The 242,894-nt window shown below is 38.0% G+C and overlaps 1 protein-coding gene across 4 annotated transcripts; it reads right to left on the bottom strand.

The window, feature by feature from the left end:
• Window positions 1-16,567: 16,567 nt before the first annotated feature.
• B3GALT1 (beta-1,3-galactosyltransferase 1) lies at window positions 16,568-233,372 on the bottom strand. Of its 4 annotated transcripts, XM_063340875.1 has the most exons (5): window positions 233,184-233,372; window positions 139,474-139,613; window positions 83,846-83,950; window positions 21,858-21,896; window positions 16,568-21,295 (listed from the first exon to the last, which is right to left on the bottom strand). In XM_063340875.1, exon 5 carries the CDS (start codon window positions 21,064-21,066, stop codon window positions 20,086-20,088), a length of 981 nt encoding a protein of 326 aa, XP_063196945.1. In that variant the 5' UTR covers window positions 21,067-21,295; window positions 21,858-21,896; window positions 83,846-83,950; window positions 139,474-139,613; window positions 233,184-233,372; the 3' UTR covers window positions 16,568-20,085. The 4 variants fall into 4 exon arrangements, 2 of the variants coding, with proteins under 2 accessions (XP_063196945.1, XP_063196946.1); XM_063340876.1 differs by lacking the exon at window positions 83,846-83,950; XR_010071923.1 differs by lacking the exons at window positions 16,568-21,295; window positions 21,858-21,896 and adding an exon at window positions 78,187-79,161.
• Window positions 233,373-242,894: the final 9,522 nt, after the last annotated feature.

The following is a 242,894-nucleotide window of genomic DNA, read 5'->3' as shown; positions in this document are numbered from 1 at the left end:
CTGCTAATAAGCTGATGGAGCAGCTGGGTTTACTCAAACCATGAAAACTCCTAACAAAGTCTGCTTTACTTGTGTTTTATTACACAGTGGCCCAACTGATGAAATATCCAGACATATTTGTTGAGCATTGTGACATTTTGGTATTCATTTTCCCTCAATGACTAAGAGTAACATTACAGTGAACACAAAAATGTGGTTTTATAGCTGCTTTATAATGGTTAGATTGATGCTCATCGAGCTCATCGTAATTTGAGATGTTGAACCAAACTCAGTAGCTGGGAAGTTGTCTGCTTCTGATCACGTTCAGAATACGGGCAATGGTGGATCAATGAGCAATTACAGGGACTTGGAAGAATGTATGGTAAGAAGGAGAAATATTTAATTTTCACTGCATAAACGAATAGGGAGGTAATCTTGTCCTTCTCAGGACATGAATGTTTTGCCATCTAATTTTCCAATGTGAATTTGAAAGGCTATGCTTGTTTATTGTCTCAGTAGGGTGTAGAAAATCACTTATGCAAGTGGATGCGTTTATGTACAGGAGCAGCTATGAGAAATAGAATTGGAGTAGATGGAAAATACATGCCTCCTTTTTTATTTTTTCTGCATAGGTACAAATTTTAAGAATTAATGAAAACCAGCTATCTTTCAAATACAGAACTTTTAAAAATTTTTTTTTCTTCTGTAAAGAAACTGAATGGCTATTTGGTTCTTTTTTATCTGTGTAATAACTCGGATTCATTGAAGAAAGGTGCTGCTCGTGCATAGGATTGCTGGGGTTCTTTAGATTTACTTTGAGCAAAAGGCTTTTCTAGTTTTGTCATCTTTACTCTGCATCTGTAGACTTTATAGATCTAGCTTTGTTTCCTTTGAGGACAATTTGAGGTATGGCATCTCAAAATGTAAAGGAATTTAAGGTTATTTTGGTAACACAACTGTCCCTTCACATAAAGGTAGTGCGTGTGGCTGTCATCAGCGGGGAATTATAAAAGAGGCAGAAGAACCGGAGTGTGTCCAGTGGTTCTGAGGAGGTGGACTCTGTGCTACTCATGTCATATCAGAAAGCATAAATAGGCAAAAAGAGTAGATCTCCCAGTAGCAAAACTTCTGTGTTGTACAAGATGGACTGCGTAGTGCTAAATTGGAGAGACTCTTTAAGTAAGAGGCCTGTGTTTCTGCCTGCATCTCTGCTTTTGAAAGCTTGGAATTGATTTTATGATGCATTCCGGTATTGGGGGGAAGGAAAAAAAAACCAAAACAACAAAACACTAAACCACTGACATGCTTTGATGTTAGAGTCTGTACCTGTACTGTTTCGTAATGTAAAGGGCAAGCAAAGTTATTGAAGACTGTTACTAGGAAAACTCGTTACGTCTCTAACACTTACTGTTCTCTCCAACGCGTCAAAGAAGGTTGAGGGACCAGGGTATGCCATTATTATGTTAACCTTAACCTGTTGGTATTACTATCATTAAGGTTCCGGAAAGTTTGGTTGTTGATTTGGGTTTTTTTTGGCAAGTAAGTATCTTTTGCTAATGCCCTGCAGTGTTCTAGTACTCTATTATTGACCAAGAAAGAACAAAATGCTAAATTAAAGAATGAAGTATAAAATCAAATGGTCAGCAAACATGAGCTTGTTCAGAACCGGGGAGGTGTGGATGACAACCTCCCGCTTCTCCCACGCTTGCCCATGGTTTAATCAGCCCTGTTAGGCAGCGCTCCCTTCTTACCTTGTGTGGTGGGACGCGGTTCCCCTGCGATGGCACAGCAGGGCATCGCGGCCTGGCCCCGCTGAGGCTCGTCATCACTCTCACAGTGGACGGTGAGAACAGTGAGCCGTGCCTTTGGCCCTGAATGTGCCCAAGCAAGAAGTTAGCAGTACTCTATTCTGCTGCAAAAAAAAGTACCTTCTTAAAGGTAAACTTTCCATGCCGCTTTTTGCAATAGGGATAAAGGACTTTGTACTTAGGCCAAGAGATACATTTGATAGTTTTCTAGGTTGCTTTGGTTGCAGAGTTTTTAGCATAAGCTGAGAGCTGGATCTTTCTGACAGTGCAAATGTGCAATTTGTGAAATTAAATAAAATTCCTGACTTTCTTTTTTTCCAGCTCTGTGGAAAGGTTTTTGTAGTTGTGAATTTTGTGAAGTAAGTGTTCACAATGAGAAAAAGCATAATAGATATGTGATTGGGGTTATGTTAAACCTGGAAATATTCCCAGCATCTCAGAGAATCAGCTGAGAATCCTGTTGAGTTCGGGATACGTTCCCCCCTCCCTGCCCCCGCCCCGCCTTGTTAGAGCACTCTGATTAAAACAAACTTTAACTTCACTGGAGCATTTGCTCTATATTATCAGAAATAGGAAGAAGGTGGAGAAAAACACCTTAAATTAGAACAGAGAATCCAGAGGGAAGGACCATTATTGAAATCTCGGCCCCATGAATTAATAATACTCTACAATAGCTTCAGTGGGACTAAAATTTCACTCCCTATCTGTGTTGATTATGAGCTCCTCGGTTTACTCCTGGGGCTATAAAATGGAAAAGGATCCAATCGTGATTAAAGAGTGGGTGTGATTTGAATGGAAGGTGATTACTAAAATCTCCCTGTAGTCTTCCACCCTGCTTGTGCTGCAAGCTTTTCCTATTTATAATAGCATAGCAGAGCCATCCAAGCAGAAAATGACACCAGAGAGAGAGAGTTTTCTGATTGTTTCTGATTAGGTTCAGCGCTAACCTTGTAAATCTGTCTGTCAGATAGGGCACAGTCAAGTCATCCGTAAACCTGATGCTTCGCAAAAGATTGAAAGGGTGAGGAAACTCCTACGTTTGTGTGTTGCTTGATACTTTTTTTTATCATCCAGAAGGATTTTCACAAAGATAAATCTAGACTCTTGGATGAGAGCTATGGAGCTACAATTTGGCATTATATAAATTACTGTACTTATTTAAAACTACTTTGTGTTCATGGATTTGCGTATATTGTATAACGGTACTTCCTCGTTGGATTTATAAGGCCAACAAAGGTCTGAATCTCTGAGGTCTGTCCCACTTGGAGGTAGCATAGCTTGGATCCGTCTGTGGAAATCAAAGCAGGGCTGTGTTTTAAGCAAATGAGTGAGTGTTAACGTTTTCCCCTTTTTTTTTTTTTAATTGTTATCTTCATATTCCATTGTCAGCATAGTTGAGCAGGGTCTTTTTCATAGGCAAAGATTTTAATTTTTAATGAAGTAATTGCAGATAATGTCTTATAGTAAGGCTATATGTGTTTAAATCCAAAGACGACTGGGGCAGTTACATTTGCATATGCCCTATAAATTGTTATAGGCAGCGTAAGAGTTCATGTTAAGAGGAACAGTACTGAAGCAAATCTAATATTCTTCCCCCCTTCTGGTATAAGCCAAAAGCCTAAAAATACCTTTTGGAAGAGTACTCCAGTGACCTTGTGGCAAATCAGATTGACGTCAGTTTAAATTGAGGACAGCTGTTGGATGCAAAAAATTACAACAAAGTGAATTAAACATTCAGTTTCAGTCCAGGAGAGTAAACAGATTTGTTTTCTGATTTATGGTGTGTTAGATATATGCTTTCAGTGTTAGAGAAAAGTGACAGTGTTTTACTTGCTGTGAAATTGGCATCCTGATACTGGAACATGCAGATAATATATTCTCAAATTCAGTTGAGGCAAAAAGGGTTCTTTAGCTTAAGATAAAATTTTGACTGGTTAATAATTGCAAAGGCCTGTTTTGTTGCATACACCAGGCATACCACTTATCAAATATACCTTTTTATGTATTTATTTATGCTAATTACTACCAAGGCAATGCATAGAAAAAATTATTTATACCATAATCTTTTGTAACTCTGTATGTCCCCATACATTTATTTTTCACAGGTTTTTTTTCTCTATGCTGAACTGTCATCATCATCCATGTTCACCTGGAAATAAACTAGTATTAACTATACTCTATGCTAACTTATAATAACTTAAGTTTACCAAAAGAATCTCATCTAAAAACCAGGCTCTAAATGCTATTAGAAGTCAGTGTGGGTTTGCAGAAGCTTTATAGAGAATCAGCTTAGGATAGTGCTGTGATCCTTGCAAACGTGGAGCAGCTGTGGCCCAGCTAGCTGGCTGGGATATGGACAAGGCTGTACCAAGGTCCTCCTGGACTGGGGAGCTGGGTGCTGCCGAGGACCAGGGATGGCCCCACGCTTTTCCCACGCTCGGCTCACACTGCTGGAGTTGGAATTGTGCTTGTCCCTATGCTGGCTGTGGCACCCAGGTGCTAGGTGCCACAGGAAGAATGAAGCAACTTTCACAAAAATAGTCCATGAAAACAAACTTTTTATTCAAAAATGTTGTTTTAATTTTTTTTTAAGCCATACTGGAAGTTGGGAAGTCATGCTTCCCCTGCCCCGCTGTGTTTGGGAAGCAGTGCCCTTTGCAGGTTCCCCTGCCAAAGCAGCGTGCAGGTCCCAGCCCTCGGACAACGTGGTGGTTAGTGCAGGTGCCTAGAAATCATCACCGAGAGTGCTGTGAAAAAGCTATGGACCAGGGGAGCAGACGGTGACATGAGAGGACAGTTCTGCTGCTGCGACACGTTGTCCTTGTGGCTGGAAATGTCTTTTCCTACGGAGACTAGGTCAGTGTTTGGTCACTGCAGAGCACAGAGGAAGCAAGCCTGCGTGTATGTGGAGCGCAAGCAGAATGAGCGCTCCACTGCCTGTACATAGTCTCAGTGCTCATTATTTATACCTGTCAAAGAGAAGAGGAGAAAGGTCTGTGGAGCAGGATGGTGAGTGCAGCATTGCCAGTAGATACAGTGTATTTTGTTATATCCTGGTGTATATGGAGATTGTAAACGCCGGAAAGAGGGTACCTCAGCTCTGGTTCTCTTGCCCTGCAAGAGGTCATATCTCCTGTAAATTCTTTTGCACGTATCTCTTGTAAATTCAGTTATGGTGGTTTTAATGCTCGCTTTGTACTGAGCTACACGGCTATAAAAAATTCAGGATGAGGACAGAGTTACTGATAAAGTATTTAATCCCTCCTGGAGATGTACACACGCTTTTGTGGTGCTTTTCTTTGTTTATATGCTGCCCTTGCTTCTTAACTAGAAAATACATGGTAGCAATTTCTTAAACAAACAAAACTCAGCTATTTCACATACCAATATAATTTTACTAGTGGCATTTGATTTTTTCCAAAAATTGCATCAATAACTGTTCAGCTCTGCAAAGTATTTATTTTTCATTCCTAATTTATACACACACACACACGTATATTTATGTAAAACAGTTGTGAACCTTGCAGTTCACAAAATAATTTATTTTCCTTTCCCTCTGTTCTGAAACTTTATTTTTTACGAGAGGATTTATCTCTTTGTGTGGGTCTCAGCATTGCAGCATTTAACTTGGCACGAGAGAAGGGGAAGGTCTTGGGCCCCTCGTTCCATCTTCCTTCTCCTCCCTCCTCTTTGCTCTTTCCGTGGGCAACTCGCTGTCTAACGAGGAGATCTCTGGGGCCCACAGGAGTAGTGTTGTGATTCCTGTGGAGGTGCGTGCTGTCTGTGTGGACTCTCTTCCGAAGTTATAACTGATGTTGCTTGGGAACTGCCCCTTCCAGGAAACCATTTCTGCTCAGACCGCCTCGTAGCTTTCTGTGATTTGGTTCTTGACAGTCAGCACCGGAGACCGAGATGCAGCTACACTAACTGTTGAGCAATTTCTAAATTCCCTGGTTTGATTTACTCCAGCAGCCATTTGTGGTTTTTAAAAGCTATCACTATAATTGCGAACAAAACCAAACCAGAGCTTTGATGTCTGCGCAGTTGTGTGTAATGTGGTGGAAAAATCCAAACCTGTTTTGTCGCTGGTACTTCAGGTATATACCTAACTGGTCCTTTCTTACAGTATTGATCTTCTGGTATGTACATATCATGTTTTTCTTTGATTGACACCTGTAAACCTGTGTTTTTCTGACTAGTCCCGGGTTCTGTTTGTGTGTCAACACAAATTAATCTAATGGAGCATTACTAATACTTGACAAAATAAATCTATGCACTTAAGCGATTTGTTACTACTTTTAAAGGCATTTGAAAAAAAACCCAGACCATTTCAATGGCTTACATGCTCAGATCTCAATGAGAACCCTTTAAAAGCATGTTGGAGACAAATACGCGTGCATGTTAACACTAGCTAATATAAATATATAACAAATAGTGGAAATTAAGTCTTCTACTGCTTATCTAACAAAGATCATAATCCTTTTCTCAGTCATAAAAGAAATCTTCTATCTGTGAAAATAATTTTTATAATTAAAGGTAAAATTATTGCCTTCTGGAGAGGATTTAAAAGATCATCTCTTCTTGTAGAACTGAACTATATTTCTGTCTGAATTTATGGTAAGTTAATACAAAGAAGATATTGGCAAATTTAGGAACAAGGATATAAGTGCACTTACTTTGCAAGATACAAACTGGTACCTATGTAAATTCTGTTATAACAGTCAGGCAGATGAATCTTAGTGAGTCCTTGGTGTATAACATTTAAGTGTATATTAGCAACTTATTTCTGGTTTAGGTGTCTTTCAAACTATCATGGAGGAAATCTTTCCAGAAAAAAAAAAAACTACACTGAAGTAAGTTTTAGTAATTTTACCTATTTGTGATGTATTATGTTGAGGAAATGGAACACGTTGTTTGTAGTTAAATTAAGTCTATGTTGTAATTTAAATTTGATATAACAAATCCATATTTTTGGCTTAAATGCATGGTTAGAACTGAATTTATTTGAAGGCGTGTTAGAATGAGTTGTGGGAAGACAGAGTGCATACTACCCCTCTTGAAAATGCTGCTTTTGATCATCATGTGAGTGCTGATACGATTAAAAGTGCAGTTTTACAAACACGTAGTTTAAGAACTGTTAAGATAAATCCGTTGTCAATCGTCTGATGTGTTCCAGGCAGCTGCTAGTCCCACAAATGATGTGGCCTCATCCATTGTAAATTACTGCTTAAAGCAAATGCATGTCTTGGCATTGCAGTGAACTGAGAATAAAATTCCAGATCAGAGACAGTGGTGAGCATGAAATTTCAGAACATGTATGTTTTTCTAAAGCTTTGTTATTATCTGACATATGCTTCAAAGATACAGGTAATTTTGTCACCTGTAGTTTATCACTTCCACTAAATTTCTGCAGCTCCCAAGTTTTTTGTGTCCAGTCCCTATACGTAAGGCTCCCTCGTTCCTTCCTTCTCTTGTGCAGAGTTTCTTCATCTTATGGGCGGTGGTGATGCTTTCACTTCTCTTCATAGAATCATAGAAAGGTTTGGGTTGTAAGGAACCTTTAAAAGGTCATCTAGTTCAACAACCATCTTTGACTAGATCAGGTTTTCTTGCTCTCAAACAGTAGCATGATTAGTAAAAGTAAAACCTGGGAAAGGACAGTCCTGTTTGCTCTAATCTGTCCTTGTGTCATCCATGCTCACAGCACATGTCAAGGAACAACAAAATGTTCCTCATTTCGTTTCTATATTTCATGTGCATGTTGCCAGCCAGTGTGCACATGCAAGTACAACTTTACAGGCGCAATTTTTTCCATTTTTCTTTAAAAATGTTTGCATTATATTAAGCATTTTTTTTCCTTAAACAAAATGCAGCCGTACTGAAATTGTAATGCATTAAAAAAATAATAAATTGTTGGGTACTCTTGAAATGAAGAGCATGGAAGACAATGAATTATGATTGATGATCAGAGCTGGAAAGGGAGAACGTGGGCAGGTGGTAGTATTAACGCTGACAATCCATATGTTTTTTAGCTTACTTAGTGATGTAGCTGTCCCAGCGTTCAAATGAAACGTAATATGCTCCTCTGAAGTGGTATTTCTCTTGGGTTTAGCAGAAGATAAAAGTGCAAGCTTGTTTTCAATGATGTTTTCAGCACAGTAATTTCAAAACCATAAAAAAATTTAAAGCATTTCATCATCTAAAATTTCCAGGAAATAGATGATCTATCACAAATGAGACAATTTATCTGCTAAGAGTTCACTCTTCTTACAGTCTAGACATCCTAAAATGTAATGATTGGGGGCACCATGATTTATTCTCCAAGGTAAAATGCGCTGTTTCCCAGTGGAAACTTTGTGCCAGCTGTAGCCAAGGATCCTGCAAAGCTTCTGCTTTGTTCTGTTTGAAAGCACCTAAACCTGGGGCTGATGTGAGTCTTCAGGATGTAGGATCTCAAAGGGTTGGTGTACGTCTTGTTTGTGCTCTTTAGCAGCCGTGGTATGAGGGCAGTCCTTTCTCTTAGAGATGGGAAGGACCTGCCAGCCACATCAGTCAGAAAGGACCTTCCTTGCTAATCTCTGCTTTCCTAATAATGCAGCCAGGGAGATTAATAACCATTCTTGCCCTGCAGATTTTGTTTGGTTATCTAATTGTGCTCTTTTGTGGCACTCAGTGGGTGAGACATTTTTCTACTTGTCTACTTAGACTTATTATTGGATGCATTGTTCCTGTTTGTAATTTATAGAGTTGCCATTTCTTGGGCATGAAGGTTTTTCTTAGATGATATCCCTGGGGTTCAAGACAAGAAGCAACATCTTAATAGAGTAGAGGTCTACATATTTCATAGGCTAATACCTCTTCAGATGAACCTGGGGGCTATCTTCCACACAACTCATGTTTTAGCAAATCACTTTGCCTTAAACAAGGACAACAGTAGTGTCCTGGTTCTGGTGGGGATAGGGTTAATTCTTCCCAGGCTCCGGCAGGGACACAGGTATTCCATCCCCTGTGAGCCCTGCCCAGGCTGCCCTGCTGGGGCAGGGGACAGGAAGTCACTGCTTGGAGCGGGCTGGGGCATCCCAGGTCCGTTTGGTGAGCGGCGGTTCCGTAACCGTGTTTGTATATCCCTCTATCCATGTTATTGTTGTTGTTTTCTTGTTCCCTTTGCTGTTCTGTTAAACTGCCTTTGTCTCAACCCACGAGTTTTGCCTTTTTCTTCTGATTCTTCCCCGAGTTGGGGGAAGCTCGAGGGAGCGGCATGTGGTTGGTTGTTGCCGTCTGAGGCCAAACCACAACAAGTAGTAATCCTGCACTTGCTACCTCAGTTCCACTCTTAACTAGTGTTTTTTTGGGGGGAGAGTAAGGGTAATCAGTTTATGTTTACTTAGTCTGATCATTCTTCTAAGCATATGGGTGGATGTATCGTCTATGTGCTATTCCTGACATTCACCTGTCTCTGGGGTGCAAATGTACAGCACTATCTGTTATATTAGGCACTTCTTTGTCTTGTGTGAATTGACCTTGTTTCTGTATTGATAAAACAAATAGTCAATAACTATTTTGTCAAATACTCGCTTGCAAGGCTCAGTTTATTTTCCTATAGATACTACATGTTCAAAACACCTTTTAAAGGAATCTGAACCATCGTGTAATTTATTGCACCTAATTAACATGAGCCAATACTTTTACAAGTAATTAAATCAGTTTAAAAATGTTGCACAACTCACCCATCTGTTTGAAGTAACGCTAAATTGCGGTATAATACAAATTAGAACATATACTTCCATCACCTAAGTATATGCCAGCACTTGCATTGTATGCATGTATGTTCCTCTATTAAAAAATGTAATTTTAATTACATGCTGTATATATTCTTTATTCTAGCCCATTAGTTTTATCCCCATGTGTAGGAATGCTGAATCCAAGTAACAAGGCAGTAAATAATACTGGCTTTTAATGACCAATTAAAGCAGCCTATTATCAACCTTGGCATCAGCTGAGTTTCTAATTCAAAGTACAGATATGCTGTAATTGGTTAGTATAAAATGGTGCTCGGCAAGGACTGAGACAGCCTTGTCAGAGGCTTCATTTTACTGCTCCCCAGAGGCAGCAATACAACCAAAACTTGATAAAACTGGAAGCTAAATAAGTCATTCCAAAGTGATGGCAAACATAATACAAAGCCTCAGCACACCTTGATAATTTTATCCTGAATGTTCTGGACCTTTTTTGTGGCCCAAGGGGAAACGGTGTTCTATATAAAGAAAGTTCATTAACTAGGTACTTTTATAAATAGCACGGGTATGTTGACACCTGCCTTGTTGATGGCTACTCTAGCCCTGTAGACTTGCTGTCTGTTCCAGTGCTAGTAAAAGTTAATTTTCTGCTTTAAATGTGATAATATAAGACAAGCTGTCCTGTCTGGTGAAACTAATCCAATAACTTAGTCATTGATACCTCAAAAATGGGGACAGAGAAAAGTACTGCTGTGCTCAGACTTGATGCAAATGCATTTGTAATAGATTCAGTGCTGGATGACTGAATGTAAGAAAGATATGAAGAAAGCAGAGGCAACATAGGGAGCAGAAGCAGATAAAAAGATTAAAACATTGAAATTATGGAATAAGGTATACTTGATTAAATGGAAGTTGAAATGTGAAAAAATGCTGTTTTGAATTCTGATGAACTATTCAAGGTTATGTGAGGAAAGGTAAAAGGAATAAGGGGGGGGGGGGAAAAAAACACATAAAGAAAGTGTGTGAAAACCAGATCTGTTAGGCTGTGCAATGATCTCTGGAGGCAGAGGTGCAAGACGAAAGATGATGGACCTGTTGTTTCCATATACCTAAAACTAGACCAGGCAATACTAAAGAGAAGGTTCTTGAAGAAAGTACTTCAAGGGCTACTTGTCCTCTGAAACCCACTGAATTCACTTTGCCAGGCATTGGACAGTGTAGGACTGTAAACTCTTCAGGTAGGGACCATCTCTTTATAAAAGTCTGTGGGGTTTTTTTTTTTTTGTGGCTGATTTGTGTGGGTATATTAGATGTGGGAGGGTGCTGTGCTATGTAAAAGCACATTAAGAAAACAGAAAGAGCGATGGAAGCAACAGGGAAATGTACCAGATTGAAGGAGATTAAAAGTACAGAAGAATGGAGTGAGGCTAAAGAGCTTTTTGTAAATCAAGCAAAAAGCTGAAGTGGGAAAAAGAGAGAGAGGAGAAGGATGTGGTGGCCTTTTTGTTTACCTTGACTTCATCAAGGCGTTCGACACAGTCTCCCACAGCATCCTCATAGGGAAGCTTCGGAAGTGCGGGTTAGATGAATGGACAGTGGGGTGGATTGAAAACTGGTTGAAAGACAGAGCTCAGAGAGTCATGATTAGGGGCACAGAGTCTAGTTGGAGGTCAGTAACAAGTGGTGTTCCCCAGGGGTCAGTACTGGGCCCAGTCCTCTTCAATATATTAATCAATGACATGGATGAAGGGATAGAGTGCACCCTCAGCAAGTTTGCTGATGACACAAAGCTGGGAGGGGTGGCTGACACAGCAGAAGGCTGTGCCACCATACAGAGAGACCTGGACAGGCTGGAGAGTTGGGCAGAGAGAAACCTTATGAAATTCAACCAGGGCAAGTGTAGGGTGCTGCACCTGGGGAGGAATGACCCCCTGCACCAGGACAGGTTGGGGGCTGACCTGCTGGAGAGCAGCTCTGTGGAAAGAGACCTGGGAGTCCTGGTGGACAACAGGATGACCATGAGCCAGCAATGTGCCCTTGTGGCCAAGAAGGCCAATGGCATCCTGGGCTGCACCAAGAAGAGTGTGGCCAGCAGGTCAAGGGAGGTCATCCTCCTCCTCTACTCTGCCCTGGTGAGGCTGCACCTGGAGTACTGTGTCCAGTTCTGGGAGCCCCAGTTCAAGAAGGACAGGGAACTGCTGGAGAGGGGACAGCAAAGGGCTACCAAGATGATTAGGGAACTGGAACCCCTCTCTTATTGGGTCTTTTTAGTCTGGAAAGAAGACGACTGAGGGGGGATCTTATCAATGCTTATAAATACTTAAAGGGTGGGTGTCAGGAGGATGGGGCCAGTCTTTTTTCGGTGGTGCCCAGTGACAGGACAAGAGGTAACGGGCACAAACTTGAACATAGGAAGTTCCACCTAAACATGAGGAGGAACTTCTTTACTGTGAGGGTGGCAGAGTCCTGGCACAGGCTGCCCAGAGAGGTGGTGGAGTCTCCGTCTCTGGAGACATTCAAACCCCGCCTGGACACATTGCTGTGCAACCTGCTCTAGATGACCCTGCTCTGGCAGGGGGGTTGGAATAGATGGTCTCCAGAGGTCCTTTCCAACCCCTACCATTTTGTGATTCTGTGAAAGTCAAGGTGTCCGTCCTATCTTATGGTGACAGGTTTAAGTTGGGACTGGCAAACCATGTGCAAGTCTCAGTTTTCTATGAAACTAATAACAGAGAGAAGTAAACAGTCCTGCAAGGAGAAGAAAGAAATCATAGGAAAGCTGGCAGGTGACAGCTTTCCAGGGCTTGCTGGTGGAAGGAGGAGACAGGGAGGAAGAATGTGTTCATGGCTAAGCCACAGCTGAAGGACCTGCTAATGACCGGAATTGTATGAGAAGGGGCAGCTCTGGTGATGGTGATGGCATGTGAGTGTGAGCTCTTTGTGTGATGGAACTACACTAAACAAAGAGCTAGCTGACCGTGGGAGAAAGGGAGGAGGTTAAGTGTTGCTTTAAGGTTAGAGACTAGAGCCAGAAGGGTTCCATGACAAAAGAGTGACTGGTCTGATGTACGGAGGAGAGTAACTGTAGGGACACCACCAAGTCCTGGTGACAACTTGAAAAGACCATCTATACTTGTCTTATTATCGAGGGGTGTGTTAGGAATAATAGAGGATGGTCCAAGTGAGACCTGACGGAAAATTACTAGTTGAATCAAACCCAGTATACGTGCTGAAAAAAAGGACCTCAGTACTGTTGCTGCAAAAACTATGTGTGTCTCCATGAGAACCTGACTTTCGACGAAGAAGATAAGAAGGGAGTACAACAACGTAGTCAGGTATCAGACAACCGCTGTTAGCAAAGCTGGATCATGAGTCTGGTGAGGCTCATTGCATGCGCTGGTCATGCGTGCAGCAACTCTAGCCTGTACTTTTCCACTCAATCCAGTGCGGGATATAAGGGGGCTGTCTCGGGCTGGAGAGGGGGAGAGAGACATGAGCACACTTTGAAGATACACGGGACGCCCTGAACGTGCTGTGCCTTGCCTTCCTCTGCTGTACCTTTGTAGCCCCTTGTTATCCTGCTGCTCAGCGGTACTACTATGATCTATGGGGTGGTAAGACTCTCTGAAGTAACTTTTGGGACATTTGGGAACTGCTTAGCAAGGCTTCGCAATCAAGCTGAATTCACTGCTTTTTTTTTCTCCGTAGCAAGGCTTCACAACAAAGCAGAGTTAACCTTTTTTTTTTTTCCATTGTGTGGGCTCCGGTTTGTATGTTGGAATCTTTAAAAAAGAATCTTTAAAAAAGAACCAGTTACAAGGGGGAAGAAAATATCCTAAATTAGATTGTTGGGATTCTTCCAGATGAATGAAGTTTAGGAAAGATATCATTGTACCACCATTTTTTCTCCAATGCAATCACTGCAAAAATAAAAGCTGTGTAGGGAATAAAAAAGGAGCAATTGCAAGAAGTAAGCCCCTGTGGGGCTCTTGCTTTCACTGGTGGCATTTGTTAGTGCTGCCAAACAGACTTTGTGTGAGCAGAATATAACATGTTAGTGAACTGGCAGAAAGACAGGTGATAGGTAACTCAGCACAGAGTCCTCTCCAGTCGAGAGTTAGTTATACACCTGCTTTCATTGCACATTACAAACCCATAGGTCTCATGTTCTACTTTGTATTCATAAGGAGCAGGCTTAATGGGAAATTGGAGAGAGTGCTACTTGCTTTGTCTTCCTGCTCACATTTGATAAGAGTTGGTTTCTGGTGAGTGAAGTACTGCCTGGAATACAGTGTTCTTCCCCAGAAACCTTGATGATATCCCAGTTGACTTCACTATGAGTAGGAGTAAGAACCAAGTTGGACACAGAGAATGAAATTCAGCCCTTTGTAAACTGGCATAAATCCCATTGAAATTGATGGGGCTTGTGACTTGAATCAAATTTGATTTGCCTCGCACAGCTCAATCCAAATGCAGTCTGCAGTACAGCAGATAATGGAGGCCAATGTTTTACTTCATTGCCTCTGAATGTGTATGAGGATAAGATCTGATGGATAATGGATAACTGTTGAAACTTCTTGCAATAGAAGATTCTTTTTGATGAGGGATTTTAATGAAGTTGAATAAATAATTGCAAATTTTAGAATGTTTCAAAATGTTTTATCCCTTGCTGCTCTTGCTGCCCTTTGGCCCTCCTTTTCTTTTAAGATGTTCCTATAAATGTCTTACGCTAAGCAAGAATTGATGCATGATCTGAGCATGATGCACTTAGAGCCCAATGGCTGGTGTATCAAGATGGATGCGTCCAGGTGCTGGTGTGGTGTATCTCACATGGCTGCTCTCTTTATTGCCAAAAGAGGATGGACGTCACGATAAAGAATTTTGTACTCTGGGCCTGCTAGCACTTCTCTAATGATACTGTAGGGAGCTCTCTGCTTCCCACCTTGCTTTTACTGCTATACTAAGGTGCCTTGAGAGGCCTGCTTTCTCTTTGAGGAAAGAGGTCATGCTAGAAAATAGGCCAGAGAAAGGAACTCCTAAAAGAAAAAGGGAAGTAGGGATTTGAATTATTCTTGATAGTCTTGACTTAGCTGCAGATATGGGAGGCCTTACCCAGCACACCTCAAGTTTGGGATATTTGCTTCCTCCAAATAAAAGTTGTCCACATTACAAAACCATTGCACATAACTCTGCACAGCTTGATATGTAAAACTGCCTTTGCAGAATAAATGCTCAAGGATAAATCTTGCATGACAAATAAATCACCTCTTGCTCTCCTTAGCTCTTTCAGGTGAGTCATACATACAGTGTAGTCAGCTAACGCGCAGACCTAGCAGAAAAATGGATCTTTTTTCCTGCGTTAAACATGTCATCAGAGGAGATACTTGAGACAGCTCCATTACAGGTGCAGCTGAATCAATAAGGCATATTCATTTCTCTTTCCTAGATGACTCCTCTTCTTCCATTTCATAAATTCCTAATTTTAAGAAGAGAAAAGTAAGCAGGTATTATTCAGTACAATGTTTCATCTCATACAAATCTCCTTTTCTGGCATGCTGTTGCTTGAATAGGCCAGCTTCAGCAGTTTTAAGAAGGGTTTTTACATATTGTTTTCACTTAGGGCAGTGCACATTTCTTTGGAAATCTATGACAATCAATTAAGTAAATGAGAAAATAGAATGCTTGTAATTAAGATAATCAAGCTACATGAAATCTACCCCACTAGTGCTAATATCTGTGTATCTCCAAGCTGTATATTAATTAAACACCATGTAAGTGTTGCAATTAGACTCAGGCTGCAATGGTGAAAACGAGGGAAAAATGATCCGAGGGTTTTTTACTGTATGTGGAACACTTAGTTCTTTTAAAGCATCTCGTTATGATTTGTAAGGTTGCTGCATTGCTGCAGACATTCTTGGGATGCCTGAGGACTCTGTAGCCATCTTTAGCTGCTTCTGAAAGAGATGACCCAAAGAAAATACACTTTGGATTGCAAAAAGCTGTATTTTTTTTTTTCCCTCAGGGCTGTGTGTTATTTTCCCCTCAATTTCATGAATGAGTTTGGGTTCTTGAGCTTTGAAACCAGTAGCCAAGAGGTTAGATATTTTGTTCTACATGGGAAACTGCAAAGGGGAGAATGGAGAGAGAGGAATTATTCTGACTAGTTCTTAATATAAAAGGGACTTTGCCCTGCTTTTGTTTTGTTTTAATTTTGGTGTGAAGACCCTAAGGTCACCCAGGCCTTCCTACTGGACAAAGCAGCATCTTAATATATTTGTACTGGAAGACAAGCACTACATGAGATCGACTGGATAATCTGGATGTGTTCCGATTGTGCTTCTTCATTTATTTCCCTGGTGCTTTTGGGGGGCTTGGGGAAGCAAAAGACTCTGTCAGGGTCAGCATGCGGCTCTAAGAGGCCGGGGGAGGATCCCTTCCCTCTGTATGGATACCCTCCTGGTGGTCACGCAGCAACTTCAGAGTGTGTTTATTGTGGTTTTGTGAGATGTGGGGTTTGGGACATTTGTGCTTTCTCTTTTTCTCTGTTGTGTAGCTTTTGATGGCTGCAACCCATACGCATTAAGGTACGATGGAGATAGCAGAAGAATCATGTCGCAGGGCCAAGGGAGTCAACAGCTTTGCCACCTTAGAACTGCCAAACTTTGGTTTTATTAGCTGGGGCTGCCAAAGCAGCTGAATAGGGCAAAGCAGACGATGAACCCACTTGCTAATGTGCCAGATATTGCCGTGGCTGTTTTAAGATTAAGACTTCGGAGTCAAATGAAGTAGTACACCTGATCACTGTGAACATCAACTTGATGAAGTTGTTGCACAAATAATGAATAAAAGTAATATATTTGTTCTGTTCATTTTTTCCAATTATTTTTTAAAAATCTATTTTTACAGCACAATGTTCTTCCTTATGACAAATGAGCCTGTTCACTGGTATCGTGTTTATTGTGTTTTCAGGCAATACCATTTATGTTTCTAAAAAGAAGTGAAGAAAACTGTACAGGATGCCTTCAGTTTTTCATTTGACTTTGTTCTTATTTTTTTTTATTATCTGACATTAATACAAAAAAATATTATCTTGATTAGCAGCTTTGCTGGCAATCCCACAAAACTGTAAATAATACTTTAATCTAAAAGAATGCACTCCTACAGACACTATAGATAAAACAATATATACAATTTAGACAAATAAATACATAAGTACAGCCAGTCATACATAATGATACACCTAAAGTTCGGTTACTGTTGACAAGCTTTTCTAGTTAATTACACTCTTCATTTACAAATTGCCATTGCCATCTACGTTATAAAGACAAAGAAAGAATCCCAATAAAGAATCAAAATTGATAGTTAAGATTATTATTAGGAAAGACGGAAAATTAACCTTGAAACTTCTGTTTAAATACTCTCATGGTTTTAGCAAAAAAATGCTTTTGTGAAAAACTCCTCCTAAAGAGAGGCATTTCCCCCCCCCCCAGCTTCTTTGCTCAATGTGCTTTGTTCATGTACGTTTTGGAATCAAAATGTCACATTTCTAAAGTGACAAGAAGCCAGCACGTCTTAACCAAGTGGTCATTTGTCCCATGCCTACTGAAACAAAACGACCTTTAAGTAACATAATTTTTTCCCTTGGTTAAAGGAAGCCCAATGCAAACAGTTGTTTGTTAACAATACCCCATGTGGCACAAATACTACCGTGTGGAAGAGACAGTAAGCTGACCCTGTGAGTAGGTGTATTGCTCCCTTTCTAGCTCCAGGTTGCAATACTGCAATTTCTGAGCAAAGAGAAAATAATAAATAATAAATCTGTTACATAAGTGTAACAAGCTAGTGAAGTCTAGTATCAGAAAATTAATAGAAGTAGAAAATTAATAGAAGTAGAAAATTAGGCTTTTTTGTGTTCTTTTAAATTCACTAGACAATAAAAGAAAAAAAAAATCTTTTACATTCAAAAGTTAGGGCACACATGCTTAAGGCTCTTGAAACACTGGACAAATATAATGCCTAACTCAGCTCCATGCGTAACAGAATACTACGTAGCAAGCAGACTCTACACATATATACAGCTGAATACAGAAGAAAATGCCTTACAAATATGTACATCAGTTCCAAGGTGAACATTTACATTTCTGTTGAAGATCTATCTATTTATAAATGGCAGGAAATATATTTTTGGGGATACTGTTTTCAAGATGTACCTTCCAATCATTAATGCAGTCTGCTTTTACTAGGAGAAATTCAAGGCTACTATGCTACTTGAGCCCTGAGGTATCCGGATTGGGAGCCCTGCTGTCCTCTTGGTTACTAACCAAAGGCCACAGAAGCATCAGCAGGAGAAGTAAGGCCACCAAATCCATTTGGTTGTGGATTCAGAAACCCCAAATTACCACACAGTGCAGAGGGATAGCAGAAATGATTGCAGCCTGTGGGTTGAAATTATTACAAAGTTTGTTCCTGGTAGGACGGTATCCATGCTGTCTGATTTACCTGAGGGCTGGGGATGAATTCCACCCTAGTTTCCCTTCCCAAACCGTATATTATGGGATTTGGGTAAGGAAAGCTGAACTTCACCCAGTCAGTGTGTGTGTATTATATATTCATCTATGTAATTAGTTGGACCTTGTTTAGCTAGAGTTCTGAGTTTGGCGGGAAGCAAGAGCAACTTTAACAAGGACTAGGTCAACTAGGGAAAGATTAATCTTAATTATGATTCAAGAGATTCACTATTTTTATATAAAATTACTGATTTTCATTTATGAAGGATGCACAAGCTCCTGTTGATTAGCAGTAACTCCTGGGCTATCTTGTGTAGCTTCACCTTCAGATCTGAAGTAGATTGTTTGAGATACCTGCTGCTTGTGGCTTGAAGGCCAAGTACACTTTACCTTATTTACAAGTAGTTCCTTTCAAAACCATAGTGCTGCATCTGTGAATAAGACTAACAATTTGTCATGAAACTACAAACCTTTTGGGGTAGCATCTTCATTCCCCTGTTACTGTTGTGAAGTGCTATGTACACCTATGGCAAAATAGGGTCAGAGTTTTCCTTTAAATTCTTATTCAGTTTTAATTTCTGACAACTTTATAGACATCCTGAATAATGTACAGACTTAGCAGTTTTTCATACATTACACATAATGCCAGCTGAAATGAATGAATCTCTTGTGTGTGCTGTGGACAGTGTGAGCAATCTACAGCTAATAACATTTTGGTGAGTTTTGTATCTTTGTAACTTGCCTGTGAATTCTTAATTTCAAGTTAATTGCTGAGCAATGTCATATTTTAGCTATTTGTTAGAAGGTGGTGCTAAATAGAGACGGCTTGAATTTTTTGAAGAATTTTCCAGGAAATAATTCTCATAACGCTTCATTAACATTCATATTCAAAACACATAAGCACATTATGAAACCTGAATAAAATCTTGTGTGTTTGATTTCTGTTGCATGCTCTGGGGATCTCTTGAGCAGGAACTCGGTGAGTATTGTCTCTGTGATGACTAACCTGGGAGCTGCAGATTTGTAACAAAGGCTAGAATTTGTTTTTCTTTAATAGGTGATTCTTAAAAGCCCTCAATAGAGCTTACTCTTAAAAAGCTGCTTTTGTGTTACTTTTTTTTAGGTAAATAGCATACTAACTGACGTTAAAGAATAAAGCTGCTTACTGACACTTTTATCATTCAATACAATTATATATTTCTACGTAAGACGCCTAATGGAGAGATCCACTGATACTAACAAGAAACATTGCACTTGCTTTGAAATTAAAAGATATTAATACTTTTATTATGTGTTCTTAAGATAGTTTTTCATACATCTCCCTGTCTTATTTCACCTACAGATTCTACTTCATTTTAAAATTGTGTTAGATCTTTTAGGGGCTACTTTAGCCACTGGAAAGAAATGGGATATCTTCTGAAATAATTTAAAGGAATACTATTTGGTGGATAAGAATATACTTCAGTGTGTGGGTTTTTTTCTAAGGTCTGCGAGACTTTGGTGTTCCTACCTGTCTAAATTCTGCTATTGTACCATCAGTAAGCTGTTTGGGAATCGCACGTATTGTACTATAAAATATACATGTCAAGATACGTGTATAAGGTCAGTGCAAACATATACCACTCAATTTATTAACAAAGCTCTAAGCAGAGATGGTTGTAGGGTGTCAAAAAAGGAATAAAACTATATTTGTAATTCTTCATTTCTTAGGGCCTGAGTCTTATCTCAGAGGCTGGGGCATGAACTGTTAAGCAGCTCATGATAGTTTATTACTGTCCTTTACATACAGATACAGGAGCTGATATGTGTCATAGAGGATAATATACAAAAGCTGAGATTTGACTCTAGATCCTTTCGGTTGGTATAATGTCCTTATGAAAAGAGCCTGAAGTCTGTAAACCAGTAGTCAAAATGAGAATGAAAAATCAGTCATTAAAAATCCTCTCACAGTTAATATCCCACAGTTTAACCTGTAAATCAGCAGATCAGTTTGTCAAAAAATAACCAGACTAAATCAAAATTAAAAAAAAAAAGGTATTTACATCTGTAAAAATCTTAACATCTAAGATGTTTCTTGCTGGACATGTCATTCCAAATTCTGTGCATTTCTTCTGGTGTTATCTGGTGTACCGTGATCACCCTGCGGTACCTGCACAAGCTGTAGGCCATTTTCCAGTGATTGAAGCCACTGTTTTGGAAGGGGTGAATGCCCAGCTTCCGAAGACAGAGTCCAACGTACACGTCTTCAAGGTGAAGGAGTCTGGTGTGAAGGGAGGTTTTGTAAATCAGTTCCGCTACATCAGCTGAAAATATGTAGCCGGTGCCTGAACAGAAGGGTGGATAATTGCTGTCAGGATACAAATCTCTTGGCATGTACCACTTACTGCGAACATCTCGTATTGGTCCTCCATTTATAACGTAACCTGTGAAGTACCTTCTCCTTGGCTTGGTGTTAGGTTTGAGCAGCTTATAAATAAGATTATCCATATTTACAAAAATATCACTGTCTGTCTTCATAACATACTTTGCTTTTGAACAAAACGTTGCTACCCACCTCATCCCCATCAACGTTTTCAGAGTGAGGTTATGGTATGAGTCAATAAAATCCTCCACAATAATATCATGAAAAATTTGGCTTTCTTGCTCTACCATTTGATTTAAGACAGGATCTGTGTTTTTTCCAAGAAGAAATAGTGTGGCGATTTTAATTCCTTTAAAGTTGTTTTCGTCTCCCCATGTTTCTCGAATGGCTTGCCTTGCATCAAACTCTTTGTGAGTCGTGCTGATAAGAATGACCAAGAAAGGGACGCTCTTCTCACATTTGTTGGGTTCATTGATAAGAAAGTCAAAGGAATGTGGATTTATAGGTCGAGTTCTTATGTTGCCAAAGGAAACGTTTTTTCTGGCTATGGATATGCTACTGATCTGTCTGTGGCCCGTGTAGGAAGAAGTAGGACGTGTTATACTTAAGTACCAAAGAGCACTTGCCCAACAAACTACCGTCAAAACATATAAGCATGAGACCTTTGAAGCCATTGTTCCTCTAGCTCTTCTATTCCATGCGATGAATAAATAGCCTTCGTACCATGAGCGAACCTATGTCCCAGAGAGGCAACATATTATTAATGAAACTTGAAAGTTCGATTTATAAAGAAACCTCTGTAATCATTCATGGATCTCAAATAGGAGCTATTAACCCTGATGATACTCAGCTTTTCTTCTTTTGCTACCAGCGGCTTCCATTTCTTGGAATTTTCTGTTATTTCTGAAAAAAATGAAGAAAAATTTTCCATTGCTAGCTCATAAAAGCCCAGGACAAGAAAAATGAGCTTAAATATGACTGGCCATTAATAAGCTAAGTGTCTTCATGCATTTCTCAGGTATCCTTTTTTTTTCTCATGAGGTACCACAATGCAAGATAGCGTACTAGAATAGAGCAGTATAACTGAGGTAATTCTTTTATGATGGATAGTTTCTCATAGATTATAATATATTTAAAAAGTTAAGCAGCATAGCATGTTGGCTATTTAGGTAATTTTAAAAGAATGCGAAAATAATTTTCTGGTTTCTAGCATTTTCTTGCTTCCTAGCATTTTTTCTGGATGATCTTTCAAAATATGCCATGAAGCATTTTAAAATTATTTAAAGAATGAAAAATAATGTACTTTATCTTAGGATTAATAGCATCACTGGCAACCATGCACAGGAATATCTACAAATCCCTTTTAGTCTCAATGTTGTTAATGTTATGTCTCTCTAACAAGAGCATGCTGCGGTGGAAATCAGACAGAAAGGTACAGGAGGGAGAGATACATATGCTGTCTTACCCATGCAAAGATCAGTGCTCGAGTAGACTCCAGAAAAGTCTAGAAATAAATTAACACAGTTCAGTTATTCTTGTTGGCTTCCATCTTTACTTTTCATGAGCAGACATTGTTTGTATACCATGTAAGATAAATCACGATGGAAGCCTATTAACTGTCGCTTTGCTGGCTGGTGCAGAGAGCACTTGCCTGCTCGACCAGGGTTCCTGCCCTGGCAGCCCTTCCCCACTGCTGCGCCCAGTCCTGCCTCTGGCACCGGGGAGCTTTGAGGCTTCCCTGGATCCGGAGAATGTGCCAGCCCTGAAGCTTCCTTTGCTCTTAGCGTGTTTCCTGGGAACCAGTTCTACTTATCATCATTTCATTGAAATGAGGCAAGCTGCATTAAACCTGCTGGATCAGTGCTGACTCCTCCAAGGCACACAACTAGCTGGAGAGTGCCTGTAGGCTCCATGTTCAGGGGTTTTACCACTGCATTGCTTCAGAGCTAAAAGATAGTAGAACCATGCAACAGACGAGCTTTGCACAAGAGTCTTTGAAATATTTAATATTTACTTTGGACAGAACAAAACATCTATGGATTCAGATAAAAAGATAGAAGCCCTATCTTAGAAATGTCCTTTCTGTTTCCACACTGCTTTGACACGTTGCTTGGATTACATCAAAATGCTTTTTAAGGAGCCTGTACCTCCCCGATGTTGGATACGTATGGTCTCTTTCTCCTTTCTCCAAAACCAGATGAGAGTGTGGCCCTGGAGGTGGGCTCGTGGCAGGGTCTCCTGCCTGTGACCTGTTGCTTAGGGTTTGTGCAGACAGAGCTCCCCCCGGGCAGCTATCAGAGTCGGAGACTGTTATCCTGTGTTACTCTATCACACTGAGGTGCAAAACCAGCAGAGAAACAACCTTAACATTTGCTGAATATATACAGACTGCGGTCTCCGCATTGATTCTTAGAGCTAACGCTCTCTTGCTAGTCTTCATTACGTGCATTTTTAGCTATTAAGTGGCCAGAACCTGCATACCCCTCTCCCATTCCATGGAACAGGAAAATATGAATTTGTGGACTGGTTCAGAGCTTTATCAGTTTCAATCCGTTTTGCCCTATAACTGGGTCAATTTAATGAAGTAGAGGTGATCTCCTTTGCTACTTGTCACAGGACCTGGGGTTTGTGATCTTTTCCCACCAAGCAGTAGCAGTAAGTATTTGGAAGCAATATATTTAAGTCGAGGCTTTAAACTGCCCCATAGGGCTGCAGAACACAATGACCTTGGCACATACGCATACATCCTTGTAAATAAATACAGTTGTGATGAGTGTATACACAGATGCTACCGTCATGTCTGGAGAGGGGATCTGTCTTTCTCTAACAACCCACTGGGGTCACTGAGACACAGTTCTGAGAAAGCCAAAACACATCCCTGATCTGGTAGGTTCTGTTTTTTTTCTGGCTTCGTTGTGAATCTCTGATAACCGCCCCCCCTGGAAACCCCAGCAGGGAAAAACACCAAGCATGAAATGTCATAATGTAATGAAACCATAGCAGTCTAAGTTCTAGAAGATTGTGGTCATAAAGAAATACAGCAGTCATGGATTGGAGATGTAGAGTGTGAGCTATGTAGGTCAGTGTATTTAACAGACTCCAGCATTAAGGTCTCACAAATGCTACTAATATTCTGCATATGATGAATTATTTTAGGAAACTATATATTGAATTCTCTAAACGTGTATATTATTCTACATCGTTTCTTTAATAAACCAGGTGCATTAGTTACCATGAATACTGTGCAGATATCTGAGGGAAAGGAAAATTGTAACCAGTGCTTCTTACAAACCGCAAAATTACATAAAACAGCTTTTCAGTCCAGCAATGCCATGGCTGCGATGCCCAATCTCGTGTGCTCTGAAAGGATTAGAAGCAACAAAAGCCTTAGACCATTTTGAAGAAAGATTCCAAGCTATATTGTAGGGAATTTTTTGCTCAGTTATGAAATCTACAGATAACTGTTTGTCCAGGATGAATATTTCTTACATTAGCCCTCGGATTGCCGGCTCTTGAAATAAGTTTATCTTTTTCTGTTGTGTGTTTGGTTTGGGATTTTTGTTTGTTTGTTTTGCTTTTTTTAAAGAAAAGAGTTTAGGTGATGTTCTTCAGTTTGGAGTGTTTTCCACCATCCCTATGGTAATTTTTGAGCAAAGTGCATGTGAAGTTGTTAAGGGTGAACTGGCTGTAGTTTTCCTGACCAGTGAAATATTAGATTTAGTTATTTTTTAGGAAGATTAAGGGGAAAAACAAGAGAGCTCTCTGCTTTCCTTTGATGTGGGTCTCTGCTATTCCTACTCTGCTGTGAGGTAAAGATGAGAAGATTAAAGTTCACGTTCCTGCTTTACCTGACCTTTTTGCCACATATGGGGAACAGATTTGGAAGAAAATAGCACAAACAAAACTAGTAAATAGTGCAAATACAAAAAAAAAATTACTGAGGGGTCTTGGTCTGCTGTTTTAGCTGAGATTATTGTCACCTTCAGGACTGATCTCTCTCACTCTTTGTAGGATTGCAGAGGGGAGGGGGTTAGATAAGTAGCTCTGTCGTATATTTTTTTGGCCATAGGGCTAATGCTCCTACAAATTATTTCTGGTAACATTGTTCCTGCACAGCAATTCCAATAATATTTAGCTTGCACAAGCAAGAAAATGCATAGTTGATCAGGCAGGGAAACATGAACTGAGTAGTGAAATGCGTATTTTGTGATGATTTAGCAGTCAAGAATTTCAGTAGTTGTCAAATTCTGTTATTAATGACATCAAGGACCTGAACAAATGCCTAACTCGGACTTTCTTAGAATTACTCCTGTGTTGAAGGTATCTTGCAAAATTACTCGCAGTATCAAAGTCTGTGACAGCAAACCTCTTCCTTGCCATGTGTTGTCACCGGAAACTAAACTCTGCAGCCGTGTGATATGTGGGATATCAAGGGTGTGCGTTACAAGGAATGAAATTAGAGTGTAAAATTAATGTGCTCAAATTATAGTGTGTTAAACCTTTTGAGTTAATTACTCATTTGGAAAAGAAGAGGAATAAAATATGTGAACTAGGGGCACTATTTTCATCTAAATAACTGAAAGCACCTCAATGTCCTAATGTTATTGTGGTTCATTTAGCAGTTTGTCCAGAAGTTCTTCAGAACGTTTTTAACGTAGTCAATGGTAAACATATCTAAAGCTGCCTTGAATGTTAAAATTTGTAGCAAATTCATTAAGACATTGTGTTCCTAGTCCTGATACCGCATTCAGTATATTGTCATTATGAGGATGACTTTTTTTTTTGTTTGTTTGTTTTGTTTTGTTTGGTTTTAAGTTTTGCCATGATCTTGAATTTCGTGCTGATATATGTTTGAAGGCCCTCTAACGGCAGGGCATGGATTGTCACAGGGGGAGCAGAAACCTTTTACCAGTTTTGGACTTTGTCTGTTGGGATAGGGTATGTCACGTTTGGGGACACTGGCACAGGAAAAGGGCAAAGGAGCGTCACCTCCTTTTCTCTGTTCTGTGGGTTAAAAGCTTTTGAACACAGCAGCAGCAATGTTAAGCTCTTGGATCCTTGTTCTTAAAAATATTTTAATTCAATCTGTCCCTTTTCCCATCCTGGCTGTCATACTATTAGTAATCGAAGGCTCAAGCTTTGCTAGGGTAGATGATTGTACAAAGCAAATGTTTAGCACCATGTTTCCATATTGTGACTCGAAGTCATGCACTTAATTGCACTACTCGCTGTGCATGCTGTGCGAGCCAGAGAAGCCACCCAGTTGGAGAACAGAAGCAGTACTGTGTAACTTCCGTAAGTAATTGACCTGATGGAGACTGTTGAGTATTTGCAGCAAACCTTTTACAAGCTGACTGCACATCAAGAATAATCCTCCAGATAATGAACACATTCGAGAATCTTGCTAACTGTTTGTGGGCAATTTTCAGGCAGGCGTCAAATGAGTTCAGCAAATGTTACTCGCCAACGCCAATATTTTGCCAATATTTTGGAACACTGCTGTCTCCGCTGAGAGTTTGTTGATCTTTTTCTTTCAAGAAAGCCCATCCTATGTAAGTGCAGTTACATTAATGTAATTAGATCATGGTGGATGCACATGATAGAAACCACAGCTCTTGAAGCTTGGCATGTTGCCATAGTTGTAATCCATATCATGTCACTATCTACTGCTGAGGCATAACGTAGGTGCTGAGCAGAGGCAGTCAGTATGCTGAGCCCCAGGGATGACCCTGGGTGAGAAGCCAAGGGCGGCCGCAGCTGCTTACCCTGACACCCAGGAGCCTGGTAGGCAGAGCACGACTGAGTCAAATTAACACTGTGCATCTCTGCCAAAATGTACCTATTCCTTTCCCTGAAAAAAAGAGGGAGTGCAGCTGCTAAATTATTTAGTAAATGTAGCAAGCTCTTCTCATTTTCCCTGAAGAGATATTTTTGTAAGAGATCATGGCTTTCATCTGTATGTAGACGGAGACACTGAAATGTCTTCACCATTTATGAAGTCTTTAAATTACCTAAGGAAAAGTCTGTGATTATTACCAAGTCTTGTTGAGAAGGTAATTATCCTGAACATTAAGAACACATCTACAAAGAAATTTGGGGACACTGTTATTTTCTTGGCTGTATGTTTTCTTGAGGAAACGGTATATAATTTCTCAAGGAAATTCTGGACAGATGGCATAGGTGATTTAACAGGAGATTGCATGCTCCTCTCGTGCAACTTCATTTGAAGGTTTCTTAAATATTCCAAATGCTTTTTCTGTGCCTGGATGTAACGGACTTGAAACCAAATCAGTGCTGCAAAGGAAGACCTTCTTCTCTAGAATATATGTGGAAAAGGACTGTAATAGGTGTAGGAACCACTATCTCAGGTTGAGGGGAGTAAAGTACAAGCATTTATTTCTGGTCCGTGTTTTTTAGAAAAATCAGTTCTACTTTGGGGGGTCCCAGCAGTCATATGTTAAAAGAAGCTGGCTTCCCTTCTCTTCCTTCAAAGGCAAGGAGGACAAATATTTTCTGAAAATCAGGCTATGTTTTAAGATATGCTGTTTGTACCTAGAGAATCATTCCTTTTTCACAGAAATATTGATGATGGGCTTTACCCTAGGCAGTAACTGAATGTGAAAGCAAGTATTTGCACAAGTGATTCTTTCATGTTAACAGTTCTCTTTTCATGAATGGTGATTTGTATATGGTTTATGCTGTATTTCATCACTGAATTGAAGAATTGATCTCTGGAAATAAATTTGGGATTTATAAATTATTTCTCAATATTTACTACCCGCTTTTAATGTGAATGAAAAGTAAAAATGACTGTGCATTGGGGAATTTTATGAAAAGCTTCTAAGTCATATAGGGAAAACGCAAGTTTTAGAATTTCCAGTAAATGTGCCCATGTTACTGAAACTTCCCTACCTTTTAAAGAGCTACTGAGCAGTCTGTTAAAAGTTACTCTACATGAAAGCAAATCTGTATATGAGTGACTTGTCTGTATTTTCCACTTTATATTTTTTTCAATTAATGTATCTCTATATAAACAGGATTTTCTGTTTTCAAGAACTGCTGAGACAGCCTACATAAAACAATTAAACTGTATTTTCATTACTTTTTTTCCTCATGCTTAAGAATGAATTATGCACCTAATTTTTCTCAACAAAATAATTTGCATGTTAAAAAGGTAAACAGTTTCCACCATGACTAAACTGTGAAGTGCAGTTTTCAATTGCAGAAGATCAAATAGTTGAAAAGAAATATTTAGGAATATTTTTATCAACACAAATGTCAGATTTACCATGACAGAGGGGAACCAGTCATTACTGGTTAGTTAATGGTTAGGAAATGTTACTGGTTAGGAAATGTGAGCTTGGCATGAAAGACCATTCCTTGGCTGGCAATGTACAGAGGTGGGATCTCTGTTGGTTTGAGGAGCCTTTCTTTATGGCTTGGTTTGTACATCAGGAGCTTTGTAGCAGTAAATTGCCATCCAATTTTTGCAGGTCAGGAAGTATTTTCTATGCAGAAAATATTTCCCTGCTTTCTCTGAGCAGAGACTTGAGAGCTGCTAGGTTGGCCACGCACCGGTCAGCAATTTTCATACTCGCGGAGCTGAGTGATAGCAATTGGCCTCCATATGACTGAGGAGTAGCTGCCTTCTCTTGTGGTGACCAGGAACCTGGTCTGCACCAGATGCGTCTACATGGGGCTTCTGTAGATGCATTTTCTTCGTGGTAAATCTGGCTTTGAATTAAACTGGCCTTGGAGAACCCCCTGTGATGGTGGTGATGGACAAAAGCGGTGATAGATCAAGATTCAAACTTGTCCAAACTGGATGCTGCGCCCTGTCTGGGTTTGGGTATTTTGTAAAAGCAAAACATTCACAGTTGGTTTGCTAACCAGAAAAAAGTATGATTTCATAAAATCTGATATTAATAGGAGATTGATTTTTTATTTTTTTTTTTATTCCACTCGTCATGTCTCAACATGACATTTTCAGTATCCCTCTTACTGTTTTGGTCATTTTTTTAAAACAACTCTTTTGGTCATAGTCATTGTATGTTTGAAGCCTAGTCCTCTCCAAAGTCTTCAACAACTGACTCCATGTGGAAGGAGGTGAAAGAACAGCCAAGACCCTGAGGACCACCTGTACGATGGATGGGTTTCTAGAGTTTCAGCAAACTGGCTATGCTTGGTCAGATATTAATCTAGAATAGTTAACAGCTAGATTTTACTCAACTCAAAATAATATTAAAACTTGGGACATGCCAATCAGCAGTTCTGTCTTGCAATATTGCTGTTGCAGGTGATTTATCTGAAGCCAGTGCTTGCTGCTGTTAATGGGAGTTTTGCTGCTGAATTTAGTAGCAGGTATTTTAAGTACATATTCTTTGTGCTAACTAAAGGGGAAAGAAAGAAAATGAAGAATATAAACTGAAAAAAGCAGAATAATTTTAAGCAGAAATCTTTTTCATTTCTTTTTCTTTTATTATTTTTTTTTCTTCTGAAGTTGCCCAGGGGATGTCAAGTGTCAGATCTGTGCATTTTTTCCCATGAATGCTTTTCAGAAACAATTTTAAAAAACACTTTGCGACCTCATGTTGTGATAGGTCATTTGTGATTCCATCAATCGTATCATATTCCAGCAGTAACCTGTAAATTGCATCTCAGTACAGTTATAAACTGATGCACATAACTTATTTCACTTTGGGTTACCATAGCCACAACCATTACTTTCTTTAGCTATTTTGCTGTGCTCTATTGTGAAATTTCACAGCGAGGTTCCTTAGCTCATGTCACCACTGAATTAGTTACAATATTTTACATCTAATGAAAGTTCAGGACAAAAAAAAGGAGGCTTTGAGTCATTAAAAAAAAATTTCAAGGGGCTAAACCTTTAGGACTGCTTTAACAAAATCTTTATTACTTGAGAAACAATTTTACGTAATTTATTACCAGAGTCAATCAGTTAAATTACCTTCAAGTAACAGTGTTTGAAATCAACTATACTGCTGTTCTTGCCTTAACCTTCTTAAATCTCACTATTTCATTTCCTTTGTATTCACAGCGAAGCCTGTGAAAAGGTGGTCTGGGTTATGACACCAAGAATAGATGACAGTGGCCTTGATTATATAGATGCCTGCACGAGCGGCACTGCCATTCTCAATTAATCTATGTCACAAAAAGGAGGAGGAACGATTATGTGAAGACTGGAACACCTAAAATCACGCTTACAGTGTCTGTGGTGAGGATAACTCATTGAACTCGATAATGAATCTACTTCCCACAATTCACATGTTATCAGGGGCCATTGGAAGAAAAGTACAAACAATTAAAACGTTTGGTTTTATACTGGGAAAAGTTCTAAAATAGTTTTGAACCTGCCCATTAAGGTATCTGTCATGAGGCTTGGGGAACTTTGCTTTTAACCTTATGAAAACTGGGGGCATTTCAGGCTGGAAACATTGATTGTTGCTATGTATAAACGCATCTTTATAACCTCAGAGCACAGCTTTTCTTGATAGACAGTTACTGGAGGGATTCTTCCCTATCTCAGGTGTATCTGTATGATACCTATTTTTATTGTAATTGTTATACATTTTTTATCTGTGAATGATTGAGGGTTTTTTTAGAAGGCTAAAAATTAGCTAGAGTTCACATTATTTTCTCATTTCTTCCACAGCAACGAGGCTAGAAAATTTTGTGAACAGTGACTTCAGGTGATCATATAATAGCATAGCTTGCAATTTTTGTGATTAAGAAAAAACATTAGATATTATCAGATATCTAAAGAGCTTCTTGGATGCTGTGAGGATGTGGCTACATGGACACTTCCCCGCACGCCGAAAATATTCCCCATGTTGAAGAGTTCCCAGAGCCTTGCTCTGTCCACCCAAGAACAGGTTGCAGTTCAGTTTTTTTCATGTTTGCATTACAGTAATTAATGTGAAGCTATGTTGTGAAGCAGTTGTCACCGTGAGCTATTTATAAGTCAAGCTTCAACTTTCTAATTCCCTTTGCGAAGTAGTTGTGATACATTTAACACAAGCTGTTGCTTTCAAAATTGCAACTGTCTCTCACAGAACTGTAACGTTTAAAAAAAAAAAAAAAACAACCAACGAAACAAATGACTTTTGTCTTCAACCTGGAAAATATGGGCCATACTTCAGCCAGATGACTTGTTCTCAAATATGTGAAAAAAGTTTCCTAGACATACACTTTTTTTTTTTTTTTCGGTTTGGTGGGTTTTTGTTGTTGGTTTTTGTTTTTGTAATTGGTTAGTCATGATTGAGATCCCCCACATTACAGGAATTTTTCTGGGCATGGTTTTCTGGTAGCATGGCTTTAAATCTGCCAGAGACGAATAACTGCAGCTCTAACACAGCCAGGTGGTGGCTGCCTGCAGCTGGCTGTGCCCGCTCCCCTCCAGCTGGTAGGTTTTCCAGGGACGCTCCCCCGGCACCTCTCCAGCTGCGGCACTGAGCCCCTGCAGTGCTGGCTGGGCTTTCCAAACAAGTTATTTCACAGAGAAGGGATAGTCCTCTTGGAAAAGAAGGATTTGCCTCCTCTTTGCACTGAAAGGAGCTGGAATGACATTTTATTGGCTTGTCTGTTTACCTTGCATGGAGTGGTGCATTCCCGCTAAGGAGCTGGTGTAGCCATCAGCTCGTGTCTGTGCTCCTGGGCCACTGACCTCAGCGCAGCTTAGTCCAGCTGAGGGGCAGCACTTCTGGCTGTTAGCTACGTATGATTGCCTTTACAATGAAGACTGGAAACGTGTTTTTTTTCACTTTGTCATAACTAAATGGTAGATGGGGTTTTGCTCAAATTTAAATGAAAGCCTACTTTTACTGGGGATTGAACAAGAAAAATTTCAGCTGCAGAAGAACATTTTTTGCAAAGCTGTTAACTTCTGAGAGCAAGGTAGTGTCAGGCTCTTTCAACAGGCACATATGGAGCATTTCACAGACACGACCCCGGACAACTTGTCAGCATTTAGTTTTCTGAAGCTTGCGCTTGAAAGGACCATTGCACAATGTTACACTTACACATTCATAGAACATAACGCTCAACACAAGAGACCCTTTCTCTTGTGGCAAGGATTTAAAAAATGGGCCCATAGTAACTGGAGCTTTTGGGATGAATCAAATGAAGGACCGCATGCTGTAGTAAATTGATAAATATATATCCTTGTGAATCCACAGGAGTAAATTTGTCTTCATTCTTCTACAATATTTTAAAAGTGCAGCAAATTGTGTCCTCAGCTGAGACACAAATTTGAAAAATACTGTTTGGGATCACAAATGGATTGCTGCCTCCTTAGCTAAACTAAAAACCCATTCTGGGTTATCAGCTATGCCTTCTTAGTTCACCTTTTTCCTCAAAAGAATGTTTCTTTATTTTTCCACTTTATTCCCTTTACAAAAACTGTGAATGTTGTCTATTAGTCTCAGTGAAAGAAACCTGGGTGTCTCTGGAGAAAGCAGCCAGTTAACAGCTTTTCCATTTGCACTCAGATCAGAGTTTAACTTGAGCCCTATGAGAGTTGTTGTAGGCAAAAATTGAGGAAGTTTTCTCACAAACTGTTATTGATGAACAACGGTTCATGAGAATTTCTCAGTTAATAACTTTTATCTCCCAGCTGGGCAGAATACGGCTGATAATCTCGGGTATCTAATAAAGCTGCAGGAAGAACTGCATTCTGGTAAAGTGTAAATCTGAATTCCTGTTTCAACTCACTTTTATCACTTATGTCATTAGAGATGTCCTTCATGTGTACTCTTAGAGTTTTCACTAGGGAGTATAAATTTCAAATCCTGAAGAACTTTGTGAGTAGTCAGGAATACTAGCTCTGATTTCTTACATCTTTTTTCTGTGAGACTTCCTAATTAGGGGTATTTGCGGTGACTGGTAACTAGGAAAGAAGCTTAGCAAATTTCTTCCTAATATGTGTGTATGTGTGTTTGTCTTTGTTTCCCTAAACATAACAGGGCCCATTTCTGTGGGCTCATTATGCTGCCAGCACATTTTGCATTCTCTTTTTCCTATTGTGACTAGTGAGGTGTAACCATTGCAATTGCAACTTCTCAGAATAATTGGAAACTCTCCACTTGGCTTCTCTACCTGTAATTGTGTTGTCCCTAGTGGGCTGACGTAGGTGTAAATGTAGACTCATTGTCTATATTGAAGGATTTCTCAAAATGTAGGCAAAGTGGTGTTATGTAAAGGATGGCCTTAAGCATGTTCAGAGCTGAAAAACAGGGAAAGCAGTCTTCCTCCTCCTCCCAGTTTGACTGTTACTCAGACTCTACTGTGGCATGGGTAAAGCTCCAGAGAAGATAATGTGCCGCTCCAGAGAAGATTATGCAGCGACTTGTGCACAGCACTGCTCAGTGCTTTCTGTTGCTCTGCTTTGGTGTGTTGTGCCGTTAGCATCAGTGATGCCGAGGATGGCTGTCTGCCTTGATTCTGCTGCAGCTCAACAGATAAAATCTCTTTTTATCGCCCGCTTTTCTTTGGGATGTGTTGGCTTCTGCTTGGATAGGAATATAATGCACTACTGATAGAAATCAACTTTGTGAAGCAATAAGCAGTAAATATATTCTGTCACTGTGCCCAAAGGGAATCATATGATACCTCAGTTATTCATGTATTTGAGGCCAAGCCTTAATGAGAAAGAGAATATACAGTGTAAAAATCTAGATTGCTTCTCTTAGCTCTCCATCTGTGGACCTTCAAGAGCTTTATAAACACAAGCTCACTGAGCAGCTGTATACCCGAAGGAGGCAGGTAATACAGTAATAAAATCTGCCAAGCAAGTTAAGGGTCCAAATCTTCATATATACCTCAGGGTTGTAAGAATTATATATAGCGGTTTCACATAGAGGCATTCTTCTGGGAGACTTTTTCTTATAGAAGCAACATAAGATCAAACCCCTCTTTTGATCATTTTCCAAACTTCGTGGGTGCTTAGTCTTTGAGTAGAATCAGAAGAGATTGCTGTACAAATAACATGAACTCAGACCTCCTCTGGAGGAAGGTGTTGGCTGGAAACAACAGGGATCTCCTGAGAACATTTAAACTCTGTGCAGGTCTCCCTCAACATCCCAAACCCTTCTTTCGCTTTCAGCAGTCTCCTTTCAGCATTATTTTAATCTGAGAGATCTCTTGAACAAAAGAGATTTTAAAGCAGTCTGCAATCTGTGGTTCCATTTATTATCTGCTATTCTGATATCAAAGGCACCACGAAGCAAAAAGGATATGAAATGCACTAAAGCAGCTGTCAGGCCAACTGTTGTGGGATCGCACAGGCCATGGGAGGAACGCTGCTGTGTGACCGAATGCTTGACGTGGGAGTCCCTTAGATGTCACAGCCAGTGTCTCCTCTGGCGCTTTCTATCTAGCGAGGAAGAAGGTGTGCTCTGACTCACTCTCCTCATATGGAAAAAGCCAGGAAACACAAACGTTGATACACACATCAGTAACCCTTTGTCCTGCTTGGGACAAAAGAATTGATGTCCTGGCAGTCTCATTCAGAGCAGGATAAGAGCTGCTGGAGAGGCAGGGGGTGTCTGGATAAAAGGAGAAAGGAGGAGAGGCGATTCTGCCTGGGGTGTGTGGAGTGAAGCCTCCCCATACTGTGTGGTTCAAGGTGGGCAGAAGACAAAACAATCTAAATGCACAAAATTTCAAATTATTCTCTAAAATCCTTTCTTGCTGCTCATGCAATGAAGAATAATGCCCCATAGCAAAGAGATGTAAATAATTTCTTGATGGTTTCTTTTGGCTGCGTGGTAACAACGGAACTAAGAGCTGCCCAATACGTTTAAAGAGAACTTCAATGTTTTATTATTCTTTCATACTCTTAAGAAAAGCTCTCTCTTTCTCTGTGCTTTTCTTTGAACAAATTAATTTGCCAGTCTATATAGCTCAGAGTGCATGTACTTTGCAAAGATGCTGCCATCTGACATTTAGTTTACTTTCTAAACTGTGATCTTAGACATATATTTCAGGGAAAAGGAAGCCAAGTGGTTGAGTCTATTTTCCCTTTGTGTGAACAACAATGGGAATAATTCCAGAACCAGGCAGCTGTCTGAAATGCCAACTGCAAATCACCTTTCCAGTGAGGCATTAATTCATTCTGTGAAAAACATGCACAAACTGGAGAAAAGAACTCCGTTTCAATTCCTCCCCCTGTCCACTGGCTGGAGCAATTAAACTCCAAATAGGAAGTTTTTGAGACGATTTTATGTCGCATTTTTTTTTTTACTTTTTCTAACGCCTATTTCTGATCATCTCCCCTCCCTCTCAGCCCCTTGCCACATGCCTCCTGCAGAAGATGGGGGAGCGGCAGAGGGTGCTGCTGGTGGGGTCAAGGCTGCCAGGAGGCAGCCCCTTGGCTCCAGCCCGGACACGGCCCCCCCTGCAATCAGGAACCCCTTGGGGTTAACAGTCCCTGCCTGTGGGCAGGGGAAGCGCGAGGAGAAGGAAGGGGGTCGATTTGCCCCTCCTTGGCTGTTTGTGCGCTGTCTTTGGAGATGGGTCCTTTGGGAGCTGGGAAATAGTACATGAGACCAAGATGGAAAACATTTCTTTGCATCTGTGCCTGAGACATTAGAGCACAGTGTGTGTGTGTAAGCCGGCACTGCCACAAAAATATCCATACATTTTTTAATACTTTATGATTAGTTTTAGTCAGAGCTCCCCAGTCAGATTTGCCTCATGGTCACGCAAAAACTGGGATCAGCACAGCTAAGAGGCATTATCAGCCTGAAGGGAGAGGATGGGGCAAAATGGGGCAGAGCTGTTTTCACAGCCACACTTCTGCCTTAAATGTTCATCAGAGAGCTGAGGGCTCCCTTGTTCCTCCGGGGACTGTAGCAGTAGCCCCAAAGTTTCCTTATACAAGAATAAGACCAAGAAAACAGTTCCTTTCTTCCTCTTGCAGCAGTTGCAAACAAGGAATAAACTAGAATTGCCTATTAAATATTTAGGTTTAAATTTCAGTGATGACTGGAATGGTTTGGAAATCAATTCAAGCACTTCTTGAGAATTAAAAAATAAGTCTCCCTTTTTTCATTTTTTTAAATTTGTTTTCACAATACCTAGTGATTCTTTGTATCCTTTGACTCTCCTGAGATCACTGTGAACTTAAACTGGAACCTAATTGGATTTTAACAGGAAACTTGTTCATGTGTATAGCAGCTTTAAAGGGCATGAATAGTATAGTGATTGAGAATGTGCTGCTATTTGAAAGATTGATGTGATTTTCTGATTTTGATGTAAAATGAAAACATAGTGAGAGGCTGTCACAAGCTTCTGAATCAGCCAGATTCTTTTTAGAAGCCGAAGACAGCTCTTGGCTCAGGTAGGCTATTCTCCTACATGTGCCTCTGCCAAAACAGAGTGTGTGTGTCAGGGCTTTTTTGCTGTTGTCTTTTTCTCCAGATGGTGTAACGAGGGATAGACTGCTCGTTGCTTGCCAAAGGTTGTATAATATTGTGGCAAAATGCAATCCCAAGCGGCAATTTTGAAGGTAGCATATCAATCACTTACTCATCAAGTTCCTGCACTTCTTGCGTGTAGGGTCAAACCTTTGTCATCAGGCCAAACCTATTTACAAGTTTCATCCAAATGTTTTGAGAGTGATGAAATTTGGTATGTTTTCCCTCCATCCACTGTTAGGATGGTCAGAGCCAATATGCAGCCGATCCTTTTTTTGTTCTTCTGTACCTCAAACCTAAGTTGCTAAATCCCTCAGGTCAGCTGAAAATACTACTACCTTGGATTTGTCTGTGATTTTTCTCTATAGTACTTCTAAAGTAAAAGCAAGTAGTATTTGGTGTCACAAACAATTTACTTCCATAGTTGTGATTAACTAATTTATTAGCTTTTGAAACACACTTTGAGTTTGGTATTTCCCAGGAAACATTTAAAAATAACTTCTTGCAACTGAATGAAGTTATAATAATAAATAGAGATAAAAATGAAAGAGGATAGTTTTCCAACTAAAGGGTACGTAGTTTTTTACTGGATTGATATCTGAGTTTTCCTCCTGTTGACACTCATCTTCAAATAAACCTGATACGAATTGCACCTTTACTAGGCAACAAAATGGCAGAATGATCCACCTTCTGTCTCTTGGGTGTTTGAGAGGGATTAAACACATCTAGGAAAAAAGTTACCCCCGAGAGTGACAGGTACACACACTTTAGTCACTGTAATCTAGAAAATTTCCAATATAGAGAAGTTTAGAGACAAAAACAGTTGGGGGAAGTCAATCATCTCTGTCATCTTTCAGCTTTAGCTTCTTTATTTGTCATAAACGCTTTTTGTTATAGGGACTGTGTTCATTCAATGTCACAGTGATCCATGATAGCCAAAGTGGTGGTGACTTAAAATTAGTGTACTGATGCTTATGATAATAAAAGCAATTTCAATATGGTAATACGCTGCCTTTTTAAGAAACTACTACAAATAGTCTCTGCCATGTAGCAGGAGAGAGCAGGATATTCAGTATTACATAATGTTTTTTAAACACTTCAGAATGACAGCTTGTATGAAAAACACATGTAAGAAGATTGCTTTGCCATGAGATATAAAACATAGCAAAAATCCTCCAGAGAACAAGAACTGTTTCTGAGAGTGATCTGACAAGCTAAATAAGAGTAGGGTTGCTAATTTAGGCTGTCTGAAAGGAGTGTGGATGAGATTTTCAGCACCTTAGTGATATAACAACAGACAAAATCTACAACCATTCTTTAGATGCCCTATACACTGTATTTGGACCACCAAAAGGATTTTCTGCCTCAAGCAATACCATATTATTATCCTGGCTGGCAGGAAACAACTTGTAAATTATAGCTATATCTGGCACATATGGAAGAAAAGCCATCAGACGGTATCATATGTGAAAAATGGGTTCTCGGTTGCCTTGGTCAAGTAACTAAAAGTTTAGACGTATCATCTTTTAATTTGAGGAATGATGAAACCAGCAGTGACAAGAACAAAACTGCAAGTTTCTAAAAGTAGATATATTGAATTGAGAGGTAGGTCATTTGTCAGCCACCCCTGTAGATAAAATAAAATGGAAAACAAAAAAGTTTGCTTTTTATCACAAAGCCAGAGACTGCAGCACAAGATTATGTATTCTAAGGCATCTACCTCTCTCTGTGTACACCTCTAGAGACACTGAAGAGGGTCTTAAATTTCAGCATGCTCCAGCATCTCAAGTTCTGGAAGGAGAGAGAGACTGCAGAGAGTTGTCTTTATACAGCTGACATCTGTAGCCTCGAATGCCGTCCATAAATTAGGCTCCTATCAAGCAACTTAGGGCAACAAAGCTGGTGAGGGGTCTGGAGAATAAATCTTATGAGGAGCAGCTAAGGGAGCTGGGGTTGTGTAGTCTGGAGAAAAGGAGTCTGAGGGGAGACCTTATCACTCTCTACAACTACCTGAAAGGTGGTTGTAGCGAGGTGGTGGTCAGTCTCTTCTCCCAAGTAACAGGCGATAGGACAAGAGGAAACAGCCTCAAGTTGCTCCAGGGGAGGTTTAGACTGGATATTAGGAAAAATTTTTACACTGAAAGGGTTATTAAGCATTGGAACAGGCTGCCCAGGGAAGTGGTTGAGGCACCATCCCTGGAGGTATTTAAAAGACGGGTAGACATAGTGCTTAGAGATAGGGTTTAGTGATGGTTTTTGTCAGAGTTAGGTTGATGGTTGGACTACATAATCTGAAAGGTCCCTTCCAACCCAGGCAATTCTATGATTCTGTGATAACAGTGCCCCTAGGCATCTGCCGTTTAAAAACTGTCCTTCAGAGGGAATGGGCAATCTTCTGTAGAATAGATTATGCATTTTACAGTCCCCATAAGAAAGTATAGGTACCAAAACAATTAAATCATCTTTGTTGGTCCATCTTCTTTAAGTCTCTGAAAATCTGCTGAGAGAAGTGAAGTTATTTTTGCAGTATTTTTTTATATGTTGTTTAGCTGTAACTTTACCTCATACATGCAGAAAAGGAATATAGCAGAGCATTTCAATTCTGCCTTTCTTCTACATCTGGCAGTTAATCTTGAGTGCCCACATAGCCTATTAAACTCATTTTGTTATGGCTTTACTATTGACATTTAAGATTAAATGCCAGGGAATGAAAGAATTTTTTTTTAAGGACTATGACTTTTTGTTTCAATACAACTTTGTCAGGACCACAAGACTGTAACAGCCTGCTGTAGTGTGTTATTTCAATCATTTCTTTCTACTTGGGAAAAATACCTCCGATTAGCACAGCTACCATCCCTTTGTTACAAGGTTTATACAAAATTCGGCAGTGTTAATACAATTGAATTTAATGGGAGCTGTGAATGCCTGGCACTATCTTGTTCCTTTTTGCAGTCCTGACTTATCTTCTCTCATCCGATAAGCTACAAAGCAGGATAACTCCTTTATGAAAACAGTGGTGAGTCTTGATGCTACAACACTACAGTAAAAGATTTTTTCAGTGCTAAAATGATGCTTTATGCTGGTGTTCACACCCACCCAATCCTCAATCAGTCTGAAAAAGATGGAGGCCAGACACCTGGGATGCTTTAAAGACTGGCCTGAGAGCACCCACCTGGGACTGCCCTCCACGTGGCCAGCAGCGCTTGTGAGCACAAAACCCTTCTGTGGGGAGGTCTGCTTCAGGGCCAGTCCTTCTTGTGTTGGCTCTGGGGCAGCGTCCCAGCAGATTTCCCACCAAAAATCCAGAAGAGTCCGTGGAAAGCTCATATTGGATTTGGTATTGCTATTGGCAAACTAGAGATGTACCACACAGATCACTATTTTTCAATATTTTCAGCTGGCAGAAATGTAAAATCCTGTAAACTCCATTTTTATCTCCCTATAGATAGAATATTCTGATCCAGTGTGTCCTAGAATTGCCTTTAAATACTTGGTACTTTCTCTGAAATTATGATAGTGAAGGACAGAGCTGAACTCATCGACAGATATGATGGATTTAGTGAAGCCTTCAGAGTGATTTGCATGTCTAGTGTTGGCCTAATGGTAATTTAGAGCTCAGCTCATCTAGATGAAAGAATTTTTATCAAAACTATTCTGGAGAAGACAAGAATCACTTAATTTTGTATCTTAAAACTGCTGCTGTGTTATCAGATGCTTTTGCAAACTTAAAGCATTTACAGAAAACAGCTTCTTGCTATCATCATCCCTAGCATTATCACTTTTCTAATTGGACTTGAACGACTCTTATTCTAGAATAAACTACACCTTTGGCTGTTACCTGCTGCGTAACAGACCACTGCAGTTTGCATCTGCTTCACAAAATGTGTCGTCCTGTCTCGTTAGACTGAAGATATCAGAGAACACCATACATGGCACTGTTTGTTTCGGCTGCGTCACTGCAATTCTTTACCCCTCCTCTTTCTTACTGTAACTTGTCCATTACTTCTAAACTGGTCATGTAAAACTATTCTGGACTGGTATCTTTGAAGCTCCCCATGAACGGCCAAGTGCTTGATTGCAATGGTGGATGAAGTATTTAAATAATGATGGGAAGCAGTTATAGCACAATAATTGTGCTAAGATTTCAGAAGTCAATAATGATTTTAGTTGCTACAGGTTTAGGGTAGCATGAATGTGATTGTAGATAGCATTATATTTTGGTATGCTTCATGAAATAAAATTTTCTGGTTCTGTGTCTCACTTTTAGAAGTGGTAGGGCACACGTACGTGTAAGATAAACTTTTTCAGTGTTTTTTCATGGTCTGAAATAATCCCAAGCTTTCAAAGGCAACGAGTGGTAGAAGAGGTGCTTCGGAGGTGTTTATATTAATTGTGATTATATGCACCTAATAATACACTTTCTGCTCTCCTGCTTAATGGAAACTTTTTCTTGATGTCCACTGGATATTAAGTAATTTAATGACTTGATGAGCAAGAACAAGGTGATTGCAGAAGTACTCTCAGACCACTAAAACTGAGCACACAGCTCATTTTGCTGGTCTGCCCATCTAAATGGGGCATTTAATTACAGGCATTGCATTTGGGAGGAGTTCTTTGGTTTACAGCAGACGCCTGATAATGTCTTCTGGAATTTTCTTCTTCTGCCCTGAACAGATGGATTGTATTGAACGTTATAGCAGACTTTGCCTGAGACTTTGCCTGAACAATGTAGTTGTTTGTATCCCAGAGCATAAGAAAAGACCGCGAGGGAGCAAGCCTAGCCCAGGTGTCTATTGCTGAAGTCTGCTAGAAGGACCCACAACTTGCACGTAGCTTGGAGTGCAGTGCTTTCTCAGTGGCTAATGAAAGGGTTTTGGGTCAAGACTGCAGCTGTCTTTACTCCTGCTTTTGTGACTTCTAAATCTATATATGAGTCTCAAGCTGCTTCTTGTGCTGCTGTTGTTGCTATCATCTCCATTTCTTCTCTACTGGGATGGGTCTTGTGACGTTTGCAAGCTTTTTGTTGCTTAATCTCTTCTTGAAGGGCACCCAAAATAGTATTAAATAGTGAAATGGCTTTACAGTATATTTCTAGTATGTTTTCAGGCCTGTTATGATTTTTTTTTTTAAGGTATTTTGAATAGAGCCTAGACTGATAAGTTAGAATCCTAAGAAACAGAGCTCTTTACTTTGATCCCTGTGTTGCTTCACGGAAGGCTAGTTAACTACTGAACATCTGCAGCTTCCTACCAGGGCCGTATAGCAGCATCTGATCAGCAGCACCTGCACAACCATGGACTCCCAACATGAGAAATCCAGTATGTCTTCTCAGGAAAGGCTAATTTACCGAGGTCACTTGAAAGTCCTGCTGATGCCTGGTTTTCTGTCTCCTGTGCCTATAATTGGCCCGGGCAATGCATGCCGGTTTATATCTAGCAACATGCAATGCTTTATTTCTCTGCTAAAGGTTATGCTGTTTAACTGACTAATTGTTCAGTGCTGACAGGCTAGATTTAGCAGTGGCAGCTCTTGGATTTTAAGAAGATGTAGAACGTTGACTTTGTAAATGTAACATCTGGCTTTTCCTATTTTAACATATGATAACATTTAAAGAGCTAGTCAGGCTTCTGGAATTTTAAATACCAGATGGGAATATTATATTCCCTGTATAGTGTATCATATCTAGTAAATACTGAAAGAAGTGGTGGCTAACTCAAAGAGGACCTGCCCTTTTCAACTCACAAATGATTGTGCATTCGTTTATGTTGCTACTTTTAAAATTCTCATTATCACCTCTGTCCTGTCACCACCTTGTCCATGTCCAGCATGTCTGCTTATCACTGCTGTAGCACTTTCTTTAGGAGTAGATGCTGCATTATTCTTTTGTTGGCACTATGGTAGGAGTTAAACTTAACAACAAATGGTAGTAAGGAACTGGGCTGTGCCCAGATCAAAATTTTCATGCTCTCAAGCACTGCGATATAAACACCATTATTTTAAAAATAAATAAAGTCCTTACAGTCTTTACTCTGCATTAGAAAAACAGCAATGTAAAAAACAAGCAGACTACAAGCAAAACAAAATTTTTAAAATCCCGATGATGGACTTTTGATAATCTTGCATACAAGTGCACTCTGTTTTGTGTTCTGTTATCTGTTGTGCTTTACAAGCAGGACAGAAATGAACGTAGTCAAGGTAAAGGAACTCTCAAATTCTCCTAAATGACAACTAAGCTGCAGCAGACACTGCACGTGCAGCTCCTATGCGTCAACTGCTACATCTAGTCTGCAGTGGGAAGAGAAATAATCTTTCTGATGAAACAGCTCTTTAAGATAGATGGTTTCAGTAGTGGTGATGCTCGGACACACGTAACAGTAAAGATACACAGTCCCGTATAACAGCTCATTAGATAGTTGCAATAGTTGTTGATCAGTGCCATGTTCATATTTTCAGGCTTTAGCTAAAGATCCGCATCTCCTTTAATGAGGATATTGCTTAAAGCGGTGGGAAAATTAATGATGAGAATTTTGATATGAATGGAACCCAAAAAGTCATATTAATTTAGATTTGAACATGTTTAGATGTGAAAATGTTGTTTCATTTTTTAAAATGAGGCATTTTAAAAGCTTTGAAATACTTTAATATGTCTTACTTTTGATTTCTTGTCATGATTAGAAATGTAAACGCTGAATAGCTGGAGGAAGAGTGCCTGCCCACTTGAGATTTACAGCTCACTATTGCAGTCTCAGAAATTCAGATCCTCATCTGAGCTCCAAACCTTTAAATATTTCCTTTTGTCTTCTAACGTATAAGGACATTCCTTTGAAAATATCAGATCACATAAACTGCATAATTAGCACTGAATTCCCTGTATAAAGAACAGTGATCTAGAATTGTCAGACTGTAATCCTCGTGATAAATTTGCTGCATAGCCATTAAGTTATTATAGTATCATACAGATAAGTGATTAAAATAAAAATGGAACTCGTGTTATCTGGCGTTTTCAAACTGTGGTTTTAATGGACAGTATGAAAACAGGAATAGTGAAAGAAGAGTTTTATATTCTTCCCATTTTGCTGACCTTCATCTTTATTTCTAGCTTTTCCGCTCAAGTATCAAAAGATCTAGTGTAATAAAGGATGACAGGAAGCACATCTGACAAAACTATCGCTTGGGTCTTGTTGAATAAAACACTCAGTGGAAATGCTTCTTAGCGCCAGCAGGTTAGCATTGAAAGTGTAACGGTTTTAAAGGAAGTCTAAACGTGCCTCTGACAAGTGACAGCTCCAGATTTTAAAATTAAGATTTGAGATAAAGATGCTGGTGAAGTTATCAAAAGAAATGTACCCAGCAGTTGTCTAATGCACATGCTCATGACAATACTATTTGTCTGTAAGAAAATCACCTGCACTGGTGATCAAACGCTGATGATGCTGGCACACGTTATGTAAAGTAGAAGCCCTGATCATATTGTCGGTCCCACAGCCAGGGTTTTTGCCCTTCTCTTTTATACAAAAAAGTTCCCCTTAGTTGGTGGGATCAGTTTGTCAAAGCTTTTAATTAACAGTTGTTTCTGTTCACTAGAAAATAAATCAGAAAAAAACAGCTTATAAGGGCTATTTTATTTTACTTATTTGTTTTCAGTTATAACCACGCTAAATACTAAAAATACTGAAGGCTTATGTTTTAGCTAAGCTGTTCTGGACAAAATTCTCAAAACTACAGATACATCTTGAAGCCCAATGTAAGAGTGTAAATTCCAGGCAATTATTTGGACGTATCTGCACATGCTTCCCACACGGGGGTTTTGCATACCACGTTTGAAAAACCATGGACACGGTACAAACTGAAGTTGACTGCTGCTGTGAATTAGTCAGTGTGTTTGCACAACTTTTCTAGTGTTCCCCAGCCTCTCAAAGCCACAACACCAGGGAACATTGTCTCAACCTCTGATGCCATCAGAAGAGTCTGTTCTTTACGGGTAATGCTGAATGCAGAATCCTTTTTCTGTGCTTTACATAATATGTTCGATTACTTTGAATTGCTATTAGTATTATTCTAAATTGAATTGAGGAATACAGATTTTTTTATGGATTATGGAATACGATGGAATTATTATTATTATTATTATGGAAATATTATTCTAATATTATGGAATACTGTGTCCAGCTCTGGAACCCTCAGCACAAGAAGGACAGGGACCTGTTGGAGCGGGTCCAGAGGAGGGTCACAAAGATGATCAGAGGGCTGGAGCACCTCTCCTATGAAGACAGGCTGAGAGAGTGGGGGTTGTTCAGCCTGGAGAAGAGAAGGCTCCAGGGAGACCTTATAGCTGCCTTCCAGTACCTGAAGGGGGCCTACAGGAAAGCTGGGGAGGGACTGTTTGCAAGGGCATGTAGCGATAGGACGAGGGGCAACGGTGTTAAAACTGGGGCAGGGTAGGTTTAGGTTAGACATTAGGATGAAGTTCTTTACGATGAGGGTGGTGAGACACTGGAACAGGTTGGCCAGAGAGGTGGTGGAGGCCCCATCCCTGGAGACATTCAAGGCCAGGCTGGATAAGGCTCTGAGCAACCTGATCTAGTTAAAGATGTCCCTGCTTACTGCAGGGGGGTTGGACTAGATGACCTTTAAAGGTCCCTTCCAACCCAACACATTCTATCATTCTATGATATCCAGACACTTAAAATACAGGACTACTAATATGGGCTCCTTGCCATTTTTTATTGCTCAGGCAGCATTCAAGGAGGATCAGTGTCACTGGAATGAGAATTAAGGTCTCCTCATCACTTCACTCATTTTACATTTCTCTTGGGAAAGTTATCTTTCTGGGAATCATTTTTCTTCCACTTTTCAAAAAGGGATATCAATGAAACTTGGAAATTTGAATGTAGATTTCAAAGAGGTATGTTTAAAAATGTGAAATCAAGTTCAGTCATCAGTCATCAATACTGGCTAAAAGTGTGTTTTGTTTGGTTTTTTGATAACAAAGCTTCAAGATAAAATAAACAGAACATTGCTTAATTTGATAGGTACAGTTTTAGATTTAGGATTCTTTTAAAACTTCAAAAGAAAATGCCTCATTTTTCTCTTAAAAGCTCTGGTATGAGGTAATTATCTAAAAGTTGGGCTGTTTCTTATTCAAAGATATTTCTGGTCTCGTTATCCTTATGCAGACTCAACTCCCATTGGAATCATCCTGCATTTTGCTTCTGTGACTAGTATGGGTTTGAATAAGACACTAAGATTTCCAGGAGAGTCATTGTTACTCTTTTTATGCTTTGCCGTATCTTCCATTCCAGTCCTCCTTTATTATGGCAAAACTACTACCCAGTTTTCTTTTGTTCCAAAAATCTATTCATTCTTTTTTTAAGAGAACAAAAATGGAGGGGGAATAATATATCTGTATCAAAGGAAATGAATATTTGTGTCTCGGGGAATACTTCTTTTTAAAAGTTCCTTGAAAAACTGCAGTAAAATAAAAGCTGAGGGATATTCTAGGTGGACTGCGGTGTATAAATATCTGCATTTTGACCCAATCTGTTTTAAGCAAATCCATTAACAAGAATGTAATTCGTTTGACTTTTACATTGGTATAAAACAGCAGGCAAATTAACTAGATGCTGAGTATTATAATTTCTCCTGGCAGTAGATCATATGGTGAAATAATTTTTCCACAGACACCCTCTCCCTGCCTTCTAACAACCTGCTGTTTCTTGCCACTGTTGTCACCAGAAAGTTCTTACAGACTAAAATATACTAAGTAAAGCAGACATTAGCCAAGAAATAGATGTAAAAGCTGCCACAATAAACACTCCCTATCATAGAGTGGCCCATACACATAGGATTTCCAGGGTGCAACAGACTTCATCCAGTGCATCAGATGTCCCTGGGAAAACTCTTTAGAGACAATGAAACAACTGCTGTGCACTGGGTGAATTCATTCAAATACGTGAGACCAGACAAAAGCGTATAGTTGTGAGAATACAGCTTCATCTTTAACATCATCCTTGCATGGAAAAGAAATTTCTTAGGACTCTTGGGTCCAACTCATATATTCAGTAGATACTGTTTTTTATGGCACATTGCAGTTTTCTGTGTAAGATGCCCTAGGTGTTCCAAGGACAATAATTAATTGGTTATCTGTCAAGCTTATCCCACTGGACCTAATCACCTTTTTTGCTAACATTCCCTCCAAAGGTGCTTTTTCTTTCAAATGTTATAAATGATTACCATAATTAATTTAAACATGGGGATTTGTTTGCAAGCTACCCGTAGCCCGAAGTCTGTGGTTTCTTTTTCAGACCTTGCTGGTGTTGCACGCCTGAAACCATGTCTGTTCTTTTGTCTGCTGTATAATATTATCTCACAGAAAGTGCTTCCTCTCCCTACAAACTGAGTCTTACTTAGAAAATTTATTAATTAGTTCCCATTATCCTTCCTCCATCACACGTTTCCCTCTCTACTTACACTTTTATGTGCTTTGCTTTGCTTGGCTTTGGTTTTTTTTCATTAGACTGTGAGCTTTTGAGTTCAGGGATATAACTTGATCTAACTGGATATCTTCTGATAAGATGCCAGCAGGTAGTGCAGAACACAAATAGTAGAAATAATTGTCTATAAGTGCTTATTAATGCAAATATATCTCCAGTACTTATCTAGAGCATTTTATTTCAAATTTTCTATTTTGATCTAAAAGTTCTCTTTGTATTAGACTCTTGCTCATCCGGCCTGTGAAGTTAAGCACTGAAAGTTCTGCTGCTGCCAGGGGGTCAAGGAGAGATGTGTCACCAGCTAAAAGCCAAGCTGATAATTTTTAGTTGCTGCCGGGTACTCATTTGATGAACCTCCATGCAGGACAGGTGTAATAGGACGTTTGTTTAATGTTCCCTAGCTTCCAGATGTCCTTGCCATGTCTGAACAGAGCACTGACATTTCTGTCATCAAGTTTTAGTTTAGAATCTCAAACTTTGAGGTAGTTTGAAACAAATGATTCTGTGAACTTTATGACGATGATTAAAGAGAAAAAAAGTTCTACCCTCTCCAGAACATTAATGACAGACCAGATTACACATCTTCCATACAAGAAATAAGATTAACCACTTTGAAAGCCAAGGCATTTCAATAGGAGTGAAATTGAGCTTTTCAGAGCAGACTATCCAATCACCTCACATAGCAAGCAAATCACTCTGCTGAGTGGTTTTATAATGTGGAATGCTTTTGGAGTGCTATTGCAAACTTCGTATCATCCTCAAGCACAAACCACCCTACAGTTGCTATAGAAATGACCCTATTAGGGACAGCTGTACAAGTGACAAACCTGCACATAGATTGCCAAATAAAGTAGTACAAATTCTATGCAGTAGCTGTACTTTTTAAACCTTTTAATATTGTGAAATACCCTTCTCTAATGATGCTCATGTTGTTATTCCAATAATAGATTACATCCAATCACTTCAGGATTTTAAAGCTAGTCTGGAAAAACATCAGAAAATGTAATTTATTGTGCATTTGCAGCCAGCTGTAGCGAGTGAGTTGACAGGCATTTCCTCCTCCTACAATCTTTTGGATCCCTTTTACCATTTGGTCATGAATTTGGGAAGAGAGATGTCAAGCCACTCTACACTATTCCCACAACTGTGCTGGCGATGTTTGCTATCTCTGTGAAAGGGGGATAGAAAAACATTCATTTTCTTAATAATCAAAATTAGAGTCCCATTTTATCAAATTGCAACCTGTTTCTGCACATCTAACCAATCAGACCTATGCTGGAGCAAAATTCAGTGAGCAACCCTCACCAAGTGTTCTTCCCAAGCTACTTGTTTCTTTTAAACCTTCTTATAAAGAAATAATGACATTTCAGCATACATTATTTAAAGTCCAGGCTTGAGATGGCACTTTTCATATTTTTAAAGTTTTCGTAGTTTTAAAATCTTTGTATTCCTCTTCAGGGCCAGGCAGTTTTGCAGGATGGAGAGAAAGGAGGGTATGGCTATGTAGTTAGCTGTTTTTACTTTCTAACTTGCTAGTAAAAAACTGTCATTGCTTTTCAGAATATAAACAACCATGTGGCTCCAACACAGAGGGTGGGCAGTGAAAGCTTAACGTCTGCCAGCAAAATGCTTTTGCCCTAACCAGTTGAGGTTGTGTCTGCCAGTTGACTTAACCTTACTGTGACCTGTTTATTCCTCTGACTCTTTCTGAGGAATATGGGTCTAAATTCTGCATATATTACCTAAAGCACTTTGAATATTTGTTTCACATTATCGTTGTAGCCTTCCTTATCAGCTGCTTTTAATCCTCCGCAAACATGGTTTAATAGAAAGCATAGGGAAGAGAACAAAGTGATCTAAATCTCTGTGGGGATTTGCATCAGTGATGTTAGTACAGGCAAAGGACAAATCCCCCAAAGCTGTGGATCCCCAATTACAGGACTTGCCTTGTGCATGCTGGAGCAGCAGGAGCTGTCAAGTCTGCAGCTGTCCTCTGCACCGCTGCCATTGGCTCACAGAGCAGAAACTACCTTTGCTTTGAGCCCCTCCTAAAGTTTGGTTTTTTTGAAGACCCCCCCCAAGGGGTCTTCACCCTGCAGTGACTGAGAAGCACGGTGGGTGGAACGACTCATTCCTCGCTTCTCCTCACTTTCAGGCTTTACTCTCCTGTGCCCTTGTTGTAAAGCACCAGCTAAATCAATGTCTGTGTGGGGAAGGGAAACGGATGTTCCCCGTTAGTGACTTTTTTCAGATTTCCCATCACCGAAGCCTGGCAGAGACTACATTTATAATTATGCATTTTTTTGTTGCCAAATTATAATGCAAAATGCTTATGCAGATATTTTTATACATTTACAGTATTGTCTGTCAGTTGGGGAGTTTGTAAAGATGGACCTTGTGAACTCTGGATGATTTTATGGAACTGTTGTATCATGAATGCTTTGATATGGACGCGATCCGTGATACGCTGTTAAGGCAGTGTTGTGCCTCTCTCAGAGCAGGACTGTGGGCTGGGTGAGGAAGAGGTGAAATAGCTGTGCCTCTGGGCATGCTCGTCAAAACATGGGTGTGGCGATGTGAACATTCAACCTCTAAAGATTCCCAGCAGAGCTTGAAGCACTTCTATCCTTTCATTGGAGTTGCAGCAAGCCTAAATTCCATTCATCGTTTAGTATTCTAACATTTGCTTTGAAACACAACTTTATTGGTTAATTATATAGCATGCCTCTTTATGTTCTCTATCTATAGAAAATGTTTCCATAAAAGGTCGTAAGATTTCCTTTCATGTTACCTGATTTAAATCAAACCGCAGAACCATAACATGCTGTAGCCATCTGTTAACCTAAAGCACAGCACTATGGTACTGTACTATTATTTTTTGTTAACTTGATAGTTTGGTGAGTACCAAATGGAAGTGTTAACAGATGAAATAAACTAAAGCAGAACTCAGTTACACTCAATATATTATTGCTGCTCCTTTGAATAAATTTATGCTTTAATATAATAGGATCAGCCTTGACCTCTCACTACAAAATGTTGTCAGTGTCGTAAATAGCAAGTACAGTGTTCTATATGCATACTGTAATTGCAGTTAGACTTGACTTGGTGCCTTGTTTCACTGAAGACAATAAAGTTACGTGGTTGAGAGAGAGCAAAACGTACTCCTTCCATTTAGACTAAAATGGCAAATTACAACTCTAAGTGCTTCTCGGAACACAGCGAAAGATGCAATAAAATTAAATTATAATTTATACATTGATCTGAAATAGGAAACTTTGAGCGCCCAGGAATATTACAGAAAATTGCAGCTACTAGTGTTGAAATTTTGGGCATGTTTATTCATTGCAACTTCATCACCTTCTTGCAGCTCATTACAGAACTTGAGGTTGGTACTGCTTCTCACAGAAGAAGAAAGCAGTTTTTGTCTAATGACCAAAGTTAAGAGAGTGCCAGACTCATTTTTACCAGACAGAATTAAAAAAAAATTGTTGAAGGGAATAAAATTATTTTTCTAAGATTGTTTCTTTTTGAACACAGATACGGGCTGAAGTTAAAAATATTTTATAATAAAATACCAGAACAGTGACATTGTCATCATCATCATCATTATTTTAACTCAGAATGAAGAGGGTTGTGATTTATACAAGTCAGTACCTGTTCAACTGCATTAAATGAGCACACAAGACTTGGCTTTTTTCTATCTCAGCTTTTTCTGTTCATACTATGGTACCCTCTGATGTCATACATTGAAAAAAATGTAAGATTATATCCTCAGATTGTAACACCCTATCCAAGCGTGAAAAATCACCTACATGTATGTTTTAAAGACCAGCTTCTAGGGTATCTAATACCATTTTTTTCCAGAAGTACTGAGCACCAGCAGCAGTTGTGATTTATCAGGCACTCCAGAGAAGGGACTAGTTTCTTAAATCCACTAGACTTGTCTGCTCTGGATCAGAGCTGGATCTTAGACTGTTGCTGAAGTTTTAATTTAGTGGGGTACATGCTGCATCCTGCAGTGGGGGAGTGGACACAATATACTTATGATAAAGTGAAAAAGGCTTAGGAAGCCTCTAAGAATTGTTGCTGGGCAGTCCAAGGGACTGATAATGCTCTGGGGCCTGCGTGAGGAATAGCAAGTAAGGGAAGTGGTGAGATGAGGATTTTGTGTAGATCTTAGGAACTCAAAGAATTTGGTATAAGGTATAACTTATGGTAAAACACACTGAGATGAAGATGGATTGGTGGTGTGCCAAAAGTTACTGGCATAAACGTTGATTCTCGATAGAAGCCTGATTATCTCTTCTTCTTCATGAGCTTAGTTTTACATAGGGAAAAAAATAATAATCTAGTTTTAAATATCAGTGTAATATTTCTGCAGAAGTGAATACTATGCATACAAAAAACTTGGACAGATCATCTGCACTGACTCACTCCTCCATAAGCAACTACTACTAATACCACACTGTGGGACCTTTCAGTGAGCAGGTGGGTGTGTGGCATTGCCCCAGGTTTTACATATACACAAAGTGGAACATGGTGCCCTTTGGCTCCGATCGCTTTCTCCTGCACTCTCAGAGGCTGTGTGGGCCTTTCTGAATGCATGCTAGAGAAATATGACTTTATACTGGCAACTTATTTTCTTCCAAAGAGTCACAGAGCAAATAAATGCCTTCAGCTATGGCTCTGGTTTTCACCTCGCAGAGAGCAAATATGGGCTGGTTAAATGGATCAAAGGAAAAATGTAGCTTGGCCGCAAGAAAAATAAGTTCTATAATTGATTGGGTCACGAGGAGCTCAGGGACACCTGCTCAGATGAAAACAGCATAGCATTCACAGCAGAGACGGGAAATCTGATCTAACATGGCTAAAACAACTCAGGAACTTCAGAGATGCGAGTTGAAACTAAAGTTAGAGGCAAATGTGAATAGCTTGAGCTGTGGAGGGACAATCTTTATGTGCTCGGGGACCACGTTCATTCCCAGGCAGGTAGATAGCCCAAACCACTATAGTTACATTTCCCATGAATAGCAGCTTTCCTAGGAAACCCTGCTCAATGCGACCAAATTCTCTGTTTCTCTGGCTGGCTTTCTTAGCCGACCCCTCCATCCAGCAGCCAAATCTGGCTGGCTCATTGTTCAGATCAGGGTTCTGGACTGATCTGTTGGCCATCATTAGTTGAAATTAATGTGAATTTGCAAGGACATATGAAGCAACAACAATAAAACCAGCCACATCCTCCTATACATTAGAAATGCAGGAAATCACGGGTTGAAGTTGCAGTTTTCAGGGAAAGCTCTTGCTTTCTTTCATCTGCATTCTGCAAAGGTAACTGAACAAATATATTCTTTGTGCACTAAGAGCAACCTAGAGCACCATTGATGATAAAAGGAAAAGTCTAAAATCAGTTACTATGCCGATAATAACAAGTATGGCCTTTATGTCCCTTCTCCCCATACTAATGTTTATATCTTTTCCTACAAGTGCTCAGATTCTATTCCCCAGTAGGATTCTCCTGGCAGGAAGAAATCGATGCAGCTGCCTCTTGCAGTTGCTAGTAAACAAGTTGTATTGGTCACAGGACACCGGCAGGTGATCAGGGTGGTTATGTGTATGGTGAGTTATAGTCCCCATTTACGACCTCGTGGGAGGACCACAGCCACCTGGAACAAATTAGAGCAAATGGCTTTAATGTGTTCAAGAGATGGGGCAGAAAATCAGGGCCCACCCAATGGTGGTGTTGCTGCAGGGAAACCTCAGGGATGTCAGCAGCCTCAGATTTCACCTAACAGGTAGCTGCTTTGCACAGCAATAAATTAGTAATGCAAGGGAGGAAAGGACCAGCTGTACTGACCCCAGCTCGTAAATTGCAAAAGGATTTGCAATTTACAAAAGGATTAGCCCATGCACATTAATTACCCCCTTGTATGTGTGGCAGGACAACATGAGTCACTAAACCTATGCTTAATTACGTGAATAGCGTATTTGAGTGTGAATGGGTATGTATGTACCTATATAGAGAACTCTCTCTTAAGTGTATCAATATACATAGTTAGCTGTGGCTGAATGTTACACTTTATGTTGAACTTTGAAATGGATTTTTTTTTTCTAACTGGGATTTTAATGAGCCCACAGAAAATGCTCACTTTTCAGAAAGTCTGTGATTATTACAACAGTTTTCTCTGAATTAATGTGCAGAAACTGATCTTGACCTCATTTTCCAGACCTTGGCCAAAATGAAACTGAAGGGGTTGACAGGTAATATTAAATGACAACTTTGCACAATAATTTATTAGCTAATTTTGCCTACTTGGTGATGACTGTCCTTGTGCCTTAGGGTTATTTGTGTTTTTCTGTTATCTGCGTTTTCCATTTAATTGTTATAAACATGCTAATAGTGTTCTACACATAAAGTCATATAAAATTTAGATTTATTTTATTTTTGTGGAGCTGTTAATTTTTTTTTTATCCAGGTTTTTAGTGGGTCTGCAGGAAAGTATTGTTCTGGTTTTGATTTATTTCGAAGAAAGATTCCCGAGGGCTGGATTCAGTAATACAATCCATTTGTCTTAAGCACTGCAAAGGCTCATGGCAAAGCCCTGAAAATCAATTTTTTGAAAGACAGCGAGAAGTTGTGTAGCTGTACACAGGTTTTAGCAGTCCAGAACAGCGAGGATTTTTTTTCTTCTTCAACTAGTCTTTAAATGATTATAGATCTGTTTAATAGGATGATAATCAAGTATTTAAGGCTCAAAATATAGACCCTGTAGGTAGAAAAAAGTGGAAGATGTTTATCAAACTAAACAAGAATATATGCCTGAACTTAAAATAAACTCCCATCAAAGCAGATTTATTAGAATTTAAGATCTCTCCAATAGCGATGGAAATAAAACCAGAACTAGAATGTGACATTAACTAGAAATCATTTAATGCTGTGCTGCTGCGCTGGCTCGGTGCAAAATATGAGTGGCATTGCTGTCAAAAACAGAATCTGGAGTGGAATTGAGGAATAATTTGAAAAGCTGATAGTGCAGCGCACACGCAAAGATGGAGGCGGGGGGGAAGGTATTTTATTCTTGATGGCATTGCCTTGAATCCAGGCAGCTCCCCAGGGGCGAGCGGCCCTCTGGGGCAGCTCAGCTAACGGCCGGGCCTGAGCAGCCCCTGCTCCCTCCGCAGGGCCCTCAGCCGGTGAGCCCTGCCAGCCAGGCTGGGGGAGCTTTGCATCCGCCTGCCAGCTGGAGAGCCACTCAGAGCGCACCGGCCGCCCTCCTGGAGGTCTGCATCAGGCCAGTGGCCAGCGAGGAGGAAGGGGTGCGCTGGCGGCGGGGGCCATCTTGGGAGCCCAGCGAAGTTGGGGCCGGGGCAGCCTTTGGTGCACAAGTGGCCTCGCTTGGTCACCAGCACAGCGCGTCCCATCTACCCAGTTTTTACCAGATTATAAAGGTTTATGAAATTACTCGTGTGTGAACTCGCTTCTGGATTTGTGATGCAAACTGTAGAATGAAAATGAGGCCTGGCGTCCTTTGCGTTATTCAGCGCTTTCCATAGACAGAGAAATTGGTGTCCTGTGAGACAGGTTGATTCTGGATTTGAGTAAGGCCTAACTGCAATAATCACGAAAAGTAAACAGGGGAAGTGTTGTGGATAATATTATGCAAAACACAATGAAGGAACTGAAGTACGTTTTTGATTTGCAATACAACAGGGAATATATCAAAAGATCCTGTTTCATTTTGCTTCTGTGGAACAAAGTCTGGGTGTTCAGTCTGTGTATTGTTTATATTCTAAATAAGTCCTTAAAACGTTAACACTGAAGTGGATTTGTTTGAACAGAATAGAGATACATTCAGTTCATTGGAAGACGTCACAATATTCAGTGATTAAGCTGAAAAATAATTTAAGTAGACTTTTATTAAATGTGAGAGAACTAATCCATGTTTCAAAATATATTTGCATGGGTTTGAGGGAACTTTTGTGATTGAAAGAAGGTAAAAAAGAGGCTTAGAAGTAAAGAATTATACGGCACTGAGATCTTAAACAGACACTAGGAATTTAATCTGTAAATCCTGTAGGAGTTAGAGGGCAGCACTTCAGCTGATAAATTTTTGTTGTCCCATTGAAGTAATTCTCGTGTATTTACAGTGGATGTCTGAAGATTTGTGCTTTCAAATTGCATTCCTGTGTCAAAAATCATCTCTGAATGGAAGTCTGCGATCAGGGGTTCACATAAATGCAGGTTGTATGACGCTGCTGTCTCCCCCTGCACACCCAGCTGTCTGGTGTAACTCCCAGCGCTGAAGATGGGGGCTGTACAGAGCCGGAGCTCAAGAGCCACAGTGCTGTTTTAAGGCAAGGAAAACTCAGATGATTCAGAAGAAATGGTGCAACACTTTCAAACCATGAATTTACATGCAAGAAAGCATCCTTCTCTATTTTCGCTCCCCTCCTCAGCTAGTCAGCCATGGCACAGCAAATCTGTTGCTGGATGTGTGAGATGGAGGAAGAGCTGAGAGCTGTGGTACCTTGTGCATGGCTGCACGCAGGGAGATCTGCCTGGCAGGTGTAGAAAGCCTTTTGTTGACCCGTAGGTATAACAACGATATGTTGGACTTTCTACGTATGTACTGTGGTACGCACTTGCCTAAGGACTTGAAAAGCCAGTGACAACCCTTCAGCTTGTTGAAAACTTAGTATTGCTGTGGCCTGTTTTTTGAAATGGATCTTTGTGGTGCTGTCTTTATTTCTTCTGTGAACCTGCTGACTGATATGTATGAAACGACTGAGATGAACATTTAAGATCAAAAGTAAACCAATTCATGTACAGACTCTCTTGCTACAGGGACTTCATAACTAAGGTGAGACACCTCGTTTTCTTCCATGTCACTTTTTTTTAAGTGAGATGGATACCATGTAAAAATTGACATTTAACAATATATTATTTGCTAAATTATTAGTGGGTTTGCTCCCTATTCTCTTAATAATTTTGGGGTACTAACTGCTAGCAAATTCTCCTTTTTCAGTAGTGGTGACTGCGCTTTTAGTGTCACAAAGAGATGTGAGTTGTGACATTATATGTAATTACATAGAAATACTAAAACCTGACATTTTAGTTTGCCTAAAAAGTAGGTAAAAGTGAAATTCATCAATATATGTCATCCTAGTTGCACCTATAGCTTGTGGAATGAATAATTTATATGATTAATGTAGTCTTTTTCTGTTTGTGCAATATCAATAATTAGGTCACGATTTCTTAACAGTGTTTATTTGCCAAAATGTTTTATCTCCAAGAAGGACCACAAATTTTAAAAAATTATGCTGTGCTACTAAGTTGTGCCTGTTCAGATAAGCAAAAGAGTTGAGCTTTATTTTATTCATCAGATAAGTTTGCAAGTGTTTCTAGAACAGGTTTGTGTGTGCCAATTTACCGTTCTATTTCTATGAATTCTCATGCACTCATTTTTGAAATTTGTTTTCTGTTTGTGCCAACAAAACTCAAGTACCCGAATATTCTAAAAAAAAAAAAAAAATACTAAGGAGTCTGGTAAAAATCTAGTAGGTGACTTAGAATCTAAAAAAAATGGTCCTTTTTTGTGAAATTAAAAAAAAAAAAAGGACAATAAATATTGCCAGTTGGAGATTGAGCATTTATTTAGTCATCTCCTCATTAGCATTAAACGTGAAGAACTTCTGGAGACATAAAACAAAATATGAATTGAAAAAAAGATGAATTACTGTAACCCTTAAAAATTTGACAGAGTATTGAATGGATTTTACAAATTGATTATAAATTCTCTGTTGACGACAAGGGTGATTCTGCTGCTCTTTCTCCCTTGTCTCGTGACTTTTCTCCTTCTTAGGAGAGGAAGTTTTTGTATTCTTTTTGTCATGTGTAATTTAGCAGTTGGGTCTCTGACGCAAAACCCTGATAAACTTGAAAAACTTCACAATATGGCACCAATAATAATATATTGAACAGTTGCAGAAGTAGAATGAAATTGGGGGTTTTCGTTGTTGGTTGTTTTTTGATTTTGCATTTTATTTTTAAATTATGAATCCTTAACTAAATTAGAGGTGAAAAAGAAAAAAAAAAAGGATATTGTAGCCTGCAATATCTGTTCTTACAGATAACAGTGTTCTTTGTTGTTATTGCAGAGGGTCCATTACAGTGGATCTTGCAGTGATGCTTAACAACAGCTTGACAATGGTTATGCTGGGACTCTCTTTTGATCTGGAACTGTGCTGACTTATGGGTAGACCTACAAGTGGCTCTACTTGTGAGATTTTACCCTGTGTTTTTAAACCAAAACTCTTCTATCCATTTTAGAAATTTCTGATGCTTCTTCCATAAATATTTCGTTAAATATTTATTTGCCATGGAAAAATTCAAGGAAGCTAACATTTTAATTTTTCATTATCCACTCAGGTGTGACGTGGATCAGCAATTCTATGTCTCATGTGGTGTCATGTGACACAATGATCATTGACCTCCTGCTTTTCCTGTGAATGCCACCTAAAGGACACAGTGAGGAGAAGGATGCCTCACAGACGGGATGGCCCCACTTCATATGGGACAATATTAAGCATCGGGTGAGTTTGACTGACTGTTGTATTATCAGAGAGATATATCACAATTAAGAAGCCCAGAACAAATGCAACTGTTTCCTGGTCAATGAAGCGTGAGATTAAAGGCTGATGTCCAAATGTGAGAATCCAATTAGCAAGTGAATTATATCTATGGTACAAAAGTAAAATACTGCTATTTATGTTACATATTCTAGCACAGTGTGGTTCCTATCCATGTAAATTATAGAATAATTTATTATGAGTAATTAAATATATATCTGGAATAACAATATACGGTGTCATAAAGAAATGGCATATAGAAAATGCAGTATAGAAGTGGTATTTTTTATTCCACTTCATGTTGTTTTCCACACTGAACAATACCCATCAAGGCCTTTAGTGGTGTAAGTTGTGATGGATACTGACTGCAGTTTCATAACTTCTGATAAGTTTGGAAATAAGCTGACTCAGCAGTTACACAATGAAAAAAGGGAGTAGAAAAGGTGATTTATATAAAAAATATAGGGTAGGAGAAGCATGTTCTTAAGAATATGTTTGCGGAATCAGACTGCTGCATTTTGCAATGGTAACCAATTCTTCACAGTCTAACGATGCTTTGCACATTCCTGTGATGTGTTTCCTAGAACTAAGGCAAAAAAAGGGGAAATTGTACTGTTTCTTTGTGATATGTTCTTTGAGAAATAAGCCTATGAAGCTTAAAGGTTGCTTTATAAGGGAGATGTGGTCCTCTTAAAGACTCAAGAGATTTTGGTGGGTAAAGACTTGCAGGTTTTGGAATGATCTAGATAGAGGTTTATTTCACTGGTCACTTATTTGGATGATTGGGATTTTACAAAAAGAGTCTGGGGAAATGCATTAGTTTCTTTAAAGTGACTAAATGTGTATAGTTTTATGATTGTTCTCACTTTATTGGATAATGCACCTTTCTGATTTCCTCTTGATGACTCCCCAGAATATATTCATAACTCATTAGGATCATGCCTAAGCGTTCAGTGTCTGAACATATGTGTCCGTTGCCTGCATCTAATAATAAATTATAAGGGAAGAGGAGGACTGTGCGGTTAGTTGTAGGGATTAGAGACCCCTTTTTGGATGACCATGAAGAAATACAGCTGATGGAAGAAGATAGTTAGATTCACCCATCTATCCGTCTCAGTAGAAACATGGGGCATATATTATGATACACGCATATGTGTAAAGAAGGGAAAATTGAGGGCATATCTTTCAAACAATGTAGAGAATATGCATTAATATGTACTTCTGTGTAAGTCTATAAAGTTGACCTAGACACAAAAAAAAAGACATCAACCAGACGTGACCCAGAAGTCCTGTATGCCTGGTAAACTCTACTGAATAACTGCTCTTATAACTTTGAACACAATACCTTGCTAAATGTGGTTACAGAGATCTTAAATCCACATTGGTTCAGGGTAATGTGAAAAGAGGTCTGTCTAAAATGAGCATGTAACTATATGCCGTGTTAGTAGAATCTACATCGTGTAAGCTTGGCCTTGTGATTCCTTTTATCATGGTTGCCCTCATCTTACAATCATATAATTAAAATGTTCCTAATTACCGTCTTATAAGAAGAGCCTTTGAATGAAGCTGGTGAGAAATTTGGATGAGGAAATAGTATAATTTTATGGTTTCATTGTTCTTTGTTCTTAGCAACGCTTGCTTCATCCTCACAAGCTATCACTGTGTGCGGTCACTTTCCTTTGCTGCAAGACTGTTCTCATCTTGTCATGACATCTGCTCACAGTCTGTGTTATGGATTTCACTGCGGTGTTATTCTTCCAGATACTGCCAAAGGCTATTATTCTGGGGGGAAAGTCACCTTTTTAAAGGTATAAACATGAAAGTGGGAGTTAGTGATCATAGTCTTTTTTGTGAATTCTGCTTTGCCAGACTCTCTTGTTTTATAGTATGAAACAAAACTTCATTAGACAGTGTGTGGTTACTGTGACCTCTCCTGACACTGTTTGCTGTTTTCCAGTATTGCTGCAAAATTTTACAGTGAACAAGAACCTCCTGAAAGTATTCATAGTGTCAGTACTAGTTGCCACAGTGCTGTTGGCTCTATAAAGCTGGCAGAGATCAAGCTCCATTTCTTTCTCTTCTGTTCCTTTCCTGTTGCAATTGCATTTCCTGCAATTAAGATGACAAAACTATCTAGGGAAAATTTAAGATTTCATGGTAAGTTTTACACTACTTCAGCTCTTGTCATAATTTAGGAAAACATACTCAAGGGAAAAGATTGAGGAAGTCATCCAGATAAGGTGTCAGATGGGAATGAAATACAAATATTTTGGCTAGAACCCATGGAGGAGAGTGTCATCCCTTAGAGATAGTCCCTTTTCTATTCATGGTACTATTGTACTATTCACTATGTCTTATGAAAAAGCATAATACAGAAAATGACCTGATTCTTTTTTAACACGAAAGGGCATGCAGGAAGGGAGCCTCTTTGAAGGAGGGGCACTCCATTGGCCAAGTGGAGGACACATAACCCAGCAACTGGGCACCATTCTGTGACCATCTGCACAGGTCAAGGGTACTCATCCTACCTGACCCTCAAGGCAGCATACTGGGCACTCGTCAGAGAGCAAAGGCTACAGCTCTGCTGGGGGGTCTGTATCATCTACCCCAGCAGTGGCCGATGCTTCCACCCAGATGGAGCTGTTGAAGGGACAGGCTGCAGTGCAGACCTGGGACTGCAGGAACTGCCTCCACCTTTCACTTGGGGCAAGGATAGGCAGCAGACCCCAGGTGGAGGAACTCTTGCAGCAGGTGACTGAGCTGCAGGAGGCAGCTGAGGAGGCTGCGTAGCATCAAGGAGGCTGAGGAGTTAGATAGCTGGTATTGAGTGCAGTCTGCAGCAGGTCCACAGCCAAACAACCAAAAACTCCCCTACCAGCACATATAGAAGGGAGGGGGGCCAGTAATGCGGAAGAATGGAAGCTTTCAATGGCAAGGACCAGCAGGAGGAAGCCTCCCCTGAAGCCTGAGGTACCCTTGCAGAACTGCTTCACTGCTTTGCAAACTGAAGAGGAAAGACGAGTCACATCAGGAGAGAAGCTGGAGCTGAGTAAGGCAGCTTGATCTGCTTGCCGTATAATAACCAGTGCAACTAAGGAAAAGTGATGGGTGATAGTAGTAGGTGACCCTCTTCTGAAAGGTATGGACGCGCCCATTTGCTGACTTGACTCACTGTCTAGACAGGTGTGCTGCTTACTGGGGGCCGATATCAGGGATGTCACCGAGAGACTACCAAGCCTTGTACAGTCCACTGACTATTATCTGCTGCTGTTGTTTCACATGGGCACCAGTGCTGCCACCAGGAGTAGTCTGAGGAGTATCAAGAAGGACTACAGAGTCCTGAGAGTGGCAGGAAGGGACTCTGGGATGCAGGTAGCATTTTCATCAATCCTCCTGGTCAAAGGGAAAGGGTTTGAAAGAGCCAGTCAAATCTGTTAAGTCAGCAAATGGTTACAGGACTGCTGCCACAGTCAGGGGTTCAGCTACTTAAACTATGCAACTTGCTTTGAGAAACAAGGTCTGCTGTGGGTTGATGGGGTCCATCTGTCAGAGAAGTGGAAGAGCATGTTTGGTCATAGTCTTGCCAAGCAGGTGAAGAGGGCTTTAAACTAAAGTTGCCAGGGAAGGGGAACCTCAGTCCATCCCACTCCTATCAGTTTGATGCCAGTGCCAACAATAGGTGCCCAGAGCCTGGAGAAGGATAGCAGGTCAGCAGAAGAGCACCTGGAGTGCAGCACAAAGGAATTCCAGCCAGTAAGTCAGCTTCATCAGGGGCCCAACTTAAATGCAAATGCATGCAGCATGGAGAATAAAGAAGAGGAGTTAGAGATGTGTGCACACCTGCAGGGCTATGATCTTATTGTCATCACAGAGACATGGTGGGATGGCTCCTGTGACTGGAGTGTTGGCATGGAAGGATGCAGACTCTTTAGGAAGGACAGGCAGGGGAGATGAGGAGAGGGTGTTGCCCTCTATATCAATCCACCAGCTGGATTTCATGGAGCTCTGCCTGGTTGTGGATGAGGAGCTGCCCGAGACCTTACGGGTCAGGATTAAAGGGAGGGCAGGGGCAGGTGGCATTACAGTGGGGGTCTGCTACAGGCCACCTGACCAGGAAGACCAAGTGGATAAGGCCCTCTATAGATAGATAGGAGCAGCCTCATGTTCACAAGCCTTGGTACTCATGATATCCTGGTATCTTTTGGAGGGACAATACAGCAGGGCATAAGCAATCCAGGAGGTTCCTGGAACGCATTGATGATAACTTCCTTCTCCGAGCGATAGAGGAGCCAATGAGAAGAAGTGCTGTGCTGGACCTTGTTCTCACCAACAAGGAGGGGCTTGTGGGGAATGTGAAGCTTAAGGGCATCCGTGGCTGCAGTGACCATGAAACAGTGGAGTTCAAGATACTTAGGGCAGTGAGGAGAGTGAACAGCAAGCTCACTACCCTTGACTTAGGAGAGCAGACTATGGCCTCTTCAGGAATCTGCTTGGTGGAGTACCATGGGTTAAAGCCCTGGAGGGAAGAGGGGCCCAAGAAAGCTGGTTAATATACAAGGATCACCTCCTCCAAGCTCAGGAGTGGTGCATCCCAACAAAGAGGAAGCTGGGCAAAAACGCCAGGAGGCTTGCATGGATGAACAAGGAGCTCCTGGACAAAATCAAACAGAAAAAGGAAGCCTACAGAGCAGAAAAGCAAGCACAGGTATGCTGGGAGGAATACAGAGAAATTGTCTGAGCAGCCAGGGATCAGGTTAGGAAAGCTAAAGCCCAGATAGAGTTAAATCTGGTCAGGGATGTCAAGGGCAACAAGAAAAGGTATGTCAGTGATAAAAGTAAGACTTGGGGAAAATGTAGGCCCTCTCTGTAAGGAAACAGGAGACATGCTTACCCGGAATATGGAGAAGGCTGAGGTGCTCAATGACTTTTTTTGCCTCAGACTTCATTGGCAAGTGCTCTAGCCACACTGTCCAAGTTGCAGAAGGCAAAGGCAGGGAGGAGCAGAATGAGGAACTGCCCCCTGTAGGAGAAGATCAGGTTCAAGCCCATCTGAGGAACCTGAAGGTATACAAATTTATGGGACCTGATGAGATTTATCTGTGTGTCCTGAGGGAACTGGTGGATTAAGTTGCCAAGTCACTATCCATCATATTTGACAAGTCACGGCAGTCTGGTGAAGTTCCCACTGACTGGAAAAGGGCAAACATAACGCCCATTTTTAAAAAGGGAAAGAGGAAGACCCATGGAACTACAGACCAGTCAGGCTCACCTCTATGCCAGGCAAGATCATGGAGCAGATCCTCCTGAAAACTATACTGAGGCACATGGAAAATAAGGAGGTGATTGGTGACAGCCAATATGGCTTCACTAAAGGCAAATCGTTCCTGACAAATTTCATGGCCTTCTACAATGGGGTTACAGTGTTGGTGAATAAGGAAAGAGCAACTGACATCACCTACCTGGGCCTGTGCAAACCATTTGACACTATCCCACAAGACATCCTTGTCTCTAAATATCATAAACCTCTCCTTAAGAGGAGGACAAATAAAGGACTGGGGAGGGAGCACAAAACTATAGGGAACACAGAGCACAGACGTTCTTGAGTTAACCACCCAAAGTATAGAAGTCTCTGGAATATATATATTTATTTATTTTTATATATTTATATTTTATTTATATATATTTATTTATTTTTATCCCCACCCCCCCCACCCCAAGATTCAGTCTGTTCCAAAATGCCTGATGTTGTAATACCTATGGTGGGATCCATTTTCTTAATTTTCTAAGATCTCTGCTATTTTTTGAGATGCAGAAAAAATCAGTGCATTTTTAAATTTATATTCTCTCTTTTTGTTGAATAAATCATTCTGACAGGACAGGAAATAGCAGTCTCCCTGCTGTGGATATAAAAGATACACTCATCTTTGTACTGAACCTCTGGATCTCATGCCTGTTATTGTAATAGTCTTTGTTACAACTGAGACATGGAATAAAGCTTTCAGCAAAGGTTTATTTTAAATGTACTGCTTTTTAAAGCCTAAAGTGAGTGTTAAAGTAATGAAATGTTTTATATTCAGCTTTAACACTGGACAGTAATAACAAAAAGGAAATATTTCTGCATTCAACCAGATATTTTGTATTTAATATTATTTATGCTAGGCAGGGAGAATAAGAGATACGGAGGTGGCTTAGAGATAGCTATGATTTTGCTAGAATTTTGCATTTGAGGGTTGTTTATGGAAGCCAATGTGATTTTAAGTGGGTTTTTTTAAAAAAAAAATTGCAAACTGTTATTGTTCTGTGAAATATAAATTGTGGCGGTTCGACTCATTCTAGCTTCATTATAACTTAGGGTCAGATTCCAAGCTCTGCGTAAAATCCTTTTACCAGACCCTATCAGCCTTGAAAAGTCCTTAACATCAAAGTAGGTTCTATAAATAGCAGCATAAGTCGTTTGAACTGGTAGACAATATCTGCTGTTCCCTGGAAGTTCACATTAATTTCTTTCATTTATTGAGATGTTTTACCACTTCTCTGTCCAATAGGAAAAGTGTGCCTCTGTTCAGCCCACTCGACATCTAAAGGGTGTGATAGTGGACAGATATAAGTGAGTCTTTGACTTAAGGGGAGACATTAGGCAGACTGAAAAGGCCAGTCCCATTATTCATCTGCTACATAAAAACAGAGCTGAATTAATGTAGATTTGAGTAGCTGGACTTGTGAATCATAATTTATGAAAACTGAAACATAAAGATTTCATTTTATAGGGCTTTTACATCTCGAAGTTCACAGAATACCAAGAAACAACACTTCCCAGAGGGACTAGTAGCCAGTAAGGGTTGGAGGATTCATTTGTGTAACTTAGATTTTAATAAAAAATCCACAGGCATTTTGCCACTCATATCCACTATGCTGATACCCACTGTGCTGTAAAAGCACGCAGACAAATACAGAGCACTTATCAAATTTCACCATAAATTGTACATTTCTGTGAGCTTGTTGGGGTACACAGTTTCTTCAAAATTTCAGTCATCCATAGCAAACCAAAGCATGTTATCAAACTTGTCAAATGAATATGCAGTGATGCACAAAGCATGTATTTTAGATCCCGGATTGTTAGAAGATTATGTAGGCTTACAGGGACTAATATAAAAGTAAGCTCTTTCACATCTGTCCAGAAACTAATGTTATTTTAAAGTGACACTTCAGTATTCCTGTATGTTTTTTGCCTAAGCACACATGGTAGCAGAGCCTTTCCTACTGCTGCAGATACTTATAATGCATTGTTTAGATGACTGCAGCAACTGATTACTGGAAAATCTGAGAAGAGGCGTGTAAAAGGAATTGGAGTGTTCAGCTATAGTAGAAAAACAGTACAGGTTATAATACTAGAAGTATTATATTAAAAATAAATAGAATTTTAAAATTTCACATGTCATTGTTCCTGAAAATATTGCACTCTAGACGTAAAGACAAAAAAAAAATCAGAAGCCCAGCAAAAAAGCCAAGAAAGAAGTGAGTCTCCCTAAACAAGAGAAATGTTTAGATCTTATGAGAGGCAAGTTGATTTTTATGTCACAGGCTACATCAAAATATATTTTAAAATTCCTTGATAAATTCTCCTTTTGTAAGAAGCTCAAAGGTTTCCTCAGTCTCAGCTTTAGTTGAAGTCCTAACTTTGATAAACGGGTAGATTCAGTAAAGGGGTGTAGGCAGCTACAAATAAAGAACATCTCAGTCTGTTGCTGGGCAGTGTGGCACCCCAAATCGGCCGTCACCTCCAGGCACACGCACTGAATTCAGTGCTTCACAGCAGGGGTCAGAGGCCCGTCTCAAACTAGTAAAGTAGGAGATGCTGCACAAAAGGAAAGCCAGCCGCAGATCCCATATGTGTTCTATGTTTGAGCCCTTCCAAGTTAACGTACTCATCTGATCCTTGCTATTTTGAATACAAAAGAAAGAAATAGTCCTGGAAGTAAAGATTAGAGCTCCCCATTCTTCTATGAGAGCGCTCTTAGGCTGCAAAACTCCTCCTCACCCTTTTCCAGATCTGAGGAGTGCAAGAGCTTTAACTGGCCAGATGGAGGTTAGGGCACTGTGACCATGGGATATTTAGTACAGGTCTGGATTTAGGGTCCCTCCAACAAAATTTCACTTTGGAAAAGCACACTTCTGGACCAAGCGTAATTCCCAGCTTGATGGGCTGGACTGAGCTGTGGGCCCAGGGCAGAGAGCTGACCGAGGAGGGCAGGCCCAGCAGCTGGTGTACCTGACAGCTGCCAACCGTGGTGTGCTTACTGGCTCCTCTGGCCTCTCTTAGGCATGGTACCTGGCCTTTCTCTGCTCTGAGGAGTGTGTTCCTCACGCTGCTAGTTAAGGTAAAAAGCTATAAAGCTGCATTTTGTGATGTGAGGAGTAGTGAAGGTGTTGGAGTAGGAAGAGATGAGACCAACTTATGAGTCCCATTAGAGCTGTGTGCTGGATTCTTGAGCTCAGGGCTCAGTGTCTGAAATGCCATTGTGGCCTGTTGTTATTAGCTATTGAAGATTTTCTCTTAGTGGTTGAACCAGAACCCTGCTTGTTAGCACACACTCATGCTGTGCTTTCTCAGGGCAGGCACAGCTTTTTTTTTTTTTACAAAGAGTCTAGATAGCTCCTGCTCAAGCTGCTCTCACCAAAGCTCTTTATTAAATAGTAAAATGAACCCCTCGTAAGCAGAGTTGCCAGTGTCTGTCAGAAATAAGACTCACTTAAATTATTTAGAAAAAGGGAAGTAGTTGCTGCTTTAACAAATATTCTCCTCTGGTAAAACATTTCCTAGAAGTTAAAGCAGGAGTATATTCTAGGAGATACTAATTGTGCTGTAATGTTTCCTGCTGATTTGGTCTATGGCCTCTGCTGTTTAGCTGTTCTGTACACAACTTACGTGGTCTTATATCATTCAGTGGTTCAGTGATGCTTATGCCATTAATAATTCTCAGATGCTCTTCTAGAAAATTGCACAGTAGGATAAATCTTGAATGTGTTACTATACAGTTTGTCAATAGATGGGGAATTTCAGACTTTTTTAAAAAGTATGTCTCTATTAAAATGAAGATTTAATCCATGCTGTGTCAGGAACACTGATTTTATGATGATGGATGCTGAATGAAAAGCTTTAGAATAGATAAAGAAGAATGTAACTTATGGGTTATTATCAGTTTTCTCTTGAGTTTCTTTTCCTCGTAATTTCTGGATGGGTCTCTTTCTTTGGCAGGCTCCCAGCACAGCAAGTAACCATACTAGGCTGTTGGACATATGCTATTAAAACTGATTGTCCGTGGCAGCGTTCAGACAATTTATATATTCCCTAAAACTTATTTTAAAAGGTCTTTTTGTTCACCTTCTGTCTTGAAAGCCAGTTTCAACAAGCAATACTGAGCGATTTTGATTTACTGTTATGAGTGATGGTTTTAAACATGCTGACACTTTCACAGGAAGATGAAAAATATACTCTTGTGTTACATTTTTTTCAACCCTGCCTGGGATTTCAGGTACATAAGGCAGATTGTGCTTTTGCTGTTCAAAGACTTCTTTGACTTTCCCAATGACATTTAGATATGGATTAATATTTTGTTGATTACTTTTAGCCTAAGCATTACTAAATACAAAGTCTGCGTATGTTGCAAATCTCTTAATAAAAATGAATAATTCTCTGAACATCTGTAAAAAGCTCTGCCATTCTGTGATTTCATTACAATCAAATAATCCGCAGTTATATATCTCAATGGGAGTAAAAAAATACTAAGAGTCTATGAATGCTATGGCTTTTGTTAGTAATAGGATTACTAAGATTTTGAGGATCCTGTTCATCGATTGTCCTGTAGAAGACAGCAGATGTGACAAATTTGGGGAATGCTGAATCAGTGCTGAAATATTTGCACTAGGAAAATGCCAAACTAGGTTTAGAAATATTTTTTATTCATTAAGATTATGTATATGTGGGTATATATTAATACTAGGTATATAGAAAGATAATACCATTAACCAGTCACCATACAATACTACCTCTCTGTCCTTTTATTGAGAAAGGAATGTTGTATGGAGCTACCACAAATTTAATCACTTTTATCTAACTGAATATACTACAATGTGAAATAGTTTTGCTTTTTTTTTTTCCCCCTGAATAAATATTTAATTAAAAAGTTCTGGTTTATTTATGTGTGTAACACGTATTTTTCTTAAAATGATGTGGCTTTAATTTAAAATTCTTCATATGTGATATTCCGATTTCCATATTCAAAATTTGATCCTTCCAAATTAGTAAATGAGCTTTTTTTTATTGATTTTTAAAATTCATCCCTCATCGTGAAAAAAGTGCTCAAACTAAACATTTGCAATAACTTGAATTTTGACTTTTTTGTTAGTAGGAATATGGAATCATAGAATACTTTGGGTTAAAAGGGACCTTTAAAGGTCACCTGGTCCAACCCTCCCCTGCAACAAGCAAGGACATCTTGAACTAGACCAGGTTGCTCAGAGCACCGACTGACATGACCTTGAACGTTTCCAGGGATGGGGCATCAACCACCTCTCTGGGCAACTTGTTCCAGTGTTTCACCACCCTCATTGTAAAAAATGTCTTCCTTGTGTCTAGTCTGAATCCACCCTCTTTTACTTTAAGGCCATTATCCCTTGTCCTATTGCAACAGGCCCTGCTAAAAAGTTTGTCCACATTTTGCCTATGTGCTGAAAGGCCTCAATAAGGTCTCCCCAGAGCCATCTCTTTTCTAAGCTGAACAACCCCAGCTCTCAGCCTGTCCTCTGATCATTTTTGTGGCCCTCCTCTGGACCCACTCCAACAGGTTGCTATGCTAGGTTGAATTTTATTTAGGACAATATTTTCAATTTCTTAAAAATAAACAATAATTTCCTGCCCATCTGTACGTAAGTTCTGTTTTACACTGAGCTGCTTCCAGCTATAGGCAACGATTAGTGAAGGAGACTTCTAGAAAATTAAAGCCTGACTTTTGGATGGCCTAATTTTGTGGTGACTAGTATGAAAAACTTCAGAACAGCTTAATTACAAAGTACCATGATTGTTACTGTCTTAGTTGAGTGAATGGTGCTCCAGGCATCTGAAAATTAGATCCTCAGTTTTGCCTTTTATTATCATCAGTGGTCTTTTAAAATCTGTGTGTCATCATGCATTGAGTACTGTAGCTGCTTTAAGACTGGGGTGTCAGAGAGGACATCATCTTCTGGTTCAGTAATCCCAACAGATGTCCTTTACCTCTTCTTATTATACAACTTGAAGTGAACTGAAAGATTCATTTGCTTTAGTTCAAGCCTTAGCACTGCTGATGTTTAAGCAGTAACATTGGTTACAGAAATATCTGCTTTTCAAATTTTAATTTGTGCATAGTTTGACTGACATGAGCTGTCTTTTCTTTCCACCCTACTACACATACATGGTAATGTCACATGGCAGAATTTCCCAATTCCTTTTTAACAGTATAGTGATTGTTTTAATTTACTGTCATAGGTGTGGTTGTAAGGTTTTAGGTGCTCTGGGGTGGGGAGTTCTCGGTGGGAAGTAAAAGCCTATTTCATACTTTTTACCAAAGTCTGTCTATCTTTGAGATTAGATTGGACAGTTGGGATACATTAAGGTGATGTCCAGAAAACTCCATATTTGTCAGTTTCAGCATAGATATTTATTTAAACACCCAAGACGTCTCTTATCTTGGCATGCATGATTCTTCACAGTACGCTCATCAGACCAGTGAGAAAAATCCTCATAGATGGAAAAGCACAATTCTAATGAAGTCATTTTATTCTTTGCATGTTGTAAGAAACATCCTGACATTTTATTTTGTGAAAAATAAAGTTTGTATGTACATATTTGCAAGGATCTGAGAAATGTTTAGCCATATAGCCATAGAGCAGGATAGAATAGATGAATTGTGTTTGATATTTTTTATTTTTAAATTGCAAGTAAATAAACAGTTGGGTTTGTAATGATAGGTAAAATAGCACTCTGTCCTGGTTTGAGATACTCTAGTATCTTAAGGGTGATATTATAAAGACCATTTAAATGCTTTGATTTAACTACTTAAATGGCTTTAATTAAGTAGAAACCAAGAAGAGGAACAATAAATGTACACCAGCATCTTACAGTGGACTGTAAAATGCTACAAAATTCCAGAAAGGACGTGGCCCAAAGTGAAACCATTGAATTCAGTAGGAATATTGTACAGCGTAGTGCAGCTTGGCAACGGGAGAAAAAAGAAGGAAGGTGGGGCACTTCTCATTGTGTATACACTCACTGTGTATGCTGTCACAGAAACCAGAATTTAAAAGAACTATCTGTTCTGTTGCTTGAGGCCACTCACTGCTCCCTTGAAAAGCAACGCGCATCCTGGATGCTCAGCTACTATGGGTATGAAACCACAGTTGAAGAAAAGAAAGTGTAATGATGCTTTCTTTCTTGTACTGCAGAGTTTCCTAATATGCATTTTTATTACGTTTTATAGTGTCTTCTGGCTCTGCAGAGTTAACAATTGTCTGTAGCCTTTTACTCCTCCTTCCTTTCACATTTATCCGTTATAAATCAGATACACCACTCAGTCTTCTTGAAAGTCTCAATTTATAGTTGAGCTAGAGTTTCCCAGCTATAACTAATCATGGTTCTCAGCTATAGTGTGTGTGAGGCCAAATTGTGCTTTTCATGGACTTCTTAGGGAGGTTAGAACGGACCATTACTTTGTATTATGATCCATCCTGTTACGTGGAGTTAGACAGTCTTGACCAGCTACAATGCAACCTCGCTATGCCTTTGATGTGTTTGCTAAGTCAACTAAAAGTATTTTTCAAATACTTTCTGCATTCTTTGATAGTGAAGCAAATATCCTTGTGATGCATGAGGACAGATTTTTGTGTAATGAATTTCTAATGTGTGTATTTTTTTGCAAGATTTAGACAATCTTCATGACCTGTAAGTAGAAAATGCTAGAAAATAAAAGCACATTGAGTAGCCTAAACATCCAGTCACTTGCATATGGGTACGTCTTATCTTATTGTTTAATTCTTTTGAACACTATGATCCTCTTCAAATGGATACAGAATCTTGAAGTTCTGTGTGGTTTGTGTTTTAATAGAATAGATGTATAATGACTGGTTCTTAGCACCTTGATAGACGTAATCCTGACACTCAATGGACATCAAAGTTTGATCCTTGGAACCATCTATCTGATTTGCATGAGCTACTTATGCACAAATACGTAGCTAGAGGTACAGTAAATGGGCTACCGATGACAATATAATACAGAGCTCCAGCTGGCCCCTTTAGACAAACAGAGCTGTCATATTAACGTCTTGATACTACATACGGAATTAAAAGAAAGACCTTTTCTCTAATAACATGTACAAAGACTTCCATGGATGTTTTGTTATTTTAAATTGCATAGCTGTGCAATAAAACTGAAACTTAATATTGACGTAGCTCTGAAGTAATGGAAAAGATGATTATTGTCACCAGAAGTATTAGCTAGTGTCTGTTTAAGTAACTTGCAGTTTATGTTGCTCTGAATAGATAATTCTAGTCGTGTTATATTCCTTTAGATGTAAAAAGAATTTTTCCTCAACTCTTTTCCTAGTCTGTTTGTAAAATATAAATATAAAAATCATAAATTTTCCAATAAGCATGACCAAGTATATGTCAGAAGCTACTTGCCCTGACATAGGACATATAAATTATGGTTAACCACAATGTTATCAAAGTATTTTTAATCAATACTTTTATTCTGAGTCACTTTTCCATTAGTGACTTGTGTAATACTAACACAACTTTTTGGGTCAAGGAGCCTGTTCAGACCTTAAGGTTCCAAATACCTTTCTGAACAATTAATAATCTGTGCAAAACAGGAATATTGTCTCTATGAAAACATGCAGTAGCGTTGCAAATTTAAAATTACTAGAAAATATAAAACAAAATAAAATACTATAACAAGGCAATCAATCAGGCCATCCTTGATGAATCCTTGTTAAAGTAAAGCAGTTAAATACCTTGTTTTTTATTTTTTTTTTACATTCTAGTTCCACTTATCTGCTGTATGAAAGCCCATACTGGGCAAGGTTTACAGCTGGAATGCCAAGTGGAAATGAATTACAGCAGAACATAAAGGGGGCGGGGGGGGGGAGAAAAATCTCCTTCCTAATAGAAATATGGCACTTTATATATGTGCAGTGTACACTCTCTTGCGGTGACTGGCTGCTACTGGAGAAGAAAGATGAGAGATGTGTAATGCTTCCCATCCCTAATCTTCCTCCTTGCAAAGGTCAGTGGCTCAGCAGCACCCTTAGCGTGTTCAGTCACTGTAGTGGGAAATGTTTCCCTTGCCTGTCATGCCCTTGTGCAATTTTAATTCCACAGTTGTAGTCTGATCCTTTAATGCTAATATGTCAGCTTCTGTTTTCTTCTCCAGAAATATTCAGAACTGGGATATGAGCTTAAACCTGTTCCATGTTTTGGCAAGAAGAGCTCACATGGTACAACATACCTGCTCGGTAGCTTCAGTGCTTTGAATAGTGATTGAAAAAACATGGTAACTCGTAGCAAACTGGGAATAGGCAATTGTGTTTTGAATGTTACTTAATTAAAGGTAGCTTGAAACTAAAGGTATAATTGGTGAACGGTAGTACCCATCCTTGGCCACGGTATATATCAGCTTGCTGCCTGGCTGGGAGCTTGAAGAAGGATTCTGCTTGGGCGACTCAGTGAGTTTGTCATTGTTCTGCCCTTTTGGTTATTTCATCCAGAGATGCTATATATAGGTTGTGCATTCAGAACTCCACCAGATGCACAGAGCAGAAAAATGGAATTACTAAACGCTTTTCTCTTATGAGACGCTTTTCATTTCTCAGAGTATTTGATGATATCGTGGGGAGGAGGTATCTTTTGCTAGTATTTCACAAAGATTGTTGTGTAATTGGGCAGATGTTAATCCAAACTTGGTTTATTTTTGTGTTTCAGGATCACTGTCTTGCACTGTCCAAAATACTTAGGTTTCAGACTTCAGCTTTGAACTTAAATAGTAGGAGATATTCAGAACACTGTGATTAAGGTTCATTCCATATCTTTCACTAGAATTCGTAAGCGCTGGTCTCGCCCTTTACAATGCATAGGAAATCACAGAATAAACCAGAAGGTACTAGTTCTGTGGTAGTTTACACCAGTTTTGTGCTAGTTTTACAGGAATAAAAATAATCATCTGCATAGAATTAAAAATATGAAATTACACTCATCTATAAAACTGAAATCTTGAAGGGCGTGCAGTTATTACTGCATCTAAAACGTGCCTTTGTCAATGTTGAATGGGTTTAAATTTCCTCTGTTTTATTTTTTCTTGCTAGAATTCTTCTGTAAATACAATTTTATCATGTATGTTAGGAAATAGTTGATTTTCATGTAAAGTCCCCGTGTTTGGATTTGAGAACATTTAGTGATGGTAGTAGAAATGCTCATGCTTTGCTGAGAATTAATAGCAGAAGTATTTCTATGCAATTTATTTCACCATAGTATTTTGTCCAAGGTAAAGAAAAATTGGTCATGTGTCCAACTTTTGCTTCAGTTACTTTTCTTCAAAAGCTTTTATCAGATATTTCTGATATATATTCTTCTAAGTGAAATAGTTCAACATATCTCAGGCTGAAAATATTTTACAGGGTATGACACACACACAAGACACCTGGAAGTAATGTCAGCTAGTTTGTATCTGAGCTGATGCATAGCTGATTTTAACTTTTGACCAGAATCTTTCTTTTGCGTCACTTTACTCTGGCCAAAATCACTTTTGTATGGAAATGGTTTTACAACTTATGTGGAAGGAGGTTATGGTTTTCATTTGTTTCCTAATAAGACAGAGTAGCATAGTGACTGCGAAAACTGACTTTACCTGATGCCTTTTATGGTCCTTTTGTCAAGATTAAAGAGATAAGAAAGGCAAATCCTCAGGCAACTAAACATGTGGAGTTTTTTAGATTCCCTGTGAGAGATGAAGTGGATAAGTTTGATCCTCGTGATATAGTGTCTGTTCTGTGAGCAAATAAAAAACTCTCATCCACAGATGTTTGTTTGGACACTTTCCCAAAAAGCTGTTTTCATATATGAAAACTCAAAAAGTCTGAATGTATTTTGTAGCTTGGCAACCAGAAGATGTGCAAACACTGTCAGAGAAATGCTAATCCTACATTTCATTAACCTGTATGTCCCCTTTAAGGTAGAGGACACAGTTAACACTGTGTAGTATCTTTTATAGAGATATCAGGGTGCCTGTTTTTACAATGTGGACAGAAGAAGTGGAAGATTCAGCATGACAGCAACATTTCTATGTTCATAGTTTAACCAATAAAATCTGCCTTAGAATTACTGCTTTTCAGCAGTGGTAATTCCAACAAAGACATAAAAGTACTGTTGAGCCGCTTATACATTAATAGAAAGGAATAATCACTGGTTGACATGTTACTAGGATTTTATTTCATCTGCTTCCCTAGGTTTGGTCGAAATGTGGAACTCTTTGAAAGCAACATGTAAGTGGTGTATACACTAATCCTATTATTCATTAATAGGATTAATGAGTGTACCTCTTGTATATAGCTTTGAAAATGTACCCTCTAGGTCCCAAGCTTCCTTTTTTTTGATTGTCAAGATAATCCACATATAGGCAAGAACACTCTAACACATGAATTATGTATCTCTTCATTTATCATTAGTAAGCATTGTTTCTATACCTAGGGGCATTCTAGTAAAACAGTGAAAGTGAGTAATATGTTATGCTGATGCTTTTAATGGTTATCAGTTCTGTTTAGGCAAGGCATCTTTGATGAAAGAATTAAAGTTATCATTTAAAAAAATAATAAATTCACTCATCTGTGATTTCAAAAACAAATAGACAAATTAATGTATTATAAAGTTCAAAGTACATAGGTATTAACTGAAATAGAAGTACTAGTGCGTTATTAAAGCTGCAAACAAGTTTCTTAGCTCATGATGTGCTGGCTGCTGTTTTTTCCTAAGCTGAGCAGACACTGATCTGAAAGACAGACATCATGTGTCTCAGTTTAAAGATCCAAAGTCATCTTGTAGGCAGGTACATTTTCAGAAATATCATTGCTATTCCTATAGAACGAAAGGCAGGGTTTTTTTCTATTTGAACACAAAAGTCTACTACAATTGCTTATGAGCAAAACTCAAGAGCTATCAACTAAAAAGAAACAAGGGACTACTTAATATTATCACATACTTTTCTTGCTGATATGTGTTTGAAGCCCGAGGCAAGGTACTTATGTCTGCCATTCTGTGGCTGAAAGCAGTTTTCAAGCTGGGATTGGTAGCTTTAATTGGTGAGTTTGAGTTGGATTTCTATTTCTTTTTCCCCAGAATGGCTCTTGAGTCTTATTCACATCCCTATGCTATGATCAGTGAACAAACAAAGAGGACAGTAAATGAAGCTCTTAGCTGATATGCTGTCTAGTAAGAAATTATAATGGCAGTATAATAGACATTATTATAGACATAGACAAAAAACATACTGCTTTTGCACTCAGGAGCACTTTTTTTTCTTTGATAGAAGAATCCAATATCCTTCCTATTGATCATTGCAACCTTAATTTGGCAGAACTGAACCCCTTCTTAAATCTCTTTAAAAAAAAATTCTGAAGAGGAGGAACTAAAGATGATTCAAGCCTCATCATGAGATAACTTTGGTCCATCCCTGTTTTGAAAAAAAAAAAAAAAGGAAACACTTGACTTATTTTTGTCACTGTAAAAGCAATTAAATGAGTAAAACTCCTACTGAATACTTGTGGAGAAAAAAAATCCTTAAATTCATTCTCATTCATTTTTTATTATGCTGGAAGAAGGAGTTTTGTTTCAAATATTTGTGTCATACAAATGTGTAAACAGACTTTTTTCCTATGCAGAATTTAGTAAATTCAAATTCGTCTGCTTGATCATGATAGAATTGTATTCAAGGTGGAAATGGAAATTTAGACTGCCTAAAAATTGTTCTTCCCAAGATTTCCTTCAAGCTTTGCCACCCTTGGGTACTAAAATCCAGCTTGTTCTATACTGCTTAAAGGTGGAGTTGCTGCAAATGTTTTTAATCAGGAGCACAATGCTGTAAGCTCTTCTTTGTGAAAACTTATCAAATTCCTTGGGCTCTGGGTATATAAACATGTACAATGCTTAGTCCTGGCCCTTTCTTCAGACTGTGTTAGAAAGACTGTTAGAAGTTGTATACCACAAGAGACTTTTCTTATGTTTTGTTTTGTGTCTTCTAGCTGTGACAAGTTTATTTGTACGCTTTAGTTTTCTATTTCTGAAACAAAGACCAGTGTAATCAATGCTCTTCAGTAGAGTTATCAGGATGGAAAAGGTAGCAAACCAGACATTTGTGAAGGTACGAGATGGAAATCAGGGTGCTGTGTTTTAGTCCCTAGTCTCTGGAATATATGCTTAAATATGATTAAGGGTAAGATTCCAAAACCATCTGTTCTATTTCTGTGTGACAAGTATAATCCTATGCTAGTCCTATCCTGCAGCACCTGTATCACTTGTCTGGGTACAAGTCAAAAATACTTCTTAGAGAAGTCTCTGATGAAGAAACTAGAGTTTTCGAGTGAGATTTAAAACCTGGAAGCTTACCAACTTTAAAATCAGTAACAAAGCTCGTTCTGCTAATTGTGATATTCAGCACAATATAGAAATCAAAGGTTAAAATTTGTTATTGGCTGCTATTTTTTGAAGTACTTAGTGGAAAAAATGGGTTATGCTCCTATGACTACAAATTCTAGGTTAAGATAAGGATTGTTCAGTAGCTGAAGATTTTTAGAATTTACTAACTGGGAAGTTAGATAATAGCAAGGTGACTAAAGGTTAAGCAACAAGATTTAGAAAGATTTATGGATGTATGGAAAAAAGTTTACATCATGTTAAGGCAAATGATGAGGATATGAGACTATTGTGTAGCAGAAAAACATGGTGGTGAGAGAAACATCACTCGTATGTTGAATCCCCAGCGTTAAAAATCTTCATACTTGTTTTGATGTTTATGAATGTTCAAACTGTTATGATGTCATGAGGGAAAGTGGCACTATGCAAATACAGTGATGCTTCATAATATCATTGCTACACAAATTAAATTCATGTTCAAGGAACCCGCTAGTGCTTTCAGTGCAGAAGAACGAAGCGCCTGCTGAAGCACAGAGTGTGTTTTCATATCTCTCTGATGACAAGCCCTCTGGGCTCAGATAAGAAGAGACTGAGAGAATGGTCACTTGGTCCATAATAATATCTGAGTAGCGATGTCCACATAGCTTTTAAATCAGCTACGACGACTAACCAAAAAAAAGTTATATCCAGGCTGTGTGCTCTTTATAGATAGCACAAAGATTCATTTCCCAGATTGCTTTTGAAGGAGGGGCAAATGTTATTTTTGGTTGATAAATGGGATTAGTGTTCTTAGAGACAGTGGTATCAGGTAAAAAACTATATCTTTTTTGCTGTGATAGTAATATAATTTCAAAATGTAACTTTCCTTTCTCCTACTTCTTTTCCCCTGATATTTTATGCTGACATTGTGTCAGATGTGTTATCTAGTCCGCTTGCCTGCTTTGCCTCTGAAGAAGTCACATGCATATAATATTATTTTACATAGGACAGATTGTTTTTTACTAGCATATTTTACTCTTCAAAGATTCAAATTCCTTTTGTGAAGCATTTTTTATACCTGGAGGAAAAATAAATTGACAGAAATATAGAACATTTGCTACCTCATTCTCAGTCTCTTCTTGCTTCAGTGTTTTAATCATTCATCAAATGATTCTTCTCTGCAAAATGATGTCAGTACAGAAGACAGTCAGGCCATCTACAGAGATACATTCCAGAGGTCTTACATTGGCCTAATGAAAATTCTAATAGTAGACATGGCTGTTAATGTGGGGTTTTTTAAATTTTGCAATGAATAATACATTATTGATCTTTCCCTGAGCTTAACTCTTGATGTATTAGCAAAAATCTAAGATTACATCTCTAATCTGTGACACCCAGTGGTGTCCCTCAGGGCTCAGTTTTGGGGCCAGTTTTGTTTAATATCTTTATCAATGATCTGGATGAGGGGATTGAGTGCACCCTCAGTAAGTTTGCAGATGACACCAAACTAGGTGGGAGAGTCATTCTGCTTGAGGGTAGGAAGGCTCTACAGAGGGACCTGGACAGGCTGGATCGATGGGCCAAGGCCAACTGTATGAGGTTTAATAAGGCCAAGTGCCGGGTCCTGCATTTTGGTCACAACAACCCCAAGCAACGCTACAGGCTTGGGGAAGAGTGGCTGGAAAGCTGCCCAGCAGAAAAGGACCTGGGGGTGCTAGTGGACGGCTAGTTTAACATGAGCCAGCAGTGTGCCCAGGTGGCCAAGAAGGCCAACAGCATTCTGGCTTGTATCAGGAATAGCGTGGCCAGCAGGAGTAGGGAAGTGACCATGCCTCTGTACTTGGCACTGGTGAGGCCTCACCTCGAGTCCTGTGTTCAGTTCTGGGCCCCTCTGTACAAGAGGGACATTGAAGTGCTGGAGCATGTCCAGAGGAGAGCTATCAGGCTGGTGAGGGGTCTGGAGACCAGGTCATATGAGGAGAGGCTGAGGGAGCTGGGCATGTTTAGCTTGGAGAAGAGGAGGCTGAGGGGAGACCTCATTGCCCTCTACAACTATCTGAAAGGAGGTTGTAGGGGTGGGTATTGGCCTCTTCTCCCAAGTGAATAATGACAGGACCAGAGGAAATGGTCTGAAGCTGCGGCAGGGCAGGTTTAGATTAGATATTAGGAAGAATTACTTTACTAAAAGAGTGGTCAAGCGCTGGAACAGCCTTTCCTTTCCAACCATGAAGATTCTATGATTCTATAATGCACTTCTAACAGAAAAATGATTTTCAGTCTACCCAAAATGTTTGTTATTTGCTGTTATGGCAGTTATTGTTAACTGAGTAAGTTGAAAACCAGAATATATTTATTTTTCCACGTATTTTCCTGGTGTTCTATAACAGTCTCTTAGACAGAAAATTAGTATGACCTTATGAAAATAAAATTAGGGAATCAAAAACCATTTTGCAAAATACTTTATTTGACACAGATGTATTTTCAGAGAGGAGAAAAGTACAAAACCCACAAATTCATACAGAAGTCAGTGGGAGTTCTGACCTACTTAAGCTTATGCAATTTTAGCCATTATATTTCTGTGTCAAACTATGTAATGTAATTTATTTTTTTATTTGGGTTTGGTCTGCATATGAAATATTATTTGAGAGGATTTTTATCGTATATGTGAATCTAAACCAATCTTGTTTTATCAGTGCAGTGGATTAGTTTATATCTCTTAGGACAGGATTTAAAGTAAGAGTCATCTGCTTCTGTGAATGTCTTTTGTTTCGTTAGTAACAGATAAAACAAGCCCAACTAATACTCCTGGCTACAGAACTGTATTTCAATACACTTTTAAAATGAAGACTAATTAGATGACATGGTCTGTAGGAATGAAATAGAAGCAGAAGTGTAAATGAAATACTGATAAAATTAGACCGAAGATGCAGTCCAAACCTCTTCTATTCATGGTACTTCTTTTCTACACAAACTTGCCAGAGTTAAACATAAGTATTTTGTGACCTTGTAAAAACCTGATGTTTGTATTCTTTTTGTTCTAGCTCTTTGTAATAGAGGGATACATTGCTATTTTGCTACTAATTAAAATAACTGGGCATTTTGTGTCAGTTATGAGTGAACCCCAGTAGGCAGCTATTTATTAATTTCTAGGAAAGTAAGGCATCATTGTGCATAACAGTTGCTTGGGAAGACAAATGCCATAACTCCGAACGTCCCTCTTTCCTCCTCCTTTCCCCCAGCTTTATTGCTGAGCATGATGTAATATGGTATGGAATATCCCTCTGGTCATTTGGGGTCAGCTGTGCTGGCTGTGTCCCCTCACAAGTTCTTGTTGCACCCCAGCCTACTCAGTGGCAGGGTGGTATAAGAAACAAAGATGGCCTTGACGCTGTGCAAGTGCTGTTCAGCAATAGCTCAAACACTGGTGTGTTATCAACACTGTTCTGGTCAGAAGTCCAAAACACGGCACCATATGAACTGCTGTGAAGAAAATTAGCTCTATTCCAGCCAAAACCCATAGAATGTCTGCAAGGAAGGGACAAAGTCAACACGTAAAGGACTAACGCAAGAAATAGAAAAGAGGTGGCTGCAGTAGCCTGACCAGAAGAGATCAAAAGTTTCTGTGTGAGCTACCAAGCAGTTGTGACCTACCTATAAATGCTTTGGCACAATAAAGCAAGGAATAGACTGGCCACATAGCATGATCTGTTTGGGCATACCTTCAGTGGTTATCATGGACAAATACGCAACCTTGATATTCTTGAGGACTGTGACTAAGTCTGGTTCTCTTTCACATGTTTCTTCTGCAGTTCTTCTGTAGCACATAACAGAACTGCACTCAGTGCTCCTTTTTGTATGTACGTATCTCAGTGTCCTCTAAACTTGTATAAATAAAACAAGCAAATGCTATTTCTTTCTATGAGATATGAACCTTGAGTAAAGTGAAATTTCATCTCTCTGTTTTGCAACATAAATGTCACCATTATGGTGAGCTGAACATCAGTGCAGTTTGTTCTTGTTTGCCTATCAAGCTGAAGAGCAATTTCATGACAAGCCTGGGGTCCTCTACAGAGAGCTAAACCCAGCATATGCATACGTAATTAACTGTAATTTATTAATTAATTAAGTGTACCTTCTCAGGTTGCCATCATGAAAACTGTATTGGGTTTATTCTTTAATACATTGATTACAATAGATTATTCAGTAGCAGAGAGAACCAGGCACAGCTGAGCAACTTTTGCCATGCTCATGGCATCAGGACTGCTGTTCACAGCTTTATTTGAGAAGGTGAAAAATGTTCTACTGATAGCGCTGAACTTGATGCAGAAGGTGGGAGGGGACAAAAGAAACAGGCATATCCCTCTGAAGATTGGTAAATCCTATTTAATCCTTCCAGTTTCTTTCTCTCTGTTTCAAAAGGCTATGTGAACACATTGTCAACATTTTCCTTTTTTTCTTTAAATTAATGCAGATGGTTATTTTGTTGTATCTCCTGCCTTGAGGGTTCTCTCATTTTTCTTTGCCAGGCTCCTCCAGCCATCATTCCCACAACTTGCTTTATGTAATCCCTGCTCTATTCTCACCTCCAAGATCCCATTCAATTTGAGTTTGTACAGGGAAATTTTCTTTCCGTAATGCAAGGTAAGGTTGTTCCAGTGTGTTTCCTTCTTGCCACCCTCCCCCTCCAAAGTTTGTATGGTTTTGAAGTCAGCCTTCTGGAAGGACACGAAACACTACAGGCAATCATAATTTTGTGTTAATGAAGTTATTTGTCAGTGAATTAAAATTCAGAAGTTAAGTTTTTAGTTAATTAAATATGAAAAATAACTTTGATATTAAGTTCCATTTATTTTACACTGCACTTTCAGTTTTCATTATTATGCAGATTTTCTGCATTAACAATGAAATCTAAAAAACAAGAATGAATGAAAAGCATGTTCTGATCAGTTAACCATGGCAAGCTAAAATCCTGTAGCTTAGTACTTGCCTACTAACCAGAAGTCATTGACTAAATTTTCAGGTTATGGTCTTATAGTCTCAAGTAGCTGGAAATGAAATAATTGATGCTGTATCTATTTAAATGCATTCCCTATGATCTAATTGCTTTTGCTGTAAATGATTATGCCGGTTCCTCATTTAGCATGCCCAATGCATCCACTACGATTTACATGATTCATTTAGTCCTCACTTTAGCGTAGATTAAAATGTTGGTGCACTCTGAAACAGGAAGTTAGGACTAAGAGTGTGTAATTTATTTGAAACTCAAGTAGATGCTATTTAGGTTAATGTCCAACTGGTTTGAAATAGGTCTTTGAAGGTACTGACCAGGTCTGGTGTAGGCTCCAAGTGCTGCCTCCTGCTGCCATTGAATGTTCCTATATTTTTGCAAATATTCTGCACTTCAGGGTAGCAGTATATAGCAAATGGAGAGCATGTGCACTGGGTTGTGCATTCCACCCTAGACTGTGCTTTTTTGCACACTGTTGCTTTGGCTTATTTTCTTCACAGAAAATGTATATGCCATGACTGAAGGGATACAGAATAGTCGCTTTTAAGGTGAAGGGTGGGAGAAAGGAATAATGCTTAACGGTTGCTGTTGACTGGCAAAATGTTGTATGTAAATTAATGCATTTTGACTTTTTGTGTGGACAGATGGTAGGTTAAGGCAAACCTAAAGATATTTCCTCCCTTGATAATTTTGTAAAGCAGCATAGCAGACTGTCAGTTTGTATACTGTTCTAATGGGACAAATTTTTTGACTGCTGGGTTGTTGCATGGTGCTAAAACTGTGAGAACTGTAGCTCAGTGCTTTATCCTGGTGAGTAAATGATTGCAAGTATCTGCAATCATACAGATTGGATTCCTGAGTGACTCTGCCTGCGAAGGATAATAATTTCTGGCATCTTAATCTCCCTTCTCTTAGTGCAGATATCTAAAAATAAAGGCCACGGTTGTATTTAATTTTGAGAAATCCAGCATGCAACTTTTAACCTGTCTGAGCTCTGCGGCTCCATCCAGCCACCTCCTCTCCGCAACTCCTAAGGAAGAAAACTTTCCCCAGTTGGTTCCATTTCAGTCCTTCTAATGGTGGTCTCCTGCTCTGAGTGGCTGAAGTGCCTTCTATTTTGTCCTTTGCCAGACTTTTGCTGATACACAAGCAGGTTGCTATTTACTCTAAGAAACAGCTTAATATGCACTTCTGCAGTGAGTCTGGGAAACATTACTGTCCAAAGACAGTGGCTGAGGTACCCACTGAAACTGAGAAGCCCTAACACCCACCTTGACAGGATTGACTCAGCATATTAACTGGAAATTTCAACCTCACTGCTGACCCCCTATATTGTGTCAGCTTTTAGTTTGGAATTTAGCCTTTGATCGTATTTGTTTCTGAAGTAATATTTATAACCAAAGCAGAAGAATAAAGTTATTTTAAAAGAAAACTTAGATCAAATTCCTGGGAAGGAATGGATTATGTTACTAAGCGCTCCCCAAGCCTCTGTTTTTTGATTATGAGTAAGAAGGCAACACGAAGAGCAGCTGACTTACTGATCTCTGTCTTCACTTAAAAGTCAGAGCTCGGGCATTCATTTAGAGGACTGACTATTTCTTTTTTTCACTAGAGCCTGTACAGTTCTGACATTCACAGTTAATATTGATACTCTGTAGGCCAGAAAGTATTAGCAGAGAAAGAACACATCAAGGTTGATTCTGCTTTGAATGGAGTTAGTGGAAGTTTAACCATTTCTTGTAAAAGGAGGAAGACCAGACTGAAAAAGATTTCTAATTCCAATGTGCTTAATGGTTGTGTGTCTGTATGATATAGATTTACTCACACTATTTTGAGTACATTTAAAAAAGACAGTCTCTCTTATTTTCTAGGGCATTATTTTCATTTTAGTCTCTCCATAATTAGTTTCTATTTATAGAGCAGATCAAGAGAAGTAGCTCGCAGACGTCAAAAAGATGCATGTTTTCTCACATATGTTTTCTTGCTTTAACTTTATGCAAATACTTCATTATTAATGCTTTTTAAAAGAGCAAAGGAGGTATATAGACTTTAATTTTTTTCTGTATGATTAATACCAGCCATTCTTTTTTTGCTTTCATTTGTAAGTACTTCAAACTCTGCTATAGAAAGGAGAAATGGGCTATAAGTATTTAAAGGTACAGCTAAAGACTAAAATAATTGCAATTCTCAATTTTTTTAGTCACCTACATCACTATAATGGATATCTAACATGAAAGTTCTATTTTACAAAGTGCTATTACCAGCACTTGTTTCCATTTTTCATCTTGGAAAAACATTTCATTTCCAACTTATGTTCTTACTACATATTTTTAAATTCCCTTACATTATAAATGCTCATTCTTGTCTGAAGAGGTTAGGTAATTTACTGCTTACAGACAGTTATGCTACTGAAATTGTGGTAAAACAACATGTGGGATTAGAGGAAAAAAAAAAAAGTGATGAGTACATTTACTATCGCCCTAGTCACAAAGCTGTGTGTTTAAATGCATGTTCCTGTGAACTGTATTCTGTGTGCTAGTATTCCTGTATATTTTATTCTGTGTATATATTTGGTATCAGGCAAAAGTCCTTTGCAGATGCAAATAAAATATAACTATTGCCTTTTAATATGATGCTAATAATGAAGTGCGTAAAACAAGTGTTTAAGGCAGGTAGGTATTCTAGCTACCGTGGTAGTATAGAAAAGAAAGACACCATGAATACTGAGAATCTCAAAGTGTGAGCCCTTTTTTAAAGCAACAGCAACCCCCCCCCTTTTTGACCTTCAAATGACCTCCCTTACCACACTGCCTTAAAGATGAGATAATAATGGAAGTACCCTTTGTTTATTTTATCTCATGGAACAAATATTTTTAGTAATGGCTTTTGTGTTTTTGTTACACACAATTTCTCAATAAATTAATTTCAGCCTTTTGTATTGTATATCTTCCATCTTGGATTGTAAAGGGCAGAGGGCTTTCTTAGGTTTTCTTTTCCTGTTAAACACTTACATTTAGAGTAAAGAGTCAAATAAAAATCTTTAATCCAAAGAACTGGTAAAAGGTAAAAAAATTCAGTCAAAACTGTTTAAGAAAAGCTATACTATCCAATGAAATCATATAATACTGTGCATTTTTAGTCTTGTGTTAGTATAAAAATATAATCCAGTTTATAATATCATACAGTTATCTAGGTACTTACCATTTTAAAAGCAGCATCAAGTGGAATCGGTGGAAAGTCCCCAAGGTGTAATCAATAATTGATTAAAATGATGAGCCTTTATGGTATTATTTTGAAGTGCACAATCTGAAATTGGAGGAAATTTACTGAGAGTTGTATTTTGTTGAAAGAAGGATTTTTCAGACATACATTAACAACAAAATGATGTCTATTGCCTTCTACAGAGTACAAGGAGAGTGATTTATTTTGAAAATGTCTTTCAGCTGGGTAACTAGGTAACTTACACTGTGCTACACGAAAGAGCTTGGATCCCATTTCATGAAGCAGGATTCCAGTGCAATGAGTGAAGGAAACAGATGGAGTAAGAGGAGGACAGATGGGTACCAAAAAATTACAGCCATCTTTTGCAGTACCTGTGTATTAGCTGCCATAAATCAATTTATTTTCATTTATTGAAACAGGAAAATCATAGATTATGAAGCCAAAGCATAACAGGGCCCAAACCCACTCTATGTTGAAAGCATATATTTTTAGTGGTTAATAAGAGTTCAAGTTGGGCTACATCTGAGTAAAGTGTCCTGTGGGTAAGAATTTCACCCCCAGTCCAATAATTTAATTCCATTAGGGAGATTTAAATATCTGTCTTATTCAGTCGGGAGGAGATTTTTTGGCTATTCTGCTATATTGGACATCTGTAAAGCTTTCCTTGTAGCCCAGAGATGCAGTGAGTGCTATGGGGCTGCTGCACCATAACGGCTTCAAGCAGCCTGGGAAGGACCTAAACCTGGAGACCCCAAAGTAAAGGCTGAGAGTGCAGGAGGCCACTTTCTCTCCTGCAGTAGCCTTGAATTGCAAGACACGAATGGTGGATTAGAAAATCAAAACAAATTTACTATATATATACCAGCAGTTTTTATCTGCTGCGTGGCACAGCTGCTCTGTCACATACTTGACCTTGACTTAATTTGATCATCCCTGTGGTTAAATAGGAAGTTCAGCTGTGAGCCAAATAATTTCTTAACGCCCCTCACCCCACCAGTAACTGCCAGCTTGTTGCTGATACTGTTGAATTTTTATATGAACACCTGTCCATTAGAAATTGGATGGTGCCCATCCAGACAATTTACATTTATTTTAGAATGTCTTGCAATTAGTGGACTTTCAAAATTGTAGAATACAAATGGAAATCACCCTTGTATTCAAAATATTTGACAAATGAAGAAATATAGGTCAGAATATGTAATTACTGTCATTCTTGTTGAATTTATATCAGGAAGTTTTCTTGCATAGACGCACTGCATGAATAGCCACTATGTTTTGTGCAACAAAGCCAAATATCTTGGAATGGGCTTTCTGTGAGATTTTACCCCAGTTCCTTTTAAATTTTCCTATGAATAATTTGAATTAAAAATTTGGGATTTTCTTAAAATTTTCAAAATAATTTTCTAATTAAAAAATAATGATTTGAGGGGTTAGGCTCACTGCTTTTGTAATAAAAAATAAATCAAAAATGGTGGTTTTGTATTCATATGAAAAAGATTGGTTACATTTCATCCCTCAATCTATTAAGTGCAATTTAGACCTTAATGTGGAAAACTGAATTTTTTAACTTTGTTAGCTGATGGTAGATTACCTTCCCTATATTATCTCATTCAAGGTGAGCATTTCAGTGCTGGCTATCATGAGTGCTAGACGCTGGGTTACAGTCTTCAGCCATAAACAAGTCCTGTTCAAAACTCTTAATCTTCTCCCACCTTTAAACAAATCTGTGTTGGATTGGGATGTAGCCTACAAAACAGGCAAATAATTCAGAAGGCGTGTGGTGGCATAAATAGGAAGGAAGATGGTTTGGATTGGTTTCATTACTGAAGTGGAAGAGAAATCGTTGTTTGGTTTCCTTCAATTAGAAAACATTAGCAATCTGAGTCCAGTTTCAGAATAGTTCCATTTATGCAGATTCAAACATACTATTTTTTTTCCCTTAAAAGTTTTTGAGTTGCAGAAACATTAATAGCAGTGTCTTTGTTGGTTTTGGTTTTTTTTTTTTCCACTGGGACTTCTTACAGAATTCCGTATCTCCATAGTGATTGAGCTTCTTCCCCTCCCCCACCAATCACTCCTTTTCCAGTCTGAGTTTGGAATAAAATAGATATGAAACAACGTTTCCTTTAAGCAGGTAGAAGATAAAATATACAGCTCTTTTAAACTATCTATCTGAAAGAGTTTAAAATCTTAACCAGGGTCAAAACAGTGAGGAACTCTTTCCAGTTTTTGTAGTGTAAGATGGAAAGGAATTATAACTTAGTCATTTGAAAGCATAGAATTGCTTTGGAAATTAAACTCAGACTGGAATTTACTACTTACTACTACAATACTTTTAAAAACAAACAAGCTTGCAACACACAAAGTAGGCACTGTTAAATCCATATTAAAAGTAATGGCCACTAATAAGTCTGCCCTAATAGATAACCCCTCAGCCCATTGAAACCTGGCAGTGTGTAGTGTCAGGAGCATCTGGTACTAGTATGGAAGAGCAATAACATTATTTTGATCTATATAAGTTTGACTCAAAGAGAAGATGGTCCCAGGAAAGGGAAAAGGCCATGCTGCTGTCAATACTTACCAGCTGTAAGTCTGAGTGATGTGCAGCTTCATTTATGTATTTGATTTGTATTCAGCCCAGACTGAGATTGCCCTTTCTCAAACTGCTTGATCACTTTTAATTCCCTAGTGGAATGCTTTGAGAAAAGAGAGCAATCCTGTACAATGCTCTTGCTGATCACTAAATTTGGGGCTTCTTTCCCTGATGTGGGGAGAGAAAGAACGCGTATGCACTGCAGAGGGGAGGGCTCTTTGTTAAAAATCTCCTGGCAGTCCTCAGCTATTATGTGCTGAAGTTCTAAGGCTAATCTAAGTTGCAGCAAAGAGGAAATCTCTCTTAAGTGGTCAAAACTGAAGTGCTTGGTCTTGTTTCTCCCCACTACAAAGATGGTGCGCTAATTTAAATGCTTGCTTCCCTGAGCTATCATCCCTGTGGGTTTGGTTCCACTGTTCTGCTTGGAGAGTCCATACATATTAGCTTATTGAGGTAATATAAGAAGACTGTGAAACAGCTGTGGGGCATACATGTCAAAAGAAAGGTCACAGTCTTCTGTACAAGTACAAATGGGAATAAATGCCCAGTATATTCGCTGGTTTTGGAGCACCTCTCAAAAGCTGAGTATCCAGCAAGTTTCCCATATAGGAAATTACTCTTACCAAGGAATTGTTTCTTTCTGTATTTTTGTAAGTCAGCCGATCGTTTGCAAATGCTCTTCATCATCTAAGCTGCAAGTTGAAACAAGTGTATTCTGTTCTCTATGTATACGCAATATGTATGAATTAATCTAATGGATTAGTTCAGTTACTAAGGTCAACCAAACGGTAGATTCCATTCTGTATATGAAATTAGAATCTTAAATTTAAGCTGGAGGTATCGTTATTTCAGATAATGAAAAACCTTTCAAATGAGTTACTTCGGTCTGGTTTCACTTCAACAATCTAAATTACGACAAATGAGAGAGTGGATTGTGAAGACAATAGTATAGCCTGTATAATTAGTAAAACAATATGCCAGGAAGAGTCTGGGGAGCCTGGGAGTACAGAATCTCCACCTCAACTTTGTGTGCCTCAATCCAGGTGTGACTGGCTGTGGTGAGAGCGCTGTGTGTGTTTCAGCCACCCTCCCCACCAGCACCATGCTAGCCAGCAGTCAGAAAGCCCTAATACTTTTACTGGTAGAAAGTAATTACAGAATACTAGCTATTGTAGTACCAAAAAAAAAAATGTTGTTATTCTTCTGTCTGCCATAGATGAATTGCATGGTCTGTAAATAACACTTGTTTCACCTCATGTGTATCCTTGCACAAAAATGCTGCTACTGAATTGTTCTGAATGTGTTTTTGCTTAATTTCAAAGCTCAAATTAGCGATTAGTAAGAACCTTGGACTTTTCTTTGCTGTTTCACTGTGAAGTAGTAGATTAAAAAACAAATTTAAAGCTCAACTGGTGGTTGTTAACACCATTTCTACTTGTATTTGAGGGGATTCTCACCTACTATTCTTAGTTACTTATTCCAAATCTTTAAAAAAATTAAAAGGCCCTGGGCCAGCACTTTTTCTTCTGACACTGATCTTACTGAAATTGCAATGTCTTCTTTGTGAGGGGGAAGAAGGCAGTATAAAGGCTTGAGGCAGGTTTTAACATTTAACATTTAACAAGCCATGACTAAAGTGTGTTTAGATCAGTTGGCAAGGGTTTGAGCAAACGCAGGGACAAGCTGAGAGGTGGTTAGGACCATGCAATGAAAAATAAACATAGAGGAACAGGAAAAATATAGCAAGGAATATGATGAAGAAAAGAGAAAATGAAGATATGAAGGAACTTAAAGATTGGATAACAGTGATTATTAGAAATAAAACTTGAAGAAATAGGATAGCAAAAAAGCAGAGGAGCATGTAGCAAGAAAACAGAGAAAGTGCAAACGCAAAAGGATTGGGACTAAGAGAAAAGTTTTCTGAGGATTACACCTATCTGTCAATCTGTCTGACTTCTTCCAGACTCTGATTCCATTATCACCTACACCTCATATAGCCTTTTGTCTTGTAGGCTTCTTTCCCAAGCAAACCAGGTAGATGCATCTGGAGAAATTGTGGTAAAATAAATAAAATTCTATGGTTTAAATTGCCATGTGAGATGCAGAGGGTTTTGGCCCATGTATCTATGCTGTAATGATATGGCAAATCTACTACTGTTGGGTCTGAGCACTGTGGGTACGAGCTGTTCTTCACTAAATGCCCTAGGAATTGATGCCAGTTTCTTCCGTAGCCCCCCAAAACACCATATATGTGGCTTTAGTTCTTCTGGCAGTGAGTTTATGTTACTGCATGTGTAAGAAGCTATGCATAGAGGTTTGTGAAATGTTTAAATGTGAACATTAATCTCCTTTTCTATAAACAAAAAAAGGATGCTTTCAGTATACTAGAAGGTACTTATTTGCCCTTATTGATTTAACTGTTCTTTCCACAACGGTAAATAAGCCCTTCAAAATTTTATTTTCTTTATTTCTTACTAAATAATCAAATGAAAAATTGCTGTGCTTAATCGTGAAACTTTCAGTGAAGCACTGGGGGAAAGGGGAAAGCGGGGGCATCATCCAAAATGATTTCTAGAACATAGAAGAAGAAATTGGATGTGGAGTCTGGAGACATTTTTTTAGAATATTTAACTAATGGTTGAGTCTTAATAATTTTGAGTGATAGAAACAGGAATCAAAGCACCTTGTTTTCTGTATATGGTTAGTATAGGACCACCTGTGAATGAGATAATTTTAAAAATAACCAGTTCTGAATTTCTGGTATTTTATTCTGACTCTTAATAACCGTTTTAGCAGTGTAATGATTATGTTGTTTTTCCATGGATATTTTTGAAATTTGTGTATATAAAACTTCCTCAGACAGGTACAAATACAAAATACTGGGTACATGCACAAATAAGAAGAATTATTAATCAGACAACTTTGTGTAAGGAATGTTCTGCAGAATGGCTATCATGATATATCCTCCTACTTAGCAATAGGAGAGGGTTGTGTAACTAAATAACTCATTAGAAAGATGAAGATCATGTTTAAGGCACATTCATTTTCCTCAGCCCTCTTTTTTCCTCCAGACATCCAGCTCACTAAAGAATTTATCACTGCAGAGGATGATGTCTGGTGTATGACTTGTTTCATGCTAGCTATCTTTCACAGGCATTTGTGCTACCTTATTCCCTTGACACCATCTGAAAGGAAGGGTGTAGGATCATATGTCATTGTATGCCCTTGCATGGAAAAAGAGATATTCCAATGCTTGACTTTTGCCATGCATTTAATCAAGCCAGAGTAGTTCAGTAAGCTTCACTAATATTTTTAAGCAAACAGAAAACAGTTATGACCACTATCATACTTCCTGTACTTTAAACTAAAAACTGATGAACTCTTCATGAAGAACTAGAAACCACTGGCTATTCTCAAAACTTTCATTTTTTAGAACGTTTTGTCATTCTTATTTTCTATAGCTCTTTCTGTAAACCTAGAATTGAACCTCAAGTGTTGATTTTTTTTTATGATGGTATTTCCTTTTGGAAATGTCGGATATTTCAGGAGAAATTTTATTCTTAGAAGTCTTAAATTGCAGCCCCATTATGCAAATTTTGTCCTTGCAAAGCTGAATGAAATTTCCCCAATTCTAAACCTTCAACCTTTTGTGAAATGCCTCTACTAAAATATGGCCTCAGAGTTAGGAAAAAAAAAATACCCGAAGCTAGTCTGAACTAATCTAATAGAGAGCATTGTGTGTGTCTGTCTGTATATGACAATGTAAGGGTGATAAATTTGACTATAAATATCCATTTATTTTGTAATGACTGCTATATATTGTAAGTAGGGCAGCTGTATACTGCCTGAGATTAAGTGGTTGCTTCTTTAGTTAGTAGAAGCAGCAGCAGACTTTTGACCTCTTTGTTAAATAGCTGTTCTTTGCAAAGTTCATGCCATCCTTACTAAACTGAAGCTCTACTGTGTTTAGATTAAATAATGACCAAGGTCCAGTCCTGCAGCCCACAATAATTCGAGTTATTTTTACTTCGTGCTGAAGTCAGCAGAATTTCTCATCACAGGCCAAGGGCTCAGAACTGGCTCCTTGTGTTTTTTGAGCACCATAATTCCATGCCAGCTTGACTTCTAATTATGTTCCATGACGTCACACTTAAGTTTTTATCTGCTTTATACTGCAGTGACAAAGGCCGAGTATATTTTAAACAGAGGCTTATCATAATATTTTACAGTCTCATTAAAACTTTTGGCCAGTCTAGTCTACGATTCCATCTTTTTTAATACATTTCCATTTTCTCTATATTGCCTACACATACTGAATTTAGAAGAGACCTTACTTCATAAAGCGCCTGCTTTGGTTACAGTCATTTTACACTTATTTCATCATTATTGCATGAGATTTGTATTGAGTATATAATTTAGCTTGCTACTTGCTCTGTGTTCAACCAAAACATGAGTTCGCTGACATAGCACTTTCATTACAAGAAAAAAAGAAAGTACTTCAACGTAAGAAGAAAGACAGGTAAAAATAACTCCTTGTCCTTTAGTTCTTTCTCTCAGCTGAAACAGTTACCATTAGAAATATTCTCGAGTTGTCTGTTTTCCAGCAAGTTCTTATTCTCTCATGTGTGCAATCTAAAACATCATTTTGCTGCTTTGTAAAATTGAATCAAAGACTTTGAAAATTCAAAATAATTTAAAGTTGTAAATAACACTCATCCTCCTATCAAGTACCAAGTAATAAACCATTAGTTTCACAGTGCTTGAAATAAAAATAAGCTCTGCTATGTATTACAAAAAAGAAAGGTCTTAAGTCTTCATTTTAAAAAAAATAGAAAAGTAATTAGAAACAGTTTGTGAAGTTTTTGAAGAGTTAGTGTTTGCTGCCTATCTTTACACATCTCAAATGTATGAAAAGAAATCACTGTTGCTACTTCTGCAGTATCAGAAATGAAATACAGAAGTTGTTTACACAACTAATAGTTCATTCATTTCATATTAAAGGTGGAAATGAAGTATTTTTATCTGTAATGATCTGAGAAGGTTTGTTAACTTCAAAGCATTGCTACAGTAACTCATCCCATATGGATGGGAATTTATACGTACAATACATGTACCCATTGTCCTCATACAAGCCTTGTGCTCGTTGTACAGAAAAACAAAGTAAACAAGTAATGGTCCTATAAGTAACTTTACAGAAAACTTATCAGATTCATTCTATTACTGCAACCTTCACAGAACTTACTGCCTTTTTACAAAGAAAATCATAGGTGGTGGCACCCCAAATGGCACTTGCTGGTGGGTAATCATAACTATTACAACACATTTGCATTTTGGGATCAGAATGTGAGAAACTGGTGCTAGCTGAGCATTATTTTAGATCTAGTTCTCAATCAGTCCCTTCAGTTGCTCTTGAATCTTTGAATCCTTCCCCCATTCACTTCCCTTCTAGAATTCAAGTATTAATGAAGTAAATAAAAAAGTCTTGAATCACTCAGAACAATTAAGTGTGTTACAGCATTGGTGGATAAGGGAAGAGCAACTGACAACATCTGCCTGGACTTGTGCAAAGCATTTGACACTGTCCTGCATGACATCTTTATCTCTAAATTGAAGAGACATGGATTTGATGGGTGAACCACTTGGTAGGTAAGGAATTGGCTGGATGATCACACTCAAAGAGTTGTGGTCAACAGCTCGATGTCCAAGTGGAGACCAGTGATGAGTGGTATTCCTCAGGGGCTGGTATTGGGGCTGGTGCTGTTTAATATCTTTGTCAGTGACATGGACAGTGGGATTGAGTTCAACCTCAGCAAGTTTGCCTACACACCATGCTGTGTGGAGCGGTTGATAGGCTGGAGGGAAGGGATGCCATCCAGACGGACCTGGACAGACTTGAGAGGTGGGCCTGTGTGAACCTCATGAAGATAAGGCCAAGTGCAAGGTCAGCCCCATGTGGGTCAGGGGAATCGCAAGCACAAATACAGGCTGGGCGGGGAATGGCTTTGAGAGCAGCCCTGAGGAGAAAGACTTGGGGGTGTTGATGCATGAGAAGCTCAACACGACCTGACAATGTGCTCTTGCAGCCCAGAAAGCCAACCACATCCTAGGCTGCATCAAAAGAACTGTGGCCAGCAGGTCAAGGGAGGTGATTCTTACCCTCTACTCTGCTCTGGTAAGACCCCACCTGGAGTACTGCATCCAGCTCTGGGGTCCCTAACATAAGAAGGGCATGGATCTGTTGGAGAGGGTCCAGAGGAGGGCCATGAAGATGATTAGAGGGCTGGAGCACCTCTCCTGTGAAGACAGGCTGAGAGAGAGGGGGTCGTTCAGCCTGGAGAAGAGAAGGCTCTGGGAAGACCTTATAATGGCTTTCCATTACTTCAAGGCGGCCTACGGGAAAGCTGGAGAGAGACTGTTTGCAAGGGCATGTAGTGATAGGACAAGGGGTAACTGAAAGAGGGTAGATCTGGATTAGGTATTAGGAAGAAATTTTTCACTGTGAAAGAGATGAGGCACTGGAACAGGTTGCCCAGAGAAGCTGTGGCTGCCCCATCCCTGGAAGTGTTCAAGGCCAGGTTGGATGGGGCTTTGAGCAACCCGGTCTAGTGGGAGGTGTCCCTGCACATGGCAGGGGGTTGGAACTAGATGATCTTGAAGGTCCCTTCCAACCCGAACCATTCTATGATGATTCTATGATACAAATATGAAAGATGTATTCCGAGGCAGTGTTTCTGGACTCTGATGCCTTTATGGTGTAATTTGGGAGCAGAAATTAACTGGTGGTCTTTCTGGACTTTACAAGCAGTTCTGTTCGCGTTGTATCTTTTCTGTAATTTGTAGAAAGGTTGGTCTTTGAGAGGACTTCCATTCAGGAAATAATTTCTGCTTAGGATATCAGACCTCTTCTTTGGATACGTCTGTGCCTGGTGTAGCTTTTGCTATTATGTATTTTGTAGTGTTACACCTTTTTTTTTTTAACATAAGGCTTATCTGCTTATCACTAATTCCCATCTGAGCACCCTACATTGTACAATGACACCCTAGGCCTCATTAGCAAGATACTTAATGTTTCTTCAGAATAATTCATTGCATATTTATTGCAGTGACCAGAGGATAAAGCAGTTCCTATTCCCCGATAATTTAGTTCATTCTAATATTCTCTTCATACCAATTCTGATTTCACATCTCTACTCCTTGAGCTATCTACATCAATTTAATTTTTGTATGATAAAGCACTATACACATCTGTGCACGTCTGTAAATAAAAAGCAATAAGCTGACATCTCTCACCTGTATCAAATGTATTTCATGCCCTTTTCTCTGGCATACTTGCTATTAAACTTCTGTCTCTTTATGTATATTGCCTGTCTGTATTTCCCATGCCCCTCTTCCCTTTTCTGGCAATTGACAGAGTTCTCAGCTGCAGATGAAGCGTAATACACCATTACTCTCTTCATTATGTCTGCCTCTTTGCTGATGGGTTCATACAGGCATTGCAGACACTTTTTCTGCTATGGCATATAAAATAAACTGCCTACAGGCATGTACATTTGTTTCCACACATATAAAGTACCGCTTATTTCAAGCAATGTATCTAGATATAAGGAGAAAGTTGTGGATCTCATTAAAATCTGTCTCTGAAATGAAGGTGAGGCTAAAAAGCAGAAAGCAACAATGGGCTGAGATCATTGGCAACTGAAAGCTCTCAATGATCTAATAAGGCCACTTATTAAACACTGACTGCAGCAGTATCTAATGTATTTTAAGTGTTCGTGTTATACTTGCATACGGAAATTGTCCTATGGTTATAAAATCCACCTGGACAACACAACAAAACCGTGTTGTCTTTTTTCAAGCTGTAACTACAGCCAGGGACCTGGCTGTAACTGGTCTCTGAGCCTGACTGATAGCTGCCTCACGTCAGGCATGGGGGCAGATTGCACTAATTGCTCTAGAACGCTCCGCGGGTTGCTTTTTTCTTTACTCACGCAGCATATTACTGTACCTCTTCCTTGCCTTGTGGCTTGCTAATTAGCCCTGCTCCTCAGTCCCTGATGTCTGCTGTTACTCCTAGGTCTCCCACTTGCGGTACAATCCCCCTCCGGGTTTTGCTCACTTAGCTTCCTTACTGACAGCACTCCTATTTCTCAAGCTCTTGCATACCATGATTTCTCCAGTTCTTGACTCAGGATCATCTCAACTACATCTTTCATCTATTAAACAAAATAGTAAGTTGAGCAGAGACTTTGATGACAATTTCGATATGAGGCTAGACATAATGCTTATCTCAGGTTACAGTTGTGAAGTGGTCTGTCAGTCTCTGATGCTCCCTCTTAATGTTGTTTATTCATGCAGGTTTTTTATAATTTTAGGTATTTGTGGCTTTAAAAAATAATCTTTAAGCCCTGTAAGATTTAAAAGTGCAGTTTCAATTTACAAACAAAAGAGATTAAGACTTCCATGTAAACACTCTTGATTGAAGGACCTGAAAACCTAAGACAAATACCTCATAAAATGTTGTGAGATTTTTAACAGAATCACAAATTACGGTGACAATACAGTCTGTTACACCAAACAAGCTACAGGATTTATAGATCCAAGTAAAGAGTTATGGAGAAGTCAGGAAAAGGAATAGATGCTTTGGCTGCCAGCAAAAATAGTTGATGCATTTCAGTTTGAATTTTATTCACATTTAGCAAGATATACAAGTAAAGCAGGGTCTCTGGGTTGTTTTAAAATGTAAATGTGTCAACATTTAAAATAGATGGTGTCATATGAGAGGATGAAGGAAAAGCCAACAAACAAACCCCAACAGCGAGGTAAATCAATATGCCCTTAAGTGGTAACAATCAGATATTTAGGGACGCTGGAACACTTCTTGTGTGTTCATAATTTTTATTTCCTTTTCCAGAATGTTATGCAAAATCCTATGGAATTTTGTCTTACAGCAATACCACTGATGTATGTTGTAGTTATGATCTGTTCAAAGAACCAGTGAAATGATGCAGGGCTTTTAATTGAACTGCAGTGCTCACTGATTTTCTGGTTGTAAAATAAAAAAATAGTCAATGGATAACTAAATTAAAACACAAATTCTGGGTCAGAAGCCCCGAATAGGGAAACACCCTAAGTAAAGAACAGCTCAGTCTAATCTTTTATTCACTTTTAACACACAGGAGTGTAATCCTGTCAGCAAACGGAGTCATTTAGATAGATGAAAATAAAAGGCCTTTGCCTACATAGACTAAGTCAAGATTGTCATATTACTGAGCTGTGCTGTGATTTTAGCACTAGTGTTGCGTGTGAAGAAGTTAACTTTTGGCTGTTTAGGTCCATAAGCTCAACTAATTGTCCGCCTTTGTTTAATCTTCCCACCTTCTGCTTCTATAAATCCTTTTCACATTCTTCCATATATGCAGCAGTAACCTTAGTCCCATTAAAAAGCTGAAATCTGTTTGGAACATATAATTTCAGTATATGGTTTTTATACTCACGTGCATTTGTCACTTACCTTTGTACACTTGATTTTGAAACTACACCAGGTTTAGCGGCTGGTGCTTTTAAAACTGGGAAGCGCTGGTCAACAGAAGGACCCTTGCCAATGTGTTTATTTCTGTGCATTATGATTGTTTATAATATGTTTTTAAAAGTTTGAAAACATAACATCCTTTCCTACCAGGCTGTTCCTTCGCCTTTTGCAACATGAACCTCTGTCTCACATTACCACAATTGCTTTTGTTGCTTACAGAACTGATCCCATATTTTCCTCAAATTCCTTCCTAATGATTATGCGCAACAGCAGAATTCAGCCTTCAATTTTTATCTGCCCTTTCAAAGAAATGAGTTGTATGCAATTGCATCTCCTTTTAACTTATAATTGTATACTTAAAAAATATTTAACCATAATTTTTGGCTGGCAAATTCATCCAAATTTGAAAGAATGATAGATTTCATAAAGATGCCAAGACACCAGTCTTATGAAAATCATAAGAATGAATAGAAGAGACCAAAATTACTTTTCCTGCTAAGAGAATGAAAAGAACGAGTCAGCGTCTATATGTTCTGTTTGCTAGCAGCTAGCTGGTAAATTTTAATATACATACTGAACACTCGTGGCACAGATGCGGAGAGCCTTTTGGGGCAGTGGGACAACTAACTGTACTTGTTAGTTGCTTTTGAAGATATTTCTGTGATATTTCTACACGGTGCAGGAGCATTACCTATTATATCAGCATATCTGTGGGAATGTTGGCCTTTATTTTTAGTTATCTTTACTACAATGTGGTTCAAGTTATTATTTCACTTAAGAAGCTATATCGTAAAGGTATTTAGGAAACTTAGCTTAAAGCACAATTTTAAATTAGAAGAAATTTAGCAGGATTTACTATGCATTAATTTTAAATTAGAAGAAATTTAGCAGGATTTACTATGCATTATTCTTTTTTTTTTTTTTTTTTTCTCTTCTGGTCCCTCTGTGGACAATTTGAAATTTGGAAAAATATATGTATGTTAAGTTGGAGGTAAGAATAACTCAACTGCAATATTACTTTTTAATCAGAAACATCACTGTCCCTGTCTGATACCAGCTGAATCCACTGCATTCTTCAATTTTACAAATGGAGGCAAAAACACTATAGTATTACAAAGCCTGACAACATACAGTATAGGGTCTAGCAGTATAGAGTGTACAGCATCGGTATGGATGCAGTGCTCCTTAGAAATATATATCTGAAGGTTCTGATTCTTTAGGTCTATCTGTGATATTAGGGTCTCATGGGCACCACCATACAAGCTTGTAATCTGTAGGACTGAAATGTAAGATCAGATACTAAACAAAGAGAAAACACAAAACACCACTGGAGAAAGAAGAGAAAACCTTAGTTTAGGGCCTTCTTTTGCTTTAATACTTCAATAATGATTTGGTGACTAATTGTTTTGTGTGTGATCTAGCATTTATTGCAGGCTTGCTTTGTGTAACAGCAAGCTGTATTGTTAATTGTTATTCATATTAGGTTTTTCACTTCCTATTTTTTGGAAGCCATTTGAATGCCAAATAGTAGCAATCATCTGTCAGATAATAGATAGGAATCTGGGATTGTAATTAAATGTAGCTACAGTACATGTACTTAAATACTAATTAAATGGCACTGACTCTGAGATCATAATCTGAGTGATTATAACTAGACTCAATTCATGAACAGATCCTATCCAAATAAGATTTTGTCTTGCATAAAAATGGCTAAGAAACTCACTCCTTCCAAAGAGGATTTGTGTCTTAAATTTCTTACAACATAAAAAAAAGCCTTATTGAAAGATTTGATCTTCCAGCATTGGAATGCTATTCCAAATTGTTCCTGCATTAGTTTGGCAAGTGTTTCATTAGTTTCATGAGGACGTTGCTAGTAAGTGTATGCTAGATGTGACACAAGAAACAAGACTATATTTAAGCTTCCCAGAACTTCTCATTATAAGAGTTTGCATTCAGTTGCTAGGAGCTTAGCCAAACTTTTAAAGTATTTGGCCTGAAATGTGGGTTTGCATTATGATACAGCCTTTAATTATGTGAGAGCGCAGTATTCTTCTCCAACTCATTCCCTGCCTGCCTCATTCAGGTCACAAGATGGATAGTACTTGTTTAACGGGCAGTTTTCTAATATGTCATTTAAAAATGTGCTTCATTCGGTTTGTGGTCCCCTTGCCTGCTGCAACGTTCAAATCTTTCTCTGAATATGACACTACTGATTTCCTTATAAGAGTGATGGGCTCCACTGAAACTACAGTATCTCAGAGTTCACAACATTACTGTCTCCATTTTATAATACTCTTGTGAAATCAATTGTTATTATTGTCTCCATTTCACAACGTGGTGCTATGGCACATTAACGTATCCTTCAAAGCACAGGCCAGTTTGCGTGTCTAATATGAAATGATAGTTACCTTATTTCTCAGAGTACATAGTTTTTAATATTTGTCCAGAGCTGGAGTTTTTAACACTAGTAAGTCAATTCACTTTACTTGTAGCTATGAATTCTTAAAAATTCTTCAAACCAAATCCTTTGTGTGTCAGACTGAGTGCTCAGAATACACTGTAGCTGCTTGTGAAAGTTTTAACTGAAGCAATTTGCCTGGGATCATGCAGGAATCAGTGGCAGAACTAAGAAGAAAATTCAGTTCTTTGTTCTACTTTCTTTAGCATAGGACCTCGCCTCCTTTCAATTTCTGTAGCAAAGGAAAATGGGTTTACAAACATCAAGGTCATTCTCTACACAGCTGGCTTTCATCCTCTGAACGTCATCTTTCCTGTGCACTGCGGTGACAAGATTTTCTTTTTAAATTAAAAAAAAATGCTGATGCTTAATATTTTGCAGATAAGTAGGAGTTAGCAAGACATATGTTAAACTATGTTTCATTTTCCCTCTTATGTCCATAAAAGAAGTCATTTTATTTAAGTAATATTTAAATTTATCTCATAATCTTTGTTCTTGAGCTTAGCTTAAATGCCCCATTGGCATTTTTACTCCTGTCACTTGCAAAATGCACATATTTGGGATCTACATGATGCAGCCCATGCCATTATTTATTTTAAAATTATATCAGTATTTCAGGTCCACAGTGAGATACACTGGGTTGAGCTAATGACACATTTCAGAATTCTTCTCTGGCAATATCTCCAACACATCTTTACTGAAAAAGTGGTTTGATAGTAGAAGCTGAGAATTGCTGAGTAAATTGACGTTTTTTGTGCCGTTCTTTTAAGGCTAGATTTTCAAATGAGCATCTTCTTTAGTATCATTATATTAGAAATTGTTTTCAGAGATAACTACCTACAGAGATTGCTGGGAAGAGGGTGGAGATTGTGAATACATCTGTTATGAAAAAAAAAAAAAATTAATGCAAGAAGCCCCCTTTGGAAAATTTGGAAATACAGGTCCAATGGCATCTCTTACAAGGTGGTAAGGTGGACAAGCCTGGTCTGGCAGCTAAAAGTCAGGACACGGTGGCTTTGGTGCTGAGACTGGTTTAACCACCCCTGACCATGTGGTCCTGCCCTCATGTGGTGAAAGGTAGCGCTCTGAACTGTATCAGTTGAACTATATCATATTGTGGCATATGTATACTAACTTGTGGAGAGTTTTTTTTAACCCAGATCAGTTCATGGCATCGTTTATAGCAGAATTTCAGAAGAAGTTATGGTGGTAGAAAGGAAGGTCAGGAACTTCTTAAGCAACCTTTTCACTGAAGTCCATTGATTGTGGAATCATGAGTTTAAGTATTGCAGTATGACACCTAATTAACATCCTAAATCCTGTCTACCTGTGTGGTTAGTTATAAATGCTGTCAGTTCAGGTCAGGATTAACATTTTGTCTTATCCAAATCCACTTAGATGGCATCTGTGCTTATGGCAGCAAAACTGAGCTATCTTGCTCAGCTTTTACGTATAGAATGGAGATCAGGTAGTGAATAAATTCACAGGCAGTATGCTGGGGTTTTTTCAAGCTGGGCAGTGTATTAGATTATGGACATGTACATTTAGGGACATAAAACTGTATACTCAAGATATTACATTAACATAAATTAAGGTCCAGGAGAATGAGTGTAAAGAACAGAATGGAGAATTTTTTATGCACTGTCATTGGGACCGTATGGATAAGTGGTCAGCTGTGATCCAACTGAAGAGAAATCTGATCCAGGAGATAAAAGTGAGCAAACTAGTTTTGTGTGCATTTTGTTTCTTAGAAATCTCCATAGTGTACATCTAATTCATCTTTGAAAGCGTCCCACAAGAGTCAGGAATAAGTCTGCATCCTATGCTTACTTCATTAGGAACCACAGTACTACAGGGAGACACGACCATGGTCATGAACAGATTGTTCATTACTCTGCAGAGCAGTACTCTGCAGGTAAATCGAGACATATCTCCTTAAACCCTAATATTTTGTTATTAATAGGTGGGCAGATTGGATGGATAGAAAGATTTCAAAGTTACTTTTTAGAAAAAAAATATCAATTCTTTTGGGGAATCTGAGTGGCTAATTTGGTTTGTTCATATGGCCTCATATGGCCTTTGCCATCTTCTAGGCCTGATTCATTCACCTCTAGGTCACCAGGGGAAGGGAGTACATTAAATAAGAACAAAGTATGTTCTAAGCATTAAATATCAGTAGGAAGCAATGATTGGAGAAACCCCAATTGTTAGGCAGAATGAACAGTTTTCCCTTATTCTTTAAATGGCAGAATTATAATTTGTGGTTTATTATAGCTAAATGGAGATAATGGTATAGAAAATAAATCAGAAAATCATAGCAAACTGCACCCTCAAGCAACTATTTTACTAACACTGTCTTTCAGTCCTTCATTCAAAATTTCTACTATTTTTCAATTGTGTGCAACTCCTTAGTTCTATGAAACTTTGCCTTTTTGTTTTGTATTCATCCTTAGTCAGCTTTTATATGAGTATAACCAGACTCTTAATAAATATATATGTATTTTTTAAAAAAAAATTAAAAGGAAACCTCCTTGCACATTTAGATAGACCCATAACTGAAGGTGAAAAAGAGGGATAACCCTAATGACTCTTTCTCAGTAACAACCTTCCTGAGACTGCCTCAAGACTCTAATCAAATGAAAAGATTTTGTCCTGCTGAGCAGCTGTCAGTAAGAAGCTTCTAAATTAATATCAAATGTCTTTCAGCAAATGCTGTCTACATCTGAATAAGAAATTCTATTTTCTGTATGGTATTTTAATAAGAAATATTTGTGTAGAAGTAATCCTTCATCAGCACTGTTTGGAATTATTCAGTAGATTGCTGAAAGGAAAAAGAAATCATTTAGACAATGTAGTGTTGCAAGGTGACACGCAATTATAGACCTGCAGCAGTGTCAGCTAGTTAGATATTATTACATTTTGTTAAGTTCATGGAAGCTTGCTTTAATGCTGAGGAAAGAAGACTGCAAAATTGAAAACATATAACTGGTTGCAAAATTATTCTGTATTTTAATAACCCAAGGAAAAATAACTCTGTCCTCTAAGATTAGAATCCCAAATTGTCTTTGAGATTCTAAATAAATAAAATATAATTCTTCTTTCTTCCAGTGAAGCATGCACATGCATTCTGAGTGTATTCTTTGCCAGCAATTAGAAGTAAACTCTGTAGAATTTTCTTTCTATAATCAGTGTCACTTATCTACGTTTCTAGGGCAGTTTTATTGCTGGCTTGCTAAAAGGTTTTTGAAGAACTACTGACAGATTTAGATTGTCCTGATGAACCTATGCTGGCAACACCGAAAAAAACACACCGCAAAGAGGTTCAATTCACTGGATGTCTAGAATTTATTTCGTAGATATTAGTGTCAGTATTCACAGCTAACTCCTGTATTTCTGAAGGGAACTGTAAAAGGGAACAAAGGGACGAATCCCAGAGTATGTATTTAGTTTTTAGTATGTTTTTATCTCCAATGCCTGATGACATGAAGTGGCCAGCAAACACACCTGAAGAAATCTGAGCTAGCAGGTCATCAGGTACACATAGCGTATAATTTACTTGGGAAAGAGATGCAAATTCTGACATCTTGTGCTAATCTAGAGCTAATTTGCTGTGGTCAGTTCTAGCTGTGGTACCTTGCTATGACTTGGGAGTTCACATTAAAATTGGCTTAAAAACACCCACGTTAGACAAGTGAGCTTCCTCGATGGGGCAATAAAAATTTTGAATTTTCAGAAAATGCAGCAACTAATGCTTGGAATAGTTTATAATGTATTAGATTAGATAGCAATATACCATATTGCTATAATGTAGCTGGAAGCATACAGTTTCTTAACTGTGGCTGGCCCTGTGACATGAAACGTATTACACTTCCCTATGGGAGTGCTGTATGAGGTATTGTCTATGGATTCATCCACACCAAGACGCTGCATAATAAAGGGAAAATCTCAGCTCCTAACCTAGAAGGAGAAAGACCTGCAATTGTCTACACACAATATATCTCTGAAGAGATAATCAGAAATGTAACCAGTGAATAGACTTCCAGCTGGAAAAAAGCATTAACCTTTAGGAGACTTGTGAGGAGTGATGATCCTAGAATAATTATTCATATTATTTGGGGCAATAAATTGGAGAGAGAATAGCTACAGAATATGTAAAATTTGTAAAAGGAATACAAAAGGCTCTCAAAAGATTTTTTGACAAGTCAAGAAAAAAATCCATCCCCTCCCTCTTGATATTTTTTCTGATTAAAATACATCCTAATTACTCTATTTTTCTACTATTCTGAAACAGTCTTGTGCTCCAAATGCTTTTTCATTCTGAAACACCCTTCCAATTGCACCATTCCTGTTCTGTAAACAAAAGCGGCACCAGCACAAAGATCAAAGCACACTGGTAAGATAATGGAAGTAGCAATTGCATAAGTGAGATGTGAGATATTTCTTTGAAAGAAAGATATGACTGAGCTGTCTTGGTACCCACTAGTGTAAACAGAGCAAATTTTTAAAAATTGTTTTGAGTTGAACCATTTTCAAGAGTTGTTTCCTGAAGAGTCAAATTCTAAATGATTTCATTAGAATCCAGTGGAACTATTAATGCTAGCAGTCATTGAATGTTGAATCAAATCGTTGCTAGTATTAATAGTATTAGTGCCTCTGGGTTCAGATGAAATAAATAACCATTGACAGCGGAGTCAGTGTAAAATTCATCCCTCTGCAGAAAGGCCTTTGTGAGTTTGTGTGTCACTTAAGTCTTACTTCAGTTTTAGTTCTTAATGCTACTGTGTTGAGCAGTAGTTTGATCTGTGTTTCTGGGTAGCTGTGTCAAGTTGGGCAAATATTTTACCCCTCTCATATTTGTAAAGGAGCTCTGCAACAATAGTCCCTTTCAACAATGCCAGTTTCTGAGGTTTATTACAAATCTCACAATAGTTGGTGTTTTCCTTAAAGTCCTAACTGCTAAACCGGTCTCAAAAAATTGTCCTAATGGTTACTGAAAGAAGTCCAAAAACATAAGCAAATATACACCAGGTCTCAAAAATCTGAAATCGGATAAAACCATAAAACCAAAGCAAAAAGGCCCTAACTTCTTGGTATGTGAAGGGAGTCTCTACGGACACTTGGAGGTCAGTTATGTGAAATTTCCAGGGCTACAGGAGAGGTGTGGGATGTATGCACTTTCATTATGTGTATTTCCCTTTTACTCTTCTCCTTCCCAGTAAAAGTCATCCTGCAAAGAGGTAGGACTTAGATGATTGCCATATTGCTTTAAGCAGTGCTTGGAATACTAGGAAAAACTGTGTACAAGAAATGTGCAAACAAAAATGCATCTACCTTTGATGCTACAATGTTCCTTTTTTTCAGTATGAGGAGAAGAATGGGATCTTCATGTTTGGTCATTTGAGTAACAGCTCAGTAACTGAGATTGTGCTATCTGTTATTGGTAGACTTAGTTGGTCCTGAAGAAAAAATATCCCCCAATGTTTGTACAGATTTTAAAATTCAATTGTTTCATGGTGTTTGCCTTTTATGAACATTCTAGCAAATAAAATTTACAGAAGGAGTGTTCACAGAAGAATACAATTTAAGTTTATACTAGAGGAGAGAGTATTTGGAGAACACATACTGGTTATAAGAACCACGTTCAGGCGAACACAGAACAAAATCTAATATATGGCTTAGGTAATTAGTTTCACAGACTAAATTTTGAATAATAAACATTCATAACGGGAGTGAGCTACAAAAGAGGAACTGTTTGCAGAAATTATTCAGCAAATAGTTGTAATGAATAATAAATATGAGAAAATTGTGATCCACTCATAGACATTTCATTAGTACGTAAAAAAGGCAAAAATTGTCAACTAAATTATTAATGGCACATAAATTATTCATCATTTCCACAAATCTACTGTTGAGAGATCATGTACTGACTTTGAAATGACTCAGAGTAGGTATGTGATTTCTTCTCACTGCTTTTGTGTTATTTTGACATGACCGGTTCTGAGTTCACAATACAGATACTGCTCACAGGAGTAATAAACCCTAGTAAATCACAAATCCTAAACACCATATTGCTCTACTAAAGGCAACCATATGTATAACATAAATGAATGTGTGTATTTGCCTTCACGCATATAAAAGTGCTGGTTGAGTTTGCTGGACGATGTATGTATCTGAAGGTAAGCATATCACCAAGTGTTTGCTGGATCCTAGGTTAGACCATAGATAGTTAGTTGGGACAGGCTGGCTAGTCACAGGTAACGAATGGGAAGCGCATGGCCTGGGTGCTTATTTTTGAAGTACCACATAGCATGGTAGATTAATTTCTGGTAATAATAGCACGCATAGCTGCATGTTTCAGTGTGTTTTAACAACATGGGTTTACACCTCCCATTTTCACAGAATCACAGAATAGTTGTGGTTGGAAGGGACCTCTGGAGGTCATCTGGTCCAACCTCCTTTCTCAGGCAGGGCCACCTTGAGCTCTTTGCCTAGGACCATGTCCGGATGGCTTTTGGCTGTGGAAATTCTATTTCAATTGCAGTTGGGCTTTCATACTAGAAGGGTAAACGCTACTGCTGCATTACCATGCTGGTAATAGCCATCCTTGATGGATCCCTAACCACCCTTGCTGGTTATATCCTACGTACATGCTACCGAGTAAATATGGTGATGTTTACCGGCTGAAGACCATTGCAGGGAAATCAGAACTTTTGTGTTATAAGGAAAATTGCGTTAGGTCTTCTGGGCTTAGCTATCTGTAAATGCAGTGAGTACGCATCTGTATTATAATAATTTCTCATTGTTTCTGAAGTTTTTGTGAGAAATCATTCTGGAAATTAGGAAGATATGTATTAAAATTTGTTACACAAAACCACACTTTTAAGCAGAACAGTAAAAGAATCCATTATTTGAGTCACACGTAATGAATGTAAGCTCACTGAGGCAGAAATCCCATCTACCTGATTATAATTTTTCCAGTATCTTACATAGCAATCCTGATCAGGGTACAAGATCCAAATTAGGGTTTGAAAACCACTGCACATATATAACTAAAAATGCTGATTTTCCCCTGACAATGTTTATCACTAGAAATTATTTCCAAAATGTCTTACTGGAGTAAACTGTCCAGGAACTGGAGCTTTACGAAAATGAATACATAGAAAATAACATTCTTTTGGAAACTTACAGAATATTTAGTTTGTGCAAGAGTCTATAAATTTGTCTGTGCTTATTAACAACTGGCAGATTTTAGGGGTTTTCTCACAGTTTTACATGCAATAAAATGAAAATGCAGTTTTGAGAGGATATTCCTTCCCACATATCACAAGAACGTATGCTGTTTTTACAAATGACTATATTATTTTCAGACCCTAGTTGGTACGCTATTGAGAATAAAATGTGTTATTAACCATACATCTATATCACACATTTAGAGACATTGATAAATGATAATTTACCACATGTCCTTGAGAACTATTTTTTTTTCAACTTCCAGGAGCATTTATTCCATAACAGTCCCAAAAAGGCTTTTTTGAAAGGTTTTCTTTCTTGTGCTTTTAATTTTTATATCTTCCCATTTTTAAGATACAAATACTTTCGATTCCTAGATGTATGCGTTCCATGTCTAATGCTTTGGGTTTCATGTCTCTACGTGGTTTAAAAAGGAAGTAGCAGTATTCTTTGAGATCTTATTGTACTTCCTTCCTGCTATTATGCCAGTGAGCGTTAGGTTAGGGTGGTTAAATTTGGTGTTTAATAGAACAGATGCATATTGTTATTAGCAAACTAAAATTCTGTCCCTGAAAAATTGTTCAATTATTTCTCATTGGTTGCAATGGACTGTGATCAAAATTCCTTTCTTCTAGTGGAAATGTTTGTGCACGAAAACATAGTACATGTAACGTTCATTACACAACCAGTCTCTGCAATATAGAATGTATGAACAGACAACTGTAAATTGTTTGCTTTTAAATATATATGGCCAGGAAGACAAGGGCTTCAATTTAATGTATTTTTAAGTAATTCCTGGAGCCACTGCAATGTTAGTGAGCAGGAGAAGCAATCACCTCTTTTGACTGCAACACAGAATGAGATAAAAGCTTTGTGGCTCTGCGTAACAGAAACTGATGTCTGGAGTACCTGGCAAGTTTTCACCTCTTATCTGATAATTCCTGAATGCTGATCTTTTCATCATTGAACCATAACATTCCTACACTGAAGAGAAAGAATGTGGTTGAACTTTGCACCTTTTTCGCCTCAGTCACCAAACATATATTTGATGTAAAGTTAAATGCGCATCTGTTGGTGGTTTGTCAGGAAATCTTGAGATAACATCTTAAATTTCTGGCACTGATCTTGGCAGTTAGAGAACTGTTTCAATTCCTCCTTTAAGACAGTCATCCTTGCCTCTGAATAAATTGAACAGTTTACCTACCTTTGCGGATAAGAGTAAGCATCATTTTAGACCAAGAGTAAGACTGTTTCCAATATGGAAGATCAAAATGTCAAGTTATATTGAATCGTAAAGTTATAGAAAACTATATGATCTCTTCATTCCAGGTATTGGTTATTAACTATGTTTCCATTTTTATGTCTGCGTACATAAGATCCAGCTACCTAATAGCAGTTACTCACCAACTAAAATGGTGATGCCACTCCCAGTGTTACCACTGACATTTAGTAGTTGTACCCAATGAAACTGTAAGAATGTATGATGCTTTTAATTTTGGAAATGGATTTCCAATGGCCTAACTCAACTTAAATCTAGCCTGATGGACAATGTGAGAAATCTGAAGAACTTTCATTTTGGAAATATTATACATTGGGCATTTTTAATTGCAATACTGTGAGAATTAAGTTATTCAGGATTGTGCTTGATAAACTGTGTGAAGATGGTGAATGCAACACCTGCATGTTTCAGGCTGTGCTGGTTTCTACATTTTAGCCTTCAGCAAATCGCCAGCTAAGTGAATAAATGTGCTGACAGAAAGGCAGGCAGACTTCCTTTTGAGAGGCTGCTTCTCTTAGCTTCCACTGGAGATCTGCCTTTGAATTCTGCTGTGTTTTTCTTTTAAATCATTCAGTTCTCTTCAGTATGGTTTGATTTTGATGAATTGGCAAGTTCTCATGTAAAAAAAAGAAAATTAAAATTATTTGCGGCGCTTTCTCTTTGCTTTCTCTGACGCACTTTTATGGGACATCATGGTTGTGGCATTCTAGACTCCCACTGCCCCTATTGTATGCAGAAATAAATATACAGGTGATACTTATTTTCATTTGTGCACACCTGACAAGACCTTTTTTTTTAAAACACTATTGTCAGAAATGGGATATAAATATTTCCAGGTTTACAGTTTCTGCCTGAAAAGTATAAAATTGCCAGCCAGCCAAGGTGTCAATTGGATGAATAAGACATGGGGCTATAACTGACACATTTTCAAGGTTCCATTAAAACCAAAATTTTGTGACTTGGCTTCATAGGATGTGATATTTATCCTTATATATTTAATCTGATAATTTAGTAACATATCTAATGGAAGTCCTCGTAAACATTTTTTTTTTCTAACATGCTCACTTCCCAGTTTGGCTGTTCCTGTTCGTGAATGACTGCATTGGATTCCTGCTGTTCAGACTATGTTCAGAGAAGGGATTGTCTCAATATCTAGCCTTTAATTCTGAACCGTGTACATAGGACGAGACAGGAGGATGAGGGTTTAGTTATTCTTTGCGAATAGTTTTGCAATGCAGACATGATCTCTAAAGGTTAGTGTTGTAAGATCTCACTATTGCATCTCTCTCCTTTAATTTAAGGCATTTCCACTGGGAATGCAGCAGTCAGCTTTTCTCTTTTGCTATTTACTTTATTTCCTCTGTGATTTAAACCTGCTAACATGTCATTTTCCTCACCTCTATAGAAACTTCAGTGATGCCTTTTTCCTTTCCACTAAAACTTTTTTCTATTTTTTTTCTCTTGTATAAGTTGGCATGTTTCTAGTAAACTTCCTGGAAGGTTCATTGCTTCTTTACTCATTAAAATCTCCTCAAGGTTTAAGTGCAAGTCTGACTTGTCACGGTTCTTGTGTGCTGAAAGAATCAGCAATGCTGGAATCATATTCACTGTCAGCTTCCAGATTTCTGTGTTAATATATATCTTGAGAATATTAGATAAATGAGAGACATTACAGTTGCAGTAAATAATACAGTATCAGCAAAATAGCTTAAAATGATGTGTAGACCTCTTTTGTATAGGAAGGTCCTGCTACAACATCATCCTTTCATCTTGCTCTAAGAGACATTGTGAGCTATCCTAAGATTCCTATAAAACAGTTAAAATAATTGTGTTGTTAATCAAAAGATTACTTTGAATACTGTACTTTTAAACAGAGCTACATGCACTGGTTGTGGTTTAAAATGAGTTTTGTTGTTGCCTTCAGGGTCTGCGCATTGCAATTGTTGAGAGCTACTCAGTATCTAGGAGTTGGCTCATGACACGTTTTTTGTCTTACTTCGCTTAAGTTGTCTAATTTGCATTCTTTTCAAACTGACATCTCTCCATTTTGCTGTTGCAAATGGCATAAAAAATATCCAGTTCATAAGGAAGTCCCAACAGAAGTGTAAGTAACCAAACCGCTGAGTTCTGGATGCTTTTGCCTTCTGGCCTTTGTATTTATCAATGCACCAGAGTGACTTTTAATACCTTATGTTGATTACACACTAGTTGGTATTGAGAAGGAAAATAGGTTAAAAAGTACTGCCATGGTTAGTGGGATTTAATATAAGTACTAGTTTTGTTTTGTTAATGGTGTTATGTTCTTCTGTTGGCTGCATGTGGTAATTTCACATCTGATTTTTATATTTTCTTTAGGCATCAGAGCCTGTTTCCTCTACCATTATGAGTATGTTTCATACATGGGATTTGGGCATATCTGTGTTCTGACTTTCTCAGCCTTCCAGACTGGATGTTTTCTCTCTGAAATGGCATTTCGATCTTAGATCCTCTAGACTCACAGAGGGAGACATGTAGAATAACTGTTCTGGACATGCAAAAGTGACCAAGAGATCACTTGGGCTGTGAAGTCTCTTTTCTGATCAAAATGTACTGCCACCAGTGTTTCAACTAGTAGGCTGCTGATCAAGATCAATAGGTTAATTGTTATCAGTGGAGGAGACGGGTTACCAGTAAGCCTTATCGCTTACCAAACTTGGAAGGAGTCTGGGGATAGGCTGTTGTTACATGATTGTTATAATACTGCTAGGCAATGCAAGTACCTTTTTATTATGAACAGAATCAAGGTGAGAATTCTTGTTCTACCTTAGCCCTACAGGATTTCGCGGGATGCAGCCCATTCCCCTCCTCTCACCCCTGAAGTGAGGGCTCCAAGGCAGTGAAGATGAGCCTTTCTTCTCTGCTTCTTGCCGAAGGGTGACCCATAACCAGCATCAGCTTTTTTTGGGGGGGTGGGGGAGGGTTTTGTTTTGGTTTTTTTTAATCTCAACACCTATCTATACATCAAAACAGTTTTATGCATTAATATGGTTGTAAAAATAATTCATGCCAATTCTCTGTGGGCTTCTGCCCCTCACATGGTTTTTGCTTCCACCACATCTAGGTCTTAGCCTTATTTATTATTGATTTAATAATTAAAACAGCTTGTAGCAAAATACTTCATTGCTGCAAACTGCTACATGTCATAGTGATGGATTGGCAAACAAACGTTTTCAATCATGTAGTAATAATTTTAAAAAATACAAACGGGCATTAAATGAATAGCTAGCAAAGTTAAAGGATTGTACAGCCAAAGGTCAGAATAATTGTGGTGCTGTGACTACTTCTCAAAAGGTTAACTCATCCATTTTAACTTCGGTGGCATTTTGGTGGCCTTTTAGAGAAGCAAGCAGGTCTGTACCAGTGCAACATTAAAATACACTTGACTTGGATTTTAGAATATTTTGGAAGAAGATGATGATGGAGTCTGTATATTCAGATTTTCATGTAATTTAACAGCAGTGTCCCTACATATTTCTGAAATTCACTGGACTTTCTTGGCAAGCTTTTTGTAGAAAAGGAAAAAAGTATAGTTTTCATGATCGCAACATGAGATTTATTTTCCAGTCAGTGTCCGGCCTTATGTCTTTGGGAAACAGGTTTTGGTCCAGCAGACATTAAATCCTTTAAAACTATGAAAAATCATTAACTGGTTACTCAACTGGGCCCCATGATCCTTAAGAAAACTGAGATTTATTTTGTAAAACAGACCCACATGAGTAACTGTAGGTCATTTCAAGCTGGATCATTATAAACAATTGCAGATGCTTCTGTTTTGGCTTTTCAGAAGAAAAGCATCAACTACTTTATAAGCAAATGGTCATATTAAACAATGTATTCATGCTAAGAGATCTTAAAAAGTGCATGTGTATATCTGTTTATAAAGAACAAATGAAGCAACAGGACCAAGAAGGTCAAAAAGTCTTTTAAAAACATATACATTTTCCTTTCTGGTAGAACAATTGAATTAGGCTTCTACAGTCATACAAGTCATGGTGTGGACTGTAGGCAGCAAAGAAGAATCTTTATTGTTAAGATTTAAAGAATTATAGCCCTTGTGTTGATACATATTTCCCCAATATTGACATTTTGTTAAAAGGAACAGATACTGCACCCAGCTGCAGAGATCTCAAATTAGGCTGAAGGAGAACAAGACAGAAAAGAAGTGAATCCGACAGTTTTCTGAGGTCGCAGAATTTCTTGTAATCTCACTTTTGTCTTGAATGATATTTGGAAGACCTTTCTAAACTCTCTTTCTGAGCTGTCCTCATTATTTGTGTAATTCCAGTTGTGGTCTGCCTTAAATGTTGCTGATATTGCAAGGCTTGGAACGGATTAGCACTGATTACACATTAAATCCAGTATGCCTGTCATAATATCAGTGGCAAATAAATTTCAAGTGCTTGCTGAGACATTTTAATTAGAATTTTGTGTATCGTTAAGAATATCTTTGCTTTTGCTCCTTTTTTTCTTAGCCAATATTATCTCTGCCTCACATGTCACTAGGGACCCAAAATTTGAATTCTTTTCCTGGATAAATGTTGCACTTATTTTATTTTAGGGCACTTTTTGAAAGGCTGTTCATTCTCATTCCTTGCATGAATGCTGTAGCTACGCTGCATGGCAGAAAAACGCAGTGAGTATCAGCAGCCTGTATAAATCTGCCATGTTAGGCACACTCTGATCTTATCAGCCCCCTCCCTGGCCTGACGATGGTGAGGGTACAGACCACTGGGAAGCTGAGAATGATAATCAGCTCTTCTATGTGACTGATGGCCTCCCCACATATTTAGCTAGGGTTTCAGGAAGTTGAGTTTGCCTGGGGTACAAGAATGAGTGCAGCATATGAAGGCACAGAAGCCTGCGTGCAACCTCAGCAAACAGAAAAAGTGTTTTTTCCTGAGAAACCAACAGATAAATGAAAAGCCTGTATAAGCACCAGGGAAAAGGAGATGTGGGAGGAGCCTCTTGACTTAGGGCATCTCCTTACCTGGGAATCTTTTCTATCTAAGTAGCTGTAGTTTACCAAGTTCATCCCCATGAGATTATGCTGATGATGTCAAAATCAGCAAATGGAGAGGCAGGTCTGTTTATCCTGGGCAGGAACAAATGGTAAGAAATGTGATTCTTGAATTTCATATGGTAGCGGAGAACCCTCTTTGCACCAAACTCTAGTTTGAATGTGAACCTCATTTGCTGTCTTTTCGGTCTTGTAGTTCATATTCAATTAGTGTGTTACTGAGTTTAACCTAACGTTAAAATCAGACTATCCATTAAAATGCATGTCCAAATAGACATGGCTACCTGTAGTGTAACTCTGTGAATCGCAGTTATGGTAGCAGAACAAGAGATGGCTTGTTGAAGGACACCAACTGATGGAGAAATGAGATTTGAGAAGGAGGACTATCAAAGGTGACTAGGATTACAAGAACAGTTGCTTCAGTAAATGAGAGATATTGATTGCATGGGGTGCGGGAGGTTATATCTGTGTGGTGTACAGTGCAAAGCATCCACACAACCCTGGCAGGATATCATGTCCAGCTCAGCTTCAGAAAACACTGCCTTATCCCACATGAGATTGACATCTTAATTAGTTACAGTGTTGCAATGAAGAGTGATGACATCCAGCTCCCCAACACTTCATTATTCATCCCTCACTCAGGTTCAGTACCCAGCTATTTTCCCTGCACATCTTTTTCTCTGCATCCTGCCATCATCACAGAACTGGCACATTGCAAAGCAAACTTCCTTCTCCCTTCCTTGTGCTTCACTGCCAGTTCTTATATCCAGGTCTGCTGCTGGTTGTCCTGTCCTTTCTTCTGACCTGTCATGACAGGGCAGTTTCTGTAATGTTTACTTTTTTTTTTCCTATTACTGTAACTTCCTTTCTTATTGTTCTTACTTCTGTCATCTCTGACTTCTTGAGGACCATGCTCTTTTCTAATTCCCTCCCCTCACCACATTATACCTGTCTTGAACAGTTGTATTTGCGGTAGTTTTCCTCTCCTGCCTTTCTCACGGCTTGGCAGTCCTCTTTCCTTCCTGCTTCCTTGATTTTTCTATTTTCTTTCATTTTAGAATAGAATAGAATAGAGCAGAACAGAATAGACCAGACCAGACTATTTCAGTTGGGAGGGACCTACAACAATCATCCAGTCCAACTGCCTGACCAATTCAGGGCTGACCAAAAGTTAAAGCATGTCATTAAAGGCATTGTCCAAATGCCTCTTAAACACAAACAGGCTTGAAGCATCAACCAGCGCTCTAGGAAGCCTGTTTCAGTGTTTGACCACTCTCTTGGTAAAGAAATGCTTCCTAATGTCCAGTCTAAACCTCCCTTGTGCTGCTTTGAACTATTCCCACGTGCCCTATTGCTGGATCCCAGGGAGAAGAGCTTAGCACCTCCCTCTCCACTTCCCCTCCTCAGGAAGCTGTAGAGAGCAAGGAGGTCACCGCTCAGCCTCCTTTTCTCCAAACTAGACAAATGTCTTCATTAATGCTTCTCCTTATCTCTTGCCAGAATTAAATTTCCTGTCTACTAACTACACATACTTATCTCCTGTGCCCCTTTTTTCTTTCTTTTATATCTATCCTAAAAATATTCTACTGTGAGTTCTTCCTCTGTTCCCCTCCCAATATTGTTCTTTTTTGCCTTGTTCCTTTTCCATGTCATTAGACTGTGAGTTATTGCATCTTTTACGTTTTTTAAGGACTTTGTTACTCAACACCAGAATATGCAAACAACTTTTGCTATTACAATTAAATAAAAATGCTCTGTAGTAGTTAGTATCAACACAGAACTGCAACATGTTGGTGATAAAGCTGTATTTGTCATGTATGTAGCTACTATTTATTTAGAAAACACTTGCAAAAAGGTTGCTGGATAATAGATTTTTTTTCTTTGCCAAGTGTACAATTTGGAACCCTAGATGTTATCATAAAAGCCTACTTATATAAAATGGTTTAGATTTTGTTTATCCTGCAGCATTTTAGCATCTAAATGTAGAATTTGTATACTACATCTTTAAATACTATTAAAATGTCTTCCTGTCAGCTAACACAAATCACGTTTTAAAAGTATCACCGCAAAAGAAGACAACATATGTATGGCTCTCTACTTATCAGGGGGGAAATTCAGGTACTGCTGTGTGCTGTTTGCACTCCATTTGTATACACATCATGAAGTACTGTATAGCAAGTGCTAATGTAACCCACAGAGGCCTGTAGTTAATAAATTACTTTATTCAGGACAGCAAAATTTGCCTCTCCTACGGCAATGCATTATACACCCCAGTCCAGTGCAACAAAACCCAATACAATACCAAGATGCCGGAGCTGCTTGGGTGCAGTGCCTTGTGCAACCTGTTGCAGTGTAGCTTGGACTAAGCCTCATGTGAGCATCACTAATCATGTTACTCTTGTATTTGCTCAAAAAAGGCTGCCTCATGGGACAGCCAAAACCTTCAAAGTGTTCCTCAATACAGGACAAAAAAATGTCCATGCATTCAAATGGCTTTTCAGTCTCTTAAAATAGACATTCCTGGATCACTTAGTAACTCCTCACTTAATAAAATGCTCAGATCATGACTGTACCTCAGGTCAGGTGGGCCTAAGCAGGAGGGAGAAAAGGGAAAAGGAATTTTCTTAATCGGTGTCTTGGATGCATCTGGTACAACTGATAACACTAATACAATACACTGATACAATAACAGTGATACAACTGTAATGCATCTGGTCTCTGAGGCAGCTACAATTACTTCGCATCTTTCTGCAACAGCACTGTGCTATGTAAACACACCTGCATTCCACACAGCATTGAGTCCAATTTGGTACTCGGTGTACTATGTACCTACTAGCTTAAGGTAGCGACCAGCTGTGACACATCTGTTTAATACCTTGTTGGGTCGTGGGTTATCATATTGGAACATCATTTCACTTCACAGGGCAAATTAGTCTGTGATAGAAGTAGTAGTGTCACTGGCCTCCCTCAAATGCCAGTTATGAACATTTTCTGTGTCATTCCAGTACAGGTCACTTCTTACATTAGCAGTCTCAGCTACCTCTCAGTCTTCTATGTGATCATTTTTCATTTTTTTCAAAGGGACAATGGAAAGGGTTATTCTGTGACAATGTGATTCTTGACGCCCTTTGAAGGGAGGAATGGAAATGCCAATGTTTACTGTGGGTGAAGGTGTGCCTAAGTCTTAGTGTCCTAGAGTAAGACAAAGAATTTTGTGTTTGCTACAGAATACCTGGATATAGCTTGCTCTGGCAACTACTTTATTGGAAGATCATCTCTAAAGAAACTGATATAAAACAAAGAATATGTCAGATTCTTTACCTGATACTGATGCATCATTCTGTGTATTTGAAATGCAGAGGACAAATGGATACACCCTTTTTTATTGTGAGCTAAAAAAAACACAGTGAAATATCTGAAAACTAAAGCTATGTGAAAAATTAATTTTTCGCCGCTGTAAGTGTTGTTCTGAAGAAGAAACAACTTAGCTTAGATTAAATGCTTTTATTCCTAAAAAATAGAAAATAAAATATTTTGATACAAGACTGGTATTTATTAGAAAATTGTAGACATGACAGACTGCATCTTAAAAATATTTGCAATAAGATTTTGGAGGGGAGGGAACAAGAGAGATCATTTAAACCCCTCTTTTAGCATTTTACTTTGAAATGCTTGCAGGGGATACAGGATACAGGTGATGACTGTCAGACCTGGGAACTGGCATATGCAGCGGGCATGAAATTACCCCTTCGAAGTGAAATGAGTATAAACAGACCAAAAAAAGAGAGACACTGCTTTAAAAGAGCCAGTAGCATGGTGGCTAAGGTGATGTCAGGGAGGGAAGGAGGTGAGGCCAAATGAAGGTACTGGAGAGAACGGAACATTTTTTTCCTATAGTTTGGCTGACATCTAACTAATGTGTTGCCCAATTCAAAGACATACAGGTTTTTGTTTGGGTAAGGCAAGTTGACAACCATGAAGGTGACATATCAGTAGTTCTGTTTTCCTCGCAAAAACAATGAGATGATTTTTAGGTTGCAGTTCAGATGTGGTCCAAGAGACCAGAATGAAGTTTCCAATTTGTCTGAAACTTTTTACCCAGCTTTACTGAGGATTCACTGAATGTGCAACACATCAGTGTTTTTCATAGTTTGTCTGTATAGATCCTTTCAAAATTTTCCTCTTCACCTTGATGTGATTTTTTGACCTTTCTTTACCAACTACTCTGTTAGATATATGCCATGTTTTTCTTTTCTTAATGTGAATATTCTGTGCCCATATTAATAATGTGTTTCAACCTTGGCTCCCTGGTTAAATATGTTTGTTGAAAGAGCACTAGCATTAAATCTTATTAGAGCATATTATTAAACTGGAGATCAGTGAAGTTAGATGGTGTTTTGAATGTGTTACATCTTTCAGAAATCCTTTCTAGTTGGTCTAACAGCATATGTTGTGCTACTGATTAATTACAGTCATGGAATTGACACTACAGCTATCACTGAGGACGTACTTTGTGTTAAAAGATCATCTCCTTTCAAGCACTTAAAATCTTTCTGTCTGTAAAATGTTACTCTGAAATTTTTAGTTTTCCATTTTTCATCTCACAAACAGGGTTCTTTATGTTTTTGGGTGGCTGAAGGCTTCTTAACTGCATCTTTTCCCTTCAGATAGCATAGGAATAGCCAAAATCCTTTTCTCCTAATTCCAGTCACTACATATACTTCTAGATATTTTAATTGCTTTTCAGATAAAAGAAAACATTTGACAGAATAACAAGGATGTTTTTATGAGTCTGAAGAAATGTGTTTTAGAATAAAAGCTGGAAAATTCAGCACGGCACTCAAAAAGGTAGGTTAGGCCAATTATTCAATGGATAGACAGTCATAAGTGACAGAATGGGTTTTCTGTGACCAGGTAGCTCTGTTAAATTGAATGTTTGGAATATAGCTTCACATAAATGTGTATCTGCTGCAGGCTGATTTAGAATGAGATGTAAAAAGTCATACAGCTTGAGCTTAACGCAGGATTCCAGGAAATGAGCAAGTGGGGATGATCCATAGAGACAAATTATTTCTCCAGCTCCCAACTCGTAACAGTCCAGTTGGAAAAGCCAAGATACCACTACAGTTGCATCCTGAAAAAGTTTTATTCTTGAGATGTTTTGCAGGGCCAGCCTGTTCAGTCTTTCCTCTGGAGGACCCCTAGTGTAAAGGAATCCTAAGATAGCTGGTTTTGGTCAGTACAAGGTCTTACTCAAACTGCTGGAGCACGTAAAGGAGGCCAACATGTCATAACTACTGACTTGTTTATGAACTACAAAATAGCTTCTATAGGTATATTGCTACATTTCTGTAAAGTCTTTTGATTTAGTTCTGGTCAAATTCTATCAGAATATTCCAGCTGAGACTTGTTGGAGTTTTAGGAGTTGGATTTGTAGAGAAAAAAACCCAACCCTTTTCTAAGGATGCTCTATGATTACCATTTTCATACTGAAGTAGTTAGTCCGCATCTCTTGCCTCCCTTCTTCCCAGACACAGCTAATCAGTCCCATACAACTTACAGTTCACTGGCCCTTCGATTCCTCTATGCATTAAGCACAAGAAATTCTGGTAAAGATGAAGAGCCCTTGTGCTTCATTTGCACAAATAGCCTGCAGTGGTGTTAACTGGACAATGCAGGCACTGGGGAGCCCAGCAGTCAGTCCCTCTGGGCTGAAGTACGTACGTGCCTGTTGAGAGGCTCTCTCATCGCATGAAGGCTTGACTGCTGGGAGGGATATGATTCACCCTCAGAAGTGGTGGCAGTTTTTGAGGTTAATTGTGTTTAATTGAATCTGACTCTGCATTTTCAGATAAACCATGTAATATTTTCATTTGAATTTGCTATCAAACTTCTAATTCTTGGTTTTAAAAAGCCAAAGAAATGGCATGAGAGAAAGTCCTGCATTGTAATTACTGCTGGCATTTAAATAGAGTAAGGAAATTCAAATCCTATTTCAAAGATAACAGTTTTTTTAACAGAAACTTGGCCATAATGTAAATGCATAAATTTAACTCACAGCAGAAATAGAAGAGCTTGAAGATATTATTACCGGTGGTTTTAGACATAAAAGAAAGCTTATGGGAAACATGAAGACATGATACAAAAATATATCATAAGAATGTAAGAACATAAAATTAGGCAAAGGACAAAGTTGTTTGTTTTTTTTTTTTCCCCAAGTACCTTGACTTTGAAAAAAAGGAAGGTACTGAGCTATAATATCTGTATGCATATGTATAAGCATTCATGCAGTCATACATATGAATTACTTCTGCCTTCCCCAGTAAATACGTTTTTATGAACTGCTACCATGGAAGCTAGTGGTAAAATTCCCATCAATTTTAATGACAGTGGAATCAGACCTTAGCTGTACTTTGTCATAAATATTTTCCAACTTCAGGCATTAGAACCAGAGAAGTATGTTTATAGTGAATTATTTCTGCATTGTCATAGCCTCCAAACTCTGTTTAGTATTATCTTGAAGTATTTGATAATTATTATCACTATTGCTTCATGTGAAGCTTTAAGGAACCTGTTTTCAAAGGCTAAAGTCAGCGTGACTCCAAACACTTGCAGCCGCCTGCCTGTTGCACACAAACAGGCCCTCCTGCATGTGACAAATAACTGCTTGCACAGCTGAAGGCTATTGAAAAGGAATCACCTTCCTTCATAGGTGAAAAAACTTATCAATGTTTATGGAAACAGTAAGCCTACAGCAAGTTCTACTGTTATAGGAAGGGAGACAGTAAGGAAAGGGCTATGGAAAGTTGTACTGCAACACTTTCAGGAGTCTATTTTACTATCTAGGGAAGAAAGCTACTTAAAGGAAGCTCAAACTAAAAGCTCACAATGTGTACCCTTTCTATTATTTCAGTTGCTATATACTAGTCTAGCCATTTAAAGTCCATTTCCTTGTATTCTTCACACCACCTTCACGCAGGGAAGTCTCATATAATGTTCATCATCTAGGATTAGAATAGTTGAATGGGGTCAAAGTGGGTTTGTTTTCTGTAAACAGTTGACAGCACTTAGTGTACCTTATTTCCATTTTTCCTGTATGCTGAATAAAATCTTATTTTCTTTGTGTTAAACAAGAGAAATAATTTTAACTAAAATTTTTAAATATAAAATAGTAAAATTTTGCAGGGGGACTTGAGCAGGGAACTAGTATACGCAGGAGCTGTTTTTCTTGCAGAATACTCTCTCTTAACCTTCCCAGTAGACTTACGTTGCCTCAGTACAGGCGAAAAATAATATTTATGCATGTTACCATGGCATCATCACTACTTGAAAATGTTTGTAGTGGTTGCATTTCATCTGTGACAATCCAAGAAGGTGGGGTTGTAGGAAGAGAGAGTGTATTTTGCTAAAACTGTCTGATATGGCTGGGTAAAAGAGATGTGCTTCTGGGAATAGAAAAGTTTGTTGACTTTTTCCAGCTATGCCAGTTAGTCCAATAAAACACATTCTTTCTGCCTACAAACTTTGCCTCACTTGTAACAATTATGTCACTCGCAACTCAGTGTTTGATAAGGGGAAGTCCCAGCAGTGTATGTTAATTTATAGCAAAGGGTAGTGTTTTGAGTCTCTGAGCATGCCTTATGTCATGTTACTGGATTGATAACAATAGGGATATATTAAAAGGCACTGTGCTAGATATCAAGAGGAAAGTTTGCTAGGGATTAGAATTTACATGAAAGCTGACAAGCCGTCATAGACTCTGTAAGAAGCAAAATCAGACCCATAATGTCCATTAATGTAATTCAGCTACAATGAGGAAAAAATAGACTTACTTCAAGTTATTTATCAATAATTAGGTTTTAGTGAACAGAAGAGCAATGCAAGGCTACTCAAAGTAATTACAATTATTTTCTTATCAAGGCCTATAATTTTATTTTACACTGTGCATGCAAGAACTATGGGTGTTTTTTGAATTTTTATGGCACCTACCTCAAAGGTACTGTTCTTTAGCTCCAGCACAAATTACAGTAAATTTTACATTTGCAAGTCAGTGCATGATAGAGATTGAATTTCTTTTTTATCCACGGGTAATGATCATCCCCTTCAAAAATTGCATTGTTGATGGTTACATATCAAGGAAGTTTTATTACTGTCTCCCAGTCATGCTGATAGTTGAAGCAATTCATCAACACTATTCTTATGCACTCTTTCAAATTAAACAGTCTGTTACATTAATTTCCATTCAGAACAGGAAAAATGGCAGATTTTATTTTCCAGTTTTGCAAATGATTCTAGAATGTTGGTGTGAAAAGCATTTACGATCTCAGTAGAAGAGTGATTTAACAGATTTTAACAAATTTTTACAGATTTTAAATTTACAATTTATTTTACAATTAAATTTTTACAAATTTAACAGATTTTAACAAATGTTGCATCTGGAGAGTTCTGTTATAATTCTGGAATATGATTAATGAACTAGTTTTTGACATCTAGAAGCCAAGATAGAAATCAGAGCTATAATTGTAAAACATAAAAAATGCAGGGAAATTTCCCAGGTGCTTGTATAGAGGTAGAGCAAATCTTGATTTCTCATTTGAATTGAATACTTGCTCAATACGCATTCAAAAATCAAAATATTTTTGTGCCCTTGTTCAAAGGCCATAGCAACAACAGCCCACAAACTGAAGCCCTTCAATGTGAACATTGACGTTTCTCAAAAAAGGTTGCTGTTATTTGTCAGAGACTCAAATATACTATGCCAAAGCTCCAAACTATTTCTACTTATTTTCTGAATTGAAATGATAACACCCGTACCTTTTTGGTATGGAGATTCTGTTGCATCTCTAGATGCATGAACCACAAGCAGCTAATCCTTATGCCCTGTTCTCCTATGTAATAGGAAAAGGTTGGTGATATAAGGAGGTGTCTATGTAATTTTTTAATTATCTCTAACTTCTAGTGTAATTACCGAAGGAGCAATAATGCACAGGCAAAAAACCAAGCCAAACCAAAATAAAAAACCCACTACCCAAATACCAAGTGGTTGTCACTTTGATGCAGTTCTAAAAATAGTTTCCCAATGTATGCATATGGTTACAGAATGTTGGAGAAATACAGCCAAAACCAACCTTAGGCTCTTCAGCACCGGAGGAAAACAGGCTATTGTCTTGGAATGGCAAAGGTCAGTTTTGCACCACTGGCAGAGCAGGGCTCAGTCAGTGAGGAGAGAGGAGAAGGCTTGGAAGGGAAGTGAAGATTTGGGGAATTGGCTAGGAGAGGTCAGTGCGTGTCAGGACAAGTGAAAGCGAGCTGATGGGTATGGCTTCCCCTTCTCCCTTTCTCTGTACAGAGACTCCAGTCTGCCCTGTTTCTGAGAACCTCTTCTTCCTTCCTCCCAAGCAGGTTGGATCTCACCCTGCAGCAGTTACCATGAGTCAGGCTTAGGTACTGTAGCTGTTAGTATGAGCCCATGAACGTTAATCAACTTTTTCCTGTAGCAGATGACAAAATACCATGATGAAATCCATTCCTATGGAGCCCATTCTCAGTGCCCAGGCTGCCCCTGTGGGGTGCCGGGGCAAAGGAACCACAGAGCCTGGTGACAGGGTCCCGGGAAGCAGGGCTTTCTGCTTCTGCCACCAACCCCCAGAGGAGAGGGACGTAGGGACAGTACCTGTGTGCCACCACCTTGGGTAACTCAGGCTCCTCCTTGCTGAAAGGACACAAGAGCCCAGAATGTCAACAGAGGAGGGCTGAGCAAGTGTTCACAGCCAGTATCCATTTCACCCAGCGCACACGAAGGCAACAGGTTTTCAAGCGAGCAGCTGACTGCTCTGTGCCAAGAGCTAGCCCTGTCCCTGTGGCTTTTTTACGCTGGGGAAGTTTACAAATCTATTCATCCTGACATTAAAATGCTCACAAGTGTTAGCTATGTATTTGGTTTCTAAAGAAATCAGAGCTGTGCCAAAGAAATTTTCGTGGCATTTAGCTTCAGTGCTCTATGTGCAGTAAAATCTGCCTCTTCCTATAAACATAAATTTATCCCTAAGAAATGGAAATGGAAAGAGAAAAATGGTCTTGGGCTTTGTAATATTTCTCTTCCTTCTTTCTTGTCCTTAGAACTACCACAATTAAGAGGCAGACCTTAGTTTAATTGTTTTTTCCCTGTCCCCCCCAGTTTTTATTTGGTTAGTGTGTTTTGCTGGCTGTGGTTTCCTAGGATTTTATCTACTCCTGCCACAAATGTAAACACTTTGTCTTCGTCTGTATTAGGGATGAATGCTTTATAGTGATATTACGGGAAAAGGTGCATGAAATCTGATATTGGCATAAAGTCCTTGCCAGGGGCATCTTCAGTGAAAGCACTGTGTTTTCTATAATGCATATTTTCAGAGGATTTTAGTCCTGCACAGGCATTTTCTACAAAAAAAATATAACTTTTTATAACTTGGTACCAGAAATAATTATAATTTCCAAAGAAGGATGAAAATCATGGCTCAATGATTCATTCATTTATCCATCCTGCACAGCAGTTTGTGCCATGCCCTGAAGTTGGAGCAGCTGGATTAACTTTTGCCAACATTCATGGAGGCACAGAGTGTTCTCTCCACCCACAAATCTGTAAAAGCACGTGATTTTCATAGTACGGAGTAGTCACAATTTAGCTGCTTTTTTCTTATCGTTTGAAAAGATTGACAAGATTAAGCTTTAAATTTTGCTTTTTGTTGCCCAATTTTCTTATACTTTATGGTGTAACATCACAGAATAACTGCAAAATAGCTATTGCTGGGCAGAATAGAGCCATAGAAAAAAAACAACTTTTCTACCGTGAGCATGAACCTGAATTAGTTTATCCAGTCTTAATTAGGCAGGATGCAATCCTTTAGTTCTTGTGACTTTCACAGAGGTTTTACCTGCAGCAAACAGCCTGCTTTTCAACGCTTGGATATTTGATTTGAAACATCTGTCCTACCTAAACAATAGACCAGATGCGCCATGTTACCATAAATTTCTATTTCATAATGGAGTAAAATAAATTGCTGTAAGAACCCAGATTCTTTTTGAAAGCCAAACCATTTACTGAAGTGTGTGACTCTATAGTTATCTGAAAATATGAAAACGATGGTCTTAAATACACCTGACTTAATATACTTGTAACTTTTAGAGGTAGAAGTTAATTGAAATGGTTTGAGCATTGTTTTACACAACCATGCAGTGGCACTTGCTGCAAAAATCCTCAAGACATCTATAGAGCCAGCTGATAGATTCATATGTTGTTGCTTGGTGCTATGTGGAGATTCTATCTCAAATCCTGGAGTCAGTTGCCTATCAGCGAGGCTAGTTATTTCACATACAGACCAAGCTGTACATCTTCCAACTTTGGAACCAGATGAGCAGCTAGCTGAGATTTCTTTGTTTATAATCGATGATAAGGAGCGTGTATACTTGCTCTCCTGGAAAGAATCTTGAGCTGGTCCTAAAGGTTGTCACTCAGTTCTACCTTGAGGAAGACAACACTAGGTTTACTCCAGTGGCTTATTTAGTGGTGTCACTAAAAGTTTTGTATAATGCCAGTTTTTAAATAAAAAAAAATTGAAGGTATTTAAACCTGGGAATTCATATACACAAATGTGAAAGACTGTAAAGACATGAGATATCTCTACATGCAAATACTGTTTTTATTTTGTACCCTGCTTCTTTCTTATTTTAGTCCATTAACACTATTGTAATCACAAAAAGAATTTATGCCAGCCTGGTTAATTCCTCTTTCTGTAGTCAAAGGCATCAGATAAGTGTAAGATGAACAATTTTATATATTTTGCTGCATCTTATTTAATTTACAGGGGCAGATAGACATATCTGCATGTGAGAAAGCCGCCACCTTTTAGAATAGTTTCTTAGGAGGGAACGCTGTTGCATAAATTGTCAGCAGTTGAAGCAGCCATGGGTGAAATGGCCTTTCTTATTAAATGTCACAAGATTTAATGTCACGGTATAATTGGGATGGAAGGATAATTGAGCTAAGCTCAACATGTCTTTTTCTGCTAGCATGTTATTAATCTACAGAAGTGTTAAAATATGTTTTATAAAGGCCTTGTTCACTTGAAAATTGTTGGCTCATACAAAAAAAAATTAAAAATTTATTGCAGAGCTCATGAACAACAATTTTGGATTTCCTTCATAGAGAATTTAACTTGTAAGTAAAGTATACAGCGGAATGAAGCACAATAAGGAATTAATGAAATACATGGCTTTAAAGATTATTCTTTTAAAACCAGCAAAACCCTACATATATAGCACCCAAACACCGTAACACAGGTAGTAACTGAGAACTGATTTCTGTTGGAAGTCCCAGCATTTAGCCCTCATTTGAGAATTTTCTTTCAGTAATTTGACTTGATTTAATTTAACAAATAGTTTATTGATATAATAATTTCAGACAGAGTTATTAGTTAAATTTCTGTCTTAGTGAAAGAGCAGTGTAGGACATTAAACACACTGTTGTATCTGGAAATTTTAGATTTTCCCGTTACCTTTCAAGTAAAATACAACAGCAGTAGAGAATCCTTTTGCAGACATTATTACATTTCTGATGGTTTCTTTTTGAAATGTAAAAGCATCTTTTTATGTCAAGGGTTATATATTTATGTCATTTTTTGTAAGGAGGCAATTCACGTGCGAAAGGTGACCAGAAGTCTGAATTAGTGTTCCAAAGGTATCTATTTTGAAATTGTATTTTTCATTAGGTTTTTTCCCAAATATTTTTAACTTTTTTTCTAAGTGGAATGAGACTGTAATACACACACACAAAATACACTGTAAGCATTCAGCTCTACCTTGACATTTTTTGGGGAAACATTCTGTCTTTCATCACACAGGGTGTCTGCCGTCTTTTACCACTACCAATTAGAAAGAAAATTGAAAAAAAAATTGCCATAGCTCTTCTGTTACTGTTTCACATTTGAAAAAAATGTTGGGAAACAAGTTAAGCCATATTTCTCTTGTACTTGTCAGCTTACTTATTTCCAAATGGAAACCAGTTACTATATTTGTCATCTTTTAAAGTGATGGTGTCTTTTCACTCTGGAAGCATTCGTACCAAAGAATGATTTTCCAGCACAAATGCTACAACTTCTCTAGTAAAAAGCCAGAAATGTTTCTAACCAGAAATATTTTCCAATGAAATTATACTCTCTAAACAAGACAAAAAACCTACTTTAATTGAAAATTTGAGTGACACTTTGCTGGGATTCAGAGGGTTACAAAGTCTGCATGAGTTAAGGCCCAGAGTTGTGGTTGTTTTCTTTATCAGTATGAATATATGAAGTATTTTATAGCAAATAACTTAAAGTACTTAGGAAGATAATTTTTTATAAATGTTCTAAAAAATGACATCTTACTATTTAAGTATTACTATTACTGACTCAAATTTTAAATGTAAAATGAGACAAGGTTATGCAAGTAGCCCAAAGTTTACACATATTTGGTCTAGGATGCCTAGTCCTACTAAAACTAGCGGAGGGGAAATCTCAGATAGCACTGTAATGTAAATTGATGTAGTTCACTCTGAAATGTTCCAGAGCTGAAATTCAGAAATGTAACTGTCTGTAGAAGAATCATATGGCGAACTCAGGTGTTTCTGGACACTAATAAATTACTGTGCAGTCCTTCTCCTGGTATTTGCAACCTTGCATTAGAGAAGATGAAGAATTTCAAAGAAAGAGAAAAATATTATGTCAGCTCTTTTATTACAGCTGGCTAAAACATTCCTTAAAATATCTCAGAACTTGTCTATTTCCCTCAAACATATTCCTTTTCTTAGTTGAAAAAAAAAAAACAACTAATGTCCTTTGATTATTTTTTTTTTCTGATTTGAGGGTTGCTGTTTGCTTGCTTCTGTTATAAGGGAAATAATTTTTGGGCCAGCTTGTCTCTTTGTGAGTTCAAGAGGAAGAGCTCTCATCAAAGTCAAATCCAAATGAATTATAGACAAGGAAAAAGATGGCAAAACATCTCAGCAGCAGCTCTTCTATGAAATAAGGGAGACAAAGTGAGAGTTGCTCTCAGAATTAAATTAATACTAATTAAGCTCCCTATCTAGCGTAAGAAAAAAAGCCTTTTATTCTGCTGGGTTTTTATCATTACCGATAGTCATACAAATCATAAGATAAAGTCTACTCCCTAGTAGAAACAATTTGTAACTGACATAAGCGTATCAGGTAAATTTACCAAAGCAGACAAAACACACAATTATTTCTAGAAAGTTGCTCTAGTTCTGTATCTGAAAAAGCATCTTGGAATTCTTTTGTTTGGGGTTGTTGGGGTTTTTTTGGTTGTATGCTGCTGACATAACTGCAGTTGCTTGCAGTATTATGAAGACCTTAAGTGGCCGTCGTCACTTTCTGAAATTTAAAGTACCTCTTAGAGCTCATTCTCAAAGTTACTTTGGGAACCACACATGAAAAGAGAAAACAAGTTGCCTTAAAAAGCTTATTATTTTGCAAGAATTGATCCCAATTTTTTTGCAGAACATCATATTTGCTCACAACTAAAAAAATCTGAAAAAATTCTGAATCTTTTGGGACAACCTGTCAGGAGTCCAGGCAAGGGATCCTATCAATTTGATTTCCATTCAGTGAGAATTCATAACATCCAACATGCAGCAGGAAGATACTTCTGGCTTATGAAAACAAATCTTCTTGAGAAAACCTTTTCACTGGAGTATTTCCAAACAGTTCTGTTTATCATACTTTCCAAGATATCTGGGCATAATTTACACAATGCACATAGGGATCAGCAATATTTCTAGTAAAAATGAGCAAAGCACAATTGTTCTCTTCAGAGTGCTCATTTAAATACTAGCTGTCCAGTTAAGTCTGGGCAAAGGAGGACAATGCACTCCTTAACTTTCCAGGATGAATGAATTCAAGTGTTACATTCCCAGCACTGACAGTGTTCCAAGGCTGGTTAGTTGTCTCTTGCCAAGACTGTTAGTTTCAGGCAATTGTAAGCAAAATTCAGATAGAATGAGTTACTTTCTTGAATTACTGAATCATTTAGTTATAGTGGTATGTACAGCCTCTCGCAGCACGGAATAAACGGTTTTTCATTGAGAGGAAAGGGCGCTCGTCAATGTTAGGTGCAAAGAAGTAGTTCTGGCCATTGATGCAATCAGCGAATGTCAAGTCAATTGCCACCTGGAATAAAAGTCAGGCCTGCAACTCCCTGTCCCGTGTGCCAAGGAACAGCTTTGACTAGTGTTCAGAAAAACTTTTAAGTGTGTCTGTGTTTTGAGTCCATGTTCTCCTAGGCTAAAACCACATTTAATTTCACTCCTCAGGAGACCAAACTGCAAATGCACAAAGTAATTAACCATTAGCAACTCATGTATGTTATAGTGCTGGAGAGGAAACTGCAGAGAGTATAGAACAATTATCTCCTGCTAGTAAAGCTCGGAGGAGCTTTTGCCTGCTTATTAAACATAAGTTATAGAAGTTAAGAAGAATGAGTCAGAGAAGGCAAACGTATGAAATCCATGCACCTGATAAGCATAACAATGTTGTGGAAATAGCAGCTCTGATATAGACCTCTGTAGGAGACTTCTTAGTATAATTGTGTGGTCTTTCCTGCTGTGAAATTATAGCAAATACTGATGAGACTTCTGTTGAAAATTGTACCCAAACTCTTCTTTGAGTTTATTTTTTTCTTATGTAAGGCAAAGGCAGACGAGAGAGAGTTTTTAACAAAGGCACTGTAGACTAAAACGCTCCTGCTTCTCGTGAAGTTCAGGAATAAAGTCACAAAGTGCAAGAGTAAACATAGCAGCAGTAAAATATTAATTTTGTTTATTTCCTCTAGTAACCAGATTAAACTCTCCAGCGCTACAGTCATAACATACACATATAATCAGTAAATAAGCAGAAAATCCCAAAACTCTAAAAAGCCATAACTTTTTGTGTAAAGGTAAAAGATGATCTTCATCTCTGATGTTAAACATAGTCTTCCTGAGCATAGCATGTTGGGGGAATTTATTCCCACTTCACTCCATAATAATATAAGTATTTTTCTGGACAGAGACACAAGATGCCCTGAAAAGATGGAGTAGCTAATGCTTTAGTGACAGCTTTCCAGCAAAAGTTTTGTCTGAGTTCAGAAAACATACAAAGACAACCTCTATTTCATTCTAACAAAAGAGTATTTGCATGGCCTATTCTTCCTTTCTGCTTATAGCTTATGTTCTCCTTGGCTTTGCTCATCTCAGTACTTACAGGTGCTACTCATATTAAAAAAAAAAAGAAGAAACAGTTCTTCAAACCAGCAAACAGCTGGGTTTTGGGTTTTGGCTTCTAAATTTTTGCGTGCGTGTTATGATGCATTTTATGCATATTTTAATTATCTAATGACCCAAGGCACACTAAAACTGCTGGGTACTTGAGAAGTAGAAAGGCATGCAGAAGCTAGAATCTGAACCCAGAAAGTACAGCTAATGAGGCTCTGACGTTCCCCGTTCTGCCCAGATGTACTGGCTTTCCCGTTCCCCTGGAGTTTTATTAGAGAATTGTCTAGTTCCTGGAGGTGTTTTATAAAATACTACATTTTGAAAACAGTAATTGTATTACCAATATGTATTTTGCAGCGTGCTTCCCTATTAAAAAACATTTGTACCCAAACCATCTTAACTAATAAGAAAGTGTTCCTATGCATCATTCAGAAAAATCTAAGTCTTTGAAATGGCTCTGTATCCACCATTTGAGACTCTGAGAAAAGGAAGGCAACAAAAAAGCAACGTTACTCACAGCAATTGTAAGACTATCAGAAGGTGAAGGTGGAGTATCTCTAAAGAATCCTAATCAAAAGACTCCTGTTCAACAATAAAATCAATTAAAAATAACTTAAAACTATGATGACTAACTAACATAAGTTTTCCAATATGTCCCCCCCCCGCACCCCAAACACATACACCAGATACCATAATTGCAGCCAGGAGAAAAAGTTCAAATTTAATACGGAGGTTGAATCACATCACAACGCCATATGCACAACCTTACTATGGTTGATAACTAGACAGAATACGAAGTCTGAACTTCATATTTACTGATTCTAAACGAGCACGAGAAAGTGAATTTTCAAGGTGAAACTAGCACTCGTAAGGGAAAGTACCCTTCTAATGTACCAAGTTGTAGTAATAACGTCTCTTTTAAAGAGATGTGTTTAAAGTCACGCAACTATAAAGGTGTCTTCCACACCACTGAATACCCATTAGTGTACTGTCTCAGACACTGAAAGCAAACTGACATTGTCATTTGGAAATCAGGGTGTGCTCAGGTGGAGATCACAACTGTGAAGCAGTATTAAGGGAGAAGATCTGCAGTTATATGATATTTCCAGAAAACTCTGGATAAACGTTTTTACCAGTTGCATCTTAACTGCAAATGATTGCAATGAATGTAACTGAAATGACACTGCAATAACTGTGATACTAAACTCTAGTAAAATTATTATTGCAGGTTCATCGTGCATAAGAGTATGGGGGTTGGTAAGGAATGCTCAACTAAAATAGGCTGCATTTCTTAATGGAAACAGTTTTAGGACCATGGCAGAAATTCTGGCCTCATTTACGGCAATGGCAAAATTTCAATTGACTTCAAGGCACTGGATTTTACTCAGGATACTTATTTCAAGTCCCTCAATACTTTTTAGGTTCATTATCAAATACACTGAATGGCTGAAAGAAGCATAAAATTAGAGGAAGTACCATTTAATAAAATCATCTGGATTTCTGTCCAGCGGCCAGGAGACTTTATAGTGTGCATATATGGAAATACACGTGTGTGTGCTGGGGGGCCAACTTCCTCATATGATACAGCACTGGGATGACTCAGGGAGGTGGTGTACAGCCCAAACCATTCCTTAAGCGTGGGTTCATATCCATCCTTTTGAGAATGGGATAGGTAGAAGAACAGGAGACCTGGATGGCATGCAATCATATAGCATGCCTAGCTATCCTATAGCAATTGCTTAAGTTTATCTAGTGACACTACTAATTATTCATCACTCCTTAAAAGAGAAATAATGCACCTTTCTTTTATGGTGCGGCAGTTACCAGGGAAGAGAGGTTCTCTTTGATCCTCGTTTGGGTTCCTGTCCTACATGGCACACACCGAAGCAGACTCTGCATGTCCGCTGCGTTCCTCTTTCTGTGCAGGTGGCCGTGAGGATGTAGGAAGCAGCAAGAACAAGACTACCAGGATCAGGATTGTGGAAATTGTGGCTGAATCACTTCCTCCACAAAGGAATATGCTGCCCCTTGCTGATTGCAGAGCAAAAATTTTACAGTATACCTTCATCTCCTAAGGAGGAACATTGTAATGAAGGTTATTCATGTTGCTCTTTTTTGGACTGGGCACTTAGTAAGTTTAATCAGAGCCCTGGGGTGTGTGTGCAGCATAGGAAATTTCCCTTTGTTTATCACTCAAAATTGACTGAGTTAAGAAACATGCTTGTATAACCTCAAGCAAATAGAATATAAGCTTTCTCCCATTAGAGAAACTTACTTCAAAGTTTACATTTCTGTTCTTGGAGCTCTTTCATGCTATGTGTTTTTTGAGGGTCACCATTCAGAAGTGACTGAATTGATTAAGAAGCCTATAAATAGTTCACACACTCCTAATAGTAATGCTGTGCTGAAGAAAATGAGGATACAGCTATTTTTTATGATCTTAACGTATATTTAACTGACCGTGAGATCTTTGGCTGGAGAATCTTAGCAATATCTGGTCTTCTCAGGTGACGAGTAACCACTGCTTTTTTTGACTTCAAGTAACATAACCCTGCATACGTATAGAAAAAAATGTCTATTCTTGACTTTATGGTTTATTGCTCAATTTTCCTGTATGTAGCTGAGCTGAATTAAAAACAGAGTGCAAGTGAAAAGGTCTCTCTTCCAGAGAAGGCTGAATATCCTTGTGGCTTCAAGACATTGAGCAGCATAATGTGTTTTAGCATTGCTATTAAAAAATTATTAAGAATGTCGCAGAAGGAATGAGAAGTATGGGTTTTGGGGAAAGGAACAAAAGTTCAATGTTTAAGCATTCAGAAAATTAAGAAGAAAAATCTTCATTTTTCTCTTGCAAAATAAACTCTTCACTCATAATATAAGTAACCTTCAACCGATAAATTCAGTGCTGGATACGGGACATACACAGTGTGAGTCTTTTTGTTTGTATTATCAAATGTGAGAGTTACTGAGGAGTGAAAATTATTGTCTGAATAAGAAATTAGAATTGGATCTAGAGGCATTGCAATGCCCTAACTTGTGTTCTACAATAGAAAGATTAAAGGTTTATTAGATTAGGTAGATCAAAGAATTGAGCCGAATTGCATTTTTTAACTCTGTTGTCCTTTTGTATCAGATTCCTGACATACAGAGATCGTACTTTGTTCTCTTTATCATGATGTTTTACATCATAATTGTGAATTTATTCAGTGGCTTTTTTGTTGGTGTTGCTTTATTTTCCAAATTAACATTGGGAATTGAAAAGAAATTATTAGAAAAACAGTTGTTCTAAAAAAACACCTAACCTACACTTGGCCAAAATTTACCTTGGGAATTGCAAAGCTAGTTATTTTTTGTATTTAGTCCCATCTTACTCTGCACCTGGCCTCACTGTGGTCTATGCAGCACCTGCCATAGTTGAACAAATACTAATTAGGGCTGTTAGGTGCTAATATATAACAAATAACTAATAGTAGTATCATGAAACTGTAAGAAAAAATAGTTCTGAAGAGATGGCTTGAAGGCTGGGATTAAAATAAATCAAAAATGTTGACATACTTCTGTATAATCATCCAAACTTCCTGCATAGTGATTTTTCCAATGAAAAGAACAAATACACCTTTTGAGGTTGCCCTATAACCAGCAGTAATTTTCTGCTTTTGCAAACTTGCACAAACTAATCTAGTAGTAATAAGAAAGGTCTTGCTTCTGTTCTCATTGACTTCAATCAGAGATTCGCATTGTCTTGGAAATGATCATTAATTGATGGAGAATTATTATATTAAATAGAACGTGTAATGGGCTGCAGTTTTAACTTGGAATTTCGTTAAAATTATCACAGTCATTTTATTGTTGACTTTTTCCTTAACCTAGTTTGCTAAAATAATTCAGTGTTTCATGGGACAGATTCTTATCTTACCTTGTTTTACACTAGGATAACTTTGTTGTCTGTAGGAATATTACAAGATTCAATTACCAGAATTTTCTTCATTTGGGAGATTCATTAGATAATGTTTGTAAGTAAGATTAAATTAGAAAAATAATCAAAATTAACAGTAAATTTTAAGAGCATATTGGAATAAAAGACAAAGGAGAAACATCTATTTAGAGTATTCTCATAGAAATTGTATTCTCTGCATCAAAAAATCAAAGTCAAGGAGAGTCTTAGGCAAAAGTACTTATGCAAGTGGAATCAGTATGTGCCTTGCTAATTAAGAAGTTAACTTCATAAAGCTCTTTCTCCATACTGTTCCGTTTTCCACATTGTTGAACTTTATTAAATGATCTATGACTCAGATCCTGACAATACAGATGTCAACATTAGAAATGCGCTGAATTCCTGAGGGCCAGAATTTTTATTAGTATACTTATATTTTCAAGATTTATCTTGTGAGCATGTTAAACTTCAGAGCCTGCTGGTTTCTCAGTTAAGAAACTTAAAAATTTTCTCTATGAAGTTTAATGTTGTCACAGAAAAGAATAGTCTCTCATATCAAACTCTATGTGCTGTTTTGTCCTGATTCAGATGATGTTTTCAATCAACTTTATCTTACTTTATCTAACACAACTCTTTCTCTGTCCCCTGTGTGGTCCTCTGTGCTAGTCCTTGATTCCTTTTCCCTTTCTGTTGTTTTTTGTTTGGTTGTTTATTGTTTTCCTTCTGACTGCAGGAAGTTATTTACAGAAGAAAAGGCCACAGGTGAGGCTGCTTCTCAGTGACTCTCCAAAATTAGTACCTTTTCCTTTATTGAAGATTTCCCCTCCTCTCTTCCTACCACTCTGGAAATGATCAGATGAGACAGTTACTGCCTTCCATCTACAGCCCAGTCAACTGCAGAACTGGTGGCTGTGCCACATGCCATACCAGCTGGTGCTTGATACTGAGGAACTTTTTTGCATCCCTTAACCGTTGCATCTTGCCTATCAAATACTGGGACAAAACCTACATAACTGACATTCAAAATCATCTTTACTGATCAAGACCAAAACACTCTATACTTTTAAAGAAATGGTAACTTGCAACTGACTATTTTTAATATGATGACTATAAAATTGTAATTCTCCAGATAAACATACATGTAATGAGAGTGATTACCATACAACAATAAACCATCAGTGCTATTATAAAACCATAAACTGTTATTCAATATACTATAAAACTCAAAATCTAATTGAAAGTGCTAGTTTAGCATAATTCCCAGAAGCCATCATTTTTAATATTGTGGAATGAATGGGGGGTTTTTTTTTGAGCTATTAATTGTTACTGACAAGCAATAACCACTGGAATGAAACTCCAATTATCAACAGCCATTAATCACATTTACTGTCATCTGTGATGTCAAAAAAATTCAATAATATTCTAAACAGCAAAAAGGAATTGATACCTTTTACGTTTTAACTCACTTCATAGAAATCAGATGGTCCTTTGATGGGGTAAGCAAAGAATTACAAAAGGCGATTTTTATTCTAAGCACAATGTTCAGTCTTGTATTTTCTAGTTTAAAAAAAAGCTCTCCCACTTCATTCCATTTTGATGGAGACTTAGATACCTTGCAAGTTTCTTTCTATACAGTTATGGACAATTTATAACATAATTTATTGCTAGCATTATGTTATTGGAGTCATATGGCTTTAAAAATAAGAAATTATAGAGATCATCTGAGCACGTAGTTCACTAGTCTGTTCCAGGAAAGCACTTAATGTTACTTTTAGGATGAAGGCTTGAGCGGGAGATGAAGTGTTGTTGGAGATGAGGGTGTAAATAAGGGTGGCAGCGCCTTCATTGTGGTACTTGAGCATTCAAACAAAATGAACTCACTCGGAACACATCGTTCTATACTTTAAATCTTGTTCATTCTTCAGATTCTGTTGTTTACTTCAAATAATTGTTTTCTTTTGGGGGGGACCTACACAGTATATCAAAAACATACACGTACATCTTTGGGAACAGAATGATAGGAAACCATTCCATACTGTACGAGTGACCAGATTGGCCAAACGTGCAATGTGGGCATCGCAGTTAGAAAGCCATGCTTGCAAAATAGATTCTGCTTACTATACACCTGAAAAACCCTGATATTACAAATAACATTGTTGGACAATTAAGGGCATATTGTGGTCCTTACTCTCAAATGATATTGAAGTTTCTCCTGGACTACAGCAAACACAGATCATGCTGGGTGATCAGGATGTGAGACTTTGCCAGTCATTTACATTGAGAGTCTGTCAGCTTTTGATAGCGTAAAAAGACATAGATTTAGAATACTGTGGAAACACCAGTCTATAATCTGCTGTGAATAACTTCATTTAGAAAAAGCAGTGAAATCCTAAGTATTTTGTTTGCTATACTGTGTTGTTCACTTGTGGTTTCATCCACTCTTCATAATCCATCAAAGATACAAGTCCTCTAACATGAATCAGCAGAGCAGGAATAACATCTGTTCATAATATACTGCAAATATCCAGCAGAGTATCTTTTTGGAAGAAGCATATGAGAATTGACAGTTGAATACATATCAAAAGGAGCCCTAAAATAGATACAGACGTTGTATTTAGCTAGGTCTTAGGCACCTCCAAAGCACGGGGCAGTTGCTTCTTTTTCAAGTTTTCAAGTAGAAGTGTGTTTGTAAAATTGAGTGTATCAGTGCCTCTGGAATTGAAAGTTGGAGGTTGAAGATACCAACAATTTTATTATTCCAGTTTATATACCAGTGTTCCAAATTTTGCATACTGCATTTTCACTAAAAACGGGGTGTGTAGCTGTCAGTATGGTTTTATAATGCACAATGTACTACTTCAATAGCTCCTGTCTTTAAGATTCTGTCCTCTCTGAAATTCTCTTAAGATATTGTCATCATTCACCCCTTGGTTACTTAAAAACTGTGGTTAGATAAAAATACTTATGATTTTCCTGTTAAATATAATTGAACGTTCTTCCTCTGAAGCATACCAAATTTTTGGCCTATCTGCATTTTCTTAAACTAAATTAAGACTTTGAAAGTGTACACATCTAATATAATCAGTATTATACTATAATACAGTCATGATCAATTAATTAAAAAAAAATTAACCACCTAAATGAATTGAACTCACAGAAAAAACTTTGTCTGTCCTGAGAAAACTTTGGAACATGATTCTTTCCTTGAGTTAACTCCTAAACTCTTCCATTTATTATTTTCTTCCTGTTTTCCCGAGTTTCTCAATGTGAAACTTTAATATTTTGTAAATTTATTAAAAACTAATAGTAGTAATAATTACCATGTTATGGTAAGATTTTGTTGAAGAATTCATACTGATATTCCATGTCTGATATTTAATTAAACATTTTTTTCTTTTCAGAAGAAATTACTGAGTATGTTTTTAAAAGTTACTTTTCCATTACCAATTTAAAACTGCTGCACTGAAAATTTATCATGAAATAATGCATTCATTTATGCTTGTTGTCAAGGTAACAGAGTTTATCAGAATAACAGAAATCAAAGTATTTAAAATGTAGTTGTAAATTCTCAATTTATTAGGGTAAGGTAAACACTAATTCTGTCAAACACGAGTTATCATTCATTAGTATGGAACTGAATACATTCTTAGAAGGAAAAAAGATACAAATATTACTCTTTCTTGTAATAATACATAGTTTTCCTTTAAAGAAGATAGTAATAGACAAATGTTTGCTAATTCAGCAAGTATGTTTACAAGATGGAGTCTTTAAACTTGAGCTGTCAGTTAACACATATTCAAGATTCCTGCTAACGTGAAAGGGAAAACCATCCTTGAGTACAATAGCAAGAACTGGGTTTTTCCCTCCCTTCCTTCCTCCTTTTCTTCCTTCTTTCCTTCCCTCCCTCCTTTCCTCTTCTTGTCTTTCATTGAATAATAAACCTCATTTAGTGACATCAGTCATTTTTGCATCAGCCTTTTTTATAGCTGGAACAGAAGATTATGTGGGGAATAACCATAAGTGGCATTCAGACTGAAATGTGTGAAAACTTCATCGATTTTGATAATGCAGCGGAAAATGTGTCACGAGTTGGTGTTAACATTAGCTGAGAAATGGAAATGGATGCAGTAATTTGCACAGCAATTGCAGTTCAGCCTCTCCTGCCATCACGGGGCTGCAAGTATTTACAAATGTGAACGAGTGCAGTGTCAGACCTTGAGATTGGTAAACTGTCCCCAGTGGGTTTTGGTAGTGAGGGCAAGGAGGGCAAAGCTTACAAGGACTATAGAGCCATGATCCTCTATTCATTTTACTGTGAGGTTCTGTTATCTTTAAATGACATTGAGTCACTCGAATGACTTACAAAAAAAATAAATAAATGTTATCTTCATAATAGCCAGTAAAAACTAATGGGAAAGCAAAATGCATAACCCATAATAGGAAATATTGAAAGTTTACTAGAATTTCTCTGATTTAGTCCTGCTAAAGATCTGGCTAAAGGGAACAATCTTCTACTTTTTGGCTGCTCAAACTGAACACTTGAATAGATGATAGCTTTGAAGATGTCATCTGAAGTATTGCACAATTAGCATGAATAATTTTAAAATATTCTGTTCCTGTAAGAGATCTTGAAATGCCTCATCTAATGGATTATGGTGTTTAGAGCCAAACTATTTAAAAAACCAGCAAGCCTGTACACTTCCATTATTTGGTATCACAAAATTTGTCATTTAAACTGTAAGTGGTGACTGAATAATAGCTCCCAAAGAATGATCTAACCTTGGTTGGATTTTGCTTCAGAGTCAGACTACACCTCCAAAGATGGCACTGCAGGGTGGGAGGGGTGAAGCTCGATTTACTGCCATGGGAAGAATTGAATTTGCAGGCAAATACTGCCACATTGAAAAACAGTCTTTTTTCATTGCACCTACTTTCCGCAAATCTTGGCTAAATTTTTGCAACTTTAATAATAACCTGCTTATGGATTCTGATATATTGTAAAAGGAAAGTCTTTTTAAATTTGGAGGTGCTGTTTGTTTTGGGATTTCTTAGGCCCTGTGAAGAGCTCACTTATCCTGGTATCAAAACTGACACAATTAATTTAGGATTGTTTTACTTTGTTTTCAGCAAATACTCCCCTCCACTCTATGGTTCTAATCAGTCATTTGATGATTTTATTATAGCTGTGCTTATGGACTCTCATTTTTAGAGATTACTGATTTAATGTTTTCTCCAGCCTATCCATGTAGAACTGTATTTTTGATGTAAAACCATATTATGGTAATGTGCGTAGCACGGCACATACCATTTGCTGACTTTTGCATCAGCCTGCTTTGAGGTTGTCTGTAGGCTTTTACATATGGTGGCTGGTAATTTCTTCCTGTTTAAATATTCCTGATAGTAGTTTATTACTTTTCAGTAGCTGGAGAGTAGTGTAGCACACATTCGACTCTCATATTTAGTTCCATCTCCATTTCAGTTACAGACCTTATTGCTATAATTAAGAACTATACAATTTGTGCTTATTATTCTATACACCTTGAGTGTGTTCTGTTCTACTTTCACTTTTAGCACACTCCCCAAGGTAATACAAAATAATTACATGCCATATGGCAAATGGAATCAGCTGTAACACCACAGAGCATCTTTTATCATGTAGCTTTTACATTATGACATTCCCAAGTTTGTAACTGATGAATATTGCATGTCCTAGAGTAACTCTAGCTGTATTATGCTGCTTCTCCCATTAGAGGCATCCTTGCTGATACTCTGAGCCTTTTTTTTAACATAAGCGCAGGAGCTGTCATTTTGCAGGAATCAACAACGTGCGAAGGAATAGGCAGAAGGTCTCAATGTGTGGTAATCTTACCAAACTGCAAGAAGTTAGCATGAACACAATATTGCTTTATCATGAATTGTGAAACACAAAATTGATACGATGGAAAACTAATAATGAGTTTTATGTGGTTAGGAGGCTTGACTGAGGATTTTTGTTTGGTTGGTTTTAATGTCTGTAGAGGTCCTGGGAATTCATGAAATGTTTTATTTCAATAGTGAATTTCCATAGGTTTGGAGTCAGTCATCTGAAACATGCTGTCTGGAAGCATTAGATGCCGTTCTGTGAAAGTTAAACGTAAGCATAACATTTTGTAGAAGGGTTAATGCACTTCTACAAGGCCAAACTCTAAAGGGAATTCTATTTTGCGGCTATGCTAAATGGATGCGATAAGATGATGACGTTACTCAGGAATGTGAAACCTTCTAAGTAACCGTTTCTTAATAGTTGACATGTGTTGGTATACCAGCGTCTGAGGTTAGCTTTAGTTTTGTGAGTAGAAGGGAGAGGTAAGGATTAAGCAGATAGATAGGGAAATGTTGGACATGTAATGTTTAGTTATGAGTATTTCTTTCCATCTTATGCTTGTGGCAAAAATGTAACTTCAATCTATTCTAAAAGTAAGTATATCAAAGAAATGAAGAGCATGTTTCTGTCATGAACAATTGCATCATGTAACATGCAGTTACAGCTTGTTTTAGGCTGTAGAGAATGTACAGTCTCCACCATGTTTACTGCTCCCACTGCGTCTCTACAAGTGGCACAGCCAGGGGAGCAGAGGAGCAAAGGAGGAATTGTTGCTGACTGTTCCTCTGGCTTTGCTCTTTGGTAAATATATTTTTACTCCTCTCTAGTCAGGCTTAGGAAATAGAAGTGTGCTCAAGCTCTAAATCAACTTTCCACCTGTCAACTGTATAAGAAGGGGGAGGTAGGTCATAATACATGTTGCTTTTCCACAGTGCGCATGTTATGCCCCAAGAGATCAGTAGTAGGACAGGATAATGTAAGGTTTGACAACTTCAAACTGATTTGTTGAGAAAGAACAGTAACACACACACTACAACTCTCTTTTACTCCTTTGTAAAAATATCGCTTGTCGGTTTTCTGTAGGAAATAGTACAATGTTTCATTTAAACAAAATAAAATGAAATACAGAAAATGGATTTTATTGAAAGAAATGTGAAATACCAGTATAGTAAATATTTGTACTGATGTAATGGCAATTTTGCTCAAAAAGGAAATTCATTGTGTGAGTGGGTGTAAGTAGAGTATATGTGTGTGTGCGTACAGATGTCCATAGACACATATTGCAGTAATTCTTGGAAATACTAGGAAGGAAAAGATAAGCATAAACTATTTGATACAATTCTTTGTACAATATACACTTAATATATAATCACCTGAATTCCTTACCTGAATTTTTAGAAACTGCTCTGTCTTTTTGTCCTTAATTTTTCTTTCTTGCATATCTGCATCATATCTACTGCCGTTCTCCACTGTTTGCTTGCCTCTTCGTCACATATGAAATCAGTGAAGACTGTATATTGATAAACCTGCATTGACAAATATCCGTGAATTACATATGGATAAATGAAAGACTTTTTTTAATTACTCTTCTTTTTGTCTTCCACGAAAACAGAGATAGAGCAAAGAGAAACCTGGGGTCAAGCTCTGATATAAGAAGTTTGTGAATGTGATTACTGCCTTATTTTTATATTGCTGACCACGTAAATCCATGTACGAAATCTATTTATATTATTACTCTTTTCAGAAAAAAATGTGGCAACACAAACATAGAGAAATAATCGAAGTGTCTTACAACACAAACCACATGGGCTTATGAGAAACAGGAACTACTAATGTTTGGCAAGTTGTCCTTTGGAAGCCCAAGCAACACCTTCAGAGTGACCAGTCATATTTAGAAGTGCCACAGACTAGTTTAGCTGCAGCGTTTATCTGTTTTCTTTTAGGCCCGATCTTGGAGTTTACAACAAGGTGCCTAAGACGCTTGTGCAGGGTTCAGTGATTTTCACAGAATTCTGGTGAGGCTTGCAAGAATTATCCTTATATTGTAAATGGCAATTTTCTAAATCGCAATTTACAGGAGGTTTGTCTGATTCCTTTTCTGTTTTATCACTCTTTGGTGGTTTTTTTTTGCCGGAACTTATTTCTCGGCTTTTTCCCAATTCCTAACAATCCCTCCTCCATCTCTTGTGCCTCGTTTCCCTGCCTTTGCTTTTGAACAATCATGCCTTTAGGCAAGAGTTTGTAAATTAAAATTGTATTGTCCTGTTTTATGAACTTAGCTATTCCCAACATTCGCATTTCTAATCCTCTGACTTCCTTAATTAAGATAGTTATAAACACCCGTATGGGGAATTTGATCATGATTATTTGAAATGACATATTTTTATCATACAAGCAGGTATGAAAAATAATTAAAATTTGAGAACATATAATGGTGCCAAGGAATTTTAATTGAATTAAACTGTAGACTCATGGGACATATTTTCTAAAATTAAAAGCGTATCTTTGAAATAATTTCTACATTTACAGGGAACTTATTTTTTTGAGAAGGAAAATAGATGAATTTGTTGTCCCTTTTCCAGTAGTATTTATGTCAGAATGAAGACAAAAGGCATAGAAATACTTAAAATGGCTTCCTTTAAATGATGAAAGTGGTTCTACCCTTTAATGCATGGAGTCCTTGAGTGCTCCATCTCAAGGACTGCACAAGCCCCCGCATAAGCCTGCCTGCCTCTCAGCCTGGACTGGCACTCTTCCGTGGCTCAGAGACGCGCAAATATAGTACAGTGAACAGAGCCCTGAATCAAAGATGAACTTAGCCTAAAAAGAGCAGAATTTGGCTCCATGTTTCCCCTTGTCTCACTGCCAGAAAGCTTTACGTATAATAAACACAGTTATCAAAATTCACTTATGACAAGTAACAGTTAACTTGTGCATCATTTATCGCAGAGTTCTGCAATTAGTCACATCTTTGTATACTTTAACAGGTAATATGTGTTTCCTTAGAGAATGCCACATTTTATTAAGGTTTCCAGCTTTTCACAGGGAGGATATTAAATGAAAAGCATTCTTATTTGCCTGGAAATTCATACCATACACCAAATAGCAAGCTTTCTGTGATTAGTTAGCAGGAACCATCTGTCGTGTCCCCACCCCCACAGTGCTGAGGAAGGCAGAGACTGAAGGTGAGAAGTATATTTACTTTTGACAACAAAACCAGCTGTTGCCATTACTTCTAGCTGTAAGGCAAACATGCTGGAAAAGGTGACTATCTATTGTGATGCTAGTGCACTGGGACCAACTATGACTGTTGATGACAGCAAACCTCTTAAAATCCAGAGGAAAATTCCTTTATGGCTTATGTCAGGAGGGCTTGTTACAAACACAGCTCCAGCTGGGAGCTGGAACCAAGAAGCAGAAACTTCAGGCTAGAAAAGTATCAGGATGAGTTCAAGTAAGAATCTCCCCCTTCTTCCGCCTTCCTTTTGCTAGAAAATTATATTGGAAAAGAGAACTATTTTTCTCTAATGATAACACAAGATTCTGAAATGAAGCACAGCAGGTCGAAACATCCGGCACAGATTTAAGAAAGATATTGCATATTCATACGCTGAAATGTTTTCTAGTGCTGACAGATAACTATTCCAAGTGGAAAGGTACGTGCTCTGCTGTTGTTCGTTCTCTGCCAATTTCCCTTCTTAAAACTCTGGCACCAGATTTTGGGGTCTGTGTGCTCTAATCACTGTTATTCTTACCATCATCCGTCAGACTAAGAAAGGTATTTACAGAGCTAAATCATTTTGCCTTTCAATAGGATTGCAGCAAATAGGTAGATTTTCAAAATTTTTGAGAAAGGGAAAAGGGGTATTTCTTCACTAAAACCGTTTTATTCCCTTGTTACTTTGTTTCATATTGTACAAGGAGAACACTGTGCTATGGTGTGAATGTACCCAGAGCATATTTCAGGAGCAAAATATAAACATTGGCAGCAAAGGGCACTTTATGCAAATACGTTTCCTGAGTGATGGCTCTTCCTCCCTGATGATTCTGGCAAGACATAATAATTTGTGAAAATAAGTGGAGTGCCCTGCCCTTCAGCTCTTTTTTCTAGAACACGTACATCCCCTTGCAAATAAGATTATGACAAAATAAAAGGTTCACTGGGGTGGGAGCTTCTTTTAAAATATGTTCAATATATCACTGTAGAAAATAGCAGAGATAAAGCAGAGCTATAAAAGACACACTTTTAGGAAGAGAAAACAGACCATCATGCCTAACTCTATATTGCGCTCATTTTCCTTTTACAGCCCACCTGTCAGTCCTGTTATCCTTGTCTAGAAAAGAATTTACAGTAAGTCTCTGCTTCAATCAGTTTCCATGGTAACTTGGTTCTGTTTTAAAACCTTTACATAAAAATGGCTTGGTTAAAATGATAATGAGCTGCAAAGCTTGCCCATACCTGAACTACACCTTTCCTATTGCTCAGAAATAATCAGATAGGGGTGTCACTCCATCTGCCGTAGTTCCTTTAGCTTCTACAACACTGTCTCACTAACCAAGTCAGAGCAGTTTCTTTGCCATCTGGAAATCTCAGTTTTCAGAGCTATACAGAGTTCAGGGTACTGACTAGTGTTTACACATTACGTGCTGTGAAGTAGAGTAAAGCATGGTAGGGTCTGGAGTCTTGAGTTCACTGGGGAAGGATCCCTCTGTGTGTACAGTACCTACAGTGGGGCTGAAAGCTCCAAGGACCATGGCATCTTTTAAGAAATGAACCAGAAGAGGTACGCTGTCTCCCTTCTAGAAAATGCTTTTCACAAAGGCAGGAAAAAAATTTCCCTTCAGGCCAGATCAAGGCGAAATAAAAGTTCAGAAAAAACAAATGAAACTTTTAATCGATTCTAAGAATCTTGTGATACTGTCCCATCATTGTGGATATGTATGTTTTATCCAACCTTTAGATATTCTTTATCCTAGTTTCAAGTTCATCTCTTGCACTCATGATTTCTGATTCTCTAGCCCAGTTTGACTTTGACTGTGACAGTCTTTTTCATAATTCTGATTACTTCTTTATACTGTCTCAAATCTCATCTAGGAAAATATCAATATTCTTTTTTATGTAACTTAAATACTTCAGTGATAACACAAGTTTCAGTTACAGGGAAATCTTAAAAGAACTTCTAATGTGGATCTCTTAAGCAATTACTCTGAAAACCTGCTGCATTTCATAGAAGATGACACCTTCCCTGTGATATCAAAAACTTAACATTCTGTATTAGATCTGCTCTTCTAAGTTGTATCGGGTAGCTTAATATTTGTATAGGAATTTTTTTGTTCTATAGCAGGCACTGATAGCATTTATGAAAAATAATTTTACACTGCTGTATCTTCCAGGCAGGCATTCCAAAAGCTGCTGAATATAGGTAGACACCAGTTAATTTACAAGTGAGTTTGTCCAAAGAAAGTCTTGGTAAAGGTGTCAGGTTTTGGCATGGGACAAAGCAATATTATTTTCCCATGAGAAGCGGTTGCCCAGCTGGTCCCTATAAAGCGTCTTACATAACAGAAACAAGTCCATGTTTGCATTGTGTTCCCAAAAACAACTTGAAAAAAACCAAGCTTTCAAATGCATTTTTTCCACCTCTTATTTTTAACTATCAGTCTCATTTACCCATTGTGTCCTAACGCTGTTCTATAGACATTAATTTCTGAAGGCAGGGCTTTGTCAAATCAAGGTATCATAAATCTACTGAATTCCTTTCGTCAGTCATGGCACTAACATCTTCACAGCGCTCCTGCACGTCAGTAAAGTATGACCTTCTCTGACTGATCTGTGCAGACTATGTTTAATTGAACTCTGCTTTTCCAGTGGGCATTTTAATTTTCACACAATGATTTTTTCAATAGCTGATGTCCAACCAACTGGTCTCCAGTTTCCGGATGAAAGACTAAATAACACCTGATGCTTTGTTGATTGAAAAAAAAGTAGTTACTTATTTTTAATCCCTTTAACATCTTTTAACTCAATGGAACAATTAAGTAGGCTTACAGTTTCCATGGTTTTTTATTCCTTTCATAATCCTTTGTATAAAAAGGAGGACTGATTCTGTGCCTCTTTTCACCATTGTAGCATTATTGATTCCATCCTGATGCTAATCTGTGCTCCAGAAATGCTGTAGTTTGTTGTGAAAACTGATCATACTAGTTGGCTACTTGAGATGGGAAGTTTCGTGTTAGGCATGGTCTTTAATACAGCTCTTATTGTATTTCATTAATCTGCTAATTACTGTGTAGTGCAACAGGCTGTATTTTCTTTTGCCCTGAATATTGTTCATATGTATGGCAGATCAATTGTTAGCTGCAAAACTATCTCAAATGTGTCATTTGATGTTTCTGCCTCTTTTTAAGTAGAGTAAAAATTACTGTTAAATTAAAAGGGTCTTAGTTCTCAATTTTTAGCTCATTATGCTGACTTATACTTTAAAAACAGTCCTTTCTGTATTCCTTTTTATTATGAAATGTCTTTTATCATCTTATATTAATTATTACCAAGTATTTGAGAAATATCAATATCTATTACTAATTTAGTTGCTTGCTGGTTTAATCTCCGTGCCTTAAATAATTATGTGATTTTTTTTTCCTTTTATGACTACCCTCATGTGCTGCTCTATATGATTTTTTTTTATTTTGCATACAATTAATATTTTATTTAGTGCCGATTTTACCCCCTCACTGTCTTTCCTGAAGATGTATATCATATTTTGAAAGCTAGTTATATTGTGATTAAAGTAGAACAAACCTGTTTGGATAAAATAATATAAGCTTAAATATTCGTGTATCCATGAATCTTCATGTTACAAATCTCAGATGCCTCTGCTGATGAAGGCCAAATGGGCTATGTATAAACAAGTATGTAAAAAGAGAATCAGTAGCTAGTAAGAAGTTAACTGTGCCTGCATTACCAGTTTGCTGCCATCTGTGGTATATGTTTTTGAGTTGGATGAAGTTTGCAACGGTAATCTAAACCTCAGACTCCCTCTTTCTTGGTCCCTTTGGTCCTGGTGTCTCCTACATGATGTATCCTCCAAACTTCCGTATTAAGTCCTAAACTTACTTTCAACATATCTTTCTCTCTGATTTTATTCTTTTTATGCAAAGTATCCCCTTTCCCTGGTTACATGCAAGAAATCACATTTTGAAGTGTGCTACATAGAAAGAGATCAGCGGAGGAATACCATCATGAAAGTCACAGGAGGGGAACCAAAGGTGCAAACAACAGTTTGGAGAGTGTGAAGGAAGGAAGGAGCAGTGCTTTGTTTCTTCTCTCTCCCTGCTTCTCCTGTGAGTAGCACAGCCAAGATAGGAGTTTGAAAACAAATTTATCAGGATCATTAAGTTGCTTGCTGACCAAATTAACAAGGTAGAAAGGCTCATAAAACTGGATCAGACACTTTCTCTTTGGTATATATGGTTTGTTTGAGTCAGAACTACTGCATGTGAACAGTCTTTGCACTCTTTCACTTCTGCTGTTCTCTTGCCTCCAGCCCTCCTCCTGACAGAGGCACTGGCCTATTTGTCAGTAAAGCTTGTCACACTAAATGTTCCTGATCTTTATTGTGGTGAGTAGTAAATGAAAATTGTTTTATAGTAGTGCAGGATAGTAAAGACCAAATAAATGCAATGGGCAGAAGAGGCAAGAGCTCCAACCAAGCCTTCAGGCACACTTCAGAGACCACCAAACCCTGTTCTGTTCTGGAAGGCCAAAAGGTTGCAAGGAAGTTAATTTCAAACTAAGATCATACCCACTCAATTTAATTAAGAGGTTCTCGTCTCTAGATATTCTTTTGATCACAATTGACACGTGGGACTAATCTGATCAATAATTTCTTTTTAGCAGAAATGTTTTTAGAAACACACATGTCCAGGTCACACTGAAATTAAATTTAAAAGTTCCACCTTATTTGGAAGGTAACTGGTATCAGTGAAATAATAAGCAGAAACATAATGTTTTCATGTCACCTGATAGCACTGAATAAGTAGGTATGTATATTTTCAAAATGAATTTGCTGTCTCAAAGTGACAAAGACAGGGTTAGCCGTTACGTCTAAATTATAACAGAGTTAGGCCAGTGAGTAGGACTCAGGGCAACAGGTTCCTTGGATGGCTTCTGGGCTTCCACCTCTTCTGTAAAACGGAGACCATGGAACTTCCTTAATTTGTGCAAGGAAATGCATTCCAGACTTTGTGATTCCCAACCATTACAAGGAAGAATGAGAGAGTTGCAATTTACATAAGTACCTAAACAGGAAATAGGAAATAAGTCATGCCTGTTTACTGGTTCACTGTCATAATTTTACCTTGATTTACTCAAAGATTTGCTTCTGCCAGTGTGAAGCTTTTCAATGACGTTACATAAATGAAGCCAGTTTAACATATCATTCTTAGAAAATTCATATCAGTTCACTAATCACTCCATTTCTAGAAAGAAATTCAAGCTTCCTGTGTTACTTTTAGAAGTATTGTATAAACAACTTATTTTCATCTGTGTGCTGAGAATCTGGGGTTCGGGGGTTTATTCATAAAATCCAAACTAGCTTGTTTAATTTTCCACCTTTCTTTCCTTCTTTAAAAAAATGCAGTTTGAAGGAAACACAAAATCAGATGGAAGAACTCAATTTGGGCACTTGAAAATATATGGCAATTACATTTCTTTTTACAAAAAGGTGTGAAAAGAATCAGCTACGGAGGTGTATGTCTTTAAGCTTTGTAATATGTCTGCTTTTGATTTCTAAAGATAATGTAAGGAATAGGGCAGCTACAAAAAAAAAGCAAGGTCAGTCAATAAGATAACATCATCAGTCTGGGTCTGGCATTGTTCTAGAAAATAGGGCAAATATTAATCTAATACAGAGACTACTGTGAATTCTAAGGTTACGCATGCAATAGATACATGGCTGATTCACCAACTTTGGAGTCCAGAGCGCCTTATAGATGAATGTGCTTTTAAATTAGACATGAAGCTCCAAGGGAAATGGGTTTGTTAATTTTTGCTAAGATGTCAGTTTAGTCAATCAGAACATTTCTTAGAAAAATAGTATCAGGATGAAACGCTAAGACTTTCAAAAATCTTTGAAGAAGAACTTGTGAACTTCCCTAGCCACCTGTATTTCTCCCCACTGTCCCCAAAAACACAAGTTTAAAATCAAAACACACTTAAGACAGTGTAACCTGTAATGTTTAAAGCAGTTCAGCTTTAAAAAGTAGATAACTAACTAACTAAATAAATGCCTGTGAGAAAATTATGGTAAGGCTCTCCAGAAAAGCAGAATCCAAAACACACGCTGAAGAGCTGGCTCACTGAGTCTAGTAAAAACACTAAAAAAAAAAAAACAACAAAAAAACAACAAGAAAAGCACTCTAAAACAAGTGACAGTCATTTGTATAGGCGATGTTCTAATCTTCATGATGTTCAGGTGTTTTCCTACCAGAATTTTACTACTCTACCTTCTCCCTTCCCCTCCCTAAAAAAACCCTGAAAATCTCTAACACTGCCTTTAGTATGTATAAAATTATCTTTCTAGCATCTCTCTTGTACTGTTAAACTGCCCCATCCTTTATTCTCTATATTCAGAAGCTTCAACCACTAACTAACTTCTTTATGTGTAACTTTCATTAGGAAGACACTCTAATTAGTACTTAGTATATCAAAAGCTCTCTGAATTACTACCCAAACTTAATTGTTATGATGGAGGCATTCAAGTCTAATAGGCAAGTATAAAAATGTGGACTATTTTTTTTAGCAATTTTGTTTCAATAGGAGCATAGTAGTGGGACTTTTTGTTCAATTGTGATTACATTTTTTGTCAGTTTTCTTGAGTTTGATTTTGAGGAACAGAAGCTGCAAGACAAATATTTTGGCTCAAGAAGCTTAGTCATTTATGCGAGTTCAGTAGCTTCTTTACTAATATAAAATTTACAAAACTGGTAATTTTTGAAGCCATACAATTAAGCAAAATGAGCCATGTTGGGCTTACAAACAAGTAAAATAATCTATTGTTTTAATAAATAGGCTCTTTTTAATTTTCGAATGAAGGATGTAATATTCTCAGCAAAGCAAAAGTTAGATTTTTAAAAGGAAAGAGTGACAGGGATGGGGAGTTGAGAGAGAACATTCACCCATCCTACAAATACAATGCAAGAGCTCAATATTTTTAAGGTCACTTCTCATTTTTATGAATATCCCTGATGGCTGCCTAAGATCAATTAGATTTAATGTAGTCTGTTATTCCTCACTAAAGTTCAGCTCCTCAGTCCTACAGTATTACACTTTATTAAAAATTGTGAGAGGAAAAATTAGTTTTGGCATTTTTAAAATCTAGAAGTAGAAACAAAAATCATGAAAACAAATGCTGTTTTTCTATACATATGGTCATGGGTTGAATTATGGGATTTTTTTCCTCTTAGGTTTGCTTTTCATCTCTACGAATATTAGATTGGGAAATCATTTTGTAGCTATTTTTTTGTGTCAGATGCCCAGATGGTATAAATTAGCTACATTGACTTCACTAATGTAGTATAGATTTACATCCCCATGGAACAGAGAGCATATACATATAACATAGCATAGCATAAAAGCTTTCTCATTTAGCAGAGATTATCTATCTGCATGAGAATTTCAAAGCACTTAGTATCTTGGACCAAGGACTCAGAACTTGGAGCTTTACCACTGCCTTCTCTGGAGATAATGGGGAATAGTCACATTGCTCAATTTTAGGCTACTAACTCAGATCAGATGATTATACATAAATTTAGAAAAGGTAAAGTTGATTTCTAGATGGTCCAAATCCTTATTTAACAGAAAAGAACTATGTTCTGTTAAGGTCTTTTTTGAAATTCAAACTAGCCTCTAGACTAACTAGAGGCTAACATGGCTTGCATGAGCTTCAGATGATTAACCTACTTTATATTGCTCTCACCACACTGCATTGGTTAATCATTACCTTTTAGCAGTGTCTTTAACAATTAGGTAAAACAGCATTTATCTCTTTTCTATATTTAGAAGACCTTACACAAACTAATCTTATTTTCCCTTTATTTTCCATTATACTTGCCATGTGGAATGTGTATATGAGAATTAATGTAAGAAAAAAATCAATCTCTATCCTTGACTAGATTCAGATGAGTTAGTTCTTTCTTATCTTTACTCTCCCTCTAGGCCCAGTGTCCATTACTGTTAAATAAGAGAAGATGAGTTTCTCACTGGCAATGAACGGACTTTAAAATTCAGTTAGACACTTTCCCACTCAGAATCTGTTTTATCAGCTGATGTCTTCCTGAAGGATTAGACAACTGATTGGGAAGTCTGGTAAAGAGAAGACATTCTTGAATATTCTGTCCAGAATGAAACAGTCAGTTACGGTATTTTTGTGAGACAATCCTGAGTATGTGTGATGATTACATGGTGTATTTCAGCTCATAAAACAATTATACTAAAGGTGGGAGAACTATCAGATCATCAGTTATTATATATTGGCTTTCAAACAGTGGATATTTTAGGGGGAAATATAAAGAGATTTTCAGGTTCATTTCCAGGCCTACCAGCTGCAACCCTGCAGCCACAGCGCAATTAGAGATATCTAATCTATCTACTTTTCCTTTTGTAGATTTCAGGGACATAAACTTTGGTCTTCAGCTTTTCAAGATAATATTTAAGAGATGTTTTTAATAATTGGTGTTAGAATGATTTTTTGAATGACATGGGAATTTGCCGTGGCCAGTTTTGCTACAGGTACAATACATTTGCAACTCACAGAGGAAGCTGACAGAGGGATTTTTATTGGTTCACTATAAAATTTTCTTTCTGTATCCTTAGCCGCTTGTAAGAAAAATACACTAGCTGATTCTTACAACACTGTGCATACTCAAACTGTAATGTCATAAGTCTTGTTTTTCTTTCTAAATTTTTTAAGATGCTAAAGTAACAAAGAATTAAAAAGTGTATTCTTTAACAATTATGCAAAAAGGCTATATGTAAGAGAGGAACATACAGCTGTGTATGTCTCATTGTACCAAGTTTTTCTGGTAGAAAACTAAATCAACTTCTTATTAAGTAGAAATATTATTAAGTGGAAATACATTCAGACATCCCTGAGAAAACACTTTTGAGCAAAATAAATATAAGCAATTTATAAAACTGTTTATACATAACTAGAAAATCGCAAAGATTTTTTCTGAAGGAATGCCATCATGATACTAGTCCATGTCATTTCCTTTGAGAGAAGGTACTTATCTATGCACAGTATAGGGGCAGAGTCAGTCTTTAGTGCTTCAAATGAAGGAACCAATGATAATGGAGTAAAGAAAATGGAATAGCTTAGAAAAATATTAGGTTTAGGCCCACGCACGATGGTAGATCGAACAGTAGATTTGATTTCCATTCAACTATGTGCTGAATTCTACAAGAATACCTAATTCTTGTAATTCATGGGACCATCAGGATAAAGAAAATCATTTTCCCTGGACTTCAGACAATTACTTAATGACATTGTCAAGAGTAATCCACAGGAATAGTTGCTCTTTTTTTTCCATCTTCCTGTACACCATCAAACAAAAATATCTTTCTCTCCCTGCAGAGACTTAGTTACTCACAAACATAAATGCTTACTGAAAACACATAAGTCCTTGAAAACTGTTAGATGGCATAGGAAGAGAGCAAAAGGCATTGTGCGATATCAACATGTCCTCCATCTAGACTAGAAGGAATGTTACCCAGTAAAAGTGCTCAAGTGACTGAGAAAGAGACTGTACCACCTGCTATAAAAGGAGGCAAATGAAAATCAAGAGCTCCTGCCAGTCCGATTTTGTGGTAACAACTTCTTCACCTAACTCTGATTATTCATTAACCTTGAGCATGTAACCACAATGCAGACCATAAAGTGCCTCCAAACCACTCAAAGCCTCACTGCACTGCGCTTAGCTTAAGTGTGTGGGTCTTAGCCATGAACAGAGACCTACCAGACCTCCCTGTGCTTACATATCTGCTTTATTTACACTGCCTCTAGGTGTCCGGTGCTAGAAGAAGTAGAAATGTTGACTGAATAACTAAGACAAGGATATATTTGTGGTGGCAAAGACTGGCTAATTTTGGAGAGCTTTTTGCTTATGAGAATCCCACCACATCTAAGAAAAGAATTGTATCTTGGGAGCATTTAGTAAAAAAAAAAAAAAATCCCACATGCAGAATTCATGTATAATATTGTTTTTAATACTGCCTCTCCTAATTCAAAGATTTCAGTGCCACCTTTTTAACATCTCCCAAGGCCATACATTTCAGAAACTATGTATTTAAATATCTCTTTCTCAGAACTGTAATAATAGAGGATTTCATTAGCAACATTTAGGAGTTTTAAATTATTGTTGCAGAAACAGATATATTATAGTGCACAAAGGAAAAGAGAGAATAGTTTTCCCCCACAGCAGATTTTCAGTGTATATTATATGATTCATAGGGAGAACAATCATGTAAATGAACTGTGTTTTTCTGTTTGAAAAGATTTAAAGCTAGATTTATTTCCAAATTAAGAAAGTGTTATCAAAGTAAACAAAAAATTCTCACCAGCAAAACCCATACGTGAATACTAAGAACATAGAACATACTGTATATTATGCATGTAAGCAACTTACATTTGAAAAGGTAAAAGGATGGATTTTTTACAAAGAAACTGTAAGGAGTTGCTGTAAATTCTGGAAGAGAAAAGAATGGTCTTCTAATGCAACACAGGAAATACCTTATGATCCTATGTTTTGGGTTTTTTTTATTTCTATGCAGACTACGTAGTAAGAAAAACTATCAACTTTCTTTTTATCCATCCATTCTACTTCATTGTGCTTTGATTTGCTTCATATGACTGCTAGGTCTCATTCATTTAGTACAGACTCACTCTTCCATGTCCCGCCTGGTTTCAGTTTCATGCTCCTTGGCCACGGTGCTAACACGTCAGGTCTTTGCTGGGCAGCTCCTCTCCTGAGCCTGGGCCATACATGCTGGAGGTAGCGGGTCAGCAAACGTCTCAGCTAGTTTTGCTTGCAGTATATTGTCTTGGGACAGGACAGAGGCACCAACCTTGCATTTCAATGGGAAAAATGTTGCTAGCTGTGGAGGAGTTCGTTTGTGCCACCTCCCTTCCAGCCTCGGATTCTCTCCACACAGTGGGATGTTATTCCCCTGCCATCACTAAATTCACTGGTCAGATTTGCAAAACAATGGGCATCACTGTGCTAGATTTAGGTCTAGGCTTTTAAGCTGTGCCAATGCTATTTTAAAATTACGTGCTTACTATTTAAGAACGAAAATAATGTAAAGCAATCTACTTGCTAGCTACTCCATTTTTGTACTGCCCATGATCTCTCCTGTCCTCCTGTGTACTGTGATTGTAGCTGGAGTAACTTCACGTTTTGACAGCTCAAACACTGACAGGAGTTGTATGTGCATCTGCTTCAGAAAAGAACTTTATGAGGGATGCACAGTCTATGTGGGAGCCTGTAATGCAGGTGGTCACCTCACACTGAACTGTGTGGCCTTGCCTAAACCACTGCCTGTGCCTTGGCGTACTGATGCTTTGCTTGTGTATGTTTATGCAAACTTCAAGCCTTCTTTTAACCACCTTGTAGACATAGCCTCAATAGTAAACCTTTCATAAAAAAACAACTCAAAATTTGAAAATATGAATGGTAATATTCTGTTATGCCTCAGATACTACCATGACATTATCTTATACGGATAAGTACATTCACTGGTAAAATATTTTTCAGCTCTAAAACACTGTAGTAATGCCTTTTGGAATGAACTACATCTCAGGTCAGTACTAATCCACAGAATCCTGCATATTTATTTTGGTCTTTACTTACAGCATGTGATGTAGCCCTCCCTCTCAGTACTTTTGATGTGTTTATCATATGTGATTAACAACTAGAAAGGTTTCGAGCCCAGTTCTCAGGTGGAAGAGGCAATCCAAACAAGCACACTCTAAAGCTGGAAGTGGCCACAGTATAAGTAAGTGTTGGCAAAAGTGAGGTATTTTTAGGTAGCTAAGATGGTGTTCGAAAGCTGCAACTATATTTGTTTTAGTCCTCTTTGTTGAGGAACAAACTGTCAGAAATTCTCTTTTTGGTTGAGAAGCATCTAGTTTCTGTGTCCCACTGCCAGGCGTCTATCGATCAGATCCAGTGGAAAGTACACGTTGACTTTTTGATATTTCATTCCTTTCTATGAAACGAAGGTTCCATTTTACAAAGGTAATATATAGACTTTAGCAGTGAATCCAGAGTATGCTTTATGGGTTCTGTAGGCGCTATCTGTAAAAAGCCAAAAGTTAGTAAATGCTAGTTGTAATTCATCAGTTAGTGTAGTATGTGACCCAGTACTCTAGGTGTGATCTGCTGAGGCTAAGCTGTCCTTCAGGCCAAAGAAGTAAAAAAAAGTTAGGATCACATTTGGGATACCTCTGGAGACCTAACTGTTGGCTTGGCCATACCCTCATACTCTCTAATCATACAGTAGTTTTCCCACCATTTCAAGCTGAAAGATGACTTCTGTAGGGTATTTTCAACCTCTTAATATTTTTCTTTTGAATTTTATGACAATATCAACTGGGTGAAACTGAGCTATGACATTCCCCAGAATGGCCTGGCTCTATCAAACCTTGTCCTCCCTGAACACGTGTCCATACTGAGAATGAGAGACAAGGTATTTATTGCCAGAATCTGAGAACTGCTTGTATGGCATCTGCCTCCATCTGATACCATTTCATCTCTTGCAAGTATTTGGGTACCACCATGGTACAAGCATGGAATTTAATCTTACGTGGTCTGGGAAAGCTTCTGCATGCTCCTTTTCCCTTAACTTCCCTGGCACAGTTCTCAGCTGGTGCGTATCTTTATGTTTTCCCAAGTGCAGGTTTATCAGTGAACTTGAAGATTTCACATCCTGTCCATAAAATTATTGCAGCAGCAAGGTGACAACAATGTATACAGCTTACCAGCTCTTTGTTACTACAAATGTTTAATTGGCTTGATATCAAAACATTTTTAAGACTAATAGAAAAAACAAAACAAGGCTTTGATTTAAAACATAAATAATTCAAACAAAATCATTATTGGACTGATTCTGACATGTTTTAGAATGGAGAAAACCAGACACATTTACTATATATTACTAAATATTAAAACAGAGAACATGCTGTAGCATCATTCGTAATGTATTGCATAATGAGTGGAAGGAGTAATTGGCACTGGCTGTGACATCAGTTCATTGCAAGCCTCAGCCATTACTGGCTGAAGTTACATTTTAGGCTGAATGCTGACTCTTCTGTCTGTGGAAGAACTTTCTGTTCACTCTAATTAAACTGGATAATGCAATTCATGAACTGTTTCTGGATCAGTGCTCTTCTTACTTTAATGGAAATCAATAAAAAATAAGTAGGCTTCCACAGGAGGAAATAAAAGTACAAACTCAATCTCAGAAAAACAGCCCATGAAGATTTGTCAAAAGTAGAACACATTGGTGACCTGCAGCCTTTCCCAGGCTTCATGCGCAATACTCGCCTTGGAAATGCTAATGGCCAGATGGTACTATTCCATGCTACTCTGAAATGAGTTATCAAATCCTGCTGCTAGTACACAGCCAAATAAGCCAGAATTTTAAAGTGAGTTATCAAATCTTTGCACCAGTGCACTGCCAAACAACCAGAGGTTTTACAATAGAGTGCTGTGGAATGACCAAAACAAATCTCAGTAGAAAGGGAAAGCAGAACAGTTCTGTGACTGCAATTACAACAAAAAGGGCTGCACCTTGCCCAGTGCAGCAAATCCACTGCCTCTAGCAACCTCTTTTCTGATGGGTTTTGCTATTTAGACTTCCCTTGCAAACTGGAAGATATAACAGTGCCTACTAAGAAACAGAAATGCAGCACCAACTTATAATTCTCATAGCCATTTTCCAGTTTCTTTCCCTTTACCTGTGCAGAGGAGCTTTAAATGATTTGTTTCTTCTGTGGCCTAAAGCATTCTTCTTTACACTGTGAATAGCTCCCTGTATTAATCTGGAGAGGCATCACTTGGGTAGTAGTGCATGATGTGCTGCTGCTAGAGGAAACCACTTGGGATTTTGGAGGGTAAAGCAGCAATTGGGTTGCTTTCCTAGTTTTAGTGATGTTCCTGTTCAGAAGTAAGGCTGCTCCTTATTTGTTGGCAGAGGGTGCGTAGGTCTTTTAAAACTATTGTCACATGATGCAATAAAGGTGGTTTACGCTTTCCAACTTGTGAGTAAAGCATTAACAGGTTTTGTTGTGAACCAACATTTCCACAACCTAGTAGTTGCTATGATAAGACAACTTTGTTGTCTGGGAAGCTAAAAGAGCCCAAAGTTTGTGACTGTGTTCCAAATCAGTACTGAAAAAAATCTGTCCAAATTCTAGTTCTAAAATTCTGCAAGAACCTTTCATACCAGACTGTGAATATTTCTATCTCCGTGACTCATTTAATGTGTGCACTTCGTAACCGTCCAGGATGTTTAATGATAATGCTTAGGTTTATATGGAGACTTCAGCAAATTGTAAACTAGCAGCAAAATCCTTTCAGCCCTGCAGGGGCAGCAAGGTGTCTGATGACAACCGTCACATGTAAACTGCACAAGAGCTACAGACATCACTGTCAGGGGTTGGCAGGGAAGGAGGTGAGGCCCCTATCTGTAGCTACGAAGCCCGAGCAGAAGACATCTTAAAAAAACTACTGATCATGAGGTCTCAGATTCTCAATTCCAGCTCTCTGTCCCTTGCTGCCTTTGTCAGTTCCAACTGTTTTCCCCAAACTATTTCTCCTCTGTGCACTTTTTCCTGCCTCCTAAGCCTCAATGAAATTAAAATGTTTCAAGCCATTAATTGCAAAGGCATAATTGGTTTTCCATGATGTGAAATGAATTCTACTGAAAGATGGAATATTTAGAAGAAAAAAAAAAAATAGTCAAAATTATCTGATAAAACTTTAAAAACAGTAAGTCGATCTTAATATTTTACATGATAACACATATTTTCTCAATAGTTTTTAAATTTTAATTTCTTGATAACTGAGATTTCATCAGCTTGAGTTCGCTCATATCTCTTCTGTATGGTAGTACTATTTGTTGCCATCTAACAACCCCCCTGACAAGAGGAAGGAACTGTGTAGTGTTGAATAGTGGGGATTTAATAGTGGGGAATTAAGAAATTCCCATTAAAACTTTCTTTAATTATGATGACAGCATGCAGGTGAAACAATGACGAAAGGATTTCTTTCATGAGAATAAGACTTGCCTTGCATGAAGACTGGATTACAGTATGCCAAAAATAGATGCCAATGACTCCGCATCTGCCTGAGCTTTCCAGCAGTTCACCTGAAATAAGAGGCTTCCTCGTGTTTCTCTTAGGATGTATCTAACAACTTAGTCAAAGTCTAATCTCAACAGTTATTATCTACCTTAGTTTTGTCACCTCCAAATGATCCTTTAAATATTTATAATATATTATAAAACGTTTTAGCATGACAAATGCAAGCAAAATCCTGTGAAATTAAAAAAAAAAAAAGACATTAGAGCTAGACTACAGATTCCTTAACAGCATGTAGCTTATTTTCCCAAGATGAAGTGAAGGAGTACTTAGTATCCCTAAACATCAGACTCGAGATAAAGTTCCCTGAAGTTATTCACCTTTGAGTGGAAAAAAAAAAATGGCATTTGAATTCTGAAGTAGCCGCTGCTTAAAAATTTGGCTTTATTCCATTGCAATAAATTCCAGAAGCCATGCAGAATATAGATCCCTGAACTCTTACTCATCTCTGCCCTTGTATTTGTCATCCTCCTACCCAAAATAATTAGAGCCATCTCAAATTCTGCATCTTAATCTGACTCAATAATTTCCATGTAGGTTTTACCTCCCAGAAGCCTGTTTATGATCTTCAAAGCTATTTCAGCTTGTCTTAAGAAATCCTGTATCTTTGATCATATTGTTTCAAAATAAATCCTACCATACAAGTAAGAGGATATTAACATTTAGAGGACACCTTCAGGTAATTCAGAATCCTAAAACAATACAAGCATAATTACTTGGAGAAACATAGATCAAAACAGGGAGCCAGTCCTCTTGTTTCTCTATCGCGGGAAGATTTTGCAAATGAAAGAGCTCTTTATGATATTTCACTTGTACCAATTAACCATGTGGTATTATCTTTCCATGTGGCACACAGAGGTTGTAGATTTTGAAGAACCAGAAAGAAATCAAGGACATTCTTGCAGAGATCCTAAACTATCTTATGTCCTGCGTACTTGCACTTCTCTTTTTATTCTGCCTATAAGTCTGAACAGAGTTTCTGTGGCTCAGGAAAAACCTAGTGAAAAATTTGCACAGTTAGCTTGTGATAGTTAAAGTACAGTATTTATTTCAATGGGAACATCCTATATGTCATTCCTGTTGTACCCTGTGCCTGTGTCTTTGTTCCCCGAATCCATAGTGTGTCATGGCCCACAAGGACATTTCCATCTATGACAACACAGTTTTATGCCAATAAAGAGACAGAGAATGGTTGGGCTGGCAGCCTGCTTTACTCTAACAGCCAGATATTTCCTCTTTTTACAAAGCACAAATCTGTGGTGTCTATGTGGAGAGAAAGAGTGAAGCACCGAGTTGTGGGATTCACTGTAGCCACATCAGCACAGCCTGAAGCAATAAGATAACCAAAATATGAATACCTCCATTGCAACTAATAAAACCAGACTACTTGAGTGTATATCAAGAGTTGCTGCTTTTTTCCCTATATTTTTATAAGAATGCTATTGTCCTGTCACCTGAAACTCACTGCAGTACAAATTATTCGCAAGCTGTGAAGGCAAGTCATGTTATTTAAGATCCTTCACTGACCATTCATGCTAGGTTGTTGAAAGTAGTTTTATTTATGGTCTTTCACTGTTTTTTCAATCTACCATATATCAAACAATTCATCATAAAGCTCTAATGAACTTATGATTCAGTGGCAATAACAGCTGCACAAACAATACGAACTGTAGATCTTCAGTTTCTAAAACTCAGTTTTATGTTCAAGTCCTGGAATATCTTGAGTTTGGTCTGTAAGTTATTCTGCCAAAGGTATAGCTCTGTAGCTCATTCCTGTGGTATCTTCTAACACTAAAAATATGAGACACTTCTGAAATATGATTTATGCAATTATTCTGATATAAGCAAGTACTAAAAGAAGCTTCAGTTTGCAATGTTGATTCTTGGGGATGCTAAAAAGTTCCACTTCTCTAAACTCAGTTAATCAAATTATACTACCTGTAAGCCCATCTAGATAGGGATGGGAGGAATACCTGATTTCTTCTCTCCTTTACTGCTAGACAGTACTAAAATCAATTGTATGTTGGTGCTAGGAAAGGCAAACAGACTTGTAGTACTCTTTTGCAAATCACATTTATTTCTCCCTACCTTAACATTTGAACCAGTATATTGGTCTGAAGTTGCGGCAGGGGAGGTTTAGGTTAGCTATTACGAAGAATTACTTTACCAAAAGAGTGGTCAGGCACTGGAACAGCCTGCCCAGGGAGGTGGTTGAGTCACCATCCCTAGAGATATTTAAGAAAGGTCTAGATTTGGCACTTCAGGGCATGCTCTAGTGGCAGAGATTGTAGGTTGTTTGGTTGGACTCGATGATCTTAAGGGTCCTTTCCAACCATGAAGATTCTGTAATTCTGTGATTTTTATCTCAACCATTCATTGTTTCTATGATACACTGAAAACAAAGACTCAATTTTAACCACTAATGATGTTTTTGTGTGAACTAAAACCAAATGCTACAACTATTTTTACAAAATCAAGTAAAGGAAAGGACATGCTTCTAAATGTAGAGTGAAGAAGTGAAAAGTCTTTCATATAAGATTCTAAATTGACATGACTTCTGATAGAATGACTATTCATAGATAAATAATGAGTATCCACATAGTGCTTTGTAGGATTTAAAAAATATTTCATGCCTTTTAGTGAGTAAACAGTAATTCAGACAAAATAATGTGATGATATTATTTTTGTTCCAAACAGTCAGATATCTTGGTTTTTATGCATACTTTTTGAATAAGGAATTCTAAGGATAATACTTCTTAAAATGCTATATGCGTGTGCCAAAGAATCCATTTGAAAGCACTACTCCTTATGATTTTACACCTCCAGTAAGACACAGCAATTTAAATTCTCTTGCCCTGTCAAATATGCCGATTGTCTCACAGAGATTACACAGCACTACCTTTCCTTTTAAACCTGTTAGTACTAAGTATCCTTCAGCAGGTTGGGGACCGTATTTAGCATGTTCCCTCTCACCATGAATTAAAACCAATGGGGATTCTTTCATCACCAGCAAACCTCCACCACTCCCTGAAAAGGGAACCACTTTGTCACAGATAATTCATAATAGGTCCACATACTTTAATTTAAAAATATGGTAAATTGCAGCACAGAATTACCAGTACCGTCAAATCTTTCCTGGAACGATAACTATGATGTTTGAGTTAAACCATGACAAGATTGTATATTTGCTAACACCTCAACAAAATTATATTTAAAAGCAAAGGAAGATTAATTAGAAGCAGCTATCCTTTTATCACGGTTCAATGACAGGAATAAGAAATTTTCTTTAATGTACGATAAGAAATGGAAATCAAATGTGAAAGTGCAACTGTGAAGTGTGCACACAAACGCTGCTAGAAAAGTATTTCTAGATATTTCCAGCAACACACTTCATCTCCTTTCCCAAACTTGGCAATTAATTGCTTTGATAGAGATGTTCTTTTTTAATTTGTTCTTTGTCAGACTCCTGAAATCTACTTTGAATTTTCTCTTAAAATAAAAGAAAAAAACACCTACCAAAAAGTATACTCTAGATATAAGTTCTAGTCTTAGAATTTCTTCAGCTTTGTCACTTGACAGTGAATCCTACAATTAGAAGCAGCTGCTGAGCAGAACACAGTTGCATGCTAAAGGAGCGTAGCTTGAGAAATGAAAGAGCCTCCCAAAAATAGCAAAACTGGCAAGGAGTTGTCCATCTCAGCACATATACTGGTGTTGCACAGACATTCACTGAGTATTTATTAACAAAATCTAAATTATTGGAATCTTTTGAATAGGATCCTCGGTGACCATTCCAGCCTATGCATGATATGTTTCTGTCAATCATCTTAAACTATGTACAAACCATCACCCGATATCTTAATTGCATACAAAAGACTGTATTGTGTTGCCATTCCTGCATCTGCAGGAAAATGCTGCAGGAATTGTTTTGGGGACTCCTTCAGATTGACAGATTCTCTATCCAGGGTGTTAATTAACAAATATAAGCATTCATACAGTGTCTATGAAGTGCCTTATGCACAGCAAAGGCTGCTTCTGGGAGTCTCCAGGACAGTCTGAAATTCCCACCTCCTGCAACAATTAGCCAAATGCTTTGCTGTGACGTTCAGTCAATCTCCTCGTCTTTAGCCAGGCTCGTGTCTACAGAGACTAGCCAGGAAGTTCCTGGACCAGTGCTGGAATTTGATGACTGTGTGCACACAAGCATGGCTCTGATACGCAGCTACACAATTACAGCCACTGTGCAAACTTGAATTTCGCACCTGTATCACATTTATAATTTCAGTTCCATATATCTTGCCGTACAGGATAGTATGGAAAAAACTTCTGGAAAAAAGGTTTGGCAAATACACACAGTGAGAATAACTTATGATAGATGCTCTATCAAACAGTCAGACTTCTAATTCAGATGTCCAATTACTGGACATACTGACCATTAGGTAGGATAGGGTTGCATATACACTAGGATTTTGGTAATATAAATCAAGTACAAGGCTTAAAAAGGGCCATAATGTTTACTGTCCCTATAGCAAAGAAAGGCAAACCAAGAACTGACATTTTCTACTGAGAGGTTGCCGTGAAACTAGCCGATAATTTGAGTCTGTGGTAGTCATTTCAGGTATCTAAATCATCTTGCCATGGCTTTCCTGATTCCTGTGGAAGCACAGTTTAATACCCTTTCAAAGCCTTACCTCAGGATTGTCTCTTGGGAGCACACAGTACAGTATGCAGTTAATGCTGATAAGGATGCTATTAGAGCAGTCTGCAAGATCACAAAACTAATAAACAATATAGCAAGGAAGAGAATGAACTTTTTTTTTTTTCCTCCAGCACATTTGGTAACTTCAATTTCACAGAACACGCATAGACAGTATTTTTATTCCCCATCTCATGATGATGAATTTAGGAAAGAACTTAGGAGCTTGATCCAATATCAGGTGAAATTGAGGGTGTCCTTTGCAGTCTTCCTTTTTATTTCACTCAGTATTCTCAAGTAGACAAAATGCTTGCAACTAAAAATCAAATTGGAACTGTGAAATGTAGCTTTATAGTGAATCATATTAGAAAGTTAAAGGTTATGAACAGGTCGTTTTAATCTTGTTATTCAGACACTTATTTCCTTACTCTTTAGTCCTTCAGTCCTAACTATTTGATATTGCTTTTATGCTTTCTTCACATAGTTTTTCCTTTTGTGTGTTTACCTGCAATAGTAGGAATAATTACTGTCTTTTGTTCAGAATGCATTTTTGGCAAGGTAATTCTGTTTAGTCTTGCTGGGTACGAGTTGTCTTTCTTCATGCATTCGACAGGCAAGTGTGTTTCAGTTTGACATTCTTATTAATTCAACACTGTCTTCTTGAGGTGAAACGATGCCTATCAATAGTAGCTTGCCTGCTCTTCCTGTAATTTACCCTTCAGGCATATTAGCAGCAGTAAACGCTGGGTTCTCTTCTTATGTGCTCTCCTTACTAGTTTGCTCCTCTGAGTGTTGTTACATTAACCCAATTTTTTGCAATGCATATTACTGCTTTAAGGGCTGCAGGTCAGTTAGAATACTAACTCAAGCCACTGCCAAACTGAAACAGGCCAAAAATTTATCTAAAATATCTTCCCATTGCTGAAAGATAAAGGCAATATCTTTCAAACCTAGCAAGGAAAATTGGCTATTTCTGGGAAAAACCGTAGCTTTCTGAATCCATTTTTGCAGGCCTTAGCAGAGCATTATCTTCTCCAAGATTTCTTGCATCTCAGCATGTTTTTCTATTAGGAAAAAACCCCATCACTAAAGCAACTGAATTCCAAATACTAACATTTTAGCTTTTTATTTTTCTGAGTTCCAACTGTGTTGTATTCTATTTTTATTGGACAGCAAGGAGAATGGCTAGATGTTAATGGCATCCTTCTCTTTTGACTCACCATCCCTATTGTTTTTGAAACTTGTGAGCAAGTTAAATAGCAGAGAAGTGCCAAATCCTATGGAATAAAGATTTAAAAGGTTGAAGGGGAACACCCCCCCACCTCCCCTCCCAAATGAAAATTAAAAAAGGAGGGAAAGAATAAAGAAAACCAACTACAGGAAAACAGAGGTTACACCAGCTTCCATGCTGAGAGGCCAGTGCAACTCTGCAGCCACAGATACTCCTCCAAACATTGCCCTAATGATGCTAGCTCTTCTTCCTCACGTGACAGCGAGTTCACAGTAGTTCTGATTCACATGACCGAATGCCTGCATCCAACATGTGGTGACAGCTAACAGATATCCGCTCTGTGGTGAGAGCCAGTGTTGAAGTTCAGCACATTGAAGAAAGATGAGAATGTCTTTAACTTTTTTGTAAAGTCACAAAATCCCCCAGTAGGGATTATGGATTATGCCTCACTGGACGTTTGGGGCAGGAGTTTCACATGGACTATTGGCTCAATGTCATTACCATATGGGGTCAGCCTCTTACTGCTTTCATTTGCAGCAGAATAACATGTCTGATACTGAACGTTTTGGGAACCTCACTTGAAAAAATATTCTCATATTCATTCTAATATATGAAATGAAATGCAGGCAGCATTGCATGCTTCTAAAGATGACTGTGCTGGCTGAAATGCAGAGCATTTCACCTCCTGATAATTAGACTCTGAGTGCATTGAGAAGAGAAGAACAGCTAGGCAGCTAATAGGGTTTTTTTTTGACTGTTGCTTATCTTTGCCACATTCCTAGCTGGACAGATGGCAACCATGTTGTCAGTCTCAGCAGATTCAACAAGGACTTCAGTATTCAGGGAAACCTAACTACCCTCATTTGCATTAGAATTGATTCCTCCAGCTCGAGATTTTAGGCATGCTGGTACAGTGTGACGGTGCATTCAGTCTATAAACAGCACACTGCTATCAGATTAGTGCCTTCTAAAGAACATAAAATTCACTAGGGAGAAAAATAAAACATTGATGTTTTTAAATTTCCACAGACAGTCACCTCATAATTCTCACAGATTTGGGGGAATTTTAAAATTACAAAACACAGTAATTTCTGTGTCCTGCAAATGGCCGTGGGAGACATGTTATAGAATGCCTGAAACTTCTTTAAGTGGTATGAACAAATTCTGGGGTTTTTCTTCTGTAGTGAAGTCAAACCTGTTGGTATATTCCAGTGTTTTGAATCTTTCTGCATATTCTTTGCACAATTTGCTTTCCGCCATTCTACTGGTATGATGCTTAGCTCTCCGTTCCCTTTAATTTCTTCAGTTATACATGTACCTCAGCGTGCTGCCTCTCTTTTCTTTGGTCTTCTGTATTTATTTCCTCTCTTGTGACTTGTGTTGCACAGTATTCTGGTAGAGATATGAATTTCCATTTGTTCTGTCATGTGAAGACTGACTGTGTTATCTTTCTTTGTTCAGCCCTCCTACTGATTCATCCCCAAATTGCAGAAACAGTGGGTTTCATATGTATTCAGATATCTTTTTGTCTAAAGTATCAATGCAAACGCATTATATTTATCTGATAAAGCCAGTAATTAATTCTTGCTTGAACCGCAACTTAACTACATTTAACACTGAGCTAAATTTTAAATAACAAGGAACCTAAAAAAAGTAAATTTTAAATAAAGAGGAACCTAAATAAAGTAGAAAATTCTCCTACTACAGTTTTTCAGGTCCAAAATGGAAAACAAAGCATTCTGAAATTTTTAATGCAATGAATACTTCTCCCCATCAAAATCAGTTGGGTTTAATCAAAGCACTTTATATCAATAAAGACAAAAGGATTTTGACCCTCTTTATGACTTATTTAAAAATTTCATTCAAAAAGAGCTGTTTCAAAACAAAGAATACACATTATCTTGTTTGTCTGTTTTTAAATGTCAAACTAGGACATATTCCTAGCTGAAGTAGTTAAATCCTAAACTGAAATTTCAAGAAGCATCAGTTTGGTTTCGTAAATAATATTTTGCAAGTATTTATTGTTTGACAGATTTTAATAATGATGAGCATATAATTTCTTCCTGAAAAAACATTTTGACAAAAAACTTTGATCAGCTCTGTTGAGAACCCAAATGATTAAGACGTTGCTTAACACACAGCTAGGCCACACCAGCACTCCCAGGCTCATAGTCTGTATCAAGAGGACAGAAAACATCCTTACCGAGACAAGGACAATTTCTTTAGCATTCTCATTTATTTTTCTCTAGCATTCAAGCTATACAAGTAACTGTGCCAAAAAGAAACTTCAGATATATTTTTTTGGAATTACACTGTAGAAAAGATGACAGTCAGGCTGTGTCACAACCTTCTAACCAGGTCACCTTTATGGCTGCTCAGATCAGGCTGCCAGCTGATAGAAGCTGTTTTTCTCCTGTTGCCTCCAGGAAAAAAAAAATGGAACAAGAATTTTTTTTTTTCTATTTAATAATCTTTATAATAAAGGAAGGCTCATGAACCACATGCAAATATATATATATTTTAAGTTATTACTTGATAGTTTTCCTTTTAGGATGTTTTTCAATTTTATACTGTAAATAACAAGACCTCTTTTTATCATAATTAAGTAAATTAGAGTGTTATGGTAATTTTGGAAAAAGTTATAAACTGTGTAAGTGCTGTGTATACTTTTGATGCTTATTTCAATTACTGAATTGGCAGAAGTGTTGTGTTTCACCATTGGACTTATACTTTCTAGGAGACTTTACCATAGCAAGAAGCCTCACCATAGTCTTAATGTTATGGTACTCTGATTTACTCAGTAGTATTTTGAACTCTGTAAAGAACTGAATAAATATGTGTCTTTACAATGCTGGGTCACGATTTTGTGAAGACAATGCAGTACTGAAACGTATTCTTAGCTACCTCTTCAAAATTTGACATTTCCTTCAACGGAGTTTAGCTCAGCTAAGGGGAAAAGCAGCTCATCCATAGAATATCAGGAAGCTTTGACACAATCATAATGATGCCAGCAGAGATATACTTATTTGTATCTGCCCAGACATCTTCTGTCATTATAGTGATAGTTTAAATCTGGCTTGAACTAAACAATTACAGCACACCACTGTGACTTGAAATTATTTTGATATGAAGACAGAATAAGTGGCCTATTAGAATTTACTCTTCCTTTAAAAAGCAGGAAGTATTTTCATGTTGGACTACTTGGCAAGTGAGGATCCACGCTTCAGTGAATGGCTGCACCCTCTACAGCCTCCCATCACAGAATCATGAAAAAATGATAATAATTGTGTTCCAAGTACGAGCTCATGGTATTTTAAACTCTGCACAGCATGTTTTCAAGTTTTCTCTTTCATCCAGTCCTCCAGGTTTTGATATATTATTTATTGAGAAAATTCTCATTTCAATAATGTTGGAATTCAGGGTGTGTTTTCTGCCTGTTCTTGCTGCTGCAGCATCATAATAAAAGATGGACTCAAGCTTTTAAGGAAGTTGAACTGAAATTGTAGAGTTAATAGACATAAGCTCTGCACAAGCAGTAAATAGTCTCCCATAAATAACAGGATTCTGCTACTGCTTCAGGTTTAGTCTCTCATCTCTGGGTGGTCAGGCCATGGGTAAACTGGAAGTTTGTGTGCAACAGCCAATATTTGCAACTTTTCTAAATATTAATAGCATTACTCTCCTTTTTTCGTTGTGTTATTCAGTCATTTATCAGTCTTGCAAATGTTGTCTCTATTTGTAGAGGGGTTAAGAAATGTCACCCTTGTATTTATCTGTGATATGGAGAATGGCCAACAGCAGGAGTTCTGCAAAGGCATATTGGATCACAGTGTGAACAAGAGCACCAGGGTTAGGAGTTGGCTGAAAAAGGAACAAAACCAAGAGGCTTATTGGTGTCTCACTTTTGCTTATCTCTACTGGAGTAGCTCTATCAAGTTACATAGGCTGTGTTCACAAGTGCCTCTACCTTACAAAAGACAAACGTTATCAAAGGAATGACAAAAGCTCAGCACTTCTGCAAATCATGGTGGATATATATGTATGAAATCAATTACTTATAATTACATTAAAACACCTGTATTACAAAAGTCATATTTATGTATTATGTACTTTTAAAATAAATTTACTCTAGCATCTTTACATGCTCTGAATATTTATAAAGCCTTTTGAAATAGTTACTAGATAACAGAAACAGACGAAACAATCATCTGGTGGATTTAAAACAGATGCTTGCAGAATGTAGTAAGTCATTAGTTTAAAAAAATACATTGACAAACGTTGTTAATATCTTTGTCTCAGTGGCTGACACGGTAGTATTTTTAATGTGCTCTATTTGTTCTTTTAGCTTTTAGTAGTGGCATTGTGCTTTCTAACTTACACTAGTAATTTACAACAGAGATTAACCCACGATAATACCTATTATGAATTTACTTTGGGACTATTCGCTGCTTGATTACTTTAATGCTCTTTTGCCCATGCCTGACTGTATTCTTTTTTTTCTCAGTTTGTTGTTCTTCTTCACCATCCCTCCTGATTTTTTGTGCACTTAAAAAGCTCATAGAGAGACAGATTATAAGAACTCCATCACCTGCATTTTACTAGAAATCCTGACCTGAAATCCCGAGTGTCTGTTAGCTGAGTGCTTGTTCTGCCTAGAGGATACGTTAGGAGCAGCACGAGCAAAAATGTTTTCATCCAATCCATATACTGCATACTCATTTGGAAGTTATTTATAGATATGCAATGCTGTTTCCATTTTCTACCCCTTTATATATATACATCTCAATATTAGAATTGCTTTCTGCCTCTTTCTGAATGTGAGAATTTCTGTCATTGTCATCCTGCCACCCTGATCGATTGTTGTTCTACCCCCTTTATCTAACAAAAGTCATTAATTAAACTTCATACAATTGGGCAGAAGGGAAAAATCATATGGCGCAAATCAATTCAGATGCTTTCACATCAGAAATAGGACAGATAGTGTGTTACAGTTCTATCCAGGGCAGTTGAATTCATTGTGCACTTCCCATGTGTTTGGTGAAAATACAGGATAGCTTCATGGTCATCTAACAGCAGATCATCACATCCTCCCTTCTTCCTTTTCTTTGTCAGGAAGAATTTCAGCATTTCAACATGCTGAAATTCAGCTGTAGCTGTACAGTCACTTTTATCTGATTTGATTGGAGCCCCTCACTGGAGATGTGATTCCTATTGCTCCCTCTACTCATGGCCAACCCTGCATCGCCAGGCTAGCATTTGCCCAGCCAGGCAATGAATTGGATCATGAGCTAATCTGGTTGAAAACTAATCTAGCAAAAAAAAAAAAATTAATTTTCAGTTGGGTCAGTCAGACTCACTGCACTGCCACGCGAATCCGGGAAGAGAAGGTGCAGTCACCCTTTTCAGCAGCTGCCCATACATATCTTGCATTAAAGCAGCCATGGAGTTGTAGTGTCAATCGGGCAGTAGTCCTGCTCAAACTGGAAGCCAAGAGGAGGAAAAAAACCCTGCTGACTGAACTAGAGGATTAGGGTTTTCCTTTGCACAAGTTGAGGTGTCTCCATGTTAACTTAGAATGGCGTCAAGAAATATCTGACTTGCATGAAAGAGTTATTTGGATTACACTCATCAAAAAGCAATCTCCAACACAATACTGCAAAGATCCGAAATGTTTTTACTTAGGCAAAAGTAATCAGCAGGGGTCAACAGAGAAACATCATCATAAGACAAAAGAAAATCTGTCCCAAGGGATTTAATATTTAAGAGAAAGGGGAGAGACATAGCACCAAGTTCCTCTTAGCTTACAGTAACACATATTGTTTCAGCAAAACTACACGGAGGGAAGGAATTTGGCTGTGAGTTCTTGAAATGGTGGGAGGGGAAATGAGCTCTTGGAGGTTGAAACGAATTGCGTTTTGGAGTTCTCGAGATGTCATGTCAGCCCTATGAGCATTACACTATGCATTGCTTTTGATATTAGTCTGTTTTTAAAGTGAATAAAATACCCAATGACTGTATCTACTCATTTCTACCTCATTAGGGAGGTCATCCTCCCCCTCTACTCTGCCTTGGTGAGGCCGCACCTGGAGTACTGTGTCCAGTTCTGGGCTCCCCAGTTCAAGAGGGACAGGGAACTGCTGGAGAGGGGACAGCAAAGGGCTACCAAGATGATTAGGGGACTGGAACATCTCTCTTATGAAGAAAGGCTGAGGGATTTGGGTCTTTTTAGTCTGGAAAAAAGACGGCTGAGGGGAGACCTTATCAACATTTCTAAATACTTAAAGGGTGGGTGTCAGGAGGATGGGGCCAGGATCTTTTCAGTGATGCTCAGCAACAGGACAAGAGATAACGGGCACAAACTTGAGCATAGGACGTTCCACCTAAACATGAGGAGGAACTTCTTTACTGTGAGGGTGACAGAGCCCTGGCACAGGCTGCCCAGAGAGGTGGTGGAGTCTCCGTCTCTGGAGACATTCCAAACCCGCCTGGACGCGTTCCTGTGCAACCTGCTCTAAGGTGACCCTGCTCTGGCAGGGGGTTGGACTAGATGATCTCCAGAGGTCCCTTCCAACCCTATGGTTCTATGATTCTATGATTTCCTTCCTAACAATAAATAATCCTTGCTAGAGACTAGATTTTCCATAGGGCTTGAAAGTGATGACAATACACAGTGCATTAGTTTAATCAAATAATCATAAATAAAACATTTTATGATCTGCAGCTGTATGCTTTCCAAAAAGCTGTGCACAACTTTTCCAACACTCTGTGTTTTCAGAAATAAAAAGAAACACACCTGAACATGGCCAGTTCAAAATGTATTCTTGGCCATGGAAACTTAGAAAGATCAGCATATTTGGCATCATTTGTATCTGTTGGCTTATGGAACATTTATGTAGTTATAATATAAGCATTTCACACAAAGATAGTGTTTTCTTAGCTCTCTTGGAATATTGATGTTAAATCATCATACTACAAGGATCCTTTTCTAAGGATTGCACAATCTACTATGCACTTACTTTGGAGAAAGAACAAAGATAACACTAAATGTGGTGGTAAAACAGTGTAATTTAGGAGCAGCAGCACCAGACTAATTCTGTTCTTTGGAATCAAAAAACAATTGGTAGTCAGAACAAAAGATTAATATCTAGGTAACTAGAAGGGTAAAAGGACCAGAAGAAATAAGGAATGGTAATGCAATGTTACCCGTGGGAGAAGGATTTCAGAATGGGGCCCTGGGGAATATTTCTGGATATCAATCTGATTAGCAGGAAGAGAAACATGCAGACTTTAACCTTGTGAAATATTTGAGCATTTTAGTTAATTATTTGGATTTTATAGTATTATTTTCTGGTTACATATATGTCATGTCCATATAATGAATCTTAAGAACTTTTATTTTAATTTCATTAATAATGTTTTTTAAATTCTTGTGTGCATTGAAATGCTTCATGATATTTAACGTTCACAGAAGCACAAGTGCCAGAATCTGCTATCAGTCATGCTGGAATCGTGCTGTTCACTTGATGGAGTTATTCCAGTTGCAACAGAATCACTAAATATAAAGCTATATCATGCTTTCTTACCATATTCAGTTAATAATTCATTCATATATTATATAGACAGTGTGGATTCTTTTTCACCATAACAAAGATTAAGATTCCACACAAGTACTCAGGTTCCAGGGGAGAAAAATATTCAAAACCATGTAAATTTTTCATTAAGGACAAAATTAAATAAACATTCCTACCGTAAATAACTTTTTTTCACTATTAATACATTATTCATCAACAACTTACCCATGCTAGAACTTGTACAATTAAATAAATTTCAGGATTTGCTCATACATGTTTTGATATTAATTAGTAATTTTATTCTTTTTAGCACCTGTTGTCAAAGTCATTTACAGAAACTGCATCAACAGGAACTACGTATTAAAATTCACAGGAGTGACTAAAGGATTTTTCCAAACTAGTGTCTTAAACATAATATTAACGTTATTTATAAATAAGAATTATTTATGCTTTAATACCAGAATATATGCGGGTTGTATCAATTAGAGCGCTGATACAGAAAAATTAACTGTTGTAGCCCTTTTCACGATGTTGTGTTCTTCAGCTTGGATTCCTAACACATATCCTAAAAGTCCTACAACAATTTCTTCATGGATTTCCTGGCCCAATGAAAGTTAATGCATGTTGCCATTTTGGGGAGAGCAGAGGGGAAAAAAGCCTTGATAGCATGGAAATTGTAGGAAAATGTATAGTACAAAATTTAAGACCCTGTCACCCCATTGAAAAGAGGAATAGACAAAGGCAGACAATGACAACCAGTAGAAACCCACGCTGATGTTCCAAGTTGCTCTATACTGGTAAGCTTTTTACATGAGGAGAGGTAGACCTGCCAGCTAGACACAGATGGCAGGCCATCTCTTAATTTGCATAATATCTAGCTAAAATGTATATATACATACAGAGGAAGGAAGATATGCTAAAGCTGAACCCTAACAAGCCAGAAGTCAGGACAATGAGAAGAACAGGCTTAAAAGGAAAAAAAATTGACATCTTAACTAGTGAATGTATTTGTCTGGGGCTTAGGTGAATTTTGTAGCCTTAAGACTGTCTATGATTCTTCATACTCCGACCTAAATCCAGGTTACAAGATGACTTAGACTGACATTTGTCTACACAGACTTGAATATGTCCCCTTGCAACAGAGATAGAATACAGCAATTTGAAAAAAAAAAAAAAAAAAAGAGCTACCACAGAATGTAGTGTCATTTAAAAACACTGATGGATTTGTGCAAGATACAGGCATTTGAAAAAAGTCTCACCTCTGTTCCTGGTGTGATTTACTTAGATTGAAATGTCAGGTTAAAACTTCACAAAAAAAACCCAACAACCAACCGCTACAAAAGCAGGAAGAGGCAGGGGCTGCTTCCCAGGTCTCGCTAACAGCCTCATCTCAAGATAAATGGGGAGAAAAGTAACCTAAAACTCATCTTCCATAGGAATCTCCTACATTTTTTGCTCTACATACTTTTGCACAGGTTTTCATACTTAAAAATGAAAATTTCTGTTCAGAATATGTTTAAGCACCATTAATGGTGGTACTTTTGGTTTTGATGCACATACAGTTTCCATTATTGAAACAACTTGATGATTATTTTTCACATTACAAGCATGTATTTCTTAACAATTTATTATATATTTCTTAACAACCTGACTGGAAGATTATAGAAATGTAGAGGGCTCTTTCCAGTGTGACAGAATATGGGTACACTTCTTCAGTTAATGTTTACAAGAGTCCCTTGTTTGCTAATACATTTATGCATATCTTTATATTTTTTTAATTATTTCTGTATTTAATTTTGACACAATGAATAATTTTCTCTATAAACACGTTGCTTAGGATAAAACAGAGCATCCAACTCATTTTTGCTCTTTGTCTTTTTTCAATATTTTGATAACATGTCTAGGATTGTTCTCACGGTTTTCCTAGAAGTATTGCGTTCTGGTCATTTTAATAATGGTTTAAGAGGAGTTTTCAGTGAAATCCGTAGAGTAAGAATGTTTTGAGAGTAGGCAATATTCTCTCTTCCTGTGTGAAGAGCTTTGGGATTCTTCATCTTCTGAACCTAAAATATTAGTTTCCATGGGCTAAGACTTGTTGTTTCCTCAGCTTTGTCAATAATATCCTGTGAAAAAAAAAACAATTTTACCTCCAACTGTTGCTTTCCATTAATCAAAGAAAAAAATATTCCCTGCTTTTATACAATGGCACAATGATTACAGTCATTTTCAGTAGCTTGCATAGTAACAAGATTGTCTATAATTTAGACATTGTCTATAATTTAGACATCTCATTTCTGTTATATCTGGGAAAATGTAGGAGTAGTAGAGTTTATCCCTAAGTTTATTTCCTCAGGTATTTCTGCGTTTGCTCTGTAAAGATGATTTACTGATCTGTTTTCTGCTGCTGATGCTAAAGTTTTGAGATGTCTAACAGAAAGAGCAAAAACAGAAAAGAAAACTTTGCAAGTCAGAGAATCTAGAACCAAACCTCAATAAATCCATTACTCTGACCCTAAACATAAGGCAGTTTACACGTCCAGCCTACCTAGAAAAGTTATATCGTGTTAGAGTACCTTAGTTTGTCTATGTAAGCCCTCCTGTGTTCTGTGTCTCTGCAGAGATCAGAGGCATGAATGAGTTTTCAAAAAGATATTTTTTCATAGACCTCATACTCGTAAGGTTTCCTGTATAACTTCGAATAGACAGACATAATCTGGGATTACTGTTGTCCACAAAACATCCTGGTGGCTTTCCGTTTTAGCTCTGCCTGCAGTGGCCTTGGCCACAGATTTGATCAGATTTAACATACAATTTAGTGCGTACTAACACACTACCTTTGTGGTCACAGAAATATTGAAACTGTATTTTTAATCTCCTTCCACCTGAAGTTAATTTTAAAAAAGAAAATATAAATAATTCAATGTATGTTGGAGTTAGTCATTTCCTTAGGACAGCTTAACATTGTCATTGTTTTATGACAGTTGTACCTCATTTATTCATAGACATCTATAAGAAAACAAACTATGGGCTCAATATGGCACTAAATATGGACTTAGTACTAAAAGACACTTAGACAATACTAAAAGATTTTTTTTTCTAAGTGTGGCTATTATTCTTCTCTATTTTTATCCTTATTTTAATATCAAGCTATCATGCAAACATCATTAAATCTACCCTTGCACCATCCTTCAGAGGATATTGGCTGCATCAGGTCTTTGCTATTCAGGATGCCTCTGGCAAAGCAAATAAAATCTGAAACCCATTCACAGTTTTTCTCTATACTTGGGTTCCTGCAGTAATAACTGGCCAAATACAGAATGAAGTTTGCGGGTGCATCATTGGCTTCTCCTATTGGTAAATGAATAAGTGCTGTGTTTGCCTTAGCTATTGCAGATGATTTCTAGTATCCCGTTTCCCTTTTGAAAGTATGTTGCCTTATGCTCCACATTTTTTATCATCATTTATATTAGAAAAGCTAAAGTGATCGAAGATCTTGCTGCTAATATGATTTTGACTCTATCCCTTATCTGAGCAAGCCTGGAGACCCTGGAACAGCAACTTTGGTATATAAAAGTACCTTGTGCCACTTTTTGCTTCCATGTAGATATAAAAGTGTGGAAAGCCAAAATCTGCGTTTCCGTCACTGTCTACATCCTAATGAACTGGGGAGCAGATTCTGGAATCCATTCTAAACATAACATCTCAAAGAACAATTACCATTGGAATATCTTTTATCTCCTCTTTTCTCATGTGCTACTGAATCCTCCTGCAAGTAACCGATTAGCAGAGAGCTTATGTCCTCTTCAGAGAGTGCTTTCTGGCTGTATGTGTCAAACTGTGGTTATAGGACTGCTCTCCAAAATTTGTCATCAAAACTGACTTTGGAGCCCAAGGCATCTTTGTATACAAAAATTGTTCTCCTTCTGGATTCCTCACATATTCTGATTAAACCTTCTGCTTTTACCGGCTCTCACAGTGTCACGCAGGAGAAAAGAGTACAGAAAGTCACCCCAGAGCTTACGAGGCTTCTTCTAACAGAGCATATTCCAGACATCATGTCTGCTAGACAGCTGATATTTAAATGACTGCGGTATTACCGTAGAGTCTTAGGGCAGTAAATGTAATCTTTTCAGTTGCTAATAATTCAATATTCATGGTATTTTTCACTTCTTTTGGAATGTCAGGTGCTTGAAGTGACACAAAAGGCCTCCTCCTAATACAGGATTCCAGGCTGCTCCTTCCTGCCGAGGTTCTGCTGTCCGTGCGCCCTGCCTCCTGAAGCAAGGCAGGACCCAAATGTTTTTTCTCTGGAGACTTGTGGTTAGGTCCCTTCCTTTCAAGAATTATCGGGAATGATGTTTGGAGATGTCTCTATATACTGTGTAATTCTTTTTCTTAGCACTGATGTTCAGGATCAAACTCAGTGCTGGGGTCAGTGTGAGACTCCTGCTGCCTTTTTCCATCATCTTTTCAGTCTTGGGTCCTGGCTGTGTATGTTTGCCTGGGAAAACTTTGTTCAAATGCCATCACGTAGAGCCACGGCACAGTACAGTTTGAGACACCTATCTCTGGCCATAAGATTGAGAAAAAATAACAGCAAATTGAGCATCTACATGAAATGAGTCTATTCCCCAATCTGAGTAAGTAAGAAAAATAACTTTGTTTACAAAATAAGCATGGATCAAAACTAAACTGTTCAGCATTACTTGCAGCAGTCAGAATAAACTAACTGCTTTATCGTATTTCATTTCTGTTAGTGCAGGTCATTTTATAAGTAGTAGTATTATTGGGTAAGTTTTAATTGTCAGCAAGAATAGACAAGCATTCCGTGGAGCTCTGAGTTACATATTACTGAGTTCCATCAAACTACGTTTGGTGGTAGTTGATTTACTTAAAATATTGGGACCTTGTATTCATGAAAACCACATCTTCATCTCCAGACTGATGCATGACCTTGGAGCTAATTTTGTTTGGCATTAGATGTGCACTGAATGTCCAAAAAATACGTATGTACAACTATCTCAGCTCTTGTATTTCTGGCATTTGTAATTACTAAACCCTGTTCTGATTCTAGCCAATCAACCATGATAATCTCTGATTTTACTCTCAACTAGCACCTCAGATAAACAGGCATATAGGATGAATATGTTTCTGGAGACCGTAGATCCTTGGTATATCATATAACTAGTTTATATTCTATTTCTTTATCCTAGAAATTATTCCTTTGGCCACAAATATTTATGTCCATACGTCTGTCATGTTTCATTCTCAGTTTTGAGCTGCATTGATCTGATAACTCAGTTTTGTACAACTGATGTTTTCATATTTCTTACTGGCATGTTTCAAATATACACTTTGAATCTGATACACAGCAGCTGTAAACCTTGTCATGATTTATTTTGTTGTTTTAGCACTCTAGTAATTTTCAGATTTAGAAATCATGTCTGCCAAAGTTATGCCATATTGCTGTATTTGGCATGGGTCAAAACGACAGTTTATGTCACTTCTGAAGATTTCTTCCCCAGACCCAAAGCTATCCTATTTAGTAGGCAAGAAAATAGTAACAATTAAGGTGAAAATGTATATAGAAGACTGTAAACCTTAAACCTCCCACCTTCCTTTAATTCCTACCCTCTGTTGCCGTGTCATGGTGCTGACATTACTGAAACGCTCTGTGCAGCACTGTCCTCCTCCCACTTCTTCAGATGAGCCACAGCATTGCGGTGGGAATGTGAATGTCCCTTAGCAGGAGCAGCAAATACAAGTGGGTGGAGGAGCTTAAGCCTCTTCTCAACAAAATCCTTGTACCTGTGGACTTTCCCCTGCCTATGTGAGGTTATAGGAAACCATACGTGCATGCCCATTAGCTTGGGTAAGCAAAGCCATTTGTTTACCATCCTGATGTATGCCAGGAGTTATTTGGACAGCTGACTCCCACCCTGCCAAACCCTAAAGCCAACTTTGCCCAATCCGGCAGTCGTTAAGTAATGAACTCATTTACTGTGTAGGAGCGTGTAAACTTAAATATATGCTGTGACCAGTGACTGCCAGGCTCTTTTTCTTTGATGGCTTTCTTCTTCAACGTCCCAGGAATTTGGAAGAAGGCTAGGCCCCATTATATTAAATATTGTGCTAATGTACTTAGATTTGCATTAATAATCTGAAGCTAATGGTATGCTGGGCCAGCAACTTAATTCTACAAGATAAAGACTTCACTATTCCAAAACACTGAAGTCATTCACTGGATATGGAACTAATCTAATTCTCTTAGATCAAAATTTACATGATATTAAATATATTCTGACAGCACAGTGATAAAGAAGATTAAAAGAAAAGAGTGTGCAGAACTGTACAGGTTGCATCCATCTTCATATTACTTTGGGAGGGTTTTTTCTTTCCCCGCTGAAGCCTTGAGTTTAGAGAACCTTCCAAAAAAATGCAAGTGGAAGGATAGGGGTTCAAATCTAATAGCTGACATTTGTTACTATTGAGAAGCCCCTGATGTTGTCAGTCCTAACAAATGGGTTATATCTGTTATGCATCATCAGTTAAGAATTCGAGCAGATTATATCAAAGAAACAGCCACTAAATTAGTGGCTGGAATAAAATTAATCAACAGATACTGCAATATGGGTTTAATTTTTTTTGGTACAGTAGATCTCTACACAGCATAATTTTGGCTTATTAATATCAATAAAATACCATGCTATGATCCCAAGAATGTACAGCAAGTTTAGCCAAGTGCCCTTATGAACAGCAGAGTTGTCAGACACCAGTGTAAACAGCACTGCCAAATCCCTGGGTTTCTGTTTTCTTTGACTGGTTTTTGACCATGGGCTGTTACTGCGCAGGCCAAAGAGATAGCTGTGATTTGTGCTGCTTCACAGCTACCCACAGCTTCCCGGACTGGAAAACTGCTGACTGGATGGCATCCAGCAGCCGCCCAGGGCCGTGTTAGAATGGCCAGAAACTGGACAAGGTAATCATTAATCTGTGCCCGTGCTGCTTGGGCAGCTATCAGACTCGCTCATGACCTGCCTAGGGCATTGAAGAAGCAGGATTTCTGGCAGAGAGGCTCAGTGTTGCTCCCTCACAGATTTGAATGTACCGGCAGGTCTTATGCCAAGCACTCAACCATCAGTAATGGGCACAGTAAAGAAACCTGAAGAGAAGTGAATATATGAACACAAGAAAAAAGTCGGCAGGAGTCATTGTTTAGGCCTGATTTCTGTCTTTGCCCCAGCTTCCTACACACAATACTTTCTTTTAATCCATATCATGCTTTTGAATGCTTTTACTGTGCGTATTGTCAGTGTTACAAAGGTTCCTTTTACGTATCGCTGTCCCTGTTGTTCATGTTCTGGCCTACTATAGGGAACACCGAGATTTCCTCCTTAAGTATTTGGGCTAGAGAAGGCTGCAGATGCTGCAAATGCAGTGTCCTCAGCCCTCCCAGTAAGTACACTGTTGTGCTTTTCTGTAGCATCATCCCAGGTAAGAGCAGATCAGGGGATTTAGGCAAAGCAAAAAGGCACAGCGAGCTGAAACTCAAGGATTTCTTTTGGGGCTGAACCCCTGTCATCTCTTCAACTTGTCCTGAAACTTATATTTTACCCTTAAACACATACTAGCTTGCACTAGTATGCTGCATCTGAGCAACTGATTAAATGGATTCCAAAGAGAAAACCTGGAGATTGAGGCACTTTCGGCTTGAAGCAATCTCATGTATACAGCAGGAATTGTAATTCCTTTTCTTCGGTGGAAGATTTAAAAATAACTTTTCACAAAATGAAACATACAAAGGCAAACTTGAGATTTTTTTTTCTTGCATGTATTGATTTTTTTTAAAAAAGCAGTTACAATAATAAAGGATCTCCAGAGACGCTCACTGTCTCTAAATCTCTGTCTTCAGGAAACTGTTCAGCTGATCCTTTAAAACATTAATGATTACTTGCAATTTTTGATCACTATTTTTTAATAAAACAGATCAACCTACCTTTCCTCTCTCCGCCACTCCCCTGCCTCTGGAATTGTTTCTTTACTTCACCTTCACTTCTAGTGATATAGTCTTATATAAATAATTTATATTGTCCAGGTTCATGGAGTTTTGTGTTTCAGGTTGACTTTCCCAGGAAATTACATCACATAGTAAATATGGAATAAATTCAGTTCATTCAACAATCTCAACAAAGCAGAATATGGTAAAGTGCAGTCAAGTTAAAGAAGTTTTCCTGATCTTAACTCTCCAAGTAAAATTGTACTTTACAAGCGAGTTGCAGTGTTTGATTCTCAACACATGGGTCGCTTCCTGCCCACGCACCCTCACAGTAAGGACTGAGCTTTCCCTGGAAAATCTATAATATAGGCTAATATAAAACCTATGCGTGCTTGACCATGAAATAAATATGAGTTCAAACTCAAGTAAAATCTTTACACAATCCTCTAACAAATCTGGATACATTAAATTAAATTTTATTCAATTAGTTTTTAAGTGTAATTTCTGATTCCTGTTTCTGACTTTTCCCCAAGCGAAAAGGTATACATGAACAAAATCTGGCAGATTTTTTCCATTCTGCCCTTTCAGAAATTGAGTTTTACTTTTCAAGCTGCTCAAGGCCCCATCCAGCCTGGTCTCGAACACTTCCAGGGATGGGGCATCCACAGCTTCTCTGGGCAACCTGTTCCAGTGCCTCACCACCCTCACAGTAAAGAATTTCTTCCTAATATCTAATCTAAATCTCCCCTCTTTCACTTTAAAACCGTTACCCCTCGTCCTATCATTACACTCCCTGATAAAGAGTCCCTCCCCATCCTTCCTGTTATATACTCTATTCTGACAATGGCGTAAGGTATTTTCATGTTCCTTTAACACATGAAGACTAGTAAGTGGAAAATTTAATCATATAATTACGTATATTTAATCACTTTATGCAGCAGAATAACAGAACTTTACTGAACCGTTATTACAGCTTTTAATTTTAAATTGCTTATTGAACAGACTAATTTTGACCTTTAGCCAAAGATAAAATTATCCATAAAAGCAAAGGGATAAGATCTTCAGGTACAGCAATTTGTGATAGCTACTACAAGGTCAGCAGAGCTTTGAAAGTTTATCACTCCTGTCTACTCAAATTAATTCAAGACATCTGGTTGGATGCTCCAAGAGACATAGTGTAAATGAAGTAATAATTTTACAAAGTTAATATTTTTTTATCATTTTTCTAAACACTGAAGTTACTCCTGAGTTTTGTATTATAAACACATTATCTGTTATTATTAAATATTGTCTATACAGTAAACCAATTATAAGTTAAAATTTGTAATTTATTATATTTTGCATATATCACTTCACCAGAAAGAACATACAGAAAACTGCAAAAAATTCATACTTCAGCATTTTTAAAAGTCCTGCCGGAACGGCCAATCACCCATTTTATTTCCGTTTCTTTTTATTTAGAAAAGCTCTCTCAGGAGTCATTTTGTGGGGGTTCAACATCATTCAGTAAAAGCAGTTAATAAAGGTAGTAGTGCTACAGAACAGCATATATTATTAGCCGTAACAAGTTAGCCATGGTGATAGCATCCATTAGACGTGCACATTAATCCTTTGAGATTTACAGCTGAGTCTCAGTACAGAAGAGGACCAGTTCTTCATCAGTCAGCAAATTTAAGAGCATGTAACGCACAAACATGGGACGTGCACTCTGTCTCTTCCCAGCGGAGGTGCATCCAATTTGCTTTACACTTGCTACCCAGAGAATGACTTGACGTTACGTGTTCTCTTCATGCTTTAATTTTGCAGTGACTTTTGTGATGATACGAGGTATCTCCAATGGCTATTTTTCTCAATTTATTCACACAATAGGCTGAAAATAGCCAAGGCCCAGCAGTTTTCACTAAAGGATCTAAACCCCATACCCAGTCTCTAGGATTAAAACCTGTTCCATTCCCTGTAATTTCCAAACTCTGCTGTTTAGGCTGAAACTCTCAATGGCAGTCACAGTCTGTGCAAATCCAGATAATTTTCCTGAAGGGCTGCTCAGCTGATGATTAAATATTCTTACCTTTTATAGTTTACAAGAAACAATTAATTAGATAAACCCATAGATGCCATTTTGCTTCTAATGAAGCACATTTCATTACAAAGACTAAAAAAACATTTTCCATGGATGGAATAACACAGTTAATTTCATTTTTACATTTTCTACTTAACTGTTATTTGGTATACAGAAAAAATTGACAAAATGGCTACGTATAAATGCTTAGTTAGGTAGGTGATATCTGCTTATAAAACAGTATACTTGCACATGATATCTCTGTGTTTAGTCCTATGAAGTCTTTCATCAATACTAACTTAAATTAATCAGTTTAAAAATGAATAGCTATGTCTCACTGGAGATCATAATGAATTTCACATCTAAGCACCATTTCTGTATTTCAAAGAAAGGTCAAATATCCATAGGTATTCTTAGCTATACTGAACTCTCATCTATATATAATGAGTCTCAAAATGTTACGACTTCACATTCATTATGCTGTCATTACAATCTGTATGTTCTTCCTCTAGCTCCCAAGACCTATACATTCTCCTAATGCAGTCAGTATGCATTTATTGGTTAGAAAATAATTTAAATTCCTATTGTGTTTAACAAATAATATAACCTGTGGGGCTTAAAAACCCACTGTCTTTTGCCTCTCAGTTGCATTTGTCTGTAGTGTACAGGCAGTATGCACAGGCACTCTGCTTGTTCATATTAGAGAAAAACATTCCTAGATTTAGAAACTATCAATATGAAATTCTGAGACGAGGATGCACCTTCATGCTCCTGTTCATTCATCACCTTTGTCATCTAAATAATATTCAAGGACAAATTCAGATTTATTTGCAGTTCTAAACATAGCTTCTGTCATGGCTCAGAGACAAGCTGCACTTGTGATCTCTTCACCTTTCAAGTTTCCCTCTCCAAGAAAATTTACACTCTGTGATCCAGCCAAAATTCATAATTTGTGAGGCACCCTATCCTCGCTGTTCTGTTGTGCTAACAGAGACTTCTTATTGCAATCTCCTTTGAGTGCATATCAGTCTTATAATACTATTTTTTACCTTCCCTCTATATGCCAAGAAACACTGTACTGTCCAGCCTACGTACCTGAGCTGGATCTTCCCTGTTAGCTAGCTCTCAGAGGCAGATCTTGTAGGCTGCTCTAGGACGTTTGTTTTCCCTGTGTTTACATGAATCCTGCATTACTATGCAACCTCTGTACGATTAGGCGAGTTCTTTTCACGCTACTATTTTTTGCCCTGACAACTCAAATATCTGCAAGCTGGCTAGTCAGTCCTTAAGTAGATGTTCACTAAAATTAATGTTTATTTCAAATTCTTGGAATTTTCCTTCTACCTGCCCAGTCATTATTTTTTTAATACCACAAAGTCACAAAACATTTCCTACCTCCAACCACTGATTTGTTTCCAGATTACTTTTCCTAATACCCTCTTTTTTAATTTAGCTCTGCATAGTCAGAGTAATGTCAAGCAGATAAATCAATGTAAATATACTTCAGTTACATCTTATATGACATTGTATAGCTGTATCTTAGCAGAAAAAATGAATAAAACCTGTATTTTGAGGAAAGTAATATATTCACAATCGTGAGCAAAGAGATTAAAAGCTGTTAAATAAATTATTCACTTTTGTGAAGTATTTGCTCAGCCCTACTAAATGTCTACAAGAAATATTTCTAGTCTTGTACTTAGCAGTTTCACAGAATGGATATTAGAAAGCAATGAACAGACAAGAGGAAAATCTGGCAAGGAAAATATCATTTGAAAAATACAGGGAAATGAAATATAGACTTTTTTGATATTACTAAAACTTAGGCTAAATTGCAGGGAGCACATATTCATTAGTTCCTCGACCCCTAGAGGAAATCACAGTCCTGAAATAGGTACCAAGTTTTTTTCTGTGGTATCCACAGGGATTGCAAGATGGTTGGAAATGATTGCTACAGTAACCAGTCTGTAGGTATCCACTTGCATTCACAGGATGGCAATGGAGGGCAAAGTCCATCCTGTCCTAGCCATGTTGATAGTTAATTCTGGTCTAAGAAAGGTACCCACTTCCACTGAGGATTCAGAGTGCTGAGCATTCCCCCTGAGCTGGGTCTAAGCCAGATACTGTACTCTCTCAAAAAACACCTAAGAAGCTTCATATTGATTAATCCAATGATCAGAGCCATTCAGAAGGAGTTAGAAAAAACAAGTCCAAATTTAGGATTTATCTCCCTGGCTAATCTTGAGGAGGCTTAAAATGTGTATTTTCTATCTGCTAGAATATCAGATTCTTACCAGTATACTGTAGGGTTAGTATTCTGAAATGGACCTGTGGAAGCTGGTGGACTTTGCGTTAACAGCTAAGTTTTAACTGAAGCAAGAGTTAGAACTTCACTGTTTCCACATGAATCCTCCAAGCCTCAGGGTATTTAGTATTCTCATCTTCCTTCTGAAAAATACTCAAATACTTAAGGATTTTATTAGTAGACAGTAGGGCAGGGAAACATTTTAGATGTCAGCCTAGCAGGGACACTACTGAATCCAACACCTCTCTGAGTCTAATGTTGAGGCTGTGATATGTGCCCACAACATGCGGACTTCAGCGCCATTCGGAACAAATTACTGTCATTTACTCTCCAATATCACTGCCGTTGAAAAGCCACCTTGTATCAAACTGCCTTGGTGATACATATTCAAGCAATGCATGGCTGTGGATGACTTTGGTATTTAAACAAACCTGACATACCATTTACATGCACGGACCTTGTAATGAAATTGTAGCCTAAATTGGTACCGTTTTTGGTGTCTCCTGTGAAGCGTCTCTAAACATGTAAATCCACTGAACTTTGATTGTTTTAAAAGAACATCAAAACTGAATTGGGATTGGTGGACTGGTTAAAGTATCAGTTAAAACTCAGTGTGGAAGACATAAAGACTGGATAATTTCTCTTCAGAGGTAAAAGTAGAATAATAGCTAATAAAAAGAAGCAGAGGAAGGCATATAGTTATGAAGACAGAACTTAACAGGCAGATGTTTTGGGACTTTGGTCTTGTTTTTCAGCTAGCACCATGGAGTATTTCCATATGGGAAATACATGGCAGTCTATTTTTGGATGGAAGATGTGTAAAGTAGACTAGTAGCAAACCTGCCAGTATTACAACTGCAGGTGAATCTTGAGATTGCAGGCTTTCTACAGTGACATTTGCTCATTCTTTTTCATTCCACAGACAGAGCATCCCTGTGCTAAATGAAGTAGGGTATAATTACATGAAAAATTCAGATGTATCAGGACACACTGATGTACACATGCTATAAAATGTGGATGTTATCAGGAAATTACCACTTAACTAAAGAAAACCTTTATGGATTCTGAGCATGAGTTCTTATTTTACTGGCAAAGATTCTTTGGCATTCTCACTACTTTTATGTTTATTACAAAACATGTAGGTTAATGTAAAGGATTATGGTAATCAGCTATATTTATTTGGCATGTTAGTTTTCTAAGTAGCAGTTTATTGTGAATTACTTTTAGAAAATGTAATTTAAGTGAGTGGTCTCATTCTTTTATGTCAAAAAGAAATTCAGACTCATTCCATTTTTGCCTTTTGTATTTTTTTATAAGTATTTTTGTGAAGAAAACCCCAGACACCTAAAACCCAGTATCAAAAGCCAGCATTTATTGTTTAGTTCTTCATGTACGTTATCTAATACCCGAGTGTTAGCAAAATGTCAAAAAACAGATTTTATATCCTATAGCTCTCCCAAGATGAATGAGACAGGCAAATATTTCAGAATTTAGACTGTCCAGTAAGAAGTTACTTGCAACTATAACTAACTCTTCCACCTGAGATTATTCTTTCCTTTATGGCCTCATTGAAATGTTTTGTTCCAAAACACTGCAGCTTATCTCCTAATAACACTCGTTAAGCATTTGTGGAGTGAAATCATGACACAGTGATGCCAGTAAGAGTTTTGCTAGATGAGCCAAGTTTAAATCAAGACATCTGGGCAACTACCGTGTTTTTTTCTTCATTGGTGATCTTTAAATCCACGTATCAGAGTTCTCAAACCGGTTTTCATTTTTCAAGCAAGTGAATTCATACCACACTATGTAGCTTACCATCTAGCTTTCTTGCTGCAGAATAAGCAATCTTCCCGTTAGCAACAATCTCGTACCTAGCTGGCGTATATGGTGCTGTATTATATCCAGCCAGCCAATACCTTCTCAGTTAAGAAACAGGAAAAAAGTCTTCACAGCTACTATATTCCATCAGTTTTTCCAGTTACTCCAAATTACTCTCTTTTGATAGAGCAAATTTACATCCTGATATGAAGGTGTATTATTTTCTCATGTTCACTGCTACATGGATTGCTCTACCTTTTATACGACATTTGACAAAATAACTGCTATGTGTATCATAGGGTTCCTCTTCCTCTAACCAACTTGCTAGCCAAATCTAGCTTTCTGTTGTCACCCTCAACAGCTTTATGTTCTAGTGTAATGAAAATGAAAGAAACTGCTCTTCATCATCAGAGTCCTGGTGAGTCTCTACATAGATAGGAACCTTTCATTTTTAGGCTATGTTTCAGAATGAGTGAGTGATACAAAAGTACACAAAGGACACAAAAAAGTCAATAGTGTAAAGGCAGACCTAAAAACAATCCACAGGAAGGCCTCTGAAGAGAGAGAGTTTGGGTCACGTGCAACGTTAGACAAGACAGAGAGGGGGTACTGGATTCCAAGAAACAGTCTCACATGAAAACAACATAATTACAGGGCCCAGTTTCCCAAAAGGCCAAACTCAGCTAGGTCTAGAAATTCTGAAGAGTAGATGCAAAAATTACTAAGACATTTTTGGAGTTTGAGAAGTATTACAAGCTCTCGTGGTAGATGTAGCCATTGGATGGCTCTGCAAACTTTCAACAGCAAGCAGAGAAAGCTAGAATTATCTTTCCTTCTGGTAGAGGCTGGTGAATTGAGGATCCTTTATTAAGTCCCTTTGTCTAATGCTGTTTTCTAAAAATAACTTTTTCTAAAAGTAATTTCTTTTAGACTGGGAGATCTAAATATGAAAAAAATACACTTGCTTTACCACTTGTCTTCTGGTATTATGTATAATGTAGTAGCTTTTGCCACATACTAGAAGAAAATGTGAAACCAAAATCAATACCTTTTGTTGTTACTGATTTAGTATTTTTGTTGCTCACTGTGAGGCACAGGAGGAGTATGAAAAATTAAATCTTGCTTTTAATGAAGTGATATTTGATGCTAAATGCTTTCATATTGTTGCAGTATCAGTCACAGTAATATTTTAATATTTGATTAACTAAATTAGGTAAATGAGAAATGTATTTAAAATGCTATTCCCAACCTCTAAAATAATTTAAGAAATTAGACAAGCAGTGGATTGGTTCACATATTTTACAGGAAACACTGAAAAAATAACATTATTGTATTGCACTCAATTAGTAAGTCATCTGATTTCAACATGATTTAACCTTCCATAGTTATTGTGAGTACAGCACTGCTTTCTTTTGGGGGACATTGTAGGTTAATGCTTAGTCTCTTTAAACCAAGCTAAAACAAGCCTGTGTCCTGCTCTGGAGCCCTAAGCACAGGAAAGACATGGACCCATTGGCACGGGTCCAGAAGAAGGCCAAAAAATGGTCAGAGGGCTGGAGCACCTCTGCTGTGAGGACAGGCTGAGAGAGCTGGGGTTGTTCAGCCTTGAAAAGAGAAGGCTCCAGGGAGACCTTATTACGGCCTTTCAGTACTTAATGGGGGCCTACAGGAAAGACAGGGACAAACTTTTAGCAGGGCCCGTTGCAATAGGACAAGGGGTAATGGTTTTAAACTAAAAGAGGGTAGATTTAAACTAGACACAAGGAAGACGTTTTTTACAATGAGGGTGGTGAGACACTGGCACAGGTTGCCCAGAGAGGTGGCTGATGCCCCATCCCTGGAAGCAGTCAAGGTCAGGTTGGAGGGGGCTCTGAGCAACTTGATCTAGTTGAAGATGTCCCTGCTCATTGCAGGGCAGGTTGGACTAGGTGACCTTTAAAGGTCCCTTTCAACCCAAACTATTCTATAATTCTATAGTTCCAAGACAGTGTGTCAATCAATTCAAATGATATACAGCTGAAGTTCTCAACTCTGTTTCTACCGGGACTGCCTTGAGAGGTCTTGTCTCTCTAGTCAAGCAAAGAACTGCACTCCCCTTTGAAATAAGGAGAGCATAAAATCACCCTAATGCCCTGACACTTGTTTACCACTCCATCAAGCATTATGACTCTTTGGACTAAAAGCCTTTGAGACACGATGGGCTTTTTTTGTTGTTTCCAGTTAGCCAATTAGCCTCTAGTGTAGATTAAAACACAGCTGAATGCATATTCAACAACTAGAGGGAGATCAACTCTTGGAAGACCTTTTCTTTCAGCCTGACTGGCAGCTGTTTGAGAATTCAGCTTTGCTGATTATTAGGCGGAGTCATAAAATCTATGGCAAACAGGATTGTTAAACTTAGTACCAAACAGAGAACATAGAAATGTAAGTGATTTTTTTCACTTCCCTATTAATTCACCTGAAGAAATAGTTCTGATAACCAGGAGCTGGCAGTAGGCATTCTCAAAGCTACATACTGCCTTGGAAATGTATGTAGAAAACTGATTTATCCACCATAGAGGGTCCATTCTTTGTTACAAAATAACATGTAATAGACTATTTCTTTTAAATTGACATTATTTTCTTAGTTTGCAGAAATCATGGTCTCTTTCAAGCTTGCAAAACGTATTACCACTGTAGTATTAGAAATAGCTACTATAAGAAGACATGAATCATAAAGAACATAATATAAATAATGATCTCAATAAATACTAGCGTATTGTAACATAAAATAGAATGTAATTAGCATGTGAATTCCAGCAATATGTTTTGGACTTGCATTTGCACGGTTTCCAGAATAAAGTTTACAAAGTACCAACTTTTCTTTAGCTCTACATTACCTTAATGTCAGCATACATACATAGAAGTCGCTACCTGTTGTTATCTAGGCCTTGTCTTAAAAAACAGGCCTGAAACAGGGCAATAGTCCCAGGCAACAACTCAGTATTCTAACAGGGCACCACTTAATAAAAGTAAGAATATCTGTTTTTTTATATATGCATATATCCATACAAAATACATTCTTATATAGATACGTACACATATATACGCAAGTCTTATGAGGAGCAGCTGAGGGAACTGGGGCTGTTTAGCCTGGAGAAAAGGAGACTTTATTGCTATCTACAACTACTTGAAAGGAGGTTGTAGCAATGTTGGTGTCAGTCTCTTTTCCCAAGTAACAAGCCATAGGACAAGAGGAAATGGCCTCAAGTTGCGCCAAGGGAGGTTTAGACTGGATATTAGGAAAAATTTATTCACTGAAAGGGCTGTCAAGCATTGGAACAAGCTGCCCAGGGAAGTGGTTGAGTGACCATCCCTGGAGGTATTTAAAAGAGGTGCAGATGTGGTGCTGAGGGACATGGTTTAGTGGTCGACTTGGCAGTGTTAGGTTAACAGTTGTACTCGATGACCTGAAGGGTCTTTCCAACCTAAATGATTCTGTGATTCTATACATGCACATATATAATATATAAAAATACTTAAAAAAAATATATACTATTTAAATATTCTCTTTAATAGAAAAATTTGCTGCTTCCTGGGGAGGCAAAAATTTCTCTATCCTCCTCACAGGGAAGGTAGACCAGCATAGGAGGTGACCTATATGAATAGACAGGAATAGAAGGATAACCTATATAGCAGGTATCCACATTTCACTGAGAATTGAGAATGTCAGTCATTACCACCTTGTTACCTCCCCCCTTTCTTCTTGAGTTTACCCATTGACCACGCTTTACTTGAGAGTTCTCTATTGCTTCCCTTCACTCTCCCTCCCCCTTTTTTCCCCCTTTGAACTTTTCTGTCTGCTTCTTCTCTTTGACTTCAGTTTTCCTTAAAGGATTCAGAACAGTAGCAGTGAACTTTTAACCACTGACATTCAAATAGAATCAGAATGATGTCAAAGGAGTTCACACCTCCCTACCAGTATGTGTTTATAGAAAATGATCTGACTTCTGGCTTCTCAAAATGTAAATGCTTGTTACAGAGGGAGAAATATGTCATAAAAAGGAGACACTAAAGAAAGCAAGAGGCTTTACCCTCCCGCCCTGTGCAGTTGACAGAAGATGCCACATTTCATTGCACTCTAAAACCTGCTCAGGCTTTGGTTAAAAAGACCAGGAATATGAAATCTTGTGTGTCCTGTCCTCTTTGGGTCATCCAGGGGTGATCTGGGACTTCCACAGATGTTACCTGTGGAATAACTAAGGAATACTGAGCACTGTATATTTAACTAGTATTAGTGTCAAAACAAGAAAAAAGAAAAACGAAACCGAAAAACCACCAGATCCTCCCCTTCCTCAATTGTTCTATCAGGTCAAAAGTAATGGTTGCCTGCTTGGTAATGTGTCTTATGTCATTCATTATCAGTTGTATATAGACTTTTCCAAAGCAATTAAATAGGACCTTGAAAAGAAAACCATAAAAGTTGTGTACATATGTAATCTTTCTATTCATACAATTGCATTAAGGGACAAAAGAGAGAAAAATCACATTTCTCTGGGCAAAATGACAATGAAGTTATCAACATAAGAAAGTTCCTAAAGAGTCAAGGGACATACATAATGTGGCTTCTTTTCTGACAATTTAACAGGTGATATTTCAGTAATCCACCAACTCCGAGGCGTCTGAGCTCCTCAACACTCCCTAAACTGTTGGTGTGTTGACTTAAGATAGCATTATTGTCATAATCATATTCAGGTACCATTAGCAACCACATTTTCAGGCAACTGTGAGATTTTTAAAGAAATGCCAACAAAAAGATAAACAAAATCCTTCCTCTCTGTCAGGATGTGAGAACGTTCAAGTTCCATTTCATCTGCCCTCTCAGAGGTTTTGATTTCCTTTTCCACAGCTTGACCTCACCTTGCTCTTTTTCTCACAAATTTATCTTCTCACATAGACACGATAAAACACAGCCGTATTGGTAACATTACCCCAAGGATCAATTTATATTTACTGAATTTGCATGTAACAGAATATCTATGAATATTCAGTCAGATCATTTGTTTCACTGAATAATGAATTATTTATCCATTCACAAACATGACATTGCATTAATCATGGCTGGACCTATTTTTGTAGTGTATGAGTGATTTTTTTTCAACCCTTACAAGTTTCTTTAATTAAAATATATTTAACTGATATTTAATTCAGGTAGTTACAACTTACAAACACAGAACTTCATGTTTACTTTAATAATTACGGAATAGCGTGGAGACCGCTTCTGATCTTTTGATGTTCTAAGTGTCACTTACTCATCATTCAGCCAAAACTATTCAAATGAGGGATATTCTTTTTCTGTTGTTGATCTGAACAGATTTAAAGCATTTTCTGATAAGACCTTAAAGGATGAAAACAAATTTAAAAAGACTAAAACAAAAAGAAGGAGCCAAAATGACAAATGTTTTTGCCACTGACATGAAGTCCATAAACTGGACTATTAGGGGATTATAACTAGGAAAGAAGAATAATACAATGAATAACGAACACAGGAGATTGGTGAACAAATATGTGAGGAAATTCCTAACCACGCACTCTAAGTAACTTTCTTGTAAATCACAATTTAAAAGCTCCAAATAGTTGTCAGCACTTTCTGTCTTTGTGTAAGTAGCAGACACTTGTGGAAATAACACCATTCTAATTCACCACAGAAAAAAATCATCCATTTGTTCAGTTGACAACCCTGGCGTAACACAGAGCTAATGGATTACATATGCCATCTTTCCCCTAGTTTCTTAGTAGGAAACTACAAAAGAAATAACAATCTCTGACATACAGAGTTTTTGAGTGTGCTTCGTGTATGAATCATAGGGCAAGTCTAAACATACCAACAGCTGGTGCAAACGTGTGGACAATGGCAGGTAGCACTAAGTTGTTCAGGTTTAAAATTTAGAAGAAAGACTGATGCTGCTGCTTTCAACTTCTCTCTACCCCCATTTTTCAGAGATTTCATCAAACTATGTTCATGCCTTTACAAAACAAGTTCAGGAATGAAGTTCAGGAACTTCATTAATAATTTATTTTAGCATCTTAAAATTTCTCAAGCATGTCCTTATTTGTATTATTTCAATAGGTTTTTTTACAGGTTCTACATTATGTTCCGATCCTCCTGTCTCTTGGAAGACAGGACGTTTTCTTCAATAAGTTTATTCAGCATATCAATTATTTTAGCATTCATTAATTCCTATAACTATTTTTTCCTTGTGTTTCTTTCCCCCCCTGCAATCCATTTATAAGAGCTTTTATTCCCATACTGCCAACTGGGAAAACCTTTAATGAGTTGAAAGCTGTAGTAAGAGGTTTCCTGTTTTGTATCAACGTCTGCTAGAATGTCCTTTGTTTGATGAGTACAAGGACAGACCTAAAGAACAGTGACCTGAATCTCTGGCACTAAACTTTCAAGTTTTACAACTGGGTTTTACAAAATCCAGTACCACCTACTAGCCTTGAATGATGCTGCAGCTGTCACTCTGAGAAATGCAGGGTTGACGCATAGGATTTTAGATAATAAAGATCAGACATATATTCTCCACATATTTGTAAGTAGGGCACTGTAACTCAGTAACCTGCAAGAGTTACCGCTGGATTTCCTGATGCTGCCGGTCTCTAGTCTAAGGTCAAGCCTAGTATCAGTACTGCAGCACCACAAAATCAAAGGGAAGGAAGAATTTATCTGAGAGGAAGAACCTGCATATGGGAATTCTGCATTCCTTCTTAATAAGTCTAACAATTCATTCTAGCTGACCTTTACCTTTTGTTGCTTACTTTCTCTTTCACGTGCCTTCCCCCAGCACCAAGTCTTCTGTCTTCTGAAATAACAAACAGCTTAAATTAATCTAGAGTTTAAAAAGTTATATGAAACAGAATTACCTAAGGAAGGCATTTCTCTTTGATTTTAAATTATTTCCCGCAATTTTCTACCAGCAGAAAACCCTTGATTTTCTAGTAGTCTCTACTTCTCCATGGAGGAATTTGATAGCTCAGGGTCGAACTCCATCAGAGTCAAACCATCTCCACTCTGATGGTACATTTTACACCTGAATTCTTATCAATCATCCTAAGAGCCATGCTGCAATTATCTCATAAAGATTAAATTACTAATACTAATGAAATACTAATTAAAATCACTTCTGTTACACTTGAAGACAGAGGAAAAAACCCCTGTGGATGGAAAAGCAAATGCCAGCTGGACAATAAAATCTTGTAAAACCTATTTGAAATATTATCCCACCATAGGAAAATCAATCTCACACTGATTACATATTACAAATGAGGGTTGGGTTTTTTTAAACATAATTTTTATGTTTAGCATGAACAGTGATTATGATTCATTTGCACTGAAATCTTCATAGCATAATGAACAACTAAAGACGGAGTTTTACTGTATGTTCTATAACAAAATAAGTTTTTTGAACATTTTTTGCAAGGTGTGTGCAATAGTAAGAGAGAAATTATGGCTAGATACACCATATCAAATCTTCAGGACTCTAAATGAAAATTAAAACTGTGATAGGAAAGTAACATTTTGAAAAAATATCTTTTTCCTTCTCTTTTTAGAGCACTGGCTATTCTAAGACAGAAAAAAGCCATTTTCTGTAATGAAACTAGAAAATATATTGTGCCTAATAGGACCTACTGTTTGCACTAAAAAAAAATCAATAATATTAAGAAGCAGCATAAATCTGATTATTGATTTTTTTATAATTTTATTAATAGCTCTATAAAATAAACAGTGAGACTTTTCTTTAAATCATATCCAGCATAGTTTAGTCACAGGACTCACTTTTAGCTTTATGTGAAACAGGGGACCAGTATTTCATTTATACTACAGTAGTTTTAAATGGAGGCAAACAGGGATGCTTAGAGATGTAACATGAATGTTATTAAAATACATTATTACTAGTGAATGATAACAGTTATGTTCTTTATAGATCTGTGAGCCCGAAACTTTCAGGCCTGACCCAATTTAGTAGTATTTCATTAAATGAACCTTAAAAAAAAGAAACCATTTTTGTAAATTTGCTGCTCATGTTAGAAATCTCAAGAGTTCTCATTACCAGAAAATTACATTCATGCGATCAAGAAAGCTTTTGTCATCCTGCAGTTGAAATAAGTCTGTGTGGAGTCATGAACTAATTTGAAACTATTTGAAAAAGCAGCTAAAACAAAAACGGGCTTTCTTCTGATGAGTTCTTACTAAAAAAAGGATTATCACTAAGGAAACTGATTATTCATGTGAATAGATAGTTTCTATGAAAAAACTGCAGCTATCAAAAAGTTCCAGACTTGGCATTGAATGTGGTCCATAAGTGCCTGAAGCTGAATGGTATTCGTTGGACACACTTGCAGTCTCATAAATGCTCCCAGATGCAGTGAAGTCCTCTTAATTTGTACACGAGTGGAAATCTGCATTTTTTTCTATTATTAAAAGCAGGTTGGCATATCATGAGGTGCTGTAGAGTCTATTTCCTGATCTGCTTAAAAGTTAACTACTATTAGTAATATGTAAGAATATGTATATAATTGTATACATTTTCTATTTATGTATATATCTTTGGAAATATATACTTTTTTATATATACACATTGTTCATGTATCGACAAAAAATAAGATGTGACAGACTTCTGCATAAGGGTAACTCATTCTCCATATATATGGCTGGCATATACAGCCATAACTGTATGTTGTTCAAGAGAAAGTCGTCGCCGAGAAAGGGGTTAAGACTATAAACTGCTGGTGAAGTCTGTCACACACCTGTTATTTCAAGTTAAAAGAAGGGCAAGGGGAGGGAGGGGAGATGTTTTTGTGGCTGGTTGGTTTTAATTTTGGGATGTTTCTAAAAAGTAAATCCTTCAAACTCTATCCCAAGCTATTACTTGTCAGCAAAAAAGTGTTTTAACTGGTACATCAAACCCCAGGCTGCTATCTTCTCAAACAAGTCATAATTTTATGCAATGAGGAGAAATAGCCATCAATTCCCTTCCCATCGCCTTATTTGCACAAAGAATAGATTAGTTATTGTCTCCCTTACTAACACTTGCTGCAAAAGTATGTCCAGTACATCCTAAATCAGTGGTATTACTGCCACCTTCCCATAGGCTTTGCACACATTTATTCTACCATAATCTGTTAAATGTTAAGCATTCCTTTCGCATGTGTATTTTACTAATATTCTTACTGATATTGTTAAATCTGTGCTTCTTAGTAAAAGCTGCGTATTGGCATCAGCCATTTAATTCTTTTACATTTTCAGATCATTCTCTGTGTGTGTCTATTTTTCTAAGATACTCAAGACAAATCTTATGATAACTTCTATGGAAAAACACTCATAGTCTTTATCAAATAAGAACTGCAGTCAAACATCATATTTTATTAAACTTAATGCTTCCAAAACTGGAAGCACTTTGGCATGCCCAGCGTGCTGAACATCCCTGTCTAAATTATACATTTCATTATTGCTTACCAACACTTCTAATGTCCTTCCTACAGTTGATGCCAGTTGGTTTCAAGAACAACAGAACACCCCGGGGTTGCAGGGAGCGCTGGTTCAGGAGATGGCGCTCTGCTCACGGGCTCCACGCTCAGCTGAGGTCTTTGCTCAGCAGGGGACACTGGGTTCTCACAGGTGCATGCTCCTAAATACAAAATCAGTGTCCTATCTACTTCACACAAAATATGCAGCTGCTGTAACAGATGGTGACCTAGTAAAAAGGTTAGAAGAAAAAATACAAAATAATGATGTTGGTTGAAAAATACACTACTCAAGTCAGGAGAAAAGTGGAACTGCCTTGCAAGGGCAGTTGTGAGGTTCTGAGTAAGTACTGATAATCAGAAATACCATCAGAAATCGAGGCAAATGACTATTTAATGTTTCTAGATACAGCAAAATTAAAATCTGTGTATTTAAGAAATCTATTTTTAGAAAACATCGGTGCCAGTCTAGCCTAATCTAGATTGTAATGTAGCCAGTTTACATCCATCTAACAAGGATGTCATTAAGAAAACAATTTTTCCTCCCTTTTCTTTTCTCCAGTACATGGTACCCGCTGATTCATTACAGGTAGATTAGGTCCCCATCACTGCAGTGACTGGAGGTACCAGATGCGCCCAATGTTGTCACTTAGTTTAGATGTAAACTAAGAATATGCTATCTCTGACGCAAAGCGAAGCAGTTCTGCAAATACAAGCAGTTCTGCACCCTGCAAATCTTACGAGCCCCACGACAGCCTGGATTTGCATTTGTCACCCTGCATGGACTCTTTGGCAATATAGTTCAATTCATACTGCATCTTTTCACTCAGTGGTGATCCTAACTGCTCTCTTTCTCCTTTACCAAAGTGCTGCTTTCCCTGAAATTTGAGGTCTGTAGTCATGTTTGCTGCCATCCTTCTCATGGCTCTCCTCCTACCTTTAGGTTTAGCTGAAACTGAAGGAATCAAAAGGCAAGGTCAACTGAAGACAATTTCTCCCTTTCCTATGACAATTTTTAATGGCATAGCAATTAAAAATTTTCTAATGTATGAAAAACCAGGCAATATTATCTATGTGTGCCTTGTGAGGACAGCAAATGATAAGGCTAACAAAAATAGAATTAGAGTTGACTTAACAAATTTTTTTGGTCCTATCTATATGTTTAGTTTTTGTAATGTTTTCTTTGAGACGAGATTCCAGCTACTCAGACATGTGATGGTTGTCCAGTGGTTAATCTCAGGTGTGCTTCCTGGCAACAGGATTTTTTCTTTTTGCAAGTTCTGAAGCTTACTTCAATGATGAATGAATAAGCTCCTCCTTATTTCAGAGGAATTAAATACTTACTTTAGAGAATATCCCTTTAGTCGCTTGCTAAAAATTTCTGTAAATAAGAAAATTGTGCATGCATTGTGTCCAGCCTGGTTTTGTACATAAGTGCCTGGTTATTGATATGAACGGCAGAGAAAAAGAATTGATATAGAGCAGGCCAGCTCAGGTCCAGCAAGGTGATACCAGCTCTGCAGTGCTGCCAGAATGTGGCTTCTGGAGAAGCCAAATAGGAGACAACCTGTGTGGTCACGTGCTGAAGTGAAGCCAGTTTGAGCATGCCTGCCGTGCCCTGCCGGCACTTCTGGTTCCAAAATGGGTCCGGCAGACCCAGGTGCATCACCTGAATCGCCTCCATGTGTTTGCATAGTGCACATTGAGCAGTTCTGGGAGAGCTGGTCACACCAAGCAGGGAAAGAGCAAACTCGGATGTGCAAACCCCACCAGTTCCAAAATGAGATAGCTAGCACACAATGATCATTAAGTTTAAGAACTTTTCCAAAAGTTTCCAGAAAAGGCAATTTAATATTAGACACCTGTGACCTTGAGAAAAAGGTTTATCCTTGCAAATGATATTGTACTACTTATTGTATGTCTCTGTGCAACTGAGAAGTACTTTACACAAATTTTCTCTTTTATTCTTTTCTTTAGACTGACATGAGCTTTTACAGGAACAACGTTTATTTTATAAGACTGATGTGAAACTTTGAAAGGCCGCCTGATTTACTCATACAACAACATTTAACTTCATAGTGAATACTTATATTTTTAAACATTTTCGTTTCCCTCACCTGCATTAGAAATACTTGCTATTTGTATTAGGTGTAAAAAAATACTTGGCTACATCACCTTCACACCTGTCTTTCTTAAAGACAAAGACTCACAGTCTCTTTATACATTTTGTTGTCTTTATTTTGAGAGACAACATGATTTACCTTTAAATGTGTCTCCGTATGGGCATTATGGAAAAAATATGTCCCACATGTTTTAAAAAAAATATATTCCATATGCATAGGTTACATTCATATTCAGCTGTTCCTCTTTTCACTGTCATTCATTCTTCCTGTGTTAAAGATCTGATGATCTCATTCCGTATTCTTCCAACTTGTTTTTTAAAATAATCTTTTATAACTTTAGCATCAGTGACAGAAATGTATTTCTTGTCTTGTGCACTTATTTGAATTTATTCAGCTTTTTATCTACTTATTCATGTTTTCCTCTTCAGAAAAAGCCCTCAATTACCCAAAAATTGAAATTACATGAATTGCATGTTCTGTTTCTATAAATATGCAGGTATCGCTAAGTAATTAACATGTAGCTATTCTAGCCTGTAAAACTTTTCATACTATAAAAAGTCCAGATGCTACAGAAATCAATGGGGAAACTCACATTAATGAGCTAGGATTTCACTGTTAACTTGTTCTAAAAGAGAAATGGCAGTTCAGCAGTTCGCTGATGATGGGCTACTGTACAGTGCAGTGACCAAAGATCAATATGCCAAGCTGCTAGAAGAAAAACTCTTTGCAGATCTGTGTGGTGTGTTATAGAACAAACAAGTTTTCCCACTTTCTCTTGAAAGTGAATTCAGTGTTCATGAAGAATGGACCGTACTGGTTGAAAATGTCTGCAGGCTGTCTTGATCAGCCTTGTCAAGTCCAGAGTTACAGATTTCATCACCCTCTAGGCGAGAGACATTACGTAAAGCTGAGGAGGAAAGGAAGCTAGACAAGAAGCCTCCTACAAATTACCTTAAAACATCTACAGAAATCGCTAACAGGCTGCTAAGCCACTGTCTCATCACAGACGCTTTGCCTTCTTCCTCAGCCATGGCTGAACATCTAGGTCTTGACCAGACCACTATACTAAATGGCAATGGTCCTGTGCACCCCCTACTTGAAATATAATTGGACAGAATTATCAAGGAATTAAGAAAAATAAATCTAGTTCTTATAAGTTTCTTCAAAACACTTTCTCCCACAATGATCAGTACTGCGTAGAAATACAGACTGTATCTCAATAAACTGTGAGAGCTAATTTATAGCCTTAAAATATAAAAATTAAAAATATGCTTTCATATTATTCTGATTTTACGTAATTGAGCACAGCCTGTTCTGGTAGAAAAGAACAGCTGTCTGAAGTAACTTCATGTTACATCTCCACTGGCACATATTTTTCTATCTAGTTACAGATAATTGTATGCAATTACAACATTTTAGTAATCTCTCTAAAACAGCTAATTTAGTTGTCCTTTTTTTTCTTTTTTTTCCCCCCTTCTAATTGTCTCCGTCCACTCTAAAGAATAAACTGAAATCCAGAATGGATAAGATATGGACTTTGCAACTGTTTTTAACAATCTTAAATGTGGACCATCTACACGTCCCATCTTTATTGCTACAAATTTTGCCCAGGCATTAAACCACTTTGTATTGAGTACAGCTCTCCTGTACCCCATAAAGACATTTCAAACTTTTCTGTTAGAGAAAATGCTATCAAATGGAGTCAGTGCATTGGTCCAGCTAAATTGAGTTTTCACTTAAAACTCCAGAGAGTCAAGTATTTCTCATAATTTGTATTAGAAGCATGTCTCTCAAAGTCTTTTTCCCTCTACAGCTTTTATTTTCACCCAAATCACAGTGAGTTACAGCTTTCTAGATTCCCTCTGATTTAACTGTTCTTGGGACTTGCCCTTTTGGTCTGCCACCAGGGCGAGCCCCTTTGCTCCCACGCCAGTGCCCGTGCTGGGCTGCACCAGCGGCCTGGACCCAACGGCCAAGTCACTGCACATTTTCGGCATTTCCTGCACTTCAGTCTATGCCCGAGTAGTAAAATCCTTCTATACTGCCACTGTGGGTGGTCTTTTAACAAGTAAGCATAGCAGGGTATAACAAAGAATGTTTCACACAGAAGATGACAGAGATATTTATTTGTAAATTTTTATAAAACCTTAATTAGACTAGCTAATTAATGCTTCTAGAGCATGTCAGTTCTGCCTTTCTCAAGCAGGAGAAATCAGAGATCCTCTAGGTCTTTTTGAAAATCTTAGCCATTACTCAAATTACTTTAATTCCAATGAGATTTCGGCTTGAAATCACACAGATCCCCCCTCCCAAATCCTGCAGCGAGCCCCATAAGGTAGGTACACAGAATAATATGAAAGCATTTAAACAAACTGGCTTTGCTATTTCAGTGCTCAGCACCCAGAAAGGTTAAATGGAGAGGCAAATACCGTACAGTTCTTAGTGTCAAGCTATTTCACTGTGGCACCATAGCTGACCAGTTTTGAAAGATTATGTAGCATTCTTGCATTTGCAAGAAATATGAGGGTTTTGTTGTCTTGAGCATTTATTTTCTGTATAGGTTTGCTAAACTACAGAAAAACACACATAGGTTAGTTTTCACTACAGCTGGTAAAACAAATAAAACCTCTGGACACAGGCTATGGAACATGCCGATATACAGTTCTGGGGTTTCTGCAACTGTGTGTGTTTGTTCGTATAGCGAGGGAAAAAGGAAGTAGTAAACCAGGAAGCTTGTTTCCAGTAGGGACAATTCTAGCGTTTTAAAAGCAACTGCCATAAAGAAAAATGAATAAATGTAGGGTTGTGGAAGGAGTCTACCTGTTTTGTCTGTTGAGTACCATTTCAAAAATGCAGGTTTCTATTGTTCTATCTGTAGTTGGAGAGTGTTTTCTTACCAACACTAGACTTACAAGTTTCAGTGCCAAAAAACTTTAGTAAAGTGTCAGCCTTTGCTGCAAACAATATGCTAGCAAACTACACTTTCTATTTGTTGATTAAATTACCCATCAAATACAAAGGAAAAACAAAACATCCTAGTCTTGTAACAGAACCATAACAACCTAGTCTTGTAACAGGTGCAAAAGGCTTCTAGGTAGACTTCATAGGTAGGCTTCAGTTTTTACAAGCATGAAGAATGAATGGCTATCCATGTATAACCAAGCATTTATAAGAAAACTTTCTGAAATAAATCCTTTACTAAAAAATAAAAATACTGTACAATTCAGCTGGGAAGAAATTCAGAAGGGGGTTCTGTGGATGAAAGGATAATGCTTTATTTTGAGACTACCATCTTCCATAAATTTCAGTGCTCAATATTGTACCAGCCAGGTGTCAGAAATGAATAGTGAACCTGCCAGGAGAGATGTTTTCCCTTTCTTAACCACCATCCTGGTCCATGACAGAATTGATTGGCTTTTTCACATACACTGCTACTACTGGCAGAGATAAAATATTATCTCTCTTTAAATAGCTATCTTTACAACAAATTCGTTCACTTCGGGTGAGTTCAGAATAATAAACATTTTGATTTTTTAAAAGATAAACAAAATAATCTAAATCCTCAGTACTACTAAGTTCTTTTTTGAGAATACTAGAATACACTTTTGACAAAGGGCTTGCTTTATAACTTAAGCATAATATAAGCACAAAGTGCGGTAGATTTTTCTCTTGTCTCAGTGGTACCTGACCTTTACTTCACTGAACGGGTATCTTCATCTGTTAGGTACTGCGTGCTGTTTCCTATGATGAGAATTTGAGTTCTCAGTCTGACTTGATTGCCTTCCACTACGGTTTAAGGCATTAGTAGACTCAACAAGACTGTTCTGTTGTCAAAACACTGATATAAAAAGACCTCATCAGTGACTGGTCACTCTCTTGTAGTCTGCTGTATGGTGTAGAATTTCCTACGATCTGGGAATTATGAGATCAATTTGCATCACAAAAGCATAACAGAGTTACGGGAAAGACTTGTCACCAAAACTGATTGTTTGCATCCCCTTAAAACTCTAAACATCAACTATTGCAAAGGAAGGCAAAAGCTTTGCTGTGAATCACGTTCCAGTTATTTTTCCTTCTGTCGTGTTTCTCCCTGCTGGCCAGCCCATGCTGATCCCACGGGACTCATACAAAGGTCAGCATTGCAAGGTGAAGGATCTGCCATTAGGCAGACAAAGAATTAATTGAACAATCATCCAGGTCAAAGGGAGTCTTTTTTCATTATTTTAATAGACCTTAGGTAAGGTTCTTAATTGGTACTAGGTTGCCTCAAGAGTTACATTTTTCTCGGAAGTGAACTTGTTAAAATCTTCGGAAGACAAACTTCTGAAATCTCCTTTGCCATGTGTTCAGTCTTTTAATTAATTCTTTTTGAATGCGTAATTTGGTCATATGTTGGCACTGAGAGGTTGTGATTTTCCTCTTGCTCAGCTTTATCAGTAAAATAATAATATTCAAAAAATATATCACTGATCCAGAGTCATCCATCTCTGTGTCTCTCGTAGCCTTGCAATGAGTAGGCAATTTTAGAGCTCTCATTTCAAAAAGCCACATTTTGACCAGGAAGCCTTTGGAAATCCTTCTAAACTCCAAGTTCTGAAAATGCATGTTCTTAACCCTGCACTTTGCATTTGAACCAAAGATAGATCAGTGAATAAGAGAAGAAAACACTGTTACTAGGATACTTGAGTTTGCTATGGTTGTGTTTCCTTCTTTCATAACCTCAGTGTTCTCTTAAGGTAATAATTGTAGGTAAATACAGAAGAAGTGTTACCCTGATTGTAATAAAATGAAAATGACAAGTTACAAGAGCATTTTTCTATACATCTTGACAGATATTTTAGAACAATAGCAGAGGACTATCAGCGATTTTTTTCTGGATAAAAAGACTTCCATCACCCTTAAAACACTTTCTCTTCTTCCATTATGATGCTTTCCACAGTGAGCTGTCAAGGTGAAGTTATAATTATGCAAACCTGAGAAACTGTACGGTTCTCTTTAAACAGTAGGCTATCTTCTTCGTAACAAAAAGGATTAAAAATCTGATTCCAAAAGCATGTACTCCTGGGGAAAGTTGTATTTCCACAGTTACTCTCAACAGCTCCATCTCAGGATTTTCAGCACATAAAATAGTTTATATTTGGAGAATACTTATGAAAAGCCAGCTGCAATTCTGCAAATGGTACATATTATCAGATTATACAAATTTAACTCTACAAGCTCTCCTGATGCATACAGAAATACATGGGTTCTGTATGTCTTCAAAATCACAGGTGAGGATTTAGTGATGCAATCATTTGTTTTAATACACTGCTGTGAGAACTTTATACTCTGTACACCTCAGTTATTTCTACGGGTTTCATACAGTCCTGATGCTAATAATAGTCCAGCCCTGGAATGAGAAGTGAAAGGCTCAGCAGTGGGTGGCACAGAGCCAGCCCAGGTTTGGTGGCAATACAGCCGTGGCAGCACAAGGCAGCCCGGACGGACGATGACCCAGAGCCCCGCGCTGCACTCCCTGTCGCCGGGGATGCTTTGGGGCCCCCTCATCTCTCTAGCGATGCACGCGCACAGTGTCCACCCTCTGCCTGTCCTTAGCTTCCGAATCATTTAATTGCACTTATTTAGTCTGCCCAAAGAAATAGTAAATTGTGGTTTTATGATGTAGTGCTAAGAAAGCCACTGAAAGGGTTGAGTGGACATTTCAAATTATTTCTCTGGCAAACGTGCTATAGACTTCATCCTTAGCAGTGGTACTAGGCTGTTACTAAAGAAATAAAACCTAAAAAAGACAGAATATGTTGTCAGTGCTTACATCAGTTCTAGCTAACAAAATTACTATCCGGAAGCATACGTCTACTATGAATAGCGTTAAGACCACAAACAGTGATTAACAATAGTATGCAAGTAAAAAATGTTTGTATTGTGAAAGCCAACTGAATTGCTTACATCTCTGTGGGATTCACTTGGCTTAGCTGAAATGTTGATTGTAAAATAAACATTTAAAAGTTTGAGTTATTGCTTACATTGATACAATAGGAAAGTTAAAAGCTTACTGTCAGGTTCCTGGGAGCTTTAAGAGTATATATTTAGGTAAGCAATACTGCTGACTCAGCTTGCAAATCTGACTTTTGTCCTTTTCAAAAATCCTTTTTGTCCTTTTCAAAAATCACCCACTTTTGTGGGTGAACTGCCCACTTCTGCTTTGTTTCCTCCTCAGTCTCACTCCCGTCTTCTCATCGCAGTCGCACAGCTCTCACCTGCAGAGTAGTAGCAGTCTGCTTAGGAAACACATCCCAACAGCTCCAAGTTTCATTCTCAACCTCCTTGCTGAGTTATTCTTAATTCTATTTTCTAGACACTTGTTTTCCATCAATCTTTTAATGATCTCTTGCCACCCTCTCCTGTTTCATCTCTGTCCTCCCTTCAGAGTACGTGCACGTATATACACACACACACACATTTCCTGGAGTTGTCATCCTGCTGCGTACCCTCCTGCCCTCCACCCCTCTGGCTCCTTTACCAGGGTCCTCATTTAATCTCAATTATTTTGCTTTTTTTTTGCTTTTTGTTTATAATTATGAGGGGAAGATTTTTTTTTCTTTTTTCTACTTTTTTTCTACTTTTTTCCTACTTTTTTTTCTACTTTTTTTTCTACTTTTTTTTTCTACTAAGAATAAAACATTTATTAAAGAAAAGTTTTAAAATAGAAGAATTTAATTTTCCTTTTGTACATTTATTTCCATGTGTTTTGATTTACGTTACGCAAAATTCAATTGATAATAAGACATAACTCAGAATGAGCTTAGAGGTTCCATTTTCAGCTATGTCAATTTATGTTTAATAATTTTCCCACTCTATCTAGTAATCTATTCCCTATTTTAAAAGATTAGAAGCCTGAACATATGCTGTCTTTTCCACCAAAATTCATCAAAACCTTGTGGAAGTCAACTCAATAACAATAAATAAGTTAAGTAGAAGGAGTGAGAGCACAACAAACAATGAAAACTGAAAATGACTGTATTTTCATTCACTATTATAGCAAGTATGACACAGAAGGGGGGTTAAGTGCCAGGGGAGTGCACTGGAAAATCACTGAGCTTTCCTTTTGTTTCATTGTATAATGTGTTCTATAGTTATTACAATATGATAGGCGATTTTTTTTTTTGGTATGACTTGATTTCTTCCTTAGTGTCTCCTACTTTCTATTCAGGCGTTTTATTCAAATTCTGCCTGACAAAGGTACAGCAGGGATGCTTTGACAAAAACTCAAAATCCTAGATTAGTGCAGAAACTGAATACGTACTAAAAGTGTGTGGTTAGATTAGTTCCCATAAAATGAATGGATATGAAGTTATTTTTAAAAGAACATATTAACTACATTCTTTACTTACTCCTATCCCTAAAAACTCTCCTTTATTGTTATCATTTGAGGTGTATGGTTAGAGCACCTGCTACCAATCAGTCCACTGAAGCTCATTCTTTCACATATATTGTCATTAATAAGAAAAGGATTCTTTTAGTAGATTAAAGGTGCAGTATGAACTTGCACCGTCTCCCCACGTTCTCTGCGTGTTCAATAATGCTTTCAGGGAGAAAAAAAGGTGACACCGAATTAAACCTCTGCCATGCTTCACTCTTCAGAGTGGAATTGGAATTAAAAGCTGTAAAAATGTTTCTTTCACATGAATATCAGGGGATAGGTTTGTTAAGAGTGGAGTAAAAAATGTGCCACTTCTACGTAATAATGTAGAGAGTTGGGCTGTTACAAACCCAAAGAGGTTATGACATTTCGCTACAGATCTGGAGTGGATCACCACAGGTGATTTTGGTGAGGGTTCAAGCAACACCATGCTTCTTTGGCTAGTCAATTCAAGGCTAAAAAGGAGCATCAAAACTTCACATCTTTGTTAGAAATTAATTCCAAGAAATCCATGAGCCTCTTCCATGCCTCCCCTGAGAGTGATTATCTTTGGGGCCAGCATAACAGAAGCAGTCTTCCTCACCAGGTCAATGACCATAGCCTGACTTTCCCCTGGGGATCGGTGACCTCTGGTACATCCTTGCACACGTAGATGCAGACCACAGGTGGGATGATTCAGGAATAGCACAAAGGTAAAACCAAAAATAAATACTGGAGGGTGATATAGTTATATAAGTCTTTTAGATCTTAATGTAGAACCTTCTTTGGCAAAACAGATGTAAATACAGTCAACAATAAGATATTTACTTACCAGACTACCTTATAGAACAAACTAAGGAACTGGCTGCTTTGTTTAGGTATTTGAATGTTTGTTTAGTTAATGGAAGCTCACATTTCCTCCCTTTACCTTCTTTGCCCAGGATACACATGTATATAGTTACCATATACAGGCTTCAAGAATATAACGTTCAGGTTTGTATTGGGGGAAAAATGGTAAAGGCAGGTACGGATGACAAAGCTGATTGCCTAGGGGTGAAGTAGCGACAGGTTTTGTAGCTGACGATGACCTGGATAGGAAACATCCTCTGTCTGACCTTATCTGCTAACTGCAAGTCATTCCCACTGCAAACAAGGATTTGCCCTGTCAGACTGTCAATACCATCTCTCTCATCGTTATTACAAATTCCCCCCCTTTTCACTGTTTATGCGGGCTTTGGTGGGACTCTCACACCTCATTGTAAGAATGTAGCTGAATGCTGGGCTCTGTGTTTACAACCCTAAACCCCAGCAGGCCTGGGGTGGGGGGTGAAGAGGAAGATGAAGTAATAGGTGTCAGCTGCCCCTGTTCCACCCATAAATAATGTTAGGAAGGTTGCTGTGGCAATGTTTTCAGTCACACATGGTTTCAAGCTTGGTAAGTTGAACCTTCTATCCATGTTGGTTTTTAGGAAATGTAAAAACTATGAGCTTCATCACAGACTGACTCCCTTTCAGCTCAGTGAGAGGGAAAAAAAGATCTTGTTAGAAGATGCTGTAGATTTTCTAATGGTAGAAGGGTCCTGGTTTTTCTGTTTATTGTTAACATACAAGTAATTCCATTTATATGGGAATTACAATAGAATAAAGCAAATGTAGTATCAGGGGAGAGTACGTGCAATACAGCTTTCCTCATTTCTGTGCACCAATATTATCATTTGGTGAAGAATGAAGTGTGATTATTTTCTAAAAATACATGACAGTATTTATTTTATCATCCAGGTGACAGAGCAAAACAAATTAGTTTCACTTTTTCCATAGGCTTTTAAAACAGAAAGATGTGTATGTTTTCCTTTTTCCATCGTAGGCAAATCACTTTTTAGAAAGCTAAAGAACTAGGGACTCTTCATCCTTGGAAGCTAGCTAGAACCAGACTGACCCTCAACTTGGTGCCCTGACTTTACCCAAACGCACCACAGTGTTACGTGATACTATTTCCAGAGGTGCTGGAACGCTATTCGTTCCCTGCAGCAAGTTCATTTGCTGTCAACAATTAGCTTTTCAGTGACAAAAACTGCTTTGAAATGAAAACAACTGCTTACCAAAAAGATACATTCTGAACACAGACTGGTAATGTGCAGGTGTGTGTGAGGACAGGAGTCACTTCTGTGCCATGTGAGGCAGGGACGCTTGCCACATACTAGCAGGTCAGCAAGCCAAAACCCAGGAAGCTTCAGCTTGAGTGGAAAAAAGGGCCAGTGATGGAATCCCTCAGCACACTGAAACCGGTTTTCTGAGTGGGACTGCAAAAAATGCTGTACTTTATTCCCAGTGCCTGTAAAACCTTACTCAGTAGAGAAAAATAAATCCTACTGCCAGACAAGCAAAAACAACTAGGAAAAAAGTTCACTTGACTTTCAGGTTCTTCCTTATATTTCTGTATTTCCCTTAGTGCAAACTATTTTTCATCTACAGCATAAAGAGAAAGCTGACACAAAGCAAACCTCCAAATAGGCTGTTCCACACACTGGGCAGAATTTTTAGCAGTTACCTCCTTGTTAATGCTACTTAGAAATATAAGCTTCAATATATTTCTAGCTATTGAATAAGATGTTACCAAATATATCAGAATATAATGTCCTTCTTGATGTTCAGCTGTAAGCTAAGAAAATGTAACTGTCAGAAATACATGAATGTTATTGCAAAATTTTTTAATTTAGTGAATGGGCTCAATTCTAACACAGAGATCTGAGATTACTTCTGGGTCTTATCTGATGATGAGTTTTTTGAATTTCATCTTCTCTTGGGAGGTATTTTTATATCTCAATTTTTGATCAAGTAAATGTATTTATGTGATTTATCTTCAAGATAGGGGGATGATAATTCTTTTCCATTGAAAATGTGCACCATAACCCTTTAAAATATTACGAATACTAGTATTATTCCCAGCCAGAAATCTACCAGTGCTCAAGCAGCCCAGTTTAGAAAAACAAAAACAAACAAAAAAAAAAAAACCCAAACAGAAACCTGCAAATTTAAGCATGTTTTTTATTTGCATAATCATGAACAAAATACACTCTTTCCTTCCTATATTACATAACATTTTTGAGCAAAACCATGTGTTAGTGAACATGAGCTCTCCAACATATCAATTTGTTAGAATTCCATAAGGATATTTTTCTATTTTTTATAATACTTTGATTACATTCAAGATTCATCTTAAAGGTGTGGTGGTTCATCTCTCAGAGGAGGATTGAAGCAATAGGGTCTGAATAGATATTTCCTCAGAGATCTGCACAGGCTTCTCTGAAGATGGGATTAGAAAGTAATACCTTTCACTCTGTACACAGAATACAGAGCAAATGGACAATTAATCATATAGCGTCAATCAATGAAGGTCCCAGAATCTTTTTAAGGATGTTCATACAATAAAGTTATCGGGCTCCGTTGATTCCATGAAGGGCTGAATGGTTAAGTTTGCCCAACAGCAAGCCGTAGGAACCTCTTTGAGGTAGAGCGCTCTACAGGCCACTGGAAAAAATCAGAAAGAAGAGGAATGCATCAAATGATTAACATCCTGAAAGTGAACAGGAAGCAGCCTGACTACTTCAATAATTTTGTGACCAAAACTGCAACACTGTAGATTACAGAAGTCACTGGCCAGAAATAGTGGGTGACACAAAGAATTCCAGGAGGTTTAATTTTATACAACCACAACACCAGGAAAGTTTATATAATCTGTTAAAGCATTTCAGCTTTGATACACTGATTCTTCTTGGATTTCTTAGATGGAAAAGCAAGTGCTTTTCATTAGAGACTTCGCTAGAATGTAACCATTTAAACCAGAGCCCAAAGTCTTCAAAAGTTTAGGTTGTTCAGAGACCAATTAAATTTTTCTCTGCTACAAGATAGCGGCAGAATTGGGTTTCAATTTGTTTGAGATAAGTGTTTGGATAACTAAGCTGAGGCTATAAAGAAAATATTTCAGACCGAGGGAGGGTGCTGGAAGGAGGTGGAAAAGGCGCTTGCGCTGTCTGGCAGCTAATGTGGACTTCCAATTCTTTGCACGCAGACCCCTTTGCCTCCATGACTGGACTGCTCATACTCCTCCTCTGTCATCTCCTGAAGGAGACTGCATCAAAATATCTAAAGGGAAAGATATAAATACTAATGGATTAACTTTATCAGTTCTTTATAGTTCGATATTCCAAACTAAACTACAGCTGGGTACTGACTGACAAAGATGACATTATTAGGTGTATTATGATACACCTCAATGCAGTAGAAAAATCCTATACAACAGAGTAACTGGTCTTGTGATGCTTTACATGGGAACAGGAGCTTCAGAAAGTGAGAATAAGTTTTACTATAACTATTCAAAACTCAAAACATGGTTTTAGGTTTGAAGGGTTCATATAATAAATCTTTGCAACCTTACTATTTTTAGATTAGTTTATTTGTTAATCTCAATGAAAAAAGTTTAATGTCTGTGAAAATTAAAAACAGATTTGTAGCTTCTAGTCCTGTGGCTTCCATAGCTTTTGATTTTAATTTGGTTTTAGTTTCTATCTGTGTTTTTAAGAAAGGTGAGGAAAAATGCTGTATTAAAAAACTTAGTGTTCCTAAGAAACGCTTTAGCTGGAGGAGAAGCTGTATTGATTTTTAGGGCTGGGTTTGGCAATTGAATTTTTCTGGAGCATAACGTTTTATTTACTGGTGGTTGATAAACTGCAGTGCCATCTGCCAGCTGGCTTCAGTTAAAGAAAGCTGATTGATAGACCCGGACATACATACGAAGAACAAAATTATAAAAACAGTAGAATCTTTTTTTCCCCCCTAGAATTAATCAGACTAGGTAATCCTTTGGTTTGAACAGGATCATTCCTATTATTTGCTGCCTGCACTATTCTACCTCCTATAGGTACCAATCATCGTTTCAGTTTCTGTCTACTGGGCTCTTAACATTCTATAAGAAAAAAATGCTTTGGACATACTATACAGTCTGTGAATGCTTATCATTATACAGCATAATTTAGACATTTATCCATGTGTCAACTGCAATTTCATTTCCACTGTATGAAGACGTCTGTGCTGAACAAAGTACTCCAGCGTTCAGGAATAAAAAGAATTACATTAAAATAATTTGTATGTTAAATGCAGAGGTAGAAAGCAAAAGCTTTTCCAAGGTTTTTATTTGAGGTTTCCAAAATAATCTAATGACTAATTCCTTCAGCTTTCTATACAGGACAATGAGTTTCAGATGTGGTTACTAGTAAACAAATAGCAGCTGCATCACTGTTTCATTTCTTCCTTTCTCTGCCTTACTGCTTGTCTGAATCTTGCCTTAACCTTTTTCTTACTGGCTACAGTCTGCAGGCAACTGCTTTTCACACCTATTAAACCTGTTTCTTGACTTGTGGTTTGAAACAGCGTGGTCTGTCAAAGGGAGATGCCCTCCTCAAAGGGTCAGAAGCCCAACTGCCCCCCCAGAGTTTTGCACTTCAGTTGATAAAGGACTGGCAGCAAGGCCAAGGAATCCTCTATCATACCGGTATTTCATAACCACGTTTTCTGTCATCAGTTGTATAACAAAGACTAGGAATGGCAGAATAGTAATTCCAATTTTCATTGGTATTAACAGTGAGACTCAGGGGAGACCTTATTGCTCCCTACAACTACCTGAAAGGAGGCTATAGAAAGGTGGGGGTCGGTCTCTTCTCCCAAGTAACAAGTGATAGGACAAGAGCAAATGGCCTGAAGTTATGCCAGGCGATTCAGATTGGATATTTGGAAAAATTTCTTCACCCAAAGGGTTATCGAACATTGGAACAGGCGACCCAGGGAAGTGGTGGAGTCGCCATCCCTGCAAGTATTTAAAAGACAGGTAGACATGGGGTTTAGGGACGTGGTTTAGTGGTGGACTTGGCAGCGTTAGGTTGATGGTTGGACTCGACTCGATGATCTTATAGGTCCCTTCCAACCCAGACAATTCTATGATTTAGAATTTAAATTAGGAGTAATTATCTGGAGGACCACAGATTTTGGTGAAAAACAATGCAAAATTAAACCGCTATTGTCAGAGTATCTTTATTAGATATACTTTTTTTTTAATTCCGGGGGGCTCTGAATACAAACAGATTCATGAAGACTATAGAGTATATATTTAGTACAGTCCTTTTGTAATGTCTTGAATGTCTAGAACATACCAGATTAGACCACAGAAACTCCTTGTAATGTTCAGGACAAATCACCTTCTAAGAAGGCTACTATTTGCCTGTTAGGTGTAGTCAAAAAAACATTAGGGCATTAAATTCATGTATGTAGATAGTCTGCTGGCTGTCCACCAGCCAGACACATGGACACAAAGCATACAATATGGACAAACACATATGACAGGTTTGTGGCTTTAGAGGCCTCTCTTTTGACTACAGGCTCTCACCATTTTAATCACCACCAATGTTCTGTCCTAGGAAAGGGAAGCAGGAACTCTGTCATTGACCTTTGTGATTCTCTAATGTAGGCACAGAAGGGATCGCCTGTACAGTGCTATTGAAAGATCCTTGTACTGCATCACATTCTATTTAGAAAACAGGCAAACAAAAAACCCGTTCCTATTCATCAAGGTCTTGGAATGATTAATTTTGGCGTTCCATCCAGACAATACCAAACACAGCAGCAGGAGAGTAGGAAAGTGCAAATGACTCTGCTGTTTTTAGTGAATGCTATCAATCTAACTGGTCCCATACTTCAGAAAAGCAGACAAAGAGCTCTTAGTTGTTTACCTGCTTCATTTATCAAGGATATGCTGATCACAAGTTTCCTTAAAACTAGTTGGCAGCTAAAAAAACCAAAAACAACAAAACTACGTCTGCACTAAACAAGCATAACCCACATGGAGGATGTGATGCCTGTTCAGCAGCTCCAGAATCTGCAAGAATAACAAATGATGTAGTTGCTGAGTGGGTCTTCTTTCCTTTTAGAAGCAACTATTAAATTAAGACAGTGCTAATTGTTACTGATTTTGGTACCTTCATCAATTAAAAAAACCCAACAAAACAGAGTTCTCAGGTTAATTCCCAGAGGAACACAGAACATCTACCAAAGGGCTCTATCATAACAAAACTAGCTTGCAGTGCAACACCTGCAACTTTATTTACATTGAAAGAGTTGGATTAAGGAGAAATTGGCAACATCACTTAATTCATGCCTGGCCGACTGTCCAATCACGGTTCAAAACTTAATGCCACAATGCAGCAAGATGAAGGAAACTGCTCATTAGTCAGTCTCTGCTCAGACTTATTACAATTGTCATTGAAAGATTTTCTTAAATAGGTCTGTGGCTCTCAAAAGAGTAGCTAGTATGTAGGTAGGGAGGCGCAGGTAGTAACTCCCTGGGTAGACTGATACTAGTCAACTTTAACACAATTCAGCTTAAATTCTTTTTCATTGACTGGAATGCAGCTACCTGCTTTGTCCTGCCTCACCTCCGTCCTCACACAGTTGGAGACAATCCTACAGCCGCGCTCACCAGCTGGGTCTAGTCAGGACAGACTGATGTTATAGACCTTTTGCCAGTCACGTGCAGTTACTGTGGTCTGTAACAAGTTCACAGGTGATTCCCTGAGAACCCTTGATGGAAGGCAGCGTTCAGTGTACATCTCAAGATGCAGTATGTTAACCACTGAATTGCTGGTATTTAAAAGTGGGAATGATACCATGTTAAATAAATCACATTTTAGACATACTATGATAGAACTATGTTATGGTTCAATTATGACAAAAATTTAATTCTAAGTAATATTCACCATTCTATTGTTGATCTTGACCAAGCTGAATGATCCAGAAAAATAGCTTTGCTAATGTAATATGCAGATGTAATGTAATAAAATAATGTAAAAAATCCACAAACATGACAAAGATGTCTAGCAACAATAGCATTTGGTCTTTCTTGCACAATCCAACCATTTGCTAGGATTATCTAATTTAAACAAACTACACTGTAGAAGCACCTTTTCTGTCAGAAAACAGAGCTGTGAGAGGGACCAAGGGATTTTAAGGAGTCAAAACTAATGTTTGAAATTTAAGATTTACTTGCTGAGCAGCGATAGAGCAATCTTTACTGAGAGCAGGATTGTTGGACCTTGGCTGTGATTCACTGGTGTTTCTATTTCATCTCACTCCTATGGATCCTCTTCTGTGTCTTACAACTTGCATAACCAATTTATAGCCAGCCCAAAGTTGGGTGGAAATGCTGGGGTAAACACTGCAGGGAAATGAAGTGTGCAATGGTAGAGTAAGATGATTCACTACCATTCAGCATCTCTGGATCACTTCTGCACAGCAAGGCTAACCTTTTTAATGTATATCTAAACGCACCTACTACATAAATTACAATGTAGAGGCACACTGCCTTAGGCTACATCCTTGAGTAGCTACAGTGCTGTCTGCTTGAAAGAGCTTCTAGCCCCAGCCCATGGTTGCAACACAGAACAGCAGAGGGGAATCCTCCCTCCCCAAGCCCACAGTTCATTCAGGCTTTTGCAAACATGCAGGTGTTATCTGGCTTTAGTGCATCCCAAACTATTCCAAGCAGGAAAAGAACAAATGCATGATTGGGAAGGAGAAAGCTTGTTTGAAGATTAAACTCTAATTACGTTGCAGTTCTCCCACTGAACATTGATTGTACCACTTTCACTAATTTGGGCTCTGTCCACATAAACGTAACTCATAAACAGACAATACATGTTTTCAAATTAGTCTTCCCTGTTATGAATTTTGGTTTTATATAATATTTATCTTTCAAAGAGACTAAAGCTATAAAAATCCCTTCAAGGACTAATATTTCATTTCTTTTATAGTTCTCTTATGTCTTTAAACGTTTAGATTCTTGGTACTGCAGGTTCCTTCCATGGGATACTCTAGGATTTGTACAGCTTTGTATGGCTAAAGACTTGAAATACTGAAGTCAGTTATCTTGCAACATGACTGAAAGATAAAAATAGGCATTTTATGGTATTTCAAGGAAAGGCACTTCAACAGAGGTTATGAAAGACTTAGCACAAACGTTTCATTCATGCTGATTGAGCCTTTATTTCTGTTTCTTTAAATCCCAATAATCCATTTCTTGTTCCGTTACTTTCCTTAGAAGTGACTCTGGAAAAAAAAAAAAAAAACCAAAACAAAACACCAACCCAAAACTATTTTATTCTGAAAAACTTTTTCTTAATAACTGGCATTATCAGAATTCTTCATATCCTGCTTCAGTTGCAATACTTAAGTTTTGACACTTCACATACTTAAATCATACAGAAATTACGAGGATTTTATCATCTAATAAAAACATTTTAAATGTACTGGGATAAGAAAGATGTCTTTTAGTAAAATACTGACAAAGCAAGTAATTTTGTATGTGTGGTTAACCAAATAAGAAAAGAGATTACATCCTGATTATGAGCATATTACAAAAATAAAATGAGCACTTGAAGATCTATTTTGTTTTCATCAACTTGATGCCCATGACGAATGATGAAAGTCCTGTCAACTTGAATGCCAGTGCTTCTAGAAAGTTACATTACCTTATCCCACCGGCACACTCAGACAAAACCAAACTGGTGCATTTTTTATTTTTTTCTTAATATTTTGAATACTGTCCACCAGTACATTCATGCAAACTTGTGTAATTTTGTTTGCAATTTGGCTGCTGTCTGTCCTAAGAATATTCTTTGATTGCAAATTTTGTAGGCTCATCAGGAAGAGCATAGAATTACGATATAGAATATATGGCATTAAAGACAAGGAGTCAGAACTTAACCTTGAAATTATAGCTTTGAATTACCCTGCTAGTCACAAAATTGCTGGCTCTGGACATTTAAGAGTTATACGTATGTGGTATAAACCAACCAAACTAACTGAATGACAGCCCTTGCTCAGACACAGGAGTTAGGCCAGTGGCATAATCACACAATGGAAACTCTAGACTCTTATTCCCTACAGGACTATTACTGTCGATCAAGTTTTATCAGCCCAACTTTGTTCAATTTACCCTTGCAGCCAAACAAGCTACGTATTTGTAGATATTTATAAGGATTAAAGGAGCAGAAGCAACATTTCAGTATTTTCCCTAGGCCACACCTTAAATTCCTGAACATTTCCATGAGATGGCTCAGGATTTGCATATGAGCGCCTACATTTAGGTGACTGCTGCTCTGGAAATAGAGATTTCACAGATGTTCATTTTGCCTCCTGTAAATATCTGAGTTTTAACAGCTCAGTGCCAAAGCCTACTTGATTTTGTTACCAACAAAATCATCAAGAAGTACAGTGAATGATAAAATTAGAATGCACTACTATTACTATCTAAGTAGTGCCTGAAAATCCCGATCTTGTGCAAAGTGTAATTCCTTTAAAAAAAAAAAAAACAAAACACCAAACCTACTTCCCTCCCTCCACCCCAGATTAACACAAGCAAGCTTGATAAACAGATAAACCTTTTCACTCTCCACAAAATATCAATACACTTTACTAGAACATGCAAATATCAATTTAATAGGTAGCTACTGTATAAACCAGCTTATTGCTAATGTGCTTATTTGTTACACCCTTTTTCCAGGACTAATGTTTTAGAATATTTCTTCTCAATCAACTTGAATTGGTATTTAAAAATGAAAAAATACTGGAAGTGCAAAGACAATTTGCAGACGGTCTGCAAGACATTAGTAATCATGTTGACTTCACAAATTTTGTGTCTGTGATGAAACCCTAAATTCTCAGTTGACCTAAGAGATCTTCAAAGGTAGAGAGAAATAAGTGGATTGTCAACAAGCCCATCATATATGAAGCTAAGGTCTGTAAAAATACAGCTTACTAGAAGATATTTCCAGTCCTTTAAACATGTTTTTTCTTGACAGCAAAAATTTCAAATTCAGAGATACCCTATAATTCATATATCTAATGTGGATTGAATGACTAATGGCAAACTTCAAGTGCTTTGAAGAAGGGGCTGTTGTCCTTTCTTGCATTTACACTGCCTCAAGGCATCCAAGTCACATACAGGTAGGGAAGAATAATATAATAATAACACAATACATAACACTATTACATATAATACTACAAATAATATGAGAGTAGCTCTAAACAACAATTAAAACTTGCAATAATATAAGCCACACATAAATCAATTAAGGAAAATGATAATAGAAAAATATAAAAAGTTACAGAGGAAGGCTTCTGCATTTTAGTTAATTAGTAGCATTTCTGAAATTAAGTAACTGTTTCTCAGTACAATGCGTGTGGAACAAATCTGTTCAAAAAAAGGCATCACACAAAGTCTGAACAGTGAAACAGAGCCTTTGGAATCAATTTGAGGTGTTCCTTTGTTAGCAAAAGATCTCTTTGGGAAAAAAATGTTGGACCCTTATGAAAAAATTAACAGAAGTTAAACTGTTGGAAGAAGGCTAAAAGGAGGAGTCAAATACCTAAAGCTTGAATAGAAAAGAAAAAAAAATAAAAGGTTGGAGAAGTTAGTAATCTGCAAAAGCAGATTATCACGTTTTTTCGGGAAAAATCTTTGTCTAGTGTACACAGTCATAACTTCATTAACTTCAGCTGCATTTTCATAGTACGTAGTAGTCAATAATCTGCTCACTAAGTTTTGTGAAGGCCAAGTCCAATGGGTTTCAAAATGCTGTTAGGAAAAACATCCTGCTTTCAGGCAGCTTACAGTAAGATTGCTTATTGAAAGCATCCTTCAAGGTGAGGCGGCTGAGCCTGGAAAGAAAATTGGTTGAGAACTATAACCATATGCCATACAACATTTCAAGAGACTGCAAACCCTTTTGTGACAGTTTAACTGTACAGCACAACTAGTGTCTTATCTGAATTCTAGCATGGCCTAAAAATGCTAAGAAATACCTTTCGTTTTCATCTGAACATCACACTGCTTGCTGGGTTCTTTAATCATCTAATTAAAGAGAGTACCTAACATTTTTTGATTTTCTAATTCACTTTGAACAAATGCAGTAATTGCTGAGGAAAACACACTTGATCTCTGTGTACAGTATGTGAGAAAACCTTGCACCAATGCTCAAAGGAGAGAAGCAATTAATTTAAGCTTCAAGATAGTATCACTGTATTGATTCAATAAGGCAAAAATATTTGTGACACTGTAAATAAGATATTAAAATGGAAACCTTTAGCAATATTTGGATCATTTTTTAGAAATGCTTAATGCTACTAAAGTAAGAAATCGGTGTTAAGGTTGTATAATTGATGTATTACATTTACAGTTTCAATAATACCAAACTGTTACGGCTGTGTTTTCAACAAAAATAATTCCAATCTGACAGATTCTTAAAGAAAATAATGAAGTTCTATAACCAGGTAATTATAAAGGTTTCTATTAAAGATGTTGACATTTCATAGCCTAGCAACTGTTTCTGCAAATGCAGTGGCAACTTCACTTTGGAGCAGGGTCGGTCAGATCCCCCTACAATTTACCCATCCTCATTTTGTTAAACAACGTACTACTGGCAGCACAGACTCCCTGTCAACGAGCTCGTCTTAAAAAGTATGCATGACCTGGGATTCTCAGGACCTCGATCATTCCCCCATCTGTCAAATACATCAAAATACAGGTTTTCCTTCTTCTCATCTGATCTGTTCATTCCTCTCATCTAGCCAATGTATTAATTTTCTGCTCACCTAATCATAGCACACCTATGAATCATGTAGGAATGACACGCTCTTGACAGCCTACCGACACGTGTACTGTACCTTGTATACCACAGTGGTTCTGTCACCTAACATTACTAACAGCATCCATCTCATCTTCTTATTTTGTACAATGAGATGTGCTCTGTGAATGTAATATTCTGCTCTAACCACTTTGAGATAAATTACCAGCGTAGCGCATTTCACACATGACTCCCATTATATCCCACAGATACAGTATAAGCTGCTCCCTAGCAACTGCAGCAAAAAAACGTACCCCTTTAGGTATTTTTCTCAGCTAAAGATATCAACTTGCTATTTTATGAACTTCATACATAAAACAATCTTGGCTACTGTCAGCTCAAGTTACTCTGACTAATGGTCCTTAAGATGCATTTTTAGCCCTTTGCCTAGTTTGGGTTCTTCCCTCTTGCAAACCTCCCACCTCAATAATTTTAGCACCAAGGAAAAAAAAATTATTTTTCCAAACCAAGAAATATCTTCCCAATAATACCTAACCATTTATACAAGAATTTTAAATCATGTCATGAGCTAGAAATCCATTTTATATGGGAAACGAAAATCCTAGCATGCTGGCAAGAGTGGAGACGCTGGATTTATTTTGTGGAACACCAGAAAGAGTCTTTTGGTTGGACTTCATCAACATACTGAATCGGATTGCACATATTTTCAAAGGACTACAAGCTTTTAAGTAGACTACTGCTTCCTATGTTACCCCAAATCTATTTAAAGGAACTTAGTTAATATCTGGGGAAAGCCAGAAATTACAACTCCCTGTTTAAAAACACTAGCCTCATGCTTACATCACACCTAGTGAATAAGAAGATGTGGCTGTTGTGAGATTGGTATTCGTTTAACACACAATAAAATATTTTTAAAGGAAATAACTAATAATAACAGCTAATTAACATACATGAACAGAACCTTCCACCAAACAGCATCAAAATTTAGGAATTTCCCCCTTCTGCCAGGGGAAAGGGTGTGACCGCAGGCAGTAACTTCCCCATAGAAGTAAAGTCAAGCCTTCAAGTGGGATGTTATCCAGGCTGGTTGGGTTAATACATTTAGGCGACGGCTAGTTTGGTATTGTTATTGTACTGCTGTGTATTGGTGAATCAAAACCATTACCAAAAAAATGATGAGGGAATTGCTGAAAAGGGGAAGACTGGAGCAGACAATGTATCTTTGATACCTCCTGGTACCAGTTTGTTTGAATCTGCACCATTCATTTGGTTTCACAACATAAAATGCCAAGCTAACTTTAGGCATCTTTGTACTATGGGTCTAGCTCTATGGTTGATTAGATTAGGTTCCATGATTGGATTATCTTTATTAGACTGTTGTACTTCATGTGGTAGACACTGTAGACAAGGATAGCCAGAGTATAACACAATGCTGATCTTACATTATCCAAAGCATATTTCCTAATGATTGAATCCCTCAGCATCTCAAAACCCAAGGACCTGTGACGATGAGACAGGCTCTCTGCAGCAGTTTTGTAAAGTCACCCTCTTCTCTGGCCTTCATGGCTATATGGTAAAACTGTATGGGTTCTCTTACTGATAATCCACTAGTGATAACTACACCACCGCAGGTTAGCATCTGCAGTGATTAGAGTTTGGCGTCTGTCTTGAGTCACGTCTGAAGTTTAGCTTTTTTATCAGTGTACTAACAGTAATATTTTAAGATATATATGTATATGTAAAATATACAAGATATACACTATAGTTTTATACAACCTCTTGAGCTTGAAAAGGAAGTTCTATTGCTGCCAAACAGAATTATACTAAGTTCATGCTACAGTGGTACATACAGAATCTGCTGAATTCTAGATGTTCAAGGACTAACTTTTACAGAACCATTTTACACCTGGATATAACTGCATTGGCTTCCAACTTTTATTTAAAAGATGCTTGTAGAATGGAAAATGAAATCACTGGCTAAAAGACGGTGGATACCTGTAAAGTGCTGCATACCATGAACTGCCAAGAGGTGGTGTTTTTTTTGAAACAGGATACAGGGTTCACAACAACAGAAAAGCGAATGAATACACCACTGATTTTTTTGCGTGGCTGAAATGACATTAGTGAACATTACAACAAATAACTTAATCTGGACAGTAAAGAAAACACATCTACACAAACAAACAAACAAAACCCAACAAAACCCCACAAACTCTACCAAATCACAATATCCTCTTTTAGTGATGTGTAAGGTGAATTTCTAACTTTTCCAAAAGGATAGAGAATGTTCCAAAACTGTTGTCTTCTATGACTCCATTCTCTCTAATTCTTTTTTCTGAGCAGCAAATGCTTTATGGAACATTAGAGAAACTTTTATTCCAAATAACATTCATTAACGCATTTTCTCTCTTGCTGTCTTTATATAATACTGATACACAAGAAAGCAATGGGCACTGAAGAAATCTTAACTAAGATTTTACAGGCAGTCCTGCTGCCAGAACTGTTGTTTTCTACTTCAACATAAAAATTGCAAGATCCTTTAAAGTCACATGACTGACTCTGGGTTCAGTGAAGAGGTAGACAAGTCAATTTAGGCATTATACTACTCTCATACAGTTGTATTTTCTCAGCTGAGTCTATTAACATATAAGAAGCTTCATGCTATTGTGATGATATTGCTTCTAGTACAGGAGTCGTTTGGGTATCTTTGTTCTGCACACAGAGAGAGCAGACTTTCAATGCAGTTGTGTTCATTTAGAGTAGTTTACTGCATATTTTGTCCACATCAAAAATAAAAGCACTGCTACCGTCACACTTGTTGGCAATTTAAAAATCAACCCTGAAAAACCTGAAGGCAGTAACTAAGCAAAAAATAAAGCATGTGTATAAATTCGCTCACTGGGCATTGATACTAAATTATAAAAGACAAATAAAAAATACTGGCACAGAGGAGATTAGTTTAAGTTGGTGCTGCTTGTGCTGTGTTTGTCTTGTGGATAAAGAGATGAACTCATGTTTTACAGATGTCAACACTTGTCACCGCTACCAAATTCAACTGAAAAACCCCTACTGCACTCTTTCAAAAACACCTCTTCTGCAACGTTATTTTCTAAAAAGCATCTCATGCTTCCAAAATTGCTGATCATGCCTAACCAGTCCTCGTATACCCTTTTTATCATGCTGAGAAACATATGTGCTTCAGTTGCAAATGATCTAAAAATAAGTGTATGCACGCAGTTTTATCAATTCAAAAGAAAAGCCCCATAAAGGCTTAAGAATTTAGGATCTACATCATCTTCCACTGGCATGCGGCCATGTGGATGGTCAGAGAGATGGTAATTGCAGGACAGAAGAGAAAACAGCACCTGTTAGCTGGCCATAGGCAACAGCAATTCAAAAGCAAACAGCAGAAGTGGGGCAGGCTTATCCTTTCCCTTTAGGAAATTCTATCTATCTGCAACTGTTACAGAGCTCCAGAGGGAATGAAATCTGGTCTTTCTGTAGAATAGGAAAAGACAATAAACACCACCTCTGTTGACTGATACCTCTCTGATAAAAAGCATAGCATGTGTTTCATGTGGCTACACTTTAAGCATCTTCCTTGATACCCTCTAGTGAAACTGACCTGGAAAAAAAAAGTGTAAATGAAATTCAGATACAGGTTTATGCCAAGTTTGACGACATGACCCTAAAACAGGATCCTGGAGACCATCTGACTTTGTGAAGCAGACATGCATTTTCTGAGAATTCATGTGTTGCTGCCATCAGAAGTAAAATGCTATACAGTAACTGGCATATTTAATAAAATGCCATTGAAATGCATCCTAGCTAGAACACTGCTAAATAACATGCCAAATTCCTGCACCAAAGTAATTATCTTCAGTGTCACTGGGTAACTACCCAGCACCAAAAAATGGCATTTCCATTAGAGCCATGTGCCATTAGTGCCATTTATCACTTTTATATTGGGTAAACATTGGAGTTCAAACTGCATTTCCTTAGGAGTTCAGTGTGGCGTAGCTGGTATGGTATTATGAATTTAAGCTTGATGCAAAGTTTTATTAGAAGTAGTACAGTCTTTAGCTCATCGAGATTCTCATTTCATGAACAAACATCCTATTGACTTTTCTGTGAGCTTTATGTACTTCAGGTCTGCAAGGTCAGGTCTTCTGTATGTATCTTAATGACATACTGAAAAGATTTGACCTAATCAAAAGAATAATTTTCATACCAATACACCAGGTATAATACAGCAAGAAGAGAAGGAAAGCTGTTTCCCTTTTAAGCTAATAACAGGCACACAAATTTCTAGGTAACACGTTTTTGTAGAGTTCAGTATTTCCTCATAACAAGAAATAACTGGGTTATACTTACTCCCCAAACGATGAGAGTTGTATGTTTGAAAGGAACAAAGCACCATATGCATATGGCATGTCTTCATATGTATGAAAATCACAGTTGGATCCCAAGAGGAAAAACTGAAAAATAGTTTTTCATAGTTTACACTAAGAAAACCAAAAATAATATACAAGCTTCCTAGGAATGCTTGTCCTTCAAACGATCCTTGTAAAACAGAGCATACCATCTTTTTATTCAATTTTCTTTTTTTTTTTTTTAAAATGCAAATTTGTTTACTTTTTGTTAAATAAAAGAAAGAAGAGCAGCCTGGAAAAGAAAGAACATTTAAGAAAAAACCCTGACTGAATAAGCTAAATAACAAAGTTCCCTTTCCTCTGAGAATTCGAAACTCCTTTAAAACCTTAAAATGCATGTCAACTTTAATATGAACTATGCTGCCAACTTAAATTTCTAGCCCATGCTCACACAGTTTTCACTGCTTTCTCTCTCATTATTTCCAGAACAAATATAGCACAAAAATCGAGCAAGGTATTCCTGGCAGTAAACAAATACTACGAAAGCAAAGTCCTCCTAAGCCCTGATAAAACAAACATTATGAAGCACTACAGGTAGTATCCTGACGAACCCACAGGATGGGGGAAAAAGAAACTATAAATCTTCGCAACACTGTGTTCAAGAGAAAGCTGGTAAATGCACTAAGGTGTATTAACTATCTAAATCCCAAAAACAGATTTACTGAAATTCAGGGAAGTCCTGGCTTTTCGCTCTCATGGAAGGTAGGAAAGGACTCAAGATTGACTGAAATTAACTGAAGTCTTAGAGATCGCTTTTAGTTAGTCCAGTGGGCTTTGGGTAAAGACTTGAATGTGAAACCCACTTGGCAATAAACTAGTTTTACTATTTGTTTTTCTCCATCTACATACTTGTATATTAGCCTGCCTTTTATGCATTTGTTAACATTGAATATGATCATGTCATTCGTATGGTTCTGTTTATTGTAACTGTTCTTTGCATAAAAATTATTTATGCAGAATAATAATATGGTTTGAAGAATAACTCCAGAGAGCTGTAGTTGAGGTTCTTCTCTAGAGGTGCACAAGGTTATTGCAATATTTCATTACCACAAAATAATAAATCTTCAGATAGAGGCAGTATTAGCTTGTAGTATTCCTTACTACTGTGGTACCAACTTTTCCTTGTAAACAAATTTAATCACTTCCATATCGGTTATATATGAAATTTTAATGCTATGCTTCATAAGGAACACCTCCTGAATTTTCATTACAATATATTGTTATATTACTTATACAGTTAGAAAATCTATTTGTCTTTAAGCATGTCACCGCATCTCATTGAAAAATATCTAGCCTAATGAAGTTCTACTAGTAAAAAAAAAAGTGTTTTTCCGTTTGTAAGTCCTCAATTCAACCACTGTGGGGTTCATTACAGATTTTCTAAACCCCACGTGTCACCTCCATGGTTCTTCTAATTATCTTTCACAATATCACCTATCAGAACTGTTCAAAGACTATAAATCTTTGTCCTTCTAGACAGAGAAGAGCAACCACATACATTTTCATGTGCCATGAAATAACCTGATACTATAAATATATTCTTCTCCATCTAATATTAACTATATTCTTATCTAGTTACTATATAGTAAAAGAAACTAAGGCTACAACAATCTGTATTGTTTTACATATGAAAGATGTGGTCATCTCCTTCAAAAGCTTAACATGATTTTATTTTTCAGCACTGAAAGTATACAAAAGTCAAAACAATTATTTTTCTTCATGGAAATAGTCCATCAGATAACAAAGCAGAGATACCTTTAGTAATACTATGCCCTTCTCTGTAAATCAGGAAAAAACATTATCCAGTGAGTTATGAAATCCTGGCACATAAGAATAACGTACAAAACTGAAGCAATTACAAAGTTCACAGGTAGTACACAAGACAACATAATGGATTAACAATTTAGGCATGCATTAATAAATATGTAGATACTGCGTATTTAGAAGGCTTTTGAATTGAGAAAAGATGAAACTAAAGTCCTGATCAGCATTTTTATCATCCCTGTGAAAATGCCAGGCCAGATCCCCAGGTGCATGAAGTTTGTACTCCGCAACAGCAACAAGCTGTCCCAAATCCAGTTAACAGCTACTTTATCCTGTATTGTCCTCAGCACCAACACAGGTTTGGCTCATGCCACCTGGGGGACCAAACTGTCCTACCCTTGAGCTTCACTCATCCAAGCAATTACAAGTGCCACCAGGTACACATGCACATTCCTTTGTCTGAGAGCACTTTCAGAGACAGCAGATGTCATCTGGCTCTCCCGGCTGCTCTCTAGTGGCTGGGACCAATTAGTTACAGCAAGCAGTGGCCAGAACGCGACCTGGCAACTGATCCACCACATCCAGCCAGGGCTGCTGCCCTTGGTTGTCTCTGGCCTAAGCAAATCTCCTCTGGTGTTCAGAGCAACGGGGAATACGGGAGCCAAAACTGACAGCATGTCTCTGCTGCGCTGTGTAGAAACTTCTTAACTTGTTCCACAGATAACTCATTTTCAAAGACTGTAAAGAAACCAGTACAAGTACTATTAAAAGCATTTGTAATGTAACTAATACTAAAACTGATTTCCAGTATTAATCACTATATTTTTTTATTCAGAGGATGTTTCAACATACAGGATAGTAGATGCTTCTTGCTATCTGCACACACGTGCTATGTCTTAGAGAGAATTAGAAAACATCTTTTAAAGAGTAAAAACATAATATTTTTAATATAGGTGCTTGAAGCCATGTTGTTAAAACTGTGATTAAAAATTACTTTCAAACAAGTGCATGTTGTATAAGTGTAAGCTTGCTTATAGGTCATATCGACCCAATAACAGAAAAACTGATAGAGTTTGAAAGATGGGCAAAACACGTTTTCAAAAAGGTTGGGTAGATCTACAAAAGTTGGAAAAACCACGCAGAACCCTTATTGGTATTTTGCTAGAAGAACCGCAGTAACAATAATTCTGGATAGTATAAGCTCTAAGATAGTTCCAAAATATCAGGCAACATGCAGTCAAAGTCATAACCACCTGAGCCCAAAAGGTCTTATACAGAATTACAAGAGGTCTGAGTCTTCATTTCACTGACAGCTGTACAAAGTGCACAGGACTTGCTCAGGCGTAATTGACCTGTTTGCTCATGTCAGAAGTCTCACTACAGGGCAATCACCTCAAACAAGCACCTAATAGAGAAATGAAAACATGCAGTAACTTGGCTGAGTGACCACACAGAAAATAAGCGACATACTTTACAAAAGACAAGTTCCATTAGTACTTTATGTTGCTTACTTTTACTGGGTTATAAAGAAATTTTCCTTTCTTAGAGTTTTCAAATTATGAAGGAGATGATTTCCAGGTGACCTCAGCTGTGACACATTAACCAATACATGGCTTCCCCAGACTTTGTGGTTATTATAGTAATATATAGTTAAAAATTATATAAAATGGGTATGGTCTGGCCCAGGCTCAAACTCCGATGCCTTGGTGCCTACCTCTAAGCGGACCTGTGATCCCATGACAGCCAGCCAGAATGATCTGCAATAACCCAGCCAATAACAGTCAGGTGCCTCAGTCAAAAGCCAGTGATGAAATGCAGCAAGAGGCTCGGGGAAGTATTCTATCTCCCAGGTAGGGTGTCTTTGTTCCAAGAAGTCCTTGCCGGGCAAAGAAAACCTAGCAGAAGCCTACTGTGAAGTTCTCCTTGTCATATAATCCACAGCTTCTGCTGCATCATCCACATTCATTCACACATGACTTGATGCATAGTCTGCTATCTAATAAAAGTGTAACATCTTCAGAGGAAAACCTATTACTTATGACTCAGTTACTTTCTGTGCAATTTTTTTTGAGCCATTTTGCAGTCTGACATTTTATGTTTTACTTTCTGAAAAGAATTAATTAATTTTGTTTCAGAAAATTGAAATGACAAAATATCTGAAAGTGGACAGCTGATGCTATGGCATGACTTCCCTCTCCAAAAACCTGCAGGTGAGCTTTTTGCTTTTACTAGCAAATTCTTTTGCCACCTACTTTTGTCGTGACCATTCCTGAGATTACAGCACTGTCTAATTGTGTCAGATGATAAAGAGCAATTTTACAACGTGAGGTGCAATACCAAATTCACTTTGCACAAGACTTCAGTGATATCAATACCAAACCTGAAAGAGGAATAATAACTGTTTCTTCTCTGCAAATGAAAAACATTTCACAGCAAACATCTTAGTTTGGAAATTTTTAACAGAGTTGGCTGTTTATGCTTAGAATTTGCGTGAGTAACAAACAATAGTATTTCATTTCCCTTTTAAATGAGGATATTACTGAATAAACAGTATAGAACTTCTAGAAGTTAGATCTTAGTTTAAATAGGTTTTATTTGATCTCTGTAAGCACACCTCTCTTGTTCATACCCACATCTAACAAGATTTTGTATTTTCTCCAGAGAAATATTTAGAGTAAGATATCATAATACAGTATTTCAATATCTCCTCCTTACTTGTAACTAGGACATAATGTGTTGAATTCTACTCCCATTGAGTTCTAATTTCATAAAGTACACAAAATATACGAATAAAACAATCTTATCCCAGTAACAGTATATTTTCCATGTAAAATGTTTAATATGATCCAACTTGCAACGTGAGTAGCAGCCCAGATGCTCAAATTCTACTTCTGATTTCTACAGTCTGTTTCCACCCCCAGTTCATCAATGGCAATGTTTGACTTTGTACAGTAACCTGAAATCTGCACGCGAAAATTTCCAGCAAGTAGGTCAGCCTCTTTGGAGATTGCAAAACATTTCTTCACCTGAGCTGCGACATAGCAAAGTATTTGTGTAGCAGGTATTACAGAGCAGAAGTAGTAATGTGCTCTTTAACAAACTGAGAGGACAGAGGTGAATCCCAAGCAAGTATATGCAGACTTGAGACATCAGACTCAAACTGACCTAGTTACCAATAACTTGGTGAGAAACTTTCATTTGAAGCTTAATTCATGGGATGAAAACTTGTAGTATGATCAGCTATGCTCATACATTTGAATCTTTCAGCCAACCTTTAGCAGTGCTATGTTACTTCCTAGCTTATTGTAAGCAAATACAGTAGTGAATTACATATAACAGAATTTACTTTATGATTACATTTGAGATAAGATGCATTTTCTGAAGCCTTTTAACAAATAGACAGCACACTCAAAAGCTTGGCAAAAAGAAAAACCAGCGGGCTTCCTCCAAAGTCTGAAATCCAAGCAAAATGTATTATTTTTCTACATTTCTTGCAAATTTTGAACGCTTTAAATAAACTTTTATAAAAAAAAATTACAGTACAATGCCATGAATATATTAGTGCCACTCTCATTAGCTGCCTAACAGACCAAATGATTTCTTGAGATTTAAAGTGCCTTCTTAGAAAATGTACATTGAAGAAATTAACTGTTTTAGAATATTTTGTGGATGCCCACAGCAGTGTGGCTTCCTTTACATGTACCGTTCTATCTACACAAAAGTATTTTTTCTAGGGAAGAAAACATTAAAATTTGGCTGATGATTCTGAAGTATCTTATAAAAATGTTCAATGAATGATTGCATACATCTTAACACAAGAAGATACTGTCATAATTAAACAATGGAAGACAAGTTCCACTTACAACAGTCTGTTTAAGGCAGATAAGCAGTGTAAGTGGCAGTGCTCTACCAGTGTGCTGCTAAATGCATTCAGCACAGATTCATCAATTAGCACTACTGTGGCCTGTAAGCACTGGACAGAGGGGGAAATTGTGCAGACCATACACCAACAGCGTTCATGTCCATCCATGACATCCTTGCAGGCTATCATGAACTCACTACTCCACACTAAACTAATCTCGAGCTGCATCAGCCAACAGAAAGCTGACCATGACTTTGCAGCTACTGTACACAAGGACATGTTTGTCATGAAGTAGCACTAGGTGATTTTCAAGCACACCATGCAAAAGGGATGCGCCAAAACCTTTTTCTGTGGCAAACGACGTAGTCTTGGTCGCTACAAATTCTGGCAAACAGCATCCATTAACGTGAAATCTGACTTTAAACCACCCATTACTAAATTTGAATAATAGAAATATTATATTTGTTACATACTTGAATACATACTAATTTGAAAAAGCTGTTTTGGTGAACTGTGTTATGGTGGAAAACAAAATGAAAGAAAAATACTATTGCTGCAAATAACTACAGTTGGTATAACAGTCTTTTAGACAGCCAGATTTACACAGCAGATGACCTCATCAATGAATAGTAGAACAGCTGGGACCTTCCTGCAAAGCATCTAAAATATAACTCTTTAAGCTAAATATTTAAATAGGTTGACTACTAAAATAGTCCTGTACTTCTGCCAAGTACTTTAACAACAATAAATCAAGAAACAGAACAGTGCTTCAGGCTGTGGTTTGACAAGCACATAAGGTAATTTAACTGCTGCCTGTCAACCATCCTGCTCCCCTCTTGCATTTACCTTCATACATCCTCCCTTGCATCAGCCTTTGTAAAGTCTTCTATGAAGCAGATTCAAGCTGGCAGAAAGTGGGTTTCTGTTTTGGTTTGGTTTTTTAAACCAGTGGACAGTGGGGAAAAGTTGTCTTCTGCCAGACTAATATGCTGAAGTGGTTCTGCAAGGCGTTTGTAAGGATGGAGTCATTGTGACTGGGGGAAGGGAAGACAGGATCATCAGTTGGAGTCACTTAAACTGCTGTGAAACCACATTTATTACTAATAAACACCAAGTATTAATGCAGCACACTAATAATACATTTCTAATGTTTCTTTAAACCTCACTCTCAATGCTGTTTGCAGTGCAGCAGCTCTTCTAAGTGACGTGCTCTGAATATCAAATGACTAGCCTGGTTTTGAACAAGGAACACGAAGAGGTCCTTTCTATATGGTGGTCTTCCAATCTAACCTCTAATAAAACTGTGAGGGAGGAGGGGAAAAGCTTTGCTTATTATTTTAATGTTACTATGACATGTAGTTCACAAATGGAAGGTGATTAATTAGATGGTACTGGAGTTAAGACTGTTGTGTAGTGCATCCATAGAGACACTAGGAAAGCATTAAACCTATTTGAGTAAACATCACTTCATACTCCAATATTTTTAAAAGCTTCTCTGGTTTTAATTAAACATAATTTTAATAGCAATCAATGTGGATCAAATACCATATACCACCATTCTCATTTCCCCATTCAGTGCCGTTGGATTAAATGCTATGAATGCCATCTTTCAGAGTGTTCTTTCTTTCTTATCTGGTTTGGGTTTCTGGATACAGCCTTAACCTGTCATTCTTCTGAGATCACGCTTGCTGAGGTTTAAAAAAAACCCACTAAATAAAAACAACAAGAAAAAAGCAAAGTCCGTGTTACATACAAGCCATGTTTAAGATCTACAAACACCTTGACTGATTTGCCCCAACACTTTTATCCCTCTCAGATGTACATGCAAAAATACTCATAAGGAACAATATTGTTGGCAAAATTGGGACAAAGACAGGAAGTTGCCTTCGAGCACAGAACTAATGCCATGCTGATGGCAAAGAACTCCAGAAGTACCTCGCAAAACTCAGACTGGACAAAAAGATGACGAATGAACTTTAGTGTAGATACTAAGCTAATACATCTAATGAAAAAAGATCTAAAGCACATACACATCATGCTGACAAATTACATTATTGACAGATCCCTGGAATTAACATTTTTATGTTCAACAGCAACCAAAAAACCTAGCAAAACATTTCTACAACCTTGGTCCACCCACATGTCGAGTAGTGTGTGAAGTTCTGGACTCTGCATCTCAAGGACAGACTGTAGTCAGAGAAGGGCAAACAAAACACTAAAAGGATGGAGTGCCTGCCTTAGAAAAGGAGACTAAAGAGGTTCTTCAGTTGGAGAGAAGGCTGAAGCAAAATATGATCAAATTAAACCATGAAGGTGATAAATAAACTAACATAAAACTTCTGCCTGCTAAAGCCTCCAGTAATAGAACTAAGGGACGTTTAACAAAGCTAGTAAGACATTAGTTTACAAAACATTAGAATGCTTCTTTACAAAGGTAGTAGTAAGCTTCTGGAACTTACCACCGCAGGAGGTTGTGAAGGTAGTGAGCATCAGCAAGTTTGAAAAAGACAAGTTCTTGGTTGGCAGGTCCACAAACAGGTTCTTAAAGCACTGAGCAGATAGATACCTACCATCCCTAATATGAAAACTAAGTACGCAGGGAATGTACAAGGGAACAGATACATAAAGTGGCTAGGTTTGTGAACAGCCCCTAAATAGCATCCCTTAATGTCACTGCTGGAGACCAAACCCTGAATATGAAGGCCCCCTGGTTTGACCCAACAGAGCTTTTCTGTTATTCTTAACTTCAATTTTCCCTAAAGTCTTCTGTTAAGCTCTGAAAAAAAACACAAAAAAAAGGTTACACCCCAGCTTCTTATCTGCTGTGAAAGATACACGTCAGATTTGAATGACAGCAGATCTTCAGTATCAATTCTAACATATAATATCCTATATTACGCAATAAATTAGTACTAGATCTTTAAAAAAAAGTAAGGGTCAGACCCAGGAGGGAATATTTGAATTACTCCAGCCAGTGTGACTCCCACAAAGCCACAGATGTTGTTCCACAGCAGGATCCGCTATTTCAATGAAAATGTAGCCACCTGCTGTGGGACAAAAGAAACAAACATCAGCCCCTCAAACAGCAGAGCTGCAGAACAGCTCAAAGGGAGGCAAGGTTAGGCGTGTAAGTCATTCTAATTTTTACTACAGCAAGTCTCAAAAAATAGTAAGAGTTAAAGCTTACTGGTACTCAGATGTCAGTCTTAAGAAGCTGAGTGCAAAAGCCAGTATCTGTAAGGTATTTTCTGCCCTCTTCTCTTCTACAGAAAGTATTTATACATGAAATAGGCATATTGTAACTGAAATATTTTGAGGCTACTGATAATACAGAACACCCTTCTGCAAAGGGAGAAGGTATGCTGGCAACCTTCCATAGAAATGAATAAATATAGCTCAACAGAATTATCACATGGTTTCAGTTGTACAGCATATTCTTCACTCACTTCACTCTTTACCATTAGCTCCCTCTCCAGTATTTGGTAACTTCTTGTTATTCAGAAGGGAAGAATGTATACTTACGTATTTCATAAATATATCCAGTGATATGTTATACATTAAATTAAACATTTATATATGCATTAAATTATGCATTTTCATTCTTAAGGGAATAATAAAGTACAGTTTTGATGAGCAACTATTGCAGATATTTAGATTACTCACAATAGTTTGGGAGGTTAAATTGAGAGCTACAAAAATCAGAATGCAGGAGGGTTAAAAAAGAGTGTCCGCCCCCCACTACACCTGCACAATACCTAGCAATTTTACATTTTAGGTAGTGATACAAGAAGAGGGGTGTGCGTGTAAATGAGATCTGTAATTTGTTAACACACCTTGATTCATCCCTGTATTAATACTACCCACAAGCAGGCCCAAGGCTCAGAGAGACTTGGACGTCCTTTCTTTTTCCTGGGTGAACTCTAGAAAGCTGATCTCAGCCACCAACACATGGGCAGCCTGCACAGCTCTGCCAGAATTTATGCCTGCCTGCCTATCAGTCAAAGAAGAACTCGCCCACCTTCACCTCCCTTGGTTATTCTGTTGAGACCTGTGCCCTCAGCATCAGGAGCTGAATTCCCATGTCCTGTTTATGAGTATCTTTTGTTAACCTCCTGGGAAAGCATTCGCAGGAGACACCACAGGACCTGAAGAAGAGCAATCTTGGTCATTCACTTATGCCTATGGCAGTGTTAGGCAGCAGCAGATACTATCACCATTTGGAAACATCTGACGCATGTAAGTGAAAAAGGGAACACTTGGATGTGGAGGCGTTTTATACTTCTGTTTATCTGGAATTCTGCAGAGCTTCCATACATCAGCATTTACAGTCGCTGTATTTACTGGAGACAGTACTAACAGCTACAAGTCAGCATTTTAACTGCAGTTCAAAAATGGTGTTAGCTTTTCCAAAAAGATCAGTGTACCGTTTGCATGATCTAATACAACTAGAAGAAGATACATCATTTGTTCATCTTTTCCATGATCTTCTGCAACTCTTCAGTAGTTCAACTAAATGTCCATATGTGATTTTTTCTAAAAAAGCATAGCACTTGTTTTCCCTAGCTGTATCAAAAGAAATAATTTTACTACTACTTATGGCAAATTACATCAATATTATTTTAATATCTACCTTTACCTAAGCAACTAAATAGGCAGCAGGCTGGAGAATGTGACAGTCTTGACTGCTTCAGTTCCAGATTTCTTATTACATTGCATATAGCAATACTTTCCTGTAAAAATTTTTACTACAAAAGCAGCTTAGGAAAACCCAAGATCTTTTTTTGTCACTTTAGTGAGCGTCCTTTTACTTGGGAGGGCTGATCTTCTTTTATATAGAAGAAAACTATGAAAAGCAAACTAACAATCTCCGAAACTTCTGCATTCTTCTCTAGTTTTAACTAGGTATGAGCATTATATAATGATAATAATTAGGAATATTAGTAAGTCTGTAGCTGATGAATATTTTTTTAAAAGTAGACAGTTAATACATTCATATTCACTTTAGTGGTGGGACAATCCCTGCTCCAAAAAAGTTGGTAACTTATTAACAGACAAAGAAGAGAAATCAACGCTGAATCGAGCACCCTTCTGAAGATATATAATTGAAATATTTTGATCTTTTAGAAAAGGTTTCCTAAGAACTGAGGGAAAAAAGTAGTTAAGACAAAGACAGGCTATGTAACAAACACAGTGGCATACATTCTCCTGCATGCACGTCCTCCTGAGAACAATCATGGTGAAACGAGTGTCACGAATAATGACTACTCATGTGCTGAAGGTTCTACAGTTTACCATTCATAAACTAGAATTTTAAACTAAAATTTGGTGTTACTTACAAGAGGGGAAAAAAAAAAAAGCTTGGTGTTTTCAGCCTGTAATCTTTGCACAAATTCTACTGGTCTCTGACAAAAAACCACCACAAAAATTTGGGGCTTGTAAAAAAAACACAGATGACATATGAGGCAGACTAGCACAACTGAGTGCACCTCAGACATTGCATCATGGCTATGTGAAACGTATTTGGATCAGGAGTGCTCTCTAAATTAACCTGAAATGGTCTGAAGACATTGATTTCAAGTTAACTAAATGAGGTTTCTGAAAAACTGGTTTGCCAATATGACATTTTGCTGGATCTATCTAGAATTGGTAATGTACAAGAAACTGAAATTTCATTAGCAATTTATGTTTCGTCAAAAACAATATTTAGTGGATGCAGGGAGGGAACAATATTAACCTGTATCAGTTATAAATTCCACACCTCAGATCTTTCACGCTTACTAGCGCCTCCCCCTCAGCTGTAAAACTGGAGGGCTTCAGCTCTCCAAAGCAGAGAGTACATGTATTTGTAACAACGGGGCTTATGGTGGTTATTCATCCTTGCCATCTATCACATGATTTTCAAAAATTCTGAAAGCATATTATGCATCACGTGACTGAATGCATCCTTATAAATTAATTAATACATCAGAATGCTCTGTATCAAGAGAGAACCAAATCAATGCACTCCTAGAAAGTGGGGAAGGAAGCTTACAGCTACCGAAGAATGAAAAAATGAATCAAATTAAATGCTCTTTATGTTTTCTGCAGACAATGTTTCTTTATGTTTAAAATGCCCAACCTATCACATGCAAAATAATCAAGAGATAACAGAAACTATTTTCTCTTCATTGTGGATGTTCATTGTGGATGCTATCTTGCCTCCTGCTGAATCAATGTCAAAACTCCTCTTTATTTCCATGATCAGGTCCATCATCTCACAAGTCCAGCAGCATCCTAACGATTCCTTAAAATGTTATATAATCAAGATTCTGAATGTTTCCACTAACGTCTATAAAGAACATCTAAAGGCTATTTTTTCTATATTAACAAGATTTGGCAATACTTCAAAGCCTTCCAATACCATCTTCTATCACTGAAGTACAGCAGGTTGAAGAACAATGAAAAAGTGCGCACACGGATAAACGGGATTTCATCTTTGGGATTCCTCCCTCTCAACAGCCACTGGTCACATATCAACCATCACCGTACTTTAAAATAACTTTTCTTTAAACTGGTTTAATAACTTTAAGATACAGTCCGCGGCCACAACAAGCCCACCACCTGCCGTAGTTCCCCCCGCATGTCAATCGCCCAGGCCGGCGTCCGGGACCACGTTCGAGTAAAATCCTTCCTCAAAGGGGAGTTCAAACCCCGGATGGGTGCCGGGGACGCGGCGCGATCCGCCTTTCCCAGCGACCAGCCCCCACCTCCCCGGCAGCCCCTCACCGGCAGCGCCGGGGACACCGGCGGCACCGTTCGGCGTGTCCCCCCCGCGCTCCGGCCGCTCCCCCTAGCCCTCCCGAGGCGACGGAGGACCCGAGTGGGCAGCACCGCAGCCCCTCCGTCAGACCCGACTGGCGGGCTAGTGTCGCCCCCCGCCGCGGCAACCGCGGGCACCACCGGGCGGCAGCATCGAAGTTCCCGCCGTGCCGCCGGTCCCGCCCGGGGACCGGGACGGGATACGGCCGGGACCGCCGCGCTGAAGGGCACGGCAAGGGGCGGTGGGGGACCGCACCCGCCCGCCCACGACCCCTGCCCGTCGCGGCCCACCGCCGCCCGCCGCAGGCATCCCGCCCGCCCGCCCGCCGCTCCACCCGTGCCGGTACCGCTGCCGCCAGCCCCTTCAGCACGAGGCGTAACGGAGGCGCACAGAGGCGGGCATCCGCCTTCCCCGCGGCCGGACCTTACCGGCCGCACTCGCCGCCGTCGCCCGCCTGGGCGCACGCCGCTCCCCGCCGGGCTGCCGCTGCCGTACGCCGCCCCGCAGCCGGCATCACTGCTCCGCCCGCAGCCGCACCAGCCGCCGCGGCGCCCGGCAGCTGCGCCCGCCTCACCAGAGCGCAGCCCGGGCACCGGCGGGGCTCGCCCTCTCCGACTGACAACCCCCAGTAGCCAATCGCCGCCCGCGCAGCACCGAAGAGGCGGGAAGGTGTGACAGAAAGGGACCAATGGGAGCTCGCCTCTCCGGCAGCGCTGTTTCCGGGAGGGGGGAGCCGCGGCGGGCAGCGGGGGTCGCCGGGGCTGTGAGGCGGCGGGGCGCGCCCGTGCGGAGCGCTGTGCCGAGGCGGGCCGGGCCGGGCTCCAGCGGGGCGGGAGCTGGGCCTCGCTCCAGCCCCGGTGGCGGTAACGCGTGCGGCGGGGCCGGTCTCGCCCTTCCCCAGCTGCTCGGGAAAACGGGAGCGGGGCTGAGGGCCGACCTCTCAGGTGGGAAGCGCGCGTCGCCCTTCCCCTGCGTGCCCAGGAACATCAAACTTAACAGCGTGGCGCTTTGTTAAAAAAAAAAAAAAAAAAAATTAAAAAAAAACGGGGAGAGGAGGAACATTTTTTCCGGCGGAATCCCGCTGGGCTGAAACCGTGTCCGCCGGCAATGTTCCCGCAGCGGACGGCGGCCGCCGACCTTGGCGCCTCCGCGGGCGGCGGGGGACCGCGTCCCTAACGGCGGCCGCGCTGCGGGCGTGGCGCGGTGCGGTGCGGTGCTGTGCTGTGTGCCGCCCCGCGCCGCCCCGCCGCGGCCGTGAGCCTCCAGTGACCTCTCGCCGTGGCTGGCAGGGGGCGGTGAGGTGTGTGCCCGCTCTGCAGGGCCTCCGAACTGGGGCTTATCCCCCTCGCTATGCCCGGCCTGTCTGCGCCTGTGACTCACTTGGTTCAGCTGTAGCAGCAATTTCGCCTGTGGACCAGGCGTCTCCGGCTAACTTCTGTTCATGGGGTATGACCACAGTTTTGCATTTTTGTTACGCTATGTGGAATGAGGTCTTGGGCACCCAAACCACGGTGATGCAGCGTAGAGGTATCTCCGCAGGTATCAGGGCCTGGTAGGGTAGCAGAGGCCCTGGAGAACTGAAGACCTAAGATGCACCATAGAGGAGTATTGGCTTAGTGTGATAAGGGAAGTGGCACAGGCTTGGTATTGCAGACCTTACGGCTTACCCACGGTCAGTTAAAGGAATGCAGGCCTGGAGCTACCAAAAACTGGTTTGGGGGTTAAAGAAATAGTATCTAAAATACATAGTATATTCAGGTGTAGAAATGGAGCTGCAGACCAGTGAAGAAAGACAAAGGTAAAAAGCATGTTAGCAAAGATAAAAATGACCCCAAGCAGATTCTAGAGGAGGAGTAAGAAATTATAAACATGAAGATCATACTAATCCTGACCAAGGACTCCAAATGGTCACGCGTCGTTGTTGTCCCTACCTCACACTCCTAACAGGAGCGAAACTACGATCAGGGGATCCAGAGGAGCAGTGGAAGGGTGGATGTAACAGCAGGAGAGGGGTACAACAACAACTGTAACTGCATTATTATCACTCTTTTTCTGTAACTAATAGTTGTTATGTACCTAAGATCTCAGTTACACTAACAATAAATGTCTCTTCCCTCTTTTCTAGTCTCTTTCTCTAAAAAGCCAGGTGAGTAATACTTGAAGACATTTCAGAAAGATGTTTCACTGCTGGGTTCTTGTCAATGTTGTTAGTCTTTATGCGCTGTTTTGGCATTTACTTGTCAAGAGAAGCCCTTTACTCAGTTTTGTACTTTATCTGCTGATTCAAAAGGGTGTGGAGGTTTATTAATTCCTAATGGTTTACCACCATATTTTATGCCTTTTTAGAAATGTTTCTAAAATTAAATAATCTCTTGAATTAATCTCGTCATACGCAAATATTTGTTAGGTCTTAATGAAGGAATTTATTCTTATTACTAATATTGGATATTGGCAGAATTCCTTGTTCAGTTGTACCAGATGTGGGTACCCTCATCTGTGCTGAGTTCAGAACTGCTACTACTGTTAAACAACCTGAAAGTCATGCCCTTTCCTTTCATAGCAACCTTTTAATGCAAATTTTATTCTGGTGAGACTAATCCGCTACAGTGGTAGATTTCTTTTCCTCCCAGTCTTCAACTGTTTACCTTTTATTTTTTTTTTTTTTTTGGTGGCAGTAGTCATTCGAGTTTACTGGGTCCAGTGTGAACACTGAATACACCCGCTTTTGTTTGGAAGGAAATAACAAGAAATGGTTTAAATGCTTATGGGTTTAAACAGTGCAAGAGCTCAGTCAGAGATGTCTTTCTTCTGGCAAATTGGTTTTATTAGTTCAGGACCTACTTCAAGCCTTCAGAATGTACAGTGTTTATACTAGTATTTTATATTTATCAAAAAGTATGGTATTTTTTACTTTTTGTTAAGTCAGGAGGTGGTGGCTTTTTTTTAACATCTGATGTCAGCTATATCTTGGGGAAAAAAAAGCCTAACAGACATACTTTATTTACTGCTCACATTTTTACAAATGTTGCAGAACTAACTGAAGCATTGCACAGTTACAATTTTATAACTCCCGCAAAGAAAGAGGAAAAAATATTTTTGTTATAAAAAATAATTATTGTAGGTGAAGTTCTTTCATAGTAACTAGAAAATAAATTTCATTATTTTTAATAGTTTAAACTTTATCTAAAAATGTAAACGTAAATTCAGATATCTTGTCTAAACAGTATTTTCATGTTAAAAGAGTAGTCTTTAAGGTTCAACATCAGCTTTGTTGCAAGCATATCCACGGCTTAGTGCAGAAGGTAACTAAATCATTACTTGCCAGGGTAAGCCTGCAGTGTAGATACCAAAAAAAAAAAAACCCTACAAAATAGCTACAAAATATCTTAACACAATTTTTTAGAAGTGTTGAAGATCTCTAAACAGAATTTTTTCCAAATAGAAAGACAATGTACCACATAACAGCTAAATATCCTGTTTATGAGACAAAACTTCTCAGAGGGAGACTTCTTGTTACAGGCATAGAAACACCAAATAAATAAAAGCGGAAAACGTGAAAAAGAGAAAGCAGCACACCTGAAATATGGGCCTGTTCCTTCAAGTGCTTTACAGCACACATAACATTTTCTAAAATTTACCAGAGCTCATAGTACCTCGATAAACTCGATTTTTTTGTATCCCAGTAAAATTTCATAGATTGGTTTAGCCCACAAAACTGTGATTTAGCCTTCAGTCCCATAAGGCAGAAGAGTCTGACAGTTCTTTCTGAAAAAGAATACTGCACTCTTGAACAGTACTAATAGGACGTGCAGGAGCTGAACTACTCTTATTCACGGCAGAAACACTCTGAGAAATATGATCCCCATACAGCTCTGTCAGCAGGAGTCCATTCTGGATCAGCAAGCTTCTAGAGGTGGCAGAAGTGCTCAGGAATCACACCTATTAAATCATTGTTTTAGCTGTTAAGACTGCCAACAAGGTGCGAACAGTGGTCTAAGTACTGGTATTTGGGACCTTGGCAGACAGTAGGAACTATGCTGAAATTCAACTTCAGAAAAAAAAACCAAAAACGACAGTTGCTGTATATCCTTTGGTCTTTAACCTCAGGTTTTAGGGGAGGTTCTGCTTTTTACTAGCAATATGTATGCTTTGAAAAATTACTCCATCTCCATCCAGAAAGTCTTTATGCCCCCAGGTGGCTCCCCAGTTACAGAAAATGGTTTGGGCTTCCAGTTGTTTCCACCTGTTCTGTTTATGACTGTTCTGTTTATAACCACGCAGGCATTTTACTTTCCAGTCTCTGCAATCTTTTTATACATATGAAATTTATTGGTTTTGGAGAGAATTATCTCACAGGGAGTTGATACTTTGCTAATGTAGGTAGCAGTAAGTGGAGTCTCAGTATTATGTTTTGATATTAACTGTGCATCCAGCTGGAGACTGATTATGCTAAACATCAAATCTTCAGATTTTCCATGCTTCATCTAGTCTTTTCTCCACTGGTTCATCTGACGTCTTTGTCTCTTAATGCCCTGCCCCCCTTTTTTTTCAGATGAAAGCTCTACTTTTGACATACATAAATTGCATCATTACCTGCTGTGAGTCAGATTTTTGATTACTAGCAAGTAACTGTATAGGCACTAAATAGGTGGGTCTGTCCCAGACCAACTTTCAAAGAGGAATAACTGCAGTATGGATTTGATGACAGGAGTACCAGAAAACATAAAACAATTTCCAGGATGGTGATAGGCTGACAAAACCTCCGAATTATAAAATACCATGGATATTCCCTGCTGTGGTGGGTTGGCCTTGCCTGGCTGCCAGATGCCCACCCACTCTCCACCACTCTTCCTACCCCCCGAACCACAACACCCTCCCAAAAGGACAGGGGGAGAAAATAAGATGACAAGCTTGAGGGTTGAGATAAGGCAATTTAATAAGAAAAGCAAAGCCCACACATGTAAGCAAAGTAAAAGAGGGAAGGGATTCACTACGTCCCATCAGCCTGTGATGTCCAGCCACTTCCTGGGACGCAGGACCTCAGCACATGCAGTGATTGCTTCAGAAGACAGACTTTGTAACCACAAATGTCCCTTCCACCCCTTCTTTTCCCCAGCTGTTATTGCTGAGCATGATGTTATACAGCATGGAATATCCCTTCGGTCAGTTGGGGTCAGCTGTGCCAGCTGTGCATTGGCAGTTGGTATTAGAAGGCAAACTATGTATTAATTGAGCCCTTCTGTGAGGCATAGTGTATCAGCAGATCTTTTACATCAAACTGTAAAATAACCTTTTAAAGAGAAACGTTATTTCACTCCTCCCTTTGGTAGGGTTTGAATACTTAACTGATGTGTATCTACACGCAGCAGCACTGCCTTTACATATCTGTGGGAGGAATATTTGATTATTTATTTTTAAATGCATTACAATTTGCCAGTGTTACTCAGACTCATTTGGTAACCCATTTGTTAATATGATGTAGATTTATGTTGTGAGATGCAAATCAGTTATGTGCTAGGTGCTATATAGACAAGTAAGGAAACAAGGTTTTTGCCCCAAAGAGTTTGTTCACATGATCTCTTCTGGAAGTGCAATGTGATCTGATTTCACACTGCATGAAGAAGTATTTATTTTCATTATTTTATCTACCATGTATTAGGTTAGCTGGAGAGGGCTAATCTCCCCACAAACAAAGCAAGGCAACTTCCTTTCTGTGCTGGGGAGAGTTCTCTAAGATGTTTATCTGAAGTGGTCAGTTGCAAGCACAGCTTCCATTTGCATAGTGTCCTTCATAGCAATGTCGCTATGAACATAATGAATATACATAAAAGTATTTAAAGACTCCATAAGTACATATTTCTTTGCAACTGCCTTGAACAGTGATGTAAGATAGGCCTTATGTGTTGAGGAAGGGATGGGTGGTGGAACATTTTTTCAGATCCAAGCAATTTGCTTTGTATGAGTGACCAGGACACAGAAAGAACATTGTTTTTTTTTTTTTAATTCTCCATCGGTCCAGTCAATTTAGGTATTTTTATCTTTGTATTTAATATATTAGAGATTTTATTGTCCCCCACCCCATATTTAATTTTGTGGCGGATTATCTGTTTTGACAAATATTTGCACAATTACCTAGAGAAATTAATTATAAAAGAATTAATCCAGCTCTCAGCTGGGTTAACCAGGAGAGAAGAGCCTTCACATCACAGTCAGTGGCTGAATCCAGCTGGCAAAAATCAATGTGGTTCTGTTTAATTATGATTAATGTTTTCACTTATTTTATAATTTTGCATGCAATTTTCTTTTTAAGGCTGTTGCAGGATGATTTGGCAATTACTATTCATAAACCAGAGAGCTTGGTTCTGTGTCATCTGATAAAGATGTCATCTGATTTGCTTTCCTGCAAGGGGCTGTGACCAGTACAGGGATGTGACTTGACATTAAATTCCATTTTCTCAAAGGAAACATCTACCAGAATTCAGGATTCATGTCCCCTGGTCCCTGGTACTAGCACTGCAAAGGCTGGAATTGTCATCACTGGTACTATTTTATGATTGACACAGCGGCCTGCTTCTGTCACCCTTATTTACATTGAAGAACATTCCAAGAAAAATTGCTCACACGTTTCTGTTTCTGTAGTGGCATCCATGTAGATAAGGATGTCTGCCTGGGAAGGGTCTGAGGACATTGCTGCCAAAATTTATTCAAAGTAAGGACAGAACTGCATTAGGAATAATTGGCTGTGTGCTTTTGCTTTTCGTCTGGAAGAAAAAGTTGTCTATAATCTCAGTCCCAAAGAGTTTATAATGCAAGTAGAGGAACAATAAAAGAAAAAATGGAGTGTATGGGTAGAAAGAATGAGGGAGGGAAAGGTGAAGCCACCACATTATGAAGCAATTTAGTGGTACTGAGCTTCCTTGTTCTATATATACACAGCTGGTGTTACAGTAATTCGTTGATTGCTTGTGGTTCCACTTACGTATACATGAGTATCTACCTATTTATATACATACAGACATATGATATTCATATAGCACATTAAAAGAACATTAAGTTTGAAAGTTAGAAGGGCTGAACTCAAAAGCTGTCTGATATAGTCTTTAATTTTGTGATAGCATAGTGTTTTTCTTAGGACTCTTACCTTATTCAGAACATAAAAGGGATGAATCCTGCTACTTGCACAATTATTTAATATTTTGACTTATCAAATTATTATAAATATGACCTCAGACCTTACTGATTACAATCTGCTATGTATCTTCTAGCTGCTGCAGCAATTCAGAAAGAAGTCCTAATAAAAACATTCTCATTACTATATATCACCAGGACATGTTCTATAACATAAAAAAAATAATGTGAGATGTTGAAATTGAAAACTATATTGAAAATATAGTCAAAATTGAACCATATAAAAATTGAGGCGCTAGATTGATGTGAGTTTATTCTGATGAAAGGTATTTTTTAGCATGGGCAAAATTCTGTACTCTTACCAGATACATTTCCTGGAAATGGAGGAAGTCTTTTTTGGTAAAGCTTTAAAAAGAAATCAGTCTGTCTGTCATTTCCTATGTGCAGAAAGCTTCAACCCAAATAGATAACAAAATTATAAGCAATTGAAAAGAGCATTTTTTAAATGGCAAGTATGCAAAACTATTACTGGAATGGTATTATTTTTTCCCATAATTGAGACACGTACATGACTGGGTGGGATAGAAGAAAACATAGATCTTAGGATCACAGTTTAGCAGAATAATATTACTTGGGTAGGAGTGTGTCATTTACAGAAGTCACCCCAGACAGGTATTGGTGTATTTTTTTCGGCTTCACGAAAGCATTTAATGTGTGTTAAAGAAGAATGATTCTAGAAAATTCTTGAACATTCTAGAATTTTACATCATTCTAAGACTTGAATCAGGGGAGGAATTACTCCTCATATTTTAAAACTCCATCAGTCCATGATATTTTGATGCTGGGCTTTAACAGTTCTCATAACTTTCAAGTGGATCCAGGTTTTGAATTTCCAGAACTCAATCACTGTAATTGTATTGGGCACATGTCTATGTAGGTCTTCAGCAAATATATTAAAGGAACATTAAAGTTTCAAAATAAAGAACTCAGATGTTAGCAAATGTTAAAATTAAGGTTGTCCATATGACCTTATTTCATGACCCTGTGAATTATGATTAATTTTTTAAAAATTATATTCACATAATAATGAATCAATAATATAGTAGATAGATATTAGTAAATATAGTAATACGTGTACATACAAGTGGAACAAACTCAGTAAAGGTACAGGAGTTGCAGGGTTTCATCCATTAGCCACCTTTTCTGTGTAGTCAAGTCTGCATTTGAAAAAAAAGCATTCCTAGCAAGTTCTCAGAGAATGTTAGTGTGAAACTACTAAAGAGGATCATGTGAATTCCACTCTGGCACTGAGTGAAGGCTTCTTCCACTCACGTGCAGGTTGTTTATCAGTTCAGAAGGCCTTTTGTAGACAGGACACCATACAAGCACAATACTCTTAGTCAGTGTCAACAAAGAAGTTCCCCATGGTTAATTCTATTTTCTGCCTTTCTGTTTTTGAGTTTCTAGATGGAGCAAGTTCCAGATTGACACCAGTTAGTGTCTTAACAGGGGCAATGTGAGCATCCTGAACTTCAGCTGCAAACAAATGCATACAAGGATCGATGTTACTGAATGTCCCTTTGTCCAGATACAGTAATAGTTTGATGACATTGAACAGCCCCAGTGAAACAGCAGCTCCTCACTATGATACAAGAAGTTTACTGGACAGACATAGTTATCACAGGAAGTTTTCCTTAAGAAGGCAAAAACTAACTGAAGTTAATCTTTACAGCGGTTAGTGTAGAAATTAAAAAAATATGTTTTGATCAGGGTGGCCATATGCAGTTAAGGAATTTGTTTTGATTCATATATTATTTATCTAAGGTATTTGGGAGATGGTGTTGATTAAGTCCTTCATTTTTATAAACTTGGTGCAGAACTTAAGAGTGACTGTATAAGGAAATGTACGTTTCTCTTCCGTTCTGGGGCTGGCAGAGGACTGGCAAATACAGATAGCCAGAGCACAGATACATAATGCTCTTTATTGCTACGTCATTTCTGTCTCTTGGAGGTGACGATTAAATTTGTAGCCCGTTAAAGAAAACGGCTTGTTTTCTGGAGTGCTGCAGTAGTGTTGAAATGTAATCACAGGACATAAATGTCTGGAGACCTAATCCCAGCCTCACCAAATTTGTTGGAAGCTATTCAGAAGAATTTTATAAAGCTGAGTTTTCTTACACAGGCTTTCACAAATAAGGTAAATTATCCCTATTAATTTTTTTCCTCCTTTTCCAGTCTTGCAGTCTATAGTGCACATATACTTTCTTTAAAAAAAAAATAAATTAAGATCTGGAGCACTCTGCTATATGTTAGTTTGTAGCATTAGTATTTTCAAATATAGTTTGCCATATATTGTTAGCCAAATGTTCATATCATGATGCTTCCAGGAACATACAAAGGTATTCTTGGTTGTTGTCATAACACTTTGTTTTGAAAAAAACAATTTAGGCTTCACATTCTGGCCCAAGAAGCTGAGTCCATGCTGTTTCTGTTTTATGGCATGCTGTCGGCATGGACAGCTGCCAGAGCCTGTTAAAGCTACTTTTCATTACCTTCTCTCCAGGCACATAAAATCCACTGCCCACTTTGGCAAAATAGTTTCCTCAGTCAAAGTCACCAAGACTCAATATGTAGCCTTCAATACAAGAGTAGCATCCCATCAAATTAGACCAGCAGCTTATAGGAGAGAATAAAGAAAAAGAGATTCTAAACAGTATGACACTGTGTACGTGCTATTTCCACTCTAATACTGCTGTATGGAAAGCTGTACAAAACCTGTTAAGATTGCAACTGCAAAATTACTTTTTGTGTTCAGCTATACATGCTGGATTCATAGCTTTCTATTTCTTCTTTTTTATCTAATATTCTATAGAACTCTTAACTGGAGAGAGTTCTGGAGAACTGGAGAGAGAAACTGTAATCATATTCTAAGTGGTAAGAGACGATTTCTTACTCATTAGTTACTCTTTTTGTTATAATATGTGCACCAGTATTACAATTAGGATGACATA

Source organism: Chroicocephalus ridibundus, chromosome 7, assembly GCF_963924245.1.
Source record: "Chroicocephalus ridibundus chromosome 7, bChrRid1.1, whole genome shotgun sequence".
Lineage (NCBI taxonomy): Eukaryota > Metazoa > Chordata > Aves > Charadriiformes > Laridae > Chroicocephalus > Chroicocephalus ridibundus.
Note: the sequence above shows the minus strand (reverse complement) of the source record. Positions and strands in the feature narration are given on the sequence as shown.

What these genes read in the sequence shown, in the direction of transcription:
- B3GALT1 (XM_063340875.1), bottom strand. Translation starts at nt 21,066, where the DNA reads ATGGCTTCAAAGGTCTCATGCTTATATGTTTTGACGGTAGTTTGTTGG.